The sequence below is a fragment of the Heptranchias perlo genome, chromosome 5 (assembly GCF_035084215.1).
Source record: "Heptranchias perlo isolate sHepPer1 chromosome 5, sHepPer1.hap1, whole genome shotgun sequence".
Lineage (NCBI taxonomy): Eukaryota > Metazoa > Chordata > Chondrichthyes > Hexanchiformes > Hexanchidae > Heptranchias > Heptranchias perlo.
Window position 1 is genome coordinate 94,829,213 of NC_090329.1, and position 219,894 is coordinate 95,049,106.

Here is a 219,894-nt window from a genome sequence, read left to right on the forward strand (position 1 = left end):
GGTTCAAGAAGGCGGCTCACCACCACCTTCTCGAGGGCAATTAGGAACGGGTTTCAGGGTTATTTTTTTAAAAAGCAAAGCAAATGATTTCTTAACGCTGTGATTTTTATGGTACAATTCGTTGCACACCCACCCCCATTCACAAGCGACAACCTGAGGTGGAACAGTTGTGGGTGCCAAGTATTAACTGCTAATTATTCAGCAGCGAACACGCTTCATCACGCGCCCTGGCATCTGTCACTCACTGCCTGGGAGGGGAGAGAATGGAGGCGCGTCGGTACCGCGTGAACGCGCGCGCCCGCCCGCGTGGAACCCAAAAATTCCACAGAGCGCGCGCAGGCGGGAGGCAGGTGCTTTGCGCATGCGTTTGCTACGTTGTCCGGAGAAATGGCGGCGGCAACGGCGGCCTAAAAACCCCGTCAAACCACAAATACACCGTGTGTGTGTGTATGAGAGAGAGGGAGAGGGCGCCGAGAGCAGCATGGCTAGGCACAGAAATGTCCGTGGACTGAAGTATGACGAAGGTACTGTGCACCAGTAGCATGGCGGGCTGATTTGTTGTCAGATGCTCCCGTTGTCGGGGACCGGCGGAGTGCGATGGCGGCGGCGGCGGCGGCTCGGGCCTTGAATCCCTGCTTTACTCTGGGAGCAGGAGGGCAACTCACGACTGGGCCTTCCTTCCTTCCACCTCCGATTCAAACCGGAGAGATAAAACTGGACCTGGTGCAGAAGGGTGGAATAATCATTGTTAATTGTTATCAGGGTTTGTTAAATAATCTTCGGATCTGGTATTGATTTTGCGCAAACCCAGTGAAGCAGCTGCACACAACATTCCCCCAGATAATGTAGGGTACATTTAAAAAAAGCAAGAGCTGGCATGTATTGTATCATAATGCTGCTTTTTCTCATGACGAAGAAACCAGAGTAAAAGATCTGGCAGGAGCTCAACAAAGTATATCTTTACTTCATTGTTTACGATGCTTATTTTAGTTAAGCTGAAAATAATTGTATTTATGTTTAAGATATAGATTTAGATTCGACAAGGTGGTGTCAAGTACAGTATTAAAAAGAGTGTGGGGGGGTACTGTTTTCAGTTTCTCATTCATATTTTTCTTTTAGCTCTGACAGTAATTATTTTAGCATAGTAAATTGCTCAAGTGTGCAGTGAAGTTTTTCAAATATCCCACGTGTATGTATGACGCATATCCAGAAATTTAACAACCTTCCTTCCAGATGTGACACAACTTGTACTCAATTGATCTAGTTAGACTACTAACTTATTTATATATATATATATATATATATATATAATATATATATATATTTAAATAAGGCTGATTTATGTTGTTAGAGAGATAAAGATTCATGTTAGCTTTTTGATTCAGTAATATTTGAAGCCAGAAAACCCTACTGTTATCACCAGACTTATTTAGTGTATCGGTAGCATGTGCTGTAGGAAATAACATATTTGAGCCAATAGGAATTATGTTGTGCTGATAGGCTTCTTGTGTAATGCTCTTAATTCATCACAGTTACTAACATTAGTACCACTACCAGTGATGGCTGTGACCAAAAGTACTACTTCAATAATTATTACACTGCAGAATCTTCTCTTCAGATACAACCCATGTTTGGAAGGGTTAAACGTATAATTATATTGCAGGGTAATTTTCACAGGTCACTTAGATGTATGAATATTATACACATCAAATTATATTTTACTGAAATCTTGGTAACACTGCTTAGCACCTTTTGGTGTTGTAGGAAGTGGGTTTGTATCTGAATTCCCACATGAAAAGTTCCTGATCACGAAGTTGCGGCGTGGAACCAAGGGTTTTCTCTAGGGAAGGAGGGAAAATTGGTAGACTCAGGCTGTTAGTGAACAGTTTATAGTGTAGCAATGAAAAAGGCCTTGGAACAAGTTGTCAGTTGGTTCTTCATTTTACTTTGAAGAATGTAATGAGCTTAAATACATACATTCCCTCTTTTTGGTCTTACAGTGCCATGTAGCATTACTTTAAAGTAGTAGTTATGTTTCTTTTATTCTAAATGCTGCTCAGTGCCTGCTAGATGTCCAAGAGCATCTCAAGTGATGCTTCTGCCACTTTTTCTCTTTTTTGTGGGGAATGCTACAGGCTGCACTCATTAGTACATCCATGTTTCCCTACGTCAAGATCTGGGGCTCTAATTAAAAATTCTAAGGATAGAATCCTTTTCCAATAAGACAATTCGGATAGCTGGGAAGGTTAGCTACTCTACCTGCTTGAACCAACTCAGCAAAGTTGATTGGACAAGCTGAGATGTGTCTCCTTTGGCTGCAAAAATTCTGTTGGTAATCAGTAGTGATCCTTGTTTCTTATGTAGATGCAGAGAGTGATGGGATGGATGATACATTTCTGAGCCACCTGAGCTTTCTTCATTTCTCCAGAGTGCTCTTCCACATATTTGATGATCTTGATATTTTTTCTTTGTCGCCATTCATTGATGCACTGCACTCATGGAGGGGAGTGCGAGCATTCTAAGCACCTGATGGTGATCCTGCTTTGAATTTGAATAAAGTAGTGCATTTCATTGGTTGAACCTATATAACACTTAATTAAATTCAAGCTGCATTCTGTACTGTTTCTAAATTACTTCAATATCCTGTTTATATTCAATCAACACTGCAATATAAGCCCACCTGTACAAGCAAACAATATGATTTTAATGTTGCTGGCTTTTATGGACATTCCTTTGACATTGGGAAGGCCCTCTACCAGAAAGATGAAGTCACAAATGCAATGTTGTAATAGCTGTGCATGTCCAGTTATGCTATAGCTGCCTTATATAAATGGTCCAAATGCTTTCACAGGAACCAACTCATCTTATACAGCCACTTTCATTGGCAGTGATTCTGTTAGATAAATCTGTGTTATTAAAACTAGTGTCTGTCTGATGCAGTCCTGTAGTCTTGTGGTGTCCTTCAGGAATTGTTGATTGGTATTTTCTAACTACATGGAATTCTCGGTCATGTGGTTAACAGGGATCAATCAGATTGGCAACCTTAAAAACATCTGTGGTCGTATTTGATCCCACACCAGCGTCACTGCTTCTGCTGCACCAGTCCCTCCATCCTTGCTTCCAGTCCACTTCTGCAGTATCTCCAGTGCTCAATTATGGCCCAGCTGCTATCCCAATACTTAGCCACACCAGATACGTAGCGCAAGTGCCACACTTAGTTATGTTTAAAATTGGAAGGCAATAACAATAAAACAGAAAATGCTGGAAATACACTTCTGATCCATCAACATCTGTGATGGGAAAAGACATCAACATGTCAGGTCTGAATTGGAAATAATTAAAGATCACATTAAAATTGTTTTTAAACTATTTTTGCATTGTGTTTTTTCGGGTTGACAGATTGGTTTTAAAAAAAACAATTTTTTCCCGAATTTACAAAAAGATCTGAATTTTTGGATCTTTATAGCTTTGAAAATTGGGACATGCAATTGAAAATGCACATGCTTGTTTTCAAATAGAAATTTTTAAAAATGATTTTGGTACAAATTTAAGTGGGGGGTTTTAGAATCTAATTTTTTTCATTAGGCCCTCCTGTTTTTTGTTGCTAAAGTAGAACCTGAAAATGGATTTTTAAATCAGTAATAAAAACTGTCTTTAATGATCCACAAAGATAAGTGAAAGCCCCTTAATAAGACTAAGTAAAACAAAGGGGTGGGGAAAGACAAGATGTAGACTCAGGAACTCTGACTCCTTTAATGAGTTAATGAGACCAGAGGCCCCTGAGTTGCCCAGTTTTCCTGTTTGTATTGAGCTTAGTTGCAACAAAATAGGAAGCCAGAGATGGAGTGGTCAGAATGAGAATGAGAGGGAGGTTGTAATGACAAGCCACAGGGACGTCAGGATCACATTTGCAGACAGAACAGGGGTGTTTGGCAAAGTGGTCTCTCAAAACTGCATTTGATCTCCCCAAAGTAAATTAGACTGCACTACGAGTAACAAATATTGGTACACTAGATTCGAGAATAGATAAATTGTCTTGCAAAGAGTGTTGCATCTGCTATAGTTGTATGGGAAATCATTGGGAAGGACTGATAGAAGTTGGAGTAGAAGGTTGAACAAGGATATCCCAGAAATAAATCACGGGGAGGAACTAACTAGATTCAATATAAGTTGTTTTTTAAATATTTCCAGGACCCGATGGATTCCACCCCAGGGTATTAAATGTAGTAGGTGAGGAAATTATTGATGTGTTAGTCATGATCTTCCAAAACTCTCGATTCATGAATTGTCCCCTTGGATTGGAAAATTGCCATTGCCACTCTGCTACTTAAGGGTAAGAGAGATAAACTAGGAAATTATAGGCTTATTAGTCTAACATCAGTTGTGGGGAAGTTACTAGAATCTGTCATTCAGGACAGAGTGAGCATTTGGACAAATATAAGCTGATCAGAGAGAGCCAGCATGGATTTGTAAAGTGTAAGTCAAGTCTAACGAACCTAGTTGAATTTTTTGAGGAGGTAACTAACGTGATCGATAAGGGAATGTCTAAGGATGTTATTTATATGAACTTCCAGAAGGCATTCGACAAGGTTCCACATAAGAGACTATTCTCAAAAATGATGAGAGCGCATGGAATTGGAGGCAACCTATTGGCTTGGATAGGGAATTGGTTAGGGGATAGGAGAGAGAGAGAGTAGGGATAATGGGTATGTACTAAAATTGGCAGCATGACTAGTGGTGTCCCCCAGGGATCTGTACTGAGGCTGCAGCTTTCATTATATTTATAAATGACTTGGATGAAGGAATAGAGAGCCATATACCTAAGTTTGCTGATGACACTAAGGTGGCACAGTAAATAGTGTAGATGGGAGCAGAAAGTTGCAAAGGGATATTGATAGATTAAGTGAGTGGCCCAAACTGTGACAGATGGAGTTCAACGTGGGAAAATGTGAGGTCATTCACGTTGGACCTAAGAAAGAAGATCAGAGTATTTTGTAAATGGCAAGAAGCTAGGAATTGTGGATGAGCAGAGAGATTAAGGGGTCCAAGTACAGAAATCACTAAAAGCTAGTGGACAGTACAAAAAAAAATTGTAAAGGCTAATGGAATGTTGGCCTTTATCTCAAGAGGAGTGGAAGTTATGTTACAGCTGTACAAACCTCTGGTTAGACCCCATTTGGAGTACTGCATTCAGTCCTGGGAACTGCACTGCGTAACAATATATTGGCCTTGTAGGGTGTGCAGCGCAGATTCACCAGAATGATACCGGAGCTAAAAGATTTTAATTATAAAGACAGGTTGCACTGTTTTGCTTGTATTCCCTTGAACGTAGAAGATTAAAGGGCGATCTAATTGAGGTGTTTTAAGATGATTAAAGGATTTGATAGGGTAGATAGAGAGAAACTATTTTCTCTGGTGGGATAGTCCAGAACAAAATTTGGGGCATAACCACAAAATTAGAGCTAGGCTGTTCAGGGATGATGTCAGAAAGCACTTCACGAAAGGGTAGTGGAAATCTGGAACGCCCCCCCCCCCCCCCCCCCCCCCACCAAAAGCTGTTGTGGCTAGGTCAAATGAAAATTTCAAAACTGAGATTGATAGATTTTTGTTAGGCAAAGGTATTAAGGGTTACGGAACCAAAGCGGGTAGATGGAGTGAAGATACAGTTCAGCCATGATCTAATTGAAAGGCGAAACAGGCTCGAGGGGCTGAATGGCCTACTCCTGTTCCTGTGAATGGTCCCTCTGGAGAGGGATGGGGAGCATTTGTTTGGTGGTGGCAGCATGTTGCAGGTGGAAAACGGCAGAAAATTATCTGATGGATATGAAAGTTAGTGAACTGGAATGTGAGGGGAAGGGGAATCCTATTGTCAGGAGAGAAGGGAAAGTGGATGAGAAGCATGAGAAATGGGTGATTGGTCAAGGAATCAAAAATTGGGCTAATATCTTTAAAAATGTTACATAGACTCTTATTTGTAGTATATAATTTTCCCAACAGCAAGTTTCTGATCCTGAACCAGATCATATTGGGGAATTACTGAGTGGAGCTTTGTCACTGTGTTTCTATATAGGAATAGGAATAGGAGTAGGCCATTAAGCCCTTCGAGCCTGTTCCACCATTCCATGAGTTTGTGGCTGATCTGTGACATAACTCCATATACGTGCCTTAGCCCCATATCCCATAATACCTTTGGTTAACAAAAATCTGTCAATCTCAGATTTAAAATTTAACAATTGAACTAGCATCAACTGCCGTTTGCGGAAGAGAGTTCCAAAGTTCTACCGCACTTTGCGTGTAGAAGTGTTTCTTAACTTCTCTCCTGAAAGTACTGGCTAATTTTTAGGCTATGTCCTCCAGTCCTAGACTTCCCAACCAGCAGAAATAGTTGCTCTCCATCTACCCTATCCCCTTAATATCTTGAAAACTTCGATCAAATCATCTTGTAATCTTCTAAATTGCAAGGAATATAACCCTAGTTTATGTAATCTCCTCATAATTTAACCCTTGGAGTCCAGGTATCATTCTAGTAAATCTATGCTGCACTCCCTCCAAGGCCATTATATCCTTCCTAAGGTGCGGTGCCCAGAACTGAACACAGTATTCCAAGTGTGTCTAACCAGGGTTTTGTATAGCTGTAGCATAACTTCTACCTCCTTGTATTCTAGTCCTCCAGATATAAAGGCCAGCATTCCATTAGCCATTTTGATTATTTTCTGTACCTGTCCATGACATTTTAATGATCTATGTACATGGACCCTAAGTCTCTTTGGATTTCCACTGTTTCAAACTTTTCACCATTTAGAAAATACACTGATCTAGTCTTTTTAGGTCCAAAATGGATGACCTCACACTTGCCTACAATGAAATCCATTTGCCACAGTTTTGCTCATTCATTTAATCTATTAATATCTCTTTGTAATTTTATGCTTCCACCTACACTGCTTACATTGCTGCCTATCTTTGTGTCATTGGCAAACTTAGATATGTGGCTCTCTATCCCGTCGTCTAAGTCGTTAATAAATGCAGTGAATAGTTGAGACACCACTAGTCATATCCTGCCAATTTGAGTACCTGCCCATTATTCTACTCTCTGTCTCCTGCTGCTCAGTCAATTTCCTAACCAGGTCAATAATTTGCCCTCAATTCCATGAGCTTCAGCTTTAGTTAACCGTCTCTTAAGAGGGACTTTATATGGACTTCCAGAAGGCATTCGATAAACAACATCTATAGACATTCCCCTGTCCACTACTTTAATTACCTCTTCAAAAAATTCAATTAGGTTCGTCAGGCATAGCCTACCCTTTACAAATCCACGCAGGACCTCTCTGATCATCTGAAAATTTTCAAGGCATTCAGTCACTCATAGAAACATAGAAAATAGGAGCAGGAGTAGGCCATTCAGCCCTTCGAGCCAGCTCTGCCATTCAATATGATCCTCTATCTCAATACCATATTCCTGCTCTCTCCCCATACCCCTTGATGCCTTTTGTGTCTAGGAATCTATCTAGCTCCTTCTTAAATATATTCAGTGACTTGGCCTCCACAGCCTTCTGTGGTAGAGAATTCCACAGGTTCACCACCCTCTGAGTGAAGAAATTTCTCCTCATTTCAGTCCTAAATGTCCTACCCCGTATCCTGAGACTGTGACCCCTCGTTCTGGACCCCCCAGCCAGGGGAAACATCCTCCCTGCATCCAGTCTGTCTAGCCCAGTCAGAATTTTATATGTTTCAATGATATCCTCTCTCATCTAAACTCGAATGAATACAGGCCGTGTCGACTCAATCTCTCCTCATATGACAGTCCTCCCATCCCGGGAATCAGTCTGGTGAACCTTTGCTGCACTCTATCCTTAATTATAGATTCTAGTAATTTCCTTACAACAGATGTTATGCTAACTGGTCTATAATTCTCTGGTTTCTCTCTCTCGGAATAGCAGAGTGACGTGCAATTTTCCAATCTAAAGGAATGGTTCCTGAATCAAGAGAACTTGGAAGATTATAGTTAGGGCTTCTGCAATGTTGTCACCTACTTCCTTTAAACCCTGGGATGGAAACCATCTGGTCCTGGGGATTTGTCACTCTTCAGTGCCATTATTTTCTTCATTACTGTTAATTTGCTTACGTTAATTATAGTGGGGTGTCTGGCATGCTATCCTCTTCCTTTACTGTAAATACTGACGCTAGGTAATTATTTAACATGTCCACCATTTCCTTATTTTCATTTACAATATCACCATTATCAGTTTTTAAGGGGCCCTCATTGCTCTTGACCACCTTCTTTCCTAATATAATTGTAAAAGTTTTTTGTGTTGATTTTGATATCGCTTGCAAGTTTCTTTTCATACTCCCTTTTTGTAGCTCTTACAACCTGTTTTGTCACCCTTTGTTATTCTCTGTATCTCTCCCAGTCGCTAGGATCTGTGCTATTTTTTTTGATTTTTGTATGCTTTTTCTTTTAGTTTTATGTTGCCCCTTATCTCTCGTCGTCCATGGCTCTTTTTTTTGGCAAGTAGAGCTCTTGCCCCTTAGGGGTATAAACTGGTTCTGTATCACGATAATTTCTGTTTTTTAACACCTCCCACCGATCTTCTGTTGTTTTACCCATTAACAGATTTGCCCAATCTACTGTGGACAGTCTCTGTCTCATCCAGTTTCTGATGTAAAATTTATTATTTTGAGATGAGGCATACCTTTTAAAAATAATTAATAGGTGGTTAAATACAACTCTCTGAAATCAAAATGAGACTAGATTATACTACAGTGATTTAGCTTCTAATATGGGATGATATCACTTGGTACATGAGCAAGTGACAAATATGTGATTCTTCAAGTATAAAACTTAAATTTCACTTGTAAAGCTTTTTCAACATGAAGGTGAACTGAGGGTTTTGGGTGTGTTGAACAGCATCTCTTGAGATTTTGGTATATTTGCTATATGATAGGCTCCGTCTGAGAGAATTGTGGTCTGATCCAAGTAGAATTAGGTGTTCTGCAGTTCCATTGATGTTGCAGGTTCTAAGTCAGCCCAAGAAAGCCAACATTATTTGATTTTCAGTGATTAATTGAATACAGTAAAACCTTTTTTGTCTCTGTTGCTATTATTTATTATCTTTCACTTACCAGAATTCTGGGCTGAACAACAGTTCATCCCAATCCTAAAGAACAATTTGGTGTGCAATCAGATTACATTCTAAAACTAAACTGGAGAGATCACAAATACAGTGTGATGTGTTCCATGAAAGAGATATAGTGTTACACTTCTGTTCTGGAAAGAACTATTTTCAACGTATAAAAACAGAAAATGCTGGAAATACTCTATAGAGAGGATGCCCACAGATGCTGCCTGACTTGCTTAGTATTTCCAGCATTTTCTGTTTTTATTTCAGATTTCCAGCATCCACAATATTTTGCTAGTATTTTCAACATGGTTCAACATGTTGAGTTACATGTGTTGCTGAGCTGTTAAACTTATCAAGGGGTATAAAAGCTTGTCTGCCAACAGTTTACAAATGAAAACATATTTTACTTTACCTTCATGCACTGGTGTTTTTGAATTCAGTTTATAAAAGAAAAACTGCCCTAGTAGTTTCCAGATAGTGGGTTGCAGTGTCCCTTGATAGAAGGAAGACCTGCATTTATATAGTGCCGTGCACGACCTCAGGACAACCAGAGAAGTACTTTTGAAGTGACGTCACTGTTGCAATGTAGGAAAGGTGACGATCCCAGAAACAGCAATGAAATAAATGACCATATCATCTGTTTCAGGTGTTGGTTGAGGGATAAATGTGAGAACTTCCCTGCTCTTCTTCGATTAGAGCAGTGAGATCTTTTACATCTACCTGAGAGGGCAGATGGGGCCTTGGTTTGATGTCTTATCCAAAAGACGGCACCTCTCCCTCAGCACTGTACTGAAGTGTCGGCCTAGATTATGTTCTCAAGTCTCTGGAGTTAAGCTTGAGCCCACAACCTTTTGACTCAGAGGCGAGCGTGCTACCACTGAACCACAGCTGGCATAGATACCATAATGCATCCACTTGTCCATTAGATCTTTCAAAGTTCCACTATTGATCGTCTGTTAATAGAAATTTTGACCTTGGAAGGTTGAAATTCAAAATATACCAGTAACTGCATTACTGGTTTGTTTTGATAATGTTTTAACAAATGTCGTATTTAAATTTAACATTTGTGAGTGGTGCAGCATGCAACTTGAATCTGAGATTTTACAACTTTCAACCTAGCTCTGGAATAACCTGACACAAATTGTTAACTGTAGTTATTAGAAGTGATTACACGCTTCAATGTATGTTTTCTTCCAAAAATATTCATCAATTGTATACTTTAGGTGGGCTAGTATTGTGCTACAATTTTTTGTTTTCTACGACATGTCTGAGCATAAAGTGTGGATTTGAAAAAAAAATGATTAAAAATTATGTCTAGCTTCCTTGATGGCTTAATGAGTAAACACACAACATTGTGTTACTGAGCCATGCAGACCAGAAAGTCCTGGGTTCATTCCCAATCTGGACAGAGTTGACAAATCTCAGGTGGGGCTACAATTGGAGCATACAATTTACCTTGGTGCCACTGGGCTTGTTAGGGAAAAAATATCAAGGTTTCTGCTTCTGATCACTATCCTTGCTGGAAAGTACCCTTTTGTGGATGTTGAATAAGCATAGGATCAATCTTGATGGTGATGCCCTTTGGTTGAAGAACTTGCTGACATTTGTTGTCTGGCTTGGGTCATGAACTCAAGGGATACTATTGCCTGTGGAACAGTACCTTAGCGTAAGCCAGTGCCTTCAGATATGAGAAAATTTTGCAAAAAGAATTCTACATTGATATTGTAAATACAGGTTGCATTGTCAGATCAACCTATGCTACTTCATTTTCTACATTAAACCAGCTTGGGTGATTTCACTTTAGTTTGGTAACTAAATTGGGGAAAAATTCTGCCAAGATTATTACAGGTTATTTATCTTTTGTAAGCAAATTACTTCAGTTGTTTCAACACAACCAGTTTGTACAGTGCTTCATACTTTTCATAAACATTGTAACATTTGTGCCAAATATCAGTATAATAAATTATAAATTTCCAGATGTGCTTTTTTGCTTCTTCCTTCCCCCAACACCAGCACCATTAGTTTAGCAGACTTTTTAAAAATTCTAATTTAGTTCATGGGATATGGATGATGCTGGCAAACCCACATTTATTGACCATTGCTTATTGCCCTGAGAAGGTGCTGATGGGCCTCCTTCTTGAAGCTGTTACTTTCCTTTTAACATTTTAGCATTGTCCTTTAGTTTTTTTAAAAAAATCCACACATGGGAATCTCGAGAGAACTGAAGTAGATGTGAACAGATTATTGTTACTATGTCAGAATTCTACAAATCAGTAACTATTTCAGTTTTTCCCAGTGGTCTGTTTCATTTATATTTTTGGTACTGATCATTTTACAACAGTTTCTGAAAATCAGTCAATGCTATTTATTTTTAGACTTTGAAGATGATGACGTCTATGGCCAGTCAGTGGAGGATGACTACTGCATTTCTCCTGCAACAGGTTTGTTAATATTATAGCATTTCTTTGCATTGCTTACACAAGCTAAGCCTGATGAGTAATTTTCCTTTAAAGGTCAAGAAAGAAGACTTTCCATTTCGCTGCTAACATTTTTTTAACATATATTCATATTTTTACAAGTTACTTAGAATGGTTCTGATACACAGATGTACCCTCACAAATATTCTCTAAAATTATGAATAGGATTTTGGGAACTTTTTTAATTTATGGAAAATTTAACCATTTCTGCTGAGTTCTACTGCTACCAACAACATAATTAATTGCAATAGTTATGAGCTTGCAATGAATGGACTGCAGAGCGAGAAACCAAAGAGAGTGGATGGGAATTCTGCTTCCTGGCATCTACCAGTGCTAGTGGGAAGTGTTCCTTTACTCCCGCCAAGTGCCTCTGTTAGCACCTTCCCAGGAAGTGATGATCAGAAGTTTACTAAGTAAGAAATTAGGGGTGGAAAGTTGCAATGTATTATTGTTGACACAGTTGTTTGGAGGCTCAATATGCTGTCTTACCCCACTGCTCCTTCAGTTCCCATAATATAACATTTAGTGTTTGTTTAAAGTTTTAGCAACCCTAATCATATGAACATATGAAAAGATGGACAGATAAAGACCGGCTGGTCCATCGAGCCTATCCCAAACAAGTCATGATGTAACTAATTATCATGAACCCAGTGTTCCCTCCTACTACCAGTCATATAATCCCCTGAAAGAAGTAAAAAAAAAACAGTTTAAAAAAAAACGTTAGATCAATTCAGGGGAGAAATAACAATTAGGAAATTTATCTCCGACCCCCTCCACCCCAGGTAATCAAAATGAGGTCAGGAGATCACAGTGACCATGAGGTATATACCCAGCATCCCACCTACATTTGTATGCAGTGATATTAGCAACAACAAAGAACATGTCCAGTTGCTTTTTGAACTGTTGCAATGAATCCACACTCACCACATGAGCTGGTAACTTAATCCAACTGTTGTTAACTCTGCGTAAAGAAAATCTTCCTGACATCTAACCTAGTTCTATGCTTGTATAGCTTATACACATGACCCCTTGTTTTCCCTAATCTATCTAGTTCAAATAGTCTTTCCAAATAGTCACAGCCTAGTCCCTTCGTCATTTTAAATACTTCAAATTAAGTCTACATTTTTCTAGTGTAAAAAAGATCCAGCTCTCAGCCTATTGTGATAATTAAGGGCTTTTAAACTGGGGGTTCTTCTCGTGACCTTTCTTTAGAATCAGAGAATGGTTACAGCAAAGAAGGAGGCCATTCCAGCTCTTTTTGTAAGAGCAATCCAGTTTGTCCCGTCCCCCCACACTTTCCCCGTAGCCCTGCAAATTTTTTCCTTTCAAGGATTTACCCAAGCTACGATTGAGTCTGCTTCCACCACCCTTTCAGGCAGTGCATTCCAGATCATAACTACTAGTTGCATAAAAAAATGTTTTTCCTCACGTCCCCTTTGGTTCTTTTGCCAATCACCTTAAATCTGTGTCCTCTGGTTCTCGACCCATCCACCAATGGGAACAGTTTCTCTTTATTTACTTTATCTAAACTATTCATGATTTTGAACACGTCTGTCAAATCTCCTCTTAACCTTCTCTGTTCTAAGGAGAATAATCCCAGCTTCTCCAGTCTATTCACGTAACTGAAGTCCCTAATCCCTGGAACCATTCTAGTAAATCTAATCTGCACCCTCTCTAAGGCCTTAACATCCTTCCTAAAGTGCAGAGCCCAGAATTAGTGTTTGATAAAGGTTCAACACAACTTTCTTGCTTTTGTTCTGTACGCCTCTATAAAGCCCAGGATCCCATATGCTTTTTTAACCTGTCCTGCCACATTCAAAGATTAGTGAAGATATACCCCCAGGTCTCTGTTCCTGCACCCACTTTAGAATTGTACCTTTAGTTTATAGTGCCTCTCCTCATTCTTCCTGCCAAAATGTATCGCTTCGCCCTTCTCTGCGTTTAAATTTCATCTGCCATGTGTCTGCCAGACTGTCTATGTCCTCCTTGAAGCCTATTACTATCCTCCTCACTGTTTGCTATACTTCCAAGTTTTGTATCTGCAAATTTTGAAATTATGCTCTGTATACCCAAGGCCAAGTCATTAATGTATATCAAAAAAAGCAGTGGTCATAGTGCTTACCCCTGGGGCACACCACTGTATACCTTCCTCCAGTCCAGAAACAGCTGTTCACCACTACTCTGTTTCCTGTCACTTAGCCACTTTCGTATCCATGCTGCCACTGCCCCTTTTAGCCTATGGGCTTCAATTTTGCTGACAAGCCTATTATGTGGCACTTTATTAAACGCCTTTTAAAAGTCCACCTACACATCAACTGCATTGCCCTCATCAACCCTTTCTGTTACCTCATCAAAAAACTCAAACAAGTTAGTTAAACACAATTTGCCTTTAACAAATCCGTGCTGGCTTTCCTTAATTAATCCACACTTGTCCAAGTGACTCTTAATTTTGTCCCTGATTATCATTTCTAAAAGCTTCCCCACCACTGGCCTGTAGTTGCCAGGTTTATCCTTACACCCTTTTTTGAACAAGGGTGTAACTTTTGGAATTCTCCAGTCCTCTGACACCATCCCCATATCTGAGGAGGATTGGAAGATTATGGCCAGCACCTCTGCAATTTCCACCCTTACTTCCTTCAGCAACCTAGAATGCATCCCATCCAGACTGGGTGATTTATCTACTTTAAGTACAGCCAGCCTTTATGGTACCTCTATCAATTTTTAGCCCATCCAGTATCTCAACTACCTCCTTTTTTTATTGTGACTTTGGCAGCATCTTCTTCCTTGGTGAATTCAGATGCAAAATACTCATTTAGTACTTCAGCCAGGCCCACTGCCTCCATGAGTAGATCTCCTTTTTGGTCTCTAATCGGGCCCACCCCTCCTCTTACTACCCATTTACCATTTATATGCCTATAGAAGACTTTTGGATTCCCTTTTATGTTAGCTGCCAGTCTATTCTCATACTCTCTCTTTGCCCCTCATTTCCTTTTTCACTTCTCTATACTTTCTACATTCAGCCTGTTTCTCACTTGCATTATCAACCTGACATCTGTCATATGCCCCCTTTTGCCGCTTCATCTTACTCTCTATCTCTTTTGTCATCCAGGAGCTCTGGCTTTGGTTGCTCTACCTTTCCCTCTCGTGTGAATGTACCTAGACTGTACCCGAACCATCTCCTCTTTAAAGGCCGCCCATTGTTCGATTACGGTTTTGCCTGCCAATCTTTGATTCCAATTTACCCGAGTCAGATCCATTCTCAACTCACTGAAATTGGCCCTCCTCCAATTAAGCATTTTTTACTCTAGATTGCTCCTTGTCCTTTTCCATAACTAATCTAAACCTTATGGATAATATGATCACTGTTCCCTAAATGTTCCCCCACTGACACTTGCTCCACTTGACCTACCTCATTCCCCAGAACTAGATCCATCAATGCCTCCTTCCTTGTTGGGCCAGAAACATACTGATCAAGAATGTTCTCCTGAACATATTTCAGAAATTCCTCCCCCTCTTTGCCCTTTATACTGTTTCTATCCCAGTCTATATTAGGATAGTTGAAGTCCCCCCATTATCACTACTCTATAGTTCTTGCACCTCTCTGTAATTGCCCTGCAAATTTGCTCCTCTATTCTTCCCACTAGTTGGTAGCCTATAGAATACACCCAGTCGTGTAATGGTGCCTCTATTGTTTCTTAACTGTAACCAAATAGATTCTGTCTTTGACCCCTCAAGGACATCCTCTCTCTCCAGCACTGCAATATTTGCCTTAATCAATACTGCCACCCCCCCCCCCCCCCCCCCGCTTCCTTTTTATTCCTTGCCTAGCTTTCCTGAGCACCAGTATCCAGGAATATTTAGTACTTAATCCTGCCCTTTTTTGAGCAAATCGCCACTGCATCATATTCCCATGTGGCTATTTGCGCCTGCAGCTCACCAATCTTATTTGCCATCTTTTATGCGTTTACCCACATGCACTCTAAACCTATCTGAGACCTTCTCATATTCTCTCTTAGTCTGATCTCACCTAATGCCGTACTTAGTCTAGTGCTATCTGTCTCTCCCAGTCCTTTGTGCACCTTGTTTCTCCTTCCTAATGCTACATCCTGGTGCCCGTCCGCCTGCCAGATTAGTTTAAACCCTCCCCCACAGCACTAATGAACCTCCTCACGAGGGCATTGGTCCCAGCTCTGTTGAGGTGCAATCCATCCATCTTGAACAGGTCCCTCCTGCACTAGAACTGGTCCCAGTGCCCCAAGAATCTGAAGCCCTCCCTCTTGCACCATGTCTCTAGCCACGCATTAACTTGCCTTATCTTTCTATTTCTGTACTCACTTGTGCATGCCACTGAGAGTAATCCAGAGATTACTGCCTTTTGAGGTCCTGATTTTTAACTTCCTCCCTAGCTCCTGAAACTGTGACCATAGGACCTCATCCCTTTTCTTTCGTATGTCGCTGGTATCCACATGGACCATGACTTCTGGCTGTTCCCCTCCCCTCTCTCCCCCCCCCCCCCCCCCCCGGCAGAATGTTCTGTACCCTCTCCGTGATGTCCTTTACCCTGATACCAGGGAGGCAACACACTATGCGACACTCAAGTCGGCGGTCACAGACATGCATGTCCGTCCCCCTGACTATCGAATCCCCTATGACTACTGCATTTCTACACTTCGCTGTGCCCCTTCTGTGCAGTCTTTTGCCCCATGGTGCCATGCTCAGGACTGCACTTCTTTGAGGTGTCATTACCCTCACTGGCATACCGGTTTGAGTGCCACACACCCAGAAGATTGCTGCATGACCTGCCTCTTTCTACCCTTGCGGTTGGCTAGCCAGTTGATAGTCTGAACTCTCTATGGCTGCGGGGTGACCGCCTCCTGGAACGTACGATCTAGGAAACCTTCAGCCTCCCTTATGCTCTGCGGTGACTCCAGCCACCCCATAAGCTCAGAAATCCTCGGCTTGAGCTTGAGCAACTGGAGGCATTTCCTGCACATAACAAGAAATAGGAGCAGGAGTGGGAATAGGCCATACGGCCCCTTGAGCCTGCTCTGCCATTCAATCAGATCATGGCTGATTTTCAACTTCAACTCCACTTTCCTGCCCGATCCCCATATCCCTTAATTCTCCTAGAGTCCAAAAATCTATCTATCTCTGCCTTGAATATACTCGTGATGTGGAGATGCCGTGATGGACTGGGGTGAACAAATGTAAGGAGTCGCACAACACCAGGTTATAGTCCAACAGCTTTATTTGAAATCACAAGCTTTCGGAGCTCTGCTCCTTCGTCAGGTGAAGTGAAGAGTTGCATAAAGGCACAGCATATATAGTCAGAGAACAATGCCTGGTGATTACAGATAATCTTTCTAACTGCCCTTTATCACGCTTCGGCAGAGAGATAATCACAGCAAGCAAAGGAGTGTTCAAACAGCCCTCTGGGGTAGAGAATTCTAAAGACTCTCAACCCTCTGAGTGAAGAAATTCCTCCTCATCTCAATCTTAAATGGCCGAAACCTTATCCTGTGACTCTGCTCCCTAGTTCTAGACTCTCCAGTCAGGGGAAACAACCTCTCAGCATCTACCCTGTCAAGCCCCCTCATAATCTTATATGTTTCAATGAGATCACCTCTCATTCTTCTGAACTCCAGAGAGTATAGGCCCATTCTATTCAACCTCTTCATAGGGCAACCCTCTCATCCCAGGAATTAATCTAGTGAACCCTAGTTGCATTGCCTCTAAGGCAAGTATATCCTTCCTTAGATAAGGAGATCAAAACAGTATGCAGTACTCCAGATGAGGTCTCATCAAAGCCCTGTACAATTGTAGTAAAACTTCCTTACTCTTGTACTCTAACCCCCTTGCAATAAAGGCCAACATGCCATTTGCTTTCCTGATTGCTTGCTGTACCTGCATGCTAACTTTTTGTGTTAGAAGTCACCAACATTTAATAGTTTCTCACCATTTAAAAAATATTCTGTTTTTCTGTTCTTCCTACCAAAGTGAATAGCCTCACATTTCCCCACATTATACTCCATCTCCCACCTTCTTGCCCACTCACTTAACCTGTCTATATCCCTTTGAGACTCTGTGTCCTCCTCACAGCTTACTTTCCCACCTAGTTTTGTATCGTCAGCAAACTTGGATACATTACACTCGGTCCCTTCATCTAAGTCATTAATATAGATTGTAAATAGCTGAGGCCCAAGCACCGATCCTTGCGGCACCCCACTAGTTACAGCCTGCCAACCTGAAAATGATCCGTTTATCCCTACTCTCTGCTTCCTGCCCGTTAACCAATCCCCTATCCATGCTAATGTTACCCCATGAGCCCTAACAATCTATTATATGGCACCCATTGAGTGCCTTTTGAAAATCCAAATATACCACATCCACTGTTTCCCCTTTATCTACCCTGCTAGTTACATCCTCAGAAAAGTCTAATAGATTTGTCAAACATGATTTCCCTTTCATAAAACCATGTTGACTCTGCCTAATCATATGATGTTCGAAGTGCCCTGTTACCACTTCCTTAATAGTGGATTCCAGCATTTTCCTGACGACTGATATCTGGCTAACTGGCCTGTAGTTCCCTATTTTCTCCCTCCTTTCTTGAATAGCGGGGTTATATTTGCTACCTTCCAATCCGCTGCGACTTTTCTAGAATCTAGGGAATTTTGGAAGATCATAACCAATGCATCCACTATCACTGCAGCCACTTCTTTTAGAACCCTCGGATGTAGGCCATCAGGTCCAGGGGATTTATCGGCTTTTAGTCCCATTACTTTCTTAAGTACGTTTTCTCTACTGATATTAATTACTTTAAGCTCCTCACTCTCATTAGCCCCTTGGTTCCCCATGTGGCCCACATAAAGCGTCCTGAGGTTCACACATGACGCAGGAATTGCAGGCAATGGGTCTCAGCTGCCCGTCCATTATATTTAGAAACCTTTTTTTCCTAAACTCCGTTTAGATACTCTCATTAATTTATTTACTGTTTACTTACCTCGGTTAACCTACCCTTTGTACCTTTTCCAGGGTGTCTATATCACCCACCATGAGGGGACCTAAACTGGACACTGTATTCCAGATGAGGCTTAACCAGGCTCTTGAACAAGGACACTGGTTCTTTTTGTTGTATACTGGATTGTCCTCGCTATACATCTTAGAACTCTGTTTGCCTTCTCATTAGCCTCTTGGCAGTGGTCGTGTACCTTTGGAAACTCATGTACTATAACTCCTAGGTCCCTTTCCAACTCAGTGGACTTCATTTCTGTACCAAGCATGTTATATATATCCTTGGTGTAAGCTCTACCCACGCGTATGACACTACATTTATCTGCATAAAATTACATCTGCCAGATGTGGGCCCATTTCCCCTTCGCATCTATATCAGATTGTCGTCTCTTTTTCTCATTGAGGGTTCTAACATTAGCACAATTTTTTGTGTCGTCTGTGAACTTGCAGACAGTTTCCACAACATCTTCATCTAGATCATTAATGGACCGTGAAGAGCAGTGGTCCTAACACGATCCCTGTGGAACTCTACTAGTAACCGGTCTCCGTGCAGAATCATTTCCGTTAATAACAACCCTCTGCCTGTGAGAACTCAATCAATTCCCTAAACAATTCAGGATATGCTCTGCTATCCCACAGGACCCTTATAAAGTAACGTATTGTGTGGCAATTTGTCAAAAACTTTCTGAAAGTCCAAATATACAATGTCAACAGGGCTACCTTCATCCACCAACCTAGTTACCTCCTCAAACAATTTAACCAGGTTGGTGAGGCATGACTTTCTTTACCAGAAGCAATGTTGCGAGTCATTAATAATGCCTGCTCTGTCCAGGTGGTTATATAGGGTATCTCTAATGATCCCTTCCAACAACTTTCTAATAACTGAGGTTAAGCTAACGAGCCTATAATTTCCCAGTCCTGACTTGTTACCCTTTTTAAATATTGATACCACATTAGCTTCCCTCCAATCCCTGGAAAGAATCCCTATTTCTTGTGAGCTATTAAATATATAAACCGTTCATTCCAATCTGTTTTCTCTCTTCAAGGAGCTCTGCCCATTACGTAACTCTCTGTAGGAGTTCGTAGCATAGTGAACCTGAAGATCTTTCCGCAACTGCTATCAGTACTACTTAATGTTTGACCGACAAGAGACATGACAAGGGAGTTATATTTTCGCCCACTTTAAGATAGGTAGTGTTGGGTAGACATATTGTTTCAACTGCGATCTGTATGGTGAAACAAATAACTGTCATTTATAATTTATACAAAAGAAACTGTATATTCACATTTGTTATATGTCATTGAAAACTATAGGCTTATATCTGCATTTATTTTAATATTTCAGCTGCTCAGTTCATTTACAAAAGAGATGATTACAACACAAGAGCCATTGCAGAGGAACCTCTGGAGGAAGGTGACGAATATGCGGAAGATAAGGTTGAGGAGCCTTCCCATAATAACCGGCCTATACTGAGTGGAGTTGATCAAGGTATGCTAAATAGTTAAATCAAGTGCTCACACTTTTATATAATTAAAATATGACTGCTTCTTGTTTCAGGTGTCAGATATATATTATACTTCTAAATATGTCATGCCAAGTAAACAAATGAAAATCTTAAGATACTAAATCATAGCAGTGATAGCTATATTGTGAATTACATTCAGCTTTGCACAGTTATTGGGTGCTGGTTGTGCTGATAATGCTCAGTAGAGGGCTCAGATTTTCATTGCAGCTTTGAATCTTACTTGAACTTCCCTAGCCTCCATGGGTGAATTTTAGTGGTCTTGACTGGCCACTAAATGGAATACTTCATTTAGAGAAAGAAACATTGTAAGGAAAACTTATCCCACCTGACAATGCACGCCTTCTATAAATGACTTAAGAGCAAGAGTTGGCCATTCAGAACTTTGAATCTGTTTTGCCATTCTATTAGATTATGGCTGATCTGTACCTCAGCTCCATTTACCCGCCTTTTCTCCATATCTCTTGATACATATACCTTAAAAAAAAATCTGTCCCTCTCAGTCTTGGACATTTCAATTGACTCAGCATCCACAGCCTTTTGGGGGAAAGAATTTCAGATTTCCACTGCCCTTTCTGTGGAAAAGGTGCTTCCTGATTTCACTCCTAACTGGGCTAGCTCTAATTTTAAGATTATGCTCCCTTGTTCTGGAATCCTCCCACCAGAGGAAATAGTTTATTTATATTTACCCTATCAAATCCCTTCATTATTTTAGAAACCTTGATTAGATCATCCCTCAACCTTCTACACCAACAAAACTTGCATTTATATAGCTCCTTTTAACGTAGTGGAACGCCCCAAGGCGCTTCACAGGAGTGTTATCAAACAAAATTTGACATTGAGCCACATGAGATATTAAGACCGGTCAAAGGCGTAGGTTTTAAGGAGCGACTTAAAGGAGGAGAAAGAGGCGGAGAGGTTTAGGGAGGGAATTCCAGAGCTTAGGGCCTAGGCAGCTGAAGGCATGGTCATCAATGGTGGAGGGATGCGCAAGTAGCCAGAATTGGAGGAGCCCAGAGATCTCGGAGGGTTGTAGGGCTGTAGGAGGTTAGAGAGAGAGGGATATGCGAGGCAAATGGAGGGATTTGAAAACAAGGATGAGAATTTTAAAATTGAGGCGATGCCTCAGGAATACAAACCAAGTTTATGCAACCTGTGTTCATAGTTTAACTCTTTAAGCTCCGGTATCATTCTGGTGAATCTGGCTGCACCCCTTGGGCCAGTATATCTTTCCTGAGGCATGGTGCCCAAAAGTGAATACAGTACTGCAGAGGGGTCTGACTAAGATTCTATACAATTGAAGCATCACTGCATTACTTTTGTATTCCAAATCCCTTGAGCTAAAGGCCAACATTCCATTAGCCTTTCTAATTACATTTTGTACCTGTGCACTAGCTTTTAGTGATTTGTCTACATGGAATCCTAAATCCCTTTGCTCCTTCACAACTCCATGACTCTCAAATTTGGAAAATATTCCAATTTCTCTTTCTCTGATCCAAAATGGATAATCTCACACTTCACCACATTGAATTCTCTCTGCCATAGTTTTGCCTACTAACTTAGTCTGTCTGTTGCTTTTGTAGCTTCCTGCTCCCATCTACACAACTTAACTATGCCTCCTAATTTAGTGTCATCTGCAAACTTGGATATACAACTCTCTCTTCCTTCATCCAGATCATTGATATATATGGTAAAAAGCTGAGGCCCCAGTACAGATCCCTGGGGAACACCACTTGTCACATTCCGCCAATTTTGTGTCTGTGCATTTTTGATGATCTGCTGTACAAAACCTTGTCAAATGCCTTCTGAAAGTCCACATAGACAACATCCATAGGTACTCCCCTATCCACCATGCCAGAGACCTCAAAAAAAAAAAAATTCAACTCGTCAAACATGACGTACCCGTCCAAATCCATGCTGACTCTCTTTGATCAGCTCATACTTGTCCAAATGCTCGGTTACTCTGTCCTTGATGATGGATTCTAGTAACTTACCCACAACTGATGTTAAACTAATGGGTCGTAGTTACTTTGTTTCTTCCTCCCTCCCTTCTTAAATAATGGAGTGACATTTGCAATTTTCCAATCCAAAGGCACAATTTCTGAATCTAGAGATCTTTGGAAAATTATGATTAATACATCTGCAATTTCCTCACCTATTTCCTTTAAACCCTGGGGTGGAAACCATCAGGTCCTGGAGGTTTGTCTATCTTGACCCTAATTATTTTCTCCCTGTAAAATGCGCCAAGGCATCTTTCTGTACATGAGCACTACTAAAATATTTAAGTTGCTGAAGAAGAAACTGCTTCCACTGCACCTCCTAGTTTGTTTAAATTGCTGAAGAGTAGGGCAGTTTTGCTGAATATAACTAGCAGGCCTTGACTCAAGAGTTGTGTCAGCTTCTGCTTATATTTGGTATTCTGCTTTGCAATCTTTACACTTTCACATTTGACGTATTGGTGCTAAACTGGCCAGTTCTGGGTTTAGCTTATGAATTTATGATGTGCTGCTTCAGCCTCCCTGACTGTCTTCTCCAGCTCGACCCAAGTCCATTTGTTCCAGATGGGTGGAGAGCAAGCATTGAAAGAATGCACCAGGCCTCTGGCAGAGCTGCAGAGCAGAGGGTCTATTAGAGCTGGAAAGGAAGCATTGAATGAATGTTTACATGTTAGTGTAATACTGTGCAAGTTTGTTTATTTGCCATGCAGGTACAGGTATTTAGCGACACCCAGTTCTTTGGTTCAAGGAATTCTCTCTTTTTAATTATAAAAGAAAATATCTGTCTTACAAGAAATTTCTTTAATGTTGTTAAAAAGCATCCAATTTTTATTGCTGTTACATCAACCCTTAAGTAGCATCTTCCTCCCTGCTCCGCTGAAGTCAATTACAGGGAGCATCCTTGTTCCTGAGTGGTTTCATTGCAAATAGTGTGGGAGGGGATAAATTTGGACTATCCTAAGAACCAATGCGCAACTGCCCAACCGCAAGATACTACTAACAGTCAAGAATAAGACTGTAATGAAGTGCTATCCTGTAGCATCTGAAGATAATTGTAATGAACAAATATTCACTGTGTGGTGATATTCTATTGTTTTCAATATTTTTTTTGCTGTTGCCTTCAATTGTTGCCTGTTACCTGTAGCACTATGTGAGAAAAACGGTGCAAACACATTTTGTAAATGGTTACACAACATTTTCTTAGCTGTGTTTTGAGAAGTTTTATCATTTTGTACTTTTGAACACTGTTAACTGTAGAAACGCTTTTTACAATTACTGACACATATGGAGGTTCTGGCATCTTTTCTTAACCCCAATTTTGGGATTTGTGAAATTTGAGATTTTTTTTGGACAGAATTAAGAAAAGCAGGTCATAAAGACTAAGTGTCGTGATTATTTTATAACAGTATGTCTTAGGACTTCAAAACCTTCATCCCCTGTTCTAGAAGTAGAGACAGAGATAAGTATCTCAATTAAGACACACACCAAAGCTGGATAGTATATTTCTGGAAGTATCTGCTAAGCTGCAACTCACCTATCCTCAATTATTATACTCCTGCAGTGCCATATGACATCAGTCTTATGGCTTCACATAAAGTTGTTTGGCAGTTTGGTATTTGGACTCTCATTTTATTTTGTTTATAAATTTACCTCGCTGTCTGATAGAATCTTTTGGGAGAAAAGTAAAAGAAGCACTTACTGAGCAGCGGCAGAACAAGCCAGGAAGGAAATTCAGCAAATGCAACAGCCATTTACTGATATAAAGTCTCTCAACTATTGATGCAATGTAACTAACATCTCCATCATTAGGGCTTAGATGCCTGTTGGAAGGTCACCTGAAACAGAAAAACATATAGTAGTGAGGACTGGGACTCAGGAAAAAATAGTTGAAGATAATTTAAAATAGTATATTAGAATGTAAGAAGGCAACAGACATTAATTGAAGAGGGATTTGAAGACGTTTTTTCAACGCTACATATAAAGTAGTTGGAAGGGAAAATACCAGATGGGTCCTTCAAAAGATAAGTTGGCAATTTAATAGCGCACCACGTAGATGCATCAATGCACAATGCTATGAGGTGATAGGGTGGAGGCTGTTTCTTACAGTTTCCCATGTGGTGAGTTTGAAATTTCACCATGCTGTTCTTGGGGGCACAGAGCAGAAGTTAGGTGTTTCCTCGCAGAAAGGAGTGTCAGCATTTAGCATTTCAACTGCTCTTGTGCCTATTTTTACACTTAGTTTCAGAGTGGCTTTGGCTGAGGTGCAAGAGCAAATTTTCAGCTTATTGTCTTGCATGAGAAGACACCTTGCCAGAAAGAGGGGAGAAAATCAAATGAATTACAAAAAAAAACACTCCTAAAATCACAGCATCATCAGAGATATAGGTGGAGATTTTTTTCCCTCCCACAAGAGCTAAGTTATTTTTGTGGTTGAGGAAAATTGAAGATGATGCAGCAGTGGCATTATTGATCCAGCTGAGATGTGCGTGAGAATGAATTTGGGTGATGAACTTTCCTCTCTGCATGAAGTACCCAGCCTCCACCTGGAGTTTTTCCCTAATGGTTTGATCAGGGTTGTAAACTTGACATGTAGGAAGAATGTGAGCATTATTGTTTTCAAGCACTCTGCATGCAAAGGGTACCAATGCATTGCATAATTGAGCCATCTGAAGAATTTGTTTTTAAACATTTATTTGAAAATATACATTTAGAAAAAACAATAGTTTTGAATTGGTGTTGCTCACTCAAATAGTTTTCCCCACATTTATAGAGAGATTTTAATACTGCATGATTCCTAAAATACTATCTGAATATGCTCTTCTATTTTTAGCTCGTCTGTATGCCTGCCTTGATAAAATGCGAGAAGTCTTGGGGGAGTCTGTATCAGAACAAGTAATGGTTGATGCTGTGCTGAACAGTCAGTTTGATGCACATAAAGCCCTTGACCTTGTGCTTTCAGAGGAATGCAAGCAAACTGCAAAAATAAAGAACCAGAATACAGCCCCTACATGGAAACCCACAATAGGTATGTGGATGTTTTGGGTTGTATTTGTTTAAGTGCCTCAGTGTCTTAGTCAGCAAAATACTGTGTGATAGAGTTGTATTTTAACATTCTGTGATCAAAAATGAAACTTGGCTACTTTAACAGGAATCTGCTTGTCACAGTTGATTTTATTTCTGGATTTCACCATGCATATAAAATCGTGGCATAGCAGAAATTGAGAACCCAAGTCTTCGAAGTGTTTTTTTAGCTGGGTTTCCATGATATCTTACTCAGTCAGTCAGAGCATAATTGTAATGAACTCTCTCTCCGGTGCCAGGTCTTTCACTAGTCGTGCCTGTTTTGCCATAGGACATCAGTGAGCCTTAAACAAAAGTGGGACTTTTGTAGGTTAATTTGTGAAAATGCTTGTTCACACACAAGTGTGCTGCCAAATAATGACAGCTGTCCTAGGTGTGACACTGTAGAGCTCCAAACCGCTCTGGCAGATACTTATAGAATACCACCTCACTCACACCATCAAACTCTGCTCTTTAACTGAGTATTATATTGGAGCTCATTCAGTTCTGTTTGAATCTCTGGTTGGGTACTCTCAACATTGACAGTAATTCACTCCCAAACACTTCTGTCACGGAAGCCTTGGCAAACTCAAGCTGCATTCATCTTCCTTGAAGTAGAATGACAATAGTCAAATAGACCGTTGCAGCTCATTTTGAATAGAAGTGCAGGAGAGAAAGTGTGACGGCTTGCCACGAGCTCAAGTTTAGTCTCAAATGCATGTACATGGCCGAACAACTCTGTTACAGGCCCTGGGGGGCTCCTTACAACCTCTTGTTAAGAATATTCAACTGGTCTGTAAAGTTCACTAGAAATGCAAAGTCAATTAGCCATGACTCGTCGCAGAGTTCTGTGAATGTCTTATGCCCTGTTAAGAGGTATATTTCATGATGTGACTCAAACAAACTTGAGTTTCATGCTATGGCTGTGCCAATGTACATTATTGTGCTACAGCAAGTCCTTATCAGTTTTTATCTAGCAAGAAATTATTACAACATTCCAGCATCTTAAAAGTTAAAGAAAAATGCTCACATCTCTGGAGTGTTTTTAAAATGTTGCAAAGAATTCTGTTTTTTTTGGTGAAGATGAGAAGTCATTAATCTCCACACTTTCCCATCCATTTCATAAAATTCATCAAACGTTTCACTATCTTTTTGACTCGCTGAATCGCTGCAGAATGCACAGTGCAGAATTTACCTTTGTAACTTTGGCAATTTCCAGCTCTGGCACATCTTCAGTTACATCCTCTGCAGCTTCTGTTGCTGAGTTTTTTTAAGAAAGAAACTATTTCTGCATCAGTCACCTCTCCGCAGATGTCGAGGTCGTCATCCATTGAAACAAAAAGATCAAACTCTTCCTCACTCAAACTGCCAAGAATTCCTTCATCGACCTCCTCAACTTCGACTGGGTCATTGTTTTTCTCGCTAGAAACCAAACCACTGTTTCTAAAGCAATTACTGATGCAGCGGGGAGTCGCTGCATTTCAAGCTCCACTGGATGGGTTCGTAGCATCCAGCACGCGGTAGTTTTCCGTAACATGTGAAATGCCAGTTTCCTCAGTAGAATTTAAAATAGAAACTACCTTGCATGGGAATTACTTCTTGTAGTGTTGCTTCATGCTATGAATGACGCCTTGGTCCAGGGGCTGTATGACGGAAGTGGTGGTAGATGCTAAAAATTGGGCTCTTTCATGGTAAGTGGTATTATTCATCAAAAGCACCACCTTCTTGCCCCGCTTTCTCATCCTGGAATTGAAAAACCGCAGCCACTTTTGGAAAATTGTTTGTGTCATCCAAGCATTAGAACTGGTTTCATAGTTGGAAAAGTTTTCACATTTTTAAAGCAATGAGGGTTCTTGCTTTTCCCAATCACAAGGTTTCACCTTGTCTGAGCCCGTTTGGTTAGCGGACAACAACCATGTATGGCATCATTTCTCTTTTTACGTAGGTTTGATCAGGCAGGGCGCGATGGAAAAAGTCCGGTCTCGTAGCAATTGTTAATACAGTCGGGTGAATAGTGTGCTAACAAACTTGACAACACTTCCTTGATCCTTGCATCAGCAGTGGGTTTGTCACTGTCTGCTTTTTTACCGCATAGCTTTTCTTAAACAAGGTTGTGTCTCATTTTCCAGCTGCACAGGAATCCATTTGATGCTTCAGAGCTTTCCACAACGAGTTCTATGGGAAGCTCATTAACCTCAGCTTTCAATAGGCAGTCGTCAAGCGAGATTGCCTGAGCTCTTTTGCGATTAAACCACCTGAGCAGCGCTTCATCAACATTGGCCATCTTACTTTCACGCATCCGTTTCCTATCCTGGTTCTCATTTCTTTCCCAGTCCTTCAAGGCATCAGCTTTTCTTTCCAGAATTCTAGAAACTTAAGATTCAGAAATGCCATGCTTCTCTGCAACTAGCTTTTGAATTCTCAATTCCTTCAAACTGTTCAAAATATCCATGCACAGCAACAAGTCACGGCACTTTTTTATTTAGCCATCTGGAAAATCGACTTCCATTTCTCCCTCACCCACTCACTAACAAACAGATGGAAACAATGCCAAACCAGTTCTTAGGCACTTTGACCACTGACCACTGATTGAGGTGAAAGCCTCAGGTTTAAAAGTGACAAATCGTGTTAAAGTGGGGTTTCTGCGCAGCAATAAATGAAATTGCAATAAAATGAACTTTTCACTTGGAAGTATAGGGGAAAGAATGGGACTTTAGAAATGCTTGCATTAAAAAGAGAATTAGAATTAAGCGCGTTGCAAATAAACAGGCACGACTGTATTTCACAAAAGCAACATCAGATTAAGCCACAATTAAACTGGCTAGACCTGTATCCTCTATTATTGTTTGTATGCTGGAAAACACTACTGTAATGAGGATTGATTTTTAAATTTGTTGACCTCATGGTGCTAATGTCCCTTAAATCCATCAAATTTTGCTTAGTGTTTAGTCTTGCAGTGCCATCAAAGTTGTACTTTATTAACACTGCACACAGTTCCACAAAAAAAGTAGCAATCTGTGTACCCGTCTTTAAAGATGCGATCCTCAAAATCTGTTTTCCTTTTCTTGGTGCCCCTGCTGTTTTTTTAAATCTGGCCAAGATGGTTTTAAAAAAAGCAGAAGTAGGATCTTCAGGGATTTTAGTATATAGCAACATTCGTTTCAATGCTGAAAGATTTAGTGATGCACAGTAAATAGCTTGTAAATCCATACTTTTTATAATGCAGTGCAGTTATTACATGGAATATTCATGACTCAGCAATACCAGCTCTTGTGATTCATACGCATGTCCCATGATTGTTGGATTTTGTTTCATTAACATTCATGATTCCCACAAGAAATTTAAACATGTACAAAATTGTGTTTTAAATTTCCCACCTGACTCCCAAACTTTTAAACTAAACTAGTAAATTGCCTGTGGTGTTGTTCGTCTGTTTTTTAATATATAAAATGATGACAGAGTTGGGCTTTTTTTTAAAAAAACAACTTGCTCCACAGAGCCACCTAGTAGCCTGAGCTTGCAGTTACAACATGACATTTGACATAACAAAATCGAATGGGAAATCTTGATATACCAATTTGTAGTGGTAAATGTTGATATGAAAGTGTGACCAAAAATTGTGACAATAGGAAGTAAAGTTTGTGGGCAGGAAGAGCATACCCTACGCAGAGTTTTAATACTTGCAAAATCAAGGGGTTTGAATGCGTTTGGAACAGGAGTAGGCCATTCAGTCCCTTAAGCCTGCCTCGCCATTCAGTTAGATCATGGCTGATCTGTACCTCCATTCCATTTATCCACCATAGCTCCATATCTCTTGATACCCTTGCCTAACAAAAATCTATCACTCAATCTTGAAAGCTGCAATTGTTCTAGCATCTACATCTTTTTGGGGGAGAAAATTCCAGATTTCTACTACCCTTTGTGTTTTTTTAAAAAAAAGTGCTTCCTGATTTCTCTCCCAAATGGCCTAGCTCTAATTTTCAGATTTTGACCCATCCATCTTGATTTCCACACCGGAGGAAATAGTTTCTTTTAAAACTACCCCATCGAATCATTTTATCATTTTAAACAGCTCGATCAGATCACCCCTCAACCTTCTATACTCAAGGGAATACAAGCCGAGTTTATGCAACCTGTCCTCATAATATAACCCTCCAAGCCCTGATACATTTCTGGTGAATCTGCACTGCACACCTTCCAAGGCCAATATATCCTTCCTGAGGTGCAGTGCCCAAAACTGAATGCAGTACTCCAGATGCTGTCTGACCGTGGCTGTATACAACTGAAGCATAACTTGCTCCCCTTTGTATTACAATCCCCTTGAAATAAAGGCCAACAGTACATTAGCCTTTTTGATTGCTTTTTGCACGTGTCTACTAGCTTTAAATGATTTGTGTACTTGGACTACCAGGTCTTTGCTCCTGTACAGTTCCTAGTTTTTCACCATTTAGAAAATAGTCCAATTTATCTTTCTCCGGTCCAAGCTGGATGACCTCACATTGAACTCCATCTGCCGTAGTTTTACCCACTCACTTAATCTATTGATTCCTGTTGCAATGTCTTGCTCCCACCTGCACTACTGTCCCTCATAATTTAGTGTCATCTGGAAACTTGGATATACAACTCTCTATTCCTCCATCCAAGTCCATAATAAATATGGTGAAAAGTTGAGGCTCCAGAACAGATCCCTGGGGAACACCTTGTCACATCCTGCCAATCTGAGTGCATACCCTTTATCCCGATTCTCTGCCTCCTATTTCCCAACCAATTTCCAACCCAAGTCAAAAGACTACCTCCAATTCCATGCGCACTCATGTTCGCCAATAATCTTTTGTGTGGAACCTTATTGAATGCCTTGTGGAAGTCCATATAGATAACATCCATAGACACTCCCTTGTCTGACTTATTAGTGACCTCTTTAAAAAAAAATTCAACTAGATTAGTCAGACATACCTTTAAAAAACCCATGCTGGCTCTCTCTGATCTGCTCATATTTGTTCAAGTGCTCAATCACTCGATCCCTAATAGATTCTAGTAGCTTCCCCACAACTGACAGGCCTGTAGTTACCTGGTTTCTCTCTCTCACCCATCTTAAATAATGGAGTGACATTAGCATTTTTCCAGTCTAATGGCATCATTCTTGAATCAAGAGCGCTTTGAAAGATTATAGGTAATGCTTCTGCAGTTTCCTCTGAGTATATTCAACACTGAGATCAATGGATATTTGGACATGATGGGAATCAAGAGATATGGGGATAGGGCGGGAAAGTGGAGTTGAGGTAGATGATCAGCTATGATCTGATTGAATGGCGGAGCAGGCTCAAGGGGCCGTATGGCCTACTCCTGCTCTTATTTCTTATGTTCTCACCTACTTAGTTTCCACCCCAGGGTTTAAAAGATCAGGTCCTGGAGATTTATTTATCCTTATCCCTATTATTTTATTTTCAGCATTACCATTTTTTTTTACTAACACTGAATATAATTTCCTCCCCATGGTTTATTTTTAGTTTCCCTTCTATCCTCTTCCTTTACTGTGAAAACGGATACTAAGTACCCGTTTAATAAATCTGCCACTACCTTGTTATCTATTACCATAATACCCATGTCTCCTTTAGCCTTACTCTTAAGGAAAGACCTAGCATTTATATAGCGCCTCCAACTACCTCAGGACGTCCCAAAGCGCTTTACAGCCAATGGAGTACTTTTGAAGTATTATCACTGTTCTAATGTAGAAAACACAGCAACCAATTTGCGCACAGCAAGGTCCCAAAAACAGCAGTGTGATAATGACCAGATAATCTGTTTTTAGGTGTTGGTTGAGGGATAAATATTGGCCAGGTCACCGGGATGAGCTCCCCTGCTCCTCCTCTTTGAAATAGTGCCATGGGATCTTTTACGTTCACCTGAGATGGCATGCGGGTCCTCGGTTTAACATCGCATCGAAAAGACAGCATATTTGTCAGTACTGAACTGGAATGTCAGCCTAGATAGAGGGCCTTGAACTCACAACCTTCTGACACGAGAGTGTTACCACTGAGCCACAGCTGACACCTTGAATATATTTATAAAAACTTTTACTATTCGCCTTCCTATTCCCTTTTTACAGCTCTTAATATTTTCTTTGTGTCCTTTTGTTTTCTATATTTCTCCCAGTCCTCTGGATTTCCACTTTTCTTGGCATTTGTGTAATTCAATCCCTTCAGTTTTATACTGCATCTTACCTCACATGTTGACCATGGTGCTTGACTGTACAAGTGGAATTTTTGCTCTTTAGGGGTATGTATTGGTATTGTATTGCACTAAGTACTTCTTCGAATACCTCCTACTGTTTTTCTGCAGGCGTACCTGTTAACAGCTCAGCCCAGTTTTACGTGTTCAGCTTATGCCTCATTCCTTCGAAGTCAACTTTACTTAAGTTTATAACCTTAGTTAGTGTGTGATCTTTCTCCTTCTCAAACTTAACGTCACACTCTATCATGTTATGGTCACGGTTTGCAAGATGCTCCCTTACTGTCAGATTATTAACTAATTCTGGCTCGTTACTCATTACTAAGTCTAGTATGGCCTATTCCTTTGTTGGGTCTAAGATATATTGTTTCAGAAAAGTGTCCTGGATACACTCTAGAAATCCATTGCCTTTACCACTTGAGCTGCTTTGCATCTCCCAATCTATGTGAAAATTAAAATCTCCCTTTATAGCCACTTTGCCATCACTAAATGCTTCTCTAATCTCATATTTATGTGTCCCGTTATTGTATCACTGCCGTCAGGAGGTCTGTAGATAACTCCCACCAGAGTTTTGCATCCTTTGCTGTTTCTTAATTCTATCCAGAGTATTTCCACTGCCTGCTCACCCTTAGCTCCCAGAGTTGGCAACGCTGCGCTGTTTTCCTTCCACGCCCATACACCAGAAGTCCATGCTCTCTTTTACTCTTCCCCCCCCCCCCCCCCCCCAACCATACGCTGAAAATCAAAGCCCTTCAAAGAGTAAAAAAAAATCCCCCCAATTCCCCATGTATGAAGATTTTATATCTTGCTTAGCTTATTGCTCTTCGTTTCATGACCATGCTTCTTTATATTTACAGCTTCTCCTGGTCCACCACCACTCACTACCTGCTGCTTTTATTTGCTCCCTTATTATGCTGTCTTTGCCATCACTACTGTACCCATCACCTATGCTGGGTACCCTGCTACCATTGTCACTCTCACTGTGCCAGCTGCCGTTGTGTCTGATGTGTTCAGTGTGTCTGCTGGGATCCATTGCAAAGCTCGCAACTGGGAAGCTTCAGCCTCTTTAAACTTCCCCAACTGGAAGAACTGGTAAAGACTGCTTCCTGATTAGTGTAAAAGGGCTGCTCCTTTTATTTTTCTAAATACACCAATCAGGAAACAATCTTTTCTAATCCTCAAGGCCAGGAGAGTTTAAACAGTTTAGGTGGAAAGTGTTTGATGCATGCCAAAGCTTACGAGGCTAAAAACGATCCAGAACCGAGCAATAAAAATAGCGCATCGTCTCTCACATTATAACATCTGTGAACGCCGAACAGTGGAACAAATACGTCTTGAGACTCTGGCAGAGATGCTTGCGTAAGGCAAGGACAAATCCATCATTATTACTGATGATAGAGGAAGAGGGACAGTACTCACCCCAGTACATTTGCAACAGTGCACTGTATGTGGGCCTGCAGGAAGCAGCTGACCTTAGCAATATTCAATCACAGGGAGGATTATAATGCAGGGGTCAATTGAATGGCAAGTGAACTCCACACAGTGGTCAGAATTGACTATTACAAATTCCAGAATAATCAATATTAAAAGGATCTGAAAAGGGTAAAAAAAACTGTGGGCCATCTTTAGCAAGCTCCTCATATCATAGAATCATAGAAAGTTACGGCACAGAAGGAGGCCATTGGTCCTTCGTGTCTGTGCCGGCCGAAAAAGAGCTATCTAGCTTAATCCCGCTTTACAGCACTTGGTCCGTAGACCTGTAGGTTACGGCACTTCAAGTGCACATCCAAGTACTTTGTAAATGAGTTGAGGGTTTCTGCCTCTACCACCCTTTCAGGCAGTGATTTCCAGACCCCCACCACCCTCTGGGTGAAAAAATTTCTTCTCAACTCCCCTGTAATCCTTCTACCAATTACTTCAAATCTGTGCCCCCTGGTCACTGACCTCTCTGCTAAGGGAAATAGGTCCTCCCTATCCACTTTATCTAGTCCTGTTTTTATATATCTCAATTAAATCTCCCCTCAGCCTCCTTTGTTCCAAAGAAAACAACCCCAGCCAATCCAATCTTTTCTCATAGCTAAAATTCTCCAGCCCTGGCAACATCCTTGTAAATCTTCTCTGTACCCTTTCTAGTCCAATCACATCTTTCCTGTAATGTGGTCACCAGAACTGTACGCAGTACTCAAGCTGTGCCCAACCAGTGTTTTATACAGTTCTAGCATAACCTCCCTGCTTTTATATTCAGTGCCTCGGTTAATAAAGGAAGGTATCCCGTATAACTTTTTAACCACCTTATCTACCTATCGTGCTATCTTCAGGGATCTGTGGACATGCACTCCAAGGTCCCTTTGTTCCTCTACACCTCTCAGTATCCTCCCATTTATTGTGTACTCCCTTGCCTTGTTAGCCCTTCCCAAATGCATTACCTCCCACTTCTCTGGATTGAATTCCATTTGCCACTTTTCTGCCCACCTGACCAGTTCATTGATATCTTCCTGCAGTCGACAGCTTACCTCCCCACTATCAGCCACATGACCAATTTTTGTATTATCTGCAAACTTCTCAATCAAGCCCCCCACATTCAAGTTCAAATCATTAATATATACCACAAAAAGCAAGGGACCTAGTACTGAGCCTTGCGGAACCCCACTGGAAACAGCTTTCCAATCGCAAAAACACCGTCAACCATTACCCTTTGCTTCCTGCCACTGAGCCAATTTTGGATCCAACTAGACACTTTCCCTTGGATCCCATGGGCTTTTACTTTCCTTGTCAAAAGCCTTGCTAATATCCACGTACACTACATCAAACACGTTATCCTCATCAGCCCTCCTTGTTACCGCCTCAAAAAATTCAATCAAATTAGTCAGACACGACCTTCCCTTAACAAATCCATGCTGACTGTCCTTAATTACTCCGTGCCTTTCTAAATGACGATTTATGCTGTCCCTCAGAATTGATTCCAATAATTTGCCCACCACCGAGGTTAGACTTACTGGCCTATAATTACTCGGTCTATCTCTTTCTCCCTTTTTAAACAACGGTACAACATTAGCAGTCCTCCAATCCTCTGGCACCACGCCTGTAGCCATTGAGGATCGGAAAATGACGGTCGGAGCCTCCGCTATTTCCTCCCTTGCTTCTCTAAGGCATTAATATAGATTGTAAATAGCTGAGGCCCAAGCATTGATCCTTGCAGCACCCCACTAGTTACAGCCTGTCAACCTGAAAATGACCTGTTTATCCCTACTCTCTGTTTCCTGTCTGTTAACCAATCCTCTATCCGTGCTAATATATTACCCCCAACCCCATGAACCCTTACCTTGTGTAACAACCTTTTTGTATGGCACCTTATCGAATGCCTTTTGAAAATCCAAATATACGACATCCACTGGTTCCCCTTTATCTACCCCGCTAGTTACATCCTCAAAAAACTCTAATAAATTTGTCAATCACTATTTCCCTTTCATAAAAGCTTAATACTTCCTCACTCGCTATGTTTATCCCATCCAATATTTCACACTCCTCCTCCTCCTTCTCAACTACAACCTCTGCATCGTCCCCCTCTTTTGTGAAGACAGGCGCAAATTATTCATTAAGAACCATAATCTCATCTTCTGCCTCCACACATAGGTTACCTTTTTGGTCTCTAATAAGCCCTACTCTTTCCTTAGTTATCCTCTTGCTCTTTATGTATTTATAAAACATTTTGGGGTTTTCCTTAATTTTACTTGCCAGTATTTTTTCATGCCCTCTCTTTGCTTTCCTAGTTTCCTTTTTTAATTTCACCACTGCACTTTTTATACTCTTCTAGGCTTTCTGCAGTATTGAGCTCTCGGTGTCTGACATAAGCTTCCCTTATCCTACCCTGTATGCTGCTCGTCATCCAAGGGGGCTCTAGATTTGGTCGTCCCACCCTTTTTCTTTGTTTACTCTGAACCCCTTGAATCTCCCCCTTGAATGCCTCCCACTGCGTTGACACCTTCAAGTAGCTGTTTCCAGTCCACTTTTGCTAAATCACTTCTCGGCTTAATAAAATTGGTCTTTCCCCAATTTAGAACTTTTACTCCTGTTCTATCTTTGTCCTTTTCCATAACTATCCTAAATATAACTGAATTATGATCACTACCACCAAAATGCTCTCCCACTGATACTCCTTCCACCTGCCCAGCTTCATTCCCTAAAACTAAATCCAGAACTGCCCCCTCTCTTGTTGGGCTTGCTACATACTGGCTAAAAAAGTTCTTCTGAATGCATTTTAAGAATTCTGCGCCCTCTATACCTTTTGCACTGATTGTATCCCAGTTTATATTAGGCTAGTTGAAATCCCCTACTATTACTACCCTATTGTTTTTGCATTTCTCAAATTTGCTTACATATTTGCTCTTCTATCTCCCTCTGATTGTTTGAGGATCTATAGTACACTCCCAGTAGTGTAATTGCCTCTCTTTTTGTTCTTTGGCTCAACACATATGGCCTCATTTGATGATCCTTCTAACATATCATCTCTCATCACAGCTGTAATTGCTTCTTTAACCAATATTGCCACCCACCTCCTTTTTTATCCCCCTCTATCTCGTCTCAAATCCTGTTCCCAGGATTGTTGAACTGCCATTCCTGCCCCAGTTTAAGCCATGTTTCAGTAACAGCTAAAATATCGTACTTCCACGTGTCTATCTTTGCTCTTAGCTCATCTGCCTTATTCACTCTACTCCTTTCATTGAGGTATATACCATTAAGCACTGCAAAACTCCTTTGTTGTCTAGTTTCTAAACTTTGTTTCCTCTGCTTTCCAAACTCACTTACTAAATTTTCTGCCTTCCATTTCCAGCTCTGCTTCTCTCTCTTCTGAATCTACGCTCAGGTTCCCATCTCCGGCCAAGCTAGTTTAAACCCTCTCCAATGGCACTAGCAAACCTCCCTGCGAGGATATTGGTCCTGGTCCTGTTGAGGTGGAAACCGTCTGGCTTGTACAGGTCCCACCTCCCCCGGAACCGACCCCAATACCCTTGGAATCTAAAGTCCTCCCTCCTGCACCATCTCTCCAGCCATGCATTCATCTACTCTATCCTCCTATTTTTATACTTGCTAGCGTGTGACACTGGGAGTAAACTGGAGATTACTACCTTTTGAGGTCTGGCTTCTTAATTTCTTTCCTAACTCCTTAAAATCTGCCTGCAGGACCTCATCCCTCTTTCTACCTGTCGTTGGTAGCAATGTGGACCACGACCTCTGGCCGTTCACCCTCCCCCTCCAGAATGTTCTGCAGCTGCTCAGTGACATCCTTGACCCTGGCACCAGGGAGGCAACATACCATCCTGGAATCACGTCTTCGGCTACAGAAATTCCTGTCTGCTCCCCCAACTATAGAATCCCCTATCGCTGTCGCTCTCTTGACCTTCCTCTGACCCCCCCGGAACAGCTGAGCCACCCATGGTGCTATGGTCTTGGCTGTGGTTGTAGTCCCCACGGGACCCCTTTCCCTCACGGTTAGAATGTGAGATGTCCTCATGGGACTCCTGCACTACCTGCCTGCACCTTGTTTGTCTGGCAGTCACCCCGTCTGTTTTTGCCTGGCTTTCTTAAGCTGTGGGGTGACCACCTCCTGAAATGTGCTATTCACGTATTTCTCAGTCTCACAGATGCACTGCAGTGATGCCAGCTGCCGCTCAAGCTCCAAAACCCGGCGGTTGAGCTCCTCCAGCTGGCGACACTTCCTGCACCAGTGGCTGTCGAGGACACGGGAAGCGTCCTGGAGTACCCATGTGGCACAAGATATGCATTCCGCGGGAGTCAGGTGCCCTGCCATGCCTCGATTTATTATATTAAATAAACTTAACTGAATATGAACTAAAAACTTAAAAAAAACACTCACCAGCTCCTCACCAAGCAGCTCCTTCCCTTGTGCTGACGTCACTTTGGGTTTTATTTCTCCCTGACACTCCGACTCCCGCCTTTTTATGGGCCGCTCCCTCTCCCCCGCTCTGCCGCCTCAGCTGCTCTCGGACCTCCGACTCCCGCCTTTTTATGGGCCGCTCCCTCTCCTTCACCTCAGATATATTAATAACAAGTATGGAAAAGGAACAAAAAAAACAATTGTTGGGTGAAAAGAGCACCCATAAGCCACAGTTGACCTGTAGCTTGTACAGCACCACCTTTATGTACAATAATTTTTACATTATTATCCCTAGTTTTTGAATCGTCAGTTGGTGTGAGTAATTTATTGAATCAGCTTTATCAACCTATTCCTAATTTTGAAAACTTCTGCAGACATCTTGACATTTTTTCCCACACGAATAAGTCTGACTTCCTTAATTGCTCCTAATAACTTGAATTCAAATCCAAAAACCATTACATTGTTGCCCATTATTTGCTCCGTTGCTTCTTCTAAAATTGTTGCACTATGAAGAATGGGACAGGGTAGAAAGAAGTAGACTGCTTCCATTAGTTGAAGGGTCAAGAATGATGCAAGATTAATTGTAAGAGATTTAGAACAGATGGCAGGAGAAACTTCTTCAGAGTTATAAGGCTGTGGAATTCACGTCCAGGGTTAGTAGTTGAGGCAGAAACTATGTCAACATTCAAGATTAGATTGGATAGATGGATGAAGGAAAAAGGATTGAAGGGATATGGGAACAAGTTGGGTAAATGTGATCAGCGATTTGCTCGTGTGGAGGGTAAACGCCGACATGGACTGGTTGCGCTGAATGGTCTGTTTCCGTGTTGTAACTTCTATATATTTCGTTGTTCCTCTTTATTTGCTCAGTGTGGTATGATCTGCAAATGTGGATATCTTGCTTTTGACATGATAATCCACTTCCTTTATTTATAATACACAATGAATCTGAAGATCAACCCCTAGTATACCCTGCTCATTAATCTCTTTTTTGCTTGAAAATTTTGTAATTTAAATGCCCTGTTTTATGTATTTAAGCCAAATTTCTAGCTGGCACTCTGTCCATATTCTGCAGTATCATCCTCGCATCCCATATGTTTTCATAGGGAATTTTAGAAATTGTATGATAGTACCAAATATGGAGCACAAAAATTACTTTTTTGAAGTAAATTATTAATTCTGGGGGGAAGTTGGTACAAAGTGGTGCCAGGTTAATCAAAATATGCAAAATCTACCCACTTCTAAAGTAAGTTCAGTCAACAGTTTCAGAAGTCTGGGATGAGGCCGTTAAATATTGCATATATTTTAAAGATATTTGCAGATCTCAGTGATTTAATAAATTATTTTCACATTGTGTATGCATGTGATACATCAAAATGAGTAGAGCTCAGTTTTTATTTCTGGGAAATGTTCAGACCTTTTTAAAAAAAAAAGTTAAAATTTGGCAGGCAAAATAAATTAAAAGTTTGGTGAAAATTAGAGAAAACATTAATTACACAGAAAATGGTTATGCATGTGGAATGCAGTATTAGTTGTCTATATATGTGTGTGCAAAATGCAGAATCATTATACATTAATTCAAATGCAAATAAGAGAGATTTCTTTCAGAAAATAGCATTTTGGGATCCTGTATATGAGTAATTTGAGACATGACGTGGTAAATCTGGTTAGCATGCTTGGCATGAAAAAGGGGACTTTGGACCTATGGGCTCTGGTTTTCAAATCAAATTGTGGGGGCGGGGGGCTGCGAAAATAGGGAAAATCCTGAGCGGGTGAGGAAGCTGGCCCCAACCCCACCAACTTCCGGGTTGATCACAGACACGCCTGTGTGCACGCGCGCCTCCCGAATGCAGGAGTTTTGCTGGCAATTAAATCCGGCGGGATGATAATTTAAAAAAATGTATCTCGTGAAGGTACTTCAGGTATTTCATTTCTGACATGGTAGATAGTTAAAACGATTCCCCAGGCGTGAAGGGCTGACTCAGGCAAAAATAAATTAAATAAAAAACCTTTGCACAAAGTTTAAAGAAAACAAAATAAACCTACCTTTCTACCGATGTCACCTGCACCGCCCTGCTGTGATTCCTCCCTCTCCGATGTCCCTCTCGGGCCCTTTCCCCCCCCCCCCCCCCCCCCCGCCGTTCCAGCACCCACTCGGCGTTGCAGCTCCTGTCGGCAGACAGCCTGTCAATCAGGCGCGAAACCCGGAAACAGCTTTAATACCCATGAATTACATCATGATCGCGTCGGAAAAGGTACGTTTTTTAAATTCGGGTTTGCCACACGCATCTCCACATTTTTTTTTCTCTTCCTCCACCCCCCCAACCCCTGCTGCCAACCTGCCACCATTTCAAAATTGAGCCCATGGTTCCCAAAGCTTTCCACCACTGGGGTTTTTCTCATGTCATTCTGGGTCTGTTGTAGATCAATTGATAGCAATCAATCTCTATGACTAGTCAACAACTCCATTATTGTATCATGCGACTACCAGGATGGTAGAAGGCAAACTAGATGAAACTTGTTCTTTTTTCATCTAGCAATTCCTATGTTCTTTGTGATCAAATGTTTATGAAATTTGATGGGGATTTAGTTTTATTTTCTTCACATTTAGTATTTTCCCCTCTGCCTTCTTTAGATACATTAATCTGGCAAAAACCCATCCTTTTCTATTAATCAGTGTTATATCTAATAAATTTGCATGTGTTTACTGTCCTTTGAATGTGAAGTATGCTGATTGATTGATTGCTTTTTGGTGAATGGCTCATATTTCACCATCAAAAAAACACTTGTTCAGTATTTCTCAAATTTCTCCAGGATCCTGTATTTCCCCCTCTCCCCACAGTCCTTCGGCACTCTAAAAAAAATAACATTTAATTAAACGTGCAAAAGAAGCTCTGAAAAGAATTTACAAAATTTGTCCATTTTCCAATACTTCCAACAACTTCCCTTATACAGGCCTCTTCTTAAAGGCCTTGGGCTTGCCTTATTGTCTTTTCCCAGAGCATTACTTTTAGGATAGTACCAGTCACATGATCCCATGTACTTTCAGCTTTTGTGGCTTATTGTAGTGCTGCCTAAATAATGGTTATATGCAAGTTTAGATTGGATAATGTCATGCAGTTAGTTACAAGAGAGTAATGCAAATTTAGGACATGCTGATTTTTTTTGTTTGTAAACTTTTAAAAGACCCTGATCATCAGCTTCAGCTTGAAATATTTGTTTGAAAAATACAGGCAAGTATGTATTCAAATAGTTTAAATAAAAAATCAATTTCCCATAATTCCTACTAGTCATGGATACCTTTTCCCCATCATTTCCACTACTGGACACAAAAGCACGATAATCAGGCATTGAGTTTTGGCTTCCCACCCCCGCCACTGTGCAGTGTTTTCAAATAACAGCGGGTGTGCTGGAGCTGAGGATTAGCCGTGGACTATCCAGTTTCTCTACCACACCTCAGATGTTAGCTACAGTTAGGAGGCCAGCACCTTATCATAGTAGGCACAGCACAGGAGGAGGCCATTCAGCCCATTGTGTTTGTGCTAGCTCTTGGAAAGAGCTATCCAATTAGTCCCATTCCCCTGCTCTTTCCGCAAAGCCCTGTAGTTTTTTTTCCTTCAAGTATTTATTTATCCAATTCCCTTTTGAAAGTTACTATTGAATCTGCTTCCACCACCCTTTCAGGCAGTGCATTCCAGATCATGAGAACTCGCTGCATTAAAAAAAAATTTCCTCATGTAGCCTCTGGCTCTTTTGCCGATAACCTTAAATCTGTGTCCTCTGGTTATCGATCCTTCTTCCACTGGAAACTGTTTCTCCTCATTTACTGTATCAAAACCGTTCATGATTTTGAACACCTCTATCAAATCTCCCCTTCTCCTTCCCTGTTCTAAGGAGAACAACCCCACCTTCTCCAGTCTGTCCATGTAACTGAAGTCCCTCATCCCTGGCACCACTCTAGTAAATCTCTCTAAGGCCTGGACATCCTTCCTAAAGTGTGGTGCCCAGAATTGAACACAATACTCCAGCTGCAGCCTAACCAGTGTTTTATAAAGGTTTAGCATAACTTCCTTGCTTTTGTACTCTATATATTAATAAAGTCCAGGATCCCATATTCTTTTTTAGCAGCCGTCTCAACTTTCCTGCCACCTTCAAAGATTTATGTATGTGCACCCCCAGGGGTCTCTATTCCTGCACCTCCTTTAAAATTGTACCGTTTAGCTTATATTGCCTCTCTTCATTCTTCCTACCAAAATGCATCACTTCACCCTTCTCTGTGTTAAATTTCATCTGCCATGTCTGCCCATTTCACCAGTCTGTCTATGTCCTCTTGAAGTCTGCTACCACCCATATCATTGTTCACTACATTTACAAGTTTCGCGTCGTCTGCAAACTTTGAAATTATATCCAAGTCCAGGACATTAATATATCAAAAAGAGCAGTGGTCCTAATACTGACCCCTGGCGAACACCACTGTATACTTCCCTCCAGTCTGAAAAACAACTGTTCACCACCACGTTCTGCTTTCTGTCCCCTAGCCAATTTTGTATTCATGCTGCCACTGTCCCTTTAATCCCATGGGCTTTAATTTTGTTTACAAGTCTATTATGCAGTGCTTTATCATATGCCTTTTGAAAGTCCATATACACAACATCAACCACACTACCCTCACCAACCCTTTCCGTTACTTCATCAAAGAATAAAACCGGACGAACCACCTGGCATCGGACCACTAGGCACCGGACACAACAACGGCAAAACACCAAGCCCAGTCGACCCTGCAAGGTCCTCCTTACTAACATCTGGGGATTTGTGCTAAAATTGGGAGAGCTGTCCCACAGACTAGTCAAGCAACAGCCTGACATAGCCATACTCACAGAATCATCCCTTTCAGCCAAAGTCCCAGACTCTTCCATCACCATCCCTGGGTATGTCCTGGCCCACCGGCAGGACAGACCCACCAGAGGTGGCGGAACAGTGATATACAGTCAAGAGGGAGTAGCCCTGGGAGTCCTCAACATTGACTCTGGACCCCATGAAATCTCATGGCATCAGGTCAAACATGGGCAAGGAAACCTCCTGCTGAATACCACCTACCGTCCTCCCTCAGCTGATGAATCAGTCCTCCATGTTGAGCACCACTTGGAGGAAGCACTGAGGGTAGCAAGGGCACAAAATGCACTCTGGGTGGGGGACTTCAATGTCCATCACCAAGAGTGGCTCGGTAGCACCACTACTGACCGAGCTGGCCGAGTCCTGAAGGACATACTGCTAGACTGGGCCTGCGGCAGGTGGTGAGCGAACCAACACGAGGGAAAAACTTACTTGACCTCGTCCTCACCAATCTACCTGTCGCAAATGCATCTGTCCATGACAGCATTGGTAGGAGTGACCACCGCACAGTCCTCGTGGAGATGAAGTCCCGTCTTTGCACTGAGGACATCATCCAACGTGTTGTGTGGCACTACCACCATGCTAAATGGGATAGATTCAGAACAGATCTAGCAGCTCAAAACTGGGCATCCATGAGGCGCTGTGGGCCATCAGCAGCAGCAGAATTGTATTCCAGCACAATCTGTAACCTCATGGCCCGGCATATTCCTCACTCTACCATTACCAACAAGCCAGGGGATCAACCCTGGTTCAATGAGGAGTGTAGAAGAGCATGCCAGGAGCAGCACCAGGCGTACCTAAAAATGAGGTGCCAACCTGGTGAAGTTACAACTCAGGACTACATGCATGCTAAACAGCGGAAGCAACATGCTATAGACAGAGCTAAGCGATTCCACAACCAACGGATCAGATCAAAGCTCTGCAGTCCTGCCACATCCAGTCGTGAATGGTGGTGGACAATTAAACAACTAACGGGAGGAGGAGGCTCTGCAAACATCCCCATCCTCAATGATGGCGGAGTCCAGCACGTGAGTGCAAAAGACAAGGCTGAAGCGTTTGCAACCGTCTTCAGCCAGAAGTGCCGAGTTGATGATCCATCTCAGCCTCCTCCCGATATCCCCACCATCACGGAAGCCAGTCTTCAGCCAATTCGATTCACTCCACGTGATATCAAGAAATGGCTGAGTGCACTGGATACAGCAAAGGCTATGGGCGCTGACAACATCCCAGCTGTAGTGCTGAAGACTTGTGCTCCAGAACTAGCTGCGCCTCTAGCCAAGCTGTTCCAGTACAGCTACAACACTGGCATCTACCCGACAATGTGGAAAATTGCCCAGGTATGTCCTGTCCACAAAAAGCAGGACAAATCCAATCCGGCCAATTACCGCCCCATCTGTCAACTCTCAATCATCAGCAAAGTGATGGAAGGTGTCATCGACAGTGCTATCAAGCTGCACTTACTCACCAATAACCTGCTCACCGATGCTCAGTTTGGGTTCCGCCAGGACCACTCGGCTCCAGACCTTATTACAGCGTTGGTCCAAACATGGACAAAAGAGCTGAATTCCAGAGGTGAGGCGAGAGTGACTGCCCTTGACATCAAGGCAGCATTTGACCGAGTGTGGCACCAAGGAGCCCTCGTAAAATTGAAGTCAATAGGAATCAGGGGGAAAACTCTCCTGTGGCTGGAGTCATACCTAGCACAAAGGAAGATGGTAGTGGTTGTTGGAGGCCAATCATCTCAGTCCCAGGACATTGCTGCAGGAGTTCCTCAGGGCAGTGTCCTAGGCCCAACCATCTTCAGCTGCTTCATCAATGACCTTCCCTCCATCATAAGGTCAGAAATGGGGATGTTCGCTGATGACTGCACAGTGTTCAGTTCCATTCGCAACCCCTCAAATAATGAAGCAGTCCGAGCCCGCATGCAGCAAGACCAGGACAACATCCAGGCTTGGGCTCATAAGTGTCAAGTAACATTCGCGCCAGATAAGTGCCAAGCAATGACCATCTCCAACCAGAGAGAGTCTAACCACCTCCCCCTGACATTCAACGGCATTACCATCGCAGAATCCCCCACCATCAACATCCTGGGGGTCACCATTGACCAGAAACTTAACTGGACCAGCCATATAAATACTGTGGCTACAAGAGCAGGTCAGAGGCTGGGTATTCTGCGGCGAGTGACTCACCTCCTGACTCCCCAAAGCCTTTCCACCATCTACAAGGCACAAGTCAGGAGTGTGATGGAATACTCTCCACTTGCTTGGATGAGTGCAGCTCCAACAACACTCAAGAAGCTCGACACCATCCAAGATAAAGCAGCCCGCTTGATTGGCACCCCATCCACCACCCTAAACATTCACTCCCTTCACCACCGGCGCACTGTGGCTGCAGTGTGTACCATCCACAGGATGCACTGCAGCAACTCGCCAAGGCTTCTTCGACAGCACCTCCCAAACCCGCGACCTCTACCACCTAGAAGGACAAGAGCAGCAGGCACACGGGAACAACATCACCTGCACGTTCCCCTCCAAGTCACACACCATCCCGACTTGGAAATATATCGCCGTTCCTTCATTGTCGCTGGGTCAAAATCCTGGAACTCCCTTCCTAACAGCACTGTGGGAGAACCGTCACCACACGGACTGCAGCGGTTCAAGAAGGCGGCTCACCACCACCTTCTCGAGGGCAATTAGGGATGGGCAATAAATGCTGGCCTCGCCAGTGACACCCACATCCTGTGAACGAATAAAAAAAAAAGTTCAAATATGTTAGAGGGTATAACTTCAACACGATTTTTATTTATTAGCCCATACTTTTCCAAGTGCCAATTAATTTTGTCCTGGATTATTGTGTCTTAAAATATCCCCACAACCGACGTTAGGCTGACTGGCCTGTAATTGGCGGGTTTATCCCTCTCCCCTTTTTTGAACAGGGATGTAACATTTGCAATCCTCCAGTCCTCTGGCACCACCCCCATATTTAAGGAGGATTGGAAGATTGTGAGCAGAGCCTCCTCCGTTTCCCTTAGTAACCTAGGATGCATCCCATCTGGACTGGGTGACTTTTCTACTTTGAGTACTGCCAATCTTTTAAGTGCCTCCTCGTTATCTGCTTTTATCCTAGTCAATATCGCTACTACCTCTTCCTTTATTGCTACAATGGCAGCATCCTCTTCTCTAGTGAAGACAGATGCGAAGTATTCATTTAGTGCCTCAGCCATGCCCCCTGTCTCCAGATCTTTTTTGTTCCTAATCACTCCCACGCTTCCTTTGACTACCCTTCTACTATTTATATGTTTATAAAAGACTTTTGGGTTCCCTTTTATGTTAGCTGCTAATCTATTCTCATACTCTCTCTTTGCCCCTCTTCTTCCCTTTTTTAAATTTCCTCTGAACTTTCTGTATTCAGCATGGTTCTTTACTGTATTATGAACCTTATATTCATCATAAGCCTCCTTTTTTTGTTTCATTTTAATCTCCATATCTTTAGACATTCAGGGAGCTCTAGCTTTGGATGCCCTTCCTTTCCCCCTCCTAGGGATGTGTCCACCCCGAACCAACTCCTCCTTGTGTTGCCTACCAATTTTTGATTCCAATCCACCGGGGCAAGATCCCTTTTTAACTCACTGAAATTTGCCGTTCTCCAATTATGTATTTTCACATTTGATTGTTCCTTGTCCTTTTCCATAAATATTCTAAACCTAATATTATGATCACTGTTCCCCAAATGCTCCCCCACTGAAACATACTCCACTTGCCCCATTTCATTCCCCAGAACTAAATCCAGCACTGTTTCTTTCCTGGTTGGGCTGGAAACACACTGTGCCAGAAAGTTCTCGAACACATTTCAGAAATTCCTCCCCCTCTTTGCCCTTTACATTGTTACTGCCCCATTCTGTATTGGAATAATTGAAGTCCCCCATTATCACTACTCTGAAGTTCTTGCATCTTTCTGTAATTTGCTCCTCTATGGTGAGCTTTTTGGTTAAAATTGAATGCAGCCATGTATTTTTCAAATTGTTGTGGTTTTCCTTTAAAACTTTTCTCTTGTAGAACAGCTAGTTCTGCCATGCATGTCATTAGCAACCATTTAATATCCACATATATATATATATATATATATATATATATATAATTAATTATACTGGATGGCTGTTAATAATTTTCAAGTGAAAATTGTTGTAGGGGGGAAGGGTTCTGGCCTTCAGAAACCTGGCGCTTAGGGGCAGAGGAAGTCATGCTTGTGGCAAACACCTCTTCATTGCCACTGGCATGAGGACCTGGATTAAACAGTTGGTGATGAGTAATCTCGTATCTGGTATTCAACTTGGTCATCCGGAGCATCATAGTGGCTGGCTATGTATTTGCCTTTTTAACTTTGCTGAAGTCAGATGTCTGCTGAGGAACTGTGATGTTTGTTCAACAGTTGTTAGAAGCCATTATTGGACACTGAGTATATAAAGACATGCTCATATATCCACTCTTTGGTACCCATCTTAATTGCAGAGTGTTTTTGCTGAGGCTTTACATCTCCAGTTGGTGGTACCACTGTTTGGGGTGTGGTGTTTGTCCATTCTATGGTCAGGAGGATGGTGGCTGTGTGCATACATATTTATGTTAAGTTGTGCACACACCACATTGCTCAGAAATTGTTCCTGATTTTTGCTCTACATTAGTAAGGGCTCACACCTGTGCTTTCCGGTTAACTAATGACCAACTAGTGATTATTGTCAGGGGGCGTGGGGGATGAGGGGACGGTAAGCAGGGTCCCTTTTGCATTGAGTTGGCTCTATGATGGGAGATTAGATCCTCCCGAGTCTAACTCGGTAATCTGATATTTGAACCAACCAGGATGTGCAGTATGGATAATCCATTAATGCGACCTGAAAAGGTAGATCCATCACGGGGGCTAGGATTCTTACAACTTTGGTCCAAATAACCTTGCAAGCCAATGGGTGGAGTGGTCCTACATGGACAAGCAGAAAGAGGTTTACTAGTATTGTAGTAATACTACAGTATTGTAAAAGCTGTGGGCTTTTAACTGGTTAAACTTCAGTAGTACTCCTGTGTCCACTTAAGAGGTTTCTAAGGTAGCCTCTTCCAGTCTACCTGGTATCGCTGGGCTCAGTTGGGTGTGTTCTTATTGGGAGAGAGTGTTTACAGCATATCAGGCAACTGAAATTCTATTTATGTGGATTTCTCAGTAGTTTAGTTTGGAGACTTAAAGATGGTTTTAGGTTTCTGAGTGTCAGACATCCTGCTGACCAAAAAGAAATGTAAATTTATATCTTTAAGCATGATGAGATGATTTTTCATCAGGGTGAAGTGAATACTTCCATTTTAAGTCCTGTAAAGGTGTTCCAGTTTCTTTAACTATGCTGTTACATGTAAAAACTAGAATATTCTGAATTTAGTTTTGAGAAGATTGTTCCTTTAAAAGATTCTTTTAATAACAAATGCCTTTTTCCTTTCACTTTTTTTGTGGCCCTATCTTCTTCCAATCTGACAAAATTGGGAATTGCCATTGGACTTCTGAATTCCTATTTGGTTCCTTGTCCATCTTCTGACCATTTCTGGCTATCGTAAGGTAAGAAGACATATTTTATTCATCAAAATTAGTAGCTTCTAAACAGACCGATTCATGTTTACCAGTATCTTTATTAGATGACACTAATGATTCTTCAACTTTTGATTTGAGTATTCTGTTATCGACCAAGTCTGAGCTAAGTTGTGTGTCTGCTCCCATGGCAGCAAGTGAATCTATTAATACTGAAAGTGTAAATGAGGGAGAGGAAACCTCAGCACAAAGCATTTCGTTGTTGGAAATGATCAAAGAAACCCCAAATGTGGTGCAGACAAATATGAAGGCATTAAATGGCCCGTCGGCTGACCAGGTTACAGTAAGTTCACGAGGAGGGATAAATCTTGCAGATCTGATTAAAGACTGTGAAGACAGTGACCACCAAGATTTGAATCCAACTTTTCTACCTCTTGGTGATTTATCAGAATTGCCCACCGTGATGGGTTTTGAACAGTCTGTCGGGCTTGCAGCAGACAAATCAAAGTTGTCATTTTTGACACAAAATAAGACTGAAGGAATCTTGCAACCCTCCCCCACTTCCCTCTCAAAACTGCCTTTTACAACATTAGACACCAATCACAGTCAATTTAGCCCCTTAACTCTGCCATCACAAAATCCTGAGTACCTAGCATTGTCACTTGGGGCTCTGAATCTAGTTGATCAGCTGAACCAACACCAGCAGAAAAGTAATGGACTTAATGATACTTCGGTTACAGTTGCACAAAGCAGTCCGATAGACATAGTAGGCGAGAATAATAGTTTGTCCTTTCATCAATATGGAAGTCCGTCTTTAGCTGATCTTATCGAGGAACATCAAAAAAATAGTCCAAGCCGCTCTGATTCTCCCTCAATTCCTCTCTGGGGCCAGTCAGTAACCTCAACGGACGGTGTAATGTTACCATTAGGGTCTTTATCATTGGCACAGTTAGCCAGTGAATGTCAGACTAAAACAATGGCAGATACATTTACGGGGTCAATGTCTTTAATAACATCCAAACCAATGAACACTTCTGAACTGGGAAATATGTCACTGTTTGATTTGATCACAGAAAATATTCAGCAAATGCCTGAAAATTCAAAAGCAAAGGACGTTCATTTTGGCACATGTGAAATTCAGCATTCTTCAGGAAAAACCGCAGGGCAGCAGTCTACTGATTTGAATATGTTCACAAAAAAAAAGACCTCAGAACCAGAGATTGATCTTTCAAGTACACTTGTTAAAAAACCTATTCTCCAAAATACAAAACCAGTGAATTACAAAGCATTTAATGGGAACATGTGTATTAGTAATCACAAGCTTTCAAAGCGAACAAGGACCACTTCTTGGACAAAACATTGTTGTGCTAAACCATCTTGGTTTGCTCTTGCCCTGTGCTTTCAGAACCCTATAAAGAAAAATAAAAAAACATTGCTTAATATTCACAAAACATTTTTATATAGCAGACAAGTTCCAGAAACAATGGGAGAAGATCAGAGCTCTTTGTTTGAAATAAAACCATTTGACTTCAGTACACCATCTCCAGATGATATTATAAAGGCCAGCCAGAAGAAAGCTTTTATTAGAGACTAGGACTAATATAATGCTGCCTCATTTTGTATTTACACTGAGTTGTGTACTGAGTCACTGGAAAATAGTTTTGCTGTGGTTAGCAATACTTTGGACTTGACCATCATCTGAATTTTTAGGGGGTTGCTCAATTAATTCACGAATATTAGCAATATTTCAAGCTGTTGATGCATATTAAAATAACATTTCTTCTGTAGAAGGTTGAAGATTATCGACAAACCTTCCACACAATAATTAGTTAATTCAGTCATTGGTCACTGTCCATTGTGGCATAATACTGAACGTTACCTCTATAGTAAAGCTTTAAATGTAAATCTTTGTTCTTCAGATGCTGTAATAAGATTACATTTCTCTGGACCAATTTTTATGAAGCTTTTAGATTTTTACTTTTAATTTTTCTAACGTTCCAAGACAGGTTTTATGGAAGTACAGCTTCATTGTATTTGTAATCTTTCTACGTGTTTAGATTTGAATTCTAATAGCAAAAAGCAGCTTTCCAATTTTCAGTAATTTCTTCAGTTAGTATCATCAGTGAAAACTGAAGATGGACTTTTTAAAAAAAAATGTTCTTTGTATTTGCTCTTCATGTGAAGTAAAGAACACACTGCAGACGATTGTAATTCAACTTTTTATTCATTTAACAATCTTTTTAAAGAAATAATAAAAACCAGCCTGAAAGGGTGCAGCTTATGATACTTTTGGTGGTGATGGGGAAAACTGGTCTCCTTTTCAGCATCCTTCCACCACAGAGTCTTTCACATTACTTCATATCAGAGCTCATTCTTTATAATCACAGCTGATGACATAATGAAGAAAACTATTTTCACTGGTAGAATGTCGTATCTGAGTCTAGAATTATTTTTAAGATCATCACTTAAATTTATATTAATTACTGTGGAAATCTTCAATTCTGAAATAACTGTCATACGTCTTGTTCAGAGCAATTCATCAGAGAGAAAGGCATTGAAGGTTGTGCGACAGATTTACATTTTTCCATTTTTGTGCCATATTGACCCGTTATGAAGATGTTAGCAGATGTTTCCATATTACTGTGTCATAATTGATACTATTAAATCATTATAATATAATGTGTATCTGATCCTCTTGTTAGCTATTGTGGTCAAGCTCTTTGTTCCTCTTCTCTGGTGAATTGTCAGAAATGTTGAAACTACAGGTGAAGTAGATTGAGCTCTTAATTTGTAGGAGCTCCTTCCAGTGATGCTGCACTCACTACCCCTACTTTTTACACCATGAACAAATCTCATCCTACAACTTACTAACTGACAATTCAAAATGGTATTTAAAAAAAAAGTCTGATTGTGAATAAATTAAGATTGGATAGCTGTGTATTCATATTTGCTGTTGTGAATGACATGACATGCTCAATACACTTGCTGCTTCATGACCTGAAAGTTAGAGTAATCACAGCCTTGAAATACAAAATCTGTTCTAAGGCTTCAACTTACTGTGTTTGTTGCTGTTCATGACCCTAGCATGTTTTATGGTTGATATTTTAATGTTATGTTTACAAAAAATGTAAAAAATGTTGACAAAAATTGGAAAATGAAATGATTTGACAAGTATTCATAAAATAATATTTGAAAATGTGTATACATTTCAAATGAGTTAACTTACTTGCAAGTATATATATATTTTTTAATATTAAAGTTAAATCAGTGAATTTAGATTTTATGATTTTATTTGCATATTGACAAATTTTGAAATTGTATCGCAGTTGGCAATCAGTCTTATGGATTCTGGACTGCATGAATAAATTCAATTAAAAAAGGTTATTTTCCAGGGTTTTATCTTTTAGGCCGTGAGTTACAAATGTTGTTTAACTAGGAATTTATATTTCAAACTAGACATGTTAGGTGACTTCATGCTATGCTGGTAAAGAAAGAAAGGAAGAATTTGCATTTATATAGCACTCTATCACAATCTCAGGACACCCTTTAGTGCTTTATAGCCTATGCACACTGAATCAGCGGTTCAAGGAGAAGACCCACTACCACATTCTGAAGGGCAACCACGGATGGGCAATAAATGCCAACCTTGCCAGCAACACCCATATCCCAAGAACAAAAAAAAACTCTCAATCCTGGAAATTCACAAGAGCATCTGAAAAAAAAAGACAGGTTCATGTTTCAGGTATAGACCTTTGTATCGAAATATTAGCCTGCCTGATTCTGATTCTGATGGATTTCCAGTATTTGCAATTTTTTTTTTATTTCTCAGATGTTTCTAAAAAAGAAAAAGGGATGCTTTATATTTCATTTGTCTCCTAGCATTTAAACATAAGCCTCTGAGGTTCACATGAAATGGAGAGAAAAAGTGAGACTCATGTAATCAATGGGTAATATCCGTTTATATGCAAATCATTGGTTTCAGGAAACTGTTATTTTCAAGTTGAGAATATATCTTCAAATGTAATTGAACCCAGTGCTGAGAAGTCAAAAATAAGTAACTGTAAAACGACTGCTAGAAAACACATGAGGGAGAAAGGAATGTAAGGATATGTTGATAGGGTTAGATGAAGTAGGGTGGGAAGATACTCGTGTGGAGCATAAACACTGGCATGGACCAGTTGGGCCTAATGGCCTATTTTTGTGCTGTACATTCTATGTAATTGGCTGTATTGCACACGGAGACAAAATTCCGTCCTCAATTTAAAATCATACATTCTAATCTTTATATTTCTGTTAGAAATTCCCATGTCCATATTTATAAAGGAAACTGACTATTTAAACGTTCCATGCTGTAATTATACCAGTCATGGCACTAAATGCCTCCACTGGGGGGAAGGGTATAATTATAGTATGTTAAGTTTACACGGCTATTTTCCAATTTAAATGTAGTGTATGCAGACGTAAGATTTTTAATACATTATTTGTCAGTCTCTTGTAGCGTTGTATATGGGTATTTATGACCAAGTGCAGTATTCAGTTCATGCAGTTTTAGAGGGCAGGAGGACAATTAAAACACGGTAGGAGAAGGAGGCATTTGGTGGTAAAGAAGGGGGAGGGGGAACAAGGGGAGAGGGTGGGAGATGGAAAGACATAAAACAATCCCGGGCTGGGGGGGAGCTGAGAGTAAGTTGGGAGAGTAGTTTATGCATTTCTCAGCTGGTGCTGACAAAATCAGCAGAGGAAATATCAACCTTTCATTTACCGAGGCCCCGTGAATCCTTTTAATTCAGGAGGGGGAAGGCTGTAATTTCATCTGCGATGGACCAAGAATTGTCATGGGGTGGCGGGAGGCTACACATCGATCTGTCAGGACCAAGAATCCTATCAGCAGGGTTGCACTTCAGATTTTAATTTCAACAGGGGTTTGCATGCCAATTGTGATTTGCTTGGAGGGGATGAGAGGGAGCACGGGCCATCAGATGAACGGAGGGAGAGTGGGGTGGGGATTCCCATATGTCAAAGAGCCAGATGATTGACAGGCCTGATTTCAGAGCTACCTGTATCAATTGACTGGCGGATGTTGGTACACTCAAAGAAATGAGAGGAAGGGGAGACCTGCCAAGCAGAATAGGCGGGAGAGAGCAGGATCCTTTATCACAGCTGTGGCCGACCTTCAGTAGTGTGATTAAGAAACAAACGTTATGGAGGAACTGATATTGGTATATAATAGTGCTACGGTACTCAATGGACAGGGGGAAGAGAGCTTAGGAGACCAGTAAAGGAGAAGCGGCCTGAATTTACAATTATCTGGTGAAACAATTAAAATTTACAGCTTACAAGTAACTTAAGAATATATCTTGCATTCAGATATTGTAGTTTCATCATTTTGCTGCAGTCACCCAGTGGTCAGGATCAAGAAAGCCATAGAGAAATAAATCCCTCTTTTCCCCCCCCTCCCCCCAAGTTTACAGCATCACCTGTTTCTTTTCCAGACTAACATTAATGACAGGCCTTTTAACATTGTAAGTGCCTGTTATAGGACCACCTGCAGGTATCACTGCTGCTGCATCTATGTTATTTTTTTTAATAGATTTTGCCATTGACAGAGCCTGACACAAGTTTTCAGTGCATCTTAGAATCAGAATGGTTACAGCACAGAAGGAGGCCATTCGGCCTGTCGAGCCCATGCCGGTTCTCTGCAAGAGCAATCCAGCTAGTGCCACTTCCCCGCCCTTTCCCTGTAGCCCTGCAAATTTTTTTCCTTCAAGTACTTATTCAATTCCCTTTTGAAAGCCACGATTGAATCAGCCTCCACCACCTTTTCAGGCAGTGCATTCCAGATCATAACCGCTCGCTGCGTAAAAAAAAATCTTTCTTCATGTCGCCTTTGGTTCTTTTGCTAATTACCTTAAATCTGTGTCCTCTGGTTCTCGACCGTTCTGCCAATGGGAACAGTTTCTCTCTCTCTACTCTGTCTGGACCCCTCATGATTTTGAACACCTCTATCAAATCTCCTCTCAACCGTCTCTGCTCTAAGGAGAACAACCCCAGCTTTTCCAGTCTAACTACGTAACCTGAAGTCCCTCATCCCTGGAACCATTCTAATACATCTTTTCTGCACCCTCTCTAAGGCCTTCACATCCTTCCTAAAATGCGGTGCCCAGAATTGGACACACTACTCCAGTTGTGACCAAAGCAGTGTTTTATAACTTCTTTGCTTTTGTACTCTGTGCCCCTATTTATAAAGTCCAGGATCCCGTATGCTTTTTTAACTGCTTTCTCAACTCGTCCTGCCAACTTCAGCGATTTGTGAACATATACCCCCAGGTCTCTGTTACTGCAGCCCTTTAAGAATTGTACCCTTTAGTTTATATTGCCTCTCCTCGTCTTCCTACCAAAATGTATCACTTTGCATTTCTCTCCGTTAAATTTAATTTGCCACATGTCTTTCTACGTCCTCTTGAAGTCTATCACTATCCTCCTCGTTTCCACTACACTTCAAGTTTTGTGTCATCTGCAGATTTTGAAATTGTGCCCTGTACACCCAAGTCCAAGTCATAATATTTATCAAGAAAAGCAGTGGTCCGAGTACCGACCCCTGGGGAACACCACTGTATACCTTCCTCCAGTCTGAAAAACAACCGTTCAACACTACTCTCTGTTTCCTGTCACTTAAGCTAATTTCGTATCCATGCTGCCACTGCCCCTTTATTTCATTGGCTTCAACTTTGCTGACAAGTCTATTATGTGGCACTTTATAAAAAAGCTTTTGAAAGTCCATATACACCACATCAACTGCATTTCACTCATCAGCCCTCTCTGTTTCCTCATCAAAAAACTCAATCAAGTTAGTTAAACACAATTTGCCGTTAACAAATCCATGCTGGCATTCCTTAGTTAATCCACACTTGTCCAAGTGACTTTTAATTTTGTCCCGGATTATCATTTCTAAAAGCTTCCCCACCACCGAGGTTAAACTGACTGGCCTGTGGTTGCTGGGTTTATCTTTACACCCTTTTTTGAACAAGGGTATAACATTGCAATTCTCCAGTCCTCCGGCATCATCCCCATATCTAAGGAGGATTGGAAGATTATGGCCAGTACCATTGCAATTTCCACCCTTAATTCCCTCAGCAACCTAGGATACATCCCATTCAGACCTGGTGACATCTACTTTAAGTACAGCCAGCCTTTCTAGTACCTCCTCTTTATCAATGTTTAGCCCATCCAGTATCTCAACTACCTCCTCTTTTACTCTGACTTTGGTAGCATCTTCTTCCTTTGTAAAGACAGATTCAAAGTACTCATTTAGTACCCCAGCCATGCCAACTGCCTCCATGCGTAGGTCTCCTTTTTGGTACCTAATTGGACCCACTGCTCCTCTTGCTATCCGTTTACTATTTATATGCCCATAGAAGACTTTTGGATTCCCTTTTATGTTAGTTGCATAAAATCTTGGAATGGAATGTATTTCAATCAGTATATATAATTCTCTTTCCCCATCAATCTAGTTTTTTGAATATATTTTACGTTTAATATTATTTCTCCCAATTCAATGAAGACCACCCATTGAGATCTCCAGTTTCATCAAGGAGCCCCAAAGTGATGTCACGTGCAGCACAGTCAGTGGTTTTGTAGATATAAACTTGGATTTTTTTTTATTCGTTCATGGGATGTGTGCGTCGCTGGCAAGGCCAGCATTTAGTGCCCATCCCTAATTGCCCTTGAGAAGATGAGCTACCTTCTTGAACCGCTGCAGTCTGTCTGGTGAAGGTTCTCCCACAGTGCTGTTAGGTCGGGAGTTCCAGGATTTTGACCTAACGACGATGAAGGAACGGTGATATATTTCCAAGTCGAGTTGCTGTGTGGCCACTGTTACTGATACTAGTTTTTTTTATTCCAGATTTTTATTTAATTAATTGAATTTAAATTCCCCTGTGGCACGTGGCGGGATTTGAACTCATGACTCCGGATTATTAATCCAGTAACATAACCACTATACTACCGTTCCCATCTTTTTAGGTCTTAGTTTCTGAATGGGAGACATCCAAGGCAGAAAACTTCAGTACATACCAAATTTTGTCATTTATTTAGCTGGTACTGAACCTTTATGACTTGAAAGCACCTTGATTTGCAACCAGAAATAAAAAGGCCATAGCTTGCAGATTGGTGTTGAAAGTATTAGCTGAGGAGTTTCCTGGTGAACTTGGAGACCAAGCAGATTGAGTGTGTGTGGAGTTGGGGAAACAATATTCAAAGAATTTTTACCAAATTGATTATTACATTCTTGGTGAATGTTTGCATTCATCAAGATGAGGGATGGCCATTAAGTAGAGTGGAATATGTTTTGAGTTTGGACATCCACTGTCAGTTTCAAGTACTCCTAGGTCATGTGTAGCATGGACAGAATCTATATAAAACTCTTAATACCTATACTCAAAAAACCCCCCCCCAAAAAACCAAAAAAATCCTGTTGTACTAATAGAATTTTTTAATGTTCTTACAGCCTTTCTGGTTTCGTGACATTAGTGCTAATTTGTCCTTAATAGTGGGTAGTTGTGTGCTATGGCCCCATACCCTCTAGAACTACTCCAAGTCAATGTGAGTCCCAGAAGTGAAAGAGTGGGATAGATATTAGCCTATCATCCAGTTGCCACTTGAATACAGGGTCATGTTCTGCCTTTTGCCTCTCTTTAAAGTGTTTTTCAGCAATTTTAGAAGAGGGACAAGATATATTTTATAGAAACATTCTACATAGACTAAAATACTTCAGATTTCCCCCATTTCAGCCAGCTTCAGGAACTCTATAAAATGGGCACCCCTACCCAGATTTAGGAGAAACCATTTGGATCGTTGCTTGTAAATAGGTGATTTATGATCAGAGGACTAATTAATCTTTTAAGCTAAGACTGAAAAGTTCTTAAGATTCCAAATACCAAATTACAACCAAATGTAAATGCTGCACATACCAATATTGGTATTTATGATGTATAGCTGGAGCCTTGTAAATACTGGCATTTATATATCCATACTTTGGGGGAGATGCAGAGCTCACTTGTTAACTTTTGGATTTGCTCAATCGCTGCACTAAAAGCTCCATGACCAGTTATAGAATTGTTAGTTGCTGTAGTTGGTCATGTTCTTCTATCTATATTCTTACCTTTTAGCGTTTTGGCATTGGGGCCAAAGAAGTTGTTGTACATGAGATTGAAAGTTGATCTGGTTGTCATTACTACTTTAAAAAAAAAATCTTTGGGTTCATAGGCTTCATTTGTTTATATTCGGTGTCATTGAATAAATTCATAACAGAGATCAATAGATTTCTAGACATTAAAGGCATCAAGGGATATGGGGATAATGCAGGAAAATGGCGTTGAGGTAGATGATCAGCCATGATCTTGTTGAATGGCAGAGCAGGCTCGAGGGGCCGGATGACCTACTCCTGCTCCTATTTCTTATGTTCTTAAATATTGGAAGAATTTTTTTCCAAACCATGTTATGCACGTCCTTGCTGTTAATGTGTGAAGGATATCCATGGAGAAAACCATATTAGAATCTCAAAATAAATTTTAATTATAGCTGAAAAATAGTCTTAACAGAACTTATTTTTTAACTTTAATGCCCTCAATACTTTGGAAAAATGTTATGTTTTGATTGTGTGCCTGGTGTGTATTTGGAGCAAAACGCAGTAAATGTTGCACAGAGAAAATATTCAGAATAAGAATTTTAATCCTTAGTAGTATCTTAATATTGCAATAGCTGGTAAAGTTTGCATTTCATTTAATGGTAATAAATAATCCCCATCACATTAAGAGGACATTTCAAAATGCATGACATAAACAAATTATTTTGAAGTATGGTCACAATTTCCATGTAAGTGAATATGGCAGCCATTTAGTGCACAGGAAAGTTCAACAGAATAATTAATCTGTTTTTGGTGATGTTGATTGAAGGAAGAATGATGACCAGGACACAAGGAAAATCCCCAGCTCCTCTTCGATTAGCACCATGGAATAATCATTCATCTAAAAAGGCTGATGGCCTCAGTTTAATGTCTGACCAGAGGAGGGTATCTTCAACAATGCAACAGTCCCTCAGTACTGCACTGAAGTTTCCGCCTACCTTAGGAGCTCGAGTTCTGGAGTGGAATGAATTGCATAAGATTCCATTTGAAATTCCATTTCACTCTTCAGCCTCCCTGCTTGGCCAATTTTTGTTATTTTCTTCCTGTCCCCCCACCTTCAATTATCCCATTCCCATCAGCTTCTCACATGTTGGCTACTACTCCTTGTGCTCACCTGACTGTTTTTACTCATTACGTTAGGGGAAAACTTCTGGTTTGAGATTTTGTGCTGAGGAGAGGGGGAGACTCAAGAATTCCCATACCTTCTTCATGTACACCGATATCCATACACGCATTTCTTTGGTCTTTGGTGTCGAAAGCATGCTTGATTGAGAGGAATCCTGGAAGACTGATACCTTATCGAAGGCCTTTTGAAAATCCAAATATAATAGGAAAGATAATGGAATCCTTGCTCAAAGATGTAATAGAAAAACATTTAGAAACCAGAAATATAACAAAGAATAGTCAATACGGATTTCAAAAGGGAAAGTCATGCTTGACCAACCTTACTGAATTCTTTGAAGAAGTAACAGAAAGAGTAGACAAGGTTAATGAGTAGATGTACTGTATTTGGATTTTCAAAAGGCCTTCGATAAGGTAGCACATATTAGACTTGTGACTATGGTCAGAGCACGTGGAGTCCGGGAACAAGTAGCAGAATGGATAGCAAGCTGGCTACAAAACAGAGTAGGAGTTAAAGGTAATTACTCAGACTGGCAAAAGGTGGGAAGTGATGTTCCACAAGGATCAGTGCTGGGACCACTGTTCACCATTTTCATAAATGATTTGGACTCTGATATCGGAAGTACAATTTCAAAATTTGCAGACGACACCAAATTGGGGGTTATAGTTAATACCGAGGAGGACTGTGGAAAAAATACAGGAAGATAATAAACTTGCAGAATAGGCGTGTAATTGGTAAATTAATTTCAATATTGATAAGTGTGAGGTATTACATTTTGGTAGGAAGAATAGGGGGTCGCACTCTGCTTGGATAATAGTCTAAAAGGGGTAGTGGAGCAGAGGGACCTGGGGGTACAGATACACAAATCACAAAGTAGTGACGCAGGCCATTTTTTTTTTAAAAAAGCAAACCAAGCACTGGGGTTGAATTCTAGAGGAATAGAATTGAAAAGCAGAGAAGTTATGTTAAACTTGTATAGAATCTGGGTTGGACTACTCTTGGAGTACCGTGAACAGTTCTGGAGTTCTGGTCTCCGTATTATAAAAGGGATATAGAAGCACTGGAGAAGGTGCAAAAAAGATTTAGTAGGATGATACCAAAACTGAGCAGTTATATCTACCAGGAAAGACTGAGCAGGCTGGGGCTCTTTTCTCTAGAAAAGAGAAGACTGAGGGATGACCTGATGGGGTCTTTAGGATTATAAAAGGGTTCGATAGGATCGACGAGGAGAAGATGTTTCTACTTGCGGGGGAGAACAGAACTAGGGGCCATAAATACAAGATAATCACTAATAAATCTAATAGGGAATTCAGGAGAAACATCTTTACCCAGAGTGGTTAGAATGTGGAACTCGCTACCATGTATAAAATTCTTAGAGGGCTTAACAGGGTAGGTGAAGAGAGGCTGTTTCCCCTGGCTGGCGAGTCTAGAACTAGGGGTCCTAGTCTCAAGATAAGGAGTCGGCCATTTAGGACCGAGATGAGGAAAAATTTCTTCACTCAAACGGTTGTGAATCTTTGGAATTCTGTACCCCAGAAGGCTGTGGATGCTCAGTCGTTGAGTATCTTCAAGACTGAGATCGATAGATTTTTGGATACTAAAGGAATCAAGGAATATGGGGATAGGGTGGGAAAGTGGAGTTCAGGTAGACTAACAGCCATGATCTTATTGAGCCGGCTCAAGGGGCCGTATGGCCTACTCCTGCTCCTGTTTTTGTTACGTTGTTATGTACCACAAGGAGTAGTTGAGGTGATTAGAATAGATGCATTTAAGGGTAAGCTAGATAAACACGAGGGAAAAAGGAATAGAAGGATATGCTGATGGGGTTAGATGAAATAGGGAGTGAGGGAGGAGGCTCGTGTGGAGCCTAAACACCGGCACAGACCTATTGGGCTGAATGACCTGTTTCTGTGCTGTATGTTCTACGTAATAGTGAGGCTTGAACCCACAAACTTCTGACTCAGCTATTAACCAAACTGATATAAACGAAGAGGAAAGGTGTGGTGGTGCGGTTATGATAATGGACCAGCATCCCAGAGGCTGGTTGTTCAAATCCCACCATAGCAAGTTGTGAAAAAAAATTGGTAATTTGTAGAGTAGCACCAGAAAAATGACCATGAAAGCTGCTGGATTGTTGTAAAATCCAACTGGTTTATTATTGTCTTTTAGGGAAAGGAACCTGCCACCACCCCAGAGTTGCAGTGAAATAATGCCTATAACTAAAGTGTTCAAGAATTACATATAGAAAGTAATGAATGCTGCAACTCTATTGTGTATTGTTCTTCAGACAAGATGATAGGCAGGTTATCTGTTAGCAAGCCTCGATCCCTGTTGCCATTCAGATAGCTACTACCAGAAGATGATTGGGAGTGACGTGATTGTTCTCAGATTATGTTTTTTCCCTTTGTTCTTTTCCTTGGTAGTCCAGCTGAGATTGGGAACTAAATTGTATTGGGATGCATGGGGACAATCTTGTGGCCAACCCACTCAGTGATGCAGCATGCTTGTACACCGATGCATTATGCTACATGGCTACCTGAATCTTTTTTCCATGCATTTAAAAAAATATTGCTACATTGTGTTAAAATTAGGCCATTTGCCAGTTTCATGTCTGTGCATGCTTTTAATTTTGCTTTGCATTTTGAATGATTTACATAACCTTTCATTGACTCCTTTTTCTGTGTGATTTTTGTTAGTGGCCCAGGTTTTTAGTTTTAATCTTGGGGACTAGGGCAGAGAGCAATTTAACATTTTCTAATATAATGTGAGTTTCAGATGGGATTGTCCACAATCTAGAGTATTAAAACTAAATACCTCGGCCTCTGGGTCATAGTATCATAGCACAGGAGGAGGAGGCCATTTGTGCCTGTGCTAGCTTTTTGAAAGAGCTATCCAATTAGTTCCATTCATTCCCCTGTTCTTTCCCCATGGCCCTGTCAATTTTTTCCCTTCAAATATTTATCCAATTCCCTTTTGAAAGTCACTAACGAATCTGCTTCCAACACCCTTTCAGGCAGTATATTCCAAATCATTACAACTTGCTGCGTTAAAAAAAAATGTTTCCTCATGTCACCTCTGGCTCTTTTGCCGATCACCTTAAATCTCTGCCCTCTGGTTACTGACCCTTCTGCCATTGGAAACAGTTTGTCCTTATTTACTCTGTCAAAACCGTCCATGATTTTGAACACCTCTATCAAATCTCCCCTTAACCTTCTCTGCTCTAAGGAGAACAGCCCCAGCTTCTCCAGTCTCTCCACATAACTGAAGTCCCTCATCACTGGCACCAGTCTAGTAAATCTCTTCTGCACCCTCTCTAAGGCCTTCACATCCTTCCTAAAGCGTATTCCCCAGAATTGAACACACTATTCAAGCTGCGCCCTAACCAGTGTTTTATAAAGGTTTAGCACAGCCCTTGCTTTTGTACCCTATGCCTCTATTGTATGAAATTTAAGTAGTAACGGTAGTTTTTTGTTACTGTACAGTGGCCAGTATTTAATTGACTTATTCATTTGTACATGGTTTCAGCCACGAGTTAAAGGATACAGCTGCACAAGCAAGTTTGTTTGCAATCAGAATGGGCATATCATTAGGTATCTCTAGAGGGTGGAGCACTTTTGCAATTGTGGCTGAGGGACCAAAGGAAAATTAACACACAACCCCATAATTGCATAATGCCTCACTCGAGTGGAAATATCACAGTGGATTAGCATTCAGTTTACATGGGTTTCAGATCCTTTGTTACGATTTTAGGTTCTAATGCTTGATATTTCTTTGGCTTCACTGTCACTGGCCACTTTCGTAAGTAGACCTTTTGTAAGCAAACTATAGTGTGCCTTTACCTGCCACTATCTGAGTAAATGTAGTGAGACCCAGTGGTTGAACAGAAACTCTTGTCATTGTACTTCCGCTAACTGGAATGTAGTGCATATGATATCCTTGTCTTCAGTAAGTAGAAGGATATATGCAAAAGCTGTAAACCACCAGACAAATTTATTGAACATCTGAGATACATTAAAATCAAGTGTGTTCAATATTTCATTTCAAAATGCATTGAAAACTCCTGTCACATCTCTTCCTGACTTATTTTCCTTGACTCCCCTCTATAATGGCTTAAATGGCTCCCTCCTACCAGTCTAGATCTTCTCCTTGCTCCTCAACACAGCCACCATGAAAAATTCAGTCCTCTGTACATGCTTTGTGCCACTTACCCTCCTCCCATCTGTGCACCTCTTCTCCTTTCCTGTCCCCTGCCCCATTCTCCTCTTCCCTCTTTGCTCTCTTTGTCTCTCCCTTCTCCACTTCCTCTCCACCTGCCCTCCTCTTTCCCCCCCTCCCCATTGTCACTTCTCCCACCATGGTCCAATTATCGCCTACACCCTCTAAACCTCTTGACCTAAATACTGCAAGTGGGCTTGACTTCTCGTGCAACATCATGGGATATTGTAGATTTACAGTAAATACAGACTTCACTATTTTCCATGCAATCAAAACAACAAAGATACTTTTGGGCTAATCCTTTACATAAAGCCCTTGAAATATGGTCTCTTGTGTAGCTATGCAGTACCAAGGAGATCTGGACCTGCTCAGACTGATTGTTGTCTTCCTGTATTACCATCCAAGATGGAGCTCCAAGATAACCCAGAACAAAGGACATTAAAACTATATTTCTCATAGTTACATTTAGATAGATATTTGCAGGATTCAAAGTGACAGCTGCCCACAAACGTGCTGTAAGCAGCTCCATTGATGCTTGTAAATCGATTGAATGGCTTGACCCGTTGATCTGTTCCAAATATTTTGAGTTAACTGTTGAATAGGTCCGCATCTGAGGACAAATTCCATTTCATAGTTACAGGAGCAACCCCATTGAAGCCAGTTGGTTAATAACAAGCAAGTAAACATCCACAAATCAGTGTCTTTGGAATACCATACCGTAAAGTATATTCTCTGGAACTTGACAAATCAGCTAGTACTCCTTAATTTTAACCTTGTGTATGTTGTAACCAGCAAGAAAAATTCCACCAAATAACCCATAATAGATAAAAATGCTTCATTTTATCACCACTCTTTCTCTCCACCCCGCCCCCCCCTTTCAAAAAGGTCACTCATAAGCAAGTCCAATGACTAGCATGTGTGGACTGGGCACGCTAGCCTTGGCATTGTACAATAGCCTGTAGTCTCCTGTTACATAGGAACAGGCTTAGGCCAGTTAGCCACTTGAACCTGTTCCGCAATTTAATTAGATCATGGCTGATCTGTACCTCGACTCCATTTTACCCACCTTTGTTCCCTATCCCTTGATACCCTTCCCTGAGGTTCGGTGCCCAAAACTGAATGCAGTACTCCAGATGGAGTTTGACCATGTGCTGTGAAAATCTCCCTGACTGAAATGGTGACGCCCGAGAACCTCTGACCTTAAAACCTGTAATCTTCCTCCCCATTCCCTTCTCCCATCCCTTTCTACCTGTTTCCCTCAGATGCTTTGTTTTCTTTTGAAATTCAACTTACTTTAATTTTTTTAAAATGAGAAACGCCATTTTGTCTCTCTGCCTCTCTGTTTCTATTTTCATAGTTGTTAGAAGTTAGAATCTCTGTCTCAGGTGTAAGCAATTATTAATTACCTTTTCTAACTGTTAACAAAACACTGGCGAGATAATTTGCTAGCTTCAAAATTCAACTGGTGTTTTAAAAAAAAAATTGAACTAACAGTTTAAAGGAGGACAGTCTCTCTCTGTCTCTCTTTCCTTCTTGCCCCTTCCTCCTTCCTTACTCTTCCCCCCCCCCCCCCCTCTCCATCTTTCCCCCCTTTCTCTCCCTCTTCCCCCTCTGCATTTTGTAGAACACAACAGAAATGTAACAAGGCACTTTTTTTTCCAAGTACACAGATCCTCACTGTTTTAAAACAATCATTTTATATAATCTACCTGAATAATGCATTTGAAATTTGTCTTACAGCTTTTATTCAAATAATTTTGAAAAATGGCTGAGCAGAAATTGCTAGAATCTAAAGAAGAATGTTTCATCAGTACAGTTGACTCACTAGGACTGATGCATCCTGGGAATTTAGATATACTGCACATGTTCGGACCTCACAATCCAAATTCAGCTCAGAGTCACAGTTCTAGACAAAAATATGAAGTCCAGGGAGAGACTGAGGTCTTCAAGTAAAAACTTTAATGAAGGCATTAAAAGACAGTGGATGAATTTAATCATGTTATTGTGAAATACCTAAATTTTACATTTTCAAAATTTTGTTTAAACCTTAACAAATTTATAATGTCCAAAGTAATCAGGGAACGAAAATAGCAAAAAAAAAAACTATGAAAATTTTCAGAAGACATTTTGAGTGACAATTTTACATAGGTGATTGCTGCTATAATAGCGCAACTTTCCTAATAAACACTTGCAAACACTTCTAGACTGTTTTGAAGGCATTTACAATTTGGAAGATAAGAAAAAAACATAATAAACTCACTCTTTTACTTTAATTCCAATGTAATAAGGTGAAATTGAACCGCGAGCGATAGCTACTCTGGCAAAAAGTGAAGAAGCTAACACTTTTGAATCAAACAAATCACTAGATGAGCATTGCCTGTAATATTGAATGTGAGAGAGCATCGTGAGATAGGCTGCTGGAGTCTGAAGAGCAGGAACAAAGTTATCTAAATTCTTGCTATCCGCACTAATTTCATTCAGGCTTGGGTCGGCTTAGAGTTTCTATGGAAGTCCAGTGATCAAAGAGTCGTCGACTGTGTTATAGTTTTAAATGGAACAACATCAGTACTGCTTGCCGAAATCGCTCCTAAACAGCCTGCAGCTCAATGTCGGCTTCAATTTTTTTCCAGCTCCACCAAATTCTCCTCATTACTGATCGTACCCACGTGGCGAAATTCTCAATGTAGCTCTGAGTCACGATCTCAACTTCTAGCAATGAAATTCAGGGCATCCAGCAAACTAATCGAGTATTACGAATGGCTTTGTAAGCAGCTGGTCTTTTCATAACTAGAAACTTCCGATAGTGACCCTTCTAAAGCTTGATAACTCCACTGTCCATCAGGTGAAGCTTAGAGGTGGTATTTTTGGAAGACTGACAAGTTCAACGTTTGTTAGGTCAGAAATTTTATCATGCATAGGGCAGTTATCCCTAATGATTAACATGCTTCTACCCTGAGCTTGAAATTTTCTGTCCAGAGATTAAATGTACTCCTCAAAAATCATAGAAGATCCCAGATTGAAATGGTAAATGATTCTTCCAGGGAAGGATCGAACATTTTAAAACATCTTGGCCACTTGCTTTCACCAATGAACAGAAGAGGAATGTTCTTAGATTTGTCCATATTAGCTCCAGAAGAAAAGTCATGCGCTCTTTGCTCCATTTCCCACCAGCTTTTTTTCCAACTCTTGATCCATCCCCAGTTGAATTTAGTGATCGCTAAACCTAATTTCTTCTGCAATTTTGATGGCTTTTTCCAATAAATTAGTTCTAAAATTCCCGGGAGATTTTTATCGCATGCTGCCATAAATTATTCAAGAAGTTTGGCTCCAATGTCATCGACTTTAGAATTGCGTAACCGTTTCATGTCACTTCTGCCCCATTTCAAGATAGAATCCCGTTGCTCTTTGTAGATTTTGCTGATGGCTGCCTGGATAACACCATATTCTTTTGCTAATTTAGTCTGTGACTTTGACTTTTTGTCCAGAGCAGTGATAATTTCGTACTTGTGGCTCAAATTCAAATCTGCGCATGCATTTTTTATTTGATTCCATTTCCAAAAAAAATCAGCCACTATGGATGCTATAATACTGCACTGTAGCAGCCTCTCCCCAATAATCTTGCCTTGTAGGAAGCCACGGCCTTATAAGCTGATGGAGCAGTTATGAACAAATAGTCAGGTCAATCTGTGGTTGTTGAAATTTGCATATGCAATGAAAATTTGAAAGTTACACAATGACAGAGAGTGAAAGCTACAAACCGATGGTGGGGGGGGGGGGGGGGTGGGGGGGGTGGTGGGAAGAGAGAGAGAGCGCGTGCTACTCAGCGACTGAGCTAAACACTGAGGTGCCCAGTAAACCTTCAGGGAATCAGAACAGACCAGGGATTGGTGCCTTTGCCCACTGAACCCAGAGAGAGAGACTCAATTTTTAAAAAAGGATAATTTGTGTTGGGTTTGTGGACTTTGCTTTGAGAAGTGCTTTAATGTTTGGTGAGGTTGCTGATCTAGCGAAGGTCTACGCACCTGTGGGCTGACAGTTGATTAATTAGATATTGTAACATTTGGGTACTGGTTGTGGTGAGTAACAATTTTTTGATACAAGGCACTCAGAGTAAAGGTGTGACCAGGGCTTATCTTTTCTAATCTTGCTCCATCCACTCCCTGCCATTTTCTCAGGCTGAATCAGCCTGTTTGCATTCTTGGCATCCTATTTGACCCTGAACTGAGTTTGAGAACTGATATCCTATCCATCACCACACTACTTACTTCTACCTTCATAATATCAGTTGCCCCCTCCCCTACTGTTACCACTGAAACCCTTAAACATGCTTTTGTCACCTTGAGACTTGACTAGTGTAATGCTGTCGTTGCTGGTCTCCCATTATCTACCTTCCATAAAGTGGAGCTTATGCTAAACTTTGCTGCAAGTATCCTGTCCTTCACACAATTTTACCGACCCATCCTAGCTGACCTGCACTGGCTCCCTGTCTCCCAACGCATTCAATTCAGAATTCATATTCTCGTCTTTGGCCTATCTCTGAAATCTGGTCCAGCCCTAAAACCTTTACCGAATGCTGTGTTCCTCTGACTCTGGCCTCCTCCGCCTGGACATTCTGTGCTCATGCTGTTGGTGCGGGGACTGGGAAAAGCAGTTGGTATGCAACTATCATTCACTTTGAAATCTTCATTGAGATAAAGGAAGATCAAAAATGTATCCTTCACAGTTAAGAAAAACTGTCAATTATAATATAGTTCAAAGACTTAATACAGGAAGGTGTAAGAATAGACAACTGATAACCCAAGAGACCAAACAATTTATCCACTTCCAAGACACATCCAGAGTCTCCTGATGGGACAATTACAAAGGCCAGGGATAGACAGGACAGGTTCAGGATTAAGCAATGAATTGAGATATCTAGACTTGGCATTGAGGCAGAAGGGAGATAAAAATGTTCTCGAAAGGCAAAAATTTGATCCTGGTCCATGCTGAGTAAGTTGATCTCAGCAGTGAAAGACTCCGTGCTCGAAACAAGGGGATAAAAAACTCAACCAGGATTACTTTTGATTACTATTGAGTGACTCCATCTGGGCATCATACATGTGGACGTTGAGTAAGAAAATCCAACTTGGTTTGCAGTCAAGTAGATGACTGGCGCTCACTGTCCAGGTTCATATACAAAGTATATCTTATTTTTGTGAGGTACCAGAGAATGGAACATAGGAATAGGAGTAGGCCATTTAGCCCCTCGAGTCTGTTCCGCCATTCAATTATATCATGGCTGATCTGTATCCTAACTCCATCCAGCTGCCTTGGCTCCATATCCCTTAATACCCTTAGCTAGCAAAAGTCTATCGGTCTCAGATTCAAAATTATTAATTGAGCTGGCATTTACTGCTTTTTGTGGGAGAGAGTTCCACACTTCTACCATCTTTTGCATGAAGAAGTGTTTCCTAATTTCTCTCCTGAATGACCTGGCTCTGATTTTAAGATTACATCCCCTTGTCCTAGACTTCCCCACCAGCAGGTAAGGTTTCTCTCTATCTACTCTATCAATTCCTTTCAAAATCCTAAAAACCTCCATCAAATCACCCCTTAACCCTCTATATTCCAGAGAACACAAGTATAGTTTATGTAATCTCTCCTCATGATCTAACCCTTGCAGTCCTGGTAACAGTCTGATGAAAATGCACTGCACTCCTTCCAGGGCCAGTATATCCTTTCTAAGATGCGGTGCCGAGAACTCTATACAGTACTCCAGGGATTTGTATAGCTGTAGCAAAACTTCCCTTTATATTCTAGCTCACTAATTATAAAGGCTAACATTCCATTAGCCGCCTTGATTATTTTTTGTACCTGACTACTATATTTTAGTGATCTGTGTATATGGACCCCATAATCTCTTTGGATCTCCACTGTTCCTAGCTTTTCACCATTTAAAAAATACTTGGATCTTTCCTTTTTGGTCCAAAATGGATGACCCCTCACTTACCTGCGTTGAAATCCATCTGCCACAGTTTTGCCCACTCACTTAATCTATCGGTGTCTCTTTGTAATTTGGACCTCAGAGGAGCTGTTACCTTCAAAAAAGGAGGGCTAAGGGGTTGAAAATAAGAAAGAGAAAAGAACATTAACAGTTATTATAAAAATCTTATCCGTGGAGATAAAATAGAAATTTTAAATTGGTTTATATAATGTTTGACTCCTCTAATGTAGATGTTCATTTTTCTACATTGTGAAACTTACGCTTTTAAAGCATTAATGAAGGTCCCTCAGTTCAGATATTGGTTTACTTTAACGTGAACAACCCCAACTTCATGATTGTCTTAACCAGCTGTATCATAACTAATAGTACAAGTGAAAACTTGATTCAACTAGAGGTAGCTTTTTGGTCAGACTGCACATACTGGAGGATTCCAGCATTTTACAAGCACTCAAAATCACAACTAATTAAACTGACAAAATTCTAATTTCCCTAGGTTTCTGTTTTGGCTTGTGCTCATCCCTAATTTTTGTTTCATTGTATTTTTGTAACAGAAGGTAATATCTATTTGATGCTGTAAAACAAAGTTCTAATAAAATCTTAGTTTTAGCAGCTGTATTTACACAAGCATTGCATTATTTTTACTAAAGTACTAAAAGAAAAATCCTTTCAAAAATTGCATTGTATTTATTTTATTATGTAATGAAACAAGAGCCTTGAAGATATATTGTAATCACTGGAGAATGACCAGAAGCCATGTGCCGCAGTGCTACGTACCTCCAAAATAGGGAAAGCCAGGGACTGAAAGGACTCTTACTGCTTAAGGACTCTACTGTACACCCTACAATCCTAAGTTATTTCGCAGTCCCCATCCTACAAAATTGTGTCAGCAGGTGCACATTTCTTGGAGCCTGCTGACATGACCATCATACAGTGCTGGCTTTTCCCCAGCCTTACTCATACCCCATGAACTGAGGTACTATTTTGGACTTGGTAGAACCAGACCTTCTCTCCAGATAAGCAAATAGAGAAGTCAGGACCCATATCATCATAGGTTGCAATGAGGAACCAGAATCTGCTCTATGTCTGGTAATGGAAGAATCAAGTTTTTAACTTTATTCTGTGGAAAAGGTGTCATCAGCACCTGTGGATATATTTACAGCTTAAGCAATGGAACAGTTTTTTTCAAACATGACCCACCTGCTCACACACACAACTTATCTGGTCAGGTCTGCCCGAAAATGAATAAAGATTTATCCAGCTGATGTTCAGTGAGTAACTCTGAAAATCGCATCATAGTACATAACAAAATCTTTGTCTCAGTCACAGTGTTTAGATGGATAAGAATTATTGTTTTGAAATGAATAACCAGTGCTAATTGGAGGCTCATTATAAATTGCATTTTTCATTTCTGACTTACATGGCACATCAGAGCAGCAAACAGTGCACAGTTCCAACCATTTCATGATGCGAGTTGCTTTGTTTGAGCAGTTATTTTGAACCATAATACTGATCTAGTTGCACACCTACATCTTTGGTCACCTCGCAGCCTTGGTTTAGAAGCTGATTCATGACACTAACAGGAAGACAAGTTTAGATGCTTTTGGAATGCTTTCGTAAAGTTTCCTGTCCACGTAAGAGTTTCTGATTTTTCCATGAAACTAATGTGAAATGAATAGCTGATTGCATAGCAGACTGGTGTTGACAAATTAGCTAAATCACTGGCTTTCCAAACCTGCAAGTGACTCACTTTCATGGTCTTCAGACTCCCTGACATTGACGTGGAATTGACCATGGCATATGTCTTCTGTGCATGTGCTGAAACGTTGTACATGTACAAAAGACATGATCCACGATGCATGCAGATTTGAAGTGCAAATAAATGGTGGCTAGGTGCAAACTTCCAGATTAAGTGAGCACTTGAGTTTGAGACCAAAAATGCTGATACCACGCGTAAAATGGGATTTCTTCTACTGCCGTCTGTCCAGAGTAAGATATTTCACTCTATTGGGTTGATTCTGTAACGAAAGGTATTTTTACATAGACAGGTCGTTAGCCTGACTCTCAACATCCTACCAGGAGGACTAGTATACTGCCTTCAGTCTAGCTCCTACCTTTCAACCTGTCTGGCTTGGGTGGCCCTACCAGGAGTTATGCTTCCGTCAATATAGATCTCTGGGTAGTCGGAGCATGCAAGTCTTCCCACCACGTCAAGGTGCAGATCTTAGGGACTGGTTGGGACATCAGTAATGTGAGCTCGTCAATTTAAAATTGTCACTAAGAGAGTGAGGAGAGAAGTTATGAGAAATTACTTTATGGAGAGAGTTGTTAGAGCATGGAATGCTTTGCCACAGGAAGTGATTGTCAGAGACCATTGCATCTTTTAGGGGACAAGTGGATAATATTTGAAGTAGAGGAAAGTACAGCGGCTTATAGGGAGAGAGCAGAGCAGTGGGATTAGTTTTGGATTGTTGTAGCAAAGAGTTGGCAGAAACATGATGGGCAGAATGAGCTCTTTCTGTGTTCTAAGCATCTAAGGTTCTATCTTTATTGGTCTGTATATAACGTGGAATATTCTAAAACAAGCAAGCTGAGATTTTTCCTCTCAATTTAATCCTTTGAGTTCAGAATACCATTTGCAGTATTCTTTGACAAAACATCACAGAAATGAGTTTGTGAATCCGTGACTAAGTGGAATTTGCAAAATGTACAGGACTGTAAAACCTTTATAATCATTTTAATTTTTGGATAACTTTTAATTGTACTTTTCTAAACTATGGCCTTTAAATATGATTTGTTTGTCATAAGTATGTTGCGAGATTTCAGGACAAAGTTTAATGGCCAGAGTTTAATTAAACATAAATGTGCATAACTGCTGGATTCAGATGCTGCAATCTTTTGAATAGACAAGTTATTTTTTAAGTAAGTTTTATTTTTGAAAAAATACAAATCATAAAATAGCTCCTAATATTGTGAAAGTATTTGGTCAATAGAATGAAAATACTGATTTTTTTTTAAATGAAAAAGATAAACTCTTGCGAAACTTAAAATGTAATAATCATTGTGTAATCTTAAAAGCAAGGAATATGCAAAATGGTGAAAAACTAGTTTTAAAGGTTTTTTAGGTCTGTTAAGATGATGTACTATGGGTACATTTGCATTTATTGAAAGATATTTTAATTTATTTTTGTCAATATCTAGTAGCTTTGAACATAATTAATTGAAATATCCATTCCACCTTACCATTTCACCTTTTACTACACAAAAGAACAAGTTACCCATCAGCAGACAAATTGGAAAAATAAGCCTTAGGGCTGTGCACGATTCCTAACGGTAACTTTGAAGTATGAAAATTGAAATATAGTGTAAAATAAAAAGCTAAATTTAGGAATAATATATAATGGAAAAAAAATAGTAAGTTTTATCTGTTGCATGAAAACAATTCCAAAATATTTAATGAGGCTGGAACTCAAACTTTAGGGGCCAGAATACTGTGAATTTTTCAGTCACAGTTTATTTTCAGTCTGACATCAACTGTTTTCCAGTAAGAGATTTGTTCTTTATTCTACATCCACATTAAAATTATATCTTCAAAGAAACAATCTTTTGGGCTATATTATACCCATACTTATGCTTTGACAATGATACAACCTGAAGAAATGTATTTGCACTGGCATATCCCAGGGTAGCAGTAGAGTAACCATGTTTCATGGATAACCAAACAATCTTCTGCAACATTTTATTAAAGTATTCTTTTCTAATCCACACTGAAATATAAAGAATTTTAAGGATAGCTTTGGAGCTGGAAGGCACAACAGTGATAGGAATAAAAAAAAAGATTTTTACAGTGCTATAAAACTTGTTGGATCTACTGTAGTATTGTAATTGGATAGTCTTAAAATAATACTTAATCCATGTACATATTACTTTCACAGATTGCAGACATTATCTGAGAGTTTGGTCTGGTAATTCGCAGGTGTGCATTTCATACAATGGAAAGCAGTCTGAGTGGTTTACCAGTATGAGAACAGACATTTAGGGCCCGATATTAGGAGGGCGGCGGGTTGGCAGCGGGGAGTGAAATCGGGGTGCTCCGCACACGATTGCAGCTTGATTGAAGGTACTTACCTTTGCTTCCGGGTTTCGCGCTGGAAAGCTGTGCATCGGGCTGTCAGCTGGAGGAGCCCTATTTAGAGGGGCAGTCCTCCACTGACTGACACTGCAGAAAATAGGCAAAATTACAGCTTGGAGCAGCCCAGGGGGAAGGCTGCTCCCAGGTTTAATGATGCCTCACTCCAGGTCTTATTGGATGGGGTGAGGAGGAGGGGGAGCATAGAGATCTCTTTCCCCCCCCCACCCCCCGGCGGGCGGGAGGAAGTGGCCTGACTCGAGGTGGCAGAGGAGGTCACCAGCACCACCAACATATCACGCACCTGCATACAGTGCAGGAGGTGCTTCAATGACCTAAGAAGGTCAGCCGAAGTGAGTACACTTACTCATTCCCCTACACTCCATCTGCCACATCATCGCCCTCACCCCACATCTCCTCCTGCACTGCCAACACTACTCTATCATGTCACTCCTCACACCCACTCAAAGCTCATCCTCATCTTACCTGCACTTACTCACCTCGCCAGTACTCATCCCACCACTACCACTCAATCCAATCCTCATACAATCTCATGGCACTGTCTCATACTCATCCTCTCATGCATCTCTTTCACGGTCAGCCTCACCCAACCTGCCACTACCTGTGCTGCAGCCACAGGGCATGCATCACATATGTGCAGTAGGAAGTGTAAGGCAAATGTGTCGTGAGCATGAAGGAGATGCACAAGGGTGTTTGAGGGTTTGTCATGGTTTTTACTTATATTTAATTTCTGATCAACTCACATTACATATTATATTGTCACTACTACTGCCACGTCTTTGCGAATCTTGTCTGGTTTGTGCAATAATGCCCTTTCCTGAGATCACTATGAAGACCCACAACTGATGCCACCCATTATGTCACTGCAGAGTGGGTGTCGGTATATTTGCAGGGCTCTTTTGTGCAGACGGCTGAGAGATGTCGGCGATGTCCCTGGTGGCATCCTGGAAGGATGCGAAGGAGAAGTTGTGTTGAGGGCAGTGGTGACTTTGACAGCGACAGATAAGAAGATGGTGCTCGGGCCAGCTGGGAGCAGCTCGGCATGAAGGAGGCTGCAGATGTCCACGACTACATGTCGAGTGACTCTCAGCCTCCATATGCACTGCTGCTCAGAGAGGTCCAGGAAACTGAGCCTCGGTCTGTAGACCCTGTGGCGAGGGTAGTGCCTTCTGCGACGCATCTCTCTCTGCTGTTACCCTCCCTCTTGCTGTGCAGGTGGATGTGTCACAGCACTGTGTTGTGGAGCTCCACTTGTCAGAGGTGGCCGGCGAGGCCGGCGAGGCTGGTGATGCTGTTCGTCCTCCGAGGAGGTCATGACTGCAGTTATGGCGGCCCCCATCCGGAAAATGTACGTTTGAGGGGGTCCGCAAGGTAGGTAAATGTGTCTGGATACCGGGGTAAGTGTGCAAGTTGGTGAATTTTATTGTTAGGAGGAGGGTGGTGGAGGCCGAACATTGTCCAAAGTGACAGAGTGGCCTCCTGCAATGAGTGAGGGTCTCTTTTCCCCCCTCCACCCCCCCCCCCCAACCTGTCAGATGGACCTTTGCAGCTGCCACAGGCTGATGGCTGCAACACATCCTCAGTCCGGGAAACAGTCCCAGTTGACTTGAAAATCCCACCCCTCCTAAAATATCAGGTCTGTAAACGACCTGAAGTACCTAATTAATTACTTCAAGTGGCATCCCGCCGGCAGTCCCACATGCGGGGGCTGCGCGCATGTCAGCGTGTCACTGGGTAATCCGGAAGTGGGCGGGTAGGAGCCGGGCTCCGGACGCCCCGGGAATCCCCGATTTTCAGAGCCGCCCCGCCACGAACGCACCCGCTTGGGGGTGCGAAAATCGAGCCCTTAGTATTCTTTTAAAAAAAAAAGTTTTGAAAACACCTGGAAATTTTATGCATTGTTGAAATGCATTTTATCAAACTAATAAAATCACTTTTCCCCCTTCTGACAATTGAGCATGTATTGTTAACCCTTTGAGCACCAAATTTCCTAAGCAATTTTCAGCACTTGTAATTATTGCACGATGGTGAAAATTCAAGAATATTGACTTTTAGAGGAGATAAAAGGATAAATAGTGGTTCTGCATCAATTAACTGTACTTTAGACTGCTCTCTCTGGGTCGATGATGGCCATTATTGCATAACATTGAAAGATAATCTTTTAGGCTGTAATTAAAACCGTCTGATTCACATCTTAAATTCCACTTAAAGTTTGTTTCTTGTTGCATGTACCTGAAATAGGTAGTATTTTATTGGCAAGTTTTCAAATGTATATGTAGTTTTAACCTTGTGCATTGTCTATGCTGTTGTAGTGTCTACATTAACAGCTTGCACCTGCACACCATATGGCAGCTGAGGTGTCCAATTATTTGGCTACAAATACAGTCTGAGATAGCGCAGTGAACTAAATTTGAACTGTTCTTTATTTGATTATAAGATGATTTGTCTAACTGCTTCACATTTTCTTTATTGTTCAGCTATAAAATGTTTTAACGCATTGCTGATTTATTTTTTTCTTTCTTACAAAATATCACTAAGATGAACAAAACTGTATTTTGTTTTTAAATCCTCAATCTTTTATTTGTGCTGGTGGAATCTTGTTCAAGATCTCCTAGTCCAGAATGGACTTCAGACTTCAGAAACCGAGACTTAATATTGTTGAGAAAGCTTGCTAATGTCAGCTGGAGTAAATGAATCTTGGGAGATAAAAGAGAATATTTGAAGATAGAATAGTTCTATTTTTTAAAAACAAGTTTTTGAAAAACATTATTCTCATTTTAATACTGAGTATGAACTTAAATTTTTAAAATTATGTAACCTTTTTGTTGTTTGATGGGTAAGGAAAACTAATGACAGAAGAAAATGTCCTTGACCAACAAATTATTTTAGTAACTTCATAATATGGACATTGTAGAATATATTGAGCATTACAACAACAACAACTTGCATTTATATAGTGCCTTTAATGGAACAAAACATCCCAAGCTGCTTCACAGGAGCGTTATCAGACAAATATTGACTCAGAGCCATAGATATTAGGACAGGTGACTAAAAGCTTGATCAAAGAGGTCAGTTTTAAGGAGAGTCTTAAAGGAGGAGAGAGACGGACAGGTTTAGGCACGGAGGTCAGAGCTTAAGGCCTATATGGCTGAAGGCACAGCCGCAAATGGTGGGGCGAAGGGAGTAGGGGATGCGCGAGAGCCCTGAGTTGGAGGAACGCAGAGTTCTTGGATGGTTGAAGGGCAGGAGGAGGTTACAGAAGGCTCCCTTTAACACAAATAAATTAGGAGAGACATATAAACGTAATATTCTAACAACAGGCTTCTCAAAATGTTTTCTGTCTGAATTATTAGTCTGGGGTACTTTTGTATCAATGTGAAGCAGTTTTGGGTATGTGCCAACATGACTTTGGGGGTATAACTCCAGTGTCCAATCCCAATCTGATGCCCAAGCACACTATATCCAAGTGTGTGAGACTCCGGCCAGCAATAAATTATATGAAGTTGAAGTCGGGAAAAAAAAATCTTTTAAATTTAATTTTTATGCTAATATATTGACACTAAAGCTGCTGTAATTGCAACTGCATGAGGACTCAAATGCTCTTTGTCTAAAGTGCAATTAAAGAATATTTTTCATCAGAATTTTAAATACTTTAAATGCCTAAAACACTGGTTAGGCCACAGCTGGAGTACTGTGTGCAGTTCTGGTCGCCACACTACAGGAAGGATGTGATCGCTTTGGAGAGGGTGCAGAAGAGATTCACCAGGATGTTACCAGGGCTGGAGCGCTTCAGCTATGAAGAGAGACTGGGAAGATTGGGTTTGTTTTCCTTGGAGCAGAGGAGGCTGAGGGGGGACATGATTGAGGTGTACAAAATTATGAGGGGCACAGATAGGATGGATACTAAGGAGCTTTTTCCCTTCGTTGAGGGTTCTATAACAAGGGGACATAGATTCAAGGTAAAAGGCGGGAGGTTTAGAGGGGATTTGAGAAAGAACTTTTTTACCCAGAGGGTGGTTGGAGTCTGGAACTCACTGTCTGAAAGGGTTGTGGAGGCAGGAACCCTCACAACATTCAAGAAGCATTTGGATGAGCACTTGAAATGCTATAGCATACAAGGCTACGGACCAAATGCTGGAATATGGGATTAGAGTAGACAGGGCTGATGGCCGGCGCGGACACGATGGGCCGAAGGGCCTCTATCCGTGCTGTATAACTCTATGACTCTATGACTTTATAGTTGTATCTTTTCATGTTTGTATGTTGGAGCTCGAGTTGCATGCTGCAGATTCTTACTGAAGCATTTTGGATGATATGGCATTTTATCCACTTAGCAAATATAACTCTAGAGCATGGGACTCTTAACTAGGAACCCAGAGTTAGAATCTCAATCTCCACAGGAATTTGTATGCAAGGAAACTGGCTGGGGAGATATTCCCACTTGTATAGTTGAATCCATCGTCCTGATGGGCTAAACACTATAAAACTATCTGTACAGGGGTCTGCAGGCTGGGCTGTCTAACTCTCTTAAGTCTTGGTCATATAGGATAATCTGGATACAGGGGTTAATTTAGGAGGTGGAATGTGAATTACAAAATGGTAAATTAATAAATAACGGGTGAAATTGATATCAACAGATTGCCTCACCGTCTTGAATGAATAAGCAGCCATAGCAGCAATAGGGAAATTTTAAAGTATTTTTTTGTGGCAAATATATATGCACAGGTGTTGAAATTTCATGTATACTAATTGTAACATTGCTCATGGACAAAAGTTTAAGTAATGCTTTCTCTTCCTATAATTGCCTCTCTGTTTGTCTCCCAGGCACTAATTCCTCCTTTCTCTCGTTCTCTTCAACTTTTGTTTATTCTCTCCCTCAATCTTGCTCTCACAAACTTTCCTTCATTGTCTGTGGCATGGGATTCCTGATTAATTTTTTTCCCCACACTTGTTGGCCTATCGGTTCTTAAGCTAATTTTAGAACCCTTTAATGAAATAAGTGCAGAATAACCTGAACTCTGACAGTGTTGAAAGTACGTGCTGTTCTTAGTTCAGCGTTTCTGACCTCCTTCAACCTGGATCCATTTTGTTTCTCATCTTCATTAATTTCCTGGGCAGGAGAGGAGGGTGTTCACCATCACTATCATTTTGAACATGACTGTGTTGAGAGGTTAGTGGAGGTCTCTCTCTTAATTTAGGTGGCCCATTTCTCAGCTTGGGTTGTTAGAAGTGGAGATGGGCTCAGGCCTGAGGAGCAGAGCCGTGAAGGGAACGAGCAGGAGATTGTGGTGAATCTAGAGCTGGTGCTAAAAAAGAGAGGAACAAAGCTATAGGTGTGCATATAGTTTTAGTCTAATGTCATGTGTTGTTCGCATCAGGCCATAGAATGTAAGGTTTGTGTTGTGTGCAGATATTGTGCTGTCTACAGGGGTAGGTGTATCTGGGGCTAAGTTTGTTGATAGTGGTGATACCTAGATGCAATTGGGGGTACATTGTTTTAGTGAATGATTCAATTTTGATATGCTAATTATGTAATAAAGTTTATTTTTAGGGGTATGTAGTGGGATGGTTGAGAAACTGTCATGATGGCTATATGCCACAATTTTCTTTTTGGATTTGGATTTGATTGATTATCTGAAGAAACAGTGGCTTCTGGTTCTGCAATCTGTTTGGTGGAACGGCTCTGAGACTATAATACACAACACTATAACATGACATTTACACTATTTTTAATATATACTAATAGATATCCTGTGTCGCTGCTGATGGGTCATCCATGACCTGGAGTACGTTTATCGTAAGCTTAAATGTGATGGCTGTTCATCCATCTCTAATACAGCAAATTAACTGAAGCACTATAATCACTGAGTGACTTAATGTAAAAAATATTACATGCCTCTCTGATATTGAAAGATTCAGATCTTTCAAAATATTTATATTATTTACCTACCACGTTACAAAACTTAGTTAAGATGCAAATAGCTTTGTTTGTTTTTCTCTCTCCAAAACCTCTTATTTACATTGCAAGTTGTATCACTCCACCTACCAGTTTTTGCAGCATGGTAAGCATTGGTAGCTTTGAATTAATTGAGTGATTTGACAGCTCGGTTTTCTGCTGGTTACTCTTTCCTCATTGTTACCTATGAACTGAATCAAACTGCTTTTGTTTGGTTCATGTTTAGTCAATTGGACCTTTGGTAGCAACAAATTTCAAGATGATTAATAATTTTTGCCTTAAGAACATAGGGCACTTTCAGGTGTGATGTTCCCTCCCCATCTTACTGATGCAGGACTTAGATAATATAATAATATAGTATAAAAGTAGCAATGCAGATTAACAAAGCCATAAAAAGTACAAACAAAGCATTGGGGTTCATTTCTGGCGGAATAGAATTCAAAAGCAGAGAAGTTATATTAAACTTATATAGAACCTTGGTTAGACCACACTTGGAGTACTGTGCACAATTCTGGTCTCCATATTACAAAAAGGGATATAGAAGCACTGGAGAAAGTGCAAAAAAGATTTACAAGGATGATACCAGAAATGAGAGGGTACAACTATCAGGATAAACAGAACAGGCTGGGGCTCTTTTCTGTAGAAAGGAGAAGACTGAGAGGTGACCTGATGGAGGTCTTCAAAATTATGAAGGGGTTCGATAGGGTAGACGTAGAGAAGATGTTTCAACATGTGGGGTAGTCCAAAACTAATTGTAAGATAGTCACTAATAAATCCAATAATGAATTCAGTAGAAACTTCTTTACTCAGAGTGGTGAGAATGTGGAACTCCCTACCACATGGAGTGGTTGGGATGAATAGCATAGATGCATTTACAGGGAAGCTAGATAAGTACATGAGGGAGAAAGGAATATGTTGATGGGTTGAGATAAAGTAATGTGGGAGGAAGTTTGTGTGGAGCATAAACACCGGCCTAGATCTGGTGGGCAGAATGGCCTGTTTCTGAGCTGTAAAATTTTATGTAATTGTTTGTAATACCACTTTTACAAAACTTGGACATACATTTCAATGGGATGTCCAAAGTTGGCCAGCATTACACACAATGTACCAGCATTATCAGGTTCATTACTAAATGGTGATGTTTGCTGTCAGTTGATGCAGAGTAGATGACATTGACATTGCATGTCGAAGGCTGTAGTTGGGCCCTAAATACAGTCCAGGTTTTGGCACCACACAATGTTGGTTGTGTGACAGATTTAAAGCTTTGTGTGCAGACTAACTGTTCGACAATGTCACAGGTGCTTTTGAAGGCTGAAGAAGATGGTCGTAACTGGATCAATGCTTTTGATATACTTCTACAGTATAGAATCATAATAGCAGGGAAGGAGGCCATTCGGCATATTGAGTCCGTGCCAGCTCTCTGCAAGAGCAATCCAGCTAGTCTCATTCCCCTGCCCTTTCCCCGTAGCCCTTCAAATTTTTTCCCTTCAAGTACTTATCCAATTCCCTTTTGGAAGCCATGATTGAATCTGCCTCCACCATCCCTTCAGACAATGCATTCCAGATCATAAACACTTGCTGTGTAAAAAAAAAAAGTTTTTCCTCATGTCGCCTTTGGTGCTTTTGCCAATCATAAGAACATAAGAGGCAGGAGTAGGCCATTTGGCCCTGCGAGCCTGCTCCGCCATTCAATGAGATCATGGCTGATCTGATTCTGGCCTCAACTCCACTTTCCCGCCTTTTCCCCATATCCTTTGACTCCCTTGTTGATCAAAAATTTGTCTAACTCAGCCTTGAATGTATTCAATGACTCAGCCTCCACAGCTCTTTGGGGCAAAGAATTCCAAAGGTTCACAACCCTTTGAGAGAAGAAATGTCTCCTCATCTCCGTCTTAAATGGGCGACCCCTTATTCTGAGACTATGCCCCCTAGTTCTAGATTCCTCTATGAGGCGAAACATCTTCTCAGCATTTACCCTGTCAAGCCCCCTCAGAATCTTATATGTTTCAATAGGATCTCCTCTCTTCTAAACTCCAGTGAGTATAGGCCCAACCTGCTCAACCTTTCCTTATAATAAAACCCTTCCATACCCGGAATCAACCTAGTGAACCTTCTCTGAACCGCCTCCAATGCAAGTATATCCTTCCTTAAATAAGGGTACCAAAACTGTACGCAGTACTCTAGGCGTGGTCTCAACCAGCACCCTGTAGAGTTGTAGCAAGACTTCCCTGCTTTTATACTCCGTCCCCCTTGAAATAAAGGCCAATATTCCATTTGCCTTCCCAATTACCTGCTGCACCTGTAAGCTAACTTTTTATGTTTCATGTATGAGGACACCCAAGTCCCTCTGTACTGCAGCATTCTGTAGTCTTTCTCCATTTATATAATATTTTGCTTTTTTATTCTTCCTACCAAAATGGATGACTTCACATTTTGCCACATTATACTCCATCTGCCAAATTTTTGCCCACTCGCTTAACCTACCTATATCCCTTTGCAGATACCTTGTGTCCTCACAACTTGCTTTTCCACCTATCTTTGTATCATCAGCAAACTTGGCCATAATATACTCGCTTCCTTCATCCAAGTCATTATGATATAAATTGTAAATAGTTGAGGCCCCAGCACTGACCCTGCGGCACCTCACTAGTTTCAGATTGCCATCCTGAAAATGACCCCTTTATCCCGACTCTCTTTTCTGTTAGTTAGCCAATCCTCTATCCATGCTAATATATTACCATGTGCAGTAACCTTTTATGTGGCACCTTATCGAATGCCTTTTGGAAATCCAAATACACTACATCGACTGGTTCCCCTTTATCCACCCTGCTTGTTACTTCCTCAAAGAACTCTAATAAATTTGTCAAATATGATTCCCCTTTCATAAAACCATGTTGACTCTCCTTGATTTTATTTTCAGTCTCTAAATGTCCTGCTACTACTTCCTTAATAATCGATTCTAGCATTTTCCCAATGACAGATGTTAGGCTAATTGGCCTATAGTTACCTGCTTTCTGTCTCCCTCCTTTCCTGAATAGGGGTGTTACATTTATGGTTTTCCAATCCGCTGGGACCTTTCCAGAATCTAGTGAATTTTGGAAGATTACAACCAATGCATCCACTATCTCTGTAGCCACTTCCTTTAAGACCCTCAGATGCAAGCCATCAGGTCGAGGGGACTTGTCAGCCTTTAGACCCATTAGTTTACCTAGTACTTTGTCTCTAGTGATTGTTTTTAGATCCACCCTCCCCTTTGCCCCTTGATTATCTACTATTATTGGTATGTTATTAGTGTCTTCTACTGTGAAGACAGATACAAAATATCTGTTCAATGCCTCTGCCATTTCCTTGTGTTCCATTATTATTTCCCCGGTCTCATCCTCTAAGGGACCTATACTTACTATAGCTAATCTCTTCCTTTTTATGTACTTGTAGAAGCTTTTACTGTCAGTTTTTATATTTCTTGCTAGTTTACTCTCATAATCTATTTTCTCCCTCTTATTTTTTTAGTCCTCCTTTGCTGGTTTCTAAAGTTTTTCCACTCTTCGGTCTCACTAATATTTGCCACGTTGTATGCCTTATCTTTTAACTTGATACCACCCTTAACTTTCTTAGTTAACCATGGCTGGTACACCCTTCTCGTAGAGTCTTTCCTCCTTATTGGGATATATTTTTGTTGAGAGTCATAAAATATCTTTTTAAATGTCTGCCACTGTTTATCCACTGTCAAACCTTCTAATCTGTTTTCCCAGTCCACTTCAGCCAACTCTGTCCTCATGCCATTGTAATTGCCTTTATTTAGGTTTAATACAGTAGTTTCAGATCCAAGATCCTCACACTCAAACTGGATGCGAAATTCTATCATATTATGATCACTGTTTCCTAAGGGATCCTTTACTTTGAGGTCATTAATTAATCATATGAACCCCAATCGCCTTAAATCTATGTCCTCTGGTTCTTGACGCTGTCGCTAACGGGAACAATTTTTCCTCTATCTACTCTGTCTAGAATCCTCATAATTTTGAACACCTCTGTCAAATCTCCTCTCAACCTTTTCTGCTCTAAGGAGAACAACCCCAACTTCTCCGGTCTATCCACGTAACTGAAGTCCCTCATCCCTGGAACCATTCTATTAAATCTCTTCTGCACCCTCTCTAAGGCTTTCACATCCTTCCTAAAGTGTAGTACCCAGAATTGGACACAAAACATCAGTTGTGGCCGAAGCAGTGTTTTATAAAGGTTCATCATAACTTTCTTGCTTTTGTACCCATGCCTCTATTTATAAAGTCCAGGATCCCGTATGCTTTCTTAACCGCTTTTTCAACCTGCCCTACCTCCTTCAATGATTTGTGCACCTATACCCCCGGATCTCTCTGTTCCTGTACCCCTTTTAGAATTGTACCCGTTAGTTTATATTGCTTCTCTTGTTCTTCCTGCCAAAATGTATCACTTCGCACTTCTCTGCGTTAAATTTCATCTGCCACATGTAACGTTGTGGTGGACGTTGCTGCCAGTTTAGAAGAATTGTTTATTGTAATGGATGCCATTATACCAGACTTATAGACAAGGTAGCTGACAGAGACTATCAACAGAAACCAATTGGTTTTGCCTTCAGTCAATTGATTCTCATCCCAATCTCTTTGGATAAACAGTTGAAGTCTCTGAATTCTGAAGTCTAGTCATTTTCAGTAAAAAATACCACATCACCAGCTTAGCATAAATCAGTACTAAAGGTGTCACCATTTTGAATTCCATCTGGTGACACAGCCATCATTGGTGTCAGAATTTTAGCCGTAACTATGTTGGAGGAGGTCTGGGGCATGAATACATTCTTGACTAATACCTGAGGTAGTGCAAAATACCTAGTGGTTATTGGTTTCCAGTGCAAATACAGCCAGTGATGCGACTACAGAATAATTGAAACATTCACAGATCCTTTGCTGATGCACTTAGGTTGGTCAGGAGCAGGTGTTCTGGTTGACCGAGTCAAAGTTTTTTTCAGGATCATGAAAGGCCATGTAAAATGGCCTGCTTTTCAGCAAGTGGTTGGATTACAAAAATTGGGTCGATGGTGGAATGGCCCAGTGTGAAACTGAACTGTTGTTAACACCATTGGGACATGAAGTATTGTGTGGTTTTGCTTAGCAGGGCGATGCAAAGTCTGTGCTGGGGATTGATATCAAGATCCCATGGTCTTTCTGTTTCCAAAAATTGCCACTTGGGGAACCTGCTGTGCCGTGTGATCTGGTCCATCTTTAGCTGACTACTGAATTTGGTCATATGTGAAGTAATATTACAACTTGAGTGCTCCCCAATTTCAGCCAACTAATTACTTGCGTACTTTGGCCTGACTTATAAATGTGCTTAGTTGAGCGAAATAAATATAAGCACAATTTTTGGTGCCTAACTACTCTTTTTTCATATAGCTGATCAGAACTGAATTAATACATTTTTCAGCCTTAGTGTGTTCAGTTGCCAATTTGTTGGAGTATATAATTTTTGAAGCTTTTAATTGCATTAAGTTCCTGGTTAATAGACTGGCACAATGTGATGGGAGAAAGTAATGGAATTAATTGAATGTTAATGTTCAAATTGTGTGGGTTTTCTTCAGGAAGTGGTTCTTGAAATTCACAGAAAAGAAGTATGCCACTGACACATTGTCACTTTGTACTTTTTTTTACATTCGATACACCTACATAGGAAAAAATGCAGCACTAATTTTTGCTATTTTTGGAAAAAAGGAAGAGCTCTGACTCAGACATGGTTCTTAATGTTTTGAATCCTGATGCAAAGTTTAATTTTTTTTGTTACACTGGAACTACGCCACTGAATTCATTAGAGCTGAATTGATCTTAATCTGTACTCTGGTACTGTGGTTACAGACAATTTAGTTTTCACTTAAAGTCAAGGGCACGGAATAATTCCCCTATAAGATAGGATCTGTTAAAAGTTAATATATAAAACCTCAAGAGTATTTTCACTTTAAAAAAAACACGCAACCTTTATATGATTTAGAACGTACTGCACAGTAAAACCGTGGCAAGTGAAGCAAGTCTGAATGTTAGTTGTTTCTGTGAATTGTTGACTCTAGAGAGGCACAAGTTGGTAAATTATGAACTTGCAGAACACGAAGGCAATCTGTATTTTGTTTACGTTAGTTTTCTGATTGATGCAGAGTTGGCTCACACCTTAAAGACACTTTTTTGCATTATGATCAATTGATGATCTAATGTTAAGAATGAAATTAAGCACTTTTCCTCCTCTGGTTTTGAGCCAGCATAATTTTTTCACTTGCTGTTTCTGACACTGGGATGCACTAAACCCCAGGTGCATATATTTTCTGTTTATTATTTAAGCTGGTTTCTTTCTCTTCCAGTATCCAGCCCTGAAGGTGGTGACTAATGCTGGGTTATGGTCCTATGGCCACCAATGGTAGCCCTTCAGTCCCTGACCCAAATGATAGTTCTTCATATGTGAACCTGGATAGTGAATGTCAGTAGACTATTCAATTAATGGGCCAATGCAACATATTCTTCAGCTCTGCATTTTAGCAGGTGGTGTTGAAAAATAATCAGGAGCAGGAAGAGTCGCCATTCTTCCTTACCCCCCTCCAGTTGAGGGGCACTGAAGCCAATTTTAATCCCTTCCTCAGCCCTATTGTTGCCTCAACTATAATTGACTAACAACATACCGGTAAGGAATCAAAACTGGAGCTTTTTTAGTCTGAAACAAAAACAACATTCTGGAAACGCAGCAGATCAGTCAGCATCTGTGGTGCGAAAAGATGAATAAATGTTTTAGGTGTAGACCCTTTGTTAGAATTGCCTCCCTGTTCTGTTTGGCTCCATGGGTCTAGTGAGAAGGAGGAATTAAAGGAAATTAGTATTAGTAAAAAAAATAGTGCTGGAGAAATTAATGGGACTGAAAGCCGATAAATCCCCAGGACCTGATAATCTGCATCCCAGAGTACTAAAAGAGGTAGCCACGGAAATAGTGGATGCATTGGTTGTCATCTTCCAAAATTCTATAGATTATGGATCAGTTCCTGCAGATTGGAGGGTGGCAAATGTAACCCCACTATTTAAAAAAGGAGGGAGAGAGAAAACAGGGAACTACAGACCGGTTAGCCTAACATCAGTAGTAGGGAAAACGTTAGAGTCTATTATAAAGGATGTGAGAACAGGACACTTAGAAAGTATCAACAGGATTAGACAAAGTTAACATGGATTTGGGAAAGGGAAATCATGTTTGACAAACCTACTGGAGTTTTTTGAGGATGTAACTGGTAGAATAGATAAGGGAGAACCAGTGGATGTGGTGTATTTGGTTTTTCAGAAGGCTTTTGATAAAGTCCCAGATAAGAGGTTAGTGTGCAAAATTAAAGCAGATGGGATTGGTGGTAATATACTGGCATGGATTGAAAATTGGTTAACAGACAGGAAACAGAGAGTAGGAATAAATGGGTCTTTTTCGATGTGGCAGGCAGTGATTAGTGGGATACCGCAGGGATCAGTGCTTGGGCCCCAGCTATTCTCAATATATATCAATGATTTGGATGAGGGAACCAAATGTAATATTTCCAAGTTTGCTGACAACTGGGTGAGATTGTGAGTTGTGAGGAGGATGCAAAGAGGCTCCAACGCGATTTAGACAAGTTGAGTGAGTGGGCAAATACCTGGCAGATGCAGTATAACGTGGATAAATGTGAAGTTATCCACTTCAGAAGGAAAAACAGAAAGGCAGGGTATTATTTAAATGGTGATAGATTGGGGAATGTTGATGTACAAAGGGACCTGGGTGTCCTTGTACACCAATCACTGAAAGCAAACATGCAGGTGCAGCAAGGATTTAGGAAGGCAAATGGTATGTTGGCCTTCATTGCAAGAGGATTTGAGTACAGGAGCAAGGATGTCTTACTGCAGTTATACAGGGCCTTGGTGAGACCACACCTGGAGTATTGTGTGCAGTTTTGGTCTCCTTACCTAAGAAAGGATATACTTGCCATAGAGAGAGTGCAGCGAAGGTTCACCAGACTGATTCCTAGGATGGCAGGACTGTCGTTTGAGGAGATATTGGATCGACTCGGCCTATATTCACTCGAGTTTAGAAGAATGAGAGGGGATCTCATTGAAACATATAAAATTCTGACAGGACTAGACAGACTGAATGCAGGGAGGATGTTTCCCCTGGCTGGGGGGGGTCCAGAACGAGGGGTCACAGTCTCAGGATACGGGGTAGGACATTTAAGACTGAGATGATGAGAAATTTCTTCACTCAGAGGGTGGTGAACCTGTGGAATTCTCTACCACAGAAGGCTGTGGAGGCCAAGTCACTGAATGTATTCAGGAAGGAGATAGATAGATTTCTAGACACAGAAGGCATCAAGGGGTATGGGGAGGGAGCGGGAATATGGTATTGAGATAGAGGATCAGCCATGATCATATTGAATGGCGGAGCAGGCTCAAAGGGCCAAATGGCCTACTCCTGCTCCTATTTTCACAGTTTAATGCCACATCATACAGTACATTTACTCCCTAAGCCATTATTGGGGAAGGAGGCTTATTTAAACACAGCTAAAATATGTAGGATGATTACAGAAGTGGACATCATAATTTTTACATATCAATATTGAAATTAAACCTGTAGGTGCATCTTTTCATTTATTTTTTATAAATGGTGCTGAATGGCTTATGGATATAGTCCTGCCCACACTTTTTTTATATTGGAGAAAAATTATAAGTTTTAAAGATTGTGAGCTTCCTCAATTGATAGAAATATTTTAATATATATGTAGAATTACCCTTGAAGTAGCAAACCTTGTGATTATTTAAAACCCCATTAAGATAGCTTGAGGTTCTCTGTTAAATAAAATGGAAAGTAGGGGGTGAGTAGGTTGCTAGACACATTTCCTCTGTGGTCTGTGTCACTGACAGATAACCTGGCTCTTGTGTTCGGTTGTCAATTTGTTGTAGTTACCTGTTCATTGATTAAATAGTGATTTCTTTGTAACTTGTTATAAAAATCAGACTTTGGTCTAAATGTGAGAGATCTGTCAAGTAGCACAGGAGTAGGACACTAATGCTTTAGACTAAACCTGAACTTATAATATGAAAATATTCTGCTATCCCTGTATTTCTGATAAATTGTGCAGGCAGAGCATTCCTGTCTATACACAGGAAAATCCTATTATAATCAGTGGCGTCTATTTAGCATAGAATTTAATGTTCACCAGCATGTTTTCAGAGCTAAGGGCTATGCAAATCAGGTGATAATACTTCAAGCCTGTAGCTTGTCTTGAGATCTCAATCTTTTCAAGCACAAAAGGAATGGCAAGTGTTTTTTTTATTATCATCAACATACTCTTACATAGTGATGCAAATAATTCAGGACACCAGTCCAGTTAAGAGCTGTCATCATGTGACTTCCCCTTCCTGTGGAACTTTTTATAGCATCTCCATGTGGTCTATTTTTCTTAAATCCACTGCATTTTCCACATATGTATTACTGTTTACACTCAGAGAAATCTTACAACCCTGAAAAATATTTTTGATACAGGGTGATTGAGTTTGAATCTGTTTAAAAGAAAACTAGGTAGTTAATATGCATAATTCAAATAAAAGGTCACTTAAATAATAATCCAGCAACTGGTGTATTTTATTTCTAGATTGTTCCCTTCCCGAAGAACACCAAATTTGGGTAGCAACTATTTTATGAAAGATCTCATCTCATATCCCTGTGTCTTCCAGAGGTTGACAAAAAGACAAACCTTCCTTGACACCACTACATGCCTGCTTGCAAACTTGAATCAAATGTTAATTTTTTTCCACATTGTAATATATTCATTTACCAGACCACTATCTTCTTGCATAAACATTAAAGGTTGCCTCTTTAATTACAGTCATGGAGAATCCATCTAATTCCCTATTTCTATGAGGCAGTGCTTTGTAATGGGAGACACCACCTCTCATTTCAACACTGAATTAATAACTAAAGTTAGAGGATTTATTTTGAGATGCAAATAATGCAATACAACTTCAAACTTCTTGTCGTTAACGAGCATTTTATAACATAAACCTTTTTTGTGTCAACAATAGAAATCGGATATTTTTTCCTTCCCTAAATTCGATAAGGTGCTACATAAAAGTTTGTTACGCAAGACAGGAGTTCATGGGGTTGGGGGTAATATATTAACATGGATAGAGGATTGGTTAACGGACAGGAAACAGAGAGTAGGGATAAATGGTTCATTTTCAGGTTGGTAGGGTGCAACCAGTGGAGTGCCGCAAGGATCAGTGTTCAGGCCTCAGCTATTTACAGTCTATATTAATGACTTAGATGAAGGGACCGAGTGTAATGTATCCAAGTACGGGTACAGTAGCATAGTGGTTATGTTACTGGACTAATAATCCGGAGTCATGAGTTCAAATCGCTCCACGGCAGCTGGGGAATTTAAATTCAATTAATTAAATAAAATCTGGAATTAAAAAAAGTATCAGTAATGGTGGCCATGAAACTACCGGATTGTCGTAAAAACTATCTGGTTCACTAATGTCGTTTAGGGATGGAAACCTGTCATCCTTACCCGGTCTGGCCAATATGTGACTCCAGACCCACAGCAAGGAGTTGATTCTTAATTGCCCTCTGAAATGGCCTAGCAAGCCACTCAGTTGTACAATCTCGCTTAAAAAAAAGTCAGAATAAAAATAAAACCGGACGGACCACCCGGCATCGGACCACTGGACAACGGACATGACAAAGGCAAACCAAGTCCAGTCGACCCTGCAAAGTCCTCCTCACTAACATTTGGGGACTTGTGCCAAAATTGGGAGAGCTGTCCCACAGACTAGTCAAGCAACAGCCTGACATAGCCATACTCACAGAATCATACCTTTCAGCCGACATCCCAGACTCTTCCATCACCATCCCTGGGTGTGTCCTGTCCCACTGGCAGGACAGACCGACCAGAGGTGGCGGTACAGTGATATACAGTCAGGAGGGTGTAGCCCTGGGAGTCCTCAACATTGACTCCGGACCCCATGAAATCTCACGGCATCAGGTCAAACATGGGCAAGGAAACCTCCTGCTGATTACCACCTATCGTCCTCCCTCAGCTGATGAATCAGTCCTCCTCCATGTTGAACACCACTTGGAGGAAGCACGGAGGGTAGCAAGGGCACAGAATGTACTCTGGGTGGGGGACTTCAATATCCATCACCAAGAGTGGCTCAGTAGCATCACGACTGGCCGAGTCCTGAAGGACATAGCTGCCAGACTGGGCCTGCAGCAGGTGGTGAGCGAACCAACACGAGGGAAAAACCTACTTGAACTCGTCCTCACCAATCTATCTGTCGCCGATGCATCTGTCCATGACAGTATTGGTAAGAGTGACCACCGCACAGTCCTCGTGGAGACGAAATCCCCTCTTCACACTGAGGACACCATCCAATGTGTTGTGTGGCACTATCACCGTGCTAAATGGGATAGATTCAGAACAGATCCAGCAGCTCAAAACTGGGCATCCATGAGGCGCTGTGGGCCATCAGCAGCAGAATTGTATTCCAGCACAATCTGTAACCTCATGGCCCAGCATATTCCTCACTCTACCATTACCAACAAGTCAGGGGATCAACCCTGGTTCAATGAGGAGTGTAGAAGAGCATGCCAAGAGCAGCAACAGGCGTACTTAAAAATGAGGTGCCAACCTGGTGAAGCTACAACACGACTACATACATGCTAAACAGCGGAAGCAACATGGTATAGACAGAGCTAAGCGATTCCACAACCAACGGATCAGATCAAAGCTCTGCAGTCCTGCCACATCCAGTCGTGAATGGTGGTGGACAATTAAACTACTAATGGGAGAAGTGAGGGTCTGTAAACATCCCCATCCTCAATGATGGTGGAGTCCAGCACATGAGTGCAAAAGACAAGGCTGAAACGTTTGCAACCATCTTCAGCCAGAAGTGCCGAGTGGATGATCCATCTCTGCCTCCTCCCGCTATTCCCACCATCACAGAAGCCAGTCTTCAGCCAATTCGATTGACTCCGCGTGATATCAAGAAATGGCTGAGTGCAATGGATACAGCAAAGGCTATGGGCCCCAACAACATCCTGGCTGTCGTGCTGAAGACTCGTGCTCCAGAACTAGCCGTGCCTCTAGCCAAACTGTTCCAGTACAGCTACAACACTGGCATCTACTCGACAATGTGGAAAATTGCCCAGGTATGTCCTGTCCACAAAAAGCAGGACAAATCCAATCCGGCCAATTACCGCCCCATCTGTCTACTCTCAATCATCAGCAAAGTGATGGAAGGTGTCGTCGACAGTGCTATCAAGCGGCACTGACTCACCAATAACCTGCTCACCGATGCTCAGTTTGGGTTCCACCAGGACCACTCAGGTCCAGACCTCATTATAAAGAGCTGAATTCCAGAGGTGAGGTGAGAGTGACTGCCCTTGACATCAAGGCAGCATTTGACCGAGTGTGGCACCATGGAGCCCTAGTAAAATTGAAGTCAGTGGGAATCGGGGGAAAACTCTCCAGTGGCTGGAGTCACACCTAGCACAAAGGAAGATGGTAGTGGTTGTTGGAGGCCAATCATCTCAGCCCCAGGACATTGCTGCAGGAGTTCCTCATGGCAGTGTCCAAGGCCCAACCATCTTCAGCTGCTTCATCAATGACCTTCCATCATAAGGTCAGAAATGGGGATGTTTGCTGATGATTGCACAGTGTTCAGTTCCATTCGCAACCCCTCAGATAATGAAGCAGCCCGTGCCCGCATGCAGCAAGACCTGGACAACATTCAGGCTTGGGCTGATAAGTGGCAAGTAACATTCGTGCCAGCCAATGACCATCTCCAACAAGAGAGAGTCTAACCACCTCCCCTTGACATTCAACGGCATTACCATCGCTGAATCCTCCACCATCGACATCCCGGGGGTCACCATTGACCAGGAACTGAACTGAACCAGCCACAAGAGCAGGTCAGAGGCTGGGTATTCTGTGGCGAGTGACTCACCTCCTGACTCCCCAAAGCCTTTCCACCATCTCCAAGGCACAAGTCAGGAGTGTGATGGAATATTCTCCACTTGCCTGGATGAGTGCAGCTCCAACAACACTCAAGAAGCTCGACACCATCCAGGACAAAGCAGCCCGCTTGATTGGCACCCCATCCACCACCCTAAACATTCACTCCCTTCACCACCAGCGCACTGTGGCTGCAGTGTGTACCATCCACAGGATGCACTGCAGCAACTCGCCAAGGCTTCTTCGACACCACCTCCCAAACCCGCGACCTCTACCACCTAGAAGGACAAGAGCAGCAGGCAAATGGGAACAACACCACCTGCACGTTCCCCTCCAAGTCACACACCATCCCAACTTGGAAATATATCGCCGTTCCTTCATCGTCGCTGGGTCAAAATCCTGGAACTCCCTTCTTAACAGCACTGTGGGAGAACCTTCACCACACGGACTGCAGCGGTTTAAGAAGGCGGCTCACCACCACCTTCTCAGCGGCTATTAGGGATGGGCTATTAGGGACGCCCACATCCCATGAACGAATAAAAAAAAAGTTTGCTGATGCTACAAAGCTGTGAGGAGGACGCAAAGAATCTGCAAAGGGATATAGACAGGTTCGGTGAGTCGGCAAGAAGGTGGGAGATGGAGTATAATATGGGGAAATGTGAGGTCACTCACTTTAGTAGGAAGAATCGAAAAACAATATTTGTTAAATGTTGGTTTTTCAGAGAGATTTGGGTGGCCTCATACAAGAAACAAAGAAAGTTAGCACGCAGGTATAGCTATAGCAACCAATTAGGAAGGCAAATGGCATGTTGGCCTTTATTGCAAGGGGGTTGGAGTACAACTGTAAGGAAGTGTAAGAGGGTAGCAAATGTTGTGCCTTTGTTTAAGAAGGGCGGCAGGGAAAAGCCTGGGAACTACAGACCGGTGAGCCGGACATCTGTAGTGGGTAAGTTGTTAGAGGGTATTCTGAGAGACGGGATCTACAGGCATTTGGAGAGGCAGGGACTGATTAGGAACAGTCAGCATGGTTTTGATTGAGTTTTTTGAAGGGGTAACCAAGAAGATAGATGAGGGCTGTGCAGTAGATGTGGTCTACATGGACTTTAGCAAAGCCTTTGACAAGGTACCGCATGGTAGGTTGTTACATAAGGTTAAATCTCACAGGATCCAAGGTGAGGTAGCCAATTGGATACAAAATTGGATTGACGGCAGAAGACAGAGGGTGGTTGTAGAGGGTTGTTTTTCAAACTGGAGGCCTGTGACCAGCGGTGTGCCTCAGGGATCGGTGCTGGGTCCGCTGTTATTTGTTATTTATATTAATGATTTGGATGAGAATTTAGGAGGCATGGTTAGTAAGTTTGCAGATGACACCAAGATTGGTGGTATTGTGGACAGTGAAGAAGGTTATCTAGGATTGCAACGGGATCTTGATAAATTGGGCCAGTGGGCCGATGAATGGCAGATGGAGTTTAATTTAGATAAATGTGAGATGATGCATTTTGGTAGATCAAATCGGGCCAGGACCTACTCTGTTAATGGTCGGGCGTTGGGGAGAGTTATAGAACAAAGAGATCTAGGAGTACAGGTTCATCGCTCCTTGAAAGTGGAGTCACAGGTGGATAGGGTGGTGAAGAAGGCATTCAGCATGCTTGGTTTCATTGGTCAGAACATTGAATACAGGAGTTGGGATGTCTTGTTGAAGTTGTACAAGACATTAGTTAGGCCACACTTGGAATACTGTGTACAGTTCTGGTCACCCTATTATAGAAAGGATATTATTAAACTAGAAAGAGTGCAGAAAAGATTTACTAGGATGCTACCGGGACTTGATGGTTTGACTTATAGGGAGAGGCTGGCTAGGCTGAGACTTTTTTCCCTGGAGAGTAGGAGGTTAAGGGGTGATCTTATAGAAGTCTATAAAATAATGAGGAGCATAGATAAGGTCGATAGTCAAAATCTTTTCCCAAAGGTAGGGGAGTCTATAACGAGGGGGCATAGATTTAAGGTGAGAGGGGAGAGATACAAAAGGGTCCAGAGGGGCAATTTTTTCACTCAAAGGGTGGTGAGTGTCTGGAACGAGCTGCCAGAGGCAGTAGTAGAGGCGGGTACAATTTTGTCTTTTAAAAAGCATTTGGACAGTTACATGGGTAAGATGGGTATAGAGGGATATGGGCCAAGTGCAGGCAATTGGGACTAGCTTAGTGGTATAAACTGGGCGACATGGACATGTTGGGCCGAAGGGCCTGTTTCCATGTTGTAAACTTCTATGATTCTATGTCTTGTTACAGTTGTACAGGGCTTTGGTGAGACCTCACCTGGAGTACTGTGTGCAGTTTTGGTTTCCTTGTCGAAGGAAGGATATACTTGCCTGATAGGCGGTGCAATGAAGGTTCACTAGATTGATTCCTGGGATGAGAGGGTTGTCCTATGAGGAGAGATTGAGTAGAATGGGCCTATACTCTCTGGCGTTCAGAAGAATGAGAGGTGATCTCATTGAAAACATAAAAGATTCTGAGGGGTCTTATAAGAGATAGGAGTAGGCCATTCAGCCCCTCGAGCCTGCTCCTCCATTCAACGAGATGATGGCTGATCTGATTTTTACCTCAACTCCACTTTCCCGCCTTTTCCCCATATCCCTTGACTCACTTGCTGATCAAAAATTTGTCCAACTCAGCTTTGAATGTATTCATTGACTCAGCCTCCACAGCTTTTTGGGGTAAAGAATTCCAAAGATTCACGACCCTCTGGGAGAAGAGATTCCTCCTCATTTCCGTCTTAAACGGGCGACCCCTTATTCTGAGACTATGCCCCCTCAGCATCTACCCTATCGAGTCCCCTCAGAATCTTGTATGTTTCATTAAGATCTCCTCTCATTCTTCTAAACTCCAGTGAGTATGGACCCAACCTGCTCAATCTTTCCTCATCAGACAACTCTTCCATACCCGGAATCAACCTAGTGAACCTTCTCTGAACTGCCTCCAATGCAAGTGTGTCCTTTCTTAAATAAGGGCACCAGAACTGTATGCAGTACTCCAGGTGTGGTCTCACCAGCACCCTGTACAGTTGTAGCATGACTTCCCTGCTTTTATACTCCATCCCCCTAGAAATATTCCGTTTGCCTTCCGGGTTACTTGCTGCGCCTGCATGTTGACTTTTTGTGTTTCATGTAGGAGTACACCCAGATCCCTCTGCACCGCAGCATTTTGTCGTATTTCTCCATTCAAAAAATATTTCGCTTTTTTATTTTTCCGCATTATATTCCATCTGCCAAATTTTTGCCCATTCGCTTAACCTGTCAATATCCCTTTGCAGACCCTTTGTGTCCTCATCACAACTTGCTTTTCCACCTATCTTTGTATCATCAGAAAATTTGGCCACAACGCACTCTATTCCTTCATCCAAGTCATTGATATATATTGTGAATAGTTGAGGCCCCAGCGCTGATCCCCGCGGCACCCCACTCGTTACAGATTGCCATTTTGCAAATGACCCTTTTATCCCGACTCTTTGTTTTCTGTTCATTAGCCAATCCTCTATCCATGTCAGTATTATTACCCCCAACACCATGAGCTCTTATCTTGTGCAGTAATCTTTTGTGGCACCTTATCGAATGCCTTTTGGAAATCCAAATATACTTCATCTATTGGGTTCCCCTTTATCCACCCTGCCCATTACTTCCTCAAAGAACTCTAATAAATTTGTCAGATACGATTTCCCCTTCATACAATCAAGGAGAGTCAACATGGTTTTATTATGAGCCTCCAAATGTCCTGCTACTACTTCCTTAATAATGGATTCTAGCATTTTCCCAATGACAGATGTTAGGCTAACTGGTCTATAGTTCCTGCTTTCTGTCTCACTCCCTTCTTGAATAGACGTTTGCGGTTTTCCAATCCGCTGGGACCTTTCCAGAATCTAGTGAATTCTGGAAGATTACAACCAATGCATCCACTATCTCTGTAGCCACTTCCTTTAAGACCCTTGGATGCAAGCCATCAGGTCCAGGGGACTTGTCAGCCTTTAGACCCATTAGTTTACCTAGTACTTTTTCTCTAGTGATTGTTTTTAATTCCTCCCTCCCCTTTTCCCCTTGATTTTCTACTATTTTTGGTGTATTGTTATTGTCTTCTACTGTGAAGACAGATACAATATATCTGTTCAATTCTTCTGCCATTTCCTTGTTTTCCATTATTATTTCCCCAGTCTCATCCTCTAAGGGACCAATGTTTACTTTAGCTACCCTCTTCCTTATTATATACTTGTAGAAGCTTTTACTGTCAGTTTTTATATTTCTTGCTAGTTTACTCTCATAATTTATTTTCTCCCTCTTTATTATTCTTTTAGTCATCCTTTGCTGGTTTTTAAAGTTTTCCCAATCTTTGGGCTTACCAGTAATCTTTGCCATGTTGTATGCTTTTTCTTTTAACCCGATGCCATCCTTGACTTCCTTAGTTAGCCATGGTTGGTTCACCCTTTTTGTGGAGTCTTTCCTCCTAACAGGGATATATTTTTGTTGCGAGTCATAAAATATCTTTTTAAATGTTTGCCACTGCTTATCCACCATCATACCATCTAATCTGTTTACCCAGTCCACTTTAGCCAATTCTGCCCTCATTCCTTTATAATTGCCCTTATTTAAGTTTAATACAGTAGTTTCAGACCCAAGATCCTCGCTCTCAAACTGGATGTGAAATTCTATCATATTATGATCACTGCTTCCCACGGGATCCTTTACTTTGAGATCATTAATTAATCCTGTTTTGTTACCCATTACCAGATCCAAAATAGCCTGTTCCCTGGTTGGTTCCCCGACGTATTGGTCTAAGAAACAGTCCCTAATACATTCTATGAACTCCTCAGGGCTATTTTTGCCAATTTGATTTGTCCAATCTATGTGAAAGTTATAATTGCCCATGATTATTGCATTACCTTTTTTACAAGCCCTCCCTTATTTCCTGATTAATATTTTGCCCCACAGTGTAGCTACTGTTAGGGAGCCCAAAAACTACTCCCATCAGTGATTTCTTTCCCTTGTTATTTCTTACCTCCACCCAAATTGACTTGACATCTTGATCTTCTGAGTCAAGATAATTTCTCACTATTATACCAATTTCATCCTTTATTAACAGAGCTACCCCACCACCTTTACCTTTTTTCCTGTCCTTCCGAAATGTTAAATAACCCTGAATATTTAGCTCCTAACCTTGGTCACCTTGCAACCACGTCTCTGTAATGGCCACGAGATCATACCCATTTGTTTCTATTTGTGCCGTCAATTCATTTATCTTATTACGAATGCTGCACGCATTCAGATAAAGGACCTTTAATTTTGTCTTTTTACCGTTCTATCCTATCCCGGCCCCATTTGCTAGTGCACTCTTATGTTTCTACGCTCTGTCCCTTCCTGACGCACTCTGTTTATCATTACCCCCATCACTTCCTTGTCTTTTCTCTATCAGTTTAAACTTCGCCCCACTTGAGCCCTTGAGCCCTCCCCCCCCTCTATTTTGTTTAAAGCCTTCTTGACAGGGTAGATGCTGAGATTTGTTTCCCCTGGCTGGAGATTCTCGAACTAGGGCTCATAGTCTCAGGATAAAGGGTCAGCCATTTAAGATTATGGTGAGGAGGAATTTCTTCACTCAGAGGGTTGTGAATCTTTGGAATTCTCTACCCCAGAGGGCTGAGGATGCTGAGTGGTTGAATGTGTTCAAGGCTGAGATAGATAGATTTTTGGACTCTAGGGGAATCAAGGGATGTGGAGATCGGGCAGGAAAGTGGAGTTGAGGTCGCAGATCAGCCATGATCTTATTGAATGGTGGAGCAGACTAGATATTCATAATTTTCTGTTTTGTTTTGGATGAGAAGTATTTCTGTGCTTTTCCCTTTTCCTGGATGCCCCCATGCTACATGCTATATTTGATCCTGTGAGCGACCTACTGAGCCCCACCCAGCGCGATGAAACTAGCTGCTGGGAGATATTGGAGAGTGACCCAACTGATACTGCCTGTGGGGAAACACCTGGAATGTCATTGATGCTGGAGATTGGGAACAGATTATAGGTCGAACCCATACCCTACCAATCTGGCACAGCAATTTGGGGTTCCAATGCGATATTCCATTATGTATTCACAATTCAATTTTGCTTAGGAACATATGGGGACAGGCTGTTACGGATACAGTATGACTGAAACAGCACCACATTGGTCAAATTCTTAAGCTAGCAAGGAAAGATGAGGTCTCAGATCTTTTGTAAGAATGGTATGCAGAATGGCACAAGTGCATAAAAAGAAAAAAATAATTCTAAACTCCTGCCCAACTGGAGCACAGAACATTGCTGAATCTCAAAACAAAAAAAAAATTATCAGACTCTGATATAGGAAGTGGTAGATGTGTCCCACAAATGTGGCTACAGAAGGAGAATTGTGTTCTACTGGGAGAAAACGAGCCGTTGATATAATCGGAACCACAGAGTAATCTTCCTTGCCCTAGAAGGTAAAGTTCCTCTATGTGTTCCTTGTGGACTGTTTGATTCCAGGGTCATCCAAAATGGTGAAAGTACAAGGGTGATCTTAATTCTTGCACATTAGCCATATGTCCCTTTGGGTAAGCCTGTTCCAAAAAAGATGCCTTTTTAGTTTGTACAGTATTTTCTATCTCTGTTCTTACATTTGGCAGGGAAAGATTTTAATGCTCAGATTAAAAGCTATACGAAGGTAGTAGTAACTAGCTTCAAATGTGTTGCATTATAAAATAGCCATTGGAATGAGGGTTGAATTGTCCCTTTCCAAAGAGCTGTCTTATAGGAATATAGAAATGGGGATGGATTCTCCATGGTAGAACAGTGATCTATAAGAAGTGAATGTGCAGTGTTTGTATGGGGAAGCAGTGGTATGGTAAATGAAGACATCATTATAATGTTGAAAATTAACTTTTCATTCAAGCTAGCAAGTGGCTGGCCATATGAAATAATTGTCATGCTTTTGTGGAACATTGTTAGAATTTGGCTACAATGCAGCATTCTTTCTAGATGTGGAGATGCCGGAGATTCTTTCTACATAGAGGTCTTCTCTTCATAGAGGTCTTCTCTTCACCTAAAGAGGTGGTAATAGTATGCGAGAACTAAATAAATAGTATGCGCCTTTTCGGTGTAGCTTTGCTCATTTTTCAAATGAATATATCACTCCAGATTTTCTACCCTTCTCGCACTGGTTTAATGAGATCTGACTCCTATGTTTGAATTTAGAAATATTGCATAATACTATCTCTACATGCTTGTGTCTTTATTTAACAAGTTGTATATTCCTAATGTTAAAAAAACAGATCCTTCACATAAGCAACCTGTGGACAGTAAAACATCAATTTTAAAAAACAAGAATATAGTTCTATCAGTGGTCAATATCTTTGTGCCAAAATTATGCCTCTTTGTTTTGTTCATACACTTGCAGAATTCTGGCTGCTGAGTTCTACAAGGACTTGGCACTGGAAGAATCCTTAATGGAATGGTACTCTGCATTGTGGCCACCTGATCCACAGGAGAACTGGACGCTGGTTCTGTAACTCCTACGTTGCAGAGGACTTAAAAGAGCTGGCATCATCACAGAGCAGAGTGAAAGAGGGTTATGGTTTTGCACATGTGTATAAGCGGATTGAACAGAGAGCTAGTTTGCTGCATCAATTGTGCCCATGTTAATTGCATAATACTGTGTCTCTGCATGTTAATAGAGGGCACGTTGATAAGGGCGTTGTTAATGGCCGGAGGAAAGAGGGTCATAATTGCCTTCTCGAGCAAGCTGGTAATGATTGTCAGAGGTCCAGCAATTGTTTAGTGTAACTGGCAAAACCCTGGGTGGAACATTTTTGGTCACTTGATATTGATTGAGCCTCAGCTGGGGATTTGACTGCTCAATAATGGATCTAGAGCATTTATGGAGACATAAGGCTTAGTTCCATTAATGACTAAAACCTGGAAATTATTGTGAACAATGTTATTTTATGAATGCTCAATGTACTTGTATCACATTTCTCTCTCTGCTATTTTAGTGAAAGAGTTAACAATTCTTAAATAAACAGGTCAATACCTCTGTTGAAACATCAGAGGAATTTGATATGAGCACATTAACTCTTCATACGGTAACATAGATCACAGTAGTTTCCAAGTTCAAATATACATTAGAAATGCTGCAGATTCTGTTAGAGCTGATGAATATGCATGCAGGATTTTATTTGTGTGAATTAATGACTTTACAGATTAATACAGGGTAGCATTGAGGTAATTTGACTGGTCCTTTTAAACTACATAGACTCTACAGGCATTTTTTCTTACATGTAATTTTCTGTTCTTAGTAAATGATCTCCTGGTTTTGGGGTACTTGCCTTGATGGCACTGCTGCTAAGAGGAAGACAATGCAAAGTCTACTCAGCACCTTTCCATTCTGCATAGCTCATGTAAAGAAATCATCCATATTCCATGGCTCTGAGTATTAATAATGCTGTTATATAGGGTGATTCTTGAAAATAATTTCACATTTACACTTCAGACTCTGTTGACGTGCTATCTCCTTTGGCAGTAAATAGTAATTTTTGGCAATTCTGCACCCAGGTAAGTTCTTTTGGTCAACAATGCATGCCCTTTTTTTAAAAAAAAGGTATTTCATTTTCCTCTTTGCTACCTGTGTGAGGCTCTTAATCTTTCAATGACAATCGCAATCCCGTGGCATCAGTACGATTTTTGGTACTTGATTTTGAGGTGATTTGGCTCCTGCCTGGTTTCACCTTTCGCCTTTGGTAGTGTCAATTTGGTTTCAAACAAAGCATCTTTGAATTTTATGAATGGTTTTGGAAGAATAGAGTTCAGTCACTGTAAAACATAAATCTCTTTTGCAATTTAATTTTAGTCTCCATTTAGTTTAGTCTCATTTACTGCCACCAGTTTGTGATGTCACATTTATTAGCGTAAATCAAATCTTTGCTTGACGTGGTGGATTTGAATCAATCCATATAGTTTCTGATTGGCTGTCTAAACCTACTGCTTACATGTTGGTGTTTAGAAAACCCATTCAATTTATAAGCTTCTACAAAACAGTTTAAATAAGCAACATTAAGCTTTCCAACAATGATCGAAAGTGTTCTACCAGTAGTAATTAGAGATGGCACAAGGAGTAGGAACAAGATACATTGCAAGTGGACAGGAAGTGACATTGCAAACACTTGGATTTCTAGTACACATGCATATTTTAATTCAGTGGTGAAAGGAAGGAGGATTTGGCAACAGGGCAGGCACAGGGGAATAGGGCTACTGCTCATGTGGAGGATAAACAGTAACATGGACTCGGTGGGCTAAATGGCCTGTAATTTCTATGTAATTCTATATATAGTCCTCACTGCTTATAGCGGGTGTGTTGGTGTTAACACAATTTGCCTGCTACGCGCGGTAAAACCAAAGAGGTAATTAACCCACATATTTTTAAAAAACAGGAAATCTCACGTTAGCAACGACAACTTGCATTTATATAGCACCTTTAACTTAGTAAATACATCGCAAGGCGCTTCACAGGAACGTTATCAAACAAAATTTGACACCTAGCCACATAAGGAGATATTAGGACAGGTTGGTCAAAGAGAGAGGTTTTAAGGAGCATCTTAAAGGAGGAGAGAGGCAGAGAGATTTAAGGAGGGAATTCCAGAGCTTAGGGCCTAGGCAGCTGAAGGCACAGCCACCGATGGTGGAGCGATTAAAATCGGGGATTCGCAAGAGGCAAGAATTGGAGGAGCGCAGAGATCTAGGAGGGTTGTGGGGCTGGAGGAGGTCACAGACAAGGAGGAGCAAGGCCATGGAGGGAATTGAAAATAAGGATGAGAATTTTAAAATTGAGGCATTGCCAAACTGGGAGCCATTGTAGGTCAGCGAGCACAGGGGTGATAGGTGAACGAGACTTGGTGCGAGTTAGGATACAGGCAGCAGAGTTTTGGATGAGCTCAAGTTTATGGAGGCTGAAAGATGGGAGGCTGGCCAGGAGAGCATTGGAATAGTCAAGTCTAGAGGTAACTAAGGCATGGTGAGGATTTCAGCACCAGCTGAGCTGAGGCAGGGACGTGTAATTGGCAAATGAATTTCAATATAGATAAATGTGAGGTGGTGCATTTTGGTAGGAAGAGTAAGGAGGCCTCATACTGCTTGGATAATAAGATTCTACATGGGGTAGAGGAACCTGGGTTAGACCACGCTTGGAGTACTGTACACAGTTCTGGTCTCCATATTACAAAAAGGATAATAGAGCATTGGTGAAGGTGCAAAAAAGATTCACAATGATGATACTGGAAAGTGGGATTAGGCTGGGTGGCTCATTTTCGGCCGGCATGGACATGATGGGCCGAATGGCCTCCTTCTTTGCCATAAATTTTCTATGATTCTATGACCACAACTGAGAGGATATACTTACCAGGAAACAGGCCGGGATTCGTTTCTCTAGAAAAGAGAAGGCTGAGGGGTGACCTGATAGAGGTCTTTAAGATAATGAAAAGGTTTGATAGGGTAGACGTAGAGAAAACGTTTCAACTTGTGGGGGAATCCAAAACTAGAGGTCAACAATGTAAAATAGTCATATAAATCCAATAGGGAATTCAGGAGAAACTTCTTTACCCAAAGAGTGGTAAGAATGTGGAATGCGCTACCACAAGGAGTAGTTGAGGCAAATAGAATAGATCCATTTAAGGGGGAGCTAGAAAAGCACACCAAGGAGAAAGGACTAGAAGGGTATGCTGATAGGGAGGAAGGAGGTTCATGTGGCACATAAACGCCGGCATAGACCAGTTGCGCCGAATGGCCTGTTCCTGTGCTATAAACTCGATGTAATTGTTAGCAGTTGTATCCAGAATCTCATCACTTTTTAAAGAGGTGCGAACAGATGATTAAAAGTACTTGAAGACCCGACTTTGGTTGAAATCAGCACAGCCTTTAAGTTGGTAAGTACAGGGTAAATACTTATTGAACTGCCCAAAATAGTTGGTGCGCTTGATATGTTAGAAGCGGTGCCTTTGTAATTGACTCCTATGGTAATAGTAAATAGTTAGTGCCATTTGCCCGATATAGGCAGCTGCATGTGCTAAGCTTGGACAGATTAAATGGTGGGGGACAGTCTCCAGTAGGGGAAGCAGCTACTGTGGGAGAAAAAAATCTACAATTTCCAGAATATAATTTACGATGTGAACATGCTTCTGGAATACATTTCTACATGTTGGTGATGATAAAAGTTGCTTAGTACAACTATTAAATTGTTTAGCAAAACTCGTGGGTTCTATGTATATACAGTGAATGCATCTTTATAGGAACTGAAATTCTTTTTGCAGAACTAATTAAACAGGTGTAGTGATCAAAAAGAAACCCTCTATGTGTTATGTGGTTTGTCCACTCCAGCCTTTGCTGCCACCATTACGTAAGGTCTGTAATGCTATCACATAGAGAGCAGGTGTTTAATCTGCATAGACAGTCATAGACAGGGATGAGTAGCTTGTGAAGGTTTCTGCAAGTTTTTGTGATTTCTCCAAAGGCTATTTTCATCCTATGGTCTTCAGTTGTTGCTTTGTTCTACATAAATATATACAAAGTTTTCTCCCAAGCTTTTGTGAATTTGCTGTAAGTATAGAATTGATATCTAATTGCAGTGGCAGCCTTGGCTCAGTGGTCTCTGAGTCATATGTTCAAGCCTCATTCCAGAGACTTGATTACTGACACTTCACTGCTGCACTGAGGGAATACTGTACTGCCGGAGCTGCCAATTTTTGAATGAGACATTAAACGGAAACCCTGTCGAAGATCCCATGACACTATTTGAAACCAACATTTATCCAACAGCAACACCACTAAAACATCTGTGGTAATTTATCTTATTGCTGTTTGTGGGACCTTACTGTGAGTAAATTGGCTGCAGCATTTGCCTATATTATAACAGTGACTACACTTCAAAAAGTACTTAATTGGCTGTAAAGTGCTTTGAGACATTCTGAGAATATGAAAGGCGCTAAATGAATACAAGTTGGTTCGTGCTTTCAAATTTTTTCTCTGTTCCCCTCTTTGGTAAAGGTTTCTTGCTGTGAGGGTGGTAACTAAGTTGGGATTTTCTCTGATTTGAATATCAGCCACATTTTGTGCAGAGTTGAATGAGAGGCACATGTTAATGGGGTGAAAATGCAAATGTAAATTTTTCCCCCTGTCATAATTTGCTGTATTTTCTTGCCCTTTACCTGTCTGAGAACAGGTTAAACTCCGTGCAACTGTGGCTTTCAGGTTCCAGTAACAAGTAACCCTGGGAGTGAAACACACAACCATGTCCTGTATCAGTTTAACCTTGCATTAAAATGTGGTTACATCAGTCGTTAGACTAAATTTGCATCTTCCCATCAAGCAGACTCAAAAATACAATTGTCTGATTTGAAAATTTGTATTTAGAGATTGTTCTCCATTAGCAGGTTAATCTATTACAAGCTACAAAGTTCTTGCTAGACTACCCCAAAAAAGTCTAATCCCAGAAACTATGAGGGAAGTGTCTCCCCTTTTATCAAAATATTAAGTTCCACTTACAAGGTGGAATTTTTGAAATTGTTTCATAATAAAAATCTAGAGAGAGAAATTGGACCTCGCCTGTTTTACGGGCGTAAAACAGGTGCAGCGATGCCCAATTTTGAGGACCAACGCCCTTCATCCCAAGACGTCCAGCCCAAAATTGGGTTGGGCCATTTTTCAGGCATCCGTGGCGGCTGCCTAAAGCAGGCAATTGGGTCCCTTACATATGTAAATAAGAGGCCTAATGCCTGTTTTAGGCCCCCTTAACAGAAATTGGTCTGCATTAAGTGGAGAAGGCATCAGGCCTGCCGCTCTCAGGATTCTTCAGTGGCTGTTGCGACCTAAGCAGCGACTGCCAACAAAGGGTAATAAACATTTTATCCAAAAACATTGCTGTGGAGTCAAGAGGAGCAGGAGTGCTTCCCCAACTTCACAATATTGGTTGCCCCCTTCCTGTTGCCACAACCCCCTTTCCCCGTTCCAGGACTTACCTTTGGACCGCTGCAGGCGAAGCAAGTGGTCCGACGTTTATGCAGGCACAATGAGTGAGCCGCATGTGGAGGTGCGACCGGAGCCAGCAGCTTGCCCAAATTAAGCAAATGAGGCCCTGAGCCTCAGACCTCCCAATTGGGGCGAAGCACTGTGCGTACCATTGATTATGCGCCCGCAAACGGGTCACGAACAGTTTTTAGCCCCTAGTATCTGTGGGTACTACCTTTCTCCTGTTCCATAATTAACATCCCTAAAATTTAACGCCGTTGTTAAACATAATGTACGGTGTTGGGCTTTAAGTAAATTCTTGTACTTAAGATTGTTACGGCTAACTCTGCCTTTGACTTGAAGATGGTGAAGTGAGCAACATCATCACTGTAAAATCAGCATAGTTAAAATTGCAAATTGACTTCTTAGCGGTCATAATGTCATTTTTTCTCAAAACAGCTTTTGTTTAATTTTAAATTTACAAAACGTTTGACTGATATGTGCTTCAATCTTTAATGTTGACAGTAAACAGTTCCCCTGTTTTCATTGAGTGGGCCAGCAGTTTTGTACTCTCAATGAAAATGGTTGTGTTTTTTTGTTGAAAAATCAAGGTGAAGGGCCATATTGCAGGACACCACCAAGGTTGAGAATGAAGGATGATGCGATAAATTAGGGAGCAGTGATTAGTAATGTCAGGCTTGGGTTTTAAAAGCCTAAACTTTGTAGGAGGTAAGGAGCTGTACAGTTTTAAGTTGCTGGGAGAGAATGAGTTAGAGAAAGAGACTTCGCCATGAATTTTGATTTCATTGTTATGAAGATTTACAGAGAAAAAAGAGCCTGTTGAATAGTGTATTCAGAATTTAGAAGGAACAAGAGAAGAAAGTTCAAAGCAGCACGGCCATATGAAGAAAATAGAGAAAGGCAAGAAAGGTTGCAGAAGACATGGAGAGGTTAGAGTTGAGATGAGAGAAGAATCACCTATCCAACCATAAACTTTTTCCTATATTCTGTCCAGGAGTGTGGGAAAGGTGCTAGAAGAGCCTCTATGGTATGGGAGCTTTTCTGGAGAGTTGAGTTGTTGAGGTAACAAGAAGCGTTTGGCATGAAATGGACAACCAAGTTTATTGGAAGCAACTTTACAACAACTACTTACCTTTCTGTAGTACCTTTCTGTAGTGCCTTTCATGTAACAAAATTAGCAATGGAGGAGATGTGGAAACACTTACCACTTGAGGTCAGAAGACATAGTGAACAGATGAAAGATTAAGAATGGAACCATTAAAAATTAAGTTGGTAGCTGTTGGTTAGATTTGACAAACATGAAGAAACTGTCTTTAGATAAAGTAAAAGAAACAAGATTTTTTACTGCTTTATTTAGGGGCAAGAAGATTCTGAAGATGCAGTGATTCAAGCATTGCACTGCGAGGATTGATGATTGTGTGAGCGCTGAGGGTATGCAATCTCAACAAAATTGCTGACTATACAGTGGAATTGTCAACAAAAGAATGGATAGAGTTGGATGATGAGTGGAGGGGGTTATTGAAATGAAGAAGAAAGATAGTGGGAGAGGGCCTTGGAAACGCTGACTTGGGAGGGAAAAAGGTGATGAGCCCATCAACTACAGTACAGATAGAGTGACTTGAAACTAGATAGTCATGCATGCACATAGCTTTAGTGGTGAGCTATATGATTGTAATTAGCTTAGATGTGCAAAGTGACAGACGCTGTCAAAGGTTTTGGAGATGTTCAGACTAATGACATATGATTTGTAGAAGTGTTCAAAAGCAGAGTTCCAGAGGTGCACAAAATAGACAACAAGATCACTAGAAGAAATAAAAATGAAAAAAACAACAAAAGTTAGAAATCTGAAGCCAAAATACAAAATGCTAGAAAAACACAGCAGGTCAGTTAGCATCTGTAGAGAAAAGACAGGTGTTTATGTTTCAGGTGTGCACTCTTCATCAAGACTGAAGACAAAAAGATAAGCATAGCCTTGGACATCTCCAAAACCTTTGACAGGATCTTTCACTGTGCACTTTTAAGCAAGATCACTAGTAGAATAGACATGTTGCTGATCATGGATTAAGCCAGAGCTTTCAAGGTGATGGATAATTAGAGTGTTAGTAGCAGCTTCCATAATTTTAGAAAGTACTGATGTAAAGTTACTAGGATATTAATTTGAATGGTAAGAGGAATAACATTTCATAGGGGTAGAGCAACCACAAGCAAATTTCCAAGGATAAACTGGGAGCGAGAGAGATTAAAGTGGTGGCATAAGACAAGGGTACGCATCTTGAGAATTATTGTTAAGGTGCTGTCAGGATCAGAGGTTTCATTGGAGTCCAGAGAGTGGAGAATCAAACTTGATGGCCATAATGATTGAATAGAATGGGGTTATGGAGAGAGGTTCTTTACTAAGATCATTAAAATTAGAATTTGAAGAGAAAAGTGAGGTGAAAAGGTCAGCTTTTATTTTAGGAGAGCTAGCGATTAAAACATAAGGAGGTGGGGGGGGCGCAATGGAGGAGCCATAAAGGTTACGAGACAGCTTTGGCAAAGGACTAGCTACTAGAGGAGCAGGAAGATAGCAGTTGACCCTTCATTTCAATTAAGTTGTATTTAGCAGGTCCAGTAGTGGATTTACAGAAGTTGCAAGCAGAGATAAACTTACTACTGGGTTGATCAAGATGCAAGATGTGATGGACAGAATTTTTGAGACAACAGAACAGCAGACACAATTAAACCAAGGTGTAATGCCAGATCTGACAGAATGGAGAAATGAAGAATGAACTCTTCCATGCAGCTAGAATAACATTGGTTAATTCACTGGCATAGATAGAATGGCCAGAAGGGTGAACATGTCAATTGGACTGGAAAAAGGCAGCAAAGAATTCTCGAAGACCCTATAAGGGACTGACTTATAAGGGACAAGATTGTGAGGATATGCTGTCGACATGGAGCATCACAATTTTAGCCCAATAGTGTGAAACAAGGTGGGACTGGTTTACAGATTTGTAATTGTTGCAGGGCTTTCTGCAAAGGGGAGATACGAGCCAGTGGTCAATACAGCCCAGCAGTGAGGAGATAGATACAGTGTTGAGAGTTACAATTGGCGATGAGGTAAATATCTAGGACATTGGCAGAATTATTGAACCAATTTGGGATATGGATGATTGATGAATTGTTAAAAGTCAAATGAGAAACAGTGGAAGCAGATGCAGTTGGTTTTGTGTGTCTGGGACCACGCTAAGTTGTAGGACATACTTGCAAATTTGTCATAATTTTAATGGAAGAGACGTGGAAGGGCCTGTCGTTGTTGTAACATATGATGTACTGTGCGGCCTGTCAGTGGCCATGATGGTGTCCTCGGGCATAATTGCACAGTAGAAATTCCCACCCAGCCACGGATGATTTTCACCCGTTGAAGGGGCAGCTTTCTTACGTGCTTGCTAATCAGATCTGGCCCCAGAAGTTCAATATGCTGCACTGCGAAGCCACGTTTGAGCACATTACTCTCCAGAAGGAGCAGCCCTCCCATCACCTTAGGCAGTGATGGAACAAGGGCAGAGGAAAAAAATGGCCAAAGAACGGAGGAACTGAGAGGGTGGGGGAGGGGAGAAGTACTAACAGTCTTGTTACGAAAAGGGGACAGAGTTTAAAGAAAAAAGCAACCACCCGGATTATTAGAACATCTTAATGGGACTTGATCATGTATATGTGGATGTGGTATCATCCCAGGAAATCGAAAGAGGATCTTCCACGTTTGCTGTTGTAAAGGCTACAGAGTTAAAAACATTGTCCAAATAGCCAATTTATGTGACTCTCAATTTAAAGTCAAAATTTTATATTTTTGTTTAACTAAATACAAATATGAAACTTTGAGGAAATGGTAATGAAAATTGCTTGTATAGTACAAAAATGTAAAATTTATATGTGAATTTTGCAGGGTGTGATGATGATGATTTTATTTTGTTTGGTTTTATGCCACCTGTTGTCACCAAAACAGTCTCTCTTCATCTCTGTTGGTTTTGCAAAACGTGCTCTGGTTTTTTGTTTTTGTTTTATGCCACCTGTTGTCACCAAAACAGTCTCCACCAAATTGTACTATTTTTTCACCAATTATTCCATATGGTAATGATTCATGCTGTATCTTGTCGTATTAAATGACAAAGTGAGAACAAGTAGACAAAGGACAATTCATTTTTCCCCCACTGACATCAATTGACAAGAAAAAACATTTTAAAAAAACTACTCCCATTTGTAGTTTGTCGAATGAAAGATTCTCTTGATCTTAAACCAGTTCTATAGTTTGCTTATCAATAAACCAATGTGATTTAACATTAGTTTATTTCACAGTTTAGTACTGCATTATTCAGTTTCAGCTGGCATCGTGAGGAGTAATAGGCTAAGATGTAGCTAGCTGGAAATCCCCTTAGTTATATTTTTATGTGCAGGAAATAACCTTGTTTGTGAACAACTAAAGTTCCCAGTATTTTCTTTGGGTGTGGGAAGGGTGGGAGGGGCAGTCCATTAAAATTCTCTGTTTACATCGGGGTCAATTTAAAGGAGGTTAAACTGTAGTACCATGAAGAATGGAGCAATGCACTTTACAATGTAGTTTTGAACAATATTGTTTCATGGAAAGCATTGTGTTTTTATGAATCACTAGTTACAAATTACTGCAAACTGTACACATCAAAGCAAATAATAAACTGTTTTTCCTTCATTGCCCTGTTAGCATCTTACTGGATAGTTACTATTACCAGTACCTAATCAGCCCTTCTGCGGAAATAGTTTCTGTTACCACAGCGCAAAATGACTTGAAATTTTCACTTTTTCTAGAGATCATTGTCAATTGAGATAGATTCTTTACATTTCATTCATTTCTAATCATTTTCAAATATTTTGTGTTCAATTTTGGAGACTGTTATCTGTCTAAAATGATATAACTTTGAAGTCACAGTTACTGTTATGTCTATTTGTTGTATAGCTATCAAATTTCTAACTGATTTTCATTTAATGTAAAAGAGCTAGGAGAAAATCTTTCAGAACTTTACTTTGGAACATTGTTTTCATATTAGCAACATATTTAAGAATACACAGATTATGGTAATGGAAAGTGATAAAGGATCAATTTTAGAAATATTCTTGATTAAGAGCAGGTGCGTTAATCTCCCAAACACTATTGAGAAGCAGTTGTTTTAAATTTGTAATGATTTTCTGTAATATATTTGTGTTCTGCTTTAATAATGCTGAACTAAATGTCTAGATTGCTGAATATATAGAAAGTGATACTGGTGTGTTATGTGGTTTTATGCAGTTGTAATGAAGTAGCACCTCCATGTGAGCACTAGCAGAATTGCATAGATTTTAAAAGCTCATAGTAAGTCCTGAAGCACTCGAGTTGCCTTTTAAATTTGACGACAATTAGTACATTTTCCCCAAAGCTCTTAGATATCTTTACAAACATTTGAAGACAACTTGTACTTCGTTTGAGTTAAAATTCTAAACGTGTTCTAAAAATAGGTTAGTACGGAACTTGAATGTTAACGTGTATTTTTAAATAGGTGATAGACTGATAGCACGATGAGAAAAAGTAACCTCTTGTACACAAAGCATCTTCAATGTGACACTTTGTGGTTTACAGTGATGAACCTCATTTGTGTGAAGTATGATAAATGGACAGACATAAACAGATTCCATCAACAACCCCTCGTAATTGCTCTGGTTAAACCTGACTGCTGAGTTCAAGTTTCTTATGGCACACATATGTTAACTTTGCTGTGAATATAACCCGAGTATTGGATGCTGCACAAGCAGTAAGTTTTCAGTGTAAATTTTGCACAGCAAGGGACTCTGTGGTATTTAATTTCCCCCACCTGAAGCATATCTTTAACAACTTTGACCACAACCCGAACCTGTGCAGTGGTTGGTGGTGTGGTTTGCAAGGTGTATGGTAGATTTTTGTGAACCTTATCACCATTTGGGTTTTGTTCAGACAGCAGATCCTTCCTGACAAGGTGCATACAAGAGATCAGAGTAATAATTTTCACTTAATAAAAAATATAGTTAAACTCTGGTTTTTAAAGGTGATACTTTTTACAAACAAAACCACATAAGTTCACCTGAACAAGTTATTGGAATGAAGTGTTTAGATTCTAAGTTATCAATATTATGAAGTGAGTACTGAATTCAAAGGGGGTGGAGGGAGGGAAAATCCACGATACTTCGTGTTAAAACTAGATGTTATGCTTGAACTGAGAGTCAATGGCAGTCCTGACATTTTCACCCCTAGATTTGTCTCTGTGTTTTGGTTTCCTTAGTTAAAAAGTCCCAAAGCATTTGACATTTCTTAAAATAAAATTGTGCATTTTTTGGTTTTGGAGTCCTAAAGTTGCAGCTGAAGAGTGGCAAATATACTGGTTATTTATATTGCAATTGCATTTAGATAAACCACTTAAACTTTTACTTGTGAAACTCTCTCCAGGTCAGTCAATTGTTAGGACAGTAATTGAAAGTTATGTCTGTGGCTGTCATACAATTCCTATTGCTAACAGAACTGAAACTCAACTTTTTTCGATCAAATCACTTTTAAGGTTGTGTTCGTTACAATAAAATTAAAAACATAGCTAACTAATCCTTAACCCTCTTCATCATAACCACATGCCTCCTTGTGAGTCTGGGGTAAAACATTGACCATGAGTTCATCATCATTTTCTCAGGGCAACTAAGCTTGGCCAATAAATGAAGTCTTGCCAGTGTTGAACACATCCCAAGAACAAATAAATTAAAAAGACAGATAACGGGGTAATCAGAGTCTGTTTTTGTCCTGTCATCCAGGTCAGAGAAGCATGGGTAAATGTTCACTGGAGAGCAATTGACAAGTTTTATAAGTGAGAACCTTTCCACCTAAATGTACTGTTTATTTTTGCTCGTCAAGATGAGGGACATTATTGGTGGGAGATGGAATACTTCCCAAATTTGGGCAATCAGTGTCAGTATCCGCATTCCAAGGTCAGGTAGACACAGAGTAAAGCTCCTTGCAGATACAGAGTAGCAATGCAAGTCGCCAATACCTCTGAAAGGCATTGCTTATTGCACAGTAACATTTTATCTGTTACATTCTGTTGCCTTGGTGGGCAAGAACATGGCAGATGGAATATAATGTGGAAAAATGTTAAGTTATCCACTTTCGTAGGAAAAACAGAAATGCGGAGTATTTTTTAAATGGTAAGATTGGGAAATGTTGATGTTCAAAGGTCCTTGTACATGAGTCACTGAAAGCTAACATGCAGGTGCAGCAAGCAATTAGGAAGGCAAATAGTATGTTGGCCTTTATTACAAGAAGATTTGAATACAGGAGTAAAGATGTCTTACTGCAATTATACAGGGCCTTGGTGAGACTGCACCTGGGGTATTGTGTACAATTTTGGTCATCTTACCTAAGAGAAGATATACTTGCCATAGAGGGAGTGCAACAAAGGTTCACCAGACTGATACCTGGGATGGGGGGGATTGTCATATGAGGAGAGATTGAGTAGACTAGCCCTGTATTCACTAGAGTTTAGAAGAATGAGAGGTGATCTCATTGAAACATACAAAATTCTTACAGGGTTTGACAGGGTAGATGCAAGGAGGATGTTTCCCCTGGCTGGGGAATCTAGAACCAGGGGTCACAGTCTCAGAATAAAGGGTAGGTCATTTAGAACTGAGATGAGGAGAAATTTCTTCACTCAAAGGGTGGTGATTCTTTGGAATTCTCTACCCCAGAGGGCTGTGGAGGCTCAGTCGTTGAGTACATTCAAAACAGAGATCGATAGATTTCTAGATATTGAAGTCATCAAGGGAAATGGGGATGGTGCAGGAAAATGGCGTTGAGGTAGAAGATCAGCCATGATCTTGTTGAATGGTGGAGCAGGCTCGAGGAGCTGGATGGCCTACTCCTGCTCCTATTTCTTATGCTCTTATGCCTCTCTGAGTGAGATTGCCAGATTGGGGTCTTTTTTGTCCTGGGGGCCTGTTTCCACTTGGATTGAGATTGCCATACTCATTTCATGTAGGATCCTTACAGCCAGCAAACAGAGGAGACTTGCATCTCATCAGCGTGGGTTGGATCTGAATCCAGCTCCCAGAAGTAAAAAGCCAGCAAATAACCCATTGTGCCATCCAGTCCCATCTATATTGCATGTTAATACTAGACTTTGTACATGAAAGATAAGCAAATGCCGCTTAAGGCATCACTTGCATATCTGCTGTATAATTTGACTCTGGGTTTTAGGCCTTCCACTGGAATTGAGGCCTGCTGAGATGATTGTACATATGTGAAGATATATTAATTTACATAACATAAAGACTGCATCCCATGTCTCCAATATTACTGGTATTAACTCAGCTGGACTATCAAGGAAGAGAAATCTTTTTGAGAATCAGCAGGTTAGATAGTTAATATTCTAAATATTTGGAAAAAGTTCTTCTTTGAGTGAATTAGTGATATTTTATATTAACGTATGAATGCTACTTGGAAGTTCGTTCCTCTGTGTTTGCAATATAATCTTTCAACACCCTCACAGTTCTATATAGTAGATAAAAGAGATCAAGAATATAATATGTTCAGGTAATACAACTGCTCCTAAATTTATGATGTAAAAGAAATACTGACCAGAAGGTTGCAGGTTTGGGCCTAGTTAGTGGAACTTGTATTTCTGCTGTCTAGATGGGGAAGTGTTTTGTGAAAGTGAGATGTTCTCTTTTTTTTCTGTTGGAGGAGAAACCTGCCATCATCCATCATCTCCTATTTGAATTGCACTTCCTACTAGCCTGACAAAGTAGTATAGATGGTGGCTTTGGATAAAACATCTTGCTCTTTTATTAGGATCAGTATTCATGATTGGTAGTGGCCTGCAAGGAGAAAGGAAATAATCAGAAATTATATTAAGAATGTGCGGAAGGATTGCATTGCGACAGTCGCAATTATTTTTTGGTTTTCCTATGTTTAGGAACAAGATTAATGTATTGGTCACATCAGTGCCTGTAAAGTTTTTTAAAACATCTTACATTTCCTTGATAATACTAGAATTGCAGACGTCAATAATTGTGAAGTGAAACTTGAAAAGAGTGTTTGAGAAAGATGACCTAAATCATTATCTTGTTGCATTGGTTGCAACACTATACTAAAATGTTAAGTAAGACATCTCTGTAAGCCCAGTTTTCTACAGGGCTGCTAAAAGTAAAGATTGGGGGCTAGAAATTCGGCTGTGTAGCACCTGTTTTTTCGGCACTACGCAGCTTCCCGACGTTCCAAAATGGCATCCGGAATGCGCACGCACACTTCTAGCGTTTCGTATGCCAGACGCCATCTTGGTAAAGGGTTTCACGCACACGCAGATAACGAGTGCCGGCAGCATGTAAAGTAGGGAGAATATGCGTTCCATCAGTGTGCAACACTGATTTAAAGCGATAGACACCATTTTGGCACTTAATGCTCCACTCAACGCATTGTCTTAACCACGAACCCCTGAGCATGTCTTAGATGGCCTGGAGGACCCTCCACCAGCGCTATTTAAAGGGATCATGCATAATTTACGGGTTAGTTGATGGATTATTGCTTTTGGCTGCTGATGCATTTGTACCTGTTTTTGGAGGTCTCCTATACTTGAATACTAGGACTAGGGGACATAGCCTAACATTTAGAGCCAGGACTTGCAGGAGTGAAGTTAGGAAACGCTTTTACACGCAAAGGGTGGGAGAGGTTTGGAACGCTGTTCTGCAAACGGCAGTTGATGCTAGCTCAATTTTGAATTTTAAACTGAGATTGATAGATTTCTGTGAACCAAAGGTATTAAGGGATATGGGGCTACGGTGGGTATATGGAGTTATGTCACAGATCAACCATGATCTCATTGAATGGCGGAACAGATTCGAGGGGCTAAATGCCACTGCCACTTGCTGCCTCCTGTTATGCAGCACCTCCTCCTGCAAGAAAGCGGGACGTGTCGGCGAGTGTCCTGCAGGATGTTTGCGTGATGTGCCTGTCGTGGTTGAATAGCTGCCATTGTGTGTGGCCTGAAAGTTGTGGGTGTGCGGCTTGCAACAGTGGTAATGTGTGAGGGTGAGAGGAAGCATCTGATTGGAAGAGTTGAGTACTGATTGAAAGAGTTTGTTGGTAGGTGGGTGATGGGGGGTGTAGTGCGTGGAGCAGTGGATGACACTGGTGGTGCAGTTGGTAGGAGATTTCACTTGACTGTTGACCTAACTCACCTTGACCACTCGTGTCAAAGCATTGAACTTCTTCCTGCACTGCATCCATGTTTGTGGTGCTCTGTGTCTGGCATCGACTGTGTCCCCTACTGCCTCCCACTGCCTCTTGAGCATATATCTGGAGGGCCTCTTGCCCCCCTGCGGATATAGGATGCCCCTCCTTCTGTCCACCTCTTACACCAAGGCCTCTAATGCATCAGCAGAGAACCTTGGTGCACGCACTCTCGCAGACCTGGTACAAATTCAGATTGGTGAAGTCTGGCATGCAGATTGGAGGATGTGGAATTTAGTAGTGCGCAACCTTTATTCAATGTTTTAACATAACTCAACAGTTTGTAAACATAGGGACGGGACCTGCATCTGTGTTTTACGCGTGCGATGTCTGATCTCCGTTCAGACTCCGTGAGGACCCGTATCTTATTTTTTGTAAATAAGAGGGGCAGGCTGCTTTTAAGAGGTGCAAGAAAATGTACTTGATATTTGGGTCCCCCCCGCTGGTGAGAAGAGCAAACCTGGTGCAACCATAGTGGCTAAGCCTGATTGCTGCGTTTCAATGAGGTAAGTGAACAGGCAGCACAAATGTCTCGTGCTGCCTGCATCGGAAGCACTGGGTGAGGGTTAATCACGGACCGCGATGCCTGTGCCCGGATTCGGGGATTATCGAATTTAACTCCCAGTGGGAATTCCCTTGCTTGCTATAACATTTTTTTACTTTAAACATGGGGCGGGGAGGTGAAGGATAGCTACCCTGATGGCCTGCTGGGTAAATGCACTGCCTAATGTGGTACTGAGTCATTCAGTCCAGTATGGTCTCTGATATAAACTGCAGTCTGTGCTGAATTAGCTGATCTCAGTCTGGGAACTAAAATTTGCTACAGTGCCCTGGGTGTTGGGAGAATTCTTGCTCCTGAATGCTACCTAGTGACTCCTGCTGAAAAGACATATGTTTGACCACTGAGTAAGGACAAGACTGGGCTTAGCTGCCAAGCGGCCATGACTGAATGCCTACTGGCTCTCACTATCGAGGTCCAGAGATGAAGAATGGCCATTTGGGTGAGGCACCAGAGGACTCCTAACACCGGCAGAACCGCGCCAGACAAGTGCCAAGCAATGACCGTCTCCAACAAGAGAAAGTCTAACCACCTCCCCATGACATTCAATGGCATTAACATCGCCGAATCCCCCACCATCAACATCCTGCGGGTCACCATTGACCAGAAACTCAATGGCAGGTCTGTGGCGAGTGACTCACCTCCTGACTCCCCAAAGCCTTTCCACCATCTACAAGGCACAAGTCAGGAGTGTGATGGAATACTCTCCACTTGCCTGGATGAGTGCAGCTCCAACAACACTCAAGAAACTCGACACCATCCAGGACAAGGCGGCCCGCTTGATTGGCACCCCATCCACCACCCTAAACATCCACTCCCTTCATCACCGGCGCACAGTGGCTGCAGTGTGTACCATCCACAGGATGCACTGCAGCAATTCGCCAAGGCTTCTTCAACAGCACCTCCCAAACCCGCAACCTCTACCACCTAGAAGGACAAGAGCAGCAGGCACATGGGAACACCACCACCTGCCCGTTCCCCTCCAAGTCACACACCATCCCGACTTGAAAATATATCGCCGTTCCTTCATCGTCGCGGGGTCAAAATCATGGAACTCCCTTCCTAACAGCACTGTTGGAGAACCGTCACCACACGGACTGCAGCGGTTCAAGAAGGCAACTCACCACCACCTTCTCAAGGGCAATTAGGGATGGGTAGTAAATGCTGGCCTCGTCAGCGACGCCCACATCCCATGAACAAATAAAAAAAAAACCAGCATGGGTTGAACCCTTCAGGAGAAGAGAAGAAAACAAATGAAAATGCATTGCTCTTATTTTTATCTGGGGCAGAGCAAGCAATAAGTTCTATTTAGAGTCATAGAGTCATAGAGTTATACAGCACGGATAGAGGCCCTTCGGCCCATCGTGTCCGCGCCGGCCATCAGCCCTGTCTACTCTAATCCCATATTCCAGGTTGTACTATCAGATTAATAAATATCAACACAAGGTGTTTGGGTTGATAAAACTAACCTTCAAAAATTCTGATTTTGTCATATTTTTCCCATCAGGAACTTCTGATTCATAATTCAAAATTATCTTCCCCATTTTTACTCTTACCAATAGTGACTGCTAATTCCTGTAAGAAAAAACAATGGAATTTCTTGAAACCTGTGTGAAAAGAGTTGAAGTGCTGCTGTTAGAAACATTTTTTTCTTTTCAGGCAGTAGGTGGATAAAGCAAAATTTGTGGTTCCTGGTACTACTTCGGCTCATGTGGAGCATAAACACCAGCATAGATCAATTGGGCCGAATGGCCTGTTTCTGTGCTGTAAATTTCAAGTAATTCTTGTGAGGTAGAAATGTTATGAAAGAGGATTGGTGTTTCTTTAACCTTCCAGTCAGATTCTGATGGGAGTATATGTTCCAGAAGGGTAACGTTGCTGGGAACATTAACATTTATAAGAAAAGACACACACTTCATACAAATACCAACCTTTAAATTTATTATCTGTTTCTGCAATGTAAACCTATTTCAGGTGCAACATTTCCCATTCTGGCTTATGCACTCTCCCGGAGGGAAAAGAAGTTGTCACCAAAGTTTCAACTGCAGTGTTTGATGCCTTTGCTGGGCAAAAGTGGTGCTGTACTGATACTTGCAGCTAATATAAATGGAAAAATATTCTTTGACCATTTAACCAAATTAGAGTGTCAAAAGTTATCTTTCTTAAAACGTATTCCTGAATCTGAAACACAGCTGTAAAATTGGTCTTTGTTCTGTTGTCTGAAAGTCTCTCTTTAAATCTAAATCTAAATCATTCCCTTAAAATGGCTAATTTTATGGCCTTTGCATCATAGTGTAATACTGTTTGGAAGTCTTAGTTTAAAAAAAACATTGTTTCCAGTAGTAACAGCATCTAAGTGATGTATCCCAGGCACATACAGAAGATGATATCATGATAATCAGATTTATTTTGTTTGCAAGCAAAATAAAGGACTCATTTTAGATTTGAGTAAGAGGCAAAAAAAGAATTAGGCCAAATTACCTGTATGGTGTCCAGTTACCACATGCTGAGCTCTTTTTTCCCCCCTAAAAGAGGAACACAGTATTCAGTTACCCTCAATGTTTGTGTGCAATTGTATGTCAGTTAAAGGCAAGTTAGATAGGAATGTAGTTTGTACTAGGAAATGTCAGAAATTCAGGCTCCTTATGGCACTGTGTGCAACTCATTTGATCCATTTTTTGGGCTATCTGGAAGGTAAGTGTGGTCACTTGCTGCATTCTGGTTGTATTTTATGCTAGGTGTATTGCAGCACCTCTCTGAGACCTGTACTTAAGAGTACAAAGCATAGCTGGTAGGATTTGTGTTACGGGCTGCAGCTGTTCCCAACAGGAAAGAGGTCTGCACGTGCGCAGAGATCTGTTATCAACAGGTAAAATATTATTACTTTGAGAGCACGGGCATCCACACATTAAAATGACTCGGTGGTATATTTATAAATTGCCAATGAGTGGGCCACCTGAACACTTTTAAACCCAGCTTCATACAACAATGGAGTTATACTATACCCAATACCAAGGCCAAGTGATGTGAGGCAGCCTTGCCAAGAGGGGTCTCACATTGCTTAATTTTAGCGTGTTCAGAAGCCTGATCTGATTCCAGAGTTATTTTACCACCTTTTGTATCACTGCACATAATCTGCTTTGCTTGAAGCAAAAATGGTAGTGTAACAACATCTTTAGCAGTTTAAATTGTACTGCTATGTATTATTTTACTTTTCTGACCTTTGTATTTCTACCTTAGGCAAAGCAAGGGAACAACCTGTTCGAGTTGATGCTGACATTGTGCCAAAAGTAGCAAAAATGACTGTATCTGGAAAACAAATAACAGGCTTTAATATACCAAGGTAACTCTTTTTTTACTCTCTCTCATATTGGTTAAATATTTTAAATTGCACCACTACTTTCCATTGTAGTCAAAATTTTGATTAAAAAAAAATATTAAATGTTTTTGCCAAAAGTATTGTGGGAAATATAACACAGAGTGGAGATAGTTTTCACAGATAAGCATTACTTATCTTGATTAGAGTAAGAGACTGTTTTAAAATATGAACTGTCTGCTGAAATAGTTCACATTTCACTTTTGTTTTTGCTAAAGTGGTGTGGGAAGGAGTGCAAATGTGAAAACGGACGAACAAATGAGAATGTTCAGAGTGTTTGTTGTCTGACCTTTTGCTCTTAAAAAAGAGAAAAAGCAGTCTACGTGGATAGCAAAATGTCAAAAAAAAGGCTTATAAAAGGGACATAGGAATTCAGTAAAAGGGTAATGAAGGAAATGTGGAATGAACTAGAGACCAAATTTATGAGTTGCACGAAGTTTAACTGTTTTATATTAATAAAGCTTATTGTAATTCAAAGATGATACGATTCTCAATGCTTTCTCATGTCCGCAAAACCTATTTCAGGGTTTTTTTTGGGTATGGTAACTGATACTATGTGTGTTGGCTGCATGGCCAAAAAAGGTACCATTTTTACTAATCGTTTAAGTGCATTTGAAGCTCAATGCAAAGAATCAGAATTGTGAGTAATATTGAGAAACTGTTGCCATTACCATCTTCCTACTTGAAGTGGATTTGGTTCTATAATGACCTAATTTTTTGTATTAAAAGTGTGCAGCTTGATGTGACATGGACATTCATGTTGGTGCATAGATTGCCGTGCTTTTATAGCTGTAGTATCAGCACAGAAGGAGGCCATTTGGCCCATCATGCCTGTGCCGGCTCTTTGATAGAGCTATCCAGTTTATCCCACTCCCCTGCTCTTTCCCCATAGCCCTGTAATTTTTTTCCCTCAAGTATTTATCCAATTCCCTTTTGAAAGTTGTTATTGAATCGGCTTCCACCACCCTTTCAGGAAGTGCATTCCAGATCATCATAACTCGCTGCATTAAAAAAAATGTTTTCTCACGTCGCCTCTGGTTCTTCTACCTTAAATCTGTGTCCTCTGGTTACTGCCCCTTCAATCATTGGAAACAGTTTCTCCTTATTTACTCTATCAAAACCGTCCATGATTTTGAACACCTCTATCAAATCTCCCCTTAACCTTCTCTGCTCTAAGGAGAACAACCCCAGCTTCTCCATTCTATCCACATAACTGAAGTCCGTCATCCCTAGTACCATTCTAGTAATTCTCATCTGTACCGACTCTAAGGCCTTGACATCCTTCCTAAAGTGTGTGCCCAAAATTGAACACAATACTCCAGCTGCGGCCTAACCAGTGTTTTATAAAGGTTTAGCATAATTTCCTTGCTTTTGTACTCTATGCCTCTAATAATAAAGCCAAGGATCCCATATGCTTTTTTAACAGCCTTCTCAACTTGTCCTGCTACCTTCAAAGATTTGTGTACATACATCCCAGGTCCCTCTGTTCCTGCACCCCCTTTAAAATGGTACCATTTAGTTTATATTGCCTCTCCTCATTCTTCCTACCAAAATGTATCACTTCATACTTCTTTTTCAATTTTTCCAGTCTGCCCATGTCCTTCTGAAGTCTGTTACTATCATTCACATTGTTTACTGCATTTCTGATTTTCATGTCATCTGCAAACTTTGAAATTATACCCTCTATACCCAAGTCCAGGTCATTAATATATATCAAAAAGAACAGTGGTCCTAATACCGACCCCCAGGGAACACCACTGTATACTTTCCTCCAGTCTGAAACACAACCGTTCACCACTACTCTCTGCTTTCTGTCCCTTAGCCAATTTTGTATCCACGTCCCTTTAATCCTATGGGCTTTAATTTTGCTAACAAGTCCATTATGTGCTACTTTATCATGCCTTTTAAAAGTCCATATACACAACATCAACCGCACTACCCTCATTAACCCCCTCTCCATTACTTCATCAAAGATCTCAATCAAGTTAGTCAAACATAATTTTCCTCTAACAAATCCATCCTAGCTTTCAATTATTAGCCCGTACTTTTCCAAGTGCCAATTAATTTTGTCCCAGATTATTGTCTCTAAAATTTTCCCCACCACCGACTTCAGGCTGACTGGCCTGTCATTGCCAAGTTTATCCCTCTCCCCCTTTTTGAACAGGCATGTAACAATTGCAATCATCCAGTCCTCTGGCACTGGCCCCATATCTAAGGAGAATTGGAAGATTGTGGCCAGAGCCTCTGCAATTTCTACCCGTACTTCCCTCAGTAACCTAGGATACATCCCATCTGGACTGGTTGACTTTTTTACTTTATGTACTGCCAACCTTTTAAACCTCCTCTTTATCTATTTTTATCCTTTCCAAAATCGCTACTACCTCCTCCTCTACTGCTACATTGGCAGCATCCTCTTCTCTAGTGAAGACGGATCCGAAGTTTTCATTTAGTGCCTCAGCCATGCCCCCTGCCTCCACAAGATGATTTCCTTTTTTGTCCCTAATTAGTCCCACCCTTCCTTTGACTACCCTTTTACTATTTACATGTTTATAAAAAAAACTTTTGGGTTCCACCACTCTATCCTCATACTCTTTCTTTGCCCCTTTTATTCCCATTTTTAGATCTCCTCTGTACTTTGTGTTCAGCTTGATGCTTTACTGTGTTATGAACCATACATTTGTCGTAAGCCTCCTTTTTCTGTTTCATTTTACTCTCTATATCTTTAGTCATCCAGGGAGCTCTAGCTTTGGATGCCCTTCCTTTCCCCCTCTTGTGAATGTGGCTACTCTGTACCCGAACCACCTCCTCCTTGAAGGCCTCCCATTATTCAATTACTGTTTTGCCTACCAATTTTTGATTCCAATCCACCTGAGCAAAATTCCTTTTGAACTCACTGAAATTAGCCCTCCTCCAGTTAAGCATTTTTATGCTTGATTGTTCCTTGTCCTTTTGTAACTGCAGGAAGAGCATAACACCCAAACTATTTATCCATCTTCATTTAGTCCCTATTTAATGATTTTTAAATAGCAGTAAATGTAGGAAAGCTCGTATTTGCAGAACAAATGAAGACATTCTTTAATGAAAGTGGAAGACTTATGGTGCACCAGTGGTTTGGGTACGTTTGTGTTATCGAAGAAAGAAAGACTTGCGTTCATATAGCGCCTTTCTCCACCTCAGAACGTCTCAAAGCACTTTACAGCCAATGAAGTACTTTTGAAGTGTTGTAATGTAGGAAATGCGGCAATTTGTGCACTGCAAAATCCCACAAACAGCAATGTGATAATGATCAGATAATCTATTTTTAGGTGTTGGTTGAGGGGTAAATATTGGCCAGGACACCGGGGAGAATTTCCCTGCTCCTCTTCGAAATAGTGCCATGGGATCTTTTACATCCATCTGAGAGGGCAGATGGGACCTTGGTTTAACGTCTCATCCGAAAGACAGCACTTCCAACAGTGCAGTACTCCCTCAGTACTGCACTGGAGTGTCAACCTGGATTTTGTGCTTTGTTAGATCTAGCCTTGCTCTACAAATGTGATGTTTATTCGAAAGGAATGGCATATTTGTGTTTTTTCTCTCTGATTTTCTCCCTTTACACCCCACTGTTCACAGTAGTGACACACGGTGTGGAAACCTCTGGATGTGGTCCAGAAGGATAGAACTAAACAATGACTGTAGGCAATGGTGAAGGATCACAGCCAAGTCTAAGGTTTTCTGGAGAATGATCAGGCCATTTTCTTCTCTTTTCCCATCTCCCCACCCCACTCTCCAACATTGCCCACCTGAAATCAATTAACTTAAAAATGGATGGAAAATTGTGGGCAGTACACTTGCTTTTTCACAATATACATGTCCCATGGGTAAGGCACGTACCGCTAGTGCACATTCATAAAATCAGCCCTATTGTTTTTCTATCCTACCTAATCAATTGTTCACTTGAGAGTCTTGTAGATTTTACTGAGTTCAATTTTTGCCATCTCTGGTTAATTAAAATGTTGTTTACAATCGTAGGATAGTTCCAACATTGGTGTACGTTTTTATATACAGTAGGCATGAATGTGTTATTACATTAGAAGTACGAATGTGATTGGAAGTGTGCTGCACTAATGATGTTTACTTCATGGGCTATAGTGCAAATGTGGACGAGAATGACTACCTGCGAAAGGAAGTAGTGCCTGAAGAGGCTTTACCATCTGCGGTGCTGGAGGCTTTACCCAAACCAAATTCTACAGCTCATGTTGCCCCTTTAACTGAAGAACCAACAGTGGTTCAGACTCCAAGTAAAGGTTCTGCCAAAGCAAGACAGCAGATTGATGTGAAAGCTGAACTTGAAAAGAGACAAGGGGGAAAACAGCTGCTCAACCTTGTTGTTATTGGTAAGGGATAATTGGTCTTGCAGTTAAAAGTGTATACAGTTATCGTTTTCTTATTAGAACTGTTATTGCAGATGGTCCAGCAGGAGAGCACAATGGTTTTCCAACTTGATGCACCACAGACCAGTAGGATGCAGGTGTGCCTATATGCCATTCAAAGCTCTGCAAAGTTCTGGGCTTGGGAAGGTCTCAAGTGAAGGCTGGGTGCTTCTTAACATGGCAGGAGAGGAGTATCACTGTGTGTTATTCAGTATGTCTCCTAATAACCACTTACAGGTCAACAGCAGCAGATGGACAAAGTTACTTGTCAGTCCTTTTGGCAAAAGGATCATGTGTCCTGCGACAGCACCTAAATAGGGAAGCAAATTAATAATAATAAAAAAACTATTTTGGAAAATGAACCATGACATTGATCAGTACAATAACAGTGATTGTTAAAATAATACGTGTAGGCCAGTAAAGTTTCTCTATGATAGTAGAACTATGAACCCATACAGATTGCCCTATCCATAACAAATATGGTTACTCACAATTTTTAGTTTTTTTACACAGAGCATATATGCATATTTTAATAAAGCTGCTTTTAAATTTTTTATCTTTGCTGACGTGTTACATTTTTGGGTTTTTTTTACTCATATTTTCCTCATGCTCAGCACCAAAGACCACTCCCTACACACCAGAGTGTACCTTTTATACGCCCGGTATTTTCTAATGTAATGAGTCGAACAGAAACCCTTGTTACTGTATTTAGCTTAGTGGATATGTCAGGAACCCACATGTGTTTTCCTTGGCTTCAGAAAGCAAAGTAGAATAAATACTGTTTGAGCATGGCTATAAACAAAGAACAGGTTTATTAAAATAATAGATAAGCAATAACACAGTAGATCAGGTTACAGTATTTTACAGAACATTTAATTCACGCTCCCCCCTCGGATACAAACTGATAAATAAATGCGACACTTGGCTACCTCTACTGCGGTACCTTGGGGATTGGTGTAGGCCCTGAAATCTCAATGTGGCATCTCTACATATCTCATCATCCAACGGTATAAAAATAACCAGTGAACTGAGAGAGAAGTCCCCAAGTAATTTTTCTACCCTGTCAGGAACTGTTAGTTACATGTGGGATTTCCCATTAGGATAACGGGTTTGCTTAAGTTCAAGTCTTCCATCTATTCCCAAGACAAAGGGAATCAAAACATTGTTTATACAAACAAATACAGCTGTCACTCACAGTATGGTTCAGACATCTAACTGTCTCTTTTACCTCGTTCACCTTCATTGCTTTCTGTTTCCCTTCTCATGTTTGATCAGGTTTCTTCTAAAACTCGCTTTCACAGCCACATCTCTTTCCTCAGCAACTGTCTCCAGCTCTGACTTATTCCACATGATTTCCAACTTAAATTCCACCCTTCAAGTTTCAGATCCACCTGTGATTACAGATTTCTCCGTGATATTCAGCGTTCCTCGAATCACTGCTCTTGCCGCTTCCTGAGATCCACGCTCAACTACCCCCCCCCCCAGCCACACGCATGCTCTCAATCTCTCTCTTCAGCGACTGACTCCATTCCATCCTTTGCCTCATCCGGTGCTTTAAGAAAAGACTTTTTCTTCCTTTCAGGTGTCAGGGACCGCAAGTTTGAACAACTTTTAGATACCAACACCCCTTCTGATCCTTCTTCCCCTTCACTTTCCTCTGACTCCATCCCTCCCTCCAAACTCACCCTTTGTCGTGTTTTCACTATCCTCTCTGACCCCGAACGATCAGTCCTCAGCAAAGGCCTTAGCTTCATCCCCTTACGCCCCCACCTCAATGAATTTCGAGCTCGATGCGATGCTGAGCTCTTCTTCCTTCCCCTCCACACCCACTTCTTTGGCCAGGAGTCTTCCCCCTGAACAATGGACCCTTTCTCCCATCTTCAGAATTCTCATTCCACCCGGACCCCTCCCTCTGGCCCCTTACCCTCTTGATCTTTTCATTGCAAACTGCCAGCGTGACATCGGCCGTCTCAATTTCTCAACTCCCCTCACTCACTCTAACCTACCTCCCTCTGAACTTGCAGCAATCCCTTCTCTCAGGTCCAACCCTGACATTGTCATTAAACCTGCTGACAAAGGCGGCGCTATTGTTGTGTGGCAAACAAATCTTTACCCTGCGGAGGCTGAGAGTCAACTCTCCGACACCTCCTCCTACCTCCCCCTGGACCAATGTCCCACCGCCGAACATCAAGCCATAGTTTCCCAGACCGTCACTGACCTCATCTCCTCTGGAAATCTTTCCCCCAAGGCCTCCAACCTCATTGTCCCCCAAACCCCACATAGCCCACTTCTACCTCCTTCCCAAGATCCACAAACAGGACTGCCCTGGGAGACCCATTGTTTCAGCCTGTCCTTGCCCCATGGACCTTATCTCCTCCTATCTCGACTCTATTTTTTCTCCCCTTGTCCAGTCTCTTCCAATCTACATCCGCCTCTCTTCTGATGCTCTCCGCCACTTTAACAGTTTCCAGTTCCCTGGCCCCAACTATCTCCTTTTCACCGTGGATGTCCAGTCCCTCTACATCTCCGTTCTCCACCCCACCCAGGTCGGCCTGCTGGCCCTTCGCTTCCTTGAATGGAGGTCCAACCAGTCCCCATCCACCCACCACCCTCCTCCACCTGGCTGAACTTGTTCTTACTTTGAACAACTTCTCCTTTGACTCCCCTCACTTCCTCCAAATAAAAGGTGTCGCTATGGGAACCCGTATGGATCCCAGCTATGCCTGCCTTTTTATGGGATATGTGGAACATTCCTTGTTCCAATCCTACTCAGGTCCCCTCCTTCACCTTTTCTTCCTGTACATTGATGACTGTATCTCGCCTCGAACTGGAAAATTTCATCAACTTTTCTTCCTATTTCCATCCTTTTCTCGCCTTCACAAAGTCCATCTCCGACTCGTCCCTTCCCTTCCTCGACTTCTCTATTTCCATTTCTGGGGATAGACTGTCAACCAATATCTATTATAAGCCCACTGACTCCCACCGCTACCTTGATTACACGTCCTTCCACCCCACTTCCTGTAAGCACTCTATTCCCATCTCCCAGTTTCTCTGTCTTCGTCGCATCTGTTCTGACGATGCCACCTTCCACACCAGTGCTTCCAATATGTCTTCCGTTTTCCTCAACCGAGGATTCCCCTCCACTGTAGATGACAGGGCCCTCGACCATGTCCTCCTATTCCCTGCACTTCGTCCCTCACCCCTTCCCTTCCCTCCCAAAACTGTGATAGGGTCCCCCTTGTCCTCACCTTCCACCCCACCAACCTCCACATTCAACGCATCATCCTCCGCTATTTCTGCCACCTTCAGCGCAATCCCACCACCAAACACATCTTCCCTTCCCCTCCCCTCCCCTTTCAGCATTCCGAAGGGACCACTCCCTCCACGACACCCTTCCATCATCCCCAACACCCACTCTTCCCCCCCCCCCCCCCCCCCCCCCACAGCACCTTCCCGAGTGAGCGCAGGAGATGCAACACCTGCCCCTTCACCTCCTCCCTTCCCACCGTCCAGGGCCCCAAACTCCTTCCAGGTGAAACAGTGGTTTACTTGTACTTCTTTCAATTTAGTATACCGTTTTCGCTGCTCACACTGCAGTCTGCTCTACATTGGGGAGACCAAAGGCGGATTTGGTGATCGCTTTGCTGAACACCTCCGCTCTGTCCGCAAGCGTGACCCTGACCTGCCGGTCGCTTGCCATTTTAATTCCCTGAACCACTCCCACTCTGACCTCTCTGTCCTCGGCCTCTTACATTGTTCCAATGAAACCCAATGTAAGCTCGAGGAACAGCACCAATCTTTCGTTTAGGCACTTTACAACCTTCAGGACTCAACATTGATTTCAATAACATCAGATCATAACCACTGCTCCCATTTTTTCGGACAGCAAATGCTGGTAATGGTTCTGCTGCTGCCATTTACAGCTACGCCTGACATATCTTTTATTTTTTAACCTGTCCCATTATCACCATCATCCCTTTTGTCATTTAATCACTCCTGTCCTCCACTCTATCAGAGACCTTTTGTTTTGTTCCTCCTTCCCCCTCCCCTCCCCCCCCCTCCCCCCCCCCCTCCCCCATTCCCTTGCTCTATACTTGCTTATAATCTTTAACTCTTTAACATCTTCCAGTTCTGAGAAAAGGTCTTCAACCTGAAAAGTTTCTCCACAGATGCTGCCTGACTTGCTTAGCTGCTCCAGCATTTTCTGTTTTTATTAACTGTCTGCCTTCAGCTAACCAAGGTGTCAAGCTGCCAAACAGCCTGATTGGAAATACTGACACCTATGTAGATAGGTATCAGGAAGTACTTAGCTCAGATCAACACTAATGCAATTAACCACTATTAACAAGTGAAAGCAAGCTAGAGTCATGGTAGCCAAATCTTGCCACATAGCCTGTGGACCTGGTTTTCCTCATACTCCACAGATTCTAGCCACAGCAATAAGATATGGATTCTGTCTCAACCCAATACTCCTTTGTTTCATTGCCAGCTGTCATAGAATTAATAAGAATATTTATGCAAAAAGGCTGTTAGATTTGTTGTAAGTAAACACTTGCATAGGAAAGGAGTAAGAAAATGAAAATCAATTTTCCACAGCTGAAATGTTCAGTGTATACAAAGTTTTGGAAAATGCTTCTGTTGTTCAATCGATTTGTCAGATGTGTGTCTGCAGAAAGTTACATCTGCTGATTACTTAAATAGTAGTTTGCTTTTGCTAGTAATGGAAACTCTGATTCAAATGAAACTTATGGTTTCAGGTACTATTTTTGAATCCTCTTCCTTTTACATTTTACAATTAAGAAAAAAATCCCAGAGTACAACACATCATAGTAGTGTTTCTAGTAATCATGTAATCCTCACTAGTTTAATCTATTGTTATTGGAGCACAAATTTGTATTTACTAATTTTGAAGGAAATTACTTTTAAGTAAACCAAAAATAAAAACAGAAAATGCTGGAAATACTCAGCAGGTCAGGCAGCATTTGTGGAGAGAGAAGCAGAGTAAACGAGCTGAATTTTAAAATCAAATTGCAGGTGCGTTGGGGATGGGGGGCTGCTAAAATGGCGAAAATCCCGAACGGGTTTGGAAGCTGGCTCCAACCCGCCATTTCCGGGGTTGCCACAGACACACCTGTGTGTGCGCGCCCACTTCATGAACGCGGAAGCCCCGCTGGCAATTAAATCCGGTGGGATGATAGTTATAGATCCAAATGTACCTCATTGAGGTACTTAAGGTACGTTATTTCTGACGTAGTAGATGGTTAAAACTATTTTAAACTTACCTGGGCGGCTTTCCCATGGCTTCCAATTCACGTTTGGTGAAACCTCTCAGCCCCCGACATCTCCCTCTCCAATGTCCCCCTCTCTGATGTCTTCCCCCCCGCCCCCCCGCTGATGTCTCCCTCCAATGTCGCTCCTGCCCCGGATCTTCCCCTCACTCTCCCTCCCCCACCCCCCCCCCCCCGATCTTCCCCTCTTCCCACTCACCCCCCCCCCCCCCCCCCCACGATTCAAACCAGGCATGAAGGGTCAGATCAGGCAAAAATAAATTAAATAAAAAACCATTGCATAAAAAATGAAACCTACCTTTTCACCCTGCACCAATGTCCCACTTAGCCCCCGATGTCCCCCTCTCCGATGTCCCCCTCTCCGATGTCCCCCTCTCCGATGTCCCCCTCTCCGATGTCCCCCTCTCCGATGTCCCCCTCTCCGATGTCCCCCTCTCCGATGTCCTTCCCCCCCCCCCCCCCCCCCTGATGTCTCCCTTCGATCTCCCCGCCGATCTTCCCTTCTCTCTTTCCCCCCCACCCCCCACCTCAACCAGGCTGGCTGCCGGGCGCGAAACCCAGAAACAACTTTAATCACCATCAATTACATCGCGATTGAGTTGGAAAAGGTAAGTAAGTCGTTCTTTATCCGGGTTTGCCACGCGCACCTTCACACCCCCCCCCCCCACTGCTGCCAACCCACCATCATTTCAAAATTGAGCCCAATGTTTCAGTTCAATGACCTTTTGTCAGAACTGGAAGAAGTTAAAGATTTAACAGTTTTTAAGCAAATACAGAGCCAGGGAAAGGGGGGGGGGAGGGGAAGGAAGGAAGGAAAGAACAAAAGGGAAGGTCTGTGATAGGTGGAGGACAGGAGTGATTTAAATGACAAAAGGGATGATGGTACAACGCAAGGAGGTTGGTAATGGATAATAAAGTAAAGAAATAAAAGACTGGTCTCGAGGAAGTGTAAATGGCAGCAGCAGAACCGTTACTAGCATCTGCTGTCCAAGAAAAGTAGTCATGATCATGATGCGGTCTTTTACACTGGGGAGACCAAACGCAGATTGGGTGATCGCTTTGCTGAACACCTCAGTTCAGTCCGCAAGTGTGACCCTGAGCTTCCGGTCGCTTGCCATTTTAATTCTCTGTCCCACTTTGACCTCTCTGTCCTCGGCCTCCTACACTGCTCCAATGAAACTCAACGGAAGTTCGAGGAACAGCACCTCATCTTTTGATTAGGCACTTTACAACCTTCCGGACTCAACATTGATTTCAATAACTTAAGATCATAATCACTGCTCCCATTTTTTCGGTCAGCAGGTGCTGGTAATGCTTCTCCTGTTGCCATTTCCAGCTCCTTTAGACCCATCTTTTGTTTCATTACTTGTCCCATTACCACTCTCCTTGCCCTGCATCATCATCCCTTTTGTCATTTAATCACTGCTGCCCTCCACCCTATCACAGACCTTCCCTTTTGTTCTTTCCTCCCCACCCCCCTTTCCTGGCTTTGTACTTGCTTAAAAACTGTTAAACCTTTAACTTCTTCCAGTTCTGATGAAAGGTCATTGACCTGAATTGTTAACTCTTGTTTCTTTCTCCACAGATGCTGCCTGACCTGCTGAGTATTTCCAGCATTTTCTGTTTTTATTTCAGATTTCCAGCATCCGCAGTATTTTGCTTTTGTTTTAAGTAAACTAATTTGATACTGAAATGATTTATATTGTATAACATTTCTAATGTACTCTACAATAGGATAGGTAGAATTCCCTATGTTTCACCCCTCCGTGAGTGACTGAATCTTATTGTAAAAAAAAATGACAGGTTGGCCTTCCTCAATAATTGGGATTGCTAGTGACTGAATACAGAGGAATATTAGCAAATACACCGCAAGGTGTAGTTTAAGCCATACAGACAAGGAAGAATGCAGGTTTGATCCCTGATTTATGGTGCATTAGCAGATCTCAGGTGGGGCAATGATGAGTGCATGACAACTAGTGTGAGGCTAGATGAGAGGAAAAAAGTCTTTGGAACAAGAAATGCGCTGATTCTTACCTTCCAAATTCTACACTTCCAAATTGCTGCAAATTTCATTTTTAGTTATTTAACAAAATGTGAGTAGAGTGGGTCTAGTATATTGTGTCCCTTTCACAAGTACCAAATATTTGATTTATTAAATAAGCAGAATGTGGCTTATTAATACAAGCATATTTGTTCTAATGTTTGTGACTCTCTAGGTCATGTAGATGCTGGCAAAAGTACTTTAATGGGCCACGTACTTTACCTTCTGGGAAATGTAAACAAACGTATTATGCACAAATATGAACAAGAATCAAAAAAAGCAGGAAAAGCCTCATTTGCCTTTGCTTGGGTTCTGGATGAGACAGGCGAAGAAAGAGAAAGGTAAATGATTTTCCAATCTGTGTGAAAATATATAATTATGTGTGCGTTACAAAATATGCTTGTAAATTTTTTGTAGCCATTGTGTGATACCATGTACTGTCGCTAAACGGGCCACATAATATCAGAATTTGGGAGATTTGAAAAAAAATTCCATGCCAGGTTTCTCCCCCGGGGTTCTCTGATCCCCTTCTGTAACTTTGACAGAATATTGGCGAAAACCTTGGAGAAATGGCATAAACGCTGCTGATCCTCCACCAAAGTTACGGCTCGAGATCGGGAGAGCCCCCATGGAAATTCCAAGCGATTGAGTCTTTGCGGGGGTATGGTTCCACAGGCAGTGGTCGCCCCCTGGTACCTTGCCCAAGAATCCATTATTCATGCGTGAGACTGTGGGGGTATCTTAGCTAAGCTTTATCCTCACCCGAGGACCCCAGGGGAGACTTCCAAAGGAAGTTGTTCGATTGTAATCAGGAAAGGGAACCCTGGCCAATTTTTCCCTTCCCTAATCCAAGGAGCTGAAGTCAGTTGTAGTGCCGTTACCATGAGCCCAGATCAATTAAATCAGCCCAGACTGAAAATGGACCTTCCTATTAACACTAATGGGGTAATATTGTGCTTTGTGATATTAAGGTGCAAATGCATTAACACATTCATACAAAATTCCTCTGCTATTTTAACAAAAGCACTAACCTGTTTATTGGAATGTGTTAATATGTTAGTATGCTAATGTCACAGTGCAATTTTAGCCCATAAGTGTGTTTGCTTGAACAATTATTATGTCATTTTGTCATTGCCTGCTATTTCATGTCAGTAGACAATAATCTCCAATAAATGACTTCAGCAAATAGTAAAATGGAGCCTGTTGCCCACTGGAATTACAAAGTAGTTATAGTTTCACAAAAGGGAGAAAATTCTTTTTTTAATAATTTAATGGTATTAAAATATTGCTTTAGTGCAGTTTAAGATAAACCATTGCCCAGTTGGGTTCTACAAATGAGTTTGTACAATACTTTCAGTCTTCCGCTTAAATATTCTAACATTCCGTCACTTCTCTGATCCTTGAGTCTGTAATTTATCTGTGTGTTTTTGACTGCAATTAGTTAATTTTTAAAAAAAAATAATGTATTGTGACTTCATATTTTCAGAATTTCTGATGGTTTTATTAATATATTTAAACACAGTATCTTGTGATCACCATTCTAATCAGAGAGTCAATTCCTGGTTCTCCTCGTTGGAGTCTGTGTAACTTTGTAAATGTTGTTAAACCTAATTTCTTCCAGGTTCTGTTCATTGGTACTCCTGAAACAGTTATAACAAAATAAAAGTCAAACTGAACCAGGACAATGTTTTGGCACTGAGCAATGTTACAGAATGGGGAATGCAGACTCTATCCCCTGCTCTGTTCAGTTCCCATTTCCAGCCATGTTATGGGAGCAGGTTCAGCTAGACACTATAGTGTCTCCCTATAGGAGGGGATGTAAACCAGCCCAAGTTATGATGTTTCTCAGGCATTGGGAAAAGTCTGGAAGCAAGCCACCCATCCACACTAAAACAACAGAGGGATGGGGTTTATAAATATTGGGGAAAAATTTAAATGTGTGCTCTTTATTAGAGTTTCAATATTGTCAGCAAACAAAAATCACAATTAAACCTTTCAAAAACTATTCATTTTCTGGAACAAAAAACTTCAAAAATAATAATAGGATTGGATGGGCAGTGGATTAGACATTAGTCTTCACGTCTAGTTCAGCTTGACTAAATGAAAATCTCCACTGTCTGCGAAATGTAAGGATCCAATGCCAAATGAGTTTCTGCAGTCTCAGTCCAGTTCCTAGGGGCATGAACCCACAACACAAAACTGCTGCTAATTGGTACTAAATTCGCAATCTCATTCAGAGAGGCCACAGTATGACTAGTATGAGAAATAAAAACTGGTGCAGTAGTGGGTTGTAATCTGAGGTTGGGATTGAGACCAGAGTAGGGGCACCTGCGAGTACTTGATGTTGATCTTGGATGGACATATGGGGCTCAACTTTCAAAGTGAAAAACGGATGGGGTTGGGGGCTGTGGGGGGGCATTGAAAATTGCCACCACTTCAGACCCGCCTCCAACCCGCCCATTTCTAGTTTTCACCGGGATGGGAAGAGGGGCGGGCAACCAACCTGCTCCCAGGAGGCGGGTCTGGCCGTAAAACCTTTCAAGGAGGCGTCGGGCCTCCATTTTTCTGGGCTTCCCGATTTCAACCCCAGGGGGCCGGGATTCCCGGGCCTTCTGTTTTACACCTCATGAATGGAGGCGATATGGCCTGAGACTAACAGGTGGGTGCCTAGAAAGGCACAGCTTGTGGGCCCGGAGGAGCAGGAGTGCGTTCCCCAGGCCCAACAATCCTACCTGCACCGACCCCCCCACCGATCGTAGACTCACCCCTCCCCCTCAACGATTGTGGACCCCGCAATGACCCCCAATCCCGACACCCCACCCTGTGACTGACCCCTCGATCCCATCCCCCATGACTCACGACCCCCGTGCCAACCTATGACAACACGTGCCCACCTGTGCCTCCACCCACCCCCGCCAATCCATACAAACAAAGACTTACCTACAGACTTACCTGAACACGTCCTCTCCCTGGCTGGTCTCCCATCTGACTGAGGCCAGCCTGTCAATCAGGCCGGTGAGTTGGACGGGAAACTGACATTAAAAAAAAGACGTCCTTACCTCAATTTGACCCCCTCCCCCCCCCCACCCCCTTCCCGGCTTGGTTTTAAAATTGAGCCCATGGAGTTCCATTCTCTCCATATGTCTCGCATAAAAGGACTAAATAAAACTGATACCTCAAGTGGTGCATTGTAGAGCATGGAGTCATTGTGTTCAGACAAAAGATAAAAATGTTTATTCTGATATTTTCAGAGGCGTAACAATGGATGTAGGAATGACAAAATTTGAAACTAAGACCAAAGTGATCACATTAATGGATGCACCAGGTCACAAAGACTTCATTCCAAACATGATTACAGGTGCTGCACAGGTAAGGGCAAAAATCTTTCTGATCACATTTCTCACAAGCTGCCATCCACCAAGTTTATTTTAAAATTTAGACATGTTTTAGACACAGCTGAACTCAGATTTGACACTTCAAAATATCACATCCAATTTGTCAACTAGTGTATTTTCACGGTATTAAAACCATTAACCTCAAAAGTCTTTTAAAGTGTTTGACCATGGCTGTAACTAGAATTGGGTGGTTATGCACTACAGTTTACCCCACTTTGATCTAATGATTCCTTATGAAATGTTTAAAAGCTAGTGTTTATCTCACAATTTATTTCCTGGGAACCTAAATTTCTGTCTCTACTGGTGAGCAATGTTCAGACCCCTGATCAGAAGTGGACTTATTTCTCTCTCCAAGCTTAAACTGTCTGGTTCCGAGCCTTTCTTCTTCTTCCTTTTCTTCTTCTTTGAGCTAATTCCCTGTCTCTCTTGTGATAATTTAATTCAGAATTTCTCCTCTAAACGCCACAATTATGTTATGACTTAATTTGGTGCATGTTTATGCTTCTGGCACATTAAGTTACCTGCTCTACTTTCCATTTATTTTCCTTAACCAAGCAGTTCAAAAATACATGAACTAAAGTTAGAATTGAGCTGGAGCTGAGATGCACTCCTCACGTTAGGTCAGTGAGTTGGGACCTAGAAGGCATAAATTTAAGGTCAGCACCAAAAGAATGAAGAGAGGTTAGGGGGAGTTTTTTTATGTAAGGAATCTTACAACACCAGGTTATAGTCCAACTGTTTTATTTGAAAATCACAAACTTTCGGAGGCTTTCTCCTTCGTCAGGTGAGCGAGTGTGGGATTCCATGGAAGGTTACCGCATTTATAATCAGAGAACAATACCTGGTGATTACAGATAATCTTTCCAACTGCCCGTTGTCAAGGCAATCAAAGTGTTCAGACAGAGTGATGTTACCTACAGGACCACCGAATACACAAACGGCCAGAACACAAAACAGAGAGAGAGAGGGAGAGAAACATCCGAAAGGAAGAGAAAGACAGAGAATGACCCGTTGTGTTAAAAACAGATAACTTTTTTTTCCTTGACATTCAGCCACCGATCTTTGGGTAAGCGTTCTCCAAGGCGGCCTTTGAGACACACGACAACGCAAAATCGTCGAACAGAAATTGATAGCCAAGTTCCGGACCCATGAGGACGGCCTCAACCGGGATCTTGGGTTCATGTCACGCTACACGTAACCCCACCAGCAAAAAAAAAGTTATCTGTTTTTAACACAATGGGTCATTCTCTGTCTTTCTCTTCCTTTCGGATGTTTCTCTCCCTCTCTCTCTCTCTCTCTCTGTTTTGTGTTCTGGCCGTTTGTGTATTCGGTGGTCCTGTAGGTAACATCACTCTGTCTGAACACTTTGATTGCCTTGACAACGGGCAGTTGGAAAGATTATCTGTAATCACCAGGTCTTGTTCTCTGATTATAAATGCGGTAACCTTCCATGGAATCCCACACTCGCTCATCTGACGAAGGAGAAAGCCTCCGAAAGCTTGTGATTTTCAAATAAAACAGTTGGACTATAACCTGGTGTTGTAAGATTCCTTACATTTGTCAACCCCAGTCCATCACTGGCATCTCCACATCGAAGTTTTTTTATGCAGAGGGTTTTCAGGGCATGTAATGCACCAAAGAGTGGTGGAAGCAGAATCCATGATAATAGCTTTCAACAGGAAAGTGGATAAATATTTGAAATTTTTATTTAAAAAGGGTATGGGAAAAGGTCATGTGAATGGAATTAAGTGGATAGCTCTTTCAGAGAGCTGCCATAAATGCAGTGAATTGAATGGCCTCCTTCTGTGCTGTAAAATGCTATTATTTTGTGATAATTTTTCTTCAGCAAGATGTTTTTACTTTTTTATTGAATAAACTGAAGTAGGCGTAAAATTCACTGTGGCTGCTTGCGTGTTTTTTGGGGGATTTGATTGATTTGTGATATCTTGTGATTAAAATGGACCAGTCAACAATATTACAGGCTTGCTACAGTATTACAGACACAAGCCTTTTCATTATATGGATAATTATAAATACGTTGAATAATAATATAGACCCTATTTAAACTCTGTCCATGTAACAGGAACGTGGCGGGCGGGTGCTTAAAATAGTGGTAGAATACTTACCGCTGTGCTCCCACCCGTCGCCATTTTAACCGTGCGGTTTTGAGTCCTGAGACGCCCGCCAGAGGTAGGCGGGGACCTCATGAATACATGTAAATCACGGTCCTATGATGTCTATAGGACCCCAACACCATTTAAACTCCAAATCACTGAAATCCAACCCAATGCTTAATCCGTCAGTAGAACCTTGACGGATTGGTGTCTCAGAGCCACTGAAGCAGCATTTAAAGGAGCTCTCAGCTGCAGGTAACTGAATCACAGGATCTTTGTGCAATTTGGATTGTCAGGAGAGTTTCTAGCTTCCAGATCGCTACTTTCTCACTTTTCTTGCCTTATTGCCCTCAGTAAGCTTGACCTGCTTATCATAGGTGCTCTAACCACTAGTTTTATTTGGATGGAGGAAGAGGAGCAGCAGTAGCTGGGCCTATTAGAAGACAGCAGCTGAGGGGGTGCTCGTAGAGAGGCCATGCCCAGCGCACAGGGTGAACAGGCCAACAGTCACTTTCTTGGATCTGTCCGAAGAGAAGTGCATCAGGATGCTGCCCTTCTGTAGAATCATAGAAGTTTACAACATGGAAACAGGCCCTTCGGCCCAACATGTCCATGTCGCCCAGTTTATACCACTAAGCTAGTCCCAATTGCCTGCACTTGGCCCATATCCCTCTATACCCATCTTACCCATGTAACTGTCCAAATGCTTTTTAAAAGACAAAATTGTACCCGCCTCTACTACTGCCTCTGGCAGCTCGTTCCAGACACTCACCACCCTTTGAGTGAAAAAATTGCCCCTCTGGACCCTTTTGTATCTCTCCCCTCTCACCTTAAATCTATGCCCCCTTGTTATAGACTCCCCTACCTTTGGGAAAAGATTTTGACTATCTACCTTATCTATGCCCCTCATTATTTTATAGACTTCTATAAGATCACCCCTAAACCTCCTACTCTCCAGGGAAAAAAGTCTCAGCCTATCCAACCTCTCCCTATAAGTCAAACCATCAAGTCCCGGTAGCATCCTAGTAAATCTTTTCTGCACTCTTTCTAGTTTAATAATATCCTTTCTATAGTAGGGTGACCAGAACTGTACACAGTATTACAAGTGTGGCCTAACTAATGTCTTGTACAACTTCAACAAGACATCCCAACTCCTGTATTCAATGTTCTGACCAATGAAACCAAGCATGCTGAATGCCTTCTTCACCACCCTATCCACCTGTGACTCCACTTTCAAGGAGCTATGAATCTGTACTCCTAGATCTCTTTGTTCTATAACTCTCCCCAACGCCCTACCATTAACGGAGTAGGTCCTGGCCCGATTTGATCTACCAAAATGCATCACCTCACATTTATCTAAATTAAACTCCATCTGCCATTCATTGGCCCACTGGCCCAATTTATCAAGATCCCGTTGCAATCCCAGATAACCTTCTTCACTGTCCACAATGCCACCAATCTTGGTGTCGTCTGCAAACTTACTAACCAAGCCTCCTAAATTCTCATCCAAATCATTAATATAAATAACAAATAACAGCGGACCCAGCACCGATCCCTGAGGCACACCGCTGGTCACAGGCCTCCAGTTTGAAAAACAACCCTCTACAACCACCCTCTGTCTTCTGTCGTCAAGCCAATTTTGTATCCAATTGGCTACCTCACCTTGGATCCCGTGAGATTTAACCTTATGTAACAACCTACCATGCGGTACCTTGTCAAAGGCTTTGCTAAAGTCCATGTAGACCACATCTACTGCACAGCCCTCATCTATCTTCTTGGTTACCCCTTCAAAAAACTCAATCAAATTTGTGAGACATGATTTTCCTCTCACAAAACCATGCTGACTGTTCCTAATCAGTCCCTGCCTCTCCAAATGCCTGTAGATCCTGTCTGTCCGAATACCCACTACAGATGTCAGGCTCACTGGTCTGTAGTTCCCAGGCTTTTCCCTGCCGCCCTTCTTAAACAAAGGCACAACATTTGCTACCCTCCAATCTTCAGGCACCTCACCTGTAGCTGTCGATGATTCAAATATCTCTGCTAGGGGAACCGCAATTTCCTCCCTGACCTCCCATAATGTCCTGGGATACATTTCATCAGGTCCCGGAGATTTATCTACCTTGATGCGCGTTAAGACTTCCAGCACCTCCCTCTCTGTAATATGTACACTCCTGAAGACATCACTATTTATTTCCCCAAGTTCCCTAACATCCATGCCTTTCTCAACCGTAAATACCAATGCAAAATAGTCATTTAGGATCTAACCCATCTCTTGTGGTTCCGCACATAGATGACCTTGTTGATCCTTAAGTGGTCCTACTCTCTCCCTAGTTACTCTTTTGCCCTTTATGTATTTGTAGAAGCTCTTTGGATTCTCCTTTGCCTTATCTGCCAAAGCAATCTCATGTCCCCTTTTTGCTCTCCTGATTTCTCTCTTAACTCTACTCTGGCAATCTCTATATTCTTCAAGGGATCCACTTGATCCCAGCTGCCTATGCATGTCATATGCCTCCTTCTTCTTTTTGACTAGGGCCTCAATCTCCCGAGTCATCCAAGGTTCCCTACTTCTACCAGCCTTGCCCTTCACTTTATAAGGAATGTGCTTACCCTGAACCCTGGTTAACACACTTTTGAAAGCCTCCCACTTACCAGACGTCCCTTTGCCTGCCAACAGACTCTCCCAATCAACTTCTGAAAATTCCTGTCTAATACCATCAAAATTGGCCTTTCCCCAATTTAGAATTTTAACTTTTGGGCCAGACCTATCAATCTCCATAGCTATCTTAAAACTAATGGAATTATGATCACTGGTCCCAAAGTGATCCCTCACTAACACTTCTGTCACCTGCCCTTCCTTATTTCCCAAGAGGAGGTCAAGTTTTGTCCCCTCTCTAGTTGGGCCATCCACATCCTGAATGAGAAATTCCTCCTGAATACACTCAACAAATTTCTCTCCATCCAAGCCCCTAATGCTATGGCTGTCCCAGTCAATGTTGGGAAAGTTAAAGTCCCCTACTATTACCACCCTATTTTTCTTGCAGCTGTCTGTAATCTCTTTACATATTTGCTCCTCAATTTCCTGTTGACTATTTGGGGGTCTGAAGTACAATCCTATCAAAGTGATCTCTCCCTTCTTATTTTTCAGTTCTACCCATATAGACTCAGTGGGCGAACCCTCGGATATATCCCCTCTCACTACTGCCGTGATGTTCTCCCTAATCAAGAACGCAACTCCCTCTCCTCTCTTACCTCCTGCTTTATCTTTCCTATAGCATCTGTACCCTGGAACATTGAGCTGCCAGTCCTGCCCCTCCCTTAGCCATGTTTCAGTAATAGCTATAACATCCCAGTCCCATGTACCCATCCATGCCCTGAGTTCATCTGCCTTGCCCATCAGACTTCTTGCATTGAAATAAATGCAGTTTAATCTAGACTTCCCTTGGTCTTTGCCCTGCTTTCTCAGACCATCTGTCCGGTCATGTTTTGTACACTCTCCCTTACTGCCTTTTGTTTCTGTCACCACTTTACTTCCCACTGACTTCCTGCATCGGTTCCCATCCCCCTGCCACATTAGTTTAAACCCTCCCCAACAGCACTAGCAAACACTTCCCCTCGGACATTGGTTCCAGTCTTGCCCAGATGCAGACTGTCCAATTTGTACTGGTCCCACCTCCCCCAGAACCGGTTTTAATGTCCCAGGAATTTGAATCCCTCCCTCTTGCACCATCTCTCAAGCCACGTATTCATCCTAGCTATCCTGTCATTCCTACTCTGACTAGCCCGTGGCACTGGTAGCAATCCTGAGATTACTACCTTTGAGGTCCTACTTTTTAGTTTAACTCCCTAAATTCAGCTTGTAGGACCTCATCCTGTTTTTTACCTATATCGTTGGTACCTATATGCACCACGACAACTGGCTGTTCACACTCCCCCTCCAGAATGTCCTGCAGCCGCTCCGAGACATCCCTGACCCTTGCACCAGGGAGGCAACATACCATCCTGGAGTCTCGGTTGCGTCTGCAGAAACGCCTGTCTATTCCCCTTACAATCGAGTCCCCTATCACTATAGCTCTGCCACTCTTTTTCCTGCCCTCCTGTGCAGCAGAGCCAGCCACGGTGCCATGAACCTGGCCGCTGTCACCTTCCCCTGGTGAGCCATCTCCCCCAACAGTATCCAAAACGGTATACCTGTTTGAGAGGGGGATGGCCACAGGGGACCCCTGCACTACCTGCCTGCACCTCTTACTCTGCCTGGTGGTCACCCATTCACTTCCTGCCTGTACACCCTTTACCTGCGGTGTGACCAACTTGCTAAACGTGCTATCCACGAGTTTCTCTGCATCGCGGATGCCCCACAGTGAATCCACCCGCAGCTCCAGCTCCGAGATAGGATCGGTCAGTCTGTAGCTGCAGGTGGACACACTTCCTGCACACATGGTCGGCAGGAACACTGGTAGTGTCCATGACTTCCCACATCTTGCAGGAGGGGCATATCACGGGTGCGAGGTCTGCTGCCATGACTTGCCTTAGCTTAGTTACCCCTTTTAAATTACGTTGAAATTAGAAAATGTTAACTGTACTAGGGACCTAGGTTCACTTTAAAAAAAAAACACTACCTGCTATAAAACCTGCAGACCTGTTGTCGATCTCTGCAGCCTCCTGCAACAGGAGCTGCTGTCTGCTGGACCAGTGGGTCATGCGTTGCCAGAGTCTGTCAAAGTCACAACTGCCCTTAACTTCTTTGCCACTGGCTCCTTCCAGTCTGCTACAGGGGTCATCAGCCACAGATTGCAGTCTATCAATACTAATAACTTATTAGTATTGATAGATTTTTGCAATGATCTATGAAGAAAAACAGTAACAAAATTGAATTGGAAAATTTTCAAAGCTGTCTGCTTTGTCACACAACTAATACAAATAACTGACCATAAATGGAAAATTCTCAGAATCTTATTGTTTTTAGATTGTATAACATATTTACTGAGTTTTAAAAAGTTAATAAAAATTGGAAAAGGATGTCTTCACTTTGAGTACCATCACCTAATAGTAGTGGCTTACCTCCTTCCCATCCTTCAATCTGCATACCTGAGCTTGGTGTTGCTGCTTCTTAACATTGCTCGCCTGTTCCTTTCGATCTTCATGGTATTTTGCACTATGGGCCTTAGCATCTCACCTGTTTCTCAGTAATTAAAAAATATGTAAGTTACTTTTCAGTTTAATGCCAATTATAAATAGGATAAATGTTTCCTGTTAAGATCTTATATTTCACCACTTTAGGTGATGATAAGATAGTCAAGTCTTTTGTGATGCTCATTGTTCATTTCTCTGTATATCTTGTGTGGAGCCAGTCACACCTGTTTCCTCAATTGTTTTGTGTCTCATAGTGTAACTATATGAATTTCACACATATAAATTGTTTCTCTCCAGCCGTTGCTTTTTAAATGTTCTGAGTCATTTTGAAGTTTAAAATCACTAGCAATGCCAGGAACACGGTTAATGAATTAAAAGCTAACATTACTGTGTAGTATATCTATACTACTAAGTTCAAATTTATTTTCTGTTTCTATCTTAATTAGTTTTTAAAAGTGAAGTGAAATTTAAAAGGGTACAAGGAAATGGGACTAAGTGGATAGCACTTTCAGAGAGTTAGCACAGATGCAATGGGCTGAGAGGCTCCTTCTGTGCTGTAAAATTTTACTGTGTAAACTTCTATGCAAATTAGACCTTTGGGGGTAAATCTTAACCCAGAAGAACTGGTGGGTTGGAGGCGGGGGGTGGGGGGGGGCAGTAAAAATTTTAAAAGTTTGGAGCAGGAATTAATCCTGGCACCAACGCGCCGAATTCCGCGTTTCACCCAGGCATATCTAGGTGTGCGCACGCTTTGGAAAGCCGAAAGTCCGACATTTGAAGGGTCAGTCAAGGTATTTAAAGTAGCTAAGTGAATTAAATTTTTATGTATTGAGGCAGACAAACAATTTTAACTCTACTTGAACGTGTCTCCCGTGGCCTCTGAAGGAAGCCATGGAAATGGTGGCAAGTTGCAGCTGGTACCTGTTTGGACCTTGAAACCAGTGATTGACACGTGAAGAAAAGGTGAGTTTTTGCAGCAGGGCAATCAGTTCTCTCAGACAAATCTTTGGCTAGGAGTTCTTTGTTCACACTCAGAATTTTTGTGTTCACACATATTTACCTACATTTTGGACCCCCTCAAACTGACACCATCAGGATGGGGGGTGCAATGATTGTACTCAGCAGTACATCTGAGGAGAAGGCACAAAAGCATCCGCGGCAGGCAGTTTTGAGAGTTGCAGCTCCACAAGTCAGAGGTGCGCCACAAGGAGCTGCAGAAGAGCAGAGAGGGGAACAACGGAGGGGCCGAGGTCGCAGGAGGCACTAACCTCATGAGAGGTTCTGCAGGCAGAGGCCGAACTTCCTGGACCTCTCTGAGGAGCAGTGCCTACGAAGGCTGAGATTGAGTCATCAAGTGGTCGCAGACGTCTGCAGGCTCCTTCATACAGAGCTGCTCCCTGGTAGCCACGCATTGCCCGTCGCAGTTAAAGTCACCACTGTCCTCAATTTCTTTGCCTCCAGATCCTTCCAGGGCGCCACTGGTGTCATCACCAGGGTGTCTCAGCTGTTTGCCCGTAAGTGTATACGACACGTCACGGATGGCTTGTTTGCCAGGGCATCCGACTATGTCAACATCCCCATCGACGGCATCAGCCTGACTGAGAGGGCAGTGGGTTTCCACTCTCTTGCTGGCTTCCCATGGGTACAGGGCGCAATTGATTGCACACACGAAGCAATCCGAGGACCTCCATATGAGCCAGGACTGTTCATCAACCGAAAAGGATATCACTCCAATGTGCAGCTGGTTTGCAACCACCGGACGAGGTTTCTGCAGGTGTGCCAAATTCCATGGTAGCTGCCATGATTCCTTCATCCTGGCCCTCTTCCACACACAAAATAGACTTAAAGGCTGGGCCCTTGGAGACAAGGGATATATCCCCTGCAGAGGTGGCTCATGACACCTGTGAGGAACCCACCAGTGAGGCACAGCAGTGGTACAATGACAGTAACATCACTACCAGGTCTGTCATAGAACAAGCCATAGGAATGCTGAAGATGTACTTCAGGTGCCTGGATCGATCTGGGTCCTTCAGTACTCACCGACGAGGGTGTGTAGAATAATAGGCGTGTATTGTATCCTGCACAACATCACTCAACAGAGAGGGTTACCAGTGGATGAGGTCCCATGTGCTCATGAAGCAACCGCACCTGCCATCAACATTGAAGAAGACGAGGAGGAGGGGGACGATGGGCGAACCATCAGCAGAGCAGCGTCTCACCTGGTTGCTCGTGGTAGTCATTCATATTTGATAGATTCGCATAGGGAGATCTGCAAAGTGACTATAGTTAAGTAGTTAGACCACCTGTAACGACCAACAACACCAGCAAAACATTTAAAATTAATGCTTGCTGAAAATGTTCTTGGGAGTAAATTTTCTGTCATGACTTACAGAGCTGGTGCAATCCTGCCTTGTTTTACAATTGTATCCTTTTCTAAAGATCTAAGAGAAAAACTCTTTTGCTGAAGATTGTACAGGATATCACTGTTAGACTCAACTGACGCTATTTTCTAAGTAACATCCCGCAAGTTGTCGTCTCCACAGAGATGGTTGCACACTTCCTCTTTAGGCAATCTATGAATTTGCCAAAGCAAACTATCTTGTTACCATGGTGATGGGCCCTTCTAGTTTGAACCCATTGCATGCTTCCTTATGTAGAAATATTGACTCGTGATTTAACATTTAGTAGCAATTAATTAATTCTCTATTACATTCTTATAGTTTATTATTAATAAAACTTAACGAATAAAAACATAAAGTTGGTTAAAGTGTTCAGATTAGGGAAGTCTTTGACAATTCTGGATGAAGCAGTGTCTCCCTTGCCTTACCTGACAAGCTGCCTCTGAATCCAAGCTTCCTTATTTTTTAAAAATATATATCTTTCAGTATGTTTGGTGCTGGCCAGTATCACTAAGTTTTAACCTGTCAAATTTTCTTCCTCATTCAGCATCATCAATATACCAAAGGAGTACGCCCAGTTTTGAGCCTGGAGTTCCTCCTACATTATGTTGAAGATGCTTTCATTTAAATACAGTATTAGGAAGACTTTACAAGATGAGTAATTTTCCCTAAACTATAAATCTTATTTATGATGGGGAACAAGGAAATGACAGAGCAATTAAACAAACACTTCGGTTCTGTCTTCACAGAAGAGGACACAAATAACTTCCCAGAAATGCTAGGGAACCAAGGGACCAGTGAGAAGGAGGAATTAAATGAAATTAGTATTATTAAAAAAATAGTGCTGGAGAAATTAATGGGACTGAAAGCCGATAAGTCCCCAGGGCCTGATAATCTGCATCCCAGAGTACTAAAAGAGGTAGCCATGGAAATAGTGGATGCATTAGTTGTCATCTTCCAAAATTCTATAGATTATGAAACAGTTCCTGCAGATTGGAGGGTGGCAAATGTAACCCCACTATTTAAAAAAGGAGGGAGAGAAAACAGGGAACTACAGACAGGTTAGCCTAACATCAGTAGTAGGGAAAATGCTAGAATCTATTATAAAGGATGTGATAACAGGACACTTAGAAAATATCAATGGGATTAGACAAAGTCAACATGGATTTATGAAAGGGAAATCATGTTTGACAAACCTACTGGAGTTTTTTGAGGATGTAACTGGTAGAATAGATAAGGGAGAACCAGTGGATGTGGTGTATTTGGATTTTCAGAAGACCTTTGATAAAGTCACACATAAGAAGTTAGTGTGCAAAATTAAAGCAGATGGGATTGGTGGTAATATACTGGCATGGATTGAAAATTGATTAATAGACAGGAAACAGAGAGTAGGAATAAATGGGTCTTTTTCGAGGTGGCAGGCAGTGATTAGTGGGGTACCGCAGGGATCAGTGCTTGGGCCCCAGCTATTCACAATATAGATCAATGATTTGGATGAGGGAACCAAATGTAATATTTCGAAGTTTGCTGATGACACAAAACTAGGTGGGATTGTGAGTTGCAAGGAGGATGCAAAGAGGCTTCAAGGTGATTTAGACAAGTTGAGTGAGTGGGCAAATACATGGCAGATGCAGTATAAAGTGAATAAATATGAAGTTATCCACTTCGGAAGGAAAAACAGAAAGGCAGAGTATTTAAATGGTGATAAATTGGAAAATGTTGATGTACAAAGGGACCTGGGTGTCCTTGTACACCAGTCACTGAAAGCAAACATGCAGGTGCTGCAAGGAGTTCGGAAGGCAAATGGTATGTTGGCCTTCATTGCAAGAGGATTTGAGTACAGGAGCAAGGATGTCTTACTGCAGTTATACAGGGCCTTGGTGAGACCACACCTGGAGTATTGTGTGCAGTTTTGGTCTCCTTACCTAAGAAAGGATATACTTGCCATAGAGGGAGTGCAGCGAAGGTTCACCAGACTGATTCCTGGGATGGCAGGACTGTCGTATGCGGAGAGATTGGGTCGACTCGTCCTGTATTCACTCGAGTTTAGAAGAATGCGATCTTATTGAAACGTATAAAATTCTGACAGGGCTAGACAGACTGGATGCAGGGAGGATGTTTCCCCTGGCTGGGGTGTCCAGAACGAGGGATCACAGTCTCAGGATACGGGGTAGGACATTTAGGACTGAGATGAGGAGAAATGTCTTTACTCAGAGGGTGGTGAACCTGTGGAATTCTCTACCACAGAAGGCTGTGGAGTCCAAGTCACTGAATATATTTAAGAAGGAGCTAGATAGATTTCTAGACACAAAAGGCATCAAGGTGTATGGGGGAAGAGCGGGAATATGGTATTGAGATAGAGGATCAGTCATGATCATATTGAATGGCGGAGCAGGCTCGAAGGGCCGAATGGCCTACTCCTGCTCCTATTTTCTATGTGTCTATGATCAGTCTGTGTGATCAATCACCCTTGTGCTCGCTGATCTACACTGGCTCCTGGTCCGGCAACGCCTCGATTTTAAAATTCTCATCCTTGTGTTCAGATTTCTTCATGGCCTCGCCCCTTCCTATCTCTCTGAACTCCTCCAGCCCCACAACCCTCCGAGATCTCTGCGCTTCTCCAATTCTGACTTCTTGCGCATCCCCCATTTCCTTCGCTCCATTGCCTGGCCAAACCTTCAATGGCTAGGTCCTAAGCTCTCCACCTCTCTCTCCTCCTTTAAGACGTGCCTTAAAACCTACCCCTTTGACCAAGCTTTTGATCACCTGTCCTCATATCTCTTTATATGGCTCAGTGTCAAATTTAATAACGGTCCTGTGCAGCACCTTGGGACATTTTTCTACGTTAAAGGCACTATATAAATGCAAGTTGTTGTTAAGCATGCTATAATTCCATAACCTGAACTACATACAATACTTCAACTGTGGCGTAAATAATGCCTTGTACAAATTCAACATCATTTAATTGATTTTTATATTCAATGCCTCTATCAATAAAACCCAGAATGCCATTTCCCTTACAGCTGTGTCAACCTGTTCTCCCATCTTTATAACTCCACTTATTTGCACCTTTCGACCTCTCTCTTCCTTTGTTCTGATAAGGATCTTACCATTTAGAGCATTCTTGCTTTCACTGCTCTTTTTCACAAAGTGCGCCACTTAATATTTTGCTGCCTTGAGCTGCCTCTGCTACCTACCTGCCCATCCCGCTAACCTATGTCTTCTGCATTCTCTCTCGCAGTTCGCTATGCCTTCTAATATGGTATCATCAGTAAACTTCAATATTGTTCATCTTGTGTCTTTGCCCAAATCATTTCTATAAAAGGAAAACAAAGGAGGTCCAGCACAGATCCCTGGAGCACAGCAAGACTCACATCCTGCCATTCAGAAACTATTCCCCTACGTTCTGCTCCCTTGCCAATTTTCGACTCATGGCTGCATTCTCTTTGCTATGATAAACCTTAAATTGAATTAAATTGGTCAAGCATGACCTGCCCTTTACAACTGATTTCATCCCATATAATTGGTGCCAGAAGTTTATCTGGAACTGAGGTAACATTGGCCTATTATTTCCAGACTTAACTCTTCCCCTTTCTTGAACATGGTGTAACATTAGTTAGGCTGTGGTTGGAGTATTGTGAAAAGTTTTGGGTACGCTAATATAGGAAGCAATAGAGCAATAGAAAAGGTACAGTGGAGATTCACTGGAATGTTACCAGAGATGATGAGTTATAGTTATGAAGAGAGACTTTAGAAGTTAGGGCTTTTTTTTACTAGACTTGAGAAGGTTAAGGGGTGACCTGATAGAGGTCTGAAGGATTATGATAGGGTAAATACTGATAGATTGTTTCCACTAGTAGACGAGGCAGTAACTAGAGGGCATAAATTTAAGATAATCACAAAAAGAATTAGAGGGTTGGGAAAAAGATATTTACAGTTATTTTTAGAATGTGGATGGAAAGTGAAATTCTCTGCCAAAAACTATTGTTGAAGCAGACTCCATATTTTTTATAATGAATTCAGGAAAGCATATTCACTTATATTTTATGAAACTATTGCACATTTAAGTGTACATTCACGTGTATATATTTATATAGGCATTGTACCTTTGAATGCACAATGCTTGCAGGAGGGCTACATTGATACATCCCCAAAAATTTATCTAAAAGAGAGTTAGCTAGTTGCTTTGAAAAGAGGAATATAAGGATATTTATAGGAAAGCAGGAGAGTGGGATTAGATTCGGTGGCTCATGTGGAGAAAAATACTGGAGCAGACTTAATGGGCAGAAGGGCCTGTTTCTATGCTGTAACATTCTGATTGGTGACCCTCTTGATTAATGCTGCAACTTTGCAGTCCATATAACCTGTATTTTACTGTAGAACACCCATTGGGCCCGATATTAGGAGGGAGGTGGGTTGCCAGCGGGGGTCGACTGGGCGCGTGGGTAACCCACCCAGTAAAATCGGTGGGTTCCGATTTTACTTGGCGGGTTACCCACCCGGGGTAACTCGATCATAAGTAAATTGAAGTCACTTACCTTGGCTTCCGGGTTTCGTGCTGGAAAGCTGTGCAGCGGGCGGACTGCGCACCCGCATCATAGGCTGTCAGCTGGAGGAACCCTATTTAAAGGGGCAGTCCTCCACTGACTGATGCTGCAGAAAGGAGCCAAAATTACAGCATGGAGCAGCCCAGGGGGAAGGCTGCTCCCAGGTTTAATGATGACTCACTCCAGGTCCTACTAGATGGGGTGAGGAGGAGGTGGAGGACAGAGATCTTTCCCCGGCGGGCGGGAGGAAGTGGCCTGCCTCTGCCACCATGAAGGCCTGGCTCGAGGTGGCAAAGGAGGTCACCAGCACCACCAACATATCACGCACCTGCATACAGTGCAGGAGGCGCTTCAATCACCTAAGTAGGTCAGCCGAAGTGAGTACACTTACTCATTCCCCTACATTCCGTCTGCCACATCACCGCCCCCACCCCACATCTCCTTCTGCACTGCCAACACTACTCTATCACATCACTCCTCGCACCCACTCAAAGCTCATCCTCGTCTTACCTGCACTTACTTACCTCGCTAGTACTCATCCCATCACTACCACTCAACCCAATCCTCATACAACCTCATGGCTCTGTCTCATACTCACCCTCTCATGCATCTCTTTCACGGTCAGCCTCACCCCACCTGCCACTACCTCTGCTGCAGCCACAGGGCATGCATCACATATGTGTAGTAGGAAGCTTAAGGCAAACGTGTCGTGAGCATGAAGGGGATGCACAAGGGTGTTTGAGGGTTTGTCATGGTTTTTACTTATATTTGATTTCTGATCAACTCACATTACATATTATATTGTCACCACTACTGCCACGTCTTGGCCATTCTTGACTGGCTTGTGCAATAATGCCCTTTCATGAGGTTCTCCATGAACATGCTTGATGCCACCCATTGGGTCACCCTACATTGGGTGTATGTGTAGTTGCACGACTACTTTGTGCAGATGTCTGTTTCGCAGCACTGTGTTGTGTAGCTCCACGTGGCGGAAGTGGACGGCATGCCTGGCGAGGCTGGTGATGTTGCTCGTCCCCAATGGAGTGATGAATGCAGCAATGGACCCCGCCCCCACCCCCCCCCCCCCCTTATGGTGTGAATGTGGGGGGGTCCACAAAGTAGGTAAATGTGTTTGGACAGCAGAGTTTAGGGTCTGATTTAATAATTTGGAGTGTGGAGACAACGATGTGGTGGGCAAAACTTTGTCTGAGGTGACAGAGTGCCCTGCTGCAATGAATGAGGGTTTACCCTGCACCTGTTAAATGGACCTTTGCAGCTGCTGCTGGCTGCAACTGGTCTGTTTAAAGAGGGAGTGTTTCCCCCAGCATGGGTAACACACTCTGGGTGGTCCAAAATCCGAATCCTTCTAAAACCTCCAACTAATGAGGTCTGTCAATGACCTCAAGTACCCAGATAATGATCTTAAGTGGGATCCCGCCGGCTTTGATTGCCGGTGGGAGTCCCGCATGCGGGGGCTGCGCGCGCACCGATTCGCGTCATTGGGGAACCCGGAAGTGGGCGGGTTGGAGCTGGGCTCCAGACTCGATCCGGGAATCCTCAATTTTAGGAGCCCCCCCCGCCACGAACGCACCCGCTCGGCCATCCGAAAATTGACCCCATTGACCTAAATCAACTGCTTTTGTTTTAATAGAGGCAATAGTTCAGTATATAATGAGAAAGTGTACTTTTTTTTAGAAACTTTTGTTCCCTAAATTACAAGTTCATTAGTATGTTTCTTGTCCAATCCTCTTATTTATAGGCCCTGTATTTTCACGGTGTAGAATTGATTGGCCGATGCCTTGCAGTCCTATATTAGAATGGAAGTATAGAGATAAAACAATGTGAGTAGGATTAAGAGCATTGAAAGTACCAGTTAACAAGTATTATAACCATGAATACTGAGCATAACAGAAGTGAAAAATGAAAGAAGCAAAGTGACATATTCATCTGTATACAAAGCCCTTGCCTTGGCCTGATTTATTGCTGTGTGTTAGTTACAAAGTGGTGGGATAAACTGGAACCATGTAAAATGATGTCACAGTTAGGCAACAAATGTCTTTGGCAGTACAACAGCATAGCAACAGTGCACAACAGTCATATATCTCCTGTAAAACTTATTTCTGTTATGTGATTCAAACAAACCACCAATTTCAAGAACTGTTACATTATGTAGCTCTTCAAATCCACGTCACTGATGAAAGATTCACAATATAAAAACATCAATGATTAGGAACATAAGTAGTGCGTATGCTGTAAAATAGATTTTATTCACATAAACTATTTTGCACACTATGAAGTCCACTATTAATTGCACAATATTTTTTGGAACTATCACAACACCACATGATATTAATTCAGTGAATTACTCAGTAAGTTAACCTTTACTTGCTCGGTCACTTAATACCTCATTGCTGGTTTCTGTTGTATCAACCTTGTGATCACCTGGTAAGATCAGTATTCACAAAAGCAGCTGGTGGAAGAGTCAGTCCATCAGCTGTGCTCACCTTTCAGTGTTCTCAAAACCAGAAAATTGAACTGATCAGCTAGCTGAAATAGCGGATCTGAGAGCACATTGGTTGTTTAATTCGCTATTTTTTATGCATATATTATTTATGTTCAGGGATTATAGTTCTGAGAGCTGCATTAACTACACCCTCATGGTGTTTGATGCCATCGTCACTACTTGATGTTCATATACCTTTCTACAATGATCAAAGCCATCAATGTTTAATGCTGGCTTTTGTTGGGGCAGTATTTTGGAAGTGCTTTGCCTGTTTAAATCTCAAGATAATGGATTAGGAAGGTCATTCAACTCAACTTCTTTTACCCACACAGTAAGATGTTAAAGTTACCACATTGCAGCATCTAATCATTTCTTAAAAGATTTCAGGTTTTTGCTTCCACTGCTCTATCTGGAAATCCATTCCATCTGTTGATCATTCTGTATGAAGAACAATTTCCTGCTATTATTTCTAAATTTACCTTTTACTAGTTTGAACTTATGTCCCACTCATATAGTTTAATTTAAAGTAATATTCTAGATTAACTTTTTTCATTCTGTTAAATATTTCAATTACTCTAAGATTGCCTCTCACATGCCTCCTTTCCAGGCTACTTGACAAAATTGCTTCAATGTGAAGATCTATAGGCTTTACTTGCAAATGTAAATAAGTGAATGGCCAATGCTAGCTCCCATCCCCAAACTAAGTTAGCTTCATTGGGCAGTTCGGGTGAGGATCCTGCATCTATACCACAAGGGGTGCCTTGGCCCATCTGATCCCTATGCTCTCCTTAAGGCTCTCTAACTCTCCCTGTAAGATGATCCAAGATAGCTGGGATGACATGGTAGCATCCCCTCTTCCTTTGTCCATCTCGAGCTTTAGCCAGAGCAGCACTGAATCTACAAGATGGCCACATCATTCCTCTGTCTTGCAGAATAAATATTGAGGCATTTATTGCCTCCTGTTCCCCTTCTTTCCACCTTGTCTAATTGACATTGCAAAAATAAAACAAATATGACAAAAAAAAGTTTTTAAATAAATTTGTTATTTTAAATAGATTTTATTTTTTTTATATGTTTTAAATTTTTTTTTATATGTTCCGTAAGATATTGGAAAAATTGTACAAATATTTGCTAAGCCTGAAAATTAAATTAATGTGAATTTTGCAGTGACTGTATTTTCAATTTGCCTTCTCATCTCCAGGCTGATGTGGCAATCCTAGTTGTAGATGCAAGCCGAGGAGAATTTGAGGCTGGATTTGAGGCTGGTGGACAGACAAGAGAGCATGCATTGCTAGTTCGCTCTCTTGGTGTAACACAGTTGGCTGTTGCTGTTAATAAAATGGATCAGGTAACTCTAATGAGTCAATGTCTAGCACATTATCTCAGTTCAGTTTATACCACAGTTTCCTGTATCTCATGAGAAAATCGTATGTTCATCCAACGGTGACAGTTTTTGGTTGGTTTTGCAGGTGAATTGGCAACCTGAAAGATTTAAAGAGATTTCTAATAAACTTGGGCACTTCTTGAAGCAGGCAGGTTTCAAGGTAAGACATACTTAAATAATGAGGCTGCAATATTCCATTTTTTCCATAGTACTGAACAGATGGATGATTTATACACTGTGAAATTAAATGCCTCACTTTCCATTTTAAAACCACTCCTGAGTAGTGACTTCATCATAAAACCCAATCTAATGTCACATTATAAAATGCTGTCTCTTTCTGTCATGTGACAGAGCTAAATGGCAAAATTCAGCTTCTATGACAGCAGTTAAAACAGAAGATATGAATTATGGTAAAAATCCAAAAACAAAGCACAAAAAGGTTTTTTTTCCTTACGTATAAATGTTTAGGACTGTACCTCAATTATTTATCTGCTCCTGAAGTGCTGCTGCTACTGCTACTGCTACTCTACTTTTAACATAAATAACGTCATACAAAAACCCATCAGATGCACTACTGCTTTGCAACATATTCCCAGGCATCATTTATTTTCTGCCCTTACTTCCCAAAAACAAAAATAGGGGAAGCTGCATTACATTCCACCCTTGGGTAGAATTTAGCAATTGGCCTGTGGAAACTTTGAACGTTGCAATATTTTCATTGTACAAAGAAATGAAAGGATTACTGTTTTATAAAATTAACACAATAGGAATGTTATCGTTAATGTTTTTAGGTATGTCAATTTTCCTCATTTTAAAGAAATACTTCAATATAGAATTTTTTAATGAATTAGGACGAGGCAAATAATTGAACAAGAAATTTTCTTCTTCTTCACAAAGGATGCAAGGAAGAACCAGTGGTCTAAAAATGTAAAACCTCAGTAAATAACCTCTGCACTTCTGTATTTATTAGGAGTCTGATGTTGCTTACATCCCTACAACTGGACTGAATGGCGAGAATCTAACCACCAGAAGTCAAGTACCTGAACTCAAAGTCTGGTACAATGGACCTTGCCTGTTAGAGCAGATTGGTCAGCATTATGTGATACTTTATTCTTTTCCTTCACCCCATTTTTAATTATAGTAAAATTTCTTAGATAAATATAATCATTCATTTCAATGGGGCACGCTCATGAACTGTATTTCAATATTTCTTTTTCTTTTAGATTCTTTCAAGTCACCACAAAGACTAGTGGAAAAACCATTTAGGTTGTGCGTGTCTGATGTCTTTAAAGGTTTGTGTTTAATAATGTAATGCTTGGCTTGTCCTATTGACCGTGTACTTTTGAACACACCACATGCATTATATGGCATGTGGTGTGTTCAAGTATAAATGCAGGTTCGTTCTTTCTTTATTATCTTCCCGAAGGTCTCTTCCATATCTTACAGGTCAGTCCTGCTGATGTAGTCCAAACAACAGAAGCCATGCACCTATTCTTTTAAATTATTTCCTAATCTCTCATGATACTGTATTATACCTGAAAAATTACACATTTAAAAAACCTTTTATCAGAAAACCGCACTTAAGTAAATTAACAATGTTCCTGGACTACAGTTTGCTGTAGACGAGGGAAGAAAAGCTGAAAATGGATTCTCTGATTGTATTTATGCAGAAATAATTGAACTTTGGAAATATATGCAGTGCACTAAAAGTTAGATATCATGGAAGATTTTATGGTCTGAACAGCATTTTTTTTTGTGCTTCCTTTCTTTGTGGTGGTCTCTTGATAACATGGCCTAAGAATGTGAGTAGGGGACCTGCTCCCAACCTACGCTGCGAAATAGCAGGCCCTCAGAAGCTGTGCAATAGTAGCTGAGAGTGACTTTCCTTCTGTTATTCCCTCCTGGCCTGTTTCTGCTCAGCGTTTCTTTTTGCAGCAAGGTTGAATTTGACAATTGTGCACCATGCCACAGATGCATGCCAGTTTGTAGTAATCCAAAATGCAACACATTAGAGCTCTGTCTTGGTGTTCCTCACTGGTGTTTTAACACAATGTACTTTGGAATGCAGGGGCCTGGTTTTGTGTCTGTGACACTCGTCCTTGAATCTGGAAACGTACACAATAAGAACAAAGCGAAGAAGTTTGGTACATTGAAACTCCATGATTGGATATGGAATACTTTATCTAGATTAACTATATTGAATGATACAATATTAAAAACTACAGTTGTTGAAACTTTTTGTTAGAATGACAGGGGCAAAACTGCTTTCATTGCTTAGACAAATCTACTCTAAATTCTTAGTCACTATGGTTACTTGTTCAACAGTAACTTGTTCAATCACTCACATTTTGCAGATCAAGGATCAGGATTCAGTGTTACTGGTAAAATTGAAGCAGGATATGTTCAAACTGGAGATCGAGTGCTGGTTATGCCTCCAAATGAAACTTGCAGTGTTAAGGGTAAGTGTTACTGTGATCACTTGTTAGGCAGCAACACAGGCCCTTTCCTGAGTAGGCAGTAACTTGGAATTATATTTGTTTTTTTTATTGGTATGCATCAAGATATTACATTAGCAAATTAAAATGATATGTGAGTATCAATATTAAATGGAACAAGATTACAGTTTTTAGTTTAATGGGAGAAAAAAATTATGAATTAAATGATGTATGATAGAAACTCTAATTTTACTTTATAATATTCATGCACATATTTTGACAGCTGTAAGATAACTCCATACTCAAAGGATTAATGGTGACCTGAGGTATATTGGCCTGTGTATTTTGTTTGTTCAAATTCAGCAGCTGGTCGAACCCCAAAAATTATGTACATCTAAGCTTTATAGTTTAGCATTTTTAGAGGCTTGATAAGAATAATAAATGCCTACATATTAAGTGGCAAAAATAATAGCACAGCTGCTTTCCTCATGTGACAAAAATTAATTGGCAGATGTGAAATGCTTAAAATAAATTAAAGATGAAAGGCAAATTGTTAAAACTGACACAAAGGCACAGATTTGTGTCTTTAATCTGTAATAACTGATTTAATTTAGAACTTGAATCATGTTGAGGAATACTATTGGTTTTGTGATTATGCACTGGACTTTTTTAGGCAAAAACAGAAATATTTCCCATTTCATTTGCTTTTCTCTCAGCTGCTACAACTGCTAGTACACAATTTGAGCCATGTCTCACTCAGGAGAACTGCAGGAGTTCTCCAAATCATCTGTTGATGGTTTTAAGTATTGTTGTAGTCAGTTATGTTGTGGTGTCAGCTTTGAGAATGTTATAGAGGTACATCTGTTATACTTACTGAAATTCTCCTTTTAGGAGGTCTATTTTCCTTCCTGTTTTCTTTCCCTGAAGATAAACTGAGTGAATTTCTGTGGGGGTTCTCCCGTTTGTCCGCTGTACCTTTGATGGAAGAGGTGCAGAAACATTGTTTACGCCGTTTTACCAGGTTTCTGTGGCTCTTGCACTGAATGTTTGGCAGCCAAGCAGGAGAACCCCATGGAAATTCATCCCAGAGTTGTAGCTGTGCAGACACTGGCAGTCTTCTGGTGGGTAGTCCAAATAGCTATTCATGTATGAACCTTGACCATCAGTGTTAACAGTCTATTCAGTCATAAGTGGGTGGTACCATTACCAAACCTGATCCTATCTTTACCAGACATCCACACATATGAACTTTCCGTCATTGACCACTGATAAGTGGCAGGAATTCTGGTAGATTTCCTCCAGCCCCTTCCTGGCTGTATAGCTGAATACACTTTCACACAGTTCAGTTACCCCTGAACAATTCAAGGAGCCTTACCTTTGGAGTTTGTGTTTTTGATTTCGTTGCTGATGTGGTACATGCGCTGAATTCATTGTTCTCAGGAAACCATAAGGGCATCTTCTCTCAACCACTTAAAAAGGAGGTTGAAAAATGTCAGGGTGCTTTGTAATGTGGAGTGGGAAATATAGGCCAAGAATGCCAATAATAGTTTTTTTTTAGTATCAATCATGAATGATAGGGTTTGTCATCTTGCATCAGTATCTTATTAACGCCTTCAAGGCTACACCTTTCAGTGGAATAAATACACATTATGAACATAGGTCTGTCATTACAGTTTCTGATGTATTTTTTTACTAATTCAATATGACCCCTATTTGATCAAGGAAATGTGGAGATAGATGAGCCAAGAATGTGTTAATTTTTGATGTATTTTTTTCAGCGTTGTTGGTCCTCTACATTTTCTGTTCTCACTGTTCTGGCACAAGCAGCTCATTAATTCAAAATGATGACTTTGATGATATGCCAGGAGTATTAGAAACTTCTGGTCTTGTTCATAATTTCAGAGCTTAAAATTGATGAGAGTTTATTAAATAAAGTGCTTTCGTTATGTTCACAGTTTTTTTTAGAAGCAGGTCGTCATGTTTTGAAGCGTGTTTTCCTTTGTGGTGAGAAAGTTGGGTTTAGTTGTTGCTGGTTCTTTACCCATTCTGGGAAGTGGTGACTGGGGAAACTGCTGAGCCAGTTGGGGTTAAATCACACTCTGTGTTATCATAATGCCTGATCAGTTTTCATTATTACATTATTTGACGTATTTGTGTGTCAGTTATATCACACTGTTGATGCCAATCATAGATATTAGGTCTTATACAAGCTGTCACATAAACTTGTACAATAGAATTTTTTTTAAAAGAGTGACCCACCAACTGCTACTATGTGTATAAACTTTGCACTTTTGCTTAGGGTACATCACCTTCAGTTTATTTTCTCCAAGCTTTCTCCACTTTTGGTCTTCCCTCCCCACTGCGCCCCATGGCCATATACCTCTTGCGGCCGACCTGTTCCCAGGTTGTCACCTGTGTTGCTTTTGAGCCAGATCCCAGGAGTGCATGAGACTGTCCAGTGATGTTCCTCCCTCTCTGTGCAGAAATGGCAGGCCTTTGCTTGGACTTCCAGAGAGTAGCACTGCTGACAACAGTAGCTTGGGGAATCAAAGCTATGTTCTACCATTCTGTGGTTCCAAGCACTGCGCTTCCTTTGTACTACTTTTACAGAGTATGTGAGTAATGACAAATATAAGGTAACAGCAATGCTAACAGCTAATCCACAGCATCATTGCAGCAGTCGTGACATTATAACTGCAAGTTTGGAGCTGACTCTCACTGGCTATTTCAAATGTAAGGAATCTTACAACACCAGGTTATAGTCCAACAGTTTTATTTGAAAATCACAAGCTTTCAGAGATTATCTCCTTCATCAGGTGAGTGAGTGAAAGGTTCTCAAATCACATATCATATAATAGGCTGGGACACAATCACACCAATCAAAGGTGTCGTTGGTGTTCAGACAGGTGAGCCACGGAAAACAGTACATCCCAGTATACTGAATACACAATGGGTCAGATTACACAGACAAAGAGAGAAAGAGACCCAAAAGGCAGAGAGAGAGAATGTCCAGTTGTATTAAAAACAGATAACTTTTTTTTCCCTGCTGGTGGGATTACGTGTAGCGTGACATGAACCCAAGATCCCGGTTGAGGCCGTCCTCATGGGTGCGGAACTTGTCTATCAATTTCTGCTCGACGATTTTGCGTTGTCGCGTGTCTCGAAGGCCGCCTTGGAGAACGCTTACCCGAAGATCGGTGGCTGAATGTCCTTGACTGCTGAAGTATTCCCCGACTGGGAGGGAACCCTCCCAGTCGGGGAACACGTCAGCAGTCAAGGACGCAACAATCGCCAGACAGGAGGGTTCCCTCCCAGTCGGGGAACACTTCAGCAGTCAAGGACATTCAGCCACCGATCTTCGGGTAAGCGTTCTCCAAGGCGGCCTTCGAGATACACGACAACGCAAAATCGTCGAGCAGAAATTGATAGACAAGTTCCGCACCCATGATGACGGCCTCAACCGGGATCTTGGGTTCATGTCACGCTACACGTAACCCCACCAGCAGGAAAAGAAAAGTTATCTGTTTTTAATACAACTGGACATTCTCTCTCTCTGCCTTTCGGGTCTCTTTCTCTCTTTGTCTGTGTAATCTGACCCATTGTGTATTCAGTATACTGGGATGTACTGTTTTCCGTGGCTAACCTGTCTGAACACCAACGACACCTTTGATTGGTGTGATTGTGTCCCAGCCTAATATAAGATATGTGATTTGAGAACCTTTCACTCACTCATCTGACGAAGGAGATAATCTCCGAAAGCTTGTGATTTTCAAATAAAACTGTTGGACTATAACCTGGTGTTGTAAGATTCCTTACATTTGTACACCCCAGTCCATCACCGGCATCTTCACATCATGGCTATTTCAGGACTAGGCCTGTCTGAATGCTCCCCAGTATTTCAGCTGCATTGCAGAAGTGTTTATTGAATACCTTTTAATTGAATGTCAAAGAAAGTGGTTAACTACTGGAACATTTGTCTCTGCATGAATGTTTTTACTCAGGCACACTCCAGAACAACGTTTTTAAAAAGAATGTTAAGTTACAGTAGCATAGCAAGCAACTCAATATTAAACAAAAAATGTTTTTCTTAATCAGGACCAGAATGTTGATTGAACTGTCTGCATCACATGAAAAATTGGCTTTTTTTAAAGAAAAAAATCCTGTTTGTGAAAATAGATTACTGAGTGAATATGTTTGAAATGGGTACAAGTTGCAAATGTTTGCCCCACTGTATAGAATAGAAGTGGTTGAGCATTTCAAAAATCCACAATATCAGAAGATAGATATGGGCTGAACTGGATGGATAAATGCGGTGAACAACTGAAAAGCTAGAAAAATTTAAGTCTTCCATCATTAGTTTGGCAAGGTCCTTGGAGTCAGTTACTGCTAATTGATTCTATTAGAAAGATGCTTACATTTCAGTTTTGGTTATGTTTTGTTAGTTTTATTTTAACTTTCCTTCTATACTAGCTGTTTTTGCAACACTGCTTGATGCCATTTTGTCATCATCAGAGTATCCTTCATCAAGCTCAACTGTTAATTACCTGAAGATGCTTTGTGGCTGCCTGGATTTCATGCAAGATGGTCCAGTACCAGTAGAGAAATCACTACTATCCAAAAAGAAATTATCTAGGGTTCAGAAATGTCTAAAACAATTATATCCAAGATTTAGCTAGTTTCTTAATTATGTAGGTTTAAGAAGTTCAGACTGCAGAGATGCCAATTTTAAAGAGGTTTGACACTGGTCTAATGATGGTTAGTGATAAACGGTGTGAGGTTTGTGGTATCAGGTGTGGTAATGTGCACATTCACTTCACATTAAAAGTGGTAAGCTTTCTTTTGGTTTACTCATTTATGCCATAACTCCATAAACGGGCATTATCTATTAAAACGTTCAGTGGTATTTTTTTTACACGCTTGTAAGCAGTTACTTGTTACCAAACAGTGTGACCTGATGAAAAACATAACAGAAAATTCTTCTTGAATATCAATCAGGAAGTGCTGCGTAAGAACTAGTGAAATGTGAAAAACAGAGTAACGAACAAAAAGTGGTTACATGAACTGTTTAAACACTGTTAACGAATTTGACCACTTTCAAATTCAAATTGGAGTCATTATGCAAAATTTGCAAATCTGATGTGCTTTTCTCACGTTATATCAGAACATGCAGGATGCTGTGTAATGGTCGTTGCATACTTCAAAACTGCTCATTCATGTTGAGAAATTATGACTCAGATTAGTGTCAACCAAAGTTAAAAACATTTTAAATGCACATTTCACTGATATTGCATTCTGTGTCATAACCCGGAAAGCTGACTGTGGGGTTACAAATTTACTCATTTCCAGGAATCACCTTACACGGTGAGCCAGTCGATTGGGCAGCAGCAGGGGATCACGTCATTCTCACTGTGACTGGAGTGGATATTATAAAAATAAAGTAAGTTTTTGTTTTTTTGATATCTTCGTTTAGGGGTGTCATGCTTTTCTTTATGGCTCAACATCCTTTTCATGTAGCCACAAACATACCAGCTCTTTCCAGCTTAAAATAAATGTACATATATTTTAAAAAGTGATCAGTAGAGTTCAGCAGAAATATATTCTGCTAAAAAAACAAGAACAAACTAGCCAATAATGAGACTCCATGGACGAATGAAGGGATAAGGGTAAAATTGAATCTAAAGAAAAAAGCATACACCAAGACAGCAAAGGAGAGGATGACATAAAGGAAAAGTTTTAAAAATACAATTAGGAAGACAAAGAGGAATTATGAAATGGAATTATCAAAGAATATAAAAATAAATAATAAAATATTCTATAGACACATAAATAACAAAAGGAGAATTAAGATAGGGATAGAGCCCACTAAGAGATGCACAAATTCACAAGTAATGACAGTGAAATGGTAGAAAAATTAGATAGTTACTTTGCCTCAGTTTTTACCACGGAAACTAACAAGGTGGACATGACATCAGAAGAAGAGATCAAAAAGGATATCAAGACATTTAAGATGTGCATCCCGCCTACTCTAAGAAACTAGGGAAGAGAAGAGATAGCAGAGGCACTGGTATGTGTGTGTATATATATATATATATTTATATATATCTATGCATCTGCTATCTCTCTATATAAAATATATATATAAAAATCAATTGAAAAGGGAATAGTGCCAGAGAACTGGTGGACAGCTAATGTTATTCCTATACTCAAATCCAGGGAACGGTAGACCAGTTAGCTTAACATTGGTGGTAAGAAAGATATAGGAATCTTTAATCAAAGATGTAATAGAAAAACATCTAGAAATTGAAAATATAATAAAGAATAATCAGCATGGATTTCAAAAGCGAAGGTCATGTTTTATTAACCTTATTCATTACTTTGAAGAAGTAACAGAAAGAGTAGACAAGGGTAATGCAGTGGATGTGAAGTACATGGACTTTTAAAGTACCTTTGAGAAGGTACCGCATAGAAGATTCATGAACTGAGGTCAGAGCATGTGAACTCGGGATAAGTAGCAGAATGGATAGCAACTTGGCTACAAAACAGAAAACAGAGAGTAGGGGTTAAAGGTAGTTACTTAGACTGGCGGAAGGTGGGAAGTGGTATTCCACAGTGATAGGAGCTGGGACCACTGTTGTTCACCATTTACATAAATAATTTGGACTCAGGAATCGGAAGTACAATATCAAAATTTGCGGATGACACCAAATTGGAGGGGGGGGGGTATAGTTAATACTGAGGAGGACTGCAACAAAATACTGGCGCATAAACACTGGCACAGGAAGCCAAATGCGCTGTTTCTGTGCTGTAAATTGTATGTAATTTAAAAACCGTGGGTATATAAAATTCAAATCATTAATAAGCAGAACTTAATGATCACTTTACTTTGCATTACACAGCATGCACTGAATTTTTTTTTCATACCCCAAACCTTTCACAATACAACATCCCAACCGGTGCATAATAGCATTTGAGTATAAGAAATAGGAGCAGGAGTATGCCATACGGCCCCTCGAGCCTGCTCCACCATTCAATTAGATCATGGCTGATCTTCGACCTTAACTCCACTTTCCCACCCGATCCCCATATGCCTTGATTCTCCTAGAGTCCAAAAATCTATCCATCTCAGCCTTGAATATGTTCAATGACTCAGCATCCCTCTGGGGTAGAGAATTCCAAAGATTCACAACACTCTGCGTGAAAAAATTCCTCCTAATCTCAGTCTTGAATGGCCGACCCTGTATCCTGTGATAATGCCACCTAGTTCTAGACTCTCTAGCCAGGCGAAAAAATCTCTCAGCATCTAGCCTGTCAAGCCCCCTCATAATCTTATGTTTCAATGAGATCACCTCTCATTCTTCTAAACTCCAGAAAGTATAGGCTCATTCTACTCAACCTCTCTTCATAGGACACCCCTCTCATCCCAGGAATTAATCTAGTGAACCTTCGTTGCACAGCCTCTAAGGCAAGTATATGCTTCCTTAGATAAGGAGCCCAAAACTGTACGCAGTACTCCAAGTGAGGTCTCACCAATGCTCTGTACAACTGTAGTAAGACTTCCTTACTCTTGTACTCCAACCCCCTTGCAGTAAAGGCCAACATGCCATTTGCCTTCCTAATTGCTGTACCTGCATACTGTTTCTTGTGAGAGGACACCCGAGTCTCTATGAACACCAATATTTAAGTTTCTCACCATTTAAAAAATATTCTGTTTTTCTATTCTTCCTACCAAAGTGAATGACCTCACATTTCCCCACATTATACTCCATCTGCCACCTTCTTGTCCACTCACTTAACCTGTCTATATCCTTTTGCAGACTCTTTGTGTCCTCTTCACAGCTTACTTTCTCATCTAGCTTTGTATCATCAGCAAACTTGGATACAGCCTGCCAGCCTGAGAATGATCCATTTATCCCTACTCTCTGTTTTCTGTCCTTTAACCAATCCTCTCTCCATACTAATATATTACCCCCAACCCCATGAGCCCTTATCTTGCGTAACAAGTTGTATGTGGCACCTTATCAAATATACTACATCCATATACATTTTCCTGACTACTGATGTCAGGCTAACTGGCTTGTAGTTCCCTGTTTTCTCTCTCCCTCGCTTCTTGAATATCGAGGTAACATTTGCTACTTTCCAATCCACTGGGACCATTTCAGAATCTTGAGAATTTTGGAAGATCATAACCGATGCAGCCACCTCTTTTAGAACCCTGGGATGTAGGCCATCAAGACGAGGGGATTTATCGGCTTTTAGTCCCGTTAGTTTGTCTGGTACTTTTTCTCCAGTGATATTAATTATATTAAGTTCCTCACTCTCATTTACCCCTTGATTCTCATTATTTTTGGTATGCTTTTTGTGTCTTCTACTGTGAAGACAGATACAAAATATTTGTTTAACGCATCTGCAGTTTCCTGATTTCCCCATTATAATTTCTCCAGTCTCAGCCTCTAAGGAACCAATGTTTACTTGTAGAAGCTCTCACAATCCATTTTTATATTTCTTGCTAGTTTACTTTCATATTCTATTTTCTCCCTTTTTATCAATTTTTTGGTGGCCCTTTATTGGCTTCTAAAACTCTCCCAATCCCCAGGCTTATTACTCTTCTTGGCAACATTATAGGCCTCTTCTTTCAATCTAGTACTCTCCTTAACTTCCTTAGTTAGCCACAGGTGGATCACTTTTCCCATGGAGTTTTTATTTCTCAATGGAATGTATATTTGTTGAGAATATTGAAATATTTCTTTAAATGTTTGCCGTTGCTTTTCAGTTGTCAAACCCTTTAATTTAATTTCCCAATCTACCTTTGACAACTTGTCCTTATAACTGTGTAATTGGCTTTATTTAAGTTTAAGACTCTAATTTCTGACTTAAGTACATTACTTTCAAAGTCAATGTGAAATCCTATCATATTATGATCGCTCTTCTCCAGAGGTTCTTTTTCTGTCAGATTACTAATTAACCCTATCTCATTACACAATACAAGATCTAAAATAGCCTGTTCCCTGGTTGGTTCCATGACATATTGCTCCAGGAAACCATCTCGAATACATTCCATGAACTCGCCTTCCAAACTACCTTTGCCAATTTGATTTGTCCAAATGCAGATTAAAGTCCCCAATGATTACTGCATTACCTATTATTTCATGATTAACAATCTGTCCAATGGTATAGCTACTATTAGGGGTCTATAAACCATTCCCACCAGTGTTTTCTGCCCCTTGTTATTTCTTTGTTCCACCCATACTGATTCTACTTCCCGATCCTCCGAGCCAAAATCCTTTCTCACCTGCTGTCCTTATGTCATAAGAACATAAGAAATAGGAGCAGGCGTAGGCCAATCGGCCCCTCGAACCTGCACCGCCATTCAATAAGATCATGGCTGATCTGATCCTAACCTCAAATCTAAATTCATGTCCAATTTCCTGCCCGCTCCCCGTAACCCCTAATTCCCTTTACTTCTAGGAAACTGTCTATTTCTGTTTTAAATTTATTTAATGATGTAGCTTCCACAGCTTCCTGGGGCAGCAAATTCCACAGACCTATTACCCTCTGAGTGAAGAAGTTTCTCCTCATCTCAGTTTTGAAAGAGCAGCCCCTAAATCTAAGATTATGCCCCCTAGTTCTAGTTTCACCCATCCTTGGGAACATCCATACCGCATCCACCCGATCAAGCCCCTTCACAATCTTATATGTTTCAATAAGATCGCCTCTCATTCTTCTGAACTCCAATGAGTAGAGTCCCAATCTACTCAACCTCTCCTCATATGTCCGCCCCCTCATCCCCGGGATTAACCGAGTGAACCTTCTTTGTACTGCCTCGAGAGCAAGTATGCCTTTTCTTAAGTATGGACACCAAAACTGTATGCAGTATTCCAGGTGCGGTCTCACCAATACCTTATATAACTGCAGCAATACCTCCCTGTTTTTATATTCTATCCCCCTAGCAATAAAAGCCAACATTCCGTTGGCCTTCTTGATCACCTGCTGCACCTGCATACCAACTTTTTGATTTTCTTGCACTAGGACCCCCAGATCCCTTTTTACTGCAGTACTTTCCAGTTTATTGTCATCCTTATTGTTAGGGCTACACCCCCTCCTTTTCCATTCTGCCTATCTTTCCCCTGGCTAGGGAATCTAGAATTAGGGGGCATAATCACAGGATATGGGGTCGGCCATTCAAGACTGAGATGAGGAGGAATTTCTTCACGCAGAGGGTTGTGAATCTTTGGAATTCTCTACCCCAGAGGGCTGTGGATGCTGAGTTATTGAATATTTTCAAGGCTGAGATAGATAGATTTTTAGACTCTCGGGGAATCAAGGGATATGGGGATTGGGCGGGAAAGTGGAGTTAAGGTCGAAGATCAGCCATGATCTGATTGAATGGCTGAGCAGGTTCAAGGGGCCGTATGGCCTACTACTCCTCCTATTTCTTACGTTCTAATTGTCATGTACCCTGGAATATTTAATTCCCAACCTTGATCATTTTGCAACCACGTCTCTGTAATGGTTATTAGGTCAAACCCATTTATCTCTTTGTGCAATTAATTCATCTTTCTTGTTATGAATGCTCTGTGCATTCAGATAAAGTGCCTTTAATTTTGACTTTTTACCATTTTTTTTCCTGCTTTGACCTTACTTGTTGTTGCACTATTATTGGTAAACTCTCTGACCCTTCCTGCCACACTCTGCTTATCTTTACCCAAGTCACTACACTGTTCTGTTGTCTTAACTTTTCTCATTAGCTTTCTAAATTTCCCCTCACCTGACTGTTCTTCCTCCCCCCACCCCCAACCTTTTTAGTTTAAAGCCCTATCTACAGCCCTAGTTATTTGATTCGCCAGGACGCCGGCCCCAGCCCAGTTTAAGTGGAGCCCGTCCCATCGGAACAGCTCCCTCTTTCCCCAGTACTGGTGCCAGTGCCCCATCAATCGATACCCCTTCCTCCCACAACACTCTTAGAGCCACGCATTTAACTCTCTGATCTGTTTCTCCCTATGCCAATTTGCATGTGACTCAGGTAGTAACCGAGAGATTATTACCTTTGAGGTTCTGCTTATTAATTTAGACCTTAGCTCCTCAAGCTGAGCTGTCTCAGCAGAACCTCATTCCTAGTTCTACCTATATCGTTGATCCCTATGTGGACCACGATAACTGGATCCTCCCCTTCATGCTCCAAATTCTTTTCCAGCCGCGAGGAGATGTCCTTAACCCTGGCACTGGGCAGGCAACACAACCTTCGGGACTCTCGGTCGCGGCTGCAGAGAGCAGTGTCTGTCCCCCTGACTATACTGTCTCCTACCACTACCACATTCCTTTTCACTTCCCCCACTTGAATGGCCTCCTGTACCACAGTGCTATGGTCAGTTAGCCCATCCTCCCTGCAATCCTTGCTCTCATCCATTTAGGTAGCAAGTACCTTGTACCTGTTGGAGAAGGTCAAGAGCCAAGGCTCCTCCATCACTACATCCTGGGTCCCCATACCTGCCTGACATGCAGTCACACCCTCCTATCCCTGACCACTGAACGAATCTAAACTACTACCTAATTTAAGGGGAGTGACTGCCTCCTGGATCAGAGTGCCCAAATAACTCTCCTCCTCCCAGATGCATCGCAATGTCTGCAGCTCGGACTTCAGCCCAACAATTCTGAGCTGAAGTTCCTCCAGCTGCAGACATTTACTTGCAGATGTGTTTGCCTGGGATCTTCTCGCTGCTCTCCACAGACTCCCACATGCTGCAGTTACAACACACCACCTGCCCTGCCATTCCTTGTCTACCAAGAATTTATTTATTCACTTTAATTGAGTTTTTAAATCAGTCGCTATTCTTCATTTTATTGACTAATTCATTTATCTAGTTTAAATTATTGTTTTAAGCTCATAATTAATTATTGTTTTAAGCTCTTAGTTAAACCCCTGCTCTAAGCTGGAGAAAAAATAAATGATACTCACCAACCAATCACCTACCCGCTGACATGTAACGTCACTTTTTCAATTTCTGTCTGTGATGAGTTGACTTACCGCGCGCTGCCTCGCCCCCGGCCGCGCGCTGGCTCGCCCCCGACCGCGCCTCTTATCCCCCCGCTCTCTCGGGCCGTGCGCTGACTCGCCTCCGACCCGCCCCTTATCCCCCCCCCGCTCTCTCGGGCCGTGCGCTGACTCGCCTCCGACCCGCCCCTTATCCCCCCGCTCTCTCGGGCCGTGCGCTGACTCGCCTCCGACCCGCCCCTTATCCCCCCGCTCTCTCGGGCCGTGCGCTGACTCGCCTCCGACCCGCCTCTTATCCCCCCACTCTCTCAGACCTTGTGCTGACTCGCTCCCGACCGTGCGCTGACTCGCCTTTGACCCGCCCCTTATCCCCCCGCTCTCTCGTGCTGTATTACCACTAATGTTGGCTCTTTTATGGGCAGGGTGGAGATCTGCTTACACTATGGGACAGCCTGTCCATGTCCAAAGTAGCCTACACATTTCCGTCAATATTTTAATATATGTCCAGTTTTCAATTTGGCCAACAGTGCAGAATCTGTTTAAAGGAGATAGTAACTGTATGGTAAGTGTTGTTAATGGTAAGTACCTACCCATGGATCACTCTGAATAGATTCAGTCTTTTTTTTTAAAAAAAAGAATGAATTTATATGCATATGGAGGTGAGGGATGATATTTGTGAATGAAGCGCCATTTCTGCTTTTGGTAACCAATATCATAGAATTACATAGAATCTATAACACAGAAAAAGGCCATTCGGCCAAATTGGTCTGTGCCAGTGTTTATACTCCACACAAGCCTCCTCCCACTCTAAATACCTCTTCCCATCCTGCCGGTGTATCAGTCTATAGAATTACATCAGGCACTCTGGTATAGTGCAGACAAATGCAGGGTAATGCCTCCTGTATTCAGCTCCAATAATGTCGCTTAGCCCTAATTACAGAAGTTTACACCCTACTGAACCAGTTTTAATTTTCCCACTTCCCACAATAGTAATCCTTGTGGTCTATCTGAGTCAGATAGTCAGTTATGGGGTAATTTTGTCTTTAGAGCTGCATCCTCCTAGGAACTGGATTGCCCCACAACCATTTCAAATGAAACCTTTACACCTAGCAGAGAGAAGAGACTTTCAGCCCATCAATCTTAGCTGGATTTGAACTCAGATCCTAGAGTAATAGTGACCGTGCGCTGTCACTGTGCCATCTAAAATCTTAGGTTTGATTTTTTAAAGAGTACTAATTTTTAAAAATTCTCTTTTGTGTATTTAATGTCATAATGCTATGAATTTAATTTTTTGCTGTTGAATCACTGTGTCCTTTGATTGCTGAAAGTTGCACAGTCCATTCACAATGTAGATTACAAAACTATTCCTACATTTTCTATTTAAATTCGTCAATAGCAACACGAACTTGCATTTATATAGCATCTTTATCATAAAGAAATGTCTCAAGTTGCCTCACAAATAAGTATAACTAACAGACATTTCCAATGCTCAAAATGAAGGCCACATTTCAACTAGGCACCAAAACCAGTAGTTAATGTAAATTATTGGCCTGTACCTTTAGGGGAAAATGATAAATGAGAAACTGAGCTGCCAATGTAATAGAATTTTAAACATGGACTTGCTGTACTGTAGACACACAGGTGTCTTTTGGGGCTGGTTTGTAAAAATTTGCGTGCAAGAAGTCTTGTGCTCTTGGAAGTACAGTGCATTGTTCGTGTGTTGGTTTTGCAATGCAGCTGCATTGCCACAATTGCTGGTCTGTTGTTAAAGGCTTTTAAATTGGAAGTGGATAAGTAATTGAAATGACTGTGGAGAAAGGGCAGGGGAATGAAAGCTGGCACAGGCGCAATGGGCAGAATGACCTGCTTCAAAATGCTGTAAAATTTTATGTTTTTATGAAAATCACAATCTTTTGTAACATGTCTGAATTTTTTACAAAAGGAGTAGCTCCCTATTTTAAAACACAATGCTTCATTTAGCTAGAGGTCGCTTCTTCCATTTTAAAACACACGTTCATTCTGACTGTTAAGTATATAGCTGTGTAACTATTAAGCTGTGGCAGTTGAGGTCATTTTATATATTCAGGTTTTGCTATGCATTAATGTCTGATTCCTCACCAAATAGAATCACAATTTAACATAATATATAAACTGATATAATATAAACATTTTTGAAACCAAATTGCATTAACATACAGAAGTTGTTTAACCTCAATTACAGTCTGTTTTTGACAAGTTCTGCTGACTTTTGTCTTTTATTTTCTCTTCCTATAGTGTGGGATGTATTTTTTGTGATCAGAAAGCACCTATAAAAACATGCACGAGGTTTAGAGCTAGAGTTCTTATTTTCAATATTGATATTCCAATCACACAAGGTTTACCAGTAAGTGCACTTTTCTTTTATCGCATTAATTTAGAATTCAGTAAATGACAGTGGGGATTAAAAGCAAAATTGCACTTGGAAGCACAAACTTTCTATAGCAGTCCAGCATACTTTTTCTTGTCTTAATTGAATTTTAGGGCATGTTTTAAGTTTCTCACGTGCACTTATCATAGTATGTTAGAGCACAAAAGGAGGCCATTTGGCCCATCGTGCATGTGCTAGCTCTTTGAAAGAGCTATCCAATTAGTCCCATTCCCCTGCTCTTTCCCCACGGCCCTGTAAATTTTTTCCCTTTGAGTATTTATCCAATTCCCTTTTGAAAGTTATTATTGAATCTGCTTCCCTCACTTTTCAGGCAGTGCATTCCAGATCATAACAACTCTCTGCCTTAAAACAATGTTTCCTCATGTCACTGTGTCCTCTGGTTACTGACCCTTCCACCACTGGAAACAATTTCTCCTTATTTACTCTATCAAAACTGTTCATGATTTTGAACTCGTCTATCAAATTTCCTCTTGACCTTCTCTGCTCCACAGAGAATATTCCTAGCTTCTCCAGTCTCTCCATGTAACTGAAGTCCCTCATCCCTGGTACCATTCTAGTAAATCTTTTCTGCACAATTTCTAAGGCCTTGACATCCTTCCTAAAATGTGGTGCCCAGAATTGAATACTCTAGCTGAGACCCAACCAGTGTTTTATAAAGGTTTAGCATAACCTCCTTGCTTTTGTACTTTATGCCAGGATCCTATATGCTTTTTAACAGCCTTCTCAACTTGTCCTGCCATTTGTGCACGTACACCCCCATTCACCATTTAATTAATATTGCCTCTCCTCATTCTTCCTACCAAAATGTATCACTTCACACTTCTCTGCATTAAATTTCATCTGCCATGTATCTGCCCATTTCACCAGTTTGTCTATGTCCTCCTGAAGTCTGTTACTATTCTCCACATTGTTTACTACATTTCCGAGTTTCATGTTATCTGCAAACTTTGAAATGAAACCCCCGATATCCAAGTCCAGGACATTAATACATATCAAAAAGAGCAGTGGTCCTAATACTGACCCCTGGGGAACACCACTGTATACTTCCATCACCACTGCACTCTGTTTTCTGTCCCCTAGCCAATTTTGTATCCACGCTGCCACTGTTCTCTTTAATCCCATGAGCTTTAATTTTGCTAACAAGTCTATTATGTGGTACTTTATCAAATGCCTTTTGAAAGTCCATATACAGAACACCAAACGCACTACCCTCATCAACCCTCTCCATTATCTCATGAAAGAACTCAATCAAGTTAGTCAAACACGATTTTCCCTTAACAAATCTCTGCTGACTTTCATTTATTAGCCCATACTTTTTCAAGTGCCAATTAATTTTGTCCCGTATTATTGTCTCTAAAATTTTCCCTACCACCGTCGTTAGGCTGACTGGCCTGTAATTGCCAAGTTTATCCCTCCCTCCTTTTTTGAACAGGAGTGTAAAATTTGCAATTCACCAGTCCTCTGGCACCACCCCCATATCTCAGGAGGATTGGAAGATTATGGTCAGAGCCTCTGCAATTTCTACTCTTATTTCCCTCGCTAACCTAGGATGCATCCCATCTGGACCGGTGATTTTTCTATTTTGAGTACTACCAACCTTTTAAGTATCTCCTCTTTATCTTTTTTTATCCTATCCAATATATTACTGCTACATTGTCAGCATCCTCTTCTCTAGTGAAGTGTAGTATTCATTTAGTACCTCAGCCATGCCCTCTGCCTCCACAAGAAGATCTCCTTTTTTGTTCCTAATTGACCCCACCCTTTCTTTGACTATCCTTTTACTATTTATATGTTTATAAAAGACTTTTGGGTTCCCTTTTATGCTAGTCACTAATCTATTCTCATACTCGTTCTTTTCTCCTCTTATTCCCTTTTTCAGGCCTCCTCTGTATTTAGCTTGATTCTCTACAGTATTATGAACTTTAGATTTGTCATAAGCATGTGAAAATATGTCAATTGCAGATTTTCTATGGTGAACCAAGTTGTGTGCTCTTTTGAGCAGAAATATTGGGTTAATATATGAACTCACTCACTGAACTCTGATACCATGATGCCACTTGTTACAATGCTTTGTATATCTGACTCTGCAAGGTGCAAGTTAAAATCAGATTTCCATACTTGGGATATTACAGTCAAGCAATAACATAGCCAGAAAACATCCTAGCTCATTTCGTAAATGCAGTGAATGTATTACAAGCCAAATGCTAGACAGAGGCCTGCATTAAATTGCCTTTATTGTCACTCATTTGATAATTTGTGCCTCTTTTCAGCCCTCGGGAGCTACACAGCCAAACTCACAAAGAAATAATTTATGTCATTGGATTTTTGAATTCTTTAATAAAGACATATTGGGATGTCCTGAACCTGTTTTATTAAGAATTTGTTTGACTTGGAAAAATAAGCTTGAAGAGCTTATTTTTAAAATTGTTTAAATCATGTATCTGCAACTAAAATCAATTGTGCCATTTTTAACTAGCGTGGCTATGCAAAAATGAAGTCACTGGAGTTGTTAGCCTTTTAGTGATCCATAGAACCTCGGCAGTTTCAGAATTTAAAGTGGCTTCTTTCTCTCTTGACCCCCTTCACCACACTAAATGAATCTTGCCATCATGCTCCTACCTCCAACTCTTCAAATCCTAGTTATGGGAGCATTTGTGTTATTTTGTATGGCCCATCTTGTAATGTTTGAATTTGTTCAAAACTTTGAAATTTGAAATCATCAGAAGTAACAGAAACTGCATATTCTTATATATCTTTTTCAAACTCTGGAAAGATGTTGAGTAAACTTTGAAGCTATGATAGTGACTAAAAGGGAACTTGTTCAAATATAACGAATAGGAAATATGAATACTGCTGTTTTCAAAAAAAAAGTGCTTTGAGTACTCTGGAGAGTTGTATTTTAAATTTAAAATATGAACTGTACCTTCATTAACAGGTTTTATTACACTACCAAACTTTAAGTGAACCATGTATAATCAGAAGGCTAGTGAGCATTCTGCACAAGAGCACAGGAGAGGTTCTCAAGAAAAAACCCAAGTAAGCAATGCTTAAAAAGTCTATATATTTCTTTGACTATTATCCTTCATAGTTATACTTGCATGGAGAATTCAAAAATTGATTTTGGTCAGCTTGAACCAGATCAATTGTTAAAATATTGATGACTTAAAATTGTTTCTTTTCCTTTTTTTTTCTTGTTTTGATAACTCCTGTGGCACCATTTCTCTGATCATAAAGATAACTTTCTCCCAGTATCACTCATGTGCTGATTCAAGTCTGAGAGTCACCTATTAGTTCTTTATCGCTTTGTGTAAAGCATGATGCTTCTTTGAGCATCTTCCCTGACAGTATGGCTGAGATTGGAACTTGTTCACATTGGAAATGGAGGCTAGAATAAATCTTCAGTGTTACTGTGTACTACCTGAAGTATTAATCTAACTTTTCATGTAGAGAAGCACTAAGGTGGTAATTCAAATGTAATAATTGCAGTTGGGTTTATATTTACACCGTCTACTTGAGTAATCCTGCTGGCAACAGATGTTGCATGCAGTTATCTTCGTTTTTGAACATTAGATTGTCACTGTTTTACATTTCTTGCCCATCAGGACACAAGCTATTGGAAAAAACAATTCTTTTCTTGGAATGGCCATCCAAAACTGTGGAACATTTTGAACTTCTGTATTATTTTCCACTTTTAACTGCAAAGAATGTGTATGAATTAATTAATAGGACGTTGATAGAGTTGTGTAACCCCACCCTATCTACCACAAGAAATGCTTGCAGCAGGATCTTGCTCAGTTGCGTCATTCCCTTTGAGTAAGACGGTGCAAAAATGAAAGCTATATTTTAAAAAAAAACATCTCGTTTGGCTTCCCCATGCAGTTTCTAGTCCTGGCACCATTACTCAGCTGAGAGAATGCAATAAGCAATTGTATTAGTAAGTGACCTTTCGGTTCAGAAGTAGAGCAGATTTCTAGTCAAAAAAGTGACAGTGAAGATGATTTGATAACCTAATTTCTCTCCAAAAAGATTCAGTGCTATTCAAATAAATTTTCATAATGACATATATTGCAAGACAGTGACTGTAAATTATTTTTTTTTTTTTGCGGTGAAATGGTCCTGCCATTTTTGTGAAGGATTTAATTACATCAGCCATTTAGAACAATGCTGTCCAAACTGTCTAGATCCCAAAGCATGCCCATTCTAAGATTGTGTTTTGCCCGAATAACATTTATTTGGAACTGTTAAACCAGGTTATGAAATTATTGTAATTATTTAGGGATTTACTGTATCCAACTTCTTTCATAGCTAATTCACATCTATTAATGACTCAAATGCTTTGATAGAAATAGGTTTTAACTATCTTATATTAACTTTGGATGCATATTGATAGAGCCAGGGTGAAATATCCCTTTAAATGATTCATGAAAAGTACAGAAAATACGATATACACATAAGGTAAGTCTATTGTACTAAATTCAGCAAAATTATATAAAATGTTATGAAAGATGTGAGCAAGCAGTTTTGGAATGCCTAAATTTAGACTTTGATCAATTGCTTAGGTGGGTCATAGACTCTGAATCAAACCACAATAGTATGCTGCTGTAGCTGTGGCTAAATCTAAAACAGAATGAATACCGTGTGTTTAATCAACTCATGCACAGGCAGGGGGTTTCATTACGAGGCAGCAAATAGAGAAATTCCCTATCTACTCCTGTACATGTCACACGTACTCGGGACTCAGTTTTCATAAAATCAGCTTCAGATTTCAGGGAGATACTCCATTTCTAATCCTTCACATAGTATTTTCCTATCCTCCTGCTTTAAAGCCTAATGAAGTCTTCATCTAAATAAGTCTATAAAATGCAAATAAAGGCAAAGGAGATTGCCATTGCTTGTTTACGTGTTTAATCTAAAGGTCTCTTGGTTCATAAGCTGTTACTTTATTCTTTTACTAGTTAGTTGGAGGACTGTGGTTGCCAGAATGCCATCTTCCCATTGAGTACCTCACTGAAATGAGGCTGACATTGGGGCAAACACACAGAATGTAGAGAAGATATGGCAAATTATCAAAGGAAACAACATTCAGCTTTAATAGGGTTAAAAAAAGATTGTTTTCAAGATCTTAAAGCTCTTTAAATTATTATACCATCCAGCTATTAATTGTCAAAACTCTGAATGATAGGTTGGAGATATTTCTATAACATTTCGGTCCTTGTGCTCTCTTGACTTATGAGCCAGGAGATCTTGTATCTGATTTCTTACTGTTCTCATATTTTGATTATGATCTCCTTCAGATGTTTGACTAAAGGGCAGAATGCCTTGATAGAGCTCCAGGCCCAGAGACCCGTCTCTCTGGAACTCTACAAAGACTACAAAGAGCTGGGTCGCTTTATGTTACGTTACGGTGGATCCACTATAGCAGCAGGAGTAGTCACAGAGGTAACTATTACTTGAAACTTTAAGATCCGTTTGATTTTCCACTGTATGAAACTGTAATGCATGTAAGGTTTAGCAAAATAAACCACATCCTTAAGTTATAAGCTTTTTTAACACTAGTTGATTCAGTTCTTCATAACTGTGGGACTTCCCCTCTTTATTTTAAAAAAAAAGGCCTGATGGGTGAGTTAGCACCTCTGCCCTTTCTCCCTTGACATCCATACTTGAATCTAACCCAGATAGATGAAATTCTTGCCTCTTGTTGCTGTAAATTAATGCACAATATGAGCTTGTGCAGCCTGAGCTCAGTTCCTAGTAGGTGCTAACACACAGAGCGAAAGTATCTCTGGCTTGGTCACAATTTCTTGGTCACAGGCTCACTTGGACACTATGGCTGACATGGAATGTGATGAGAAAGCTTTACTCCCTACTTGGCACCTAACTTGAGAGTGCGTGATGGTAATACTGGGATTCAAAATTGAAGATGTGCATTCTGTTATCCTGGCATTCATCAATCTTGATCAGTATAAAAAAAGTTACTAAGGTCGGATAGCCAGAACAGATTGACGTATCTTGTCTTACCCACAGAAGATAGATTTGCTAGTCTCAGAATCACAGTTTTTAAAACATTTTTCAATTTTTTACTTGCTTTTGAAATGTGTTGAAAGACTCAAATATAAAACAGTACTGAACTTTTAGGATAAAGTTGTGTTAATTTTTTCATTCAACATTCTTTCCCTGAAGAAGGCAGTGACTCGAGCTGGGATACTGTTCCAGAAGAACATAAGAAATAGGAGCAGGAGTAGGCCAATCGGCCCCTCGAGCCTGCTCTGCCATTCAATAAGATCATGGCTGATCTGATCCTAACCTCAAATTTAAATTCATGTCCAATTTCCTGCCCGCTCCCCGTAACCCCTAATTCCCTTTACTTCTAGGAAACTGTCTATTTCTGTTTTAAATTTATTTAATGATGTAGCTTCCACCGCTTCCTGGGGCAGCAAATTCCACAGACCTACTACCCTCTGAGTGAAGAAGTTTCTCCTCATCTCAGTTTTGAAAGAGCAGCCCCTTATTCTAAGATTATGCCCCCTAATTCTAGTTTCACCCATCCTTGGGAACATCCTCACCGCATCCACCCGATCAAGCCCCTTCACAATCTTATATGTTTCAATAAGATCGCCTCTCATTCTTCTGAACTCCAATGAGTAGAGTCCCAATCTACTCAACCTCTCCTCATATGTCCACCCCCTCATCCCCGGGATTAACCGAGTGAACCTTCTTTGTACTGCCTCGAGAGCAAGTATGTCTTTTCTTAAGTATGGACACCAAAACTGTATGCAGTATTCCAGGTGCGGTCTCACCAATACCTTATATAACTGCAGCAATACCTCCCTGTTTTTATATTCTATCCCCCTAGCAATAAAAGCCAACATTCCGTTGGCCTTCTTGATCACCTGCTGCACCTGCATACTAACTTTTTGATTTTCTTGCACTAGGACCCCCAGATCCCTTTGTACTGCAGTACTTTCCAGTTTCTCACCATTAAGATAATAACTTGCTCTCTGATTTTTCCTGCCAAAGTGCATAACCTCACATTTTCCAATATTGTATTGCATCTGCCAAATCTCCGCCCACTCACCCAGCCTGTCTATATCCCCCTGTAGGTTTTTTATGTCCTCCTCACTCTCTACTTTCCCTCCCATCTTTGTATCATCTGCAAACTTTGATATGTTACACTCGGTCCCCTCCTCCAAATCGTTAATATAGATTGTAAAGAGTTGGGGACCCAGCACCGACCCCTGCGGAACACCACTGACTACTGGTTGCCAGTCCGAGAATGAACCATTTATCCCAACTCTCTGCTTCCTGTTAGATAACCAATCCTCCACCCATGCCAGAATATTACCCCCAATCCAGTGATTCTTTATCTTGAGCAATAATCTTTTTTGTGGCACCTTGTCAAATGCCTTCTGGAAGTCTAAATACACTACGTCCACTGGTTCCCCTTTATCCACCCTGTACGTTATGTCCTCAAAGAACTCAAGCAAATTTGTCAGACATGACTTCCCCTTCATAAAGCCATGCTGACTTTGTCCTATTAAATTATGTTTATCCAAATGTTCCGCTACTGTCTCCTTAATAATAGACTCCAAAATTTTACCCACCACAGATGTTAGGCTAACTGGTCTATAATTTCCAGCCTTCTGCCTACTACCCTTTTTAAATAAGGGTGTTACATTAGCAGTTTTCCAATCTGCTGGGACCTTTGCCGAGTCCAGAGAATTTTGGAAAATTATTACCAAAGCATCCACAATCCCTACTGCCACTTCCCTCAAGACCCTAGGATGTAAGCCATCAGGTCCAGGGGTTTTATCTGCCTTGACTCCCATTAATTTACTGAGTACCAATTCCTTAGTGATTTTAATCGTATTTAGCTCCTCCCCCCCCAGAGCCCCCTGTTTGTCCAGTGTTGGGATATTCTTAGTGTCCTCTACTGTAAAGACTGAAACAAAATATTTATTCAGCATTTTTGCCATCTCCATGTTTCCCACCATTAATTTCCCGGTCTCATCCTCTAAGGGACCTATGTTTGCCTTAGCCACCCCTTTTCTTTTTATATAACTGTAGAAACTCTTGCTATCTGTTTTTATATTTTTTGCTAATTTATTTTCATAATCTATCTTCCCTTTCTTAATCAATCCTTTCGTTACTTTTTGCTGTCTTTTGAAGACTTCTCAATCTTCTATCCTCCCACTAAGTTTGGCTACCTTATATGTCCTTGTTTTTAGTCGGATACTATCCTTAATTTCTTTACTTAGCCACGGATGGCTGTCATTTCTTTTACACCCTTTTTTCCTCAGTGGAATATATATTTTTTGAAAGTTGTAAAATAACTCCTTAAATGAACACCACTGCTCATGTACCGTCTTACCCTTTAATCTATTTTCCCAGTGCACTTTAATCAATTCCGCTCTCATACCATCATAGTCTCCTTTATTCAAGCTCAGTACGCTTGTTTGAGAACCAACCTTCTCACCCTCTAATTGGATATGGAATGTAACCATGTTATGGTCACTCATTCCAAGGGAATCCTTAACTAGGGCATTATTAATTAATCCTGGCTCATTACACAGGACCAGGTTCAAGGTTGCCTGCCCCCTTGTAGGATCAGTTACATACTGCTCAAGAAATCCATCCCTAATACACTCAATAAACTCTTCCTCAAGGCTGCCCTGCCCAATTTGATTTGTCCAGTTAATATGATAGTTAAAATCCCCCATGGACTTTAACAGTCTTGTGGCACTTTACCTAAGTGGTTGTTCTTTGTGTCTGCCTCTAGGCAGCGGGTGTCAGAAGTCACGGTCTAATGCCATTGAGGGCAGCCATTTATTTATTTGTTAAAAACTCGAAGTACATATAATATATAAATATTTTCTCCTGATGGCTTGAAACATTTTTATTTGATTCAGTTTTGTAAATTGAAGAAGAATAATTGTTCTGTGCCAGTCCTTTTGAGTGCATTTAAAAATTGAAGTGGAAATGTTCTCTCAAGTTCATCACTAGCTTCTTATCAGTGTGATTTAACAGTTCACCAATCAGAAAATGTAGTCATTCCACCAAAAAGAATGCACTGTTTCTGTTATAGATGAGAAATTTAAAGTGCCTTGACTTCACAACTTTTTTTAGTTTAGCTAATAATCATGAAATAACAAGTTCTCATTCACTGTGTAATTCAGCAACCTAATAATAATAACAACCTGTTACTATTTTCTCTTTTTATTACAGATCAAAGAATAATTGTAGAGAGGGATTTCCTAATTTTTGACTTTTCATCGATCCTAATTAAGAAACACAGGCCAACTTGACAATGTCTCACAGCTTTGAAGGATGTAGGAACTGTGGTCGGCAAAACACTGTGCAATTTATAATAATCCAAAATGGAACTTCAGTGAACTTGAATTTGTCAAGAAAGCAACTGACAGAATGGTCTTCTCAATTTATTGACTCATACTGCTAGTAATACCTCCATAAGCAAAGTTGCACTGTGTCTGAGAAGAATCTCTGCAGCTCTGCACAATTAGTTATAGTGATTTTTATCAGCACTCTGCACACTGATACATAATACACATCAAAAAAAAGGAACAACATGTTGGGTATATGATGTGTGACCCAACTGAACTACACATTCAGTGGCCAACAGTTGACAAATACTTCTTTGGTTTGCCTGCCTACTGTTTGTTCTTCCATTAGCGTGCCATGATTTACTAATGTATTTATGGGTTGATCTGCTAACACAGACAGATTAATGATAACAAGTAACAAAAGTACTTAGAATCCTCTTTCCAAAAAAAATGAATTTGCAGTACATCAGATGATCAGATGTAATACTCCAACTATCCTCTTTCATATCAGTGGAAAGTGTTCCAAAACTATTTATCAATGTGCAAGTGACTAAAGCTGGTACTGAATAAAATATGGTTCAAGCAAAGCATTGCTTCAAATTTTTGTCATTTATTGTTTCAGTTGTGTTTTCAACTGGATTGTGAAATTGCCTTATTTTTCAGCTGCCCAAAGTATTAATAATTTTAGTTGCAAGAGGTTTAGGATTTCTTTACATTGTACAGTAGTTTCATTTTGATACACATGTCCCTTTTCGATAGCAGTGCTGATTCTAACTACCTGAATAGTCATTCTTGTAGTTTGTTGTTCTAGTCTGGTACTGTAGGCTTTTCTGTAGCTCTTGAATTGACCAACCATGAGCTCTCAAACTTCTAAGTAGCCATGTAAGGTGTCACTTAGTCATACTGTTGAGGCACTTCTCAATTTTCTGTATGATGCAATGTTCAAAACCAGAATGTTCAAAAAATATTTTGGTTCTCCCCTCCCCCACAGATGGGTCATTGAGTTTATCTAATAAATAGGTAAGTCACACTGACCAGGAAGGTCCCAGATTTGATCCCCAGTCTCTGCTGTTGTGACAGAAGGGGAGCTCCAATTGACCTTGGAGATCCTGTGTTGGGGAGGGGACAACTCCTGATTACAATCCAGCAACCCCTGCTTGAAGTGTGTATATGGATGTTGAGTGAAGATAGGACTGGAATTGGCTGCAGTGTCAGTTCAGATGAATATCCAGCCAATACTCAATGTCAAAACTCACCCATGAGCTTGGAACCATTCCCCAGCAAGGAGTCAATAACTTCAGGAGGGGAGAAAACGGACCAGAAAACAATACATATTTAATAAGTAGAGAATGATGTAGCTGATGTATTCTAGTAGGTAAGCACAGGAGGAGGCCATTTGGCCCATCTTGCCTATGCCGGCTCTTTGAAAGAGCTATCCAATTAGTCCCATTCCCCTGCTCTTTCCCATAGCCCTGTAAAATTTTTTCCCTTCAAGTATTTATTCAATTCCCTTTTGAAAGTTACTATTGAATCTGCTTCAGGCAGTGCATTCCAGATCATTTCAACTCGCTGCGTAAAAAAAATGTTTCCTCATGTCACCTTTGGCTCTTTTGCCAATCATCTTAAATCTGTGTCCTCTGGTTACCAACTCTTCTGCCACTGGAAACAGTTTCTCCTTATTTACTCTGTCAAAACCCTTCATGATTTTGAACACCTCTATCAATCTCCTCTTATCCTTCTCTGCTCTAAGAAGACCAACCCCAGCTTCTCCAATCTCTCCACATAACTGTGGTCCCCGGTACCATTCTAATAATTTCTCTTCTGCACCCTCTCTAAGGCCTTGACATCCTTCCTAAAGTGCGGTGCCCAGAATTGAACACAATACTCCAGCTGCAGCCTAACCAGTGTTTTATAAAGGTTTAGCATAACTTCCTTGCTTTTGTACTCGGTGCCTCTATTAATAAAGCCCAGGATCCCAAATGCTTTTTTAACAGCCTTCTTAACTTGTCCTGCCACCTTCAAAGATTTGTGTACATACACCCCCAGGTCTCTACTCCTGTACTCCCTTTAAAATTGTACCATTTAGTTTATATTGCCTCTCCTCATTCTTCCTACCAAAATGTATCACTTCACACTTCTCTGCATTAAATTTCATCTGCCATGTATCTGCCCATTTCACCAATCTGTCTCTGTCCTCCTGAAGTCTGTTACTATCCTCCACATTGTTTACTACATTTCCGAGTTTTATGTCATCTGCAAACTTTGAAATTATACCCTCGATACCCAAGTCCAGGTCATTAATATATATCAAAAAGAGCAGAGATTCTAATACTGACCCCTGGGGAATACCACTGTATATTTCCCTCCAGTCTGAAAAACAACCGTTCACCACTAGTCTCTGCTTTCTGTCCTTTAGCCAATTTTGTATCCACGCTGCCACTGTCCCTTTTAATCCCATGGGCTTTAATTTTGCTAACAAGTCTATATGCGGCACTTTATCAAATGCCTTTTGAAAGTCTAGAAGTCCACTCTCATCAACCCTCTCTGTTACTTCATCAAAGAATTCAGTCAAGTTAGTCAAACACGATTTTCCTTTAACAAATCCGTCCTGACTTTCAATTATTAGCTCATACTTTTCCAAGTGCCAATTAATTTTGTCCCGTATTATTGTCAATAGACAATAGAAACATTTTGAGAGCAAAGTTTGGAAACCTTTCCAGTGGGAATTGGATTGAAGTTTCATGAGTTGTGCAATTTCATATACATTCAAACAAGGACCTGAGTAATTTGACACAGAATTGCTGAGAGAAGTATCTTACTTAGTAATTATTTAACTTTTCATTGTATTAGTAAACTTGAGCTCATCCAAAACACTGCTAGCCTTATCCTAAATCGGATCATGACCCATTCACCCATCACCCCTGTGCTCGCTGACCTATATTGGCTCCCAGTCCAGTAACGCCTTGATTTAAATATTGTCATTCTTGTTTTCAAATCCCTCCGTGGCCTCGCTCCTCCCTATCTCTGTAACCTCCTACAACCCTCCGAGTTCTCTGCGCTCCTCCAATTCTGACCTCTTGCTCATCCCCCATTTCCTTCATTTCACAATTGGCGGCCGAGCCTTCAGCTACCTAGGCCCTGAGATCTGGAATTCCCTCCCTAAACCCCTCTGCCTGTCTCTCCTTTAAGTTGATCCCTAAAACCTACCTCTTTGACCAAGCTTTTGGTCACCTGTCCTAATATCTCCTTATGTGGCTCAGTGTCAAATTTTGTTTGATAATCACTCTGAAGCGCCTTGGGACATTTTACTACATTAAGGTGCTATAAAATGCAAGTTATTGTTATAGTAAATAAGTAGAGAATGAGCAAAGAATCCAAAAAAAAGTGATCCCTCTTACATATAGAGTTTTCTCTTGTACTAGTAAATTTTCTGTGACATTGCCCATAGTCAGTTCACGAATGTAAGTTTTTAATATACAAGATGGTGACAGAGTTGGGAAGCTTCAGAAACTCACTCCTTAGAACCAGACAGAGACTGTAACTACACTGTGACAAAATTGAATGGGAAATGTTGATATTGCAAATTACAGTGATAAATGTTAACACGAAGCTTGACAAAGGTTTGTGGATTATCAGAAAACACACATTTTCATTCTCTGGATATCGGCCTCGCTGGCAAAGCTGCCATTTATTGCTAATCCCTAGTTGCCCTTGAGAAGGTGATGGGGGGCCTTCTTGACACAATGTAGTCCCTGTTGTGAAGGTACTCCCACATGTTATTAGGTAGGGAGTTCCAGGATTTTGACCTAGCGACGATGAAGGAACGGGTGATATATGTCCAAGTCAGGATGGTGTGTGACTTGGAGGGGAACTTGGAGGTGATGGTATTCCAATACAGCTTTTTCCCTTGTCCTTCAAGGTGGTGGAGGTTGTGGGTTTGAGAGGCGCTGTCAAAGAAACCTTGCTGAGTTGCTGCACTGCATCCTGTAGATGGTACACACTGCAGCCACGGTGCGCCGGTGGTGGAGTGAGTGCTGATTAAGCGGACTGCTTTGTCCTGGTTGGTGTTGAGCTTCTGAGCACTATCGGGTCCTGCTGTCCTCTACCAAAACTGCTCACTATTCCAGGATCATCCTGGAATACAAAGATAACCCCCGGCTTCGCTTTTTAAACCCCTCTCCCCTGCCTCATCCACCCTCACCTCCAACAACAAGTGCAAGGAGCTCATGGACTTCTTTGCTACTGAGATTGAGACCATCCGTTCAGCTGCCTCTGCTGCTTCCCTCCCTTCCCCCAGCCCACCAAGCCACCTTCCCCTAAGGCTCCCCCTGCCCTAGCCCTGAACTTGCATCTTTCTCTAGTATCTCTCCTACTTTCCCTCAAGCTCATCTTAACCATGAGACCATCTCCTGCACCCTCGACCTTATTCTCACTAAACGGCTGACCACCTAACTTTCCTTCCTGGCCCCCATGTTAGCTAGCTGATATTGATAACAGTTCCCTCTCCTCAGGAACTGTCCCCCTCCCCTTCAAATCTACCATCATCACCCCATTCCTTAAAAAACCTAGCCTTGACCCCTCTGTCCATACAAACTACTGCCCCATCTCCAACCTGCCTTTCCTCTCCAAAGTCCTTGAACGTGTTGTCACCTCTCAAATCTGTACCCATCTTTCCCATAACTCCATGCTTGAATCGCTCCATTCGGGTTTCTGCCACTGTAGTGAAACGGCCTTTATCAAAGTCACAAATGACATCCTGTGTGACTGCGACCATGGTAAACTATCCCTCCTGATCCTTCTCAACCTGTGCAGCCTTTGACATGGGTTGACTACACCATCCTCCTCCAACACCTTTCCCCTGTCGTCCAGCTGGGTGGGACTGCGCTCGCCTGGTTCCATTCTTGTCTATCCAGTCGTAGCCAGAGAATCACCTGTAATGGCTTCTCTGACCCTGAAATGAGCTTCCGACCACATATCTGCTCCATCGCTAAGACCGCCTACTTCCACCTCCATAACATCACACGTCTCCGTCCCTACCTCAGCTTATCTCTGCTGAAACCCTCATCCATGCCTTTGTTACCTCTAGACTTGATTATTTAAATGCTCCGGCCTCCCACCTTCCATCCTCCATAAACTTGAGCTCATCCAAAACTCTGCTGCCCGTATCCTAACTCGCACCAAGTCCTGTTCACCCATCACCCCTGTGATCGCTGACCTATATTAGCTCCTGGTCCGGGAACGCCTCTTTTAAAATTCTCATTTTTGTTTTCAAATCCCTCCATGGCCTCGCCCCTCCCGATCTCTGTAACCTCCTCCAGCCCTACAACCCTCCGAGATCTCTGCGCTCCTCCAATTCTTGCCTCTTGCGCATTGCCAATTTTAATCGCTCCACCACTGGCGGCCGTGCCTTTAGCTGCCTAGGTCTCAAGCTCTGGAATTCTCTCTCTAAACCTCTCTGCCTCTCTACCTCTCTGTCCCACCTGCACGTTCCCCTCCAAGTCACACACCACCCCAACTTGGAAATGTATCGCTGTTCCTTCATCGTAGCTGGGTCAAAATCCTGGAATTCCCTTCCTAACAGCACTGTGGGAGAACCGTCACCACACGGACTGCAGCGGTTCACGAAGGCGGCTCACCACCACCTTCTCAAGGGCAATTAGGGATGGGCAATAAATGCTGGCCTTGCCAGCGATGCCCACATCCCATGAACAAATACATTTTAAAAAATATCCCCTTATGTAGCTCTGTGTCAAATTTTGTTTGATAATCGCTCCAGTGAAGTGCCTTGGGACATTTTACTATGTTAATGACACTATATAAATGCAAGTAGTAGTTGTTGTTGCAGCTGCATCCATCGAGGCAAGTGGAGAGTATTCCATCACACCCCTGACTTGTGCCTTGTAGGTGGTGCAGAGGCTTTGGGAGTCAGGAAGTGAGCCACTGCCCTGCTCTAGTATTGCTGGCATTTATGTGGCTGGTCCAGTTGAGCTACTGGTCAGTGGTGACCTTCAAGATGTTGATGGTGGGAGTTTGGCGATGGTAATGTCATTGAATGCAATGGGGAGGTGGTTAGACTCTCTCTTGTTAGAGAAGGTCATTGCCTGGCACTTGTGTGGTGGAAAGTTACTTGCCACTTATCAGCCCAAGCCTGGATATTGTCCAGGTCGTGCTGCACGCATGCATGGACTGCTTCGTCGTCTGAGGAATTTCAAATGGATAGTTCGGCCTAGAACACTGACCTGAGGCACTCCTGCAGTGATGTTCTGGGGCTGAGATGATTGGCCTTCAACAACCACAATCATCTTTATGCCATGTCTCGTGTGAATCGAATGGGCTGAAGACTGGCATCACTGAAGGTGGGAACTGCAGAAGGAGGCCAAGAAGGATCATTTACTCATCTTCTGGCTGAAGATGGTTGCAAATGTTTCAGCCTTGACTTTTGCACTCAGCTCCACCATCATTGAGGATGAGTACGTTCATGGAGCATCCTCCTCTCCATCCATTGCTTAATTGTCCACCACTACTTGTGACTGGATATGGCAGGACTGCAGAGCCTTGACCTGATCCATTGGTTGTGGGATCCCTTAGATCTATAGCGTACTGCTTTTGCACGCATGTAGTCCTGTGTTGTAGCTTCACCAGGTTGGCACCTCATTTTCAGGTACATCTGGTGCTGCTCCCAGCATGTTGTTCTACATTCCTCATTGAACCAGGGTTGGCCATGTGGTTTGGTGGTGATGGACAAGTGAGGGATATGCTGACCATGAGATTACAGATTACAATTCTGCTGCTGGCCCACAGAGCATCACGGATGCCCAATTTGAGCTACTAGATCTGTTCTTAATCTATCCCACTTAGCACGGTGGTAGTGCCACACGACACGATGGAGGGTGTCCTCAGTGTGAAGAAGGGACTTGGTCTCCACGAGGACTGTGCGGTGGTTACTTCTACCAATGCTGCTATGGACAGATCCATTGGTGAAGACGAGGTCAAGTAGGTTATTCCCATGTGTTGGTTCTGTCCCCACCTGCTGCAAGCCCAGTCTGGCAGCTATGTCCTTCAGGACACAGCCTGCTCAGTCAATGGTGATACAACCGGGCCTCTTGGTGCTGGACATTGAAATCCCCCACCCAGAGTACATTCTGTGCCCTTGCTGCCCTCTGTTTCCTCCAAGTGGTGTTCAACATGGAAGATACTGATTCATCAGCTGAGGAAGGGAAGGGAGATGGTAATCAGCATCCTTGCTCATGTTTGACCGGAAGCCATGAGACTTTCAGTATAAATAACAACTTTTCATGAGAAACAATATTCAAAGCTTTTTGGAAATGTAAGTATGCTTTGTCATACGATTTTCCACTGTCTACCTGGGATGTCACATCCGCCAACAGTCAAGGATCTTCGAGGCAGGACTTTCTCTTCTAAAGATTGAAATGCAGTCACTTTATCCTTGTTCGAGACTGGGCTTTCCCCTTAGTGTACTGCGATAGATTAGAATTAAGCTCAAACCCTAGAGTGCTGTCCATCAATAAGATGTTCTCTTGTTTGGAAATATAAAGCCACCGTTGGAGGCTGTATTTGTACTTGGCATGTCGTTAAAATGGTGACTGTGAATTAAGCCTATTGGTTATCTACTTAAACTGTACTATTAATGTTTCCCAAGTTTTAAATGAGTTAGTGGAACAGCTGTAGCATTGGGAACTTCAGTGTGAATCAGTGGCCCTTCATTACAGAGCTACAGCTAAATTCACTCTCGAATGAACACACCTCAATTTGGCTTATGTTAAACTCTAGAAAATCACCTAAAGAATACAGACCACAAGTTTACTTCTCAATAATAGACCACCTGAATCAATCCTCCAATCATGGTGGTGTTGGTGGGAGACAGTAGTGCTTTATGTAGTTATTTAATATCTACTATGAATTGATTTTTTAAAAACTTCTAATAACCACATATCTAGCACATAAAAAGGTGCCACTTCACAGTATTGTCATATTAGTTTCAAGTGAAGATAAGTTACAACACTGAAAATTTAAATACTCTTTTTAGCTTTTTAAAAAATACATTCAAAGTGGGAAAATGCCAGTATTCCAATTGTTGACTTGCTGTGTAACAGAGTGGAACGACACTCCTGCTATTGTGAAAATCCTACCTGAGTGTAGTAAAAATTTGAGCACTAATGTTAATTGTTTAGTCAACACGAAGCAGTGCTATTTGTCTGATATTAGGGCATAGTGCACAAGTTGAGACCAGTACATTCGGTCCTAACACAGGCAAATTAGGTGCTTTGACTGGTTTCTCTTAAATGTACATTATCAAAGCAAATATATATATTTCAGTTCAGCCACAGGAAACAGCCTCAGAATGGCAGTCCTTTGCAAATATGCAGCCAGTTTCAAGTCAACACCACAACCCGTAAAGCAGAAAATTCAGCACCTTTTTGGATTAGAGAGTATTTGAATCAAAATTTGAACTAACTGTTCACTATAACTGAATTTCAATGTACTCCAGTTAAAGAGGCATTGTCTTCATGAAAAATTGTTTGGCATACCTTTATTCATTTGCTTATAAACACACAACGCATTGCTGTAAATTGCCATAAAATCATGGCAAAAATGATGGACAGCTCTTTTTCCCCAAACAAATAAAATCTTGCCAAACACTTTCATGAAAACAGTGTCTGTCTAAACAGTCAGTAGACTCTTTTAAGCCAGTTTTTGAAGCAGTATGATTTTGTTGTGGTAAATAAAACTTTAATGTGAAAGGACTCCTGCTGTATAGAGAAGCTGTAAATTGCTGCAAATTGGTGCTGGCGTTATTTCAGAGACTACTACTCAAAATCAATGTCAAGGAAGAGTGTTGTCATGGTAAAAAAAAGAGAATGTTAAGAGCAATGGGCTTTGAATACAGATTACCATACCCTGCCCACCTTAGGGTATCGTGGTACAATCACACTGAATCATGGAGATCCCCACAGTTGGAAATATGACCAAACAATGAGTTAGTTCACTCCCCTCATACCTCTGCAACTTGGCTCTTATTCCAGTCCAGACTGATGTATTAAAAGTCTGCTGGCCATTTAAAAACCATACCTGAAGTGGAGACTGAGACATATTGATCCTGATTTTGGTCTCTCTGCCACTGTTTTCCAGTGGGAATGGGGAAATAGTGAGACTAAAATAGCAAAGTAACACCTGAGGCCCGCCCGCTGGCATTTTCAAGTTGGCCTCGATATAGGCGGCCAGTGTTCCTGCTGGAAGCTTCATTGCCCCATGCAAATTGGGGTCCTATGGCATAGATAGGACCCTAACACCATTTTAGTCTCGGGATGCGCACCGCCCTGTGGTGCAGAACTCGCCCACTGCCCCCAAGAGGGATCGCTGGAGGCCTCGCTGGGAGACTTGCAAAATAGGATTGGTGAGGATTTTTTGGCAGCAGGATGTGTATCATTGCTCTTCCTGTGCCTTGCTAAAAATCTTTTGAAACATTGGGCCAGATTTTCCTGTGAGCAGCGAACGAATGGCGCCCGCTGTTTGTTAGACTTGCACTTGCCCATAGGCTTTCTATGAGCTTTTCCACGGCAACTTTCTGTAAATTAGAGAACCGAAAAGGATGTAAGGATAAACCCAGCAACTACAGGGCAGTCAATTTAACCTTGGTGGTGGGGAAACTTTTAGAAACGATAATCCAGGACAAAATTAACAGTCACTTGGACAAGTGTGGATTGATTAGGGAAAGCCAGCACGGATTTGTTAAAGGCAAATCGTGTTTAACTAACTTGATTGAGTTTTTTGAAGGGGTAACAGAGAGAGTTGATGAGGGCAATGTGATTGATGTGGTTTATATGGACTTCCAAAAGGTGTTAGATAAAGTGCCACGTAATAGGCTTGTCAGCAAAGTTGAAGCCCATGGAGTAAAAGGGACAGTGGCAGCATGGATACGAAATTGGCTAAGTGACAGGAAACAGAGAGTAATGGTGACCGGTTGTTTTTCAGACAGTGGTGTTCCCCAGGGGTCGGTACTGGGACCACTTCTTTTCTTGATATATATTAATGACTTGGAGTTGGGTGTACAGGGTACAATTTCAAAATTTGCAGATGACACAAAACTTGGAAGGGTAGCGAACAGTGAGGAGGATAGTGATAGACTTCAAGAAAAAATAGACAAGCTGGTGGAATGGGCGGACACGTGGCAGATGAAATTTAACGCAGAGAAATGCGAAGTGATACATTTTGGTAGGAAGAATGAGGCGAGGCAATATAAACTAAAGGGGACAATTCTAAAGGAGGTGCAGGATCATAGAGTCCTGGGGGTAGATGTGCACAAATTGTTGAAGGTGGCAGGGCAGATTGAGAAAGCAGTTAAAAAAGCAGACGGGATCCTGGGCTTTATAAATAGAGGCATAGAGTGCAAAAGCACAGAAGTTATGATGAATCCTTATCAAACAATGGTTCGGCCACAACTGGAGTATTGTGTCCAATTCTGGGCACCGCACTTTAGGAAGGATATGAAGGCCTTGGATAGGGTGCAGAAAAGACTTACTAGAATGGTACCAGGGATGAGGGACTTCAGTTACGTGGATAGACTGGAGAAGCTGGGGTTGTTTTCCTTAGAGCAGAGACAGTTGAGAGGAGATTTGATAAATGTGTTCTAAATCATGAGGGGTCTAAACAGAGTAGATAGAGAGAAACTGTTCCCATTGGCGGAAGGGTCCGGAACCAGAGGACACAGATTTAAGGTGATTGGCAAAAGAACTAAAGGTGACATGAGGAAAAACTTTTTTACACAGTGAGTGGTTGTGATCTGGAATGCACTGCCTGAGGGGGTGGTGGAGGCAGATTCAATCATGGCCTTCAAAAGGGAATTGGATAATTACTTGAAAGGAAAAAATTTGCAGGACTAAGGGGAAAGGGTGGGGAAGTGGGACTAGCTGGATTGCTCTTGCAGAGAGGCGGCACAGGCTCGATGGGCCGAATGGCCGCCTTCTGTGCTGTAATCATTCTATGATTCAAAAAACAAGGTGCCCTCTACAGGGCATCTGGGACCTTTGTGAACAAGGCAAGCAACTGTCTATCCCCTTAACCAATCAGACTGAAGCTTATTAATAAACCACGCAGACACTGAACCAGGAAGTGTAAGTTAGAATAGTGAATTCAATGTCATATCAGGTATAGAAAGCAAAATCAAGAGAAGGTAAAAAAGATTGAATTAAGAGACAGATAAAAGATACATAAAGGAAAAAGTAAAAAAAAAGAACTTTTTTTTTAAATGCCCAATAACAATTAAAAGGAATGAGCCTCCACACTTGTTAAAATTAATTTTCTGTGCCAGAGAGGTTATTTAGTCGTCATTAAGACTTACCACGTTGTTGAAAAGGTATTTACATCAGAATGGACAAGCCGTAACTTTTTCTGGCCAGATTATTCTGTGTCTACGACTTCAGTGCAGGAACTTCACGCTGCTCCATTCATTTGATTGGGGAGCCAGCCGGCGAGATGTCGTTTTTGCGGAGCTTACGGAGGAGCAGTGTATCTCGTTCAGCAACTTCAGGACTTCTGTGTTTAACTGCGCATGTACGGTCGCTTGAAGTTACTGTCCAATTTGCACTGAAATAACGGTGAGCGCTGTTAACCTTGCCGTTATTTTCACAGCAAAATCCGTCCCGTTAACTTTCTTATCCGATCCCCTCCCCTTTAATCGATTTCTGCTGGCTTGGATTGGGATGCTGGATTCCCCCTGCCCAGAATGGTGAGCTGTTCATCAGTGCTCAGATTATGTTGGCAGCCCGTCCCTTCAAAATGGTTTGTGCCTCTCGCTAGGTACAGTGGGCCGTCGTTGCGATCACTGACTCACTGCCTGCCTGATGTACACTCCACTTCAAAATAACCCCTATTGTGTCTGTGGATCATGTCTGGTATTCTAAAGGTGTGTGGCATGATGTAAAGTAGAAATAAAAAAATGTTGGAAGTACACAAGGAAAGTACAGTCCTGACCTATGTAAATAGAATAGAAGACTGAGCCAGCTGCTGAAGAGGCAGAAATGCTGCCAAAGAGCTGAATGGGTGAAGAAGTAGTGCAATCTTCACTTGTCTAATCTGTAAGACAGATTTCCATGAGTCAAATTATTATTTCTAGGGTGATGTCATCTACAGAAAATCATCCATGATGCATCTGCTGCACAGAACTCAGACCTCACTTTACTGTTTTCGTACAGATTAGTGGCATGGCAGTGTTGCTATTTCGACCTGCCCAGTTGTGGTCATTAGCTTAATGGAGGCTTGAGAAAACAGCAAAATTCACCAACAGAGATTCTTGATTTGTGAAACTGACATCCTGAAGGGATAATGTTTCCAAGCAGACTTTGTGAAATGGGTGTTTACAGGCATCTACAAATGGATCAGGATCACCAAACAAAATAATTACAGGTTATGGAGGTCTTTGGGTGATTATCAATGACAGAGTTTTCCCAAGGGATTCCCTTCTCCTTTAATATTTTACAAATGGGAGTAATTACACTGAGGATAAACTAATGAAGGGATCCATGGCATCTGAAACCACAAGTGATAATTGGGTTATGAATTTCAGCTGAGCCCTGAAATTATTAGAATGTAAGAATTTCCAACAGACCTCCCACTCTATTGAGTACAATGCCCCTCTGCCTTCTCACTGTATCCTTTAATCCCTTCTTTCTCTAGAAATGAACCTAATTGTTCAATCTGTTGTGTCAGCTGTGGCTCAGTTGGTAGCACTCTCGCCTCTGAGTCAGAAGGTTGTGGGTTTAAATCCCACTCCAGAGACTTGATCACATAATCCAGGCTGACACTTCACTGCAGCACTGAGGGAGTGCTGCACTGTCGGAGGTGTCGTCTTTCTGATGAGATGTTAAACCAAGGCCCTGTCTGCCCTCCCAGGTGAACGTAAAAGATCCCATGGCATTATTTTGAAGAAGAGCAGGGGAGTTATCCCCAGTGTCCTGGTCAATATTTATCCCTCAACCAACATCACTAAAGCAGATAATCTGGTCATTATCTCATTGCTGTTTGTGGGACCTTGCTGTGTGCAAATTGGCTGCCGAGTTTCCTACATTACAACAGTGACTACACTTCAAAAAGTACTTCATTGGTCGTAAAGCGCTTTGGGAAGCCCCGAGGTCGTGAATGGCGCTATATAAATGCAAGTCTTTCTTTTTCTTTTTCTGTTCATACTATCCATACTGTTCAATGTCATGCCTGGTAAATTATTCTACAATTTACCACCCTTTAGGTGAAAAAGTTCCCTACGACTTCACTTCTTATTCCCAATTATTAACTTGTGTCCATTGATATCCAAATCCTTCATTGTAGTGAACAATTTGTCTGAAACAACTTTGTCAATCCCCCTTAATAATCTTGAAAGTTTATACAAAAATCCGAACATAGGAATTAAGAGCAGGAGTAGGCCATTCGGCCCCTCGAGCCTGCTCTGTCATTTGATAAGATCATGGCTGATCAGATATGTTTCAATTAGGCCATCTTAAAATCTATGTTTCAAATGGAACAAGCTCAAAATCCTTAGCTTTTCCTCATGACTTAAAATCCCGATACCTGGAATTTATAGTGGTTGCTCATTTTTATACCTTCTTTACAGCAATAATGTTAGGTGAGTAGAACTGAACACCGCTTGACAAAGGGTCTGACTTTTTGTAAGGTTTTTTATAACACATTTTCCTGATTTACCCTCCATTCCTTTGCTAATGTGACCCAGTAACTTATTTACTTTATTTTAAATTGCAGCCAAGCACTTCTTTTCACATAGGCTGGACAATGCTCCCTAGCTCTTACCATTTTTGCCTACAATCCTAGGTCTGAAAATGTATATTTAATATCGAAGGCCAGTTTTATTTTTGGTATGCCACGGATCTCCAGCTGCTGGCCAAAAACCATCATTGGTATCATGAATGGTGATGAAAGCAGTAGTAACTAAAAGTAGGCTAGCCATGTAGGAGATCATTTATTTTTAAAAAAAGTTTTACTTCTTTAATTTGAGAATTTTTAGTCTGTTCCCTGTTTCTGTGTTAAAATGAATGCTGACAGTCTGACATTCACATCAAAGATTTTTGTGACCTCCTTGCTGAAGATTTAAATAAATATCAATGAAAACAAACTGCTCCTCACTGAGCTGGACCAGACGATTGTTTCTTCCCTTCATCATTAACCGCTGGCTTCTGTCCAATCTTGCACTGCATTAATCTAAATCACAACTTATCTTTCATTTCACACGATGTGTTCCCATTGACCAGACCCTTCCTTTTTAACTGCCCACCCTATGTTATCCTGTGTAAAACCAGTCAACGATACTGAGAATCATCAAGTACAGCTGTTGACTTTAGACACAGGCTCTTGAAATCGTGAATCTGCATATATAAATCTCAATTTACACTTTAGTACTAAATCTTTGTCACAGAAATTTCAGCTTCCCTTCTTCTGAAGCAAAATCTTTCTCGTGGAGGTCCAAGGATAGAAAGAAACATTAGTTAAAAGTTGCAGGTGGGGTGTAATTTTGTATCTGTTTCGCATCTTCTGCTGTCCTTGAACCTGCAACTTTAGAAAAAAAATATTGATTGGAGATTAACAGGGCCTAATAGATGCCAGTATGTAGCTCATCTAAATATATGGTTCTGAGTTTTTTAGGTCCTGATATTGTGTTCTTCAGCCCGACTGCACCCCATAGTGGATGGAAGAGGAAACCCATGAGTAGTTTGACCATATTTAACTTCGCCCTCTGCTGGCTGTGACAGGCACAACAGGTTCAGAAAACAGTCCCACTAAAACACTAGGGAGTAGAGTTTCCACTAGATTGCATTGGTTTAATCGGTGCAATCTGGTCGAACCAGCGCAAAAGATCGCAGAAACTCGATTTACGCATCCAGCATAATTTGAGTTTCCGCAATCTTTTGTGCTGGCTCAAAAATCATTGCACTGAAGCCGGCCCCGCCCACAAAACTGGCAATGTCCGATAATCATAAGACCATAAGAGACCATAAGAGATAGGAGCAGGAGTAGGCCATTCGGCCTCTCGAGCATGCTCCGCCATTTAATGAGATCCTGACTGATCTGATTTTTACCTCAACTTCACTTTCCCGCCTTTTCCTCATATCCTTTGACTCCCTTGCTGATCAAAAATTTGTCTAACTCAGCCTTGAATGTATTCAATGACTCAGCCTCCGCAGCTTTCTGGGGTAAAGAATTCCAAAGATTCATGACCCTCTGAGAGAAGAAATTCCTCCTCTTTTCTGTCTTAAACGGGCGACCCCTTCTTCTGAGACTATGCCCCCTAATTTTAGATTCCCCCATGAGGGGTAACATCCTCTCAGCAGCTACCCTATCGAGTCCCCTCAGAATCTTGTATGTTTCAATAAGATCTCCTCTCATTCTTCTAAACTCCGATGAGTATAGACCCAATCTGTTCAATCTTTCCTCATAAGACAACACTTCCATACCCGGAATCAACCTAGTGAACCTTCTCTGAACTACCTCCAATGCAAGTATGTCCTTCCTTAAATAAGGGTATCAGAACTGTATGCAATACTCCAGGTGCGGTCTCACCAACACCCTGTACAGTTGTAGCAAGACTTCCCTGCTTTTATACTCCATCCCCCTAGAAATAAAGGCTAATATTCCGTTTACCTTCCGGATTACCTGCTGCACCTGTATGTTGACTTTTTGTGTTTCCTGTATGAGGACACCCAGATCCCTCTGTACCGCAGCATTTTGTAATATTTCTCCATTCAAATAATATTTTGCTTTTTTATTTTTCCTCCCAAAGTGGATGACTTCACATTTTCCCACATTATATTCCATCTGCCAAATTTTTGCCCATTCACTTAACCTGTCAATATCCCTTTGCAGACACTTTGTGTCCTCATCGCAACTTGCTTTTCCACCTATCTTTGTATCAGCAGCAAATTTGGCCACAAGACATTCTGTTCCTTCATCCAAGTCATTGATATATATTGTAAATAGTTGAGGCCCCAGCACTGATCCCTGCAGCACCCCACTAGTTACAGATTGCCATTTTGAAAATGACCCGTTTATCCCGACTCTTTGTTTTCTGTTCATTAGCCAATCCTCTATCCATGCCAGTATATGACCCCCAACACCATGAGCTCTTATCTTGTGCAGTAATCTTTTATGTGGCACCTTATTGAATGCCTTTTGGAAATCCAAATATACTGCATTCACTGGTTCCCCTTTATCCACCCTGCCCGTTACTTCCTCAAAGAACTCTAATAAATTTGTCAGATACGATTTCCCCTTCATAAAACCATGTTGACTCTCCTTGATTGTATTATGAGTCTCCAAATGTCCTGCTACTATTCCTTAATAATGGATTCTAGCATTTTCCCAATGACAGATGTTAGGCTAACTGATCTATAGTTACCTGCTTTCTGTCTCACTCCCTTCTTGAATAGATCAAAATAACGAGGATGACGAGTTTCCGCCGATTGCAGCTGTTCGAGGAAGGTCTTCAAATTAAGCTTGTTTTCTTATGCGCATATGTATTAGTACGCACGTTTGAAACATTTTTACATAATGGGGCAGAAATGGCACCTGAAATAACGGTGAGCTCAACAGCGCTCTCCGTTGTTAGTGGCGAAATGAAGGAGCAAGTTCCGGTGTTCGCACATGTGCAATGAAACGCGGAAATCTGGAACTTGCTCCTAGTTGTTCACCGGCGATATGACAGCTTCGAGTTAAAGGGATATCGCACACCCAAATCAGAGAAATCATTGAAAAAGTGCAAACTTGCTTATCTGCCCAGCTGGAAAGTAATTAATTACACCACCAAACAGGTACACTTAAAAATACAGATCTAAACTATGGTTTAATAGCGTGGTAAGTTTTAATAACAACCAAATAACTAAAAATTAACTTTTAAAAATGTGGAGTCCAATTACTCCTTATTTTAATAGTTTTTGGTCGTTAAAAAAATGTTTGTAAAAATTATTATTTTTACTTTTCCCATCTGTCTCTTTTATTTAATTCAATTATTTCTTACCCTCTTTTTTTCACTGTCTGTAACTGTTTTTACTTTGATTTTAATGTTGTACCTTTCACTTCCTGGTTTAACACTCCAAGCCTGCAGAGACAGTGAACGCAGCGGTCAAAAAATGCTGCGATCTGATTGGCTGAGGTGAGAGCTCGATCCTCTCGGTTCACTTGAACTGACGTTGGGCTCTTCGCCTCCCATTCGAGGAAGTGCCGAAGAAAAGACGTAAGTTAGTGGTTTAGTATAAATCTGAGGCGGTGAGTACTGTTGATTCGCTGCTCCGAGCAATTTCTTCCCCATTAAAAATTATTTAATTTACTAGGAAACTGACTCGTGTACACCAATGAAAGTAGTAAATGGTTCAGTATAGTTTTTTAAAGTCATTTTCAGTGATTTAAAATCAGGTTAGTCGCAGGTGGAAGACTAGACACTTATTATAAATGCTTATTTTTTATGATAAACCTGTTTTCAGCTGTATTAATAAAACTATGTCAGGTTACCACTGTTAAATAAATCTTAAATACAACAATGAATTTTTTTTATTGCAAAGAAAAAAGAAATGATTACGCTCTCTTAAGCTGCTGGATTGCACTGGTTCATGGAAGATTTTATGTTTGTGATTATGCAAATACATTTTAGCAGAACTGTAACCGAACCAGTGCAATTTTCAGGCACAATTTATGCCCAATTACCAATTGCGCCCAAAGTGGAAACTCTACTATTAGATTCTCACTGATGCGGTTATGTAAAATAACATTTGGATGTTTGGTTAATTGATTTTTCTTCTCATTTTTGAGTATTTTTTTTTACTTTGATTGCCATGCCATGCACCATTCCCTGAATGAGAGGGCAGGCATCCAACCTGTGTCCAATGCTACTCTGGAACATAGAGTGATTCAGGTCTTGCTGGAATGGGTGCTCATGTGGATCATTCTCTATTGTCAGTTTCTGTTCCTAACACAATATAATTATCATTTTTTTAACTTGAAGGTAAGAGTCCCATTGTTTGCCCCTGGACCAGTTATACTCAAGAGGGTGAGTGACCAATCTTTTTTGAGGGCTCTACCTATGTAGAAACCATCCACTAGAAGTTAAATCAGAGCAGGTCCGGAATGACTGTCCCTATGAAATTTCACTTTCGCCCTACGGCCTTCACTCAGTGCTCTCTTTGGGGATGTGGTTGAGATTAGAAGCTCAACAGTGTGTCGATTACAGGCTCACACCCACATCCAACCACTGCATCCAGCAGCTTGTCACTGCTCTACTATACTGCCACTATTATCATTGCCTTTATAATGGTTGTAACCACTCCATCACAGAGTACGCTGCCTCTCTCTGCTGTGCTAACTAGCTGTACTGATTCTCTTCCATCATTTAAGTATAAATCTGCAAGGTCATCAGAAATTGTTGAACCTCTTATTTTTCATCTGCAATCCCAACAACATTACTTTTCAGTGTGACATTCACGTTATATAAATATATCTACTTTCCACTACCTGAGGGGCAGTGTTAGATTGTCCCTTTTGAAGCGCATTGAGCTCAAGTTGGGAGGCCAGTGAAAGAACAGAGGAGTATTAAAGTCTTTATCTCAGAAATATTGAAAACACCAGCAAATTAAACAAGAGATTATATTAACATTATGGTACCTCCTGGATAAGGACATTAGAGATCCTTATCCTACAGTTAATTCAGCTTTTAATTAAAAGTTGGTAGTTAGGTGAGGTGTTAACTTCCCTCTCTAAACTGTTTGCTTTGTAGCTGTATCCTTTCCAACTGAGAACCATAGAACCATAGAAAAGATACAGCACAGAAGGGGGCCATTCAGCCCATTGTGTCTGTGCCGGCTCGAAGAACAACCAGGTGCCCATTTTAATCCCACCTTCCAGCACCCAGTCCGTAGCCCTGCAGCTTACAGCACTTTAAGTGCAGGTCCAGGCATTTTCTAAAAGAGTTGAGGGTCCCTGCCTCTACCACCAATTCGGGCAGCGAATTCCATACACCCACCACCCTCTGGGTAAAAAAGTTTTTCCTCGTGTCCCCTCTAATCCTTCCGCCAATCAGCTTAAATCTATGTCCTCTAGTTCTTGAACTCTCTGCTAGGGGAAACAGATACTTCCTGTCTACTCTATCTAGGCCCCTCATATCCAATCTCTCCTCATAGCTGCAATTTTCAAGGCCTGGCAACATTCTTGTAAATCTTCTCTGCACTCTCTCCAGAGCAATTACGTCCTTCCTGTAATGTGGTGACCAGAACTGCGCACAATACTCCAGCTGTGGACTTACCAGCGTTTTATACAGTTCCATCATTACATCCCTGCTTTTGTATTCTATACCTTGGCTAATAACGGAGAGCATTCCATATGCCTTCTTCACAACCTTATCTACCTGTACTGCCACCTTCTGGGACCTGTGCACATGCACTCCAAGGTCTCTCACTTCCTCTACCCTTCTCAATATATTCCCGTTTCCTGCGTATTCCCTTTTACTGTTTGCCCTCCCTAAGTTACCTCACACTTCTCCGGGTTGAACTCTATTTGCCACTTTTCCGCCCACTCCACCAACCCATTGATACCTTCTTGGAGTCTACAGCTATCCTCTTCACTATCAACTACACGGCCAATTTTTGTGTCATCTGCAAATTTGCCAATCATGCCCCCTACATTCAAGTCCAAATCATTAATATATACCACAAACAGCAAGGGACCTAACACTGAGCCCTGTGGCACACCACTGGAAACGGATTTCCATTCGCAAAGACATCCATTGACTTTTACCCTTTGTTTCCTGTTACTGAGACAATTTTGGATCCAATTCACCACATTTCCATGTATCCCATGGGCATTTACCTTTCTGACCAGTCTGCCATGTGGGACCTTGTCAAATGCCTTACTAAAATCCATGTAGACAACATCCACTACACTACCCTCATCAATCCTCCTGGTCACTTCCTCAAAGAATTCAATCAGATTTGTAAGGCATGACCTTCCCTGAACAAATCCATGCTGACTATCACTGATTAAACCATGCCTTTCCAAGTGACAGTTTATCCTATCTCTCAGTATTGATTCTAATCGTTTGCCCACCACCGAGGTAAGACTGACCGGCCTATAATTGTTCAGCCTTTCCCTTGTACCCTTTTTAAACAATGGCACTGTGTTTGCAGTCTTCCAGTCCTCCGGTACCTCCCCTGTATCTAGTGAGGATTGGAAAATGATCCTCAGAGCATCCGCTATTTCCTCCTTGGCTTCCTTCATTGGCTAGGAAACAATCCATCTGGCCCTGGTGACTTATCAACTTTCAAGGATTCCAGTCCCTCCAGTACTTCCTCTCTCATTATGTTTACCTTATCCAATATTTCACACTTCTCCTCTTTAAACTACTACGTCCGGATCAACCCTTTCCTTTGTGAATACGGAAACAAAATATTCATTTAAAACCCTACCCACATCCTCTGCTTCAACACACAAGTTACCCTTATCATCACTGATAGGTCCCACCTTTTCCTTAGCTATCCTCTTGTTCTTAATGTACTGATAAAACACCTTTGGGTTTTCTTTAATATTACTAGCTAATATTTTTTCATGCCCTCTCTTTGCTTTCCTAGTTTCCTTTTTTACGTCATTCCTGCACTTTCTATACTCCTCTCGGCTTTCTTTTTTTTTATTCGTTCACGGGATGTGGGCGTCGCTGGAAAGGCCGGCATTTATTGCCCATCCCTAATTGCCCTCGAGAAGGTGGTGGTGAGCCGCCTTCTTGAACCGCTGCAGTCCGTGTGGTGACGGTTCTCCCACAGTGCTGTTAGGAAGGGAGTTCCAGGATTTTGACCCAGCGACAATGAAGGAACGGCGATATATTTCCAAGTCGGGATGGTGTGTGACTTGGAGGGGAACGTGCAGGTGGTGTTGTTCCCATGCGCCTGCTGCCCTTGTCCTTCTAGGTGGTAGAGGTCGCGGGTTTGGGAGGTGCTGTCGAAGAAGCCTTGGCGAGTTGCTGCAGTGCATCCTGTGGATGGTGCACACTGCAGCCACAGTGCGCCGGTGGTGAAGGGAGTGAATGTTTAGGGTGGTGGATGGGGTGCCAATCAAGCGGGCTGCTTTATCTTGGATGGTGTTGAGCTTCTTGAGTGTTGTTGGAGCTGCACTCATCCAGGCAAGTGGAGAGTATTCCATCACACTCCTGACTTGTGCCTTGTAGATGGTGGAAAGGCTTTGGGGAGTCAGGAGGTGAGTCACTCGCCGCAGAATACCCAGCCTCTGACCTGCTCTTGTAGCCACAGTATTTATATGGCTGGTCCAGTTAAGTTTCTGGTCAATGGTGACCCCCAGGATGTTGATGGTGGGGGATTCGGCGATGGTAATGCCGTTGAATGTCAAAGGGAGGTGGTTAGACTCTCTCTTGTTGGAGATGGTCATTGCCTGGCACTTATCTGGCGCGAATGTTACTTGCCACTTATGAGCCCAAGCCTGGCTGTTGTCCAGGTCTTGCTGCATGCAGGCTCGGACTGCTTCATTATCTGAGGGGTTGCGAATGGAACTGAACACTGCAGTCATCAGCGAACATCCCCATTTCTGACCTTATGATGGAAGGTAGGTCATTGATGAAGCAGCTGAAGATGGTTGGGCCAAGGACACTGCCCTGAGGAACTCCTGCAGCAATGCCCTGGGGCTGAGATGATTGGCCTCCAACAACCACTACCATCTTCCTTTGTGCTAGGTATGACTCCAGCCACTGGAGAGTTTTCCCCCTGATTCCCATTGACTTCAATTTTACTAGGGCTCCTTGGTGCCACACTCGGTCAAATGCTGCCTTGATGTCAAGGGCAGTCACTCTCACCTCACCTCTGGAATTCAGCACTTTTGTCCATGTTTGGACCAAGGCTGTAATGAGGTCTGGAGCCGAGTGGTCCTGGCGGAACCCAAACTGAGCATCGGTGAGCAGGTTATTGGTGAGTAAGTGCCGCTTGATAGCACTGTCGACGACACCTTCCATCACTTTGCTGATGATTGAGAGTAGACTGATGGGGCGGTAATTGGCCGGATTGGATTTGTCCTGCTTTTTGTGGACAGGACATACCTGGGCAATTTTCCACATTGGCGGGTGGATGCCAGTGTTGTAGCTGTACTGGAACAGCTTGGCTAGAGGCGCAGCTAGTTCTGGAGCAAAAGTCTTCAGCACTACAGCTGGGATGTTGTCGGGGCCCATAGCCTTTGCTGTATCCTGCAGTATTTAGTTTTCTGTGACAGTCATAAGCTTTCTTTTTCTGCTTTATCTTGCTCCGTATACTTCTAGACAATCAGGGGGCTCTAAATTTGGCAGTGCCACCCTTTTTCTTTGAGAGGACATGTCTGCATTGTACCCGTAGAATTTCACTTTTTAGTGCCTCCCACTGGCTTGCCACTGATTTCTCCTCAAGTAGTTGTGTCCAGTCCACTTCTGCCAAATCACCATGGTTCTGTAAAATTTGCCTTCCCCCAATTTAAAACGTTTACTCCTGATTTAACTCTGCCCTTTTCCATAATAATGCTAAAACTAACTGAATTGTGGTCACTATCCCCAATATGGTCACCCACTGTCACTTCACCCACTTGCCCATCTTCATTTCCCAGGACTAAATCTAGATTTGCAACTTGTAACATATTTTTCTTCCACAAATACCTGCTGTGCATTTGTCACCCTAGGATCTGCTCTTACACTCTTCTCCTCCTTTGCCCTATGTAACATATTTATGGTGTTTTAAGAGCAAACAGAAAATTATGTTCGAGTGAAGATGTTGAAGAAACAGGAAAGTTATTAGGATCCAACAGCCCAATTTCTCCAAGCCAGGAAGGCTTTTGAACAGAACTGTGGACAAATGTAAAAAGCTTTTAGGGTGATGGCTGTCAGCTAGTCTTATGTTGGTGTGAGTCCTTGTGTCTCAGACTTTGTAAGCAAAAGGAGCATCTGCTTATATCTTTGCTTCTCTCCCAAGGCCCTTACTTTTTATGACTGCCATAAAGATACTTGACAGTAACCTATGCATTTATGATAGTGGTGCAGCTGCAAGTGAGTTTATCTCCTTCTGTACAAAAATTTAGCCACAATATGAATATAGTCTAGAGATCAAGTGGCAGCTTATGGGGAAACAAACACCAATTGATGTCCCAACACAAAAACCCCTGACTTTTAAAATTATTTTTGATAAATCCAAGCTCAAATTTCATTTATAAGTTTTATAAATCATGCTGTATGGTTTTGAATGGAAATATAATTGTTATCGCTTATTTTTATTGATTTCATAATGATGACCATATGATAAAAGCAATCACTTTGGAGTGTAAAATAATTCTATCCCCCTTGGACTTTTCCTAAGGTGAGGAAAAGCCCAAGGTTGCTGTTCCTTAAGAATTAGCTTGTCTCACTAGTAGCAATCTCATCTCTAAGACAGAAGGTCGTGAGTTTCAAGCCTCACTTCAAAGTCTTGAACACATAATTTAGGCTAATGCTTCCGTGCAATATTGAGGGAGTGCTGCGTTGTCAGAAGTGTCATCTTTTGAATGAGATGTTAAACTGAAGCCCCATCTGCCTGTTAAGGTGGGCGTAAAAGATCCCATGATGCTATTCAAAAACAGCTGGGGAGATCCCCCTTGGTGCCTTGCCAACATTTATGCCTCAAAGATCATCACCAAAAACAGATTAATTGGTCATTTATCTCATTGCTGCTTGTGGGACCTTGCTGTGTGCAACTTGGCTGCCGCATTTGCCTACATTACAACATTGACTACACTTCAAAAGTAATTCATTGCCTGTGAAGTGCTTTGGGACACCCTGAGGATGTGACAGGTGTTACATAAATGCAAATTTTTTCTCTATTGCTATCCAGTAATCCTTGCTGGAACAGGTGCATAGGTGATGCCCCAATGGGCGAATAGCCTCATGTGAAGAGTGTTCACTTGTTCAAGGTACCAAGGGGAAGTACCCCAGCATCATGAGAGGAGGGGAGAAAATTGGAGAGAGAAAAAATCTCACTAAATAAGTACATCAGTATAGGGTAAATGACAAGCTATTTTGCTGAGATTAACATTCTATAAACTGCAGATAGCAATAACCAATTGGCAGTGTGTACCACCGTTCATTTAGTTGGAAATTTAATCAAAACAAAATCAGCCAAACCATCAAAGAAAACTAAATATTTCACATGGGGATTATGTAGAAGCAAATTCAATAGTAACTTTCAAAAGGGAATTGGATAAATACTTAAAGGGAAAAAATTTACCGGCCTATGAGGAAAGAGCAGGCGAATGGGATTAATTGGATAGCTCTTTCAAAGAGCCGGCACAGGCACAATGGGCCGAATGGCCTTCTCCTGCGCTGTACCTACTATGATACTAAGTGAAACTGACTCTAAGTGGGATATTGCACTGGATTGATTATAATTACTATGCATAGATTAAAATAATAAATATTTAGGGAACATTTTATAGTTGCATCAGCATTTTGTACTTAAGTTTTATGTTAGGATCAGGAATTCCTTACATTGGAAATGAATGCGATCTGGTTTGGGTTGTGAGAATTTTACCCCTATATTAAACCAGGTCCATTACCACCAGTTAAAATTAGATATATGAATGCTACCTTTGTATACATTTTATGATCTGTCTTCCTGAGGTGTAACTTGTGCACCAGTACAAGTTAAATTCAACTGCCTGGCATAAATAGAAAATATGGAATTTTACAGCAAGTTTATAATAGGAATTAAAACTTTTTTTCAGGTTTGGCTTCAGATGTAGTCAAATATTAATATTTCTAAAGTGTGAACCAACAGACTATGAGCCTAAAGGCTGGTGTGTGGACCTTCATACATACCTCAGGACCCCCCCACTCCCCCCGCAACTACAGCACCAAGAAAAACAGATGATTTCTCCTCACCGTCACCCCACACAAGGAGACCACCCAGGGTTAGACATTTCTCCATCCCCTGGGCCAACCCAGATAATGTTTCTTTAAGTCACTGCTTTTGATTGCCCTCCATCACCCGATGTAGCAGAATAAATAAATAACTCCATACAGAGGCATAAAATGGTAACGCTTTTAATAAAAACATTCTCTCTCCCTATAAGTACACATGGCTGTTTTTCCAAATAAAAGAAACCCATTCTAATGAGATACTTGCAAATTAAAGGAAAACATCCCATGTAGGAAGAATGCTTTTACTGTAAAATGCTTTCCCCTATGTACTTAGGGGAAATTTTATTAAAGATCTCTCCTGTATGCACTATTTACATAAACAATTTGGACTCAGAATTGGAAGTACAATTTCAAAATTTGCGGACAACACCAAATTGGGGGGTATAGTTAATACCGAGGAGGACTACAACAAAATAGAGGAAGACATTAATAAACTTCCATAAAAAAAGCAAACCAAGTACTTGGGTTTATTTCTAGAGGGGTAGAATTGAAAAGCAGAGAAGTTATGTTAAACTTGTATAGAACCTTGGATAGACCACACTTGGAGTACTGTGAACAGTTCTGGTCTCCATATTATAAAAAAGATATAGAGGCACTGCAGAAGGTGCAAAGAAGATTTACTAGGGTGATACTAGAACTGAGAGTTATACCTATCAGGAAAGATTAAACAGGCTGGGGCTCTTTTCTCTAGAAAAGAGAAGGCTGAGAGGTGACCTGATAGAGGTCTTTAAGATTATGAAAAGGTTTGATAGGGTAGACGTAGAGAAGATGTTTCCACTTGCGGGGGGAGACCAGAACTAGGGGCCATAAATTTAAGATAGTCATTAAGAAATCCAATAGGGAATTCAGGAGAAAGTTCTTTACCCAGAGAGTGGTTAGAATGTGGAATTCACTACCACAAGGATTAGTTGAGGTGACTAGCATAGATGCATTTAAGGGGAAGCTAAATAAACACATGAGGAAGAAAGGAATAGAAGGATATGATGATAGGTCTAGATGAAGTAGGGAGGGAGGAGGCTCGTGTGGACCTGCATGGACCAGCATGGACCTGTTGGGCCGAATGGCCTGTTGCTGTGCTGTACATTCTATGAAACATTTGGTAACACAGTAACTGCAATGATTTGGGCAGGTCCATCTATATCCCCATTTCTAATGGGAATTCATCCAGTCCTTTTTTAAAACCTGCCATGGCCTTTTATTCCATCACCCCCACTGCTAAATCATCAACAATTCTATCACTCTCTTACTAAAGAACATTTCTGAATCCAAATTCTCCATACATGTGGAATTTTCTATTAGGCAGCCTCTCATTCTCCTTTTTTCTCAACTGGACAATCTTTCCTCATAACTCAGCCCTCTAAGTTCAGAAAGCAGCCTTGTAGACCTCCTTTGCACTCCCTCCATTAATTCTACTTCTTTCCTATAATATGGAGACGAAATCTGAACACAAGACTCCAGATATGGCACTGCGAAGGCCAGATATAACTGCAACATCACTTCCTTAGATTTAATATTCACACCCTTGGCTACATATTCCAACTTTTATTTGATTTCATTGTTGTCTGCCAAAACTAATCCAATGGTTTTAACAATATATTCATCAAGTCTCCTGTTCTCTTTCCAGATTGTTTACTTCAAGCATTTTGCCATTTAATATTTAATCCATATTCTGGCTTCTTCTACCTATTGTTATGACTTTATATTTATTCCTTTTGAACTCCATCTGCCACTTCTCTGCCCAATGACTTAAAGTGTCTTGATCTCTTTTGATTATCACACTTTAGTTAGCATCATTGTCCTCTGCACCCAGTTTGGTGTCATCCTCAAACTTAGGCATCTTGGATAATATTCCTTCCTCTAAGTCATTTATAAAAATTATTAAAATACAGTGGCCACAACACCAACCCCACTATCAATTGGTTTCCATTATGCCTTCCACCCCAACACTCTTCATTGTCATTCTTTCAGTCATGCTTCAATCCAGCTTGATACTTTGCTGTATCTAATACTTGATCAAGATGGCTCCTGGGCTGCCAGCTCCCTAGGAAGCTTCTTTGCTGCGAAACTCTATCCTTGGCCATCCTTTGCCCTTTCTCCCCAGTCCCCTCTCTTCTACTGTTTAAGTTCCCCTGGCTCTAATAGTGGATGCATTTTAGCTCCAACTACAAGTTCAGGCTGCAAGTTTAAAGATACCTGGGCCCACTGCCCATCCCCCGACCATGTCTGCTCTTTGTTTTCATCAGTGAGCACTGGATCTTTGCTCAAATTTGGCTTCCAAATTCCTGGACTTTTTTGCCGTCAAGACTACATTACTCCACTGGGCTACACTGTAAGACTCAACTGCTGCAACTCTGATCTCCTATTCAATTGCTTAAGTCTTAAGGTAACTTTGTCTAGCCTTCAGCCCATCCCCCATCGCTGCTGTTACCCGCTGAGCTTTATGACTGTCCTACTGGACCTACTGGTTTTTCAGTTTTATTTCGCCTGAAATTCACTCTCCTGGGCTGAAGTCCATTTCTCCGCAGCTTCTGGATCTTATAGTGACCTCCAACTTCACTACCGTTTTTCTGCCTCTCGATCGATTCTGCACACCTTCTGGCTCTTCATTCCCACAGAAATACCTCCAGCAGTGCGTCCTCCGATTTCCTACCCTTCAAATAGCTTCTAGACTCACTCGCCCTCCACACCTGTCTCCGAACCTGGACATCAGTTCGTCGATGCTCTAAGCTGACTCCACCCTTTGTCAACTTTATCCCATCACAGGACCTCTGACTTTAACTTTGGACTCCCTCCTATTGTCTCCTCTCTTTATTACCACGACATATCTATCCTAATCTTGCCATGTAACCACGCTTTTGAACTTGAGTTTCCTTGTGTCCATTCCCGTGCACATTTTGGGGCTGCTACTCTGGACCCGAGCCCATAACTTCTATTTCCCCTTTGTTCTACTTTTTTTCCTTTCCCTCTCCTAGGCCCCTCTTTCCTATCATCACGCCTCATTTCATTTCTCCCCTCTCAGATACTTTGCGCCCGCAAATCCCGACCCCAACCCTTCAGCACTCCTCGACCTTTCTACTCTCCTGCCATTGTCCCAGGCTTGACTCCCTCTTAGATAAGCCTACAGCTCCACTCTGTGCCTCTCTTGGATCCTCCGAAGGGCCCATTGAGGCATTCGTCGCTGTCTCCTTACGAGCAGCAAACCCCAACTGCCCCATCCTACCCTCTCACCGACTTTCCTGCCCAGCATGCACGCTGGGGCTGATCTTGCCAATCTCCTTCCTGTCCCACTCACCCCTCCCAGCGCTGCCCCTGTGGACTCTGCCAGCGGATCAGCTTTCACTGCCCCTCTCCGCATTTCCCTCCAGAATGTCTGTTCACTTGTGAACAAGGTCCTTGCCATCCATGAGCTTATTGTGGATGATTGCATCGACATCATGGCCTTGACAGAAACTGGGCTGACGGGTGATGACACCTTCCCCTTAATGAAGCCTCCCTGCCTGGCTATATCTTCCACCACTTGCCCCACCCAGACTGCTGCGGCGACAGTGTGGCCCTTATCACCAATTCACACCTTGGTCTGTCCCCCTACTCCTCTGGCACCTTCTCTTCCTTTAAGCATCTCATCTTGTTCCACCCCTCTCACCTCTCCTTTAAAATCCTCGTTCTCTACCACCTACCCAGGTACCATGCCAAGTTTCTCTCCAAGATATCTTCACTGCTGTCCTCCCTCAGCCTTTGCACTGAGTGGCTTCCCATCCTCAGTGATTTTAACCTCCATCTCAACTCATCATGCCCTCTCCCCTTTGAGTTCACTGGCCTCCTATCTTCCCTTAATCTCTCCTTCCATATAAACTCCCCTACCCAAATTCACAGCCACTCCCTTGACCTTGCCATCTCATGTGGCCTCTCTACCCCCATCGTGTCAATCACGGATATGGCCATCTCTGATCACTTCCTGGTATCCTGTCCACTCACATCCCCCTTCCCCCTCCCAACCCCTTCCTTCTGTGTCCGCCATTGGAAAAAACTCTCCCCCAAGTCGCTTACAATGGCACTTTCAAATTCCCAACTGCTTTGGCCGACATTTCTGCAGCTACCGATCTGCTCAATCACACCCTCACCTCCACCTTTGATGCTCTTGTCCCCATTAAAACCATTACTCTCTCTCACCCTGGTCATTCCTCGTGGTACGGCCCGCATCTCTGCTCCCTTAAGTCCAAGGGATGCAGACTTGAACATTTACGGCGGACAATTGGTTTAGCCATTTATCACCAGATCTGGCTGGATCACATAAAGCACTATTGGGACCTGCTGTCCTCTGCCAAAACTATTCCAGGATCATCCTGAAAATCAAAGATAACCCCCGGCTTCTCTTCTTCACTACAAACTGTCTTCTTAAGCTCCTCTCCCCTTCCCCCTCCACCTTCACCTCCAACGAAAAGTGTGAGGAGCTCATGGACTTCTTTGTCACTAAGATTCTGACCATCCTGGTTAGACCGCACCTGGAGTACTGTGAGCAGTTCTGGGCACCGCACCTTCGGAAGGACATATTGGCCTTGGAGGGAGTGCAGCGTAGGTTTACTAGAATGATACCCGGACTTCAAGGGTTAAGTTACGAGGAGAGATTACACAAATTGGGGTTGTATTCTCTGGAGTTTCAAAGGTTAAGGGGTGATCTGATCGAAGTTTATAAGATATTAAGGGGAACAGATAGGGTGGATAGAGAGAAACTATTTCCGCTGGTTGGGGATTTTAGGAGTGGGGGCACAGTCTAAAAATTAGAGCCAGACCTTTCAGGAGCGAGATTAGAAAACATTTCTACACACAAAGGGTTGTAGAAGTTTGGAACTCTCTTCCGCAAACGGCAATTGATGCTAGCTCAATTGCTAAATTTAAATGTGAGATAGATAGCTTTTTGGCAACCAAAGGTATTAAGGGATATGGGCCAAAGGTGGGTATATGGAGTTAGATCACAGATCAGCCATGATCTTATCAAATGGCGGAGCAGGCATGAGGGGCTGAATGGCCTACTCCTGTTCCTATGTTCCTATGTTCCATCCGTCCAGCTGCCTCTACTGCTTTCCTCCCTTCCCCTAGCCCTCCAAGCCAAACTTCCCCTAAGCTCCCCCCGACTCTAGCCCTGAACTCTCGCCTTTCTCTGGATTCCCTCCTAACTCCCTACATGTCCTCTCTGAGCTCATCTTGTCCATGAGACCCACCTCCTGCTCCCTCGACCCTGTTCCCACCAAACTGGTGACCATCCAACTTTCCTTTCTGGCTCCCAGGTTAGCTGATATTGTTAACGGTTCGCTCTCCTCAGGTACTGTTCCCCCCCCCCCACTTCAAATTTGGCATCATCACTCCCTCCTCAAAAAAAAACATCCTTGACCCCTCTGTCTTTGCAAACTACCGCCCCATCTCCAATCTCCTTTTCCTCTCCAAAGTCCTTGAACCTGTTGTTGCCTCCCAAATCCGTGACCATCTTTCCCGCGACTCCATGTTTGAAACCCCCTCCAATCATATCCCCTGAGGCTGAACCAGACGATTCGCAACCTTGGCGTCCTATTTGACCCTGAGATGATCTTCCGCTCCATCACCAAGACAGCCAACTTCCACCTCTGTAACATTACCCGTCTCCGCCCCTGCCTCAGCTGAAACCCTCATTCATGCTTTTGTTATCTTTAGATTTGACTATTCCAGTGCTCTCCTGGCCAACCTCCCATCTTCCACCCTCCATAAACTTGAGTTCATCCAAAACTCTACTGCCTGCGTCCTTACTCACAGCATGACCCATTCACCCATCACCCCTGTGCTCGTTGACCTACATTGGCTCCCGGTCTGGCAACGCCTCGATTTTAAAATTCTTATTCTTGTTTTCAAATCCCTCCATGGCCTCACTCCTCCCTATCTCTGTAACCTCCTCCAACCCTACAACCCTCCGAGATCTCTACACTCCTCCAATTCTGGCCTGTTACCCATCCCCGATTTTAATCGCTCCACTATTGGTGGCCTTGCCTTCAGCTGCCTAGGCCCTAAGCTCTGGAATTCCCTCCCTAAACCTCTCCGCCTCTCTACCTCTCTCTCGTCCTTTAACAGGCTCCTTAAAACCTACCTCTTTGACCAAGCTTTTGGTCACATGTCCTAATATCGCCTTATGTGGCTCAGTGTCAAATATTGTTTGATAATCGCTCCTGTGAAGCGGCTTGAGACGTTTTACTATGTTAAAAGCACTATATAAATGCAAGTTGTTGTTATATCCCCTGGGCATGCATCTTGTGAATCAGTCTGATTTGTGGGACAGTGCCAAATGTCTTCCTGGAATTCAGGTTGATAACATCCACTGCCTCACCTTTATCCATCTGATCTGTAACCTCCTCAAAGAAATCCAGTAAATTAGTCAGACTTATCCTGTCATCGGCAGCTTATTGAAAATCTCTCACTATGAGCAATGCAGTAAAAGATCTGCCAATATATTGTAATTAACTGTGAGTCGAGGTGCATGCCCAGGGGATAAAACAACGACAACTTGCATTTATATAGCGCCTTTAATGGGATAAAACGTCCCAAGGCGCTTCACAGTAGCGTTATCAAACAAAATTTTTTGGTGGGTTTTTGGAGCAAAAAGTCTTCAGTTAATCACTTTAATTACAAAACATTCCAGCTATTTCCAGACGGAGTTATGGTATTCCAAGGGATCTATTAGCTAGCCTATGAGTTCAATTATTTATGTGAGCTAATAAGTGAATTGTGTGGGAATAATTGTAATTGCGACTAAATAATTTAAACATCTCTTGAGTGCCAGGGGTATAAAAAGTTTACTGTATTCAGTCCAGTAAAGTAGCAGGAAGGTTGCTGGAAGTTTGGAGGCTGCTGCTATTGGGGCTCTGAATCAACAGTTCTATCGTAAGCTCATTCTCATTTGAAAGCCTTAAAATAACAGCCCAGTTTCTCTTTGGGGAAATCTCCTGAATTGAATCCACAATGAGATATTTTTGGCCATACTACAATTGGGGAATCGGAAAAAAAAAACCCTTTGAAAACAAAGTTTCCTTAGGGAAAGAATGAAGTTGAGCAGTTTATCATTCTCAGTAATTATTAAAGATGGAAAACTGCCAAAAATAAAGATCAGGGTGAAGCTGAACCCCCGATTACATTATTTCAGGATCATCTTACTCATGTTACTGGATGGCCGGGAGGAGACTCAGTATTTAATGCACGTTATCTATCTATTTGCCTGTCGATGTCGAAGTCTTACCATGTTACAGGTGAGCATCCTGGAAAAACCAAGAATTCCCTGTTGGCCTCTGGTTCCTAGAAATTGAATCAGTGCTGAACTGACAGTTCACAGAGATCTCGCCGATTCAGGAGGGTGAGACTTTGATGGCAAGCCTTATTTATCAGAAACCTCGGCAACTCCGGCTACTAGTCTGTCCTTGCTGTTTTTTCCTGTTTGAATTTTACAGTCTGGAGCTTTGGAAAATTCTTTTCATTGATGAATAAAATCCTAAATCCAGAAAGCAAAAATGTTCCAAAGCCAGCATCACGGGGAGGGCAAGTCATACTACAGCTATAACTTTATATAGCACCTTTAATGTGGATAAACGTCCCAAAGTGCTTCACAGAGGCATAAAGAAAAAACTGGACGTCAAGTCAAAGAGAGAGATATTAGGAGGGATGATCAAAAGCTTGATCAAAGAGGTGGGTCATATGAAAGATCTTCAAGGAGGAGAGGAAGGTGGAAAGGCGGAATGGATTAATGAGAGAATTCCAGAGTTTGGGGCCTAGATGGCTAAAAGCACAATCGCCAATGGTGGGACAAAGGGATCGGGGTGGGGGGGGGGGGCTTAAGAGGCCGGAGTCAGAGGAATGGAGAGTTCTGGAGGGAGAAAGTAGCACTGGAGGAAGTGGGAGATAGGGAGAAGCAAGGCCAAAGATGGATTTAAACACAAGGAAGAAAATTTAAAATTTGAGGCTTTGGGGGATCAGTGACAGATAGTTGAGGTAGTGTGGAGACCGGTGATGTCACGGAAGTGGAAGTGTGTGGGTTTTGTCCGAAGGTCTGTGTGGAGTCGAATAGGACAGCAAGGTTGTGAACAGTCTGGTTCAGCCTGAGACAGTGGCCAGAGAGGGGAATACAGTCATTGACAAGGGTACAAAGTTCATGCTGGGAACCATCGATGTCAGTTATGGTCTTCCCAATGTTCAGCTGGAGGAAATTGCGACTTATCCAAGACTGGACGTCAAACAAACATTTTAACAGTGGAGGTCGGGGAAGGGTCGGGCGAGGTCATGGAGAGGTAGAGTTGGGTGCCCTCAGTGTGCCTGATGGGGGCAAATGTCGCCAATCTCCTTCCCATCCCTTTCATCCACCCACCACTGCCCCATCGGATTCTTCCAGTGGATCAGTGCCCCTCTCCGCACTTCCCTCCAGAATGTCCATTCGCTCACAGACAAGGCCCACAGTCCTATTGTGGACGATTGCGTTGACATCCTGGTTTTGACTGAAACTTGGCACATGGGGATGCGGCACGATGCCCCTTACTGAAGCCTCCTTGTCTGGCCATACTTTCCACCACCTGCCCCACGCAAACTGCCATGGCAAAGGTGTGGTCCTTATCACCAAATCATACCTTGGTCTCTCCCCTGTTCCTCTGGTACCTTCTTCTCCTTCAAGCACCTTGTTCCACCCCTCTAGCCTCTCCTTTAAAATCCCAATTCTCTACCACCCCGCCATAGCTCCAACCCAAGTTTCTCACCGAGATATTCTCTCTCCTTGCCTCCTGCACTGAACAACTCCTCATTCTTGCTGATTTCAATCTCCATCTCAACTCACCTTGCCCTCTCTCCTCTGATTTCACTGCCTTCCTGTCCGCCATTAACCTCTCCCTCCATATTATGCATTATAAGGATATCCCCTCGACCATGTGACCTTTTTGCTCTCCTGGTCTTGATCATAGATAAGGCCATCTCCGGCCAGTTCCTTGCAACCATCATCACCCACCCCCTTCCAACCCCACTTCCTTCTGCGTCTGTCCCTGGAAAATGCTCTCCCCCAAGTTGCTTACAATTGGAGTTTTGAGCTGAAAACTAGCCTTTGTCCACCGCTCACTACGATACTTCTGCAGCTGTCAATTTGCTCATTACCACTTCTACTTCTCTTGTCTCCAACAAAACCATGACTTTCTCCCATTCTGGACATTCCCGCTGGTATGGCCTCTATCTTTGCTCCCTCTAGTCCAAGGGATGCTGACTTGAACACAATTGATTTAGCCATTCGTCACCAGATCTGGCTGAACCAAATCAAGCGCCATTAGGCTTCAATCTCTTCTGCCGAAATTGCTCACTACTCCAGGATCATCCTGGAGAGCAAGGATAACCCCCAGCTTCTTTTCTTCACTATCAACCATCTCCTTAAACCCCTCTCCCCTTCTACGCTCACCTCCAAAAAGTGCGAGGAGCTCATGGACATCGCTAAGACTGAAACTATCAGTTTAGCTGCCTCTGCTACATCAATAACAACAACAACTTGCATTTATATAGCACCTTTAATGTAGTAAAACATCCCAAGGCGCTTCACAGGAGTGATTATCAAACAAAATCTGACACCAAGGCATATAACAAGATATTAGGACACGTGACCAAAAGCTTGGTCAAAGAGATAGGTTTTAAGGAGCATCTTAAAGTAGAGAGAGGTAGGGAAGTGGAGAGGTTTATGGAGGGAATTCCAGAGTTTAGGGCCTAGGCATCTGAAGGCACAGCCATGAATTGTCGAGCGAAGAAAAGCAGTGATGCACAAGAGCCAAGAATTGGAGAAGTGCAGAGATCTCAGAGGGTTGTAGGACTGGAGGAGCTTACAGAGATAGGGAGGGACAAGGCCATGGAAGGATTTGAAAACAAGGATGAGAATTTTAAAATCGAGGAATTATGGGACCAGCAGCCAATGTAGGTCAGTGATTTTTTTTCATTCGTTCATGGGATGTGGGCGTCGCTGGCAAGGCCAGCATTTATTGCCCATCCCTAAATGCCCTTGAGAAGGTGGTGGTGAGCTGTCTTCTTGAACTGCCGTGTGGTGAAGGTTCTCCCACAGTGCTGTTAGGCAGGGAGTTCCTTTGCTGTGTCCGGTGCCTAGTGGTCCAATGCTGGGTGGTCCATCCGGTTTTATTCTTATTATGACTTTTTGTAGCAAGATTGTTCAACTGAGTGGCTTGCTAGGCCATTTCAGAGGCCGATTAAGAATCAACCACATTGCTGTGGGTCTGGAGTCACATATAGGCCAGACTGGGTAAGGACGGCAGGTTTCCTTCCCTAAAGGACATTCATGAACCAGATGGGTTTTTATGACAATCCGGTAATTTCATGGCCACCTTCACTGATACTAGTTTTTTTTTATTCTTGATTTTATTTAATTAATTGGATTTAAATTCTCCAGATGCTGTGGTGGGATTTGAACTCATAACTCCGGATTATTAGTCCAGGCCTCTGGATTACTAGTCCAGTAACATAACCACAGGGGTTATGGGCGAATAGGACGTGGTGCGAGTTAGGCAGCAGAGTTTTGGAGGAGCTCAAGCTTACAGAGGGCGCAAGGTGGGAGGCGGACCAGGAGAGCATTGGAATAGTCGAGTTTAGAGGTAACAGACACATGTATGAGGGTTTCAGCAGCAGCATCCTCTCCTTCCCCTTGCTCACCAAGCTAAACCTCCCTCAAGGTTTCGCCCTCTGAACCCATGTCCTTCTTTAGTTTCTCTCCTATCTCCCTGAATGCCCTAACTCATCTTGTCCATGAGACGTACCTCCTGCTCTCTTAATTCCTATTCCCACTAAACTGCTGACTACCTAAATTCCATGCTAGCTAACAATGTAAATGGTTCCCTTTTGACAGGTACTGTCAAACTTGCCATCATCATTCCCCTCATCAAAAATCCCACCCTTGACCCCTCTGTCCTTGGAACCAACTCCTTCGTCTCCAACCTCCTTTCCCTCTCCAAAATCCTTGAACGTGTTATCACTCCCTGTGACTCCGTGTTTGAATCTCTCCATTCGTGTTTCTGCCTCTGCCTCAGCACTGAAACAGCCCTAATGAAAGTTACAAATAACATCCTCTGTCCATTGTCCGGTGCAGTGGGACTGCCATCACTTGGTTCCACACTTAACTATCCAATCATAGCCACAGCATCTCCAGCAATGGGTTCTTTTCCCACCCCACTTCTTTAGATCTAGCGTCGCCCAAGAATTGACTCTTGGCCCTCTCTGCTTCCTCATCCACATCCTGGCCTTTGGTATCATCCAAAGACATGGCAGACCATTCTGCATTTATGCTGATGATACCCAGCTCTACCTCTCCATCACCTGTCTTGACTCTTCCACTGCCTCCGTGTTGTCGGACTGCTTGTCAGGCATCCAGTCTTGAATGACCCACAATTTTCTCCAGTTAAACATTGGGAAAACTAAAACCCCCACCACAAACTCTGTACCCTTGACGATGATTCCTTCCCCCTCCCAAGCCACAATGGCTGGTTAAGCCAGACTGTTTGCAATCTCAGCATCCTATTCAGCCCCAAGCTGAACTTCTGACCCCATATCCTCTCCATCACAAAGACCCACACCTCCACCTCCATAACATTGCCCACCTCCACCCTTGCCTCAGTCCATCTGCTGCTGTAACCCTCATCCATACTTTTGTCACCTCCAGACTCAACTATTCCAATGCTCTCCTGGTCGGCTTCCCATCCTTCATCCTCCGTGTACTTCAGCTCATCCAAATCTCTGCTGCCCATATCAGTGAGTTGACTGTCAGCTAGCTTGACTGGATATGTCATGACTATTTTTGAGTCATTTTACAACAATGTCTAACACAGGAGAACCTGACTGAGGTAGACAAAGAAAGTAACAGAGAATGACATGAAAGTAGAGCAGAAGTTGCCACAATTTCAGCCTACAAACCCTGCTGAATGAAATAGGACACAGAAGAGACTGAGTGCTGGGTGTCTGTGACAGGAAACTTGCCAAAAAGGTCCCTTGTGCCATGTTGAGGGAGGTGGCACTGGCACAGAATGCCAAAATTCTCACCCCCAGGACTGGAGACCAATGCAGGAAAAAGTTCAATGACATGAAGAGGGTAGGCAAGATAACATACCAGTCACTCTTGCTCTTTGCTTCTGTGGACACTCTTCACCCTTTAAAAGTTGTACAACTAATCCTTCACAACACAATATGATTAAGGAAACATTAATTGGGGCTTTTACAGCATGGCTTCCCTAATAGCAATTACTTACAGGCCTCACCTTAAAACCCCTTCCTCCTCTTTAACATATTGATACCACCACTTCTCTTACTTCAGTTGTTCAATGCTACTTGGCAGAAACTCCACAATTGCTAGCCTTTACCTAATTTACTTAATCTTGTTGCAGGAAAAATTGCACACAATGCCCATGAGAGACAGGGCACCAGAAGGGACATCCCCTACTTTAAAGACCTCACTCCTTCCGAGAATGAAGTCTTGGAATGCATGGGGAGGCATTCTGCTCTTGCCATGGGAGATGGTGAGGTTGGAAGCATAATACTGGCATCAGGTTGGCCTGAACACCAACTCAGTCTCCCCAACATCCTTATGAAGCAGGACACAGCCACTAGCTTCCATCATCTTCTCCGTGCCTTTAATCCCAAGGGTGTAATGCTCAACCATCCTTACCTTGTACCCGTCTTGCAAATCTTTTTTTTTATTCATTCATGGGATGTGGGCATCGCTGGCGAGGCCAACTTTTATTACCCATCCCTAATTGCCCTTAAGAAGGTGGTGGTGAGCCGCCTTCTTGAACCGCTGCAGTCCGTGTGGTGAAGGTTCTCCCACAGTGCTGTTAGGAAGGGCGTTCCAGGATTTTGACCCAGCGACGATGAAGAAACGGCGATATATTTCCAATATTCCGGGATCGTGGGTGACTTGGAGGGGAACGTGCAGGTGGTGGTGTTCCCATGTGCCTGCTGCCCTTGTTCTTCTAGGTGGTACAGGTCGTGGGTTTGGGAGGTGCTGTCGAAGAAGCCTTGGCGAGTTGCTGCAGTGCATCCTGTGGATGGTACACACTGCAGCCACAGTGCGCTGGTGGTGAAGGGAGTGAATGTTTAGGGAGGTGGATGGGGTGCCAATCAAGTGGGCTGCTTTGTCCTGGATGGTGTTGAGCTTCTTGAGTGTTGTTGGAGCTGCACTCATCCAGGCAAGTGGAGAGTATTCCATCACATTCCTGACTTGTGCCTTGTAGATGGTGGAATGGCTTTGGGGAGTCAGGAGGTGAGTCACTCGCCGCAGAATACCCAGCCTCTGACCAGCTCTTGTAGCCACAGTATTTATGTGGCTGGTCCAGTTAAGTTTCTGGTCAATGGTGACCCCCAGGATGTTGATGGTGGGGGATTCGGCGATGGTAATGCCATTGAATGTCAAGGGGAGGTGGTTAGACTCTCTCTTTTTGGAGATGGTCATTGACTGGCACTTGTCTGGTGCTAATGTTACTTGCCACTTATCAGCCCAAGCCTAGATGTTGTCCAGGTCTTGCTGCATGCGGGCACGGACTGCTTCATTATCTGAGGGGTTGCGAATGGAAATGAACACTGTGCAATCATCAGCGAACATCCCCATTTCTGACCTTATGATGGAGAGAAGGTCATTGATGAAGCAGCTGAAGATGGTGGGGCCTAGGACACTACCCTGAGGAACTCCTGCAGTAATGTCCTGGGACTGAGATGATTGGCCACCAACAACCACTGCCATCATCCTTTGTGCTAGGTATGACTCCAGCCACTGGAGAGTTTTCCCCCTGATTCCCATTGACTTCAATTTTACTAGGGCTCCTTGGTGCCACACTCGGTCAAATGCTGCCTTGATGTCAAGGGCAGTCACTCTCACCTCACCTCTGGAATTCAGCTCTTTTGTCCATGTTTGGACCAAGGCTGTAATGAGGTCTGGAGCCGAGTGGTCCTGGCGGAACCCAAACTGAGCATCGGTGAGCAGGTTATTGGTGAGTAAGTGCCGCTTGATAGCATTGTCGATGACACCTTCCATCACTTTGCTGATGATTGAGAGTAGACTGATGGAGCGGTAATTGGCCGGATTGGATTTGTCCTGCTTTTTGTGGACAGGACATACCTGGGCAATTTTCCACATTGTCGGGTGGATGCCAGTGTTGTAGCTGTACTGGAACAGCTTGGCTAGAGGCGTGGCTAGTTCTGGAGCACAAGTCTTCAGCACTACAGCCGGGATGGTGTCAGGGCCCATGGCCTTTGCTGTATCCAGTACACTCAGCCGTTTCTTGATATCATGTCTATTACAGCAACTGGGAGCAAAGGATAAGGAAGTGGAGGAAGTTGATGATGATGATGAGCAGGAGGAGGAGAAATATCACTTCTTCCTCGCAAATGAAAATAAAGATGGAGAGGAAATCAATATCAGGGTCAAGCAATACAAAAAGTTCCTGCATTGACCTCCTGCCCTGAGCTCTTCTGCCACAAAAGCAAGGAAGTCATGACAAACCTTTATAAAACACTCGTTCAGCCACAACTGGAGTATTGTGTCCAATTCTGGTCTCTGCACTTTAGGAAGGATGTGAAGGTCTTAGAGAGGGTGCAGAAGAGATTTACTAGAATGATTCCAGGGATGAGGGACTTCAGTTACATGCATAGACTGGAGAAGCTGGGGTTGTTCTCCTTAGAGCAGAGAAGGTTGGGAGGAGATTTGATAGAGGTGTTCAAAATCATGAAGGGTCTAGACAGAGTAGATAGAGAGAAACTGTTCCCATTGGCGGATGGGTCAAGAACCAGAGGACACAGATTTAAGGTGATTGGCAAAAGGATCAAAGGTGACATGAGGAAAACCTTTTCTATACAGCGAGTGGTTATGGTCTGGAATGCACTGCCCGAGGGAGTGGTGGAGGCAGATTCAATCGTGGCTTTCAAAAGGGAATCGGATAAATACTTGAAGGGAAACATTTTGCAGGGCTACGGGGATAGGACAGGGGAGTGGGACTAGCTGGATTGCTCTTGCATATTGCTGGCATGTACTAAATGGGCTGAATGGCCTCATTCCGTGCTGTAACCATTCTATGATTCTATGATTTTACAACCTCCTTGATCTCTCCTTCTGCATCACTTGCTTTTTAACTACCACATACCAAGTCAGATACTTTTATCAGGGCGGAATTAATGCTAGTGAGTATGTTGATTCACAGAGCACGAGGAAACTAGAGGAGTGGAGAGCAGGTGAGGCTGTGCCATCTTCCCATTGGAGTGTGCAGCAGCTTCACTGGAATCTGTAGCAGACCATCACCTAGCTGAGGATCAGTCAGTGCTTGCACCTCCATGGAAGCACAGGCTGAAGCTCTGGTGGTGGTGGTGGGGACTGCGCCCTGTGTTTTGGCTTCCAGACCCTGAAGGCCAGGAAATATTCTGCTGCCTCTGAGGATTTTCAGGATCGGATAGCTGACATTAGATCAGTCAGTCCACCAATCAGTGGCGGGGGGGGGGGGGGGGGGGGGGGGGTCACAGATCCTGGATCAAGCTGCCACGAAAGGATGGCCACGAGTCCCATGAGCCTTCTGTAGAACATGAGCACCCAACCACCTCTCGCAATTGTTGCAAGAAGCAGTAGAATAGGAGAAAGAAATGCATTGTGTAGTCACTCAGGGGAAGCATGATATTAGGAAATAGGCTGGCTTATGTTCACTTTTGACTTTGTTGTAGTAAAATGGAATGTGCGCTTATTTGTAGAGGTTACTGTCATGCAGAAAAGCGTGCACTTATTTGGTGCTGATGTATTCAATCAGCTGATTCTTATTGGCATGGTTGTGTATGGGGCAAAGAAGTCTGATCTGTTGTCATGTTCGAGGATGGGTACTTTATTTCAGAATTGGTCCTTTATTTGAAGGTGGGGGAGAAGGAGTTAAGGAAGTGGTGACAAAGATAAACAGTTTTAAACAGAAGAGAAGACTTCAGTGATCAGTTGTGCCCTGATGCCCCTTGCAGAAGTCACTAAAAAATGATGGTCCTTGTGATGCTCTCCTCCATTTACCACTGCCTCAAAAGCAGCTAAGGCCACCTCACTAGAAATGCTCAAGTCTAGACCTTTTTTATGGCAAAGCTGTGTAGGGTACAGCAGGCTACAACTATACACCCCACTTCTGACCTGTCAAAGGCGCAAAAACACTCCTTTAAGACCTTGATGGTCCTCTCAATGACCACTCTTGTACAGGCAAATGCCATGTTGTAGCACTCCACTGCTGCTGTTGTTTGGGAAACTCTGAGTGGGGTCATTATCCATGAGTAAGGAATCTTACAACACCAGGTTATAGTCCAACAGTTTTATTTGAAAATCACAAGCTTTCGGAGATTATCTCCTTCGTCAGGTGAGTGAGTGAATGAGAGGTTCTCAAATCGCATATCTTATATTAGGCTGGGAATCAAAGGTGTCGTTGGTGTTCAGACAGGTTAGCCACGGAAAACAGTATGTCCCAGTATACTGAATACACAAGGGTCAAATTACACAGACAAGGAGGGAAAGAGACCCGAAAGACAGAGAGAGAGAGAGAATGTCCAGTTGTATTAAAAACAGATAACTTTTTTTTCCCCGCTGGTGGGGTTACGTGTAGCATGACATGAACCCAAGATCCCGGTTGAGGCCGTCCACATCATTATCCATGAGAGCAGGGGGTAGGTTTTGTCACATACAAATCATCCGTTGACTTGATTTTCTTTCTTGGAGTGGTCAGAGAGGGCCAAATATTGAAGGGTGAATGCACCATGAGAAATTCTGGCATATCTCGTATTGATATGCAGTATCCTTTGCATGTTATCACAC

General features: G+C 41.8%; 1 protein-coding gene across 4 annotated transcripts; it reads left to right on the forward strand.

Moving 5' to 3' along the window:
- Window positions 1-350: 350 nt before the first annotated feature.
- On the forward strand, window positions 351-178,671 carry hbs1l (HBS1-like translational GTPase). Of its 4 annotated transcripts, none has more exons than XM_067984845.1 (18): window positions 351-524; window positions 11,495-11,560; window positions 19,953-20,096; window positions 24,958-25,152; window positions 118,546-118,648; window positions 122,813-123,057; window positions 130,598-130,763; window positions 133,674-133,791; window positions 151,712-151,858; window positions 151,980-152,054; window positions 152,865-152,982; window positions 153,118-153,186; window positions 154,249-154,353; window positions 159,676-159,766; window positions 168,593-168,701; window positions 171,682-171,782; window positions 174,041-174,185; window positions 177,969-178,671. In XM_067984845.1, exons 1-18 carry the CDS (start codon window positions 362-364, stop codon window positions 177,978-177,980), a joined length of 2,172 nt encoding a protein of 723 aa, XP_067840946.1. In that variant the 5' UTR covers window positions 351-361; the 3' UTR covers window positions 177,981-178,671. The 4 variants fall into 4 exon arrangements, with proteins under 4 accessions (XP_067840946.1, XP_067840949.1, XP_067840948.1 ...); XM_067984848.1 differs by having other exon boundaries at window positions 25,087-25,152; XM_067984847.1 differs by lacking the exons at window positions 118,546-118,648; window positions 122,813-123,057; window positions 130,598-130,763; ... (9 more) ...; window positions 174,041-174,185; window positions 177,969-178,671 and adding an exon at window positions 47,799-49,965.
- Window positions 178,672-219,894: the final 41,223 nt, after the last annotated feature.

Bases quoted from the DNA above. Each gene is read 5' to 3' on its own strand.
- hbs1l (XM_067984845.1), top strand. From the start codon at position 362: ATGCGTTTGCTACGTTGTCCGGAGAAATGGCGGCGGCAACGGCGGCCT. The intron at 123,058-130,597 runs GTAAGGGATAAT...GTGACTCTCTAG, and splicing joins GCTCAACCTTGTTGTTATTG to GTCATGTAGATGCTGGCAAA. The intron at 130,764-133,673 runs GTAAATGATTTT...TGATATTTTCAG, and splicing joins ACAGGCGAAGAAAGAGAAAG to AGGCGTAACAATGGATGTAG.